This window comes from Sturnus vulgaris, chromosome 8 (genome assembly GCF_052056855.1).
Source record: "Sturnus vulgaris isolate bStuVul1 chromosome 8, bStuVul1.hap1, whole genome shotgun sequence".
Classification (NCBI taxonomy): domain Eukaryota; kingdom Metazoa; phylum Chordata; class Aves; order Passeriformes; family Sturnidae; genus Sturnus; species Sturnus vulgaris.
The window spans coordinates 35,451,355-35,739,712 of record NC_142250.1 but is presented as its reverse complement, the minus strand read 5'-3'; the positions used below and the strand labels follow the sequence as shown (position 1 = coordinate 35,739,712).

At 43.1% G+C, this 288,358-nt stretch overlaps 2 protein-coding genes across 2 annotated transcripts; both read left to right on the top strand.

The window, feature by feature from the left end:
- Window positions 1–17,632: 17,632 nt before the first annotated feature.
- On the top strand, window positions 17,633–77,342 carry C8H10orf90 (chromosome 8 C10orf90 homolog). Its single transcript, XM_014879600.2, has 9 exons — window positions 17,633–17,884; window positions 47,140–47,234; window positions 49,492–50,572; window positions 64,349–64,621; window positions 66,514–66,764; window positions 67,764–67,959; window positions 75,041–75,104; window positions 76,156–76,255; window positions 76,415–77,342. Exons 1-9 carry the CDS (start codon window positions 17,836–17,838, stop codon window positions 76,451–76,453), a joined length of 2,148 nt encoding a protein of 715 aa, XP_014735086.2. The 5' UTR covers window positions 17,633–17,835; the 3' UTR covers window positions 76,454–77,342.
- Window positions 77,343–90,816: 13,474 nt separating this feature from the next.
- ADAM12 (ADAM metallopeptidase domain 12) lies at window positions 90,817–264,904 on the top strand. Its single transcript, XM_088169446.1, has 23 exons — window positions 90,817–91,061; window positions 107,231–107,364; window positions 136,190–136,263; window positions 187,625–187,703; window positions 191,713–191,789; window positions 202,566–202,749; window positions 206,587–206,652; window positions 207,401–207,472; window positions 209,066–209,235; window positions 210,989–211,073; window positions 215,758–215,906; window positions 234,673–234,850; window positions 239,625–239,714; window positions 241,016–241,211; window positions 249,249–249,357; window positions 249,448–249,646; window positions 252,128–252,205; window positions 254,766–254,874; window positions 255,346–255,481; window positions 256,095–256,203; window positions 256,626–256,808; window positions 261,715–261,818; window positions 263,558–264,904. Exons 1-23 carry the CDS (start codon window positions 90,935–90,937, stop codon window positions 263,616–263,618), a joined length of 2,769 nt encoding a protein of 922 aa, XP_088025572.1. The 5' UTR covers window positions 90,817–90,934; the 3' UTR covers window positions 263,619–264,904.
- Window positions 264,905–288,358: the final 23,454 nt, after the last annotated feature.

Sequence of the window (288,358 nt, the reverse complement as noted above, 5' to 3'; positions counted from 1 at the left end):
TGGAACAGTGCCAGGGTGGCAACTGGGGTGAAGGTGGTGGGAGCAGGGCTTGAATCTTGGGGCTCCTGGGGGAGCTGAGCCCCCTGTGCCAAAATCAGGATCAGGACATGACCCCAAAGGCACAGAGGGCAGCCAGGCTGCTCCCAGCCACCTTTTAATTTCCTGACAAACCTACCAAGAAATACTCAAGTACTACCAGTGCACTCCTTACAGTGGCTTTAAAAATGATGTAAATTTACATGCAAATGAGGTGCAGCCCTCCAGCTCTTGGCAATTTGCCACGGCAGCCTTTGCTGTTGCCCCCAGTAGCTCGTGTTTTATGGGAAAGCCATCAGTCATCCCACAGCACCTCAAAGCAGCAGAATTTCCCTGCATGAGCTGCATAAAGAAGGCACTGCACACTGCTGCAAATCCCAAAGGGATTCTGCTCCCAGCATTTGGTTGGCTCGTTGGTTCCCTTTTCCAGCCCACTGAGCAACTGAAAAAAAAAAATGGATTTATAGGATTAAAACAACTGGGTGCTTTGGAACCGAGATTCGGCATTCTCATGTATGTGCAAGTGATAATCCTTGGATAAAAAAATCGAATTAAACTGTCCTGTGTACATTCCCTCTTTGCAAATATTGTATTTCTTCCCATTTCACTGGCTACTGGGTACATTTGCTACTCTGTAAAGAATATCACAGAGAAAAGTAATTCTTGGGGGCAAAATTCCACGCTTGGTCATCCCTTCAAAAATATTTGGGGGGAGAATAACTCTAGAAATTCCTCCTGTTTACAGCTTGATTGCTTCTTCTAGTGAAATGTTAATAATGCAGCAGTGGCCAGAGAGGGTCGATAATGAGGTAATGTGTATTTATGGGCTCTGTGTCCAAATGATCCTTAGTGCATGGTTATTTGAAAATAAATAGTGTATTGATTGAAACAGCTACGGGACAAAATGGGCTTTCAACACATGGGGAGAGCTGATAATTACTTGGAATATTTTTCCTTGTTGTTAATATATTAACGAGTCTGTTTTTAGCTCTTTTGTATAGAAAGGCAAATCCACTCAGAACAATATGAAAATTTTTATAGTTTTTTTTTTTTTTTTTAATGTTATCAGAGTTTTCTGCATCAGCTTGAAAATCCTGTGATGAAAATACAATATTCACACCTATTTCCCTTCACTGGGATGTTTCCATAGTCTCATTTCAACACAGTCAATACCACTTTGAAAGAGGTTTTAAATGGCATTTAATGTAGCCACACTACTAATATTCCATTAAAACCACATAACCTCCTGTCATGGGAAAAATCAACAGAATGAGCTGCAAGTAGTGGAATTTATAGAGTTCAATACCCAGCTCTTAAAACTCTCAGTTTTGGGGGGGGGGTGAAGTCTTCATGGAAATATTTTTGGGAAATAAATGAAAATTATGTGAAAGATGAAAAAAAAGGGATGAAAAACCCACGGAAAGAACAAAGCAGGGTTATCAGATGAAGAGATTCCCCTCGGTGATTTGATGGATCCTGACCTCATATTCAGCTTTCCTTGTATTCTAAAGCCAACAGATAAAATTCCTGCACAGAGAAAGAGCTGATGTAATTTATCGGGTAAATATCTGATTAAAAATTTAATTCAGTGCTGAAAGAAGATGAAATGGGTTGAAAATCTGGAGTTTCAAGCAGGAAGTATAGTGACAACTTGTTTGCTTGCTTTCATCCCAAAACTGCACATGAAAAATTAAAGGTTATTTTAAAAACATTTAATAACTCTATTCCAAGCTGCAGGCAGTAGAATCGGGCTTCCCCCGAATATCTGGGATGTTGAGATGTTTGAACCAAATATTTGGTATTGATATTTACCTATGAAATACTCATCCCAAATATTTGGTGTTGACTCTTGCAGAGGGATGTAAATATTGACCTGCAAAGCTGAGCTGGGGATGAGGAAGATACTTTGTCTGCTTTGTCTTACACTCAGCAAACACCACAATTGCCCACATCGTTGCCCAGTCCTTGGTTTTTTGAAATGGGAAAAATGCAGATGAAGGAGGTTTGAGGATGTGTTCGTTGTCCAAAGGGTGTCACACCCAAAATGTAACACATCCTCCTCTCCTTGCCTTTGCCCTTTTAGTCTTTAGATCCTTTTCAGCGAGGTCACAGCTAAGAAAACCACATTATTGTCTCCTCTAGGCACTTTTTTCAAGTGCCATTAAAATCTATACCTTTCTGTCCCTTTGCCTCTTCTATAATTCATAAGTATTTTGTAGTTGTGATCTTTTATATTAAGAACTTCCAAACCCCCCTAAACTATCAACTTCAATCCCACTTAATTGCCTGCCTGCAGCATCAGAAAGCAAAAGAGATGAATCATTTATTCATTTATAAACCTTCTCTCCACAGCACATCCAAGCTTTGTAGATTTAAGAACAACTTTCCTAAAACCCCTAAGTTTAAGACGAGAATGTTTATAACACAGAGCTCTAAGCACTTCCCAGGCAATTGAGGTATTTTTCCCTTTGATTGTGCCATTTTGGTAATTCAAAGGCCAGCTAATGGGGTTTTTTTTGGGTAGGAAGGATGGGGTTAGAGGGAATTTGTTGAGGTAGTTGTAAAGCCAACCCAGATTCTGTAATTGCCAGTGCAAGGCTGCCCGTGGTGCCTGCAGCACTGCAGCTCTGTTTTTATTGATCCCTGTGATTCAGTGTTTGTGCTCTTGGGCACAAGTCAGCACTTCCAGCACATCAGCACGGGGGGCTGCAGGATCAATGGCCCCTTCCCCCTCCTGATCCATTTTAATTGGGGTATCAAAGGTGCTGTAATCCTCTCTCAGGTCAGGGGATGTGTTTGAAGGCAGGACAAAGCCGTGCAATAAAAGCACAGAGATTTCCCTACGCAGATCTGAAGGAAAACCTCTCGTTCCAGGAGCTCAGCCCAAAGCAGCAGCCAGGCACGCTGAGCTCGCTTTAAATGGTTACAGCAAGCAACTCAATAAATAAAGTGCTTCACTTCCCTCACCTCTCCCTTGGCAGCAGTGCAGGACTGAAAGGCAAACTGCAGGACAATGGTGCTCCAGGGAAATTATTAAGCTCCGACTCAGAGTCTTTATTTTGACATTCAGGAACAAGCCAGAGTGCAGACATGTTACCAGGCATGTGAAGGCTGAGCTCAGGTGAACTTGAGCTGTGTCTTTTTCTCTTTTGGAAAAAAAAAAAATTCTCTTTCCTTCCCTCAGCGTGTTTAACCAATGAGAAATAATTCTGAAGGAAAAGAAAAAAAAAAGAGAAATAATTCTAAGGAAAAGAAAAAAACCGAGAAATAATTCTAGGGAAAAGAAAAAAAGATTAGAAATAATTCTAGGGAAAAGAAAAAAAAAATTAGAAGTAGTTCTAGGGAAAAGAAAAAAGGATTCCCAGAAGAGCTGCTGGCTGTTGCACTCAGTGGAGAGGTGTAATTAGAGAGTTGGGATAGCTGCTTGTCAAAACACAGCATTGCTCTGTGCTGGCACTGGGGGTTTTTCCACTTTGGTTTAGAGTTTTGTCACCTCTGCTTTTCGCCATGCAGGATATTAAGGCTCTCACATTCCCTGTGGGAGGTTGGTCTGTAGCTTCTTAGGATTTCCTGGCACATATCCCATGGAGAGAGCACACGTGGGAGTGGGGTGGAGGGAGAAAGGAGATTTCTCCAAGGCTGCTGCACTGGGGCACATCAAGAGAATGCACCTGAGAATGTTTAGAGTGGCTTCTCCCACTTAACTTGGGTTTTCTCCATCCTCTAAGAACTCTTCCAAGGAAGTTGAAATTGATAAATCCACATGCTCCAGACTTTCTTCCCTCTGAAGAAAACATCTTGCCCTGGGTCTAACTCTGCCCCTCAGACACAGCCTCCTTCCAGGACAACTCAGAAATGCCTCTGGAGAGCCAAGAGAGGACTTTGTCTGGGGGAGAGCCGAGAAAATGTTCGGCTGCCCAGCTGGCACTCAAGAAGTGGAAGTCAGAAGGAACCACAGCTGCTCTTGCTGCTGCTGGGTTGCAAGGAGAAGTGGGGAGAGCCGGGTGGATGCAGAGAGGAACTGCAGGAACACAAGAGCCACAATTCAGGGATTTCAGGGCACAGGGTTTGCCCGGGGTCGCAGCCGAGTGACCCTGCTGGCAGGAGGGGTGGCATCCATCCTGTCCCCGTGGGCAGAGAGTGGCTGCCACCCCAGGCACCTCTGCCCCGCTGCCAAAGGGAAGGTGAAGGGAGAGAGCTCCCTGCCCTCATTAATTTAGAGTGGCCTGCAGATAAATCAAGGCTGAAAATGCATCCCTTGGAGCTTGGAGTTTACATTCCAGGCACATTTTTATCCAGAGCCTCCAGACCTCCAGCAGTGCAGGCTCACAGCAAGGGCAGGTTCTCCTGGCTCCAGCTGAGCTTCCCGTGCCTGCCACAGGTGGAACACCTGGAAGCAGAGGGTTTGGGATCTGCTGAGAGCTTCATTCCCTGTTAATTCAGCAGGAAATCACTTCTCCAGGCTTCTACAGAAGGCTGCTGGTGAAGGGGGAGCCCAGGCAGCTGCTGCTCCTCTGGGCATCCCTGCATCCAGGGAAAATGCAGCTCCAGCTCCCACAGATTCTTGGATGGTTCCAGCTTTCCTTGGGCCATAAAGGATGTAGATGTGGAGCCACAATCTAGGAGGAGAGAGAAAGGTGGTTTTTTGTTTTTTTAATGTGCGTTTCACCACGTTTACTTTCTGTGGGAGTTGGGGATGATTTTGCATTTTGTCTGGTTCAGAACAGTTTCATGCTGTGCTGTGGGAGCAGAGAGACCTGAACCAGAAGCAAAACTGTGCTCAAAGGTGTCCAGTATCAGACCTGGAGACCCTCCCACAGCAAAGCATAAACACAGGAAATTCTGAATAATTTGATTCCTCAAATTTTCCTTCAAAACGGACAAATTGTCCTTTCATTTAATTTTGCATTTAATTGCAACTGCAGCACTGGACTCATGCTAGTGATCTTAGATTAAAAAGACTTCTGTCTACACAAATCGGGTAGCACATCCTGCCACTCTATTTACACCCAGAAACAGGCAAAGATTCCAGATCTTATTAAACACATTTGAAATGAAGTTTGAAGTGATGAATCCACGGCAGGGATTTGTGAAGATGGGAGCCCCGAGTGGAAAAGATATCTGGGTAAATGAAATAATTAGGGAAAAAGTGTCAGCACACGAAGCAGGGGAGGGACGGAATAAGAGAGGCAAAGCAAAATGCAGCTTGGCTGGGCTGGGAGCACACAGCAGGTGTTTGGACAGCAAACAGGCATTAGTGGATGATTTTATGGCAAGCCTACAGTGAAATGAGGGAACGCTGCAGATGGAGGTGAGCTGATGGACAGAGATAGGTGCCTTTAAAAATTAACACGCACAGGAAGAGGGGATTGGAGGCAGAGCTGCCATAAAGCTGCAGAGATGGATGCAGAGGCATCAGCAGAGGGGAGAGTGGCAGGAGAGAAAGGGGAAAAGTGGAGCACGGGCTCCCTGCGGAGACAGCGATTATCACTCTCAGATAACTCTAATAGTCCGAGTCCTTGAGATGCTCTTATCAGGAGAAGGAGCTTGAAATGCATTCCGAGATAAAGGGAAGGGGAGCTCTGACACGAGCGGTGCCAGCGCATCCTCCCCACCCCTGAAAGGCGATGCTGAGGAGGCTCCGGTTGGATCTGGCGGATTTTCTTTGTGTTCTCTGACTAAACTTGCTGGGTTGGCAGTTTTTCTCTGAAAAGCGGGATTTGAGCAGGTGGCCTGGAAGTGGGTAGAGGACAGAAATGTCCTGGGTTTGTTCTATGCTTCTTATTTTACCTGCTTGGGAATTAAAATCCAAACTCTTTGCAAAGGTCTCTCCAAGACTCTTATCCTTGCTTTGCATAGTTGATTTATGTATCTACACATTTATAGAGATTAGTTGACGTTTATAACGGAGATATAATTTTATAAATATAAATTATATAACTATAAACTGTACTCTGGAACCTCTGCCCTACCATTTAATCCTCTGATGGATTCATTGCCTGGGGTGCATGTATTGCTTATTTTCCCTTTCTTTTCTCATGGATATGATGACCCCAGCTATTTCCTCACCTGTTACAGCATTCATTTCTCCTCCCCGAGCTGATGCATCAGAAATCAAAAAGCGTGGTTGGGAAGCAATCAGAGGAAGAGCACGCTGTGAGCTGGAGGCACGGCTCTGCCTGATGAGTGTGTTCTCCTCCTGTTGCCCGTGTTTGGTGTCCTGCAGGCTGTTCCCATTAGGAGCAGACAGTGCTGATGGAGCTCTGTCACCCTCTGATGAGCCCCTGTTTGTTGCCAGGGAATGTTCCCACTCCCATTTCTCCGGCCAGAGCCGGGCTGGGGTTGTAGGAGCCACCCCCAGCTCAATGCTCAGTACCAGGAATGTTTTCTTCCCTTGATTTTTTCTGTGGCCCTGGGTGATGCCTCTGTGCTGCCTTTTCTTGCTCTTTCTCCCTTTTTGTCTTTCTTTCCCTCCCAAAAGAGGCCTCAGAGCTCTTTGCCCTGTGTGTGCAGGGAGGCTGCTGCTCATGGATTGCAGCTTCGTGTGTTACTTTTCTAGAAGAGAACGTGTTGGTTTTTTTTACTAACAACCAGAGTTCATCCAACTGACAGGAATAATCTCTCTGATTTGTTACCTGATCATTGCACCTCGTTACAGGTGAGCTCCTAATGAGAGCAGAAGGGTTTTAGTGCTTCTTTCTTGAATTTTTACAATCCCAGACTGGTTTGGGTTGGAAGAGACCTTCAGGCTCATCCAGTCCCACCCTTGCCATGGGCAGGGACACCTTCCACTCTCCCAGGTATTCAGCTGGAACAGCAGCTCTGTATCTCCCTTCTTCTCAGTTTCTGACTGAAATGGCTGGGTTATTTTGTATTTTTTCTGCTCTTTCTTTGTGTGAGAGTTTGACAGCTGTATTAAGGAAAAAACAACTCGAGGGTTTATGTGTTGCAGCCGGTTCTGAATGTGATGAAGTTGAGGATCAGATGATCCTCACCTGGCTGTGATGTGTGCCAGGCTCCTGCCATGGTTTCTGCTGGGAAAAAAAAATGAAAATAAAGAGGGGAAAATAATGAAAATAAATAGTTGGAAATAAGCAGCACTAAGCAGCTAGGAAGTTAAAATCATTATAAAGTCATTTTAAAGAGTAGCTCGTATTTATTGTATACCAAAGAGGAAGAACTCCTTTAATTAATATTAACAATTGAGAGCAGATTAGACCAAAAATACCCTATTACCACTTTCTCTAATCCACCTCTAATTGTCTACCAAGCTATCAAGGAGCACTTAAACCCCAAAAAGCCTCGGTAAGAAGCAGAAGGCAATTGTCTGCTTCAGCATCTCCCACAGTTGGCTGTGGAAGTCATCCAGCTCCAAATGTCTTTTATTTCATCCCTCCAGTGCTTTCACAGCCCTGCCACAGTTTGGGGAGTTCAATGGGGAGCAGCCAAACACCCAAAACGCAGGAGCTGCCCCTGAGGAGGAATTTTATTCCAGGGGGAGAGGACTGAGTGTGTCCTTCTCTGGATTCGGGCAGGAACAAAACATCTTCCAGCGTTATTCAAACACTTGGAGTGAAAAAATGCGGATCTGATTACTGCTCGTTTGCATTCCTTTTTCCTTAAGTTTGGAGAAGGCAAAGCTCTCCAGTGAATTAATTAATTTCACTCCATTTTGACAGAGTGCTTAAATCAGCTCAGAAGTGCCACAGCTGAGTAAACCCAGCCCTGATTGCTCCTTTTGGAAGGCCCTGCTCACCAGCAGCAGGAACAGAGCAGCCAGGAGCAGCACTTCATTAAAGAGCTGTGACAACACTGCTGCAGCCTGGGCTGCTCCTGCAAGGAACCGAGCCTTTAAAGAGGGACAAGGAATTTTTTTTACTTTGCATTTGTGCTTTCGTGATCCAATGGAAAGATCTGTATCCCAGATGTGATCCCTCTTTAGTTCCCCAGCCCCGTGTGCATCCACAGCAGGTTGGCATCCCACACACAGAAGTTTTGCAGCTGGCTTTTCCAAAGGCTGGAAGTTATTTTGTTGGTATGTAATTAAATTGGGATATTTAATTAATCTGAAATGTTCAGAAAGTGTATGACTGCGATCTCTCTCTCACACTTTGTATATTTATATAACTATATATTGTAATTATATATGTTAGAATTATATCTATCTTACACTTAGCCCTCCAAGGTGTATTTCCCTCTTGAAAAGTCCATCAGCCTTTCCTGTGACAACCTTTTCTTTTCCCAAAGAAAATGTACATTGAACACTTTCATTACAAATGTACATTTCTTTGAGATGACCTGACAGACTCCTAGAACAAAAGTGATTTCCCATATTGATCCAAATGGACACAATCTGTGGATCAGCTCCTGTAAAATACAGATTCCTTCCTTGCTTGCCATTTAATTTTATTTTTTTTAAGTGCAGCAAGATTTTAAGATGGAATCACAAATCGTTCTGCTTTAATTCCTGCACCAGGTATTTTCATGCTTCTTTTTGAGACAAAAATTCAAATGCAGTCACCTACAGCTTAGAGATGGAAATTGCATTTGTGTCATCCTTATCACTGCTGTGTTTTCCCAAATTCCAGCTCATAACCACAGTCATCAACCTCATCAACCTGCTTAAATATTGATCTTCTAGAGACCTGCCCTCACTGTGACCTCTTCAGCAACAACACCCTCCCTCTGCAGCCAGATAAACTTCTGTCCTCTCCCAGCTCCCTCTGCCCTCCTGAATTATTTACTGAGGTCATGAATTTCTTAGAAAATCAGGCAACAAGACACGCAGAAGTGAAGAGAGCCCTTTGTAGGTTTGTGTCTGGAAATTAATTTACTGCCTTGGACTGGGAAGTGGCCAAAGGGAAGATGTGAAACCCCCCACACAACACGATGAAATTGCTTCTTGTTGCTCCTTGTTTCAGGTCAGGCAGGTTATTGTGCCTGGAAATTTCTTTTGTACAAGATCCAGTTGCTGCAGAGGATGAAGTAATCAAAACCTTGGGAGCCTCAGCAATTTACATGGAAAAGCAGAGATGATCCAGGGTCAGTACCTCACATCTGCTCCACTCAGGCCAAGGGTGCACCCAGGATGGCTTGGAAGAGATTCTGTCTAAAACAGACCCAAGGAAAGAATTTAGCAGCAGGAAATTGTGATTAGAGGGGAGGGTGCAAGGTGCACTGCTGGGCTTGCTCTGAGGCTTCGTGGCAGCATCTGTGTTTTCATAATCTTATTTGGAAAAAAGAATAAGTCTGGTTTGAGTTGTAATGGGAGAACTGAGCAGCACAGGTAATTCTAAGGTTGTGATCCAATGCTATTCCAGTAGCCAGGCAATTCCAAAGTTCTAGTGGGCAAACAGCACATTTCAGCTCTTCTTTTTTTTTTCAAAAATCATATAGATTTGTGTTAGAGTTCAGTGCAGCCTCTCATGCTGTGAAACTGAGGATTTCTGAGCAAACCAGCTGGGTCTGTGGATTTGTCAGGATGGAGGGCAGAGGAGCTGTGGGATGAGCAGCCTGGGGGCGTTTGCCATCCCCATCCTTGGGATTTCAAGGCCTGCTGGGGAAAATCCTGAGCCAGGGTGTAGGGCTTGAATCTGAACCTTCTTGAGTCTCTTCCCACTGGGGCATCTTGGGATCCTGTGAACTTTTTTATAGATATTATAAAGGCTTGCTATTAATTCTTGTGTACCATTCATTCAACAATTCATGTTTGTTTGTTTGTTTTTTTCCTGACCTCTGTGAGCCCTGAATGAACCCTTGAAAACCTGAAAGGGAAAAACATCGAATTTCTCCTGTCTGAAATGATCGATTTCTTTTGCTGTGGCTGCCAAAGCGAGAGGCACAGTCCCATCTGTCCTGCAGCACTGGCCAGGCTCAGCTCATCGGGGCAGGCACTGCACAGAGGCTGCAGTGGAGCAGAGCCAGAGAATTCATGGCTGAAGAAAAAGCTGGGAAAACATGGGTGACTCTCCCAAAAGCTGAGGGAAGTGCAAGGTCACTGTGAGGATGACAGGAGCTGTCCCAGGACTGCAGCTCCTGCACCATTACTGAGGAGTTTTGGTGTTTTATTCTCTGCAGGAGTGGCAGCAGAGGTGACCTAAGAGTGAGGAAAATCAGGGCTCCTTTTAGACTCTGAGAGGAGAATTGTTTCAGTCCATGAAGCCTGGCATGGGATGCAATTCCAAACAGGGAGGGGTGAGCTGGCAGCAGCCAGGGCTGGGATCAGCCTCTCTGGGATGGTTTGTGTTGGGAGGAACTGGGAAGGGATTCTGCTGGAGCAATGAGCCAGAAAAATGATCTGTGAGGAAGGATGGCTGTCAGTGAGGAGGTTTGGGGTTTGTTTTCTAACAGCCCAAGACAGACATTAATCAAGATCAAGATGAACACTTTGCAATGTGCAGTGAAAAAGCAGAACTCGCCTAAGAAAGACTTTAGGAATGTGCAGGGAGAAGCAGAGAATTTGCTGTAAGTCCAGCAGAATTTACATCAAATAACATAAATTGTGGTAGGAGCTGTCTCTTCTTTGGGGCTTGGAATGTTTAAGGTCTCTTCCAACCCGAACCATTCTGTGATAAATCCAGATAACACAGGTTCTGGGAAGCAAAAACACTTTTAAATGGTTGCATCCATCTAAGAGATCATAACTTCATCTCCTCCTCTTTATTCCCATTAAAATGTTTGGAATAAACTGTTGGTGAGACAATACTGAGGATACAATTGCAGTACCCATCAGGACCCATGGACAGCACAGCCAGGCACAAAATCCATCTCTGTTTCACTCCTTGAGCCCAATTAATACCAAATGGCTTATTAGCAATTAAATAGCTGATATTTAAATATTAAAAATGTTTGGGAGATAAATATTTGAGGCAAACGAGGCCATTATGGGCACTTTCTCTTGGCACATCACTTTATTAATCTCTTTATTGGGAGAAACAAAAATGAGGGAGGAAAAAGCAAAAGATTTTTCTTGGTGCAAATTGGCCACAAAGTGAATCTTTAAGAGGTGGATGAACCTGAGACACAGAGGAGCCAATTGCTGCTGTCCAGGCTGGGCAATCCAGACAGATCTTCATAAAAATCCTTGCTGCAATAACAAAATCTCCAGTGAAGAATTCAGGAGTTGTAGCAGACATTTGGGAAAGAAACTCTTACCTGCAGTGAAATACTTCACCAAGGCTTAGAGTTTTAAAATTTGTGTGAAAAGTGTCTGAAGTGACCAATGGCTATTTATGTTCTAAAAATAATATTTTTTATTTATGCTCTTAAAACGATGGTTTTCACAGAACCATTTCACAGGACTTGTAAATGAAGTTTGGAGAAGCAGCTCGACAATGAGCAACGATGAGAAGAAACCATTGGGGGAAAAAGAATTGTAGAACAGTTCCTCTCACTGCTGTTGTGTGACTATTTATCAGGGAGGCATTCACCACCCACATTTCCTTGATGATTTTGCAAAAGATGTGGTGCCATTCCCTTCTTTTGCCAAAAATCCAATTTTTTCTTTGTTTATTGAGAAGTTAAAGAAATTTCAGCTCTGGTGAGAGGTGTCCCTGCCCATGGGCTTTCAGGTCATTTCCAACCCAAGCTATCCTGTGACTCTGTGGCTGCCAAAGGGTTTGGAATTTAGGATCCTCAGTTGGGTCCACTGGTGGGAATTCATCTCTAGAAAATCCCTGCTTGTGACAAAAGGAGATTTTGGGAGATTCAACGCTGGACTGCAGCCAAAAGGGCTCTGATATGTGTTAAAAACAATTCTGGGGTCTGCATTTCTCTCTGGTTTTGCTGTAGCTGAATGTGCTCAGTATTTTTAATGCTGTGTTCTGCTATGGGGGGGGAGAAATGTTAATTACACTCCATACAGATATTTAATTATTTTATGTGATGCATCTGAAGTCTGCTCCCTCAATCTATCAGAACTTTTCCCCTGACTTTCTAACTTCAGTTATTCCCTCCTCCTTGCACTGCTCTTCCTTGATGCATGGACTCTGTGATGGGACAGAAAAGAAGTTTTGGTTTAGTCGAGGGGAAAATCCCACAAGTGCTTTTATTGCAATGCTTTACAAGCAAAGCAACTTCCTTTCCAAAGTGTCTTCATACCCCCTCTCAACATAGAGGAATGCTACAAAAACAACGATATTTATTAACATAATATTTTCTTTTCCTGGATTCCGTGCTGATGCAAAAAAAAAAAAAACCCATTTGCTCTTAGGTTTAAATCATGCTTTAATTAGGTTGTTCTAAAACCACCCGTGACTTTATTAATCTTGCACAAATAATAGTTGCTTCCTGTACGTGGTGGCTGGAGAATAGTGGTTTATATTTGTTCTAAACTGCTTGTTTTGTTAAATGAAGTGCTTGAGCTAATTAAAGACGTTTTTGGGGATGTCTCAGCTTTAGCCTAATAAAGGAGAGGCACAAGAAGGTGCACACAGACACTTCTTATTGCCCATAAATCTGTTCTTATTGCAACTGTAAACTCTGGAATGGAGTTTTATGGCTCCCATTCCATCGAAAAGTGTAGAGGCTGTTACTGATGCTGGATATTCCAATAAAAGCAGTTTTGAATTTTGGGTTTGATTGCTTTTACTTGTGAATTATGCCTAAACTGCTGTAGTCATTATCTTAAAAACTATTTAATTAAATGTAAGTATCCAGCTGTGTGTATTTTCAAAGAGCCAAAGTGCTCTAAGATCTCCAGCAGAAGAGCAATATATATATTGATGTATCACAGGGTTTGCAAAGCCCTTCCCTCCTCGGTTTTCTTCGGATTTCCTTACCTTGGGATATTTCATTTGCAGCCTTAATGATTGGTTTAGTCTCTATTTCTCCTGTGCAATTTGAATTTTTTGAAATAATAAGCAGAAATGAAGGCCAGGGCTCAGCCAGCACGATCGATGTGCAGCAAGCCTTGGGCAGAGAGAGAGAGATGGGAGCTCCAATCCTGCTCTGCCTTCAAAGAGGAGAGACTCTAAAATTCCCTGGCTCCTCTGTCCACCAAACCTGAGCCTCTTTTCCTCTTGATTTTTCTTCTTCAGTGTCTCCCAGCCCTAATTGCATTTCTCCCTCTCTGAGCGATCTTTGTTCTCCTCTCCCTTTCACTGCAGTCCCAGCTTTGTGCCAGGTCCATCCCGGATCCCTGTCCAAGTCCCTCTGCTCTCACTCCCCGTTGTTTTTGCCTTTTTCACAATTATCCCCTATTTTTCCTGTTTAAGTGTCTGCCTTTCCCTGCCCACCTTTTAATCCATGTCTTGGCTCCCTCATTTGTCAGTGTCCTTAATCTTTTTCTTCTCTGGGATGAGCTTATCTCTTCTCTCACCTCCCTTCCTCCACCTAATTTTTCAGGAAATTTGTCTCTTGATTGCCCCTCTCTTTTTTTTTTCCCCATTCCAGTGGCATCCAGCCCCTCCCCTCAGCCAGTCCCAGCTCCCCTCCTGTATCCACACAGGAATTTGTGCTCCCTTGGATGTGCAAATCCTCAGCCTGTTCCAACCCCACCAGAGTTCAGCCCAGGCTGCTGCCCAGACTTCAGCCGTGCCTCCGAGTTAATGATGTGAATTAAGGAGTCAGCATTAACTTGGAATTTTCTGGCTTTTGACTTTTCTTCTCACAGCTTGACGTTTTTGTAATGCCCTGTTTTTCTGAGACTTCAAAAAAAAAAAAAAAAAAAAGAAGCAAGCCCCAGATGGGGAATAATGTGCCAGCAGAACGTGTTTTGGCAGCTCTGCCACAGCTCCCTGGGAGCCTTCCTGGGGCTGTCCTGGAGTTTCCTGGGGCTGTCCTGGAGTTTCCTGGGGCTGGCCTGGAGGTTCCTGGGGCTGTCCTGGAGGTTCCTGGGGCTGTCCTGGAGTTTTGCCCCTCTTGGTGCCACGTGCCAGAAGAGCCTCATTTGGTGCCTCAGAATCCCAGGATTATTTCAGGAGGAAAAGAGCTCCAGGATCATCCATTCCAAGCTGTGCCTGATCCCCACCTTGTCCCCAGCCCAGAGCTCCGAGTGCTGCATCCAGGACTTCCTTGGACACCTCCAGGGATGGGGATGCCACCACCTCCCTGGACAGCCTGTTCTGATGCTTCCAGTCCTTTCCATGAAGAAATTCCTGCTGCTGTCCACCCTGAGCCTCCCCTGGCCCAGCCTGAGGCCATTCCCTCTCCTCCTGTCCCTGTTCCCAGATCCCAAATCCCCCCGGCTGTCCCCTCCTGTCAGGGAGTTGTGCAGAGCCACAAGGGCCCCCCTGAGCCTCCTTTTCTCCAGGCTCAGCCCCTTCCCAGCTCCCTCAGGAATTCTCCAGCCCCTTCCCAGCTCCATTCCCTTCCCTGGACACCCTCCAGCCCCTCAATTTCCTTTCTTGAGTGAGGGACAGGATTCAAGGTGTTCCTCACCAGTGCTGAGTACAGAGAGGGAAAATGCTGAGAGTCCCATCCCAAAGTCAGGTGCCACCCAGGGGAGGTGGCAGCTCTAGACAGGTGTCCCAGCAGGGAACACATTCCCCCTGCCAGTGGTGCCAAGGAACAATGGGAAAAAAAAGGGAAATAAGTGAGGTGACAAGCTGGGAAACAGCCAGCAGGGAAGGGTGAGCCCCCAGGCAGAGCAGGGAATTGATTCACTCCCCTCCCAGATGCTTCTCAGTGATTTCCTGCAGCACCTTGACAGAAAGCAGATACTACAGTGATAGCTAATTTAAAGGTATCAATAGACAGTCACACTCCATCCCTTGAATCCCAAACCTTTCCTGTGCTCACACCATCACCGTGTCCCTCCCCAGCCACAGGATATGCTGAGACTGTGTGATATGACACAAATCTGCCCTGAGCTGTGACAGACTGGGGCCCTGCAAACCATTTCCGAGGTGTGGCACAGCTTTGTACATCCCAGGAATGATTCCAGGCACTCACACCCACGGATGCAGCTTTGCACAGTTGCATTTTCTCATGGGCAGTGGAGGTTCACACACTATATCCTGCAGGTCAGTGTAGCTGCCCTGTACCCACATCCCACCTCAGCTGCCCCGAGGAGACAAAGGGAATTAAAAATGTTTGATTTGAGCAGAATTCCATCACCTGGATTTTTCAAATGGAATGGAGTTTGCCCTTGGGATGTGTTTAGTGGTGCACATGGCAGTGCTGGGTTAATGGTTGGATTCTCTGGTTTTGGAATCTTTTCCAACATTGATGGTTCTGTGATCTCAGAAAATATATGATAATGTAATCAGGGGTTAAAGAGTTTTTGGATCCCCTTGAGATGCAGACAGAGAGATACAATTCCTGTTGTGACCAGCACACTTTTAATCTAAAACTGTTTCAGAAGTTCCTTTTGTATGGATTTTTGCTCTGATTTGCAGGGAAGCTCCAGCCAGGGTTAATAATACAGTGACAGCACTTCACAATGCTCTCCACCATCCAGAAGTAGCTATTAAACTGTCATCAGCACTAAAAGATGATATTTTGATGGCAATGGATAGGAACCCCATCTCCCTGCTCGTGCTACTCCACATTTCTGCAGCTTTCAAGCACAATTTGTCACTGACTTGCATATGTGACACTGTCTGAGCAGGGACTCTGAGCTACAACTCTGTCAATCAAGTTTTTTTTTCCAGGCAAAACTCACTCAGCACCAACAGACAGCAATTCCCTTCCCCTCGCCGTGCCCCTTGCTCTCTTTGCTGTTCCCCATCCCCCTGGAGGGGTGGCAGGACGTGCCAGCTCTGGGGCTGGAGCTGGAATGGAGCTGCAGAATTCCCTGCCCAGCTGCTGCCAGAGATATCATTTCATGCCCAGAGCGAGCAGAGGATTTGGGCTCGGTGCATCCTGCAGGGAAACGTTTCCAAGGGCTGACATGGCCAATATCTGCCTGGCTATCTTCTCCCCTGCAGCCTGACCTTTCCTTTCATGGACATTTCCAGCATTCAGTTCAGGTGAAAACACATTTTTTTTTGTCACAAGTCCACCATAGGAGGGGGTGACCCCAGCGGTGATCTCTGTAATCACCACCTCCAAAGTGCAAATGCAATCTGGAAGCAACAGCAGATCCTGCTTTGTGCCAAAATCCAGCAGATAATCACAAACCCTCCCGTCCCTGCTGCAGTTTTAAGCTGGTGATCAAAGTCTTGAAAGTCATTCAATCCCATCTACATCAAACACTGAATAAAGTTGTGTTTTTCTCAGTCTAAACCTGTCTAGAGCCAAAACATTAGAGGCAGAAATAAGCTTCATTTATAATTCTCAAGCAAAATCAAATTATTTCATGTCCTTGTGCCCCAAGTTGTTTTTCTTTCTTATCCTAACTGGAATAATGAGAAAAAGGTGGGAGGAAAAGTGCATCCACCTGGGCTGCTCTAGAAAGGCTCAGCAGCAAACATTTTTGAAGTCTGCTATGAAACATTCATCAGCCTCATTTGCATTACAATGTCATGGTTCTCTGGCTGAAATCCTGAAATCATTGCAAATTTTTTTTTTTTTTTTTTTTTTGGGATTTAAAGATTGCTAAAATCACCCCATGCAGCTGACAGGAAGGTACTGGAGATTCGATGAACAACAGGAGCACAAAGCAATTCTGAAAGGATTGAAAGGAATGTGCTCTTATGTCCTCTGCATTTTAAATTCTGTGAATTTTGTTGTTTATTTGTCAAAAGCATACTTTCTAGAAAGGTATCTAAGAAATGCAGAGGTCACTGGGCTACTCAGAACATTTTTCTAGTAGGTAATCACTGTCTCCAAAGAAATATCTACCTCAGAAGTACTTCGAGGTATTTTCTCCTTGAAAAACCCTTGGTGCACTGTAATCAAATTAACTCTCAGTATCCTTTTGGCCAGCAAACCAGGTTGAATCACATATTTGTAATTTCTTAGTGAGTTCAAATAATTTCTGAGCAGTGTTTTTCTACAGCTCTATTTAGAATATGGATGCCAAAATTAATGCAATATTCTGCATGCAATGCTGCTCTTAGCAGTATTGGAGAAAATTATGTCAATCTTTGTTTACCCCACTGAGGCATTACATAATTACACAGGTAAATGATTAAAAATCCTTCATTGTGTTCCACCATTAGTCTTGTGATCAATTATCAGAAGGATGATTATTAAATTGTTAATATATTCTATTATTAGTGATTTCTAGGTAGAAAACATCAAGGAGAAGAATGTTGCCACCACTGATTATTTCAAAGATTTGCAATGAAAATTAATTTTTCACCCCAGTGAAAAATATCACCTTTAAAACATAATTTCATAAATAACACTACAATGGATTTTTAAGTAAATTAGGAACTTGCTGCGGTTTTTTTTCCCCTCCCATGCTTAGAACAGGAACATTTCAGCAAACAGGTGTTGGCTATTTACAAGTCCGGGAGGTCATTACAGAAATATGTGCGAGCAGCATTATTTAAACATTTCCTCTTAACTTTGCTCAGAAGGAGGGAGAAAACTTCAACACTTAAGAAAACGAGCTCTTCATAAAACCGAACAACCACGGGTGAGGAGACACGCAAATTCTCCCCAAGCAGGTTTTCCCATGCGCGATTTTTTTTTTTTTTTTTTTTTTTTTTTTTTTAATCACTTTTCCCGGGACACAAAGCACGCAGTGAGCGTGGCTGCCGGAGCAGAGCAGCTGTGGGTGCTGGAGGGTGAATAATTGATGTGCTGGCAGCTCCTGGCTGTCCCTGTCACCAGCCGGGTGGCAGGAGCGGGGCTGGCCGGGCACAGCATCCCGGGGATGCTCCGGGTACCAACCGAGCACAGCCCGGTGTCACCCGCGTGTTCTGCACATCCCGGGGATGCTCCGGGTACCAACCGAGTGTCCCCCCCATGTTCTGCACCGGGAGCTGCCCTGCCTGGAGGCAAAGCGGGTTTTGGGGTGAGTTTGGGCAACTCTGGGGGGGTTTCTGAGCGTCCTGCCAGCTTTTTTTGTCTCTAGTGCCAGTCTTTCTAAATATAGGATGTGTTATTTTTGAGTTTGGAGTGACTTACTTCCTGCCTGTTGACGCTTTACTTTTCTTCTAAACTCTGGGAAATATGTAAACAGTGCCTGCAGAACTGGCACTCTAAGTCATAAAGTTGTGATCATCACAATTATAAAATTATGATCAAGCCATCTGAAATGATCTGGTGGTATTTAAGTTTTCAACCCTTCCCCCCCCACCCAAGTTTTTTTATGTTCCCTTTATGATTCTCCCAAACTGAGCTTAATGCAATTCGGTGTCAAAAGTGAGAAACTGAAAGGAGTTTTGTTTTCCATTTGAAAAAAAAGAAAAGTTAGCTGCCTGTTGGGAGTTTAACCTGTGGTGGTGGTTTTTTATTCAGTTAGATACATTTCTCATTAGGTTGAGAATGTGACTTGGGACCTGCATTTAGTTCTTAATTAATAAATCTGCTTTAAATGTTCTATTTTACCATAAAGTGGTGGAAAAGTAACTTAGTTTTCCCAAGGATAGGAAGGACATATATTTTATATGTAAAGCACATGGCTTTGACAAACTAAAGCAACTCTCACCCTTTCTTTATAAGGTGAAAAACATCCAAGTATTTTTTATTTATTAATCATTAACAGCAAGCCTACCTGTAATATTTGTTTCAACCCTCTGAGTGCTGTTATTTTCCAGCAGTGATCCTGCCTGGGAGCTCTCAGGTAACTCAGTCCTTGGCACAGTTAAAAAATTGATACAAAAACAATCAGCTGCAGAGAGCAGAGGCCATGGTAGGAGCAGGGATGGGAGATGAATCATGAATAAGCCTTGATTGTGGATAACAAGTTCCCTCTCTTTTTATTTGTTTTTAATTGCATAGTCCAGATTCTGCTGCTTTATTTCCTTTGTTTTGATCACAAAAGCATTTCTTATTTGGCATCCAAAACCCAGCCAAATTTTGAAGGGATAAAAGTCCAGCACAATGATATCTGGTGCTAACAGTAATTAAATGCCCAGTGTTTAAAAAAAAAAAAAAAAAAACAACAAAAAACCAAGAGGTGAAAACAGGGATATGAAAACAACAGGAGATATGCAAAGAATGGATGTAATTCTGCACTCCTTAATCATGGGAGTTATCTTTATTCAGGAAAATAATCCTGGTGCTTTCTCAACAGACATCAGTGAGTGCTGGAGCACCAGGCCCAGCTTTTCCAAGGAGATAACAATGTTTTACCTGTTGTTTTTTTCTTTTTCTTTTTTTTTTTTTTGCCAGTGCAATTTCAGCAATACAGCTCTTGGTGATGTGTTTGAATGCATTAGTGATAATATTAAATTAGGCTTTACCTGATGTCCATTTTGCCTCTGAAATTGTGAAAGAGAAAAATGGGATAATGGATGAGATGTAGCAGGGAGAAGTGTGTTTTATTGGCTCTCCCTGTTCCCTGTGTTTGCAAATCACTTTTTGCTCCACGGGATGTGTAAAATTTGGGGTTTTTTTTAGGATAGGATGCAACTTTAGCACCAAAAAACTCCTGATATCCCTTCAAGTATATTTGTGTCTACCTAAAAGTGATGTTGATAAATATGGTCCATCTGATTTAAATACAAGGGGATAGTGGTGATACCCTGGGAATATTTTTTATGGCTGTTATGTTCTGTGATCTTGCAGGAAGGACACATTTTTATATAAATGTGGTGGTTTTGTTGCCCTTTTCTCTGGCCCAGCTCAGCATTTCTGAGCTTTGCCCTCCCAGCCCTGTAATCCAGGATGGGGTTCAGGAGCACCTGCATGCCCTTCCCCAGGCATTGCATCTGTTAATGAGGAAAACTAATTACTTAAAAGCCTTCAGCAGGATGGGGTTGTGAAGTATAAATAGTCATGAACTGCTCCTGGTGCTCTGTGCTTGTGCTGCTGCCAGCAGGGCTGGGGTGGAGGGGAGCTGCCCTTTGCAGTCCCTGCTCTGCTGAGATGCTTCCTGTGGGGAAAAAATTCCCTCCTGAGCACCCAGAAAAGGGGGCAAAATAGAAAAATTTACAAGTAAAAATGATTCCAGATGGTGTTAAACACTTGCTCTTAAGTGAAGTTGGCATTAAGTCTCCACTGGCTTTTTGTTGTTGCATTGAGCTCTCAAGAACGAGCTGGTTTTCTTCCATCAGCTTTCTTACACGGTGGTTAATATTTAAAAATGAGGTTTAGTAGATTGTCAGCGTTTATTTGCTCCAGAAGCAGTTTAATGCTGAGGTTATGGGGCTCTCACAGGCAGCAGAGAGCTGGAAGCCATAAATGACCCCAGTGCCAAGGGCTGGAGGGACAGAGTGGCAGCTGGAGGAGGCTGCAGTGGCCCTGGGCAGCATTTCCCTCCTCTTACCCCATGCAGAGTCCCAGCAGGAGCATCACCTCTCTCCAGGGATGTCCCTTCTGTCCCTGAACCCTGCCCATGGAGAATTCCTAATCCCTGGAGAACCCCACAAGCACTGGTTGCACATTAATTTGAACTTTATACGTTTTGATGGCATATTTTTTGCATCTCTTCTTAATTGAATGATATCTATAAAAATCCAAACTACACTTGCAGCAATTTTAATTTGAGGCTCTCCCTCTGGCATTGGGTACAAGTCAGATACTAATTTCAGTTTTTATTACTTTTTGAGAATTTTAGAGGTGGCTGTTCAAGCAAATTTGTTGAAAAGATTTTCCAACTTGGCCAAAACGTGCTCTGGAACAGTTCAGCCTGTTTGGTATCAAAAACTGTGGGTGCAGTGATGTGGAACTCACATGTTCCATTTCATGGAAGTCGGGTTTGGGTTTTTTTTTTTTACAAATTGTTTATGGAAAAGGTGATTTCTGTGATTATTGATGTGTCATTCTCATGTCTCTCATTGCTGCGGTTGGTATTAGGTCAAAGGTTGGACTTGATCTTAGAGGTAATTTCCAACCTTAACGTTGCTGTGATCCTGTGACCTGGGGGTCCTTTCCAACCCAAATTATTCCAGGATCTTGTGATTTTTAAATGGAAAAGCTGAGCTGGTGTGAGCGTGCATGTTGTATTTAACATATGACAACAGACAGATAAAAGTGCAATGCATATTTATAAAATGAAGATTTTCCCTTGTCCTGCATGAATTTCTCTGCTGCAAATCCCAGCCTGGGAGCAGCCAGGCCTGGAGGAGCAGAGTTCCCAACAGTCCTGGCTCTGTTTGTGGTCCAGCCCAGCCCCAAAATCCCCTCGGGGCATTTTCCAGGGTGTTCTTCTCTCCTACAACTGCACTTGCTCCATGAGACATTTCTGCATCCCTGGGGACAGCCACACTCCCACCTCTGTGTGTGGTCCCAGCCCCAAACACTTCCCAGATTGCCATCAGGGCTTGAATTAATCACTGGGTTAATTGGGTGATGCTGTAACATGTCAGTCACACACCTGGCAATCGAGCCACTGGGACAAGCTGGGCAAACTCCTGTAGGGAATGTGCCCTGACTGTGTCTGTGCAAAGGAATTCTTGATTTTCCTCCTCCCTGCAATGTATAAACAGCTTCAAGTGTTGCATCCCCACTTGTTGATGTTATGTTGCCATTAATAATTATTAGGTTCCTGCATAGGCTTGTATCACAAACAACTAAAAATGTCTTTTCTGCCCATGGCAGGAGGTGGAATGAGATATAGAAACCTTTGCTGGTGGTAAAAGCTCATCAGTGCAGGATTTATGAGGGGCAGAAAACACACAATAACCAGTGACAAAATTAGCTGTTGACAATTGCTTTGGATGCCTTTTGGAAGAGGAAGAATGGAGTCAAGAGAATATGGATGCATTTCCCCTTGTGTCTGTAGGATAAATATATGGGAAAATAAAAAAAAAAAGAAGTGTTTTAGCAGCAGAAGGTAATTCTGGCCACAATCCCCATGGGTGCTCTGGGACACTTCTGGGATTGGATTTCAAATCTGTTTGGGTTAAAATGATTGCATTTAGTTTTCTGCTTCTATTGCTCTGGATTCCTGGTGCCACTTGGAGCTGCCAACGTGGAAAATGGATTTTTTGCTGAGCACAAACAGCCAGGCAGGCTGGGGAGATACCTGGCAGGGGCTTGGCTCAGCAATTCCCATGAGAAGCAGGGCAAGGCAGAGCCCAGGGCCACACATGGAGAGCTCCTGCCTCTTCTGAAACTTCTGAATGATTTCTAAATTCCCTTTCTTTCCCTTCCCTTTTAAATTCCCTGGGTAAAATCAAACTTTAACAGGCCAAGTTCCCCTACAAATTCTTACAGAATGAGAGAACGTGGTTTTTTTGGTGTAGTTTTGGTTAACAGGACACCTTTAAGAACAGATTATACTGAAAGCAAGTTTTAATCAATATTAAGTGGCTGGGCCTCACTTTGCTCAATTTTATGTGGCTGAGGGACTAAAGCCGAGCTGCCCATGAAATCCCTCACCTGCATGAATTGTGCAGCTCTGCAAAAGCAGAGGAGCAGCCTGCAGGGAGGGTCTGTGCCAGCCTGCACCAAATTCCTCTGTTTTTCAAACAGCAATTGAAGCAATGTGGTTTTATTGCTGTTTCCCATGCCTGGAGCTGGTTGTGGTTCCCAGGCACAGGGAGGGCACTGTGGGAGCATCTCCTGGACAGCCCTTTCCATGTACAATAAAATATTTGATCCGTGGAAAATGAAGGAGTTGGTGTCACCGTGCAGCCTTTGCCTGCCCAGCCACCCAAACTCTCCTTTCCCTGGTTTATCCTCTCCTTGTTGCCTTATCCTGAGCTTCTCAAGGCTGGATTTTCTTGCAGGCAAACTCTGCTTGCTTTGGGTTTTTTCCTTTCTTTCCTTGCCTGCACATTGCCTCGAACAACAGCTCCTGACCTACTTCTGTCTTTTAATTGCTGCTGCAATATGAATTTTAATTCCAGCCAGAGTCCAGATGTATTGAGGATGCACAGCACATGCCAGGGCCAGGCCATTTATCTCCCAGGCCAGTCTTCCCCAGCCCTTTGAATCCAGGGACCCCTTAACCTTTCTGAAAAAAATCTCTGACACCATCATCACGTATTTCACTGTTGTCTGCTGATGGGAAATGGAGATAATAACTGTTAATCTAAATGCTAATATGTATTTTCTCTGACAGCTTAGTTCGTTTTACTGTTCTTTAACCTTTGGCTGAAAATATTAATGGAGATGGATGTGAGCCTTGTGCTTCCATCCCCCAGTGCCCAAATGAACCTGGGCAGTGACAATTTATAGGAGTCCATTATTATCCTTTATGTTTTTATTATTATACTTAATGCCCCTTGCTTCTTTTCGTGGCTATTTTTGGGGAATTATGGACATTAGAGGATGAATGGGTCACTGAAAACTCAGTATTCAGCACCTGGGGGAGATCACAGCTTGCTGGACAAGAAATTAGGTTTAGCATTCTCCAAAAGGGTTCTGTGAATTTTGTCCCCCCCAAAAATATCCTTTTTTACTTCTCTGCACCTGAGAAGAAACACTGGCTACAGGTGCTGCATTTTGAGCATCTCAAGAATTTCCTCTCCCAGGGGAAATTGTTTTACCTAGCTAAGATCTCCCTCTTTTTATTCCACAGAAATGGCAAGTGAGATAAAGTTATCAATGTGTCTTTTACTCGATTAAATTAACTCTCACAGAATTAAAGCTGAACTCAAGAAAAGCTTTAATTTTAATCATTTTATGCTTGCAGCTTGTGAAGGACTCAGGAATCCTTTGGGAGAGGGAAAAAAAACATATTTAAAAACGTAAGCTCAGGTTTTTCTGGGATACACTAGATTTTAATTAAGCAGGAGTTAATTGTAATAATTAATAAGTAGAATACAGAAAAGGAGAGCTGCTCGTACTCTGGAGGGTCAGAAAAAGAGGAGAAAATTGGGGATACAGCCTCACACAAGCCCTGGGAATGTGGCTGGGGGGAGAAGTCCAGGGAAGGACAGCACACACAGGAGGATCCTTCCCTCACCATTCCAGTATCCTCTTTCCCATAAATATTTTCCAGAGTCTTTTGCTTGCTGGTCACTCTGCCAAGAGAGGATTTAACAGCACAGATGCATCAAATCATTATCCCAGTGATGTATTACAGGTACAATGTGTATTGCAACCTGTTCTCACAGCAGCCAGAACGTTAGTGCCTGATATTATTACTGATATTTGATGTACAATCCAACTCTATTTAATTAGTTCACTAAAATGCATTTTCTGCCAGAGATACGGTGAATAGGAAGGAAAATCACCTTCCTGGAGAAATGCCTCGTAGCAGGATGACTGGAAAAAGCAGACAGTGGAGTCTGAGAGGCAGAAACTGAGCACATCAGTCCTGCAGACCCCTCCAAAATCTCTGAAACCTCGTAGCTGAGATCTTGGAATACAAGCTGGCAATTCAGCTGTAAAATAAAACTCTTTAAAAAGAAACTCTCATGATATTACCTATAAACACTTCAGAACAGCAGATTAACCTGGAGTTTATGGGTAAGGTAGCAGAAAGATGCTGCTGTGCTCAAAGAAGTATTTTTATGTTTGGGTAAATGACCTGTTCCTCATCCAAGGAGCTGCAGCTTTGCCTTAAACACGAAATTCTGCTGTGGCCTGGGGAGTCATCCCCACCACAGCCACACTTCTGTCATCACCTTGGTACCCACACTGACAGTGGCACCAGGAGATCATTAAGAAATGTTTAATCTTCTTTTTGCATCCTCTGTGAAGAGGAGAGTGTGGTCACTGTGCTGCAAAGAGAGAGAAAGGACAGCAGCACACACGGAGCTCTTTGGGAAAAAAGGCCAATTTATTGTACAGCCAGCCCGAATTTAAAGTGTGTTAGTGCAGCCAGGACAGGACAGGAGCTCATGGGACAATTGGGAAAAACATCCTTGGGACAGCACCTCAGGATGTGTCCCACGGGAAAGACACCAGGGGTTAATGTTGGTGATGAATTCCACTCTGTTTGTCACCGTGTTCTCACCCTGGGAGACTCCTCCCTAACTGAAGCTGCAGTCAGCTTGTCAGCCTGGGAATGGAGCTGAGAGTCAGGAGAAATCCAGGCCTGGAGAGAATTCCCAAGCTGGAATTCCCCAGCTCTATAAATGTGTGTGTGCCCACAGAGAGCAGGGTTGGCCCGAGCTCTGCACCAGTCTCTGGGCTCCTCTGGTGGCTGCTGGCAATCTGTGCCCAGTGTGCTGCCCAAACCAAACCTGAGCAGCACCCAGCCCTTCCCCAGCAGCTGGGGCATCACAAACAGCGTCCTCCTGCTTCTGTCCTGGGGAAACCTGGCCTCACTCGGTGCTGTAGGTGGGAGGAGGATGCAGGAGCCAAAGCCCACTGCAGGTGGGAAGATAAAAGGGCTTGGGAATGATCTCTGAGCCTTTTTCCATGTGGCCAGGGGATCTTCTCCTGCTCTCCACTCGTGCTGCTGCTCTGCCCTGTGAGACTGGCACAGGGAGGAGGGGATGCAGCAGGGTGGGATCACAGCTCCTGGAACACTGGATTAGGGAAGGTGTCCCTGCCCTTGGCAGGAGGTGGAATCAGGTGGCCTTTAAGGTCCTTCCCAGCCCAAACCATTTGAGGAATCTGTGAATCCCACAGTGCCTGGTTGGGAATAGTCCCCCTCCTAAATTGTCATTCCCTACAAACCTCTCCATGCTCACGGGAGCCTCCAAGGGAGGAGGGCTGGGTGTGGGATTTGTGGCTTGTGCAGAGTGCAAGAGCTCTTTTGGTGGCTCCTTCCACCAGAGAGATTAGAGAGATCCAGAGGGGAGAAACCTGAACAGTGAGCTGTGAACAGGAAACCTCTGCTGCTGCTGCCTGTGTTTGCAAGAGGTGAATGGAGCCTTGCCCTGGCTCTGGCAGCTGAGGGAAGGAGGAGGAAGAGGAGTTTTCCCTTGTTGGATCCCAGAAATGTGGGAGTTTTGAGCTTTCTGTGCTGTCAGGCACTGCTTTTGACCTGAAGCCTTAGGGAGAGTTTCTAAATTTAAGTAATGAAGTTAAAATCATGGGTGTGTAGTGAAATAAAAGCGTGTGCTTTCACATGTTAAAGGGTTTTGAAGTTTTTATAGTGTAGTAATAAGTATGAGAATCTAGAATATAGAAAATTTTAAGTGTTGCCTCTTTCAGTGTACTTCCTCATGAGTTTCAAGTAGTAGTTTCTGGTTGGTCAGTCAATGTCACACTAAGGGTCATAAAAATTTCGTTATTAAGTTAAAAAGATAAATAATACAAGTGTTAAATCTCTTTTTAACTGTTTAGCTTTAAGAAACCTTGTAGCAGCCACACCTTCCTCCATTTTCCTTGCTTCTAGCAAGTAGCTAAAAGTACTATCAAATGCTCTGCACTTTTGGATAAAATTTAATAAACAACCAAGCCCACACACAAAAAAAACCCTGTTTCCATCATGTATTTGTTAATCCTAACTCTAAGTAAAGGCAAAAAAAACCAACCCTGAAACAAACCAGTAATGAAGTGGAGCAAAACTTCCACCCCTGCTCCATTCCCTCATCCCAGGGCTGCCTTTCCAGCCCTCCCAGCCTGGATGGGAATTCAGGACACCATGGAATGGTTGAGTCTGAATCACCTGTGCTCATTTCCTGGGTGGATCTGCAGCCAGCTGCTCTGCCACATCCAAATTCCACTTTATTGCTTCTCTTTCTCTTTCCCTTTGTGCTCCTCAGGTAGCAAATGCATTTTAGCTTGTTTTCAGGAACCAGCAGTCATATTTCCTGAGCCAAGTCTTTTCTTTAATTTGTTGTTGTTTTGGTGTCTGACACGTCCAGAGCTCTCCCTGGACTCCAGAGTCTCTGTGCAGTACAAGTGCCTTGAACAGAGTTTATTTTAATCAGGCCTCCCAGAATTCAGTAAACACTTCAGGCCAGTTCCTCCAGTAAATCTGAACACATTCAGCAGAAACACGTGCAGCCAGTGCTCAGACATAATTGTAACAATTTCACACCCACAGGATCCTTGCCTGCCTCTCACATTCCCAGAGCCCCATCTTCCCCATCGCTGCTTCGAGCAGGAATCTCCCAGTTGCTAAGGGGATGGATTTTTTTGATGCAGCTCTAAATGAAATATTTTCAGCACCAAGTGCAGAATTACCCGAGTCGTTTTCTGGTTAATGTTCTCTGTATCAGAGTGGAAGGACCGAGCTGCAGTGAGGAGCAGCTCTCCAGAGGTCTGGAGGCCAGGTTTGATCCAGGCACTATCCAGGCATTCAAAATATGAATTGAATCCGTGTCTGCTGCGTTTAACTGGAACTCTGACAATTACAGGCTGTCACAGGAGACTTCCACTCCTATTCCTGACTCAATTACCCAGCCTCATGCTTCTCCTAAGATTAGCATTGCTGTAAATAAAGTCAAGCTCCTTTCTCCTTTTTCTTTGTTATTCTAAGGAAAAGGGAGGGGATGATTTTACCACCCAGCACCCAAGCCTCAGGGGGAAGCTTTTGGTTGAATTTGAATTAAGTATTTCTCTTTTTTTGAGCCAAGTTGTGGTTATTGATGCTCTGAATTTTAAAAAACAAAAAAAACCCCACACTTCCCCTGTCTATTGCCCTTTCCCAATTCCTTGCTATAGGAGTATCTATCATAAAGTCTTATCATGAAGTCTTAAAATAACAAATATACCTAATCAACTTAGGTCCCCTTAAAATTTTACAGACACAAATCATTACTAGGCAAAATGCTGCAGCACATCAGTAAGTTCTGTTATTGCCACTGTGTTTTCCATAATGTATCCTGCTCTTTGTTTTCCTTATTCCCTGTTTTTTGTGCTGAAAAGTTTGCTTTAAGCTGTTTACACCTCCTGGTTTCTTTTTGTGAGTGATCTGTTGATTGCAGCTCAATAATGTTTGAGTAGATTGAATTATTTCTTGCATTTTGCAGTGATCTGAGTGTGCAATTCCTGAATTGTGTCCTGCTCTGGGGCTCATTAACTGCATAAATCAGGCAGGCTCCACTTCCCATGTAAGTGTTCCCCTTCTTTTCCCACTGGGATGGCACAGAAGGATCAGCACAGGATCATCCATGAGCTGTCCCACAGAAATGGAATTCCTCTAAAGCTGGGGAGTGCACACCCCAGTGCTGTGCAATCTTGGCTGGGCAGCTCCCAGATGTTGTGTGGAAGTGTTTGGCTGAGCTGCATGGGATAAATGCCTCAAAAAATCCCATATCTTGTAGAAATCCCTGCTGTGTTCCCATGGTTTGGGTTGGGAGGGATCTTAAATCCCACCCAGTGTCACCCCTGCCATGGCAGGGACACCTCCCACTGTCCCAGGTGCTCCAACCCCAATGTCCAACCTGGCCTTGGGCACTGCCAGGGATCCAGGGCAGCCAGAAATGACAAATTGTGCCATTTCTGATGCTCTGTGCTGGGAGGGCTCATTCACTCCCCAGAGCTGCTCCAGGAGATGAAAAGTCTCCTTTCCACAGTGCAGGAGTTTTAACTGTGCCCTGGCTAAAGATTACCTCAACCTGCTATAAATTGAGATGTTTCACTAATTGCTTTCTTGGTTCATTAGCCAAATTGTGAGTATGAGGGAAATGGAAAAGGCTCAGAATGAATTTCCCTTGCAACCCTTAATTTAAATGGTGAATAATAATTTAATGTTGAACAAAACATTTTGGGTGATTTGCTGTGCTGGAGCTCATTTTTTACCTTGGGATCATTTGCCACCTTTGAAGCTTTGTGGGAAAATGAAGCTCTGCTTCATTGTGATGTGACACCAGGCAGGAAGGAATAATCAGTATAGAATAATTGTAATCATCTCAAAATTTTTACAGAAACACTTTGTCATGGGAAGTCCCTCCTCAGATATTGTTTAAAGCAGTGAGATAAGAGAGATAAAAGGCAAAAATCCTTAAAAGTTTTGTTTCTATGGATGCTGTGGCTCTATTTCCATTTCAGCCATGAAGGTATCAAAACTACAACGTGTCCCTGGTTCACTCTTTCCAACACTCAGCTAAAAATCAAAGATTAACTCTGAGCAGCTGCAGGGAGCAAATTCTACTAATTCATCAAAGCCAACTCTGTAGAATTTAATCTGTTTTATGAAATTCCTCCCATGGATTGTTATGGCAGGGCTGTGGCACAGGAGGTCATTTGTGAGCTCTCAATTGCTGGTTGTGTGACAGTGAAAAAAGGAGGCCAAAAGAAAGGTTAAATTAAAGAAGCTGCTAGAAGCTATTTATGTGAGATGAATGTATATTATCTAAATTAATGACAGCAAACCTCCAATTAGCTGAATAGTGATGCAAAATTCGAGCTTTATAAGGTAAATACATGTTTTGTCCAGGCAAAGGGTTGGGTAAGGAAGGGTTTAAGTGGGATAGGGTTACAGGTAAATGAACATTTTCTCTTAATTGGGGCACAGTGGCCTCACTGCTGCTGCTGACAGATCTTTACAATAAATCTGTCATTGTTTCCCAACATCAATAAGGAGTGTGAAACCTGTGACCTTTCCCTCTGAAATATCCTCCTGCAACATGGGATGAGCAAAAACCTTGAATGAGCTGCTTTGTGTTTCAATAAACAACTTAATTTGTATTTTCGAGCAGAGATTTCCTCCTCAGACCAGTGCATGTTGGTTTGGCTTAAGTAAACTTGTTTCTGTTTTGTTAATTGAGAGAATTCCTCTGTTAAAAATACAACAAAGAGGGCTGCAGCTATGGACTCCTGCAGTGGGTTTTGCAGTTTATACATGTTAAAATAATGGTGTAACGGAGTGATTTGATCAATTTACTCTTTGGGAAGGGCAGGATTTTGTTGTAGATCATCAGTTACTTCATTATCCTGATTATGGTCATTGAGATTCGAGATTTAATTACACTTTGTGTAGAAAAACTCTATTTTCATGCACCCAGGAGGTTCACATCTCCTCATATCTCTTCCTATGCATCTTCTGAATTTTGTGATTTTAGTGTATCTCTACCCTATTGCTTCTTTTTTTTTTGACTTGCTGACGTCTCCCAACTTATTTAGTGTCAGTATTTTGCAGTAATGTTCCCCTTTCTGGGCCATTCTGGGAAAATATCAGTACCTAGAGCACTTCTGCTTGTTTAGGATGAGTTTAGGGAGATGCGAAAGCACTGCTCTATTTTATTTATTTATATTTTCTTTAATTTCTGGTTCTGCTCCTTTGTCAACCTGGTCTTTCAGTCTTGTCAAAGTAATTTACACTGGGTTTATTTTATTTTTTTTTCATATTATCCTTTGATGTATCTTAATCCCATCCTAATTTTGCGATTTCTGTGATATCAAGATCCTTTTTTGGAAATTAAGCAGCGCTCTGGGTTACTCAGCACTTCTGTGCTGTGTGCTTGTATTCAAACTCACACACTTTGTATTGCTTCAATTGCTATTTTTAAGCTCCAGGTACAAATGTAGCTTTCCTTGTCTTCACTGTTCTTTGCAATTTTTTTTTTTTTTACCTGAGATTTTCTCTGTTCATTCTGTCCAAAAATACAGAGGCTTTTATAACCAACTTTTCTTCAGCTTTTAGTTGAGGAGAAAAAAACCCCAAAAAACCCCAATTTTAAAAAAATCCATGAAAACTCTCTCAAGTTTAAAAGCATGAACTGCTGCTCTATTCTGGGGTGGATGGAGCCAGGCTTTCTTTGCAGCCTCCTCCTCAGTCCCCAGGGTTTTCCCAGGAAAATTCCCTATTTTCCTTCTCTCCAATGCCTTTTTCTGTGCCATTAGAGTGGGACTATTATTCGTGTGAGGGGTTTTTTTTGTTTCCTGTGTCCCCCTCGTGTTTCCCAGTTTGTCTGACTGGGGTTGCTCTCCTTCTGAAAGCTGTTGGACATTTCCAATACCCAGAATTGAAGACAAATAATGACATATGTGCTTGACCCAGGTCACCAGCTGGTCACCACCCACCTTTTCCTTTGGGTTTTTTTTTTTTTTTTTTTGCCTTACCTTTGATCCCCACTGCTGTTTATTCTACATTTCTAGCAGGAGACATTTATCAAAGGCTTTGGCTATAAGATGAATTCCCAAATCCATAGAGTTTCCTCATATTGTATTTTCAAACTGAAATCCTCTTGAAAGGTCACTTGAAGGTTTGAAATACCAGAGCACTTTGATTGCTGTTGATTTTTCTCATGGTGATTGAGGAGCCATCGAGCTCATCAAGCCTCTCTACTAAAAACACAGTCACTGGTTAAATTTTCTCTTCCTGTAAAGAAAGAGCTTTTCCACACAGCTGCTGCTGGAACTGTATTATTCTGGGATGGATATCCCCAGGAATGGCACCCAAATGGGGCAGAGGAGAAACCATGCCATGAACATGCTGGAATGAAAGGAGAGCATGAATCCATTTAGCCATGATTATGATGAGGGATTGATTTCCACAGCCCAGCAGTGTTTGGGACACTCAGTGCAGAGCCCAGAGCAGCTCTGGCTGCCCCTGCATCCCTGCAAGTGTCCAAGGCCAGGCTGGATGGGGATGGAGCAGCCTGGGACAGTGCAAGGTGCCCTTGGCAGGGGCTGGAACCCAAACTATTCCATGATCAACATCTCTGTATGATTAACTCAGAGCCACATCCCAGGGAGGTGACAGGGTGACCTCTTTGTTCTGGGGACTGGTTTCCAAGGGGTGATGTTTGTTGAGGGAATCATGTTTGGGATGATGCTAATAACATGCTTTCAGTCATCCCCTAGGCTGTAGGTGTGCTCTGTGAGACAATGTATTTATGGGTTTGTTCGTCATGTTTGGCTCAGATAAAATTACTGAGTGGCAGTCCAAACAATGGAGAATTTCAGTATAAATAGCAATGGATAATTTCAATATAATATCTGGATAATTTAAGCATAAATAGTCCTGAATTCATTCAGGAATGGCTGAAGATGGTTCTTTTGTAAAAGTAGTAACTATAGTCCTACCACCATCATAAATGCAAACATCAAATTGCTTCTAAGATTCTAGAAAAATAATACTGAAGATTTTTGGCTAAATGGTGATTTCTCTCAGCATTGACCTTCCCACCTGTGAGTTTGATGCTGTTTTAATTAATATTTTTTAAGCAGAATGATGAAGTGTCTAAACTTCCCTGTGTCATCCCAATGCTCTTTTCTCTTTGCCATCAGGATGTTTCTGTTGTCCCACTCTGAGTTCATGTCCTGAAAATACTTTTCCACTCATCTTCCAGGCTTGGAGGATCCAGCTCTGCACTAACAAAAGGCTGAGTTGTGCTAGAAAAAATATTAATATCATACAGTGAATGTTTTTTATCCTTGGGAAAAGACAGATGATAAAAATGAGGCAATCATTGCTGAGAACTTAAAATCTTTCCTTCCTCCAGTACAAAGTGCCAAGCCTTTTTAAGGAAAAGGAAGATGGGAAGTGCTGTGTGGAGCTCAGTAGCAGAAATATAATAGCTCTGTATACCCCTCTTTAGAAAGCTGCAAGTTGGTTTTTCCTAATGAGTGAAAAAGTAAATGGTATATTATTTTTTACTAGAAAATTAGCTTTTATTTATGTAAGGCAATCAGTGTTTATTATAAGCTCAACATTTGGAGAAACAGATTTTAAGAACTCCACATTCTCTCTTGGATTTACAATGAGGATTATGTGCTTGATTTTCACCCCAGCTGAATAAAACCTCATCCTTCCAAAAAACCTGTTAAATATTCTTCAATTCTTGCAAATATCCCTCAATTCTTATTAAATGTTCTTCAATTCTATATAATCCTGTATCATCTTCTCTTTGGCAGCCACACAGCAGCAGTTGGCTCGCTGTCCCTTGATTAATTCTCTCCCTGTTCCAGGGTGCAATACACCTAGTTTGTTTAGTGGAAGGGAATATGGCTCATATTTAAAAATCCCTTTTAATGCAGTTACAGCATCTTTGCAGATTTAATTAGGTCTCAGCCCCTTCCAAATCGCTGAAGTCAAAGGTCCCATCTTACTTGTCCCTGAGGCATCGTTACACAGAGTCCCCAGACAGCCCCGAGTTCCTAAGTGATGACTTTACCATATGGGGGCTAATTACTTCTAATCTTACACATTGATGAGGCTGGATTTTATGTCTCTGAGCCACTGGGACTGGAACTGCCAAATTATCCTCTCCAGGAGCACGGGGGGTGTTTCTCCATTAGAGGGACTGGCTCCACAGATGACAATCCACCAGGAGCTCGTGTTTGAAACCCTGATTATTGCTGGCACAGGCTGCACCCATGAGCTCCGGGTAATCCCTGTTAGGATCTCAGCTAAGCTGCTGGAGCCTGGCTCAGTTAAGCCAGGGAAGAGTGAGCAGAGCAGCAGAGAAAAGCTGGGAGCTGAGTCCCCAGGGGATGTGGAAGCTGCAGCCAGATCTGGAGCAGCAAACCTGAGCCCAGCCTGGGAGAGCATCCCCTGAGCCCAGCCTGGGATGGCATCCCCTGAGCCCAGCCTGGATGGCATCCCCTGAGCCCAGCCTGGGAGAGCATCCCTGAGCCCAGCCTGGGATGGCATCCCCTGAGCCCAGCCTGGGAGGGAATCCCTGAGCCCAGCCTGGGAGAGCATCCCCTGAGCCCAGCCTGGGAGGGAATCCCTGAGCCCAGCCTGGGATGGCATCCCATGAGCCCAGCCTGGGAGAGCATCCCCTGAGCCCAGCCTGGGAGAGCATCCCCTGAGCCCAGCCTGGGAGAGCATCCCCTGAGCCCAGCCTGGGATGGCATCCCCTGAGCCCAGCCTGGGAGAGCATCCCCTGAGCCCAGCCTGGGATGGCATCCCCTGAGCCCAGCCTGGGAGAGCATCCCTGAGCCCAGCCTGGGAGGGAATCCCCTGAGCCCAGCCTGTGATGGCATCCCCTGAGCCCAGCCTGGGAGGGCATCCCCTGAGCCCAGCCTGGGAGAGCATCCCCTGAGCCCAGCCTGGGATGGCATCCCCTGAGCCCAGCCTGGGATGGCATCCTCTGAGCCCAGCCTGGAGCAGCATCCCCTGAGCCCAGCCTGGGATGGCATCCCCTGAGCCCAGCCTGGGAGGGAATCCCCTGAGCCCAGCCTGGAGCAGCATCCCTGAGCCCAGCCTGGGATGGCATCCCCTGAGCCCAGCCTGGAGCAGCATCCCTGAGCCCAGCCTGGGATGGCATCCCCTGAGCCCAGCCTGGGAGAGCATCCCTGAGCCCAGCCTGGGAGGGAATCCCTGAGCCCAGCCTGGAGCAGCATCCCTGAGCCCAGCCTGGGATGGCATCCCCTGAGCCCAGCCTGGGATGGCATCCCCTGAGCCCAGCCTGGGATGGCATCCCCTGAGCCCAGCCTGGGAGGGAATCCCTGAGCCCAGCCTGGGAGAGCATCCCCTGAGCCCAGCCTGGGAGGGAATCCCTGAGCCCAGCCTGGGATGGCATCCCCTGAGCCCAGCCTGGGAGAGCATCCCCTGAGCCCAGCCTGGGATGGCATCCCCTGAGCCCAGCCTGGGATGGCATCCCCTGAGCCCAGCCTGGGAGAGCATCCCCTGAGCCCAGCCTGTGATGGCATCCCCTGAGCCCAGCCTGGGAGAGCATCCCCTGAGCCCAGCCTGGGATGGCATTCCCTGAGCCCAGCCTGGGAGCAGCATCCTCTGAGCCCAGCCTGGAGCAGCATCCCCTGAGCCCAGCCTGGGATGGCGTCCCCTGAGCCCAGCCTGGGAGGGAATCCCCTGAGCCCAGCCTGGAGCAGCATCCCTGAGCCCAGCCTGGGATGGCATCCCCTGAGCCCAGCCTGGAGCAGCATCCCTGAGCCCAGCCTGGGATGGCATCCCCTGAGCCCAGCCTGGGATGGCATCCCCTGAGCCCAGCCTGGGAGGGAATCCCTGAGCCCAGCCTGGGAGAGCATCCCTGAGCCCAGCCTGGGAGAGCATCCCTGAGCCCAGCCTGGGAGGGAATCCCTGAGCCCAGCCTCAAATACCAGCTCTTTCATTTAATGAGCAATAACTTCCACCAGGTCTTTAAAAGAAATGACTCAACACTTTCACCTTCTGAGAGAAGGGGAAAAAAATATCTTTGGAGTCTCTAATGCATGAAGGTGTTGGAAGCCTAATCTAGTACAAGCTGCCTTCAGCCAGGCCTTTTCAGCACCAGGGAAGAGGAGTGAATATCTAAAAAGCAGCAAATAACTGCAATTGCACTCTGATTTCATGGCTGTGTGTGCTGGAGGTCAGGAATATAAAGCTGTTTATTTCTCCCCACAAAGCAGAGGCTGTTATCATAACCTGCTGTAGGTGCAGGTATTGCAAACTCCTCCTTCAGGGAAATATTGGATTTTATTGCAGAATTATTTCACACCATATAAGCTCCTTTCCCTGCTTCCTTCTGTAGTGGTCTTGACCTAGCCTTGGAGTTGTGTCCCAAAAGGAGGAGTTTTTTTCCAGGAATCTTCATTATCCTGATTATGCTCATTGAGATTCAAGATTTAATTACACTTTATGCAGAAAGTGTAGTGAAAAGAGAAGAGTGAAATATAAAGAAGGAGAGTGAAGTTATAATGGGGCATTTACCAAATCTTAATGCAGCTCTGCCAAAGGATAACCATGACATGAAGCTTTGTCAGGAAAGGAGAGGGTTGGGAAGAATAAGGTTTGGAGCTGGTGCAGCTTTTAGTTTTCTATTTGCAAGGAAATCAACAGCACCTTGATTTAGCTACTGCTTTGTAAAATGCAACAGGGAACTAAGCTGGAACTGCTCTCTGGGGGAAGAAAACCCCAAAACACCAAAAACCCCAATAAAAACCCCACACTCTCAATCTTGGAAATCCTGGGAAAATCCTAATCTTATCACAATGCACAGCCAGAAACACCAATGTACACCCAAGGAACAGAAACATCTTGTGCTCATTTCAGCATTTTATTTAAATATAATAAGACCATTATAAATTAGAGAAATCCACCTAATTTTGAGTTAATAAACGTTCCTTAACTGTTGAATGAAGTATATAAATCTACATTTTTACATCTATCAGCATTAAATTTCTGGCCAAGGTGTTAATCCCCACATTCTTCTAACTAAGGCAGTGCTACATTTAGAGTAATAAAATGGTTTTAAATCAATATGACATAGACCAGACACATCCTTCAAAATCATGCTTTCAATTTAGGTTGTGAGAATAATTTTTGCCTTTTTATTTAAAATAAAGAGTGACTAGCTGGAATTTTTTGGATTTTTTTTTTTTTTTTTACATCATAGATGACCTTTATCCCACTAAGCACCAAAACGTGCACATACTTCTGAGTGTATTTTAAATATTTTTGCTCTTTAAAAGGGGAATAATTTTAAAAGCCTGGGTTTTAATCTGTTTGAAGAGGACAAAACTTTAACCCAATGCCCTTGCAGGTATCCCTGCAGTGTTTGTTTCTCCTGTTGGCTGCTGTTGGTTGGATTTAATTTACAGTAAATACTCCTGGTGTAAATATTGGCCTTTTTGTCCCAACTCCCTTGAATTCTCTCTAGATTCAGCCCTGTGTGTCCACATCTGTTTAGCATTGCCACTGTCCAGATTGTATGGATGTGTTTGGGGAGAGAAAATTCAGGATCACTGAGCTCCATGGTGCAGGGTTTGAAATAAAACTGGTCTGTTTTTTTCCTCAGGGTGGGACAGCTGCTGGAGTGCTCCCAGCACACATTTATACCTGTCCTAGCAAAGCCCAGGCTTTTCTCCATTTTCCCTTTGGATATAAGAACCACCAAGGTACCTTTTTGGAGTGGATGTAAAAAAAGGTCCATTACAAACCAAAAAAACAAAAGGAAACAAAACAGAAAAAACCACATCTCATGCTTAAAAAATAAAACAACCTAAAAACACACAAGCGAAAAACCCATCAAACTAAAATTGCAAATTAACCAAAGTAAGTGGAACTAATCTAATAGAGATATCTACCTGAGCCTATTGGTCCAAGAAAATGGGGATAAAAGGAAGATTTGGGTGCAGAGAGGAGGAGGAGGAAGGGGGCACTCAGGCCATGTGGATTGGCTGTACAGTTTTACATCCACAGTTCCAGCTGCAGCTTTCCCAAAAGAACTGAACGTTCCCCCCGAGCTTTGCTGCCCTTGGCTTTGGGCAGAACCTGACCTGGCCACGTCCCACCTGAGCCTTGGTGTCACCAGCACGGGGTTGGGAGCTCAGAGTGCTCCTTGCTGAGCCTGGAAAGGCTCAGCCACGTCCTGCAGGTCATTCCCAGGGTCTGAGGGAAGCTGATGGAATAGGGAATATCAGTAGTGACCAAAGAGGTTTCTGGAAGCACACTCAGCAAAGCCTGTGTCCTGCAACTGGTGACATTTGGGATCAATTCCCAGCCCAAAGTGGAAGGGCTGGATGTGGAAGGGCCAGGATTTGGCTGGGGGAAGAGTGCAGCTGAGTTATTGAATGGTTTGTGCTTTGGCTCTGGATCAGAGATTGTCGTGGAAAGGAACAAGTGCAGGACAAACAAAGTGCTGCTGGTGGCAGCCGTCCCCAGCCACCTCATTTGCCTCGGTGAGAGAATTGTTTCAGCCTTTGGTTGCTCTGAGCTGCTCAGCTATCACTTCACAGGGCATCATTCCAAGCATTCTCTGCCCTGAAATCTGGGAATCTGCTGCTGGGGCTGTCACATTTAGGAGGGTGACTGCTCCAGCTGTGCTTTGCTCTGTGACTTCAAACAGGGCAGATGTTGCACATGGTTATGTCTAAGGTACCCCACTGCCAGGGTCAAGCAGCTGTGGCATCATTAGATTTTCTCTGAGCCCCTCAATTTCCATAATCTTACCATGAGATTCCCATATTTTTTAAGAGACTGGAAACAAGAATGTGAAATGGAAAATCCAGGCTGACAAGAGGCCATTCCATGAGCCCAGACCCAAATATTGTTCCTCACTCCTGCCCGTGTCTCCCCTCTTCCATCTGCCCCCTGTGCCTCCTCCCTGCTCCAGGACAAGGGAAAAGTGTCCATGGATCAAACAGGGATGACCTGGTGAACTTCTGCCTGTGGCAGCCTCTCATTCCCACAAATCCCTTGATTTTTGTGGTCAGCTTGTTGGGAGGTCAGCTATCGACACTTCTGTCAAGTTGCTTGAAAGGGGCCAAAACCTCAAAAGGACCAGGTTGGGCATAAAGAAGGATAAATCAAATTCCTTTTGGAAATCAGGCTAAGAATGTGATCCAAGTAGAGGGCATGCTGCAAAAGGGTTGTTGGGTTTTTTGTTGTTGGGGTTTTTTTATGGTTTTCCTTACTTGTTTGACATGGAGTAAATAATACTTAGGAAAAAAAAAAGGGACAACTTTTTTTGAAGGGAAATTTGTGTCATGCCCAAGGGAACGTGGCCCCTTAAGTTTGTTCCTATATCACTCCTAGTGACATCATCATTAAAATGTAAAGGTATATGAATAACTTTATTTATGGAAGTAGCTCTTAAAGGACAAATATTATGAACAACACCTATTCACATATTGAAATATTTTGCTGAATGGTCTGGCATTGAATTTATTGAGGGGGGTGTGTGTGTATTTTACAAACACAACCTTGGAGAACGAGGAATTGAAGGGAAATTCTCTTTCTTACCCATCTGTTGCAGCTCTGATGTTGAATGCAATTATTGTTGAATGCCATAATTTGGGATCTGAGCTTAGTTTTGCTCAAGAACTGGAATACACAAACAGGCACAGGTTTGGGTGGTTGCTAAGCAGCAGCTGATTTCTTCTTGGAAAAGCAGCCAGGGCTGCCTGGGCTGGGTGCTGACAGCCCCAGCCCTGCTCCTTCCCATCCAGGTGACATCCACAGCCAAAAGAAAGCTGGAGAGAGCTCCACATCTCATCCCAAAAAAGCTGCCAGGAGTTATGGCTTTGAGAGCTTTCACATTTAATCATCGATCCCAGACTTTTCTGCACCATTTCAGAGCTGAAATCCCGAGTGATTAAAAAAGGAAAAACAGGCAGTGGCCAATTGTCTTCTGCTGAATCTGGTGATAAAACCAACAGCCCCCTTGCCCTGTTTTATGGTCATATGACAACATTTTATTTTAATCCCTGTTATTCAATCTCTATCTGTGTTTCTCCACCTGTTGCAGTGGAATCCAAGAAGGATGATTTCAAGATTAAACAAAGCACGGGTGTGCAGTAAAAGCACGTTATAAATAGAGATTTGGTTTTCTGCTTTCCCTTCCAAAGGCAAATTCAGGTAATAATTCACCAACTGAAAAGTTTTATGTGGTGAAATAACTGCAAAGATCAGCTCAGCTGTTAGATTTAGAATAGGGGCAAGTCCCTGGCAACTGAAATAAGTTAGAGGGAGCTACAAAATATTCTTAAATTATGCAAAACAAAACTATTAGTGATCACACCAGCAACTTAGAAACTGAACTTTTGAGGCCTCATAGTTCTGTAAATCCTGGCTATTGTGGTTTTATCCTGTGAAAACTGTTTTTGTTTTTTAATCTTGGTTTTAGCCCCCTGCATCCTCTATTATCAAGCAGTTTGTGAGGGCTGTAATCACAGCAGTTAATGTGAAATACTTCCCAGAAAGAGAGAATAATCCCAAGTATTACACAAAAAAATGAATGCTTCTATTGTACAAAAGTAACATGAAAAGTCTGTATTCAGTCTGGCATGGCTGAAGCTCCAGCAAGTTTTGTTTTGTTGTACAAATCATTCAGTGTCAAATTTAGTTCCTGAACATCCCATTTCTTTGTTTTGCAAACAAAATGGGAGTGATAGAGATGTGGGCTGGGATCACTCCTTTGATACCTCCACAAAAACATCTGTACCCACGGCACACATCATTTTCTGGAGTCATCGCTGTATTAAGAGGATTAAAAAGGAAAAAAAAAAAAAATCAATAAATACCATTGTTAAACCAAAGCATCTCAAAAAAATCCCTGCAGCAGGACATATATTGAGTCATGAAATGCATAACAGGCAGTGCACTTGTCCTCGCTGAGTTTCTCTTTCAAAAGCAGGTAAATATAAGAAATATTGAATTGGGAGGCCACACAAAAACCTCCAGTTCTTATTATGCACAAGCAGCTCTGAGCAAATGTGTACATTTTGTAATTGCTACCAGTGCTGAGCAGCACGGGCTGAATTTTTATTTACAGAATCCATTTGTGCCATCAAATTCTATGTGTGTTATGACCTTTACATAAATACTCATAATAACACTAAAATCACTCTTCATAAATATAATTTTTTGGCTGAGGAACTGCTTTGCCTTTGTTTGCTTATGCATTGTATTTGTCATGTTTACAGTCACTTAAGAATTTTCTGGCTGTCTCAAGCATTCCTGGACTTCCAGAAATGGATGTGGTCTCTAAAATGGTTTTTTTTAATGCCAGGCTGGGAAGGGGACTCTGAGAGGGGTGAAGGAAACCTTCCATCAGCTCTTTATGGAATGTTTCTGTTAATTACATCTTTATTTTCAGTGCTCAGCAGTCAATAAACCAAATATTTGACAGTAGGTACTAATGAATCTCAGTGCAAGGCTCTGAACCAGGAACTGTCTTCAGAATTCCCTAAAATTAGAAAAATTTAGGTGCTGCTGTTGTCTGGACTCGCCTCCTTTCTTTGTCTCTGTCTCCTGGTTATTTTCTGTACAAACTTCTGGCACATCCAATGTTCAGATTGAAATATTGAATATATTTATTCAGGTTGGTGTAACCCAGAAGTCAGTGCTACAAATTTCTTACATAAAACAGCCTCCAATGAGTGCCTTGCTTTTGGTTTTTCCCCTCTCTTTTGCTTCCCATGCCAGGCCAGTGACATTTCCAGAGCCTCTCAGCCTCTCATCTGCAGCTGATTCCCACTGATGTTCCCGTTCCCACATTGTGCCAAACCTCACCTCCAGGGCAAAACCCCTCCCTGGGATCCCTGAGCCCACTGAAGGGTTTGGTTAAAGAAATAGCAAAGTTTCCCAAAAGAATTAAATGGTCACCAAGCAAGAACTTTGGCAAGAAACCAAAGGTGTCACCTCCCTTGGTGTGAGCACTTCACACAAGAATCAGAATTTCCTAAAGAGGATTCCTTTTCTCAGAGGAGAATTTGGTTGTTGTTTTTTTTTTTGTTTTGTTTTGTTTTGTTTTTTTTTGTGGTTTTTTTGGTTTTTTTTGTTGTTTTTGTTTTTTGTTTTTTGTTGTTGTTGTTGTTGTTGTTGTTGATGCACAATCTCTCACTGCTTTGCCAAATCCTCTTAGAAAAACGTGTCCAAATTATAGAAATGTATCAATGTCCCAGAATCATGGATAATATTGGATTGCCCAACAGCACATCATGGAAAATGTTTAAAAAGTAGAAGGAAAAAAAGAAAGAAAACTTGGAGGAGAATGGGAAAAGGGAGAAAGTGAAGAATTTTCTTAATTTTGTCCGTGTGATGGATGTGCTGGGGGTGATCCCTCTTTCTATATTACTAATTGGAGATAAAGAATAACAGCAATGCATAATGAAAACACCCTTTTTTTTTCACTTATGCATGGGTTTGAAGATCTAATTCCTCTTTCTAGCCCCCTGATGAGCACCTTGCTTCTAATGGCACGGATAATGAGACATTTATGACTTGTGGCTTTTTGATAGCAGACCAGAACTCATTTTTCCCTTCCATGGTGGATCCTGTAATCATCTCTGCAGGCAGCCAGCACAGCTCCAAGGTGTGCAAGCAGGGAGAGATAATTCACTTATCAAATCTTGCTTGTAACAGAAGAAAATCCACCCTGACATCTTCTATTTTGTTTACACAATGAATCCTGTTCAGGCTGCAATGATTTCAGGCTGTTAGGCTTTGCTCTGATTTGAAAGCCTTCCCCACAAAGCTGCCTTAAAACACCATCATTTTGTGCCACTGTGTTCAAGTGCTTTCTTTTGTGGCAAAGTGCTTGTTTGTGTTGGTTTGGCTTTTTTTTTTCATGACAAGAAAGGTTTCAAGGAAAGAGCTGGAGCTGCTTTCCCCTGCTTTGAGCCCACGTTGCTGTTTGACCCCTGTTGTGCAGGTGACTTTTAGAAGTTCAGCGGAGATGCTCTAAGAGGACTGAGGGGCTGTCCCTCTGTCATCCTCTCTTGATGAGCACATCTCAAGTGGTTTTTTAGGTGTGTTTGAGCTCTCAGGATGGTGCCCTGCTCTCCTTAAGCATCCTGGTGAAAATTCCTGCCCGGCCTTACTCCAAGGTGGCTGAATGTCAGATCCTGCAGAGATTATCAGTGTAACCCCTCCCCTCTTCCTTGAATTTAACATCAATTCTAGAGGGAGAGGAGAGGAGAGGAGAGGAGAGGAGAGGAGAGGAGAGGAGAGGAGAGGAGAGGAGAGGAGAGGAGAGGAGAGGAGAGGAGAGAGAAGAGAAGAGAAGAGAAGAGAAGAGAAGAGAAGAGAAGAGAAGAGAAGAGAAGAGAAGAGAAGAGAAGAGAAGAGAAGAGAAGAGAAGAGAAGAGAAGAGAAGAGAAGAGAAGAGAAGAGAAGAGGAGAGAAGAGAAGCTGTGGCTGCTCCTGGATCCCTGGAAGTGCCCAAGGCCAGGTTGGACAGGGCTTGGAGCACCCTGGGACAGTAGAAAGTGTCCCTGCCCATGATTTTAAGGTCCCTTCTAACCCAAACCGTGCCATGTGTCTGTGCCAAGGCTTTTTGGAGATACAGCACTCTCTCCACTAGCAACTAAACACAACATTTTTTGGTAAATTCCCTATAAATCAATTTGACATCAGCAAGCACTCTGATAAAAGGTGGAATTTTCAGCATTCGTGTCTCTACTTTTCATAGCAGCAATGTGAACTTTAGCTTTGCTGCTCAGTTTTATTTGAGGTTGACACCAGGCTCTGCAGGTTTTTGAAATCCTTTCTTTCTGACACATGAAGAAGAGCAGAACACATGGGTTTGGTTCCGGTGCTCGTTCCAGCTTGGCTTTCATCTCCCATGTATCCACAATGTCCCGATGGTTTTTTTTTTTGGTTTTTTTTTTTTTTTTTTTTTGATGACTCACCTCAGATCTGAGGGAGCAAACCATGATCTGTCCCAGCCCTCACTGAGCAGGGAGCGTGATGAATCTTTAACGATGACACTTCTTTTTTTCTCCAGGCTTCTGCAGGTATTTGAATTAAAAAAAAAAAAAAAGCCACGAGGAAATTTAAACAGCTCTAATGTTTTAAACGGAGTTGAGTGTAAATTACTTCCTCCAGTAAGGATAATACACAGAAGGAAGAAAAGGCTTAAAAAACAATGTTGGAGACACTGTGTTAGCAGAGTGATTGCTCTGATACCCAACCCTGCAGCTAAGCCATCCCTGTCCTTTAATTCCCAGGTGCTAAGTGGGGAAATTGAGGAAATTTTGGGGAATTTTTGAGTGCTGTAGGGATCCTGCTGCCATGGACATGGGTGGGAGCCCAGCTCCCCACACCAGTCTCATGGATGTTGAGCTAAGATCACAAAAAAAGTAATTTTTTTGCAAAGTGAAGTTTTCCTCTTTTCATAGCAGTGTGTGTGCTCTGCAGTGCTGTTTGATGTTTCCAGGGAAGCATTGGAGGTTCCTGGAGGCTCCAGAGGAGTCCAGTGTGATGCTGGTGGCTCACAGGGGACAGGGGACATGGTCAGTGCAGAGCAAGCAGGGCTTGGAGCAGAACGAGGAAAACCAGAAGTGCTGACACATATTTGACATTTGTCAGCATGTGACTCAAATATGCAACTTTTCTGACAAAAACTGGGGATGAGGCCAGGGCCAGTGGTCTAAAGTCATCCCAGCTCTGCCTGGTGTCACTCTGGGTGTCAATCACAGAATGCTTGAAGTTGGAAAAGCTCTCTAAGATCATCGAGTCCAACCATTCCTCCTGCACTGCCAGGGCCACCCCTAACCCATGTCCCCAAGTGTCACATCCACACGATTTCTGAGCACTTCCAGGGGGCTGACACTGCCACTTCCCCACGCAGCCTGTTCCAATTCTTGAAAACCCTTTCCATGGAGGAATTTTCCCAAATACCCACCCTGAGCTCCCCTGGCCCATCCTGAGGCCGTTCCCTCTCCTCCTGTCCCTGTTCCCAGATCCCAAATCCCCCCGGCTGTCCCCTCCTGTCAGGGAGTTGTGCAGAGCCACAAGGGCCCCCCTGAGCCTCCTTTTCTCCAGGCTCAGCCCCTTCCCAGCTCCCTCGGGAATTCTCCAGCCCCTTCCCAGTTCCATTCCCTTCCCTGGATATCCTCCAGCCCCTCAATGTCCTCACAGCTGGTTTGTCACCAGTGTCCCCCAGCCTGGCAAAGACCTGAACCACTGTTTCCACGTTTTTTACATGAATCCCAAATTTTGCACAAAACCTGAGCTGGCTCAGTGTGAGGCTGTCCTGGACCTGCCAAACACCCTCACCTTTGCCATGGATCTGGGCTTCAGCAGCTGATTTCCAAGTCCCATCTTTTCTGAACCCTTATCTGAGGCAGCTGCCAGCTGGCCCCAGGCAGGATGCAGGCACTGGAGACCTGGGGAATGAGTTCCAGCTGCACTCCAGGATTAGGAAAACCCTGGGCTGCAGCTGGATGTCCACATGCCTTGCCAAGGAGAGCAGCATTTGGTTCAACAAGCAGGATTTGTGAGGGGACAGAATGAAAAAGTGAAGATGTCAAAGGACAGAGGTCGTGTGCCAGCAGTTGCTCCTCCATCCCTTGTGGCATCTCCTGTTTTTAAGCTGGAGAGGTGGATTGTGGTGGGAAGGGAAGGTCTGGGGAGGTTAAACCAACCCCTGGGATTTCAGCTAAGTTTCTCTTGCTCCCCACAGAGACAGAAAGTACTTGAAATGCCATTTCTTTCATGCTTTCACACCATGGAAAAGGAGAATTTTGCATTTTGTTGTATAACAAGGGTTCCAGGGCTGTGTTTTGTCAGCAGTGAGAATTTGAACACTCAGTGTGTGACACATCTCAGCTACAGCCTTGTGCTCCCTGTAGTGCCTTCATTGCAAGCACAGATTCGAGCTCATTCTAAAGGTTTAGGGGTTTTATTGTTTGGTTTGGGGTTTTTTTTTAATTTATTTTTTTGCTTGTTCTCTTAACATGAATTAACAAACGTGTAACTTCCAACAATAGATTTAATAATACCATGATAAATGCCAGTGCTTTTGCCACCAATGCCATTTAATCTGTCTCAGCAAATACTTGCCAAAAGTTTGAGAGTTTTCCAGCTGTAAGATTCCTATAGAAATATGAGAATGTCCTTGCACAGGATGGGGTAAAAAAGGCAATGCAAAACTCCACTGTGGATAATTTAGCAAAGAAAATAAAGATTTCCTCTTCTTCTTCTTCTTCTCACCTCAATTCTTCCTGCCTCTCCTGCTCCAGAAACAGTTACTTTTCAAAGTTAGACAGGCAAGAATTTACCAATCTATTCCAAGGGATCTGTGGGATACTGGAAGATTCTACTCACAGATTATTGCAAATCATGGGAGCTTACTTGGATAAGAATAATTTACCTGTTATGTGCAATCTGCAGTGTGGACTTTGACAACTTGTTCTTCTTTGACCTTGTAGTCCTCAGTCTGTATCTGGTGCTGGAAATGCATTTGAATGAAATTCATGGAAGAATGAGCCTGTTGGATCTGGTTTATCCCTGGCCTGCCTCTGGATTTCCTTGTGCACCACTTGACATTCAGAAGTTTGATGATCTCCTGTTGTAATTTCCTCCTTGATCTCACACGACTGTGGGGTTCTTACTGCAAAGCATTTCAGGAAAATATTGGTAACTTAGTGGATGTTGTTGCTTTAAATACATAGGGGTTTTTTATCAAATTTCTATTAATGTCTTACTCAATCCAAGAATTTCTTCTTTACCCCCTGTCTGCAGGTTATTCCTTATTTAGTTGTTGTAAAAAATAAAGAAGAGCACAAGTGGCTGCCCTTCACCATGCAGGTGCCCACGTGTAATTCACCACAGCACAGATACACCACGTGTCATTTCACTGATGGACTGAAAACAACTTTTCCACGAGGCTTCCCCAGCAGCAGAGGAGGGTTTTGTCCTTTGATGCTGTCCTCACACCACAGGCTGAGGAGCTGGCTCCAAGGGCACCTTGCCCGTGTTTGGTGCCAGCAGTTTCCAGTGCCAGACCAGGTTCCCTGCCTTTACACTGACTGCAGCCCAGCATTATTTATTCCTTTGCCAAAAACCACGGAGTGGGCCTCTGCTCTGGCTGGTTTCTGGATTCTGGTTTTTCCCACACTGTGGCTCTGGACTCTGTTACTCAATGACAAAAACAAATCTTTTCCTTCATGCCAGCTATGGATGTACATGGTGGCATTGGCATCTTGGAGTTATGGTAGGGAAGTGTTAAAATATATTTTAGTGTACCTTATTAAAACAAAAAGCTCATCAAACACCAACCAAATGTTGTGGTGGGACTAAAGATTTCTTGAGGGACAGATCTGATATCTTCCTCCTCTTCCCCTTCTCCCAAGGAGATGAATTCTGTTGTGGTGGGCATGGTTTAATAAACAATTCCTAAAGTGGAGCTGATTTATATTCCTTTGTTAATATAATGTAACACATAAACTGACATTCTGCTTAGCAAAAAAATTTTCTCTTGTGGCAGCCTGCCTGGGTGGAAGAAAAATAATACAAAAGGTCTTAGCAGTGGTGTGACATGTTGCTGTAAAACAACAGCCAGGAACGTCAAGAGATTTCAGTCCAAATGGAGAATTTCTGAAAATTAATTTTGGATGCTTAATACAAACTAGAAAGTAACGTAATTCCTGGCAAAGCAGTTGACAGCAGACGTAATGCATCAGTGCAATAGCCCAGAGTGTGTTAAATGGAAATTAGCTGCGTGTAAAGAGCTGCAGGGAGAGAATTGTGCTCGCAGAAAACAACCTGTGACAACAGCAGAGGTTGAGGTGCTGGTGGAGCACTTCTCACTGAACTGGGAGTGCTGTGAGGTGACAGAATTTGTGGATGTGGTCTGGAATCAGTGCAGCTCTCTCAGTGTGCAGGTGACCCGGTGCCAGGGAAGCCCAGCTCGTTGTGGGTTCTGTGCTCCCCGTTCTGCAGTTGCTGAAATCCACATGTCCTGCCTGCCCCAGCCCCTCCACAGTCCTGCCTGAAGCCATGGAAATCAAAAGCAGAGGTTGTGAAGCTTTGGACCAGCCCTGGACACAGCGTGGGACTGTCCAAATCCTTGCAAAAGGATCCCAGGGGTATTTCAAGAGCCTCTTCCATGGAGAGGGACAAACAGATCCCAGGGCAGTCACATCATGTCCAGGACTCTTTCCCTCCTGCTGCTCCATTTAAAAACACATCTCCTCACTCATCTCCTCCAGAGCACTGACAGTAATGTTCCTTTCTCTGTTTTTCCCCAGGGGTGACACAAAAATGCTGGGGCCCTGATGGTCAGAGGACATGCACAGGTCTTCAGCAGGAGAGTGGTGTGCAGGGAAAATCGAGCCCTACCAAGGTAAAATAAATAAATTCCGTCTGGGGAGCAGTCAGCAGAACGCAGGAGGGTTTAGAAAACAATCACTGATTGCTGAGCAGTATGTTTGGACTTGTTTTTGTTTAGCTAAGCTTAGCTTAGGCAGCAGAAAAACCAAATAAAATGATGGTTAAGTGTTGTGATTCTGCGTGCTCTTGGTGAGGGGGGTGGAAATTGCATGTTTTGTTGGGGAAAATAAGTTGTAAAAAAAACCCCACGAGACTAAATCAAGCAATATCCCAAATATCAGTGCCCTCTCCCTGATATGTCCTCGGGATAAAGCCTGAGGTTTTCAGCTCACCACAGTTACTTTGTGTGTGGATTTTTTTTTTTTCAGAAGGTGCAGTGAAGCTTGAAAGCTCCCAAGGAGCACAGGATCAGCTGGACAAACTTTAAAGATCCATTTCTTTGCTAAAGATTGGAAGGAGGAAATAATACATATTTTCAGCAGGAAAAAAGAGGAAAAGTAAATTATTTAAAATATTGGTGCATGAGTTTGTAGCTAATCAGGAGCATTTCTGACATGCCTTTGGACTCTTGCAGGATGTCTCCATCTGTGCAGCTCTCAACAAAAGAAATAAATGTCAAATTAACTACTGGAGCATGAGAGATGCATCCAAAATAAAGTCTCTCAAGGAACATTCTTCTTTGGTGCCCTGTAGAAATCTGGGGGAAGTTGAGACTTTTGGAAGGCATGCAAAGGTCTTAAACCTGTAGGTAGAAGTAAATGAAGTGAAGAAAATATGAGGCAAATGTTGTTACAAACCATGAAAGAAACAGAGGAGGAAGAAAACGCTTCCCCTGAGGCTGTGAAATTATTGAATTGTCCAAACCACAGGCAGCTGGTTTAAAGAGTTGATAAAATTTATCTGGCATTTCACCTCGTTAATAAACTCTTGATCTACCTCTGCCCATTTGGGTTCCCAAGAGATACAGAGGAGCTCTTTCTGCTGATGCTTTCCTGCATGGAGGAGCAGCACAGGGATGGTTTGATGGGAGCTCAGGATGGTTCCAGCTGGAAGGGTCCTCAAAGATCATCTCCCCACGGGCTTTGGTGCAGTGTCACCAGGGACATGGCACCAGGGAGGCCACAGCTCTGTCACCCTCACAGTCCTCCTGCAGGAAGGACAATGCTGTGTTTTGTGAAGCCCTGGTTGGGTCCTGCCGTTGATGATCCATTGACAGAGACACTCAGCTGGCACTGGGGTGGATTCCCAGCAAGCAGGAGTGGATGGCACTGAACACATTGCCATCTTCTCCTTTCTTTAGGAGCTGATCCTCAGGTTTTGAATGCCAATTCAGCGTTGTGTTTGGGGTTTTTTGGGGTTTTTTGGTTTTTTTTCCTATTAGGATCAAGAGATCTGGGAGCACAGGGCAGGAGCAATCTAATCAGCCAATTTACAGCAGCAATGAGATTAGGCCAGGTGCTTTATTTCATGGGATTTCCATGCCCAGCAGGGTAGATAACAATAGCAGGAGGCTTTAAACTCAGGTTTACTCTTTGTCAGAGGGGCTGGAACATAAAAGCATCTCCTTTGTCACCACAAAGGAAATGAGATGCTGTCTGTCAAGATGGATATTCCCTGTCATGGATGGAAAAATTAATCTGGGCCACTGTCAATCAGTCTTGTACAATGTGTTTGTACATCATTGACAGGTGTCACCAAGGAATCACAACAAAGAGGGAACTAATTAATTAAAATAGTACCAGAACCCTTGTGAGCAACTGTATCACTTTTTTGGGAGTTTTTCATGCCTATAACTGGGGAGGTTGTAAAGCTGTCATGCCCCTGGTGCTCACATGTCCTCTGCAGCATGTGATGTCACAGGCCAGTCATCCATAATGTACTTAAATGCATTTTAAATTCCAGCAGATCATCATGAAAGAGGAGTTTATAATCTGAAACTGGCAACTGTCTTTGCCATGTCCGTTTTTAAACACCCACCAATCCCATCCATGGTGATGAGTTAAATACTCCAAATAATACTATGGAATACAGGTTTTAAATTTTAATATTTTTTCCTTCACCAGAGTGATAAAATTTTCATTGAAGCCTCCCAGACAATTCAGAATTGATTTCAAGAGTGTGGATTTTTAAATTACAAAAAAAGTTATTATGAATAGAAAATGAAGAAGAGATTTTGAACAAAACTGCCTGCTGTGGTAGATGGTGAATGAGAAGCAGTTGCACACAGGATAATGGAGAATGGTGATAACAGGGAATCTTTTCATTTGCAGGAACCTCTGCCTTCCCAAACCACAGCATTGATTTCACCAGTAATCAGTGCAGAGATTGATGAGGATAAATCCAGGGCAAGCCAGTCCTCTCTGCCTATGCAGGCTCTGATCCCCCAGCCCACAGCTTGTCCCACGAAGCCATCCTTGCCTAACCACGGCCCAGCCATCGTTTGCAGAACATTTTTGGTGTTTCCCAGCCGATTGGAAATTCAGGCATCCTCAGAGGACACCATGTCACCATCGGACTCTCCCAGTGCAAACCAGTGTCCAGGCCAGCAGAGAGGCTTTGCCTCCATCACTGTCACAGCCAGGCGTGTTGCTGTGGGCTCTGCAGACGTGGCTAGTGGCCCTGGGGCTGGCCAGGAGCCCAGCACCGTGTCCCCCATGCCCAGCAAGGTCCCTGCTGTCCTCGAGTGCTGGCCTCCCTCAGCCCACGCTAACCAAACTCCTTCAAAGGTTTCCAAGTCTTGCTCAAAATTGCTCAAAATTTTGGGTGAGGAACCCCCAAAGCAGCTTTTGGACCCTGGAATCCAGAAGGATGGCGTGGGTCTTCAAAGCAGTGATGGGAGGGAGAAAATTCCCCCTTCATTCGTCTCCAGTGTCCAGCTCCAGGTGTCCCAGCCGTGCCCAAACACCATCTATTATTTAGACAAGTCGCTCCACGTGTGCATTGACCAAGCTCGAGTTAAATGCCAAAAAATGTATAGATCCACGTTGTCCTTGAGGCTGAAGTGCAGTTTGTCCGGATTAACAGCAGATGGAGTAGATGGCATAGCTAATGGAGAGCCCATGGAGGAGAGAGCTCCAAGGAAGCTCCCAGGAGCAAAAGGGGCTCCACTCAGATCACACCTGAGCACTGCCTTCACGGGAAATAAGGTAATTGAGAAAGGGGAAATAAAAGAAGGACATTTGGGTAGTAAATACCCTTTGCGAAGTGTCTGTGCCTCGGGACTTCCAGCATTTGTGGATTTTCCCAGAGGACCTCACAAGGCAGCAGCAGCAGCAAAGGAAGAGGATGAGCAGCCTGGCAGCCACCACGCTGTGTTTTCCCTCCAAATTCCCAATTCAAGCAGTGAGGCAGGTAAGTCATTTCCATAAACCTCGGGCTGGTGGAGCAGAGGTTCCAGGCTGGAGCAGCCCTACCACAGTGATTGTGTGAGAGCAGAAAACAGCAATCCTTGCTTCTGCACAGGCTCAGGGAGTTCAAGCACAACCCAGAGGTTTCCAGCTCCAGCACTGCCATGAATATTTGCCATGCCAGTGATGCGTGCTGCTCATCAGCTGAGAGAGAAAAATCCCCCTGTGTTCTCTGCATTAAACCTCTTTTCTTAACCATTTATAACAGTATTTTATTATTATTCTCCCAGCAACCTGCAAGTGCTTATCCCCTGAAAATAATTAGGTTTATCTTTAAATAAGGGCTGAATTTCAAGGTGTGAAATTAAGGAGATGACCGCACTGAGCTTGGTTTTGTGCTCCTTGCAATTAAAAATGATCTTGTTTTCAGCTTTTATTTAGAAAGCTGCAGTAATAAGCCCAGGCTTTCTTACCTAATGGAACCAGGTAAAAGGTTTGCAAATCTTGAACACATTTGTTTCCAACCTTTCCAAGCATTTTACAAACATAAAATGTTCTTTGCAGCGTTGCTCCTGGGGGAGGGAGAGGGGCCCTGGGGATCGAATCCTGCCCACAGTGGGGCAGCTCCTGCTGCACTGGGATTTCCCAGCACACTTGGATAACCACAGCTGAGTTTATTGCCTTTCCAGGAAGGGAAGGTGGATGGGCAGATTGTCAATGAGTGGAGTCTGTTTTTTACCAAAAGCACAAAGATTAAACTCACCCCCTGTGTATCCTGCAGCCTTGGGCTACATTTAATTGCAATTACCCAGTTCTTGCACGGCCTTTTTGATCTAAGGGTCAGTGCATGAACATGAGCCACTTCCTAATGTTCCTTTGTACCTTCATCCTCCCAGGGTGCAAGTGGAAGGAAACAGAAAGATGAGAAGGCTCAGACTGCCTCGAGGGCTGGGCAAGGTGCAAACTCCCTGCAGGCTCTGCTGCTCTCCCTTTGAGATAAAATTCCTCTCTTTTCCTAAGCATAATCCAGGCTGTGAGGTGTTGGAGGGGAGAAGGCACAGTGGGGAGCAGGAGAGGGAAGATGCCAACCAGTGCTAAGGGGTTTGGGATAGAAATATATAGAGATGGCACCAGCAAATGAAACATTTCATTGCATCCATCCTAATTTTAAATATCAGGGAATGTCACTCCATGGGGAGTGTTATGTATTCAAGGCTTTGTTTAACACCATCTAAGGTTTCTCCGTGATAAACCAGACTTAAAACCGAGCCTTCCCTGAGCTTAGTGACGCCATGGTGGCATGGAAGAACCACTTTTACTAGAAATAATTGGAAAGTGAATTGGGAGGTTGCTCATGGCTCCATAGTTTTACTGAAAGGAGGAAATTGGTGAAGTAAGGAGCTGAGAAATACTGGTTTGTGATAAAGGACTTCCACCATTTGTGTACAAAAGACTATAGGTGTAAATAAACATGGGAAGTGTTACCTTTTTAACTGCTTCCACCTTTTGTGTGGGCCATAATGTAGAATGTAAAGATACACATTTCTCTTGCTGAGACCCTTTGTAATATGTAAGGAGGTGTTTATCAGCTTACTACAACTTTCCTGTGTGAAATTTGTATAAACAACCAGAGTAATGCTCCAAAACAACAGCCTTTGTCAGCAGGGTCCAAGTAATGAGCAGCCATCAACTATTAAATCAAGAGAAACCTGGTAAAATGCATGGGATATCCACACTGGTCCTTCAAATGAGAGGGAATGGTGTGATTTTTAATCTGGGAAAAATGAAAAACTGAGCCCTTTTTACTTCTGGAATGGGTGAAGAGAGGAGGAGAAGTGTTGGTATGAGATTATCAATCATGAGTTATTTATGTTTGAAAAGACCTTTAAGATCATCCAGTCAAGCCAGCCCCCAGCACTGCCAAGGCCACCACTGACCCGTGTCCCCAAGTGCCACATCCAAAGGGTTTTTAAATCTTTCTAGGATTGGACAACCCTTTTGGAGAAGAACTTTCATCCCATTCTAGATTCCCAGTTATTTTGGATACCTTTTCCTCTGCTGTTTACTGATTCAAACCCGTTCCCGTTGAGCTTTGCTCTGCTCCATGTTTATGCAATGAAATGTTTGTGAAATGAAGTGTTTTAAAAAGAAGGGAGAAGCAGCAAAGAAGGGACAGTGAACAAGTTTTGTCACAGTGTTCGTGCTTTAACACAGTTATCTTACAGATGAGGTAACTGCAGAAAAGCACTTTGTCCATTACATTTCTGATGACCCAGAAAGTTGGAGTTTATATTGGTTTGCAGCTGTAGGCAAGAGCTTCCTGCCAGCAGAAATACAAGTGGTAATAACATCACTATGCTGAAAAAAAAAAAAAAAAGAAAAATTACTTTCAAAGCTACACTTCTCTGTATGAGATCTGTAAATGCAGTTTCCAGGATGTATAGGTTGCTTTATTAGGATCTGAGTTGGAATGAGCACCCAAATTCTTCTCTGCTTTACAGATGCTGGGGCTGGGTTTGCTGTTTCCTATAGGCCCAGTTGAGTCATGGCCTCTTTGGAGTGTCTTTTTCCTAATCTTTTGTGTGACTTCACTGCAGCAATGATGACTCCACTTACTGTATTACTCATTATTTCATGTCCAAATCCAACTGCTCAAGACTTGGCTTTACATGGACCTGGATAACTCCATCTAAGGCCCTTCTTTCAGCAGGAGGCTGGGCCAGGTAATCTCCAGAGTTATATATTTCCACCATGTGCCACATATGAAAAGGATGCTTTAGGATTATTAATGACATGTAAATCTTGGGCTCTGCTCGTGGCTGGGAATTACACTTGGAAATCCAAATCTCTGAGACTCAGAGTTCAAAGCCATGGTTCATGCTAGAGCATCCCAAGGATGCAATATGATATTTCCCCACTGTGGACTGCATCTTCTATTGGCTCCACTGCTTTGGGCCTTTACTTCCCTTATCTGGCAAGAAATGGGATTGTAAGTGCTGGAAAATCCATGTTGTGCATGAAGTCAGACTTGAGCCGTGGGAGGACAGAGCCGTAGGACAGAATTGTGTTTATTTTTAGTGAGTGGCCAACATTTCCATCCCCTGGGCAGCTGCAGGAACGTGTGAAGGGTCCCACTGAGGGCCACATGAGCCACCCACCTCAGAGATGTGGCCAAGGGCCAGCCCAGGGCAAGCTCCACGAGGTCCCTGTCAGGGGTGATGGATGTGCATCACCCTGCCTTTGGTCATGGCTTTTAACAAGCTGTCAGAACTTGCTAACACTGCTTTTCAGGCAATGCTGCAATTTCCTTTCCTGTCTGCAGCTGATGTCTCATAAATACAAGGTAAGTTAGAAATGAAAAGATTAGTCTTGTTTCTGCTGAAGACAGGAACATTTTTAATATTCATTTCTCACCTACCTTTCATGAGGGATATATTCCCCATGAATATCTAGTTCTTCATCCATCTTTCACTATCTATTACCTACCGGGCTCTAGGCTGAATTATTAAAAAGGAGAAAAAGAAGAAAATGAGACAATTTTAAGTTCTTTTTGACCTCTTGATTAAACAATATCATCACTTTTCTAGGGAAGATTATAAATGCCAACATCTAAATTTATCCATTTGAGCTTAGATAACAGAGAACTTCTTCACGCCTGAGCACCTTCACACATCTCAGCTGTTTTCTAAACCAAAATATTTCCTGCTCACCTCTACACTTCTGTTTGTGTTTTGTTGTCACACCCAAAACTGATGTGCAGAGATATTAAGGGATAATAACTGAGGGTGAATCCAGTCTGGGTGGTGGGTGCTGTGCTGGGTCCCACTGCCCTGAGCTGAGGGACAGATGTGTGAGGAGGGTGGGGGGAGATGACAAAAGGGAAAATCATGAATTACATTCCCATGTAAGCCACCCAAAATTAGGGACATCAGGGTTATAAGATGATCATCAGCAATGTGGCCATAGGACCAGGGCAGAGACCATCCCTGTGCTGGGAAATGCTCAGGGACCTCAGATCATGGGGTCAGTCTTGGACAAGAGGGACATTGAGGGGCTGGAGGGTGTCCAGGGAAGGGAATGGAGCTGGGAAGGGTCTGGAGAATTCCTGAGGGAGCTGGGAAGGGGCTCAGCCTGGAGAAAAGGAAGCTCAGGGGGGCCCTTGTGGCTCTGCACAACTCCCTGACAGGAGGGGACAACACCTGACAGAATGAGGGGACAGAGTCTCCAGCTGTGCCAAGGGAAATACAGGCTGGATGTTATTGGATAAGTTTTTTACAGGAAAGAGTGACCAAGTACTGGAATTGTCTGCCCAGGGTGGAGTCACCATCCCTGGGTGTGTTTATAAAAATCTGGATGTGGCACTCAGTGCCATGGCTTAGTTGAGCTCTTAGGGCTGGGTTGGACTCCATGGTCTTGAAGGTCTCTTCCAACCCCAAATTCTGTGAATTCTGTGAGGGGCCAGGCTCTGCTCCAGGGAACAGGGACAGGAGGAGAGGGAATGGCCTCAGGCTGGGCCAGGGGAGGTTTATGTTGGTTATTGGGGAAAATTCCCAATAGGAAAGGGCTGCCCAGGGCAGTGCTGGAGTCCCCAACCCTGGGGGGATTCAAAAGCCACGTGTGTGACACTTGGGGACACGGGGCAGTGGTGGCCTTGGCAGTGCTGGGGGAATGGCTGGAGCCAAGGAACACAAAGGATTCCACGTTCCATTGTGCTGGAGCCGGCAGCAGGAGGGGATGACACACAATGGGTGGCTGTGATGAAGGTGCCCAGCAGTGCCTGAGCCCCTGGCACTGTCCTGGCCAGGGGTGCCCAGGGGAGCACTCCCAACACTCCCTTTGCAGAATTCAGGGGGGAAATGCCTGGGAGGGGAAGGACACAGGCACAGCAGTGAACAGGTCACATCAGAGACTCGGGGTGTACCTGCTGATTCCCGTTCCCAAAGGGTGTGGCAGGTGACTTGAAAACGTAATTTGCTTAATTAAAACAACCCAAGGCAGCACGTGGGGAAAACTGAGATGGGATCTGGGCTTTGGGTGTGTTGAATGGCCCCAGATGATTACAGACTTCTGTTTGCTTCTTGAACTTATTTTTTAACAAGTGCTGAAGTCAGCAGTGTGTTTTTAAGGGATAAATAACTAGAATTTAATTTGTTTCAAGATCTATTTTAATTTTTTGATGCATGTATGTATGTTCCTACTCATACTAGAGTAAAATCAGAACACCTAGTGCTGTGGGAATTTGATAAGCAAAAATAACCTGAAAAGCAAAAATATATTTTTGTTTCAAATACATGTTGAAGAGCTCTAGGTATTAGAGACATTTATGTATCAAGAAAATCTTGTGTGTCACCTATAAACTAATATATCTGCCTGGTAATCAGAATGAGCTAATTAGGAAATCTGAAGGCTATAAGTACAATTTACTTTCATTAATTAAATAGTATTTGAAATGCTATAATGAAGGAATGTGGCCTATCTGGTGTTCTCACCTCATCTTTTTATGGGAAAGCCACCATAATAATGCAATAAGCCAGAGGACAAGATTTGTATGTGTGTAAATATAAATATATATATATATATATCTACATGAACAAGATATAATTAGAGGAAAGCAGTTCCTGACAATATGGAATTTATTGTATAGAAACTTGAGCAGCTCCAGCTGATGCTAATTAACTCCCCACCCTGCAAATGTGTGCAGCAGAAGTGGTGGTGAAGACAGGACAAAGATGAAATATGGCACAGGAGATTTGACTTTAGCTTGCACCTGCTAAGCACAAGGAGCCAAATCTTCAGCTGATGTCAACCAACTGCAATCTGTGCCTGCAGAGGAGTGACACTGATTTACACCAGCCAGGAATCTGGCTGGGGACATTACTGACTTGGCATTATGGACACAGCAGCTGGTGCTGACTTGTTAAGAACAAAGGACCACATGCCAAAAAGCCCATTAAAAGGAGCTCCTTTGATGTTTCACTTCATCTGGGATAAATTTAAAATGGAGGAGGCTGTCAATTTTCCTTAGTCTAGACATTCTGTGTCACTGTTACTCTGAGGTGTGACCTTCATGTGCTGCATCCCCAGAAAATGAGGATTCAATCATTTCAGGTGCTGAAAACTCAAGTGAGGAGCTGGCAATGCTGTTCCAGGTGTCTCTGGAAGATGCTGCCAGCCTTTGAGGCAGACCCCAACCTCTGTGATGGGCCAGAGCAGTTGCCTCTCTTTATCTTGGAGCTTTTAAATTCATTTGCAGAAGGAAGGGGATGCCTCCTCTTGCATTTTTTGGAGTACCAGCTCTCCAGCTTTGCTTTGTGTCTCAAAGGCCTGCTTCCCTCCCCTTCATGTGGTGGGACAGGGGGTGGAGGAGAAGGAAGGGATCAGCAGGAGGGCTATTCTTTGATATTCCACTCCTTTAAACCATTTATTTATTACATCAGAAGATGTGGTGACCTTGTGTCCTGCCATGTGGAGGCAAGGCTGCCCCTGGAGATTGTGGGCAGTGATGTGAGCAAGGGAGAAGGGTGATGATGCTCAGGGCTGGCTCTCAGTGACAATGCTGGGATGTCACAGTGACCTGGCTGAGATCATTTTCCTGTGGAACCAATTGCTCTTTATCAGTTTCTCTGTGGTTTAAGGTAACGAGCAGACAGAGATGGCTGGGTTTTCTCGGGCTTTGTTTGTTTCTTTGGGGTTTTCTTGTGCATGTTTTTGTTTGGTTTTGTGTGTTTAAGGGCACGATCATAAAATAATTTGACTGGAGCTGAAGTTTCCTTCAGGAAATGCCTTTTGAGGATTAGAGGCTCAATTTTCTGTTATGGGACATAGCAATGAAGGTGTTGGGTAGAAAGGCCATTGTTTCTCTGGGGGACAGAAGGATGTCTGCCCTGTTAATGATGATACAGAACACATTTTTATGAGTGAAACTTATAAATTAGATTTTCCCAAAGATGTTCGTGTTGTCTGAAGATCCAAGTTAAAGTTCAGCATATGAAAACTGAGGGTTTGATTCCTCCACTCTTTTCCATTTTGGATTCTATGATTTAAAGGTCTTTTCCAACTAGGATTCTGTGATTCTGTGACATTTCTATCTTGAGCTGCCAGAGCTGGTAAGAATGTGACACAATTTGAAGTGAAAGGCTGGAGTCACTCGTTAGCACCCTGGGCAAGCAGCAGGGCCGGAGCACCAGAATCATTAAAATAATGATTAAAAGAGATGGGCTCTGTGGATTCAGTGACTGCATTATGCCAGTGGAGTAAAGGGCCTCATTTTCCCCTAATTCACACTTGGTTTAAAGTAGGAACAACTCTTGTGCAGTCTGTGAAATGAAAACTTGGCTCAGCCAGGCTGTGGTAAATTGTCAGAAAGAGCTGAACTAGGTGCCTCGGACATGATGAGAATTCCAAGTGGTCCATACCTTCCTTGCCCTGCAAATCACCATTTAAATGTTCTGAATCATCCTGAACTTTTTTTTTTTTTTTTTTTTTCAAGTCACACTGCATCAGATTACTCCTTGAGTCACTACAATAGCGTCTGATAGCTTCTAGCATGACATCCTGGAAATGCAAACATGGATTTCTAACTCGGAGGTTTGGGGTCTGTGGTTGTTACAGGGAATGTCTCGAAAATACAGCAGTAAATATTCTCTCCTTTCATCCTCTCCCAGCTCATAGGAGGGAAAAGGGAAAAATGTCAGTAAAATAGACAAGCACTGTAGTGGAGCAGCTGGATACTGGGAGCTTATTGGTGTGAGCAGTCACCTCAAATCCTGTGGGTGGGGTATCAGCTGCCCACTAAAATATTCTGCTGTAGCTATACCCTCTCATCACCCTGAGGGTAAGGTGATGTCCTGCAAGAGCATTTCCTTCTCACAGAATCACAGGATCAATAAGGTTGGAAAAAATCCACCAAGTCAACTAAACCCTACCACCAAGTGCCACATCTCTTATTTTTTGGAGCCCCTCAGCAGGTGCAGGGATGCTGGCTCCACCTGGGAAACCTGTTTCTGGGGTTAACCACTCTCTCAGCAATTTGTCATTCATTTTTCCTGCTACCCAACCTCAACCTGCCCTGGTGTAACTGGAGGCTGTTAAATTGCAGGATTTTGCTGGTGCAGCCACTTCAAACTCTTCTTCCACCAAAACTCTCCGTGGCAGCCAGAATGGGTGCAGCACACATTGGTCCCCATTCTCCCCCTGGGATAAGTGGTGTTCCCTTGTTTAATACCAAGGGAGAAGGTCAATTAACTATTTGCAGAGTGCTTTGAGAAAAATAAATTGGCCTTCAGCACAGAGAGGCTGATTGTTAGGGGCTGGTGATTAGCTGGGTTTGGGATTGTTTGCTCTAAAGCCACTATAGTAATTTTGCCCAAAGCCTTCAGTAAACAAGCTGTTTCTTGACATTAAGAAGCTTTTCCTACTTAGAACTGATTATAGGTTTGAAGCCTAACAGCTCTTAGGTACACTTTCTGTTTTAAATGATTACAACTTTCTACAGTCAAATATTAGCTTTTGCCAAAAGAAAGCCTCTTCCTTCTGAGAAATGTGGCCACAGCTGTCAACATGGTTTAAAAAAAAGAAAAACAAAGCCAAAAGAGGTAGCTAGGAAAAAGAGAAGCTTTTTTTTGTTAGAGATAATTTTTTAATCTAGACTCTTAGCTTGAGGTGTTACTGATATAGCTGAGATAATTAAGCTTTATCCCCACCAGGCAGGGCTGTTTGCAGAAGCATTAATACAGGTGCAATGACACATTCACTGGGAGGAATGGGCTGGCTGAGCCTCTCTCTTCAAGCCAGCAAAGTTCTCTTGACTTTGGATCTTGGCAATTCTGGGAATGGAGCTGAGGACAGGGTCCAGCCCCAGGCTTTTATTGAAAGGTGAATCAAGACCTTGGTAAACATCACATTTTGAACAGGGAGCGTGGGCAGAGCTGCATTACCAGGAACTCAGGTAGTTTCCATGGATGTTACTGCTGAGCAGCAGCTGATGCTGCCTCTTGCAAATGCATCGTTTGAGAAGCATCACAAGGCAGCTTGGGACAAAAGTCTTGTTTCTGGTCAGCAGGGATTTTAGTCAAAAGGTGAATTTTGTGGCCCCCCTGGCCAAGTGCAGCTCGTTGACTGATTACAAGCGATGCCTTTTCCTCGGCAGCGATCTGAAAAACAAATCCTCACTCCTATCTTGCATCCCTTGACAAACCCTGGCACAACTAATAACGCTGTCATGGCTCTCAATGCTTCCATTTCTCTGGGTTACCAGGCTGTTGAGATGATGTGCTCTGTTTGCTCACATCTGAGATTACGTGGCTTAGCTGTGCCAGCCCTTGATTCAGGATAAGGGCTGAGCCATCAGTCTCTGTCACACAGGGGCTGGAGTTTTGCTCGGGATTATGGATGGCTGCTTGAGGCACGTGTGGGTCTCTACAACTGGGCCTAAACCTTGAAGGAGGCAGAAGTTTCTTGTATTTAAGGAATGTTAATTCCTGCTCCTCTCTGCTTGGGGTATTGGCAGCATCAGCTCCCAGCACGGAGGTCTGGGAGAGCTCAGCAGCTCAGGATGGGGGGCTTTTATTAAATTAAAACAAAGCCCCCAGCAGGTGGTCTGTGATGTAAAGCTCCCTCCAGAGCTGGTGTCTGCTCTCATTGGGGACACGCAGGGAATCGACCCCGAGTGTCCCCTGCCCAGCCACCTCTCTGACTTGGTGGCCAGGGAGGATTTGCAGCCCCGCCTCTGCTAAAGTGACCTTTGGCCACTTTCAAAGAAGCACTTTGTCACAAATCATCAAAAATCCGCACTGGAACACCGGGAAGGGTGTTATATGCAAGGATGAAAAGCTGAATTATCCTGCAGTACAGTGAAATGGGGAAAAAAAGAGCAGTAACAATGGAGCAGGGGATGTTTGCCTGGATTGTGTGTGTCTCAAGGAAAGGCAAGTTTAACCTGCTGTAATGCAGGGTCACTTCCCGTTAGCAAAACCCCCTGAAGGGAGAGAGGGGGAAACGTAAAAAGATACTTTACAGTAAAACAATATACTTATTTTACTCCAAGATCAAGGATTCTTCTTCTTCTTCTTTTTTTTTTTTTTGAAGAAGCTTTTGAAAACCTACCCTTGGTTTTACAGAATATTTTTAACTCCTCCAATATCATATGGTTTTCACTAAGTCATTATTTAAAAATCGAGCACAGGGCAAAAATTACTCTTCTCCAGGTGTAATTATGACTTTGTTCCTTAAATTTGCTTCTATGAGCAGCTGAACTTTTACAACTACAATCCATACTGGCTGAATTTTATTAATGGAGTCATTCTGCTTTCTGTTTCTTTGAGTTTTGCTCTCCCATATCTCCCAAAGCATTACACTTGCATGTCTTTGTTCATTAGTTTTAAAGCCTTTCCTCAGCTGGGATAATAGAAAAAACATCTATTTCTGGTCATCCAGTTGCAATTCTGGCTATTCTCAGTGGGGCATATATATTTCAAGTTGGGTTGGTGGAGGGATTTAGATATACAATTCCAGATAGTCTTAATGAGAGTAACAGTCCTAATTCCCCACACAGAATATTAAAAACGGGTCCAGGGTGTACAGAGTGAAATGCTGTGATCTTACCTTTAAGTACCTTTGCCTTATTCTATTTTTTTTTTTAAATTCCTAAATATCATTTGCATCTGTGTTCGTTAAAGTAACTCAGAGCTGCTTTGAGGATGAGGGAGTTGATTTTTTGGAGCCCCTGTCTGGTTTGCTTTGCTCTGTTTTCCCAGGGATTGGCTGCACCTGGGTGCACCTTTGGAAGGGAAAGGTTAATTCAAGAGGGAGCTGGAAGAAAGAATTTAGCAAATTGACCCTGTTATTATTCTGATTGCCTTCAGTGTTAGACAAGAACAAGATGCACCTTTCTTATTGCCTTAATTAACTACCACCAAAAAAAAATCCCCACCATACTGTGAATCTAATAAGGATTAAAATTTAGTTAGAATATTAGAACCAGATCCACAAGGAAGACACTTTTCATGCCAGGAAGGACGTGTTGATTTTATTCCTGAATTTCCTCAGGAATCGTGGGGGGGGTTTTAATTCTTTCTCAAGGCATTTCTTTCATCATAAAAATCCTAAGAAGCATCCATCCCCTTTTTCTAATTTTAGGCCTCATTCTTAGTTCTGGTCATGCATTTCTTTTCCTTCTCTCCTAATCCACATCTTCATGGGGATCCCCCAGGCCCTGCTGGGAGGATGCCACAGGTGGCATTTCCCTGAGCAGGGAGGGGGTGCAGAGAGAAGGGAAGCTTTTCTCCATTTGCACAAGGTGTAAGAAATTTCCTGGAGCTTAATTGTCCATTCTTGAAGGTTGCTGTACTTACACTTGGAAGCCAACATCCATGGAGAGCTAGTCTGGTAGTTAGGAGTAAATGGAGTGTGAATACTCCAGGCAGCTCCTCTGTCTTGTGTTCAGATCAATATTCCGAGCTGGAGATGGGGCTTGGAGCCTTCTCCTCCCCTCACTCTGGTCTCCACTGTTTCACTCTTCTCCCTTACAGCCCATTTGACCCCCCTGATGATTCCTGCTGATTTTGGGGAGCCCAGCAGCAGCAAATGGACCCTCCTGGGGACACAGCATTGGCTTGAGCCAATGAGTCTGACAGTGAAGCTGTTTGGCTTCACAACACACATTTGCTGCACAGACCATTTCTTGATATGAAGGCAAATTATCTCCCACTGTGATGCTGCCATGGATGAGCAGAAACTCTTTCCTCCTTTCCTCTTTCTTCTCTTCTCTGTTTACTGCTGGCCACTAAACTATTTTAATTTAAAAGGTGATTTAATGAGATAATCTGTTTTCCATTCAGGTTCTTCCTGTGGTTTAGCTCCCCTCCTTTTTTCCCCCCTTCTATCCATTTGATTTCTTGGCTGCCTGAGTGAAAGGACTTCCTCCCCTGCTGCTCTGCAGTTACTCACTGCTACCTGCTGCTTTCTTCATCTTCTCCTACCCCACTGCTTGTTCCTGCCTCCTCCCACAGCCACCCTTTGAGCCCATGACCCCATTAATCTGTCCTGGTGTTTCTCCCCCTCTCTGTGCCATAAGACATTTTTGTCTGACTTCAGGAATGGGATTGGCCAGGGAATGAAGGAACAGGTCCCTGGATAGGCATGAGCTCTGAGGGCACACACAGAATTCAGTCTGTCCAGTTTCTTGAGAGCATTTGCATCAAAACTATTTCCAGCTGAGAAAAGAGCTCGGTAGTGACAAAAGATAAGGGATATGTTTGCAATGTATGAAAAGCACAGAGAAAAATAAGTTCTGTCAGAGAGCAGGAGGGCTTAAATGCTACCCCAGAGTTTGGGAGCTCTGTGTGCACCTCCTTGCTTTGACCAGATTTTCTGTAAGGCTGTGAAACTGCTTTGGGTGGGGTTCATCTCAGCGAATTTAATTAAAAACCAGGTTTGTTTTTTTTCTGTTTGTGCTGATCTTCAGGGATCCCTCACGAGAGGATCCCCTGAGGAGCTGACTCCTTCTCACTGTATGGGCAGTTACAGAAAGGAGCTCGAGATGTTTTGGTTGGAGTCAACGATCTCACAGGGCTTTGCCAACCTAAACAATTCTGTGATTCTGTGCTCCAAGCTCTGATCTGCAGGGAAAGGGAAAAACAGTAAGTGTTGTATCTTAATGCCTCGGATTTCCTCAGAAATACTGGATGGTCAAAAAGAGACATGAGCTGGCCAGGTCACTAAAATGCATAGGAGATCATAATTTTGTGGAAAAGAATATTTCTTATCTACTATGAGTAGATTAAGGATTGGAAAAGTGAACTGAAAACTTCCCACATGGCAGGATCTGATTTTAGTGAGTGACTTTGAGGTAAGGAAGTGTCAAGCACAGAAACACAGGATCATTTAGGTTGGAAAAACCCTTCACAATCTTTGAGTCCAACCATCAGCCCAGCACTGCCAAGCCCATCACTAACCCACGTCCCCAGGTGCCACATGCACAAATTCTTTAAATCCCTGCAGTGCCATCTCAGCCTTTGTCAGGAATTGGCTCGAAGGAGAAAAACACTTCTAATCTTCCTCAACCAAGGCATGGGAAAGAGTCAGCAGAGAAAGAATTGTGTTAAATCTGATTTTAGAAAGAAAGATGAAGGAATCTTTACAAAGGCCTGGAGTGGCAGGACACAGGGAATGGCTTCCCAGTGCCAGAGAGCAGGGCTGGATGGGATTTTGGGCAGGAATTGTTCCCTGTGAGGGTGGGCAGGGCTGGCACAGGATGCCCAGAGCAGCTGTGGCTGCCCCTGGATCCCTGGCAGTGCCCAAGGCCAGGCTGGACATTGGGGCTGGGAGCCCCTGGGACAGTGGGAGGTGTCCCTGCCCCTGACAGGAGGTGGGAAGGGATAATCTTTAAGATACATTTCAATTGGAAGTGTTCCAGGATTCTAGGATTTCAAATTGTTTAAACCTCATCAGAATCATTGTTATGGATTCAGTGGTGGCTGTGATGAAAACCAAGTTTTGGGATCGGGGTTTTAACCCCTCTCCAGTGGAGTGGTTGCCTCAGAAGCATCTCCCATCCCCAGCTTTTCCTGTGCCCCTTCTGGCTCTGTGCAGTCACAGCAGGAACCAGCCCCCAAAACTTGTGCACCACTTTGCCATGCAAGTTTGTGATGAGAAGGGCATTGCTCAGCCCCTACAACTTCAGGATCCTGCCATACCAATAAAAATTAAATGGATTAGAAGGCTGATGAAAAAAAAAATTCCCATGTTATAGGATCTGGGATTGTTTTTCTGTTTTCCACAGGAACACCAATGGTGTTGGGAAGCAGGAAGAGGAGCAGCACAACAGCCCCTGGCTCCCCTCCAGATTCAGCCTCCAGAGAAACCATTGCTGCAGCTACTGATGGCTCATCCAACAGGGCAGAGCCCTCCAAAGACACCTCCAAATCCAAAGAGATCCAAGCACAGGCTGTCCTGAAACCAAAAATGTCTGTCTCCAACAGTGTGTGCAACATAAAGGCGTCATCGAGAATCCTCCGGGAAGAAAATGTTCACGGGCAAGAGCAGCTCCTAAAAAGTAAGGTACAAATCCTACTGTGGTTGTCAGGAATATGGTTTCAATAAGAAGATGAGATCAGTCTCAAAGAAAGAAAAAAAAAAAAAAAGTGAAATAATGGAAAGTCAGGCCATTTTTGTCCAGCTTTAAGTGCTGAGCGTGAGTCATCTGGTGAGAGATCAATCAGCTGATCTGACTGTATACATTGCTATGGTTAATAGAAAATAAGATTAAAATGACCAAGATAGGCTTAGATTCCCAGGAAAATCTTGAAAAAGCATTAAAATTGCAAAGTCAAGCAGCCCCAGCCTAACCAAATAATACCAGTAGTGAGGTTATTTTTACAACCTTGCTCTGATACCTTTCTTTCACTCCTTCAATCTTTTTTTTTTTTAACACAACAACCTGAACCGTGATTATTAACAAGATTTCAGTGGGTAAAACATGATTTCTTTGGGTTCAGCAGTGTCTGGGATGTCTTACTTCCAGCATTTACTCTCACAGCTAAAATGCAGGTGACACCAGCAGCTGTATTCCTGCACCAGGTATTTTTGCAGAAGACAACTGAGATTAATTTGGGTTTAGTATCAATATGTTTGTGAGAAACTCATTCCTTAAAAATGTTGTAATGGTCATGGAACTTTTTCTTCTTACAGCTGTTGTTTCTGAAGAGAATTTTTTGTAAGCAGGTAGGCAAAATTTGTCATCATTGAGCATAAAGCTCCTGAATGTCACACATTTAGAAGCCTCAATGCTGTTTTCAGTGCCTGAAGTTCAATCATGGCATTCCCCTAACTGGAAGCGACTTTGTTTTACAAAAGTTGAAGCATCCACTGAGATCTGGCAAAGCCCAACTTAATCCACACCTCTGTAAACCTGGCTTAGGGAGGAATTTAATTTCATGTTCACAGGTTTCAAGGTTTATTCCAAAATGTTGGTGAGAACAGTGTTAGGGAGGAAATACAGTTCAGGCTTTTATAAGGCAAATGTACCCAACACAGATCTTTTTAATATGTTTTTTAAGTACAATATAATATGTACAATATGTCATAAAGAGGAAAATATTTTAAGTTTATTGTAACCAAAAATTGAAATAAAACAGTAACGGGCTTTATTCCCAGATATTTAGTTCTAGAAATCAAATTATTTGGCAAGGAAGGAGCACTCCAGTGTGACTTTTCAAATAGTTCATATGGAGCCTTTCCGAAGTTCCTTTGTTATTTTGGATTTGTTCTGTCCTCTGAATGAGAATCTGATTTTTGTGCACACAGCCTCTTTTGGTCCTAATTTGTGCAGGAGTATCAGTCAGTGAGCATTAAAACTTCACTAGAAGTGTAGAAAATAATCTCTTTTTCTCAATGTGAATTGGTAATTTTCATCATAACACCCTATAATGCACAATAACCTTTTGTTGATTATTTTTTTAAAGGAGTCTTTCCACTGGCTAATGGATCTGTAGGAATGACAGAAAGCAAACTGCATTAAAAACAAAGGAAAAAAAAACCAACAGTGGTGCTGATGAAAGACTCAGTGTGGTGAAAAGGAAACGATTTGTGGTTAAAGCCCATAACAATCTGGTATTTTCTGCAATAAATTGGAATGAACTCCAGGTCACAGCAAGATACCCCTGGCTTTCCATGGCACCAATTTTGGGAGGCACCAGCAAAGAGATCTGAGTGTTGGGAGAGTTTTAATTGAGATTTCCTTCCAGTGAGGTGTGGGTGATGTGAGGGACACTCTGGGTGTCACAGAGGAGCAGCCACCACCAGATCTGATCTCTCCTGCCTAATGAGCCCTATTAATAACAGCCTGGCTTTCTTATTTCAGGAACTGCCCTCTCCCTGTCTAATGAGGTGGAGAACCCAATAAAAAATTAGCCATGCACTCCTAATGAACTTTTAAATCTCTCCAAGGCAATTGTGAATTCCCTGGTTCGAGGGACAGAACAAAGGAGCTGGAGGCACAGGACGAGAGGGAGCGAGGCAGGAGGGTGACACTGTCCAGGGTGACACTGTCCAGAGTGTCACAGCCCAGGGTGACACTGCCCAGGGTGTCACTGCCCAGGGCCTGCTCTCCAGGTGTGACCTGGGAGAAAAACCTGCTCACCTGGCCACAGTCCAGCTCCCAGCTGGGGAAAACTCCAGCAGCCCCATGGACACTGCGGGTAAAACATTTTTTTTTTTCCTTGCTTATTTTTCTTTTTTTTCCCCCCTTTTCTCCTCTTCTCCCCCATGGATGGTGTTTGCTTCCTGGGAACTTGTTAAGGGTAGAAGTTCACATTCCTTGACTGTTCCCTTTCCAGTGAAGTTTTGGCAGTTTGTATCCACTTGGTTGTCTGGTTCTCCAGGCTCTCCGTTTTGAGCCTCAGCTGCTGTTCCTGTGGGGGAACTTGTTAAGAGTTTGGGAATTTACAAATCCCCAGTTCCCAAGTGCCTGGCACTTCCAGCACCAGCTGGAGGTGTGGACACAGCCCAGGTTGGTACCAGGCTCCAGCAGCAGATGGACTTTCCTGCTTTTTCCTCCAGCACATGTTGCAGACCCATCTCTGCTCCTTTCCTCTGTCCTAAGACATTCCTAAATGTTGAAGCAGCCTTTGACTGGGAAGTGTTTTCTTTCTGGATCAGCCATGGAGAGATCTGACAATCTAAATAAACAGGAAAGCTTGTGAACTGTCAGTGACGAGTTGCTTCAGTGATGGGGTGAGAAAAGGAAACAGGCAAAACATCAAGAACTCGAATTTGGATGTAAAAATATGTAATTGGAAACATAGACATGTATAAGCTCGACAGGACAAAGGGGGATGGATTCCCATTGCCAGAGAGCAGGGTAAATGGGATATTGGGAAGGAATTCCTCCCTGGGAGGGTGGGGAGGGTCTGGGATGGAATTCCCAGATTTGCTGTGGCTGCCCCTGGATCCCTGGCAGTGCCCAAGGCCAGGCTGGACATTGGGGATGGAGCTCCTGGAACAGTGGGAGGTGTCCCTGCCATGGCAGGGGTGGAATGGGATGAGCTTTAGAGCCCTTTCCAACCCAAACCCAAACTGATTTCCATCACTTTAATAACCTCTTATTTCATCACCTTATTAATCCCTTACCGAATTCAGCCCCACACCTTGTTCCTTCCTTTGAATTCTGTGAGAATTCAGCCTCTGTGTTTCCTTAGGAAGCCCTGGAGAAGCACAACCCCCAGTTCATCTGCCGTTCCCAGAAGAGGCAGAGGAGGCTGGAGCTGATGGTGCAGCTGAGGAGGGCTCAGCACAGGGAGGCTCCTCCGGGCACCCCCCGAGCGCTGCCCCGCAAGCTCTCCACGTCCACCGCCGGCAGAAAGAAACAATTCACCATCCCTGACCCTCTCAGTGGTGAGTTGTGACCAGCAGCAAGCCTTTGAAACCCCAGTTTCCGTCTGAAATTTGGGGAGAAACATGAGAGCTGCTGTTCCTGGTTCGCTCTCCGGCATCTGTGCAGGTGCTCGTGGCAGAAATTGCCAGGATTCGGGGATGGGTTAGTGGGGATGAGGAGTTCCTGTGCTCTGTGCAGCTGCGAGAGAGCTCCTTGGGGACGTTTTGTCACTGTCACATGCAGTTGTGCTGCTGGTTGTGGGGGTGATGGCAATAAATGACATTTCATCTCCTCCCAGCTCACAGATTGATCAGTTTGGGGACACAGGTGACAGCGGGGTGGCAGGTAGGATTTGGGATAGGAGCCCCCACTTTTGTCAGAAATCCCAGAGCTGGGAAAGGGCTCTGCCCTGCCCAGCCCTGCTAAATCAAGGCATGCAGACTCTGTGATTTCCTGATTGAAGCTGGTTAGGTTGTGGCAAACAAAAAAAAAAAACCTCAAACTCCAGTGAGGGAAACCCTTCCCTCCCTCACTGCCTGTACTGCACCTCTGTAAATGTTATCTAAGCTCAAGATGTTAAACAAATTGCTTTTCTTTAACTTTTTTCTTTTTTTTTTTTTTCAATTGCCATCTGGATGTTAATTAATTCAGTTGACTAAAGAACAAAGATTTATTTGATTGATTGGCGTTCCTCTTTACATCTTGGTTTTAAATCTGTGGCTGCTTGAAGATACATGATTCTACTGAAGAGTAAATTAATTGAAAAGATTAAACAAACTAACAAAGATACCTGGAGGATGCAGGAAAGGGAATATTTGATGTCCTCAACCCTGGGAAACACAAACAGGTTTTTGTCTCCCTGGGGAATGAGGGTGGGTGCAGGAGAGGTGGGTGCAGCTCCATTTCAGGGCTCTTGGAGATTCCTGGAGAATTTCAGCTTCCAGTGGTCTGTCCTACATCAGAGACCTACTGGGATTTTATAGTGAGAGCTAAATAAACATAAGGAAACAGAGCACAAAGCATTAATTCTGTCTTAAAGACTCGATAGAATTAATTCACCATTTCCATTATCCAAGTTAATTTACCTGGAATCAGATCTCTCAGGGCTGTGCAGTGTGAGGACTCCAAGCTCTGCCAGCAGCAGGCAAGGAGTTTGTCATTTATCTTAGAGGAAGTGACAAAAATCTCCCACTTCTGTCTGATCATCTTTGAAAATCCCCCAAACCACTCTGCAAATAATTTATGAAACAAAATATGAGAGGCTAAACCTATTTCTCCTTAAATTATAATAAAACTTTAATCTTTATGCTTGTTTAATGAGTAATAAAATCATAATATTGAAATATGCTCATTAATTATTGAAGTTAATGACTATTTCCATCTTTTTAGTGGTTGGTCATTAAAGGTAAATTTGTCTAGAGAGAATCTTTGGTTTCTGTAACTCATCTGCCTTTGTGTAGCCATGTGTGGTTTTCTGTTTGTGAGATCTCAATATTTTTATAATGGCAGAAGTGTCACATGTCTGTCATTGAAGCAGAGCTGGAGTTCAATGCTGGAAATCCAAGATCCCTGGAAAAGCACAGCCCTGCAGTGCAGAGGGCTCTGTTACATTGCTCTGAGTCCTGGCAATCAATATTTTGGGATTTGTCTTGGTGGGTGCTGCTGTGCAGCAGGATTGGTGTGAGACCCACAGTGGGGAAATTCTTTTTCCTAGAAGGGCTCATGGATGTCCCTGTGCTTCTGATGCCTCTGCTGATGCCAGATCCATTGCTGATGGATCCATTTAGAGCAAATCTCTAAGAGGAGAAAGAGTCCTGCACCCCCAGGAAGCTCTGGCCCAGGCAAAGTCTTCATGGAATGGTTTGGGTGGGAAATGACCTTAAAAATAATTTCATTGCACCCCCTGCCAAGGGCAGGGACACCTCCCACTGTCCCAGGTGCTCCAACCCCAATGTCCAACCTGGCCTTGGGCACTGCCAGGGATCCAGGGGCAGCCACAGCTGCTCTGGTCTCTTCAGAAATCTCTGCCAAATGCAGAGATTCCCTCCCAGAGCTTTCCTGGTTTGGGGAATCAGGCAACACCCCCTGGACAAACACTGGGAATTGGAGGGTGAAAGGATGACCTGGAAATGTGCTTAAGCACTCAGGCTTGTATTGATGGCACCTCTGGGCTCCAGGCTGTGATCCTGTGGTTGTTTCTTGATAATTTCCTTCCTTTCTTTTTTTTTCCTTTCTCTCTTTCCTGATGTCTTACAATTTGTGGAGGTGAAGATCTTTTTGGCTCCGAGGTTCCCAGGGCTCATTGCCAGCACACCCTCACACGTTTTCCAGAGCTCTTTTTCCCAAGGGCAGCCTGGCTGATGGGTTTAATTTCCACTGACCCTGCCAGAGTGACCCCAAGGATGGACTGTAACCCAGCAGGATCAGGTCACACTGCACACTCAGCTCAGGCACTGGCTGTGACAGCAATTATCCAACTCCTTTTCCACCTCAAGGGGACATTCCCTGCCCAATTCCCCGTGTGCCCACACAGGAGGGTGGCCCAGGATGGGGACAGGTGGGTGCCTGCTTTGATCCAGGTGGAAATGGGGCAGCCCAAGGTGTTTTGAGGAATTTGCTGCACTTATCTCTCTCTGAAATAAGTTTGGTCCATGTGCTTCTCTCTGGCCTTGCAACTTTTATTCCAGTAAAATAATTTACACCCAGAGCAAAGACCTGCAGAGGTTTTTCTCTCCCCCAGAGAGATTATTCTATCAGCCTAAAACATCTTTATTGATAACATGAAATCATTGACTAGTGGAGTTTCCCCGTGTTTTGACAGTGTTGTTGCAACTCTCATTTCTTGTAAGAGAAAGAAATAATTGGCATTCAACATCATTTCCATATAAATACCAGCATCTGTGCAGCTCCCATTTACCTTCCCATCCTCAAAACCTTGAGTTGTTTACCACTTTTTAATTGTCCTTCACGAGCGGGGTTTTACGAAACGCTGAAAGTAATCTCAGGAAAATGAAAATGTTTATCCTGCACGAGGTTTTATCATCACCAGAGCTCTTTGAAGGCACAGAACCTGCAACTCTCAGGCAGCCTTTGTGCTGGGAAATGGGTACTGCTAAATTTTGAGAGTGCTAATTAGTCCAAGATAGACAACTCTGCTGTTGACTGTGTCGAACAAATTAGAGATCCCACTGTGACGAGCTGAATAGAAACAATGTTCAAATAACTGCATTTAAATCTCCAAAACCGTAATGTAATTACTGCAGTGACAGGACTACCAGCTGTTTATGGGCCTTTAAATCTGCATAATGAACAGCCCTGTGATCTTGGTGTGCACAGGCACTTTGGGAGGTTTAACACAATTTCTCAGGCACGTTTGGGGTTTTTTTCTCCCTTCCCTTTTCCTGTCCTTTCAGGGGGTGGCTGTTCTATGGAATTGGCCATACAAGTTGAAGGTTACTCATCAACTCCACAGTGGAGCCTGCTGAGTTCCTCTGGATTTCCATCCAAACCCTCAATTTTTTGTAATATCTTGGAAATAATTTATATCCCCTCACTCAGGCTCCTAAACTTTCCCTAAAATTTCTTTGCAGCTGCAGGACCCGGGGGGTGAGGATTGCAGTTTATTTGGGTTTTCCAGGGGTAGCTTTCTCCAGCAGCCCTGTTGGGCTTTTTAATAAATTCCAATAAAGTTTTTTATTTGGACTGAGGAAGGAGAAGGTGGCAATCAGAGAATTGGCAATAATCCTGCAGCCACTCGGGTGTATTCTTGTGGTCATTTGGGGCATTTCCCAGCTCCTTTTTCCCCATTAAAACTTTTAATAGTGCCACCCATTCTTTTTTGGCTGGCAGCTCTGAATCAAGTTGAAGCTGCAGTCAGGTAATGGAATCAGAAAGAGGAATGACCTGTTTGGAAGATATTATTAAATTGATATTAACTCTGCCACACCTTCTTCAAAAGCTGGTACTTTTTGGGGGGAAATGCTTTTTAGGATTATATGCTCTAATGATATTAGGAAGGCTAGGCAAGATGCTATTTTTTTTGTTTTCTGGATAAAATCCGTGAATATTTAAGCATCATTTGGATAGAGAGGACTGAAATCTCCAGCAACATCCCCAAAATTATTCTAATATGAAAACGTTTTCATGAACCTCTCAATTTTAGAGCTTTTTAGAGATATTAGAAATGTTTTCCATAAAGAGTGAAATATTGAGGAGGGTCAGAAGTCTCAGCAGTAGTAGCAGAGACCTGAACATCACCTCCACATCTATTTTAGATTCAAGGCTTTTATTTTTATTTATTTCATTTATTTTTTTAGGGGATTGTTGATTTTAAAAATCCAAGTGTTTGCAAAAGTGTTCTGTATCCTGGGCTGTCTCTGGGCAGATGGGTTTTTGGTGAATTATTTTTTCAGTTCAGTAAAAGAGCAGTGAAATTAGAGATCCACCAGCAGCAGTGCTTTGCTTTTCACACATCCCCAAAGGCACATTTTAGCTCCTACCAAATTTCAAGAATTCACATTCGCGTTAGAAGAAAATTTATCTATATTATGTATATTTTGATACATTTTGCCACTGTTTTTCTCTTTTAAGTGCTCCAGTGATTTAGTGCTAAATAGGAAGTCAGGGGCTGGTTCCAACACAATCATTTTATCTGTTCTCTGTCTAAATATTTACTGACTTCCCAAGCAGGAGAGTTACTCATCCTCTTGGAGGTGCAGTTTAGCATTAATTAAAATATATTACAAGGACGACCCATTTACATTCATTTACAGCTTGTTTTAGTGGAGATGTGAGACCACTTGTAAATGCCAGGAACTCGGGAGTTTCACAAGGTGTGAATAAAACACCAACGAGGTGATTCAGTCCTCTCTGTCTAAAGCTTTATTTAACTGAAATGGTGCATCCCTGGTGATGCTGAAGGTCTGCTCTGAAATCCTTTCTTTTCCCTCATTCACATTTGTCTCCAAAAATCATCCAAGGCTATGGAATCTGATAAGGAGTTTTGATAAGGAACAGTGATAAAAATGGTGATAATTTTTTAAAGTTGTGATAATTGTGATAAAACACAATTTAGAAGTCTCTCAGCTTGGAGAATTGTTTACCTCATGGCCCATGTGATCCTTGCTTGATAAGAAGGAGCTTTAATTCAGGTCTCCAGATGAGCTGGGCCGGTTATTTCAGCTGCTCTTCCCCTTTGAAATCCACTTTCTTCTCAGTGTCGAGGATTAACAACCATTTAAATGCACACACCACTTTTATTTTCTCATTTCTACCAATTTTTAAATTTATTTCTCGCTTAACTTTTGAATCCTAATCCTACAATCCATCAAGGATTAGCCTTGATGTTTACATGTGATTTTTTTTTCCCCCCCTTGTAAATAGCAAGCTGGGAGATGCTGCAGGAATATTTGGCCATGAGAATTAACCTGGTGGCTCCACGCTGCTTCACAAAGGGCATTTTTATAATCGAGCTGGATTTATTATTTTCTTGGAGGATTTTTCCCCAGGGTCTCTTTTGAATCCATCCCTTTCCAGAGCAGTGATGGGTGTGATGCCAGCAGGAGAGGATCCTTCTGGAGGAACAGATCCCAGCCTCTGTGGTGCTTCCCAGAAATTGAAAACAGAGGCCACCCTGTCCTAGGGACTGGTAGGAAAATTACAGATGAGTTTATCTTGCTGTACAGGGAATTAGAAGCGAGTCTGGAAATCCCTGGATGGGTTTTTCCTGTTCTGGTGACTGACACACAAAGGTCTGGATTGTTATTGTGTCATCATGCCCCATCCCTGGAGGAGTTCAAAGCCAGGTTGGACAGGGCTTGGAGCAACCTGGGATAGTGGAAGGTGTCCCTGGGTCACAGACAATCTGCTCCCTGCACTTTCAGAGGTATTTGGGCAGCAGTAGCATCCAAGTGTTTATTCCTTTTAAGTGAATCAACATGCAAACGAGCGTGAGAACGCTAATAAATAAAAGACAAATGATGTTTTCCTAGCAAATCGAGCATGGGGCTTGTGTGTACTGAAGATTTAACAAGGATGATTAAGTGTAGACAACTGCTGAGGTGGGGGAAAGTCACTCCTGAGGCAGAGGAGGCTTCAGAGCCTCTCTCCTTTCCCAGTCTGAGCTTTGGAAACTGCACCAGGTCAGAACTGGAACTGCTGCAGAGCTGCCCCTGAGTTTTGATGGGAAGGGTGGAACATCTGTGCAATGAGGAATGGCTGAGAGAGCTGGGATTGTTCAGCCTGGAAAAGGATCCAGAGAGAGCTCAGAGCCCCTGGCAGAGCCTAAAGGGGCTCCAGGAGAGCTGGAGAGGGACTGGGGACAAGGCATGGAGGGACAGGACACAGGGAATGGCTCCCACTGCCAGAGGGCAGGGATGGATGGGATATTGGGCAGGAATTGTTCTCTGGGAGGGTGGGAATGGGCTGGGATGGAATTCCCAGATTTGCTGTGGCTGCCCCTGGATCCCTGGCAGTGCCCAAGGCCAGGCTGGACACTGGGGTTGGAGCACCTGGGACAGTGGGAGGTCCAGGAAGGAATGGGATGAGCTTTGTGGTCCCTTCCAACCCAAACCATTCTGTGATTCCATGGATTTTACACAGAGATACAACAGTAATCTCATTTATGTCCTGACTTCCCACCTTGTACAAATATCCTCCCTTCCCATTCAGGACCATTTTTGCAAGGAAGGTGTTAAAATCACCTATTCCTGAGAACCACTAACTGCTCAGATCAGAAATTACTTTCCTACATCCAGGGAAATGCTGATTGGAATTATCACAGATCTCTTCATACTTGATCAGGAAGGAGCAATATGATTTTCCTCCTTCTAAAGCTCACATAATTATCCCCAGCCCTGCAAAAGAAGTGCAAATTGAATCAGAAATGACTGTACCAGGGCAGACACACCGAGGAGGCAGCCAGGGTGCAACTGCCTACAGGAACCTGTGAGGAAAGTTTGGAGAGATTTGGGGATTTGGATCTGGTTTTAAACTTTCAAAACTTTAACCAGAAATGGCAAATTGTGGCTCCGTGGAATATGGCATGTGAGATTTCAGTAAAAACAGATCCCTCCAGCACTAACTTTATTTTCTCTCTGCCAGATAACCTCTTCAAACCAAAGGAAAGAGTCATTCCCGAGAAGGAGATGCACATGAGATCTAAAAGGTACAAATTCCACTGGTTTAGACTTTGTCCATGGATTTTTTTTTTTTCTGCTGTGTCAGCTTAGATTTGGGCAGCCCTGCCCTTTGAACCCTCCTTTTCCATCAGGTTCAGACAACATGGGGCACCCGTGGCATGAAAACCAAATAAATCCTCAGCAGGTCCCTCATGTTCAACACCCAAAAATGAAAGCAGTGAGGTCACTTTGGATTTTTTCCCTCCTGATCATGGCACAGAGGGTGGGAATGACAGCAAATTCTGAGGATTTTGGTGTCTGATCTTTAACTTTGCACTTCATGCAAGGGAAGCTGCAAAATTCCATGAGGAATTCATCCCTGTTTTCAGATGTGTCCCATTCCTCTTCTCCAAAATACAATCCCCAGCCAAAACAGGCTGCTTCAAGAGCCTGGAATTGCAAAATATCACGAGGAAAACCCAGAAGTAAACAGGCTTTGTGCTCATGAAAAAACAGGACTTGGACTTTCTCTTCCAAATCCTGGGAATTTTATCACGGATTTTAATGGGAAAAGATCAGAAATCACCTTTTTAATGGCAATTCCTGTTGTTATTAGAATGGAAAGATTGTGTTGTCCTTGGTTAAAAGTGTTCCTAACGAGAATGAAAAAATGTAAACGGTTTGCAGACTTATAATGATGGTTTTCTTATATTTTAGAAAACTACTTGAAAATAATTGCTTGATGTTAATTGTGTGGCATAAAAAAAAAAAAAAAAAAGTGTACAGCCCAGATTCTAGTTTGAATTTTGTTGCTGGAAATTGAAACCAACTTCACTGAGCTCGTTAGAAGCTACTGCATTGAAATCACCTGATCCCATCTCCTTCTTTAATTTTTTATTCCAAAATCAGAATTTTCAACAAGATTTGAAACCAGGCAGATCTTGTATCAAACCACGACTGTTAGTAATTTATCATTCCTGTGCCATAAATCAAATTCAAGTACTTAGAGATGCCCATTACAAACATTCCCTAGAAGAAAAGATAATTATTTGTGAGCCCCAGGGATGACATGAAGATCACTTTGTGAATTCCTGGCAGGATTTATGACAATTTACCTGAGGTGAAAAAGAAACAAGAAGAGAAACAGAAGCGAATTATCCTGCAGAGTAACAGGCTGCGTGTGGAGATGTTTAAAAAGGTGAGGATTTCCTCTTATTTCTGCAGCAAATGGAGGCAGTAAATTTGAAGTCTGGGATGCCAACTCCACCTCACCTCCTGTTATCTCTAAAGATTTCTGTCACCTCATGGATTTTAGCAGTATTTTAAAGCACTTGTACATTTTTTTTTTTTTTCCTAGCAATTACTGGACCAGCTCCTTCACAGAAACACGGAGTGACAAAGGAGCCTCTTGCCCATCATCCTAATTGGATCTTGAATGCCTTTGACTGCTAGATAAGCCATAAAATTAACTCTTATCTCAATTACCTGGAGGTATTTTTCTTATCTTTGGCTCTTTGTATAAAGAAAGATCATTTATGTTTCAATCGAAATTTTAAGGCAACTTTCAAGTAATCAAAAACAGCCTAAAAGGGAGCACAGCTGTTCCAGAGCATCACCTTTTGGTCATTTTACCCAGAGGAAATAATTTTAAGAATTTTTAATGCAAATACTGAATTACAGGGGTATTATTTATCTTAATCTTTTTTTTTTTTTTTTTTTTTTTAAAGCACACTTCTCTCTAGCAATAGCCCAGTGTTTATAAGATGTGGGAAACTTATTTCTCTGAAGTATTTTATTAATTGATTTCCTGTGAGTTAAATCCTTGAAGAAAATTGTTATTTGTTATGTTTAGGAACCAGTTGAAATAGCATTACCACATCATCAGAGCAACAGCAGTTTCACATTAATGCTTAACATTCCAAAAGGGACCAATGTTTCAGCTTTCTGAAGAACTCCATTCCTGTTCATAGAGTGAAAATACCTAGCAAGCTCTCCCATTAAAAAAACAATATTTAAGTATTTGTTTATAACAATTTTTTTTCACGTTTTTCATTGTAACATGAGTTCTACTCCACTTGTGTGAGCACAAAGTATTTCTAGAAATGGCAGATGAAGGAGTGGTGCCAAGAAGGATGTTTGCATCAAAACTTGCAGAACTCAAACCAGCTGTCATGTTTCCTCCAAAAAAATATTTAAATCTTTATTTGTACATGTTGGAAGTAAAAACAAGCAGCTCACAAAGCGATGGAGTTTATTTATGGAATAAAGTATGAGGATAATATTGATCCAAGAGCTGTGTTTTTATTTGGTGCTGTTAAATATAAAACAATTATTGAAACGGGCTGAGAAGTTGTGCCTTTGTACCCACAAATCCCAAAGGGGGAAAAAAAAAAATACTGCCCCTAAAAATCCCTGCAAGTGTTAAATTTTGCTGCAAAAAGTTTTTGAGTAGGGGTTTGTATGAGGCTGGAATTTGGCCTTTGATAGTTCTGCTTTGTTTTCCTAATCCAGCCTGAGATGGAAGGTCAGGATTTTTTGGAAGAGGGATGTTTGTGAGCCACTGGGATAACCTCCAGCTGGGTGACCTGTGCTGGACACAGGGACCTGGGGATATTCTGTGCTCTGTTTCTGTTGGATTCTTTTGCCTTTTTGTGTTGCAGCTTCCCAGTTAACGTAGGGATAATGATGTTAATTTTTGCTTGCAAAGAAGACAGAGATCTGTTGAACAAATATATTGCATTTCACATAGATTTCCCCAAGAACTCATCAATAGTTCAGCCCGTTGGGAGAGGATGTGGAAGGTAGGGCAGTGAGGAAGGACCTGCCAGTGTTTTTTCCTGAAAAATATCTTTTTAACCAAGGAAAACCTTCTGGAAACCAAAGCCAAGGCTGGACCACGGATGACTCCAAGTAAAACTCAGAAAAGGGACACCAAGAAGGATTCTCTTTCAAGCTTTCACCCAGTTCTAGGTCACTATGACCAGAGACATTTCCTATAGAATCAAATTCCCAAAATCTTTTTTATTTCAGTAGAAACTGAGCATTTCTCTCCCTTGAGCCCTCACTCTCTGATTTTTTGGCTTCAGGAAAATGCAGCTTTTTTTGCATCAAGTCTGTACCTTCAGGTGCATTATTTCCTGCACATCTGTGAAATAGAGGAAAATTATTTACATTTCAACCTGCTCTAGTGTGTACCCTTAGGCCTGCCTGGAGTCTCACCCTAAAGCCACAGCAAAATATTTTGGCATGGAGAGAAAACATTTGGAGTTTGGTATCCATGGAGGACACAGCAAAATAATAATTTCCCAGGTCAGGGGTGTCCCCTGGGCTGGGTCTCACACCAGAAGGGAGCCCCAAAGCTTTTCCCACTTTTTCTCTGGCAGAGAGGAAGAGACAAGATCTTCCTCATTGGGAATGAGAGTGTTTTCCATGGAAATCAGGCATTTCTCCTGCAGGATACCCAGGAATTCAAGAGAGGTGGTTTCACCTACCAGCCATGGCGTGTCCCTATTCCCACATGTAAATTTATGCAAATAAATATGTTTATTGGACAAGCTTCCCACTCTCTGGCTGGGAATATCAAGCAGAGGAGCTGATCCTCCTTGGAAATCACAGCACCCAGGTGATCCTGGTGAGGAAATGAATGATGTGAGCATTTCCTGGGGAGAACAGCACAGGCTTCAGGTGGGATTTTTTCCCCCTTGGCATCATCATGGATGCCCTGATCAGGGAATGGCACCTCCACTGGCCTGGTTTCCTCTCCCTCCTTGAGGACAGGGTACAGCATTCACCTGCTGGTCCTCACCTGTGCTGGCTCAGGAGCAGCTCCTCTGGCTCACAGCATGGAGCCAGGTGCATCAAACAACACCAAAAAATCCTCTGGGTTTGTAAAAGGGTTGTTTCCAAATGTTTCTATTTTCTCTAAACGTGATTTTTAAAACCTTCAGGATAAATCTGTGGCAGTCTGAGGAGGAATTTATTTTGTACAAATAAGCTAGTGAGGAAAATGCATGATGCAAATGGCTGTCTGGAAATGTTTTAAATGGTACAAAACCTGTGCTTGAGAAAACCAAAAATTATCTCTGTTGCAAACCTAATTTCTCTTTCTGGGCTTGAGAAAAGAAGTTATCTGGTAATGTATCCAGCAAACAATTCTGACATTCATTTCAGCTCTACAATCCAATCATTGTGATAGCAAATGGGCTGTGCAGGAAAATGTCACTTCAGGAAAACAGGAGCCTTCCAGGAATAGCCTGGACAAGCAGGCATCAGCTGAAGGGAGTTCAGAGTTAGGGAAAAAGTGGTGGGATCTCCCTTTGGACTTGCAGGCTCTTCAAAGAGCCCATTTACCAGCAGACAACAGGAAAATTGGAGGTCACCCCCCCCCCTTGTCAAGCTGCAATTTTCCTTCCTGTGGGAGAAATTTGCAGATCGAGTTCAAGTCCTCTGGTTGTTGGTGCTGTGCCTCTGGGAGGGACACATCAGGATTTATAACAATGCTGGTTTGGGGGAGATTTGGGATGGTTTGGGGGCATTCAGACACAGAGCCTCTGTGGGCTAGTCAGCACATTGCCTTGGCATTGTCCTTCCCAAACACAAAAGCTCCCCACAGGGCTGGAATTCTGCATGAATGGAAATGGAGCCCACATGGGGAGCACAGGGTGCTGGAGGTGTGCAAGACCTGGTGTTTGTTTGTTTGTTTGTTTGTGGTGTGTGCTTGTTTGCTTGCTGACATCACCAATCTCATCCCACAGAAAAACCTCCTTAAGGGTTGGAAGTCATTGTAACTTAAAGGACTGAGGGTTCCAGTTAAACCCAAATATTTTCCAGTGTGTGTGTGTATGCAAGCCATTAGTTACATGTTGGAGTTTACTCAGCTGCTCACATAGATGAGGAGAATGTCTGGGTAGGACTTTTGAGGCGTTTTATTGTTGAATATCTGGGACTGGTCACGTTGGTGTAATGTTTTCTGGGAGAGAGCTGATTTACAAGGAAAACAGCACACAAAAGCAGGGATAAAGTTCCTGGCAGCCCTCTCCAGAGGAAACCATTCCCTGATAGAGCCCTTGCAGTGGGAGCCCCATGGCTGCAAATACAGCTTGTGTCATCTGCAGGGGTGTTTGCCCCTCTGACCGCAGGGACAGAAGAGCTTTGAGGGCTGGGTGATGATCTCCCCAGGAGCACTCAGTGGCCACTTGTCCCTGCTGGAGCCCACCAGGATGCAGGGGTGTCCCACAGGGTCACATTTCTCCAGGCACTGTGACTCCAGCCTGTGTAGTTGGTGTCTGGTTTGGGATGTGGCCGGATCCTGTGGGATCCCCCTGTCCTGGCCACGGGTCAGCGCCAGGAAATGGGGGCTGGAGAAATCCCAGCCCCAGCTGGGACCATTCCCCATCTGCAGCCCCTTGAATAAAAGGGCATTCATCTCAACTGAAATGCAAAAAAAACAGATCAGAATGAAAGAAGCTACAGAAAATCCATCAAATTCACTCTTGGTAGAGGAGCTCAGTGCATGGATGGAAACAGTCACTAAGATTTGGTTTAAATATTTATCTATTTATACCAAAATCACAAAAATCCTTGCCCAAAATCCTTATCAGAGAGAGGAGCCTGTGCTGCCACTCTGCCCGTGGAGAATGAGGTGCCAGTGTTGGGGTCTGGAAGGGGAATTTGTCTCCCAGCTGGAGATATTTTGGGAATTTATGGTTTTATCTCTTGCAGTTTCAGTTTAGCTGGGACAGAACTGTTGGAACAAGCTTGTCATGTATATTAGGGAAGAATTCTGCCCTGGGAGGGTGGTGAGAGCCCAGGAAGCTGTGACTGCCCCTGGATCCCTGGCAGTGCCCAGGGACAGGCTGGGACAGTGGAAGGTGTCCCTGCTCATGGCATGGACAGGATTTAAGGTCCTTTCCAATCCAAACCATCCCATGGTTCTGTATGAAACCTGATTTTTATGTTGAGAATATAAAGCCTCCTCTCTTTTTTTTTTTTTTTTTTAGGTCAGGAATTTTACTTTTCTGAGCTCTCCTTGGCTCCATACCAAAGCTGTGGGAGGTAGAATGGCTTCATACTCATTTTAGGTGATGCACAGAATAAGATAATGAGGTGTATCATCTCCCTACCAGCTGCAGAGTGATTAAAAAGTAAAAAAAAAAAAAAAGAAGAAACTGCACCAATTTTCTCATGGTACACACACTTATATAAAATGATTTAAAATAGGAGAAGTACAATGAACTGCTTGGGGATGGTGTTGCATAGATAGGAATATGTAAAAGAGCTCTTAATTGCAGAAATTTGGTGAATATTAAAGAAAAAAAAAGTCACTGGATGTATTTTTAGAACTTCATGTTTAAAATATGTTATTTTCTGCAGTATCTTATCTTACCATGACTAGACTTTATTTAATATATAATTATAGGCTACAAGCACCTATCACAGAGAGGCTGCTCCATGGCTCTGGAGTTATTTCAAGTCTGCAACTGCCTTGAGAAATTGATATAAAATAGCAAAAAACTTTTTGGAAACCACTTTTTCTTCAACTTTTTGCTTGGGCCATCTGCTATTTCACCATCTAATGGGGTCTTGCAACTGTGCTTGAATGGGGAGACATCCATTTCTATTTCATGTTCCTGCGGTTTTCCAGAACTTTTTGTGCCCTGAAGTGAGCAATTTGTATCCATGATGTGGGGAAAATTCATAAAAATCCCGACCAAAGGGTGGTCAGGGGAATAGTGTCCAGTCTGAATGTGGGCTAATTTTCTGATTGCCTGATAATGGTGTCTGGAAGGAAGGTCCCTCAGCAGTCATTTAATTTATTGTGATGTATAACTGTGGCCAGGGAGTCAAACAAAAACCATATTGAGGACAGAAGTCTGGTTTTGTAACTGGGCTGTCCTCTGAAATTGTGTCACTGCAGAAGGAGGCAGGGAAATGTGCTGGAGATGGATTTTGCCATGATTTGGGGAAGAAATGATGAGAAAAGAGCAATGTTCAGGTTAAATTCCAGGCTGGCTGCACATGCAGCTGGCTTTGAACAATCCCAGAGTCACCCAGGAGTGGGGTGGGGTGGAAGGGACCTGAAACTCATCCAGTGCCACCCCTGCCATGGCAGGGACACCTCCCACTGTCCCAGGTGCTCCAACCCCAATGTCCAACCTGGCCTTGGGCACTGCCAGGGATCCAGGGGCATCCACAGCAAATCTGGGAATTCCATCCCAGCCCCTCCCCACCCTCCCAGGGAGGAATTCCTGCCCAATATCCCATTTACCCTGTCCTCTGGCAGTAGGAGCCATTCCCTGTGTCCTGTCCCTCCATGCCTTGTCCCCAGTCCCTCTCCAGCTCTCCTGGAGCCCCTTTTAGCCCCAAAAAGGTTTAAAGTTCTCCCTGGATCCTCCTCTTCTCCAGGTGAACACCCCCAGGTGTCCCAGCCAGAGCAGAGGGGCTCCAACCCCTGCTCCTGGAATTATTTGGGTTGGAAAAGCCCTGTGAGCCCAGCAGTGCCAAGTGCCCCACTGAACCACGTCCCCAAGTGCCACCTGTGTCCCCAGGACAGCCCCATCCTGCCCAGCCCTGCCCCGGTGCCAGGGGCAGGTTGTGCTGCAGATTTCCCATTTTTGGGGAATAAGCCAGAGCTGGGGTGTGACCTCCCCAGGAGCTCTCTGTGGGTGATGTTGTTGCAGTGCAGAGCAGAGGAATCAGTCACCAATCCCCACCCACAGGTGCCAAATCCACCCTGAACTCGTGGCACTGCTGGGAGCACGTCCCCAATTTTGGTGTTTGTCATTAGGTGAAAATACAGCTTTGAGGGCTCATGGGCCTAAATGGAATTATGTAATGACCCAAGTTAAACTGTGTGAAAGATGATAATTATGGGCTGCCTGCTCTATCTAACACCATTAGCTGCTGTTACAAAACCAACATTTGACTCCTATTTGTTTTACTTTTGAGAGGTTTTGCTGTGTTTGGGGCTCAAAGTTGTGCAACAGAACCGAACAAAAAATGCCTGTAATAAAGAAGCTCTGTTTCATTCTTCCCTTCATAAATAACAGGAGATTAAGACCTAATTGATTTCATTCTCCTGTGATGGATACCACAGTAATTTTTAATGATTTCTCTCAAGTTTCCCATTAGGAATATTTATTTTTCTTTAAAAAATGCCCCCAAATATGCTGTCTTCCTAATTTACTGCCCCAGCTTTTATGATGATGGATGTTGCATTGTTCTGTGGTTTGCAGAGGGCTAGACAGGAATATTAAAAATATACGACTTCATAATTTTTAGTCTGAGTTGAATGCTGTCCTCTTGTGAGACATGTAAAAATTTGTGGCTTTTTGTCTTTCTTTTGTTTTCAGAGAGACAGTGAAATTTGAGGCAGCACATCAAAGCACTTATTCTCAAAGTCTAGTCTGGAGTAAAAAAAAAACCAACCCTCCCCACACATTTAATGGGTTATATGTTGGATTTAAAGGGATTTTAGCCTATGACACCTTCCTGACATATTGTCAGGAATGTCCTGTTTGATATAAGGATCTTGCTGGAAAATCTTCACTTCTCAGTCCTGAAATTTGTGGAAAGCCTAAAATGATGTTTCTTCCCCCATGGAGGTTTAGGGCTGTGCAGACATCTCAAAAATTGTTAATTTCTTTGGGTTTTATGAAGGTATTTGCTCATGTGGTACTAAAACAGAAGAATGTTCAGCTCGTGGGGCTTTTTCCTCTTCCTGGAGGAAGGCTGGAGGAGGAAAATGTTGATGGGTAATTTCCTGTGGGGTAAAGCTGGGAACCAGGGGATTGAAGAAATTCCAAACTGGAAGGGACTCACAGGGATCACTGAGTCCAACCCCTGTCCCTGCACAGACCCCAACAATCCCACCCTGGGCATCCCTGGGAGCTTTGTCCAAACTCCTGGAGCTCTGGGGCTGTGCCCATTCCCTGGGGAGCCTGGGCAGTGCCAGCACCCTCTGGGGAAGAACCTTTCCCTAAAATCCAACCTAAACCTTCCCTGACCCAGCTCCAGCCATTCCCTGGCTCCTGTCCCTGTCCCAGATTGGAGCTGCAGACCCCGTGAGTTCTCCCCTCAGTCTCCTCCAGCTGAGCAAACCCAGTGAGCTCAGATGTTCCTCCTTTGGCCCCTCCAAACCCTTCCCCACATTCACAACTCTCCTTTGGGCACTCTGATGGATTTACCCCCTGAGCCCTGCATTCCTGGGATGTTGGGGCTGTAGGGTTTGGGGGTACAGGGGTATAGATATGGTTGGGGCTTTTGGGGGTTTGGGGGTGCAGGGGTATATCCTTGTGTTCCTGGGATGCTGGGGTTGTAGAATTTGGGGATTTGGGGGTGCCCCAAGGTGGGGAGGGTGCTGGTGGTGTCCGTGCTCATGGAGAGCTCAGTGTTTGCCTGACCGAGGTTTTGTGCTGCAGGCAAAGAACGTGTGAGCTCTGGGGCTTTGTGTTTTAACTGCTGAAGAATTTCAGGGTTGCTGTTGTTGCTGTTAAGGTCCTGGATCCTTGCAGGGGTGGATTTCTTTGTTTGCTCTTCCCTGAGCTCCTCTTGGCTTTTTCACCCCTGGCCCTGTGACAGCCGCCTGCTACGGGCTCTGTGCAGCTTCCCCATAAAGAACTCCATGCAGCTTAATCAGCATTAAAGCAGAGCTCACTCCCCTGCCTTGCTAGAGAAAAGGAGCTGCTTTCCAAAATTATATTGCCCATGGAGCAGCAGGACAAACTGGGCAGGGAAAACAGGAGAAGAGGAATGTGATGAGCCCGTGGCACTCAGCACCAGCCCTGCTGTCCTTCTTCCAGGTACAAACGATGCTGGCAGGGAATGCTCTCCAAACCCAGCTGAATGGAAGGGGTTTGCTCTCTCTGGTTGTGTTTTATCCCTGAGACAGACTGAAAATCCTGCATCTCATTTATTAAGTCCATAAAGAAATTCAGGGTGGCTTTGTCAGTTTTGTTTACGCTTGAACTTAATGTTACAGTGCTTTATCACTCAGACGAGGTAGGAGTTGGTTTCGGTTTTTTCTTTATTTAGAAAAAAATTCAATTTCAGTGATTAATTCCATGTTATATCTTGTTGATTTGCCATAGCAGTTCAAGGCTCTCTACAAAGGACCATGTTACTCCAAATATCTCCACAAAATCCCAACTTCCTTAGTGTGTCCTTTTTCTTTGTGCAGCGAGGGAGAAACTTGAGTAAATCCTTGGTTCTCAAAGTCAGAAAATCCCAGAATGGTTTGGGCTGGAAGGGACCTTGAACATCATCCAGTGCAACCCCTGCCATGGGCAGGGACACCTTCCACTGTCCCAGGGTGCTCCAAGCCCTGTCCAACCTGGCCTTGGACACTTCCAGCCACAGGAGAAGCCTGTCCCTGTCCCTGAGTTCTGTTGGATCCCAACACTGGGCACTGGGAGCTCTTTATTTTGGATGTACAGCTGCACCATGGCCAGTGCAGGAACTGGAGCCAGGCTCTCTGCTCTGCCCCCTCTTGCTGTTCCCAGCTGCACTGGCCAACTCACAGCTTGGGGACAGAAATTCCAGATTAATCCAATATCATGGGACCTTTAGGACAGGAAGGGAAAATCACAGCCAAAGGAGAGGAAGGCAGGGGTGAATTTATGAGTAACAGAGCAGAGATTGCTGATCTTGCATTGCATTTCCTGGGTGTCACAGCGTGGTGCAGACACACTGTGCTGCTCAGGGCAGCTCAGCAGCTCCTCAAGGCATGCACAGAGGGTGGAAACCTGCCCTTGGAGACTGGGAAATCCACAGAATCCATCTCTCAAGTATGTGCAGCAAACAGGATTTACAGCCAGGGTTTGATTTCAGAGCTCAGCCCTGGTGGATGCTGTTCCATGTCTGAAGGCTGGGACAGAGGTCTGCAGAGCAGAGCAGAGCTCTGTGGCTAAAGGTCAGGCTGAATTATGCTCTATCTATGCCTGTTAATTATAGAGGACTGTAATCTGCCACTGCAGTCACAATTCAGCAGGATCTTGATTGTGCAGAGAGTTAATGAAGTGAGGGAGGACTGGAGACACAAAGTCTCAGCAGCTGGCCTGGGGACACACAGATTTCAAAGGGAAAAGCTTTTTTGTTTTGTTTTGTTTACTCTGAGAAGGAAAAACTTTAGCCTGGAGGCCCCAAAACTGTAGATCCCTGTAGCTAAGCCCAGACAAGTCCTCATGCATTTTGGCACATAGGGGAATAAAAAAAAAAAATCTGGATAATACTCAGTGCTGTGATTACAGTGAGGTTTCCTGGATATCCAAGAGGGGATCACAGCTGATCTGGGAGGATGTGAGAGCAGTGTTACAGAGGTGCTTTCTGCCCAGCAGAACCTCTTATCTTGAAATTGTTCATCTCCCTTAAGTGGCTTAACCTCTCTTCATAACACAAGGGATGCAAATCCTGCTCTGCCAGAGAAGGGCAGCAGACAGCTTTCCTTTTCCACCTTTTTTTCCCTTTTCCACCTTTTTTTCCCTTTTCCACCTTTTTTCCCCTTTTCCTCCTTTTCCTTTCCTTTTTCCCATACTCCACACCCCACAGCATACCATGACCCATCTGACAATTAATATTAATTAACGTACATTGCCTTGGAGCTAATGTTACCAAAGCATCCCAGTATCATAGTCTGAAGGATTTATTTACATCGTCTATCGTTTCTCCACTCCTTATTTTTTTTCCCCTGCTGTCTCCATCACTCATTAATTCCTTCTCAAAGCTCCTTTAAGCAAGGGGGAACTAATGGAAATCCATGTTTCCCTCTTTGCTGGTGTGTGTGTGTGTGTTAAGCTTGTTCCAGGTAAGTTATTCCACACTGCTCCCTTCCTGATTGTCTCCTCCGGACTGACCTTTCCAGTGCCATGTGAGCTAAAGCTGCTCATGAATCGGTAATTTGATAAGCAGAGACCCAGCCAGCTGCCTGTGTTGTCACACGGTCAAATATTCATCGTTTCAAACCGCGAGTGCCCTTTACATCAAATTATTTCCACACCTAAATGCGAACTGAGAGTTGAGCTACCTCGCTGCGACCTGCGACAGTGACACGGTGACAAGTCAGGGGCAGGGGGAGGGAGGAGGGAATGACAACAGGTAGCGATTAATGCAGGGCACATCCCTGCGAGCATCTCCAATTCTCACATTCTCCGGCTAAAAAATGCCTGTGAAGTGTTTCCAAACCACTCCCGGGGGAAGTGGGGGCCACGCAGTTCAGAGGCGCCCCTGATAAGATCTGGGAGATCCTTGTCACTTCATTCCTGGGATATTGTCCCGGCCGCAGGTGACCCCGAGCCCCCAGGGTGAGCTATTCCTGCACACACCTCCAGGCACAGAGGTGCTCCAGCTGCAGGATTTGTTCTCCCCGGCTTTTGGGTAATGCCTGGCTCGCTTTTCAAAGCAAACCAAGCACCCAGCATGTGCCAGCCTCGGTAGGAACAGAGAAAAAAGGGGACTGTGTTAGGTTCCCCTTGCCCAAGGAGGTAAAAATCAGGAGTAAAAAGAGGATTTAGCTGTTCTTATGCTGTTGCTACTGTAGGAGAGCCCTGAACCAGCACACAGTGGAGTGAATGCTTTGGAAGGAAAAGCTCCTTGGAGTTGAAGAAAAGCAAAATATATACAGAAAGCAAGGTAAGGAGGATAAAAATGAAGGAAGCAAAAGACAAAAAGGTAAAAACAACCCCCAAAGCAGTGAGACACCTCCAGACCCCCCTCCCTCAATTCCTGTTCCCCTGAGAGTGCTGAAGAACAAAGCTTGGATGGATGGTGGATGGATGATGGATGATGGATGGATGGATGATGGATGGATGGATGATGGATGATGGATGGATGGATGGATGATGGATGATGGATGATGGATGGATGATGGATGGATGGATGGATGATGGATGATGGATGATGGATGGATGATGGATGGATGATGGATGATGGATGATGGATGGATGATGGATGGATGATGGATGGATGATGGATGATGGATGGATGGATGATGGATGATGGATGATGGATGGATGGATGATGGATGGATGATGGATGGATGGATGATGGATGGATGGATGATGGATGGATGATGGATGGATGATGGATGATGGATGGATGGATGATGGATGGATGGATGATGGATGGATGATGGATGGATGATGGATGATGGATGGATGATGGATGGATGATGGATGATGGATGATGGATGGATGATGGATGGATGATGGATGGATGATGGATGGATGATGGATGGATGGATGGATGGATGGATGATGGATGGATGATGGATGATGGATGATGGATGGATGGATGGATGATGGATGATGGATGATGGATGATGGATGGATGATGGATGGATGGATGGATGATGGATGGATGATGGATGGATGATGGATGGATGATGGATGATGGATGGATGGATGGATGGATGGATGGATGATGGATGGATGATGGATGGATGATGGATGGATGGATGGATGATGGATGGATGATGGATGGATGATGGATGATGGATGATGGATGGATGATGGATGATGGATGGATGGATGATGGATGATGGATGGATGATGGATGGATGATGGATGATGGATGGATGGATTTAGAGCCATGGCCCATGGGAATATCCTGGACAATCAGAGCTGTGATTCCCTTTGAAGCAGCCACACAACCTGAATTTTTCATTTCCTACAGGGAAACTCAGCCCTGTTCTTCTGAAGTGGATAAACCAGGCCTTGTAAAACTGATAGTGGGAGGTGCTTGGACATGAGGAATTAAAAGGCCAGGCCTGGCCTCTCTCTGCACATCCCAATTAAGCAGGGGCACTTCCCATAACCTGCCCTGTGCCTGGAGGATCTTTTTTTTTTCCAAGAGAACTTTGAAACTGAGGTGAAATTGTGCTGTTGTTCTCCAGTAGTAGCTGTAATTCAATAACATTCCTACATGGATGTAATTAATAAAATATTTGGGGCTCTTTTGTGATAAATTATTGCTTTATTAACTTGAAGCCCATAAAATTAGAATGCAACAATTCCTTTTGGGGGGAGGAGGAGAAACTCTGATAATATCTACTTCATTCATGCTAATGAATGACCAAGATATAATTGGCTCCACATTCTCTGTTAGCAAATATTGTTACTCAGATAAAAGTACTACCATTGTAAAGAAAAGCCTTGTGGGATTACCAAAACCCTATTTAGAAGACTTTAGTTCCTTTTAACTGATTTTTTTTTTCATTTTAATGGGAAAAATACCTTCAAAGACTAAAGATGTCTACATGGCTTTTATGGTGGCCTTCCACAAAGGAGTCTTCCATTTAAATTTTAATGTTTTTAACCAATGTTCTGTGTGGAGCACATATGTCCTTAATGAGAGAGTTGATGCAGTTCATTAGTTTATATTTAAGGGATGAAACATTACTGAGTGTAACTGTTAAATTGTAATTGATAATGGCTGAGTAGGGAAAATTTAACATTGGGTATTTAAAGTTACACAGAAGCTAATCCCTAACTGCTCCCAAGGAGAGGGAATACACACAGTGAGGAAAATGGGAGGCTTGAGGTGTAAGTGTAGGCAAAATTCAAATTTCAGAGCAACTGGAGGTGAGGCCGTGGGTCTGGTTTGGGCAGGGGGGTAAGAGGTGAAAGGAGCTTTTAAAGTGTGAAACACAGCAATTGTTGAGAGCCCTTCCTGCACATTCTCCATGATCCCAGCCCTTCTGCAGGTTTATTTGTGCTGGGGTGACCTGGCATTACACAGTTAGCCCTGGATGCCTCAGTGATGCTGCCATCAGGCTCCAGTTTGGGAACCACAGAGGTTGTACCCCTGCAATTTCTGGCTCATTTATCCCCAGAGTTGGATCACTGGGAATAATCAGCATCCTCTGCTCCAGAACAGCCCCAAATCTGTGATTCCAAACACAATTTTTCAGTGGGATTGCATGGCTCTTATGCCTGCTGGCCTACAGACACATCTCAGAACATTTCTGCCAACTCTTTCATGCACAAGGAACACGGAGCCAAGCTGCACAATTCAGTGACAACATCCAAATCGTGAGATTTGGGAAGAATCTTAGGAAATTAAAGCAAAAAAACTGCACAATAAAAGTCTGTGAGGATCTTCAGGATTAGATTTTTTTTTTTTTTTCTGCTGCTCCACAGCAACATGTGGGCATTACATGTGTTTTGGTGGTACATTAAGGAGTAGATAATCTGTATTTGGTTATTCTCCCAGACAGTCAGTAATAATAATTTGAATGAGGGAGATTTTAAAAAATGCATCTGGCAACTCTGTGGGTGTGTTTTGTTGTTTGTTTTCTTTTTTTTTTTTCCCCTTCTTTTAAAACCCCCACAATATAAAATAAGAAACAACACCAGAAACAACTCTGAAATAATTATGAAACCAATAAATAACCCCTGAGCTCTAACGTACACAGATGTCTTTCCAGAGGCGGCAGGCAGGCTTGTGTGTGGAGTAAAAAAAAATAAAAAAATAAAAAAATGGGAAAACTCCGGGAGCAGGGACGGGAGGGGGGACTCGGGAGCCCCCCGGGGCTGGGACCCTGCGGAGGGGCTCAGATGTTCCAGGGGTGAAGGATTAGGTTTGGTCCTTGCCAAAACAACAACAAAAGAATACGAAATAGCCGACACAAACCTATTTAAATAAAGGGGAAAAAAAAAAGGAAAGAAAAAAAAAAACAAGTCGTCTTTTTTTATTTTTTTTCCCTAAGCAGCCGAGCCCAGCTCATCAGCAGCTGAGGCAGGAGCAGGAGGGGTTTTGGAGTTAACTGCATGCAGGAAATCTCTCACATCCTGAGTCCCAGCTCGCTCCTCTCGGTAACTGTATATTATGGGGCTGCTCTCCAGCCCCAGCTGATGAAAGTTTGTCTCCCTCAGTCCGGGCTGCGATGTCAAAGCGCCTCCAGGCAGCGCAGCCGCGCTCCCCCCGTGCGCTGCCCCCGGCCCGGCTCCCCGCGCTGCTGCTGCTGCTGCTGCTGCTCGGCCCGGGCTGGCTGCTCTCGGCATCGCCCCTCGGTAAGTCACACACAGCCCCCCGGGGCTTTCCCCAAAAGCATCGCCAGCCCCGAGCTCCGTTTCAGCCGGGCCAGGAGCGGGGAGAGGGATTGGGATTGGGATGGAGCGGGAGGTCCCGGCCGGGCACACGCGGAGCTCCGGCTGCTCTGCGGGGATTGCCCGGGATAACTGCGCTGTGCAACCCCAAAACGCGCCGGGTCCCATCCCCCGGCACCCCAAAACCCGAAGAATCCTATCTCCTGGCACCCCAAAACCCACCGGGTCCTATCCTCTGGCACCCCAAAACCCGCCGGGTCCCATCTCCTGGTACCCCAAAATCCGCCAGGTCCCATCTCCTGGCACCCCAAAACCCGAAGAATCCTATCCCCTGGTACCCCAAAACCCGCCGGGTCCCATCTCCTGGCACCCCAAAACCCGAAGAATCCTATCCCCCGGCACCCCAAAACGCGCCGGATCCTATCCCCTGGTACCCCAAAACTCGCCAGGTCTCATCCCCCGGCACCCCAAAACCCTCCGGGTCCCATCCCCTGGTACCCCCAAACCTGCCGGTCCCTTTTCTGCACCCCCAAACCTGCCGGTCCCTTCTCTGCACCCCCAAACCTGCTGGTCCCTTCTCTGCACCCCCAAACCTGCTGGTCCTTTCTCTGCACCCCCATCCCCGCCGGTCCCATCCCCCGGGACCGGAGCTGATCCCGGGACTCCCCTGTTGTGCATATTCGGGAGTTCTCTCCAGTGGAGAGGGGGAAGTTGGAAATTCTCCTCTCACGCATCCCCTCCAAACAGCCCCCGGGGCTGAATTCAAGGGTCTGGGAGTCTTGTCAGACTTTGGGCTCTGTTTCCAGCTGGGAAAAATTGCGCGGAAAAGCCAAATAGTGATGGTAAAAGCGTCCTGGCTGGGTAAAAGTTTTCTCGCCGCCGCTGTGCTCATTCAAAGTGAGCTCCAGGCGGGGAACTGTGCTATCCATGTTATGGATGGGGAACAGCCTAGGAAGGGATTGTCTGTTCCTACAGCAAGTTTGGGGTTTATTCTGGAGTCCTCAGAGCGCCCGGGTCTTCTCCCCTTCGTTTAGAGCAGCTGACAGTGCAGATTTTATGTGAGAGAGGAAGAGATTCTCCTCTGTGAATACATTTAACAGCACCGAGGGGTGTCTGTGTCCCTGTGTGTTAATACAAACTCGTGTGTTTGGTCTTTTTTTTTTCTTTTTTTTTTCCCCATTGTAACTTGAAGCTTTGTAAATATTTGCTTATCTCCAAATTTATTGACAGCGACTTTCACTGGGACTTTGGCTCAGAACTTGCTAAGAGAAAAGATGGGGAGATATTTTAGCACATGAAAATCCCAGAGAGGGAAAGGACAAGGTGTTGCCTTTGATCAAGCACCTGGAGTTTATCTTAATGGATTAACAGGAGTTGCAGCTTTGCCTTTGGGAGGGGTCTTGATTTCTCTTTGCCAACACTTGTATTTGCACCAAATCTGTGGGTTTGGGGGAAAGGCTGCAGAAATTCCCTGGCAGATGAAGGGAAATAGGTGCCCTGTGGTGGGGTTTGGGTGTGAGGATGGGTCCCTGCTCTGAGTGTGGGAGCCACTGTGGCTGGCCAGCCCCTCTATGGTTGGGAAGTTCACCTGGAGTTGGGAAAATTGGAGGTAAAATGCTTCAAAATGTTTGTCCCTACAACGCTAAGAGGGCAAACTGTGGGTGACTTGGCTCAGGCACACAAATGAGTGAGCAGAATGGGAAGAGGGGGTGGAAATCCGGTTTCTTGTGGCTCAGAATTCCCTCAGAGCTGAGCTGAAGCTCTAGGGTTACACTCACACTGGTGATTGAAGCTCTGTGTAAAGTTTTTGTCAGCTGCTCATCTCTGTGGGGCTTTGGGTGTTTACATTTGGGCAACTGTGGTGGCTTGGATTTGCCTTCCTGTATCTTCCTGCTCCTCTTCTTTCCATACCATGCCTGTAATTTGCTCTTTTCCATCCACAATATTCAGCGAGCATCCTCTACCTTCATTCCATATTTTCCTGTGGAAGCAGAGCTCAGCTTTAGCCCTGCCACAGCTTGTGCTGCTTTCTTGGTCACGGAGGTGCTGAAAGTTCCAGCCGTGAATTTCCACTCTCCCAGTGACAACAAATGCTCTTGGCTGGGCTGCCACGGGTCTCACTGGGCGTTCTGGAGCCCTGCAGGACATCCTGATTTGTACATCAACTCGTGCTTAGTGGTTAAGACAAGTTGGAGTTGTGATATGCCTCAAGAACCGGGTTTGAAACGTGGCAATAACGTGTGGCTGCCTGAGTGACAGGTCTGTCATTAAACAGAAATTATCAGGTTGTGGGCTAGGCAACTTCAAAGTAGCCTTGTTGCTTGCTTTTTGTATGTTTTCTTTCCATTTTTTTGTGGTTCTACAATTGCCCTTTTAGTTTTCAGTCTTGTGCTGGGTTTCTGCTTAAAGGACCTCATGGACAAAAAGGAAAACTCAAAGCAGGCCAAATTAACTTTGTTGTGCTTGTGGAGTGGGATCTAAAGTAGGATAAGATCTGATCTTACAGTTTTGGTCAAATACCTTAAAATCTTCACCTGACAAGGTTTTTGTGGACAAAGCTGTCCTGCACCCCTGCCTGCAGGGCAGACAAAGTGATGCTGTGGATAGGTAAAGTCCAAATTAGAGTGTGTGTATGTGCAAAAACTTTTAAATTTCTTTTAAATATTATGTGTTAGCTGTGAAAAGAGCAGAGAAAAATGACTCTTAGAATGGTTTGGGTTGGCAGGGACCTTAAAAAATATCTTGTCCAACCCCCTGCCATGGGGAGGGAAATCTTCCACTGTCCCAGGTTGCCCCAAGCCCCAATGTCCAACCTGGCCTTGGGCACTGCCAGGGATAGAAGAGTCACAGCTTCTCTGGGCATGAAAAATGCAAATCCTAAAACTGCAATCCAAACTGTTATACCTTCAGTTAAAATCACTTTTGTCTAGTTTTTAATTTGCTACTGATTGCAGCTTCCTTGGGTCTAATGGAAATAAATTGCAGGAGAAGAAATCTTCCCTTGTCTTGTGCTCTGAACCTGATTTCTCCATCACCCTCTGTGTTTTAGAGCTCATTTATAAATCCTGTCTTCTCTCAAACTGCTCCAGCATTTGTGGCAGATATTTCTGCTGTGTGTATAATCACCTCCTTGTCTGATGATTGTCCCCTGCAGACAGCCTGGCATGAGCTGTCACTGTCCCTGGGGCTCCAGAGATCCCTGCCAAAATCCCCCAGCTGAGGAATTTTATTCCCACTCTCCAGCTGTGTTTGCATCCTTAACCTGCAGCTCTCTGGGGAGCTGACAGGTTCTTTACTGGTGTTTCCTTGGGTGTCTCATCTCTTGCTCTGCTTGGGATTTTTGGAAAGGTCCTGATCCAGATCCAAAGAGCATCCTTGAACTCATGATTGTCAGGCTGTGTTTTGGGTGGTTTTGCATCCTGCTGGGAGCCCCAGTGGGATTTCTCTGATGGCACGTGGGTGCCTGCAGCACACCAGGGCTGTGTTTATCTGTTTATCCCGCTGAAGATTTCTATTTATTTGTTATTCCCACCAAGGCCTTCATTCACCTCCCATGATCATGAAATTCTGTTCTAAAAGGGCTCAACTCATACAAAGGTTTATTTGGCCTCCATAACCCTCCCCAGAGCTCCCATATGCTCCTCCTGACAGATTTATCCCTGCTGTTTCCAACAGATCTGACACTGCCAGGGCAAACTGGGCCAGGAGTGCAGCTGGGCTCTGCTGTCCTTGTGTTCCTGAGCTCCTTTGGGGCTGTGGCAGAGAGAAGGGTGAGCCCTGAGCTGCCTGGTCAGAGGGACTGGGCTCTTGGGGTTGGTTTCTCCTCACTTTGGCTGTGAGAGCTGCTATAATCCAGGAATTGACGTTTTTAGGGTGTTTGGAAATGGGTCTGGAATACTGTCAGGTTGAACAGCAGGCTCTCCCCAGCTCTGTCTCACACCATCCCATCCTGCTTAGGATGCCAGGCTGTTCATATTGCAGGGATTTTTATTTTTTTATTTTTTTTTTAATTTAATCCCCTTTTCTGGTGACTTTCCTTCCTCTCCAACCTCCCATGTTTTACTGCACGTCATCCTGGATCTCTCTCTCCCCATTGCCTGCACTTTGTACTTCGATTTCCAGCAGCTCCTCAAATTTCTCCCTGGACAAAAGCACATCATGTGCAGAGCTCTGGAGTGCTGCAGGCCTGACTCACACCTGCAGAGGCTTCTCTTAGGTCCTGCTGAGTCTCCAGGGCAGATCCATGACCAAGTAAATTAAAACCCCACAGTTTGAAGGTTGCAGTTGACTCTTCACAGGACAATCCAAGAGCTCGATCCCTTTTGGTTTTGGTTAAACAGAGCAAAGTGCTTCAAATCTATTAAATTTTTATCTTTTTTGCCACCCACTAACTAAGAGGAGGGATTGTTTCTTAGTACAGCCCTGCTCCAGCATGCTGACCCTTCTCTTTTTAGGGCTCATGCAGGATTTTGAGACTAGGTTGTTATCAAGTGACTTGAACTGCATCATCTAATAAGAAATTAATCTGTTTAATCCCTTCAGGTCGTTCCACTAATTTTTTTACATCCCATACAAACGAATTTGCTGCTTTTTATGACCTGGAGCAAGGATAAGAAAGAGTTTGGAGGCAGGAAATTGTCCTTTCACAAGGTCAGCTTGCTAAAAGCAGTGATTAAAAGAACAAATTCTTTCTTGTCCCAGATCTATGATGTAATAAGGCAAGAAGTGAAATGTGTCATGGCCTGTTAGCCATGCTGGATAATGCACATCAAGGCAGAAAAAGCTGGATGCAGAATTTGGCACAAAAGTATCTTTAACTCATTTATTTTGGAGTATTTTTAAGAGGAACTGTGTCAGGCCCTGGAAATTTAGTTTAATATCATATGCATTAAGTGAAAAACCTTCTTCTGACTGGTGAAAGTTTGCTGTTTTCTTGCTTCTTTTAAATGTGTTCTAATCCTGAAAGCAGCCTTCATTTGTGACTGCTTACCTCTGAAAAAATATATTAAGATATAAACTTCAACAAATTCAAGTATTTATGGGATTTTTTTGTATAGTTATGCAAAAAAAAATTAAAAATACAAAATCTGGACTTTATAATTTAATGAGAGGATCATATGGGCCTGCTCAGGCATGGGGCTGAGCATGGCCAGTGTTTTACCCAGCAGCACTGCCTGAATGCAGTGATGGTCTGTGCTGAGATCCTCTGGTACTTCAACAACTAGAAGATGTGAGGAGGATAATTCAGGTCATATTTAGTTTCTATTCCATTCCTTTTCTGCCACTGAGAGCACTGTGATGATGGAGAGAGTTGGGAATGAATTCACTGCATCCCTGTGGAGCACACAGGGATGGACACAGCTCCTCATCCGTGTTCCTTTTTGAACTGGAGATCATGAAAGGCTCTCCAGGTTCAAACCTGCTCTTGCATTTGGATGTGTGTTTTGAAGCACGAGGTGAGCACCCCAAAAGAATGAGGATTTATTTCTTCATCTCTTGCTTCCTGAGTAAGGCACAGCACACTTTGGGTAACCACCAAGGTGAAAATTTGGGATTGTTGCAGGAGAAATTTCAGAATCCCAGAATGGTTTGGGTTGGAAGGGGCCTTAAATCCCATCCAGTGCCACCCCTGCCATGGCAGGGACCCCTCCCACTGTCCCAGCTGCTCCAACCCCAATGTCCAACCCGGCCTTGGGCACTGCCAGGGATCCAGGGGCAGCCACAGCAAATCTGGGAATTCCAGTCCAGCCCCTCTCCACCCTCCCAGAGAGGAATTTCTTCCTGAAATCCAATCTAAATCCTCTTTTAGTTTAAATCGTCACACTTTAGAAAGGAGGAGCTATTTATTCTGTGTGCTGTTCTTCCCTTGTTGCTATGTCTGACCCTCTCTTGGCATAAATTCCCTCCCCTCCATGGACCTGAGTCCTTTGCACAGCCTGGTGCTGGCATTTAGGATCCTTTCTGCAGCACCAGAGGATGTGTAGGGCAGATGAGCAGAGCTGTGGCAGCGACCTGGGGAGACACCCTGCCCTGAAGAAACTGTAAAAATAAATGTTCTTTGCTCCTGGAGCTCATCTGGAGGAATGTGTGGAAGTCAGGTGTTATGGAGGGACCCAGAGCTTATGGTGACACTTTCTGTGAGGTCACACTGGTAAACCTGAGCAGGAGAGGTGGCTTCAAGAACATTAAGTAACTCCAAGGTGTCTTTTCATTCATGTTTTAAAAACCAGAAGAGATTCAGTGACAGCTTGTGCTGGAGCAGGTGCAGTTCATTTTCCTCTGCTGCTGTTGTGTGATGTGAGGATCAGGTATTCCCCACACAAACAGAAACTCCTGATGGATATCAACTCCTCCAGCCCAGCAGCTCCTTTTTTAGGCTTGGGGAAGAGCTACAAATCACATGCCATGCCTGCTCACCTGAATGAATTCTGCAATTCCCCTCAGCTGTGTTTCCCAGAGAGCTCTGAAGGGATGATTGGTGCTCCTGTGACCAGCACAGCTCCCACTCCCACTCTTTGGGGCTTTTCTCTGCTGCTTGTACACAGGCAGGAACATCCCTCAGCTCAGCTGTGCTCGGGGGTTCCTTGTGCTCACCGAGGCAGGTTAGTAAATCGTTACACTGTACCTTCTGAAAGACCAAGAGGAAATTGTATTTTGGAGAGTAATTTGAACTTCACTCAGTGAAAGTCGCCTTTCATGAGGTTTTGGAGGGGAGGAGTTGGAGAGGAGCACTGGACCTGGATTTTCACATAATTATGTGGACTCATTGCTGGAAAGTGAAGATATATTTAGTACCTTTTTCTCTGCCCTTGGAGCTGTGTGGATTCCTTGTGCTTGTAAAGCACAGGTTATTATTCCTCTGCCTCACTAAGTGTTTTTGGTAGGTGCAAGGCTGAGTTCATCATCAAAAACAAGGATATGAGGGACTCTTTGGGGAAGAAGCAGCAATTTAGGAACAAGCAGATGTGTGCCAGTAGCACCTATGCTGAGCTGAGATGGGACATCCTTCACTCTGGCATCCTGGAAATAGCTGTGGGAAAAGCACTGTGCAGCCCTTGAGGATTTTCATCCATTATTAACCCTGTCCTGCCTGTTTTCACCAGAGGGAATGGCTGGGCCAGTTGATATGGTGTGGATCAGGGCTTGGAAAAGAAGCAGCTGAAAACAGGATTTGCAGCAGGAGGACACATGTTCTCCTAAGATGTTGTGTCATGGATTTTCCAAAGCTCCTTTGGGTTGGAATCTTGCATTTCTGACTTGCCCTCTTCTGTGACCTGCAAGCCCTGAGCTCTTCCATGGGGGAACCTCTCAATCCACCCCCATGAGCCACTGTGCTGAAATGACCTTTCCTTCAGAGCTTCACTGCTTTATTTCTCCATATTTTGAAATGTTCTCTTCTAGGAAAAAAAAAAAAAAAGACAACTCTGTCTTTGGACTGGTCCTGAATAGTAATTCCCCAGTCAAACATAAGAGCATCCCAAATGAGGCTGGACAGCTGTTTCCCAAATATATCCCTGTATGTATTCCATACACATCATAAAGCTGGGTTTGGGCTATTTGAAACGTTCTGCAGGCTCCCTGCCCCCTCCTGCAGTCAATGGCAAATGTTGTTCTCCCAACTCCACTTGTCACATTTTGTTCTGGAGAACAGGGAGGATATTGAGATACACTGGCTTCTATCCTTGACTGCATTTCAATATGTATTTTGTATAATGAGGGCCCGAATCCTTCTGCCATTACTTGTGCTTTAATCACACTGTGCTCTGCCCAGATTGCTTTAATCTCATTTGCATCAGCAGGAGTTGCTCTGTGATGAGCAATATTTCATCTGCAAACAGAGGACACATCTCAGGCACTCGAGGAGGAAGGAGCTGCCTGGCCTGGGTTTGTTGCAGCACAGCTCTCCAGTGAGGGATGGTGCAGCATCCTCACTGGAGAAATAGATTTTCAGGAATTAGAAGGAACAAAGTTATTTTTACAGGTTTTGTGGTTGGTTTGCCTTTTTTTTTATTTTTTCCCCCAAGTGTGATAGCTCCCTTTTAATTTTCTAGTAAATGGCTTTTTGGCATGTGTTATCTGCTGAGAAATGCCTGGTGCAGAGACATCATTTTGTACTTCAGCCATGACATTACTCTAGATGAGAACTGAAAAGTTATATAGATATTACACCAATATATAAACCATGTGTGTTAGGAAGACAAGTTCAGTTTTGAAATATTTGCCTTAGCTATGCTTTTCACTTTCAATCTGTGCCAAACATGTGCTTGAATGACTGATGGAGTCATATGGTTCCCTGAATAAAGCACTTTATTGTGCTCAGACTTGGAGCCTTCCAACAGTTGTATTACAGAAGCTTGAAGATTAAGATGATCCAACTGCTTAGGGGGTATGTCCCACAAGGAACATTTTTAGTTTTGCTTTCCTTGTCCCCCCCCGCTCCTTTTCTATTTTTTGCCTTTCTCTGTGTCATCAGTTTGTTCAGCTGGTGGGGCAGTGACATTGGCCACGTTGGTGGAGGAGAGCACCAAGTCACCTCCAAATTTGAGCTTTCCCTGCCGTGTCCACATTGAGATGTTGAACACATGACATATTCCAGGCAGTTTATGGGATTTCATGGGGGAGGGGTGGGAGGGCTGTTCCCTGTCGCTGATTATTTCATCAGCAGGATCAGATTTAGGAAAGGAGTAACTGTGCACCAGCAAGTGATGACAGGAGGTGGATCTGAGAGTTATAAACCCCAAATATTGAAAGCCATGTTTTTGATGCTGTTCAGTTAATGGGGATCAGGGAATCTCAACCTTCCATTTCTCATCCTGGAGCTGCCTGGTGTGGGTCACTGGTGATGCTGCAGATCTTCATCTTTACACACCCACCAAGCTGGATACAGGATCTTTTTTTCTATTAGAAGCCAAAAGAATAAAAAATTAAATTCAGAAATGCATGCAGTCATCTTGCTGCTGCCTCCCCTCAGGCTCATCAAAGACCTCTGCTGACTTCTCATGTTTGAAGAATTTTTTTACACAAGTAGTAATTTTGCACTGTGAAAAAAAAAAAAAGCCAAAATTCCATCTCAAGAAGACCCATGGAATTCGTTGCTTTCCAAGGGTTGCTTGTGTTTAAATGCCTGAGGTCTTGGGTTTGGGAATTTGGGAGAAGGGAGAAAACAAGTAAAACTTTGTGTTTAGTTTTTCCTTTTTTTTTTTTTATTTAATGACTTATTTTCCAAGCAGGCCATGAAAGGACTAATTTTCCTGGGTTTTATAGAAAGAATCAATGGACTGCTTAGAGGAGCAAAGGTTAGCTGGGAAAATAATTCATGATTTTGAGTTAATAAAAACTTTACTGCAAGAGATAAGAGTTTTACTTATGCACAGTCAAATCTTGCCCAGGCTTTTGTGCTTAGAAATAAAGGAGGGCAGAGTCTGGTGCTTTTTATGAAGCTGTGGAAGTGCTGGAAGTGGGATAATGGGAAGCACCTTATCAATGTGGTGATTTTTTTTGAGAGGGTGTCTGTGTTCTCAGCTGCTGGTTGATGTAAAATTTAAGCTGTTGCTTCTTTGACCTCATGAAAGTCACAGGGCTGGCTTTGTTTAACCATTATGCACTGAAAATGTGGTACTAGCATTTTCACATTTATTATTAGATATAATTGTATATAGATATATTTTTTTTTTTAATATTAGTGCCCAGGGAGGTTGTGGACTCCCATCCCTGGCAGTGTCCAAGGATGGGTTGGAGCAGCCTGGGGCAGTGGAAGGTTCCCTGTCCATGGCAGGGATGGAATGGGATGAGCTTTATGGTCCCTTCCAGCCCAAACCATTCTGTGATTTTATTAAGTACCAATTTGTTTTTCCTGTCTCAGGCAGAACAGGCACCATTTTAGAAGGTGGTTTCAGCAAGGCCTGTGCCTGGATAATGTTTAACTTGGGGAATGTTTTGGCTTTTGCTGAAAGATGGAGTGAAATAGAGGGCTGCAATCACACAGCCCCAGACTTTGGCCACTTAGTTGGATAATTGACACTTTTTTTTTTTTTTTCCATGATATAATCTGACCCATAATGTTGACAATTTCCATTTAAAGCAAGTTGGTTTTTCTTTTCTTTTTGTTTTTCTTGATGGACGAGAGCTGGATGTGATCCTCTGTGCAGTTCTATATTGGAATCCTATCTCACTTTATGTATAGGCACTTTATGCTCCTGCCACCTATAAATATATCAGTACTGGCAAGACAAATACCAAAAGGCACAGAAAAGCTAAGGGACAATCTTGGGTCCTGTCACCTTTGGTTTTCTAGATTATGTAAAATAATTCTTTTAGTTCCCTTCTTGTAATTCAGCCTTTCCACTTCCCTGCTCTCCCTGGCAGCCTTTCCAAGCCACCAGCTCCAGGCTCAATTCATCTTTTGTGAATGCAGGTGAGGACAAATGCCCCCAGCATTCCAGACGTGCTTCCCTCAGCAGCTCTGAGGATTAACCTGGATCTCTGGTCTTGCCTGGAAACGCCTCTTTTGATGCAGCATTCTCAGTGTCATCCCCAGTCCCACGTGTGGGTCATTCTGGTGTCACCTGCTTTGGAGAGCAATGGTTAGAGCAGAAATCTTAATGATCCCTAAAGGGTACAACCCTCCTGGCCTTCAACCCCGTGCTCCAGCCTGCAAGTTATTGGGTTTTGTAATATTTGTAATATTCCTGTCCCCTGTGCAGTCATGTCCCACCTCTGAGCATTGGATTTCACGAGAACACTTGAGTTAAGGCTGCTGATAAAAATATAGACTGATCCAAATCTATTTTCTTACTGAACTGTGATAAAACCCTTCCCTTGCCTGCTTGTAGGTGCTGTGTTTGTGGGCAGCTTCCATTTCTTACCCTTTTCACCCCTCCCTAAAACTCCTATGTTCACTTCCACCTTGAAGGACAAACTTGGTCTTCCCCTCTCAGTGTGTAAACTTGGGAATTTTAGTGTTAAAAAATCTGGTTTGATTTTGGAAGTGACAGAAGAATCATCCCAAAAGAGAGAAAAGCCTCTGATGGGGAGGATGAAGCTCTTTCCCATCTGATGGATCCCCAGGCTCCAGGATACCTCAGGAACACAAACCCAGTGCCAATGGCTGAGCCAGTGCTGGATGCAGCCAGGTGCAAATCCCTTCCTCCACAGCCAGGAATGACCCATCTGGGTCATGGATCCCACAAAGTGAGAATTAAACTGAGGAAGCTGGAAAAAAAAAAAAAAAAAAGAGGAGGGAAATGGATAAAGGATGTCCTTCCTGACTTCCAGGGCATTGCCTGTCCTTAGCTGATTTCAGTTTGCAGAAAGATTACTCTGTTCCATTATTCTTTTAAATCCAAAGATTATTCCAGTGCTTTGAGTGTTTTGTTGCAGAGAAAAACGAGGACAGGCTGTGACTTACTTACAATTTTGAGCTGGTTTGTAGTAGGAAAGGTAACACGAGGATAATTTAATTAAATCTTTTTTATTCCCTCACTTCTGTAATTTTCATAAGTGCAGGGGGAGACATGAGGGGTGTCTGGGGACAGGGTGAGGAGACAGAGCTCCAGTCTGGGATGGAAATGGACATCCCACAGCATCACTGGGACCTTGGCTGGGCTGGGCTTTGGTGAGGCTCCGTGTAAGTCCTTGAGTTCCTGGTGACTGATGGAATGCTGGAGTCTCTCCTGTGAGGACAGGCTGGGAGAGCTGGGGCTGCTCAGGCTGGAAAAGGCTCTGGGGAGAGCTCAGAGCCCCTGGCAGAGCCTAAAGGGGCTCCAGGAGAGCTGGAGAGGGACTGGGGACAAGGCATGGAGGGACAGGACACAGGGAATGGCTTTAAGCTGGAAGTGGGTGGATTTGGGATACTGGGAAGGAATTCCTAGCTGTGAGGTTGCTGAAGCTCTAGGACAGACATTGCCCAGAGCAGCTGTGGCTGCCCCTGGATCCCTGGCAGTGCCCAAGGCCAGGTTGGACATTGGGGCTGGAGCACCTGGGACAGTGGGAGGTGTCCCTGCCATGGCAGGGGTGGGATGGGGTGATTTGACAGTCCCTTCCCACCCAAACCATTGTGGGATTCTCTGAACCATTATCCTGTCTTTGTGTGGGATAAGAAGGGGCCCATCCACAGCGGGAAGGAAGCTCAGCATCACAGTTGGCTTTTCTGTAAATCTGTGTGTAAGAGATGGATGTTGTTTATGAACCAGCCCAGGTCTGACTCCTGTCCTGCTCTGGGGGCACAAGCAGCACTGGCAGGAGGGCTGGGATGTGCATTTAGTGGGGCATATTTTATTTTCCTTGCACTTAATCCCATTTTATCCAGAGCTACTCAGCATTGGGTGCATTCACCTCTTTGTTTGTCACGAGGACAAATAAATGGCCCTGCCTCACTAAAAGCTTATTAATTTTAAGTAAATGCAAATCTGGAGAGTGTCTGGGTTTTTTCAGGAGGCAGTGGCTGCTGAGCAAAGATGTCACATCACATGCTCAGAGTTTATTTTGCACAGAGCTTGGAGGAACTGAAATAAAAAGCAAAAAGATGAAAACCATTCTTAACTTCTTTGCCAACAAGCCCTTGTACGATATTGTGCAAAGCAGAAAAGTTGTAGAAGTACATGGCAGATGAAAAATATTTAAGCCACACAAAAGTCACTGACAGGTAACATCTACTCATCTCACTATTTGTACAAAGTAGCTTTTATATTACTGGGGGGAAAAAAAAAAAGAATAAAGGGCACTGCATCAGCTTGTGGGCTGCTTGTGGATCAAAAGCATTACCTTCAGTGCAGGCTGAAAATAGAAAATAGAAAACAGACACAACTGTGAAGTTTTTCATGTGAAAAAGTGGGAGACGAGCTTGCATCAGGAAGAGCTGGACAGAATTTCACTGAAATGGAAAATAAGTAGGTGAGTAAGTAGGTGCATGTGACACAAAAGATAGGAAACCTGGGTCTAATATAACTTTCTGGTACTGCAGATGGCCTGATTTTCTTCTCCTCTCATGACACATTACCGAAATTTCAATTCTCTGATTTCAATTATTGCACTATTTATTCTGCTCTAGTACCAAGGGTCCCTGTAGAGAAGAGGCCTCATTATTAATGGAACACAAACAACTCTAATGGTTCAGCTTCAAAGAAATCCTCCTGCAAATGGGGAAGGGAGGTGCAGAGTGGCAGAGAGGAAATAGCAGCACGTCTGTGCATGAGGAACTGCAGCTCTGGGAGCCTGGGGATGTGTTTGGGGTGATGGAAACCCTTCCCCAGTACACATGGCCCAGGGCTCCTCTCCTGGTGTTTTTTGGGGATGTTTTTTTGGGAGGGCTGTGTTTGTGATTGGAGATGGTTCTCCAGGAGCAGCAGAAGAAAGCTGGGAATGTGTTTTGTTCAGATGCTGTGAAAGGGGCTGGGGGAAGCATCCCTGACTGGGATAAATTCCTTGGTGACTCCAGCTCAGGTGAGGGTCCAAGGCTTTCCAAGGTTCCCAGGAACTCACTTTTGTACCCACCTGGTTTTATCCCATTTTTCCCAAGTTTCTTGCACTATTTCTGCTTTATTTTTTTGGCCTGACTCTCTCCTTATTTTTTTTTTTTGTGTTTTTTTTCCTCCTGATTTAGAATATTCCTCTCCCCATGTCTGTGTCCCATTGCCCAGTGGCTTTTCAGATCTCTCCTGCTCAGGATAAGTGTGGATTGCTCTTCTCTGCTATGATCCCTTATTTTCTACCCCATGTTCTTGAAGCTTTGCAATCAGGCTACAGAAACCTATTTAAAGGATTTACCTTGTTATCTTCCCATACTTAAAAAAAAAAAAATTAATTTAAAGAATTTAAAGGATTTACCTTGTTATCTTCCCATACTTAAAAAAAAAAAAAATTAATTTAAAGAATTTAAAGGATTTACCTTGTTATCTTCCCATACTTTTTAAAAAAAATCATTTAATTTAAAGACTGGGTTAGAGTTTATTTATCAGCTATACATGTTTATTTATTTTTTCAGTCTTTCAGAAATATACCCAGTCCATAAATATAATGAAATTTCATGAGAAAAACATTATTTGATATAGAAAAGACACCGTGCTGTGCTTATATCACACTGAGGGCAGCTGGGAGTTAAGCAAGTGCACAATGTCTGTGCCCAAAAATTCTCTCCAGAATGAGGCCCAAAATTGGGCTGCAGTTCTTCCTCTGCCTTCTGCAGGAAGCTGTGATTTTTATCACACCCAATAATTTAAATAAAAACATTCAGATAAGCAGCCAAGTATCTGGCTCAGGGAAAGCAACTAGACAGAAAGTGATCTCGTGTTTTATAAATGCTGAGCCTTCAGAAGAGTTTGCAAACCCTGAAGCTCGTCTGCTTTGTTTCCCCCCAAATAAATTATCTTTTCCAATAAAGATATAACTGCTGCCTATAAACCTGTCGTGATGTCTGTCTCCAGACTATCAACACTTCTGCACAATGAGCATTTTCAGCAGCTAAATAAGCACGTGTGGAAGATCAAATTTGCTCATTGTAACCTTGCTTTGTTATGCACCACGAGCGTCACTTCCTTGGGATGGAAGAGGAGTAGGAGTGGCAAATTTGAACCACGCTTTGTGTGGATTTTCCTCCCTTTTCCCATTGTGTTTTTATGGCTGCTGCACCTCCAGACCAGGCTGTCTTTTTAGGGAATAACACATCTGGGCACAAATGCTGATCCCCTTCTTTTTTTATTTTTTTTTTTCTGCTGTTTTGGGTAATGCTGTGAAGTTCATGCTTTGCAGAATGATCAGGAAAGGCACAGGGAGGAGGATCAGAGAGACTTTGATGTTTCCTGACATCACCCTGGCAGCTCCGTGGTGTCAGACCAGGTGGAAGCCGTGCAGACAATGCATCCATGGGGGGACAAGGATCCCCCAAGGGGTTCTGAAAACTTAGATCTCATGACACTTTCAGAATGCAAACCCTACAAAACAACAGAAGGGCCCGAGTGGTTTAATTTTTGTGGCTGAGATTGCTCTAGTGGGCCAAGGAGGAAGGAGAGCAGGGCTGGAGCCAAACTCTTCTCATTTTGCTGAGACCTGCTTCATAAATTCCTGCCTGATAATGAGAATAAAGGGTTGCAGGCTCTGTCTAGACCCTCCCAGGCTGATGAGATTGTGTCTCATGTGCCCCCCCAGGCCAGGGGAGAGCCAAATCTTGGGCCAGGTTTGGATCATCTCATCTAAGGACTGACTCTGTGTCCTCCCAGCCCTGTGTCACTTGGGCTGCATTAAAGGGGTGTAAGACCTCTGTGTATCAACCAACGTCCCTCTCTCCAATATATTTTATCTTTTTTTCTTGTGAAGAGGTTTTTCTTGGTGGTGTTTCTTTATTTTTTTTGTGTGTGTGTTTTAGGTAAAGTGTTGTATTTTTAAAAGCATGTTGAAAAATACCAGACTTGATTTCTGCTCACATTGGCTTAGCCATAATGACAGCACAGATGTTTTAAAGCTGGTTCATAACAGTGACTAAATGGGGGTAATTCTGCTCAGAATATGACTCTTCATCCTCTGAGAGCATTAGGTGAGCACAGAGAGTGGCAAACCCCACCAGAGTTTTGACCATCCTGTGGCACCTGGAAGCCATCCTTGTCTTCTCTTGGATTTATTCTCAGTTATTTTTCCAGCTCTTGTCCTGTGATATTGGTTTTAGGGCTCTGCCTTGACAGGCACAATGCCATTAATATATTTAGGAAGAGGAAAAACACTTGATAAATGCTGTTTGCAAACAGCTTTTTGACCTGGTGGTTTGAATTGAAGTCATCTGCCTGTGTAGGAGTAGAGTGTTATTTCAATGAGTTTATGTTCTCTTTCTCTTCCAGACTTTTTTTTTTTCCCTATTAATGAGACTGTGCATTCTCCATGATGATATCCTTGCATCCTGATATCTCCACTCTTCATGTGCTGCCCCCATCTAATCCCCCTCCAGCTCTTCCCCCTGAGCCCCTCTGATTTCACAGCTTCTCTCTGGAATTTGTGTAGGTTTTGACACTGCCATTACGAGTTTAATGTTTAATCCTTTTCCTGAATTATTTCCTTTTTTGAATATGCTGCCAAGTCCCTTCAATAACGAGGTTCACCTTGTCAGGTGCTCTTCCCAGCTAACCCAAAGTGCTTCTCCCTGTCCTTAGGTGAGAATGTGGACAGCAAAGTGGAGTCCTGGAGGCTGCAGATACCAAAGGACCAGTCCAAAGATTATGAGATAACAATTCCCTTCCTTTTGAATGGAGAACAGTGGAGACCAGGGAATGGCATTTATTCAAAGGTTAGTCTTCATTTTGCCTATTTGTTTATTCTGAGGTGTGTAACAATTTAAAGGCTGTAGGAAGAATTCAATGCACTTCCATGCTGTGGGTTATAAAAGTGTTTTTACATTGTTGTTGCCACATATGACTGTTGCTTATTTAATTTAATAAATGGGTAAGGGTTTGGGTTGAAATGAATACCCTTTTCCTGCAGAGATGAAAGTTTAAAGTGAAATAATCATAATTTCATTGCTTGAGATTCTATCATGCAACAGCAAAACCAAAACTGAGGGAGGGGCAAGCACAGCAAACAGGTTTGTTTGAGTAAATACAGTCTGGCAGCAAGAGATTTAGGGACCAGTGTCAATAATGTTGCTGTGCTGGCTGCAGCCTGAGGCGTTTTCTGGACTTTATTCCATGGGAGACCCCAAAATTCCATGCCCTGTGCAGTGTTGGGAGTGAGGGGTGACTCTGCCTTCACACTCTGCTTTCCCCTTGCCCACCAAGGGAAGGAGCTGCCCCTGGCTCTGAGATTGTTTCCCTCCCTTGACAGATCCTGATAAGCTTTCCTCCTTTTTTCCCCTCAGACATTTGTGAACAATATAGGAAACAGCTTTTAAGAAAAAAAAAAAAAAAAAAAAAAAGGCTGGGTTTTATCTCCTTCCTGAAGTATGAAGACAGTTTGGTGTTTATTATCACCAAACATACCATGGGAATCTCTTACCCAATCTTTTCACTCGGGTCCAGTTTGATTCCAGCTCACTTTTTTATGTTGTTCCTTTACTTTTGCCCCTCCTCATTCAGATAATTAAAGTTTTTAAATAGTTTAAAAAAAAAAGAGGGAAAAAACCTAAGCAAAACCTACAAAAACAATGCAAAAAAAACCAACCAGAGAGCCAATTAGAAACAGCTTTCCTTGCTGGATTGGCAAAGTGTTCCATGGAGAAATCCTGCTTGACTACTGCCACTGATGCAGGACATGGCTCTGGATCACGTTGCTGATTGACACGAGTAGGTGTGAAAAGATATTTCCCAACAAGGGCTCTGACTTTCAAACAAAAAAAAAAAAAAAAAAAAGCTTATCTGGATTAAAATTTTTCCTTCTTTTCCTCTGTCCCTTCCTAAATAGGAAAGAAGGGCCAGGCCCAGTTGTGAATGTGTGCAGTGATGAAAGGATATCAGAGTGGGTGTAGAATGGCTTATCTTGGAGAGATAACACAGATGGCTTGGTCCTAGATGTATGTGCAACTCTATTTTTAGATCATTTAATTAGAAACAGGCATTCCCCATGTAGAGAGAGGCCTTTTAGCTACTCACTGGAGCTCTCTGAGAGTTACAACCGAGTATCTTTCTGTGAGTAATGATAATGTGATTTATATCGTTAATTTGTTTCCCAGAATTACTTTCAGTTTAAGATGAACACTAGGAAAGATTTGTGGCTTGGTAGAAAGATCCATGTGCTGTATCAGCACTTTTTTTTTTTTTTTTTCTCTTTTGAATACTTCTTTTCCATGGAAACTTATAAATTAAATACACAAAAGTGCACATCAGGCTGTGGGAAGAACAACAGCTTCAGTGGTAGAGAAGAAGAGTAATGAATAGCTTGTCACATAAATATTGATCAAAAGCACAAAAGTTAAATACTGCTGTATTTGATGGCTAAATGGGATCTATTGTTCTTCAACTCGTTTCAAAGTGTTCCTCTCTTTTATTTTAATCGTACATGAAGTCAAAAAAAGCATGTACTTGTAAGAGGGGAATGGTATTGCAATAGGATATATGGTAAAATAAATAACGGAGGGGCTATAAAAATGCCAAGGGATTAAAGTTATTTGTGTACAGATAATTGCCTGGCAATGATGGCCCCATTCCCCAATCCTTTAACTGTAAATACTCCTGCTTAACAATTAGTCCCTGGGAAAGCACACTCATCATTTAGTGCAGCCTTCGCTCCCATCTCGGAGATAAAACTGTCCTTTTATTTACCCCGGGAGTCGCTGCAGTATCTGTTGGAATCTCTCACTTGGAATCTGTCAGGAATGATTATTAAGCTAATGACTTTCTCGGTGAGGGCCGACTACACTGTGCAAAAAATGTGAGATAATTCACACTGTCTAATGGCACAAACACACAGAACTGCTCAGCAGCAGTGAGAAAACTCCATTTACTGAGGAAAAAAAAATTGCTTACCTCTAACCAGATTTTACTATAATACACTTGGGATGTGTTTCTTCAAGGACATCTCATGATTTAGGTTCTTCCTATGAAGGCTTACATCAGTGAGAGGCAAATCCCAGTTTTAAATTCAGACGTGTCATTAAATTATATTTAAAGAATTTGGGGTTTCCTAAGTGTAGATTAAATGTTTTGTATCTGGAGGGAACTGATCATTTACTGGGCAGATCAATTCTTCTCTTCACCTTCCCCAGCTCAAGTCAAAGCTCTATGAAACCAAGGCCAGGATTTCATGCTGGCATCATTTCAGAAATGTTGTTGCTTTTTCCTGTTTAAAAAGTGCCCGTGCTGATGCCAACACTTTTTGTAAAATCATGGAATTCTTTAGGCTGGAAAACACCCCCAAGGTCATGAAATCCAACCTTTGGGCACCACCTTATCAATGAAACCACCACTGAGTGCCACATCCAGTCATTCCTGTGAGACTTCCAGGGATGGAGACTCCAACCCTGCCCTGGGGAAGCCTCATCCAATTCTTATCCGTTCTCTCAGTGAAAAAATGTTTTCCCAATATCCAACCTGAGCACAGCTTGGGGCCTTTTCCCTTTGTCCTATCAGCATCCTGGATAGGGAAGAACATTTTAAAAATAAAATAAAGATACTTAGGAGAAGATACTATGGAAGTACCTCAATGTTTTTACAACAGTGATGCTGTTTGTTTAGTCAGGGTTGATAACATTTCTCCTGGCATATTTATTTTTAATTTTTTCAATTCAGAAAATACATCATTTTCAGTGGGAATATTTTACTACAGTAAAATACCGAGTTAAATTCTTTTATTAACCAGATATAATATTCAGTTGCCAATGCTGAGCAGGCTGATGAAATTAGTGGCTGCTATTTTGAGTGTCCGGTTGCTGCTGCTGAGGAGAAAATGCTGCATTTGTGGCCGTGTGGCAGCGGGATCGAGCCCCTGAAGGGATGTGCAACATCACCCTGTGCTTCAAACAACACTGCCCATATTCCCTGCAGATGTGATTTCCTCCTTGCCTGAAACTGTGTGTGCATTACAGCATGTGTTGATAGGTCATTATGCATTAGAGCTCCAGTTGTCCTTCCACTTCTCTTTTTTCATTTGCTCAGCACTTTGTGCTCTGCGTTGATTGCCACCCCCCACCTCAGCGCTTGCTTTAAACACACCAGGCTTGGGTTCTATTTTTCTTAAATATTTCTAAGGTTTGAACGAAATAGCTTCATTTGATATTATTTCGGTGCAGCAAAAAGCCTCCTTTCCCCCCTCCCCACATATTTCCAGCTGAATATTTTTCATCCAAACTTGGCTCGCGATTCACAAATCAAGCCAAGTTTGATGAGAGTTTGGGTAAGTGATGTTTTAGTACACAGAACACTTTAGGGAAGATTTCTCCAGGACCATCTGTTTGGCTTCAGCTTTTATCCTCACACCCTGTTAGGGACACAGAGGGCTTGGTGTGTGCCAGATCCCTGCAGCACAGGAGCTCTGGGTCAGGTAATATCAGTGATGCTGTTCCCGAGCCTGCAGCACATCCCTGCTCTTGGGGACACAACAGCCAGCCAGCAAATGTTTCACGTGGGCATTAAGGGGTTTTTTGCTCCATTTCTGTGCTTTAAAGGGCAGCACAGTGGGGAAATGCTGCCTGGCATGGAAAAGCTGGAGTGCTGGGGGGATCCCAGTGTGGCATTGCCCTGGGCTGATGCAGATTAGTGGGGCTGCCTTTGGACCCAGGGTTTGGTCCAGATTGTAAAATGCATGTACTTCTTGAGAAATGGAATGTGTTTTGTGAGGGTTTGATGTGATCAGCTGTGCAGGTAAACACAGAGAGCTCAGGTGTGGCACCAGTCACTCAGGTGTGGGGTTTGCTCTGCTCCTGTCTGTGTAGGACCTGTAATGTCACTGCTGGCACCTGCAAGGACTCAAAGAGAGTCAGGACCAAGTGCTTGGAAAGATTTAATCCTCTCAGCTTTCTAAGAGCACGTGGGCAAGTTAGGTGCAGCTTTCCTTACTGGGGGATATTTTGCACATTTTGATACTTGTGGATCTTCTTTTGTAATCTCTGTACCTGTCCAAGTGCAATATTAACCTGTGGGTGCTCCAGTCAGGATACAGCTGCCATTCATAAAAATAAATGGGAATGCAGCTGAACCTGGGCAGGTATTTGAGGACCTGCAGCCTGGAGCTGAGTGTGGTTCCTAAAAAAACCATATGAGAGGCTGGAAAGCCTTGAGATGCTTGGACTTGATTTGAGTTTGCAAGTTGCCAGGCCAGGTTACTTTCAAAGGATGGAATTTCTAACAGGGAATTTGATTTTTGATGTTAAATTTGGGGGTTGTGTAAATCAATGGGAAAATTTTGTTCTGTGACTTCTTTAAAATAATTAACTGTGGGAAAGTAGCTGCACACAATCTACCTGACACTGGGTTAGATCCTTAATCCACCTGGATCACTGTGAGCCTCATGGGACTCTTCTAAAATACTGTCACTGACCTCAATATATAAAAATAGATAGAAAACCCACTTGTTCCCCACCTTGCAGAGAATGACACCTCTTGTTCTGTGGCTTCCCACACCCCAAGAGATTGGGGTTGTGTTGGAGTTAGGGACAAGCAGAGGAAAAGAAAGGTGCCCATGGTGGGCAGAGAGGATGGCAAGACCTGCAGGACATTTCCAGCTCTCACTGCAACACCAGTGACTTCTAAATCCAAATAAATCAGAAATTCTTCTCCTCTATGGGGAGGGGGCAGTGGATGGAGGGAACAGTAACACTGCTTTGCCAAGCTGAAGTTTTCAAGGCCAGATTCTGAGCTTGTGTGAATCTCTTTCCTTCCTTTGCCAGGGCTGGAATAAATCAGGGCTGCAAATTGAAATCTTAAAGAAAGGTTTTTAAAAAAAGGAAGAAAGAAAGATGAGAAGGCAGAGTTCCTTTTCTTGTAACAACACTTTTTTTCTTTCTTGGTGTTATGTTATGCTTTGAATATAAACTCTAGCAATGAAATGCGAAGATAAAGATGAAAGCCAGCTATAAAATATATATTTAGACCATATTTCTTCTGGTTTTTAAGTGTACACTTGTCACAGCTCTAAGATTGTGCATGTGAAGTGGCAGAGGATTACCATTTCCTGCTGCTTAGCATGCATTGCATCTCCCTTTGCTCCTGCAGAAGCAGCTTTTGCATCCCTGCCTGCCCCATTCCTAAATATTGTGCCGTGGATTGTGTTCAGGAGCAAACATCAGAATGTCGATTATTTGTGTGGAATTCTGGGCACTGATTATGTGAATCTCTGCTATCCCTAAAAGTATCATCAGCTCTGACAGTTGTTGGTTATCTTTATGATTCTCCAGATTTATCACACCTATTGGGTCTTACTCTGATGCTTTTCACCTTTTTGCATTTTTTATGCCTTCACTCTAAGGCCCTAGTTCAACATCTACTAACACAGAATTTTTTTTTCCATTGAGACAAAAAAACATTGGCTGGAAGAGGAAATAACTTTAAATTTGTTTAAAAAGCCACTGTAATAATTCTGGAGATTCAAGAAAACGTTGGGAGCTGCAAACTGGCAGAAGGGGCAAAGACAGTCATAGCCAGGATCTTATTCAGAATTTTGGTCTCCATACCAGTTCCAGTTTTATTAGGAGCTTGGGGCATCAGCAGAAATCACAGACTCACAGAATCCTGGAATGGTTTGGATGGGAAGAGACCCTAAAGTTTGTCTTGTTCCTCCCCCTGCCATGGCAGGGACACCTCCCACTGTCCCAGCTGCTCCAACCCCAATGTCCAGCCTGGCCTTGGGCACTGCCAGGGATCCAGGGGCAGCCACAGCTGCTCTGGGCACCCTGTGCCAGGTCTGCCCACCCTGCCAGGACAGGTCTCTGTGCTGGTTCCCATTTCCCCTCTTGGCTGCACCTCCAGCCTGACTCTCACAGGGTTTGATTCGCAGCTGAGGGGCTCACTCTGTCAGATAATTAATCTAGAGCTCAGTGTTTTCAAGAGCAAACCCATTCAAGTTTATTTCATAACTGGCATAGCCTTCGTGCAAGTGATAATTGTTTATATTCCCTTCAACTGAGCCTCCTGCTGTTCCTTTTCATTCGAAATAATTACCAAAGTTTAGACTTCCAGACAATTGTATTAAGGGGAATCATACAGTGCTGCTTAAACAAGGCTTTGAAGGCTGAGGACAGCTTTCATAGCTCTTTTACATGCTTGTTTTACATATCTTGAGAGAGAGAGGCATAACCAGAATTTATAGTGCTCTCTCCATATTTTTTATGACTCATGAGCATCGACTATAAGAGGCAGAGCTGTGCTCTGTGCACAAGCTGTGTCATCAGCTGGGAATGCAGCTTGGCACAGGCAGAGGAACAGCACTAATCCTCCACAACCTTCCCTGGGAGATCCTCTCCTTGAGCCTTTAATTAATAACCTGGAAGTCATTAATTTAATAGCCTGGTAAACAATCTGATATTTCTTTTGCTTTTCCTTATACCCATACTCCTGCCTTGTAGGGCTGCTCTGAGGAGTAATTAGTGCAACTATGCTCTATTAGTTAATAACTCTTCTGTGTTTGTTGAATTTGGAAGCAGCGTAAGTTTTGCATGGACACAATCAGGGAAGGGAGCGTGGCACCTCCTCTGGCAGCCAGGGAATTTCTGTGTCCCCGTGAGCCAAAGCAGCTCAAAGCCACCCCTCTCCCCTCGTCCAAGAGGAGGAAAACATGTTCCCTTCCTCCCATCCAACCTCCTTTAACCAACTCATCCATCTGATAATTTAATTCACGACATTTTTTTTAGAAATGTTGGTAGGTGTGTCCTGGTTCCAGGGACTTTGCTGGAGCTCACACAGCAGCTCCAGGGCTGAGAAATTCCTGGAGCTGGGACCACCAATAAAAACGTGGTGTTGGTGATTGAGTGAGGAAAATTCTTTTCTCTGTCTGCACTGAATCAGTGCCCTGGTTCCAGCTAGATACACGAGGATTCATTTCCTGCCTGAGTCGCTTGGGCATACTGGGAAGTGTTAAACAACTGGGATTCATCCCAGAAAAGTGTCCGTTGCATTTTTTAGCTGAAGTGATGCAGCGTGCTAAGTTTGCAAAGCTTTGTGTGAGGCTTTTATGCTCAGGTATTATCGCAAGTGCTGGGTGTTTTAACGAACAGAAAATGGGGAGCTTTGTATGAACAATCCACAATCCACCGTGGGGCTTTGCAGCCTTCCATAGGGTGAAATTCCTGCTCGTGGGTTTGTATCACGCTGAGCTGCTGGAGGAATTCTGTCATACTTGGCCAGGGGAGATCACCAGTGATATCATGGTGGGGAGCTCTGCCTCCCAGTACCAGCCCTCGTGGCCAGGGGCTCTGCAGAGGGTTTGCTTGGGACCCACCAGCTATGAGGTAGTGTCTCACATCCGAGCTCCAGCAATCCTTCAAAAGCTGATGGGGCTGAAGCAATCCACTTTAACGTGAGTTTTCAAGGCTGGCACTTCAGAAAGAGAAACCAAAAAAACCAACCCCACAAACAAAAAAAAAAAAAAAACAACCCAGATTGTGCTTTCTGCAATAAAATGGGGGGAAAAATATTTTGATTTTAATGACGCAGTTCATATTAGCGACCCTTTAATGTGGGATTAAAAGCTAAACCTAAGTTCCTGCCTTGTGCTGGGTTTGTAAAGTGCTTGTACTGAGGCATTTTCATATTGAATTAATTTAGCTTATACTTGGCTATTTCACGTCTCTTGCAGCAGATCTTGTGAGTGTAAGGTATGAATTTCAGTGTTGGATTTAAAGAATGCTTTGCTTTCCAGCTCTGAGCATGTGATCATCTTTTTTTTTACAGGCAGGAGGAGAATCTCCCTTGTTCTTAATTCCTATTGTGAGTGCCTTGGGTCAGACTGAGCCCTAGACTAGAGCAGGCTCCCTCCCACCAAATGCCCCTGGTTCCTGGAATGTGCAGAGTCCTTTGTGGACTTGTAACAGCAGCAAAACTTGGGGCTTTTCTGAGGACTGAAATCCTCTGAGCGGGGGAAACCATGAGCTGCTGACATATTTTGTGATGAAGACCTTTATTTCAGAAAGCCACAGTAAATTGAGTTGTTCTCAGTATGTATTTTAGGGGTGAAACAGTAAATTGAGCTGGTCAATCCACTGAGTCCTACAGCTAACAAGCCCAGTGCCTTTGTTGTTGAATTATAATTCTATTTCAGTATGATTTACTCAAGCCCCAGTCGATTTGCCTCTTCTATAGGAATATTTCTCATTTTTCACAATTGTAATGAGGAGTCATAGAGGTTATATGCAGTTTAAAGCCCGATAAAATAATAATTAGGATTGATAATAAAGCTTTTTAAAATGCAGCAGGAATATCTTGACAATAAAAAGCTTTCAAGGTGTTGCTGTTTGTCTAGAAATAAAATGACTGCCAAAAAACCTCTGCCAGCTGCTTTCAAAAAGCTTGTGTAGATGAGGTAAAAATTATCTGTATCATTTTGATATTGCAGCAGAAAGTTTGTGTTCAATTTTCATCTCGTGGAAATTGCGTGTCCCACTTGTGTGGTGTCTTTCTTCAAGGACACAGTTCTAAAGAAAATGGAGCTTTTGGAGCTGAATATTGCAATTTCCAGCCTGGCAGGGATGGTGGGGTGATGGAGCTTGGAGGAGCTGGGGGTGAAATCCTTGTGAGATGAATTTCCCCTGAATATTGTGTGTGTGTGTGGTGGGGCTGCTGCCAGAGCCTGCAGGGCTTTCCTGGGCTTGATCAAGGATGTGCTGTCCCTGCCCAGTGTCCCCAGAGCCCTTCAGGTGACAATGGTGTGGGGCTGTCCCTGCCCAGTGTCCCCAGAGCCCTTCAGGTGACAATGGTGTGGGGCTGTCCCTGCCCAGTGTCCCCAGAGCTCTGCAGGTGTCACTGGTGTGGGGCTGTCCCTGCCCAGTGTCCCCAGAGCTCTGCAGGTGTCACTGGTGTGGGGCTGTCCCTGCCCAGTGTCCCCAGAGCTCTGCAGGTGACACTGGTGTGGGGCTGTCCCTGCCCAGTGTCCCCAGAGCTCTGCAGGTGACACTGGTGTGGGGCTGTCCCTGCCCAGTGTCCCCAGGGCTCTGCAGGTGACACTGGTGTGGGGCTGTCCCTGCCCAGTGTCCCCAGAGCTCTGCAGGTGTCACTGGTGTGGGGCTGTCCCTGCCCAGTGTCCCCAGAGCTCTGCAGGTGACAATGGTGTGGGGCTGTCCCTGCCCAGTGTCCCCAGGGCTCTGCAGGTGTCACTGCCTGTCCTGAGGTGTGTTTGCTCTCACTGTCACTGTAGTTAACCACGCTCCTGGTGGCTCTGTCCCTCCCTTGCACACCAGGATGTGTCAAGCCCCTTGAGATCCGTCCCTGCCCTTTGATGCTGTGCCCAGGTTCCAAGATGTGGATTTTTTTGTTTCCTCCGAGGCTGCAGTCACGCTCAGGAAATGAGGAGCTCCTCGGTCCTGCCCTCATTCCTCTGCCCTTGCCGTGTCTCCTGCCTTAGGATCAGCTTTATTTGGCTTCTGCTCCGTGGCTTTGTTCCCCCTTCCTCTTCTGGCCCTCTCCTCCACCAGGGTGGATCCTTGGCAGGGCTCATCTCCTTGTTTGTTCCTTCTCTCTCCACTGACCACATCCTTTGAGGAGCGTTCCCTGCATTTAAATGGTCTTTTTTGGGGTGAACCTGCCAAGCCCTTCCCATTGTCTGCAGTGATTCCTGGAATCACAGAATGCTTTGGGTTGGAAGGGATCTTAAAGCTCATCCCATTCCACCCCCTGCTGTGCTCAGGGACATCTTCCACTATCCCAGGTTGCTCCAACCTGGCCTTGAACTCCTCTAGGAATGGGGCAGCCACAGCTCTGCCTCCTTCTCAGCTGGCAGCATTTTGCATTCTGCATTGAAATGAAACCTATAAATAATTTTAACATCTAAAAGAATTTTGTTACCTGAGACCACCTCAGTGAGCACAGGAGTAAAGATTTTTTAGCCAAAGCTGCTGCCTGGGGATGGGAGGATCAAATCTTCTGTGAGATGCCCAATTTTTGTTGATTTTTTTTGGGTGGATGTTATTTTCTGGCACGAGTGCTGGGCATGGCAGGGTATGGATGCAATCCCACTTCCATTCTTTACTTGAGCTTCACCCACTCCCTCTGTGCCTCGAAGTTTCCCTGTGAGGAACAGCCTGTCCCGGGACAGAAATGCTGCTGGCGAGGGGCAGGGAGACAAAAGCTCTGGGATGTGAGAATTGGGACAGCCAAGAGCCTCCCTGCCCCAAAAAAGGGCCCTTGCCCTGGCAGGGGCTGAACCTGCCTTGTTCTGGACATGGATCTGCTGCAGGAAAAGTCAACAAGAGGAATTTAACTCCAAGCCTGTTCCCGGGTTAGCATTGCCCACTCCCTCCAGGAGAAAGAGTGGGATCCCTAAATTCAGTGTATCCAGCAGAAACTGCCTCTCTCTTGGTTTCAACAGACAGAAACGTTGTTGAAACCAGACTTTTTTTGGCATTTACTGGCATTACTAAGAAAGAGTTGGCCAGGAAAGCTGGCAGAAGGAGATGAGTTGGAGAAGCTTTAAAGATTTTTTTTTTTTCCTATAAAATGAATATCCAGAAGCTGTGTAAATGTAATTTTTTCAGTTTGAAAAGTATATAGAAAGACAACATATACACATTTCTGACTGAAATACCATCTAAGCCGGCTGTGCCTTCCAAATTCTTTTCCTTCAATTAAAAAAGATGGGAAAAAATAATAAGAAATGACAAAACAAAACAACACCTCAGGAAATCCCTAGAATGTTTATTCAGGAACAGAGCAGCCTGTTACAATCATTAGCTTGCAAAGGTATTTCTGTTATAGTCAGAGGGCAAAGTGAATTTTAACCTTTTATTGCCAAGAGATGTCATGTTTTTCGTGGAGGAGCTACTGAGGTGTGGAAATCTCTGTGAATGAGTGAGTGGCATCTGTAAAAACCCCAACCAAAGCCCCAAAGCACACCCTGCAGAGAGAAACTAAAATCAATTTCAATGCCCACAGTTGAACATAAAGTACTACATTTCATGCTTTATTGAGTTTCTATTTATTACTTAATTTCTGCTTGTAAAAGGCTTCAATTGAAACAAAAAAGATATTTCAAAAATATTTGACTCCCTTTTTCCTTACGAGCTCAGTGTGGAATTGCCAGCTGCTATGGGGTTTTGATTATAAAGGGGAAAAAAAAAAAAAAGGCTGGATTGGTTTAAAATGTGATCTGTGGGAGTCCTCCAGAGCAGGATCTTTCCCAGGAACCCCAGAGGAGGGAGAAAAGAAAGGAAAACGCTGCTCCAGGGAGAGCCAGGAGCCTGGGAACAGTGCTTGTCACAGGGGCAGCTTTGGGAGATGGATGGAAACTGCTGGGATTTTTAAGATGGAAACCTGAATTATTTGCTTTGTGCCGTCAAACATCTCCCCTTTTATTGCCCTGTCTCTTCCCATCTATAAAATAGAAATAAAGTTTAACCCAGGCAATGGGGCATCGATTGGATTTTTGTGATGACCTTTTGGGACTAAAAGTTTTATTTGTGCTCGTGCTCTGGCTGTGTAACCTTTAGGAGGCAGGAATTTGCTGTTGTGGGGGAAAAGAGGGATGTCTTGCATGTGTGGAAAATCCCCATATGTGCTGTTTGAGCAAGGGAAAAGATATTTTCAAGATTTTAGGTCCCAAGGAATGAAAGAGGAGGAGTGGTTGCAATGCTGAGCATGAGGATTGTCCCTGTTGCAAACTTGGAGGCAATTTGAAAACATCTTGTAAATATTGTGAGGAACATGAATTGAGATTTTTATAGGGTATGATGAGCCTATAATTCAGTCCAAGTTTAGACAATCACCTTTCTTTAATGGAGATCAACAGGGACATGAAAACACTTGAATTTAAAAATATTTTGATTATTAATATTTTAGTCTATGATGTACCTCTCTTTTATATGTACATTTTTATTTCTTTCAACTATGCAATTTAACCACCAAGCACCAATTTCTTTTTAAAATTTCATTTATCAATATTATCCCACTTCCATACATCTTATTAACTAATTTAAAAAGAAATCTCAACGTGTAGAATCAAAATCAGCTCTAATTTCAGAGCCTTCACAGAATTAGCATTTAGCAGTTTCCTTCAATCTGTGTGAGATGGAGACAACAACAGCTGGATTTGAGTCATTTCTTTTGTAGGAAGAACCACACTGCTGAATTTTCCTGTATTTGTATCAATGTAGTGGATATATCTATATATATAAATATATGCCCATACATATATAATATATATAATATATATATGTGTGTATATAATATATATATTATATATATATATGCACTACTGAATTTTCTTGTATTTGTATCAATGTAGTGGGTATATCTATATATATATATAAATATATGCCCATACATATATATATGTGTATAAAATATATATAAACTACTGAATTTTCTTGTATTTGTATCAATGTAGTGGATATATCTATATATATATATAAATATATGCCCATACATATATATATGTGTATAAAATATATATAAACTACTGAATTTTCTTGTATTTGTATCAATGTAGTGGATATATCTATATATATATATATAAATATATGCCCATACATATATATATATAGACTGATAAATTTTCCTGCATTTGTATCAATGTAGTGTGTATATCTATATATCTCAATATATGGGTATGTATATCTATATATATTGAGATCTCTATCTATACCTCTACAGCTGCTCTGTTCCCGACCTTATCTCAGGATTCAGCTCTCAAACCATGTTTTGAATTTTGTTTTTTTTTTTTTTGCAAAATTCTGTGAGGAAAAAGCAGCTGAATAAGGCTACAGCAAGATCTGGCATTGAAATCAAATCATAAAATCAAGAGTGGAAAGGGAGGATGCACAGCATGGAGTGAAGCTCTTATCAGTGCCTGCTTTTCTAGGACAGGTTATTAGGGAGGAATTTCATTTAGGAGCAGAGGGTTTATCAGTGTGTCCTTGAGATGGACTCACCAATGCCATAAACTTCATATATGGAAATACATGGAGTGCTTCTAATTTTAGGATATAAGGCATTGGGGGGTGGGGGAAAGCATAATGTAAAAGAAATAAAGGCTATTCCAAGTGTGGATATCATCTGTGCCATCACTGCACAGCTTCAAATTGCAGGAGGATCAGCTGCTGCAGATATTTTGGCTGATGTGGATGAAATCAGTGTCTTGTGGAGCTCCCCATTATTGTGTACAATATTTCCTATAATGCAATTACTTTGAGGCAGGTAAAAAAGGGAGACTTTGATATTTCTGTTAAAGAAAAAAAGCATTTGAAAATTCTTCACAGCCTTATTTACCAAACAATTTAGACAAAGAGTCCAGCCTCTGTTTGAAGGCTTCAAAGGCAATGTTGGCTTGTTTTTCCAGCAAAATCTTTATCTTAGTGAAAGAAAAATCAATACAACCCTGGTAACACAAAGCTGTGTCTTACCAAGGTATATTCCTTGAGCTCACTTTGAATTCTGACATTGGCCATCACACTCAAGCCAAAATATTTGGTAATACCAAGATGTGCTTGGTTTTTTTTCAGCAGCCATCGTGTCATTTTTATGGTTTTACATTCTATATTTTTATATGATATGCAGATGTTTCCTTGTCAGAGCAATGAGAGTTTCAAAAGTTCCTCGTGAACCACAGAATTGTTGTTTTCGTGCTCTGTCCTTTTGGTGTGCTGGCTGGCACCTGAGCGAAGTGAGAAATTTATTCAGCATAAAATAAAGTCGTAGCAATTTATTGCTGTCTTTGCCTATCCCACAAAACCGTTCCTCTGCATCCCTTGGAATGCACAAATTTGCTCCTTCAATTTTAGGGAGCCCGTTTCTTGATGCAATGTCACCGTCACAGCCTTGCTGCAGGGAGAGGAAATAACTTGCATTTATAGCCTCGGGGAAAGTTTGTGTGTTCAAGGTGTTCTTATCTGTGAATTTTGATTTGCAAACTTCAGTTTGATGGAGTTGTTTGGGGGGGGGGGGGTTGTGCAGCTGCTATGACTCCTTTATCAAACGCATCATGAAATTTAGGTTTATTTTAAAATATCCTCGATGTAAAAACAAGTGTTTGTTGTGTGAGGGGAATAACGCAGCATCTCTCAGCTCAGGAATCCCCAGGGATGAGTGCACACAGGGCATCTCTGCTCCTCCTAATGCTTTCCCTAAGTGTAACCAATTTATTCAATCCTCAGATTGTTATTTGCTCGTGCCCCTTGAGGAGTTGTCCTCTCTGAAATTCTTCACTCTTCTGGTGATCAAGGCTCCTCATTTAGGCTGGGATATGGCCCTAAAAACGCTCCTTCCCTCATCCCCTCAGGAAATCCACAGATGGGGGAACCCCTGCAGAGCCCTGCTCTATTTATATGTTGATGAGCCTGCAGGAAGATTTCCAGAAATGCTGGATATACTTTTAGACCTTCCAGAAGGTTCTGCCTGGCTCCTGTGCCTCAAAGCCCTGCTCTGAGCACACCGTGCTCGCTGGCATTTTGGGGTACAACAATGGCACCCCTACCTGGGAACCACTCCCTGCTTATGGGGACACTCCTGAACCTTTCCAGCAGCCTTTCTCTTTTTATTCTGCTAAAATATATGTATTGGCAGTATCAAAACCACCAGTCTGGTGCAATATGTCAACAACAATGTTGTTTATAACAGCAAAGTTTTATATACTCGTGTAGTGGAATGCTATTTAAATATGTAAGAAGTGCAGCATTAAGGCTTTTTTTTTTTTTTTTTTTTTTTTTTTTTTTTTTTTTTTTTTGTAAAGGGTGGTAATTCAGTAGTTTGGGTGCATATCTCAGTGAAAAGTTGGACTTCTTGCTGTCTGGAAAAACAAAAAGCAGTGTTAAACGGCTCAGGAGCAGCAGTGGGGTACAACTTGTTCATTCCTTGGGAAGTGGTGCAGTCCATCCCAGGAGGGATTAAAAAACTGTTTGGATGTGGCACTTGGGGACATGGGTCAGTGGTGGCCTTGGAGGTGCTGGATTAGGGGCTGGACTCCATGATCTGAGAAATCTTTTCCACCCTAAAGGATTCCATGATCCCAAGGGTCTTTTCCAACCTAAACCATGGCAAGGTTCAGTGATGAATAACACCGGGGGCTGGAGGATCAGACAGGAATCTCCCAGGAGACTCAGGGACTGCAGATATCTCATAATAGCTCCTCCTTGAATAATTACTGGGAAGGAAAACAGTGAATAAAATAAATGAGAGAGAGAGAGAGCAGTGACACAGGGAGGAGAGCCAGGAATGGCCGTGGTGAGGAGCAAGGACCTGGGACTGTCAGTGGGGAGAGGAGGAGGCTGAGCAGAGCCCAGATGGATCCTGCAGGGTGGAAATGGCCGCAGGATGAGAAATAAAATGAAATAAGAGGCACTAATTAGTCTGTGTGTCACTGTTAGATGTGCTCCTGTCCAGCAGGGACAAGAAGAATGGCCTTACAAGGCAGCGAGGATGAGCTCAGTAATAAAGATAATGAGAAAAGGATGTATTTACATGCATGGCGTGAGGAAAGGAGGCTTAAAGGTCTCTGAGTGCGCTGGAGTTTCAGAAAAGCCAGAGAAGGAGCTGCTAATGAGAGTGGTGTAGTTGATCCTGACACGGGGCAGGAACCTCTGAGGTCCCATAAGTCACATTTTCTATGATTGGATGCAAAGTGGAGACTGTTCCTTCTGCTCCGTGAAAACCTCCTTTGTGAACTTTGCCATCTCTGCATTACAAGGGATAAGATTTGGAGTTTTCTTGATTTTTTTAAATGCCTGAAACTTCATAGGGAACACTTTTCTGCTGAGGGTGAAAAATGGGTGCCCCACAGCTTTTCTTTCTCTTGTAATTATTGGCTTTGTACAACTTGGAACCAGGCTAAACAGTGCCTAGGCAACTAAAACATTAACTCTTTTCTCAGGTGGGTGAAGAAAAAGAGAATTCTTTAGCAGAAGTTCAGCCTTTTGTTCTATTAAATTTTGGTTTTATTTCAAAGATAGACACTGAAATTGCAGAGGATCAGGATGCCATGGAGGTTGGGATATTTAATGCTTGAAGAGGTTTGGTTTAGGGTGGAAGCTGTGGCTCTGGAAGGTCATGTGAAATTTTGTGTTGTGCTGCAGTTCTCTCCTACCCATGCCAAGTTTTGGTTCTGGTTTTGGGGATGGATGCAAAAAGTAGAGTAGGATTTTACAAATAATGGGATGGAAAGAGGGGAAACTCTGTAAATACAGGACTGAAGGGTGTGTTGGCAACTGAGAGCTGCCCAGGAGGGTGGGTAAAGAATCCTCTCTCAGGATGGGATGCTCTGGCAGCCCAGGTTTTGCACAGAAGGATCTTGGGAGGAGATGGGATTCCAAAAAAGATCTTGGGAGGAGATCTGATTCCATAAAGAACAACGGAAATAAAGCTTTTATCTTTTAACTGTCCTTGCTCATCTCAGCTGCAGGGCCACTGCTGTTTTCTCCCATTATCCCTGACCAGTCCATTTTCCCTCTGTCCTATGGACTCAGCATCTGCTGAGCTGCAAAGTTCTGCTCCCGCTCCTTCTTTTTGTTTCTTTCTTTTTCTCTCTGCTCCATGGGGCTGAGGGTGGGAAATGGAGATGTTTCCTGAGCCTTCTGCAGGATTTTTGCCTCTTTCCCACCCCTGTGCAGTCAGTTCAGAGCAGACTCAGGAATATTCCTGTTCATTTGCACTCTGAAGGTGAGAGCAGACTTTGCTTTATGCTTTTATCACATGTTGCAAATGCCTTTGAGATGTTTCTTTCTTTGTTATCTCAAAATTCTGTGCTCTATTGATTTTTGGGTTTTCTCTAAGGGGGCTGAAAATTTCAGCAGTAACCCTGAAACCAACTGAAATAATTGATTATCTGTTTTTACCTCCTCTTCAGTTATTTACCTCGTGCCCTTCGATGGAGAAAGTCTGTCCTATTTCTCGATGATTTACTGTAAAGCAGACATTTGCTGAGCTTTAATATCAATTTATATAACCTTGATCCAGGGGTTATTTTTTGAGAGCCACAGGTTTCTCTAATATGTCATGGAAGAAGTTGTTCTAGAAATATTTTTTTAATAGCTTACTCTTATTGAACAGATGAGTAATGTGAAAAGAAACATATTTTCTATAGGCTCAGATTGCAATTGAAAATACTTAAATTATCTCCAAGAGTAATTAGATGCCTAATGGACTCTATAACCAATTTAGATATCTTAAAATGCATTTTATCACTAATAGATATTTTTGTATACTTTTTTTTTTCTTGTGTGGATATTAATGCTAACAGCATTTTTATCTGTGTTTTGTCTTTGCCTTTGTGGCAAGAAATATCCTGACCATTAATATTTTAAACCTGGGGGTACCAGTCAGAACACCACACGTGTTTTTGTTCTAGGATGAGCTTTCTGAGATAAATTTCCTGTGCTTTCCACACTCCTTTGTGCCATTTGTTTTCTCCAAGAATGTCACTGTTTAGGTGGGGTATCTCTGGGCAAAGTCTCTTTCTAATTAAGCAGAAAAATGTGAGATGTTGCCCCCAGGTTTCAGGATAATTTACTTTACTAGGAAATCTTTGGATCCTTCTTTCTCTTAAGGCACATTCCAGGATATAAAACTGATTTATGTGGTTTGGAAGTACAGCTTTGGGAAGTTTGTCAAGTTATCTTGAGTAGCCCAAGAGTGGGGTGAAATCGCCCTTCCCATTAGTTTTAAAAATATTAATATTTTATCTGCCCTTGTCTAAATCATTCATCATCTTCAAAAGATCACCAGAGACAAATTGTGGTTTGAAAGAGTGGAGATCAGACCCTGATTCCCCAGTCCTGCTCTGCATTCCAGTGTTGGGGATGCAGGAGGGAACAGGAATCCAGAAGCAAATCGGCGACTGCAATAACAAATTAGCGCAGGAGATTTAATCAGAGCTACATAATAGGGAAAGATGTTCAGGGAGAAGGAAGCCTGAGCTCAGAGATCTTGGCACAGGCCTGGTGCAGTGGAACTGTGTGATAGGGAGGGAGAGGGAGGCTCTGAAAGTGAAGAACAGCATATAAATTAAGCCAAATAAATTAAGTGATTCAAGCATTAATCTAGCCAACCCTCCGAGTTCATTCAGAGAGGCAAAACATCTATCATTGCTTCTCTGGAGATTGTAGCATTGTTGAGAATTTAGTTTAGCCAGGACATGTAGACCAACCCTTGCATTAAAAAAAAAAAAAAAAAAAAAAAAAAAAATCTTAATTTTCTCATTGTCTGAAACTGATTGTATCTTTTTGCCTTTCAGTAAGTTTCACTTAGTTGCAATTACTTTGGCTTCAAAATCTTGAAATCGAATGAATTAATGAAAATGGAAAATCAGAACTCTTTCCTAATTAAGAACTGAGCTTTTCAAGGAAAATGAAAGGATTTAATTTAGAGGGAGATGTTTGGAGAGCATGAAATGTGGCTTGAAGGAGATACATGTGCATTCAATAGAACTCACTGAGCCCAGCCAGATTCGTATTGACGGGAAACAAAAAGCATCTGAAATCCTCTCCCAGTGATAGAATAATTTATGGGCTTTCTTGAAGTGCTCTGAGTTGGCTTTCAGTTCAGGGAAATGGGTGGCCACCTCTGTTCGTGTCTCAGTGGACACAATTCCTACTGAATTCCTTGTTTTTCTCGTTATTTCTCTCTGTGGCAGTTTGCTGAACCCTGGAATGGGATTTTGGGTTTGATTTTCCATGGCTTTGTAACCCTTCCACAAGGATGGGGGGAAACTTCTGTCCTGGCACTGCTGCAGGTGACACTGAAGGGTGTAAGGAGTGGCTCAGATAATGACTGTGACAGTTCAGAATGGATTTTATTTTACATAATCCCTGAAATCTGTTCTGTGTCACAATCCCTGTGTGACACCTGGGGCTCATCTGCTTGTGCCTTCCCCAGGCAGCTCCCAATGAGAGGAACATGAGCAGATAAGACCTGGAGGGACAGGACATTTCTTATCCTTGGGAATTTAGTAGTAATTATCATCATAATTCTCCTCCCCCACAGTGCACAGCACATCCTGGGCTCCCCACAAGCGATGGCTGCAATAATTCCAAGTTTGGAAGGGGAGATGTTTCCAAGGAGGGTCAGGTTGGCTGCTCAGCTCCAGCTCTGTTATAAAACTGTGGATGTGTGGGTGGGAAAATGCAAAGCTATTAGCTGGGAATACCCTCAGGAAGCATGGTGGGACAAAGGGAGTAAGGTGCAGAAAATATAATTACACTGGGTAATGAGCTGATGAAGCCTTGGACATGGTCCATGCTTAACCTTGGCTTTTGGAGCACACGGGGAGATTGTGATGTTTTAATCAAACTTCTGGGAAAAGGAGATCACAGCCCCCAGTGTCCTGACAAAGAGGAGGAATTTTACTTTTTATCAGAGGAACTGATGCCTGGAAAGGCTGACCTGGAACAGGGACTAGACAGAGCAAAAGGGATAAAATAGGGATTTATTGAAAGGATCCACCTTGGGCAGTGCAAGATCAAATCAAATCCAAGATGGATCCAGTCATGAGTTTTACACTTTTATAAGTTTTGGTTCATCCACACATTGGGGTCAATTATCCAAGCACAGCCCCAGGCTATGAAGTCTCAGCCCCCTGGCTTCCCCCTTCCCTTTGCCATTGTTTCTGCTTTTTTGGGTACCAGCTGTCCTTGATTCTCTAGCTGTGAAGGGATTGTTTTGTCACTACCCTGTGAGGAGAACTCACTGACACCTGATATGAAGTTTCAGAGTTACACACTAAGCAGCAGAAATTCTGAAGAATATAAAAGCTAAAACCCAAGGCATCAGAACAACCCAAACGGGATCCAATAAATTTGCACTGCACAGTCCTCAAAGAAGCCCACGTACATTTCAAATTGGCAAATATCAACAGCTGCTCAGTCCCATTGTAATTACCCAAATTGCAAAGGACTGTCTGCAGCGAGCTCTGTTCCATAACTAAGGCAACCCAGCCCCAGTGCAATTGCTTCCTGCCTGCCAGAACTATTAAGTTGTGTTTTGTGACAATTTTCTCCAGCCCAGGCATGTTTGTTTTCTTTGCACAGCCTTGCACCAAGCATTGTTTAAGCAGCACATAATGGATTCCAACCAAGAGGTGCTTTCTGCTCCCATCTGTTTGATAGCACAGCGAGCAGTTGTGATTCATACATGCACTGTAAATACTGGGTAATGACTGTGGCTTTACTTAGAGCCAATTCCAGGTTGTTTCATTCCTGGGCCAGCTTCTGGGCTGGTTTTGAGGCAGGGGAAAAAAAATGTCTGAACCCAGGCTTGAAATTTTCAGCTGTTAAATATGTCTCTAATAAAGTGACCCATCTTGGTGCAGAGGTGACAGTAAAAGCTGCCACGAGCAGGAGCTGCCATGAGCTTCTCAAATCTCTGCAGCTGTGTGGTGTCCAGTTGGGCTTTTTGAATATCAGGCCACCCAGACACTCCCCCAGTAACTTACAGGGTATTTCCACTTCAAGCTTTTGGGGCAACATCCCTGGAAGTGCCCAAGGCCAGGCTAGACAGGGCTTGGAGCAACCTGGGACAGTGGGAGGTGTCCTTGCCCATGGCAAGGGGTGGCACTGGATGAGCTTTAAGGTCCTTTTCCATCCAAGCTGTGATTCTGTGAATACAATAAGGAAAAGAAATATAGGGGAGGATTCACTTTTTAGCCCGTTTTTTAACCAGACTCTTCAAAAGTTTTTTGTTTTGTTTTGTTTTTTTCCCTGCTATTATAAAGATTTTTATATTTCCAGATCTTTCAAAGACTCTAATCTGTATTGATGCAATCAATCAACCTCCTGGCCACCCCCTCAGGATGTCAGAGGACAGGCAGGGTCCAGCCTTTCTGGCCAGTTTAGGGAATGGGATGGGATAGCAAACACACCCTTCCATCAGGCTGGGATTCAACAGCTCTGCTGCTCTTGAGCTGCTTCCAGGCTGAGATCCTGCTGCTGGGCTGGATGGGAAGTCCTGCACTCCACAGAGTCACATCAGTACCTGGATGAGCAAATCTGGGGGTCCTGGACAGATTTGTGGAAGCAGCCCTCGACAGAGATGTTGTGTTTGGGAGACACTCATATGCAAATGAGGGCTGGCTAAAAGCACACACATTTTATTGTTATTTTATTGCTTGTTCTTACTACAAAATCGAGTTCACACTTCGGTGCACTCATTTCCATTCAGTCAAAACCACATGCTGGTGCATTTTCCTTTCTTCCCTTTTTTTGTGGCCTGTGGATCCAAGGAATCCCCTGTCCCAGATGCAGAGCAGGCTCCTCACAGGTCACCAGGCACTCAGGGAAGGGCAATAAATGCACACCCGAGGCTGCTTTGGGCTGCAAAGACTCAGGAAAGGCTCCCATGGCTCCCCTGGCTGCTTTGTGTTCCAGCTCTCATCCCTGTCCCAACCCACATCCTGAGCTGGAGGATCCCAGAGCTCTCTCCCCATCAAAGTGTTGGCAGCACCAGCTCCCCTTTTTCATAATTCCCCCATGTTTGTTCTCTCAGAGCTTCTTGTTGAAAATCTTTCAAAGATTTTTTGTTGTTGTTGTTGTTGCAAGGTTTGTCCTGAAAAGGGAATATTGATTTTTGACCTGTTTTTAACTGATACAGTTCAGAGGATAATTGGAGAGCTGCTGTAGAAACCAAGGCTGCCCTATTTGCACTGCTTAGATTCAATTAAAAAGAATTTACTTTACTTTGTTTTTTAAAGTATAAAGCTGCAAATTTTCTGCTAATCCCTTTTTAGCTGGTTAAAGGCACCTAAATATATCAGTGTAACCTCAGTGCTTAAAAATGAAAATATGGTGTAAAGGTTGAATTCAGGTTTCAGGCCTGACTTTTTATTGATACTGAATAAATTCACAACATAACTCAGCCTGACAAGGTGCAGATTTCTTTCAAACATCAAACCAGTTATTTTGGATCTGCTCCTGAAGTATTTGCTGCTCACTGTTGTGACAGTTTGAACATGTTTTAGCCTGGTTATCCTTTGATTTTTAAAGAAAATGTAAATCAGGAATAGCTCACAGAAAGGATGTAGCTAAGTTGTAAGCATGTTTTCCCTTTGCAGGAGCAGTCATTAGCTTTGTATTCCTGCATGGAAAGCAGGAAATGGGGAGCTGGAGCTGTGTAATTTTATTGATTTTGGTCTGGCACAATGAACTTCTTGGTTTCCTCTTTCGTGAGCGTTGTTTGCTTGGATTTTTAACTCTGGGTAGGGATCCTGGACACCAGTAGTGAGCAAGGAGCTGGGAATTTAAACAGAGATACAGAAATTCCCAGGACCTTCAGCACATGCTGCCAAAAACCTGATGGGCAGAGGCTGGCACTGCTGTAGAGGCAGCACACAGAAATATTGAGATTTTTCATTTTAATTGAAAGTATTTCTAGCTTGTGAAGAGAAGTTTCCCAAACTAGGGTCGTTCCCAAGTGCTCCTATTTTATCTGCATCCCATGAGCTCCGTGGTGGGGTTTTCTGTCAGCTGGTGGAAAGTTTTCCTGCTCATTGCCAGGATGATCTTGAAAGGTTCCTTCCAACTGAAACCATTCCATGATTCCTGCAAGGAAGCCAGGGAAGGAGCAGAAACATTGCTTTAGGACCTCATCTGCCATGGGGTCTGCCACATTGTGTGGGGCAGAAGGTTTTAAAAAGATATAAATTATATCTATACAAATCTTCCATACATTTATAATATGGCAGTGTGGGGTGCAGAAAAAGGAAAGGGTGGAAAAGCCTGACTATCTCCAAGCAGCTGTTGCAATTTGCTATAGGAGTTAAGAAAAAGAGGACAAAAATTTTTAAAAAATAAACCAAATTTAGCTGTTGTGTCTTCCAGATAGAGCAATCTTGCATCTCTCTGTGCAGTCAGTAAGAAAGCAAAAATCTGATCATTGTGCTTTCAAATAATCACTTTTAAATAAACTTAGGGACAAACTTGGGAGTTCTTTCGTTTCCTACGTTATTGGACTGGCTCAGCCAATTTGTTAAGGGCTTGGGAGACTTTGCTAAGCCATTAAAGAGAAAAAAAAAAAAAACACAATTGCAAAAGGCCCTGTTCTCTTAGTTGGTGCTCATTATATGCAGCCACGGGGATGCATCCTTCTCATCTGAGAGCAGGCAAAGCACAGCTCAATTTGCTGCCCCCAGGAACCTGCAAAACCATAAGAATTAAATGTTTATGCTTTTCATGTCCTGCACATGAAATATCACTTGATCTTGGAGATGTTTGCAGAAAACATTGCACTTTGTGTTCACTTCTAAACTGAAGCCAAAAGGAAAACCAGGAAATATTTATAGATTTAAAAGCATTGCATACAATGTGCAGCATTCATTGGAGGTTGAAATTATCTTAAATGTATATATTTTGTAGACAGTTTGCATTTGTTGGATTGAGTTCCAGTTTCCATGGTAAGATTCTCTGAGTGACTTTATTTCTTTTAGATTCCCAGCTTCTCCCTTTTTGTGTTTTATAGATAGTAGAGGAATAAGATCTGATACTGTAAATACACCTTTTAGTACTAATGCAGAATGTCAGTGTGTGATAAATGAGGGAAATAAAAGGTATTTTCATATTGATAGCAAAAAATGGCATGGAATTTTCCCCTGCTGGAAATAATGGATGTTTCCCCCAGTTATGCAGTTTCTAATTCCTGGTGTTAACTCTTCTGATCCAAGAAAAAACAAATGCATGTGTGTCTGGAATGTGACTACCTGATAAATCTCAAAGGTCCTTAATTTCCAGAGCTGTGCTTGGGAGATAAGGAACTCACAACCCTTATTTTCTGTGCTGGAACTGCTGGTTTTGAGAGCACAGAGGAGAAAGTGAATAGAATCATGGAATCAGAGGAAGGCTTGGGTTGGAAGGGACCTTAAAGGTCGTAGAGGAACTTTAAAAGTCATCCAGTCCAACCCCCCTGCCATGGCAGGGACACCTCCCCCTGTCCCAGGAGCTCCAACCCCAATGTCCAACCTGGCCTTGGGCACTGCCAGGGATCCACAGCAAATCTGGGAATTCCATCCCCACCCTGCCAGGGAACAATTCCTGCCCAAAATCCCATCTAAATTTACCCATTGTCAGGTTGAAGCCATTCCCTGTGTGCTGTCCCTCCATGCCTTGTCCCCAGTCCCTCTCCAGCTCTCCTGGAGCCCCTTTAGGCTCTGAGCTCTCCCTGGAGCCTTCTCCTCTCCAGGTGAGCATCCCCAGGTGTCCCAGCCTGTCCCAGGGCAGAGCAGCTCCATCTCCCCATCACCTTTGTGCCTCCTCAGGACTTTTTCCAACATCTCCACGTCCATATCCTGCCCCAGAGCTGCTCCAGGCTTTACTCTGACAGCAAACATCATTGTTCTTAGCACAGTTTAAAACCGTGGATGAAAAAATGCTCCCAAACGACCCCTTGGCAGAATCCTTTGTCTATCAAATCGTTGAATCTTGATGTCATTTCTCTGTCTTCAAACTGAAGCCCAGGCAGCTAATTATGAAATGTGACACTCTGTCTATTTTATTTAGCTCCCTGTGGAATGTCAGGAGCCGTGTTGCATACAACTAATTACAAGCCATAATTCTGCTCGTAATTATTAATTTCTTTTCCTTTCTATCTTACCAGTTTTTCCCCTTTTTCACCTTGGCCACGGGCAGGGCTGGCTTTAGCAAAGTTAATACCAGTTCTGGAGGGCCTGGAAACCACTTTGCTGGATTAAACAAACCTGACTATTTCAGTCTGGCCCTGTCAGGATATAATTTAAAACTTTGAAACCAGAGAAGCGAAATGACCCCTTTTGGTTCCATTTCTTGTGCTGATCTCTATCCTTAAACAGTGAATTTAGACACTGGATACAGCTGAAAATGCATTTGTATTTCCAAGCAAATTACTGCTGCTGGTTTGAGTCCATTTTCACTCTTTTCCTCAACTATAGATATTTCCCTTTATTTCTGTGATGAAATTGCTAGAATTTCTTTAAAGTTGTGTGTGCTGATCTAACTCACGTGTCTCAATCCAATCAAATCCTTTATAGAGAGGGAGCTGCAATGACACATATTTTAGGACTCTCCATTCCATCAGTTTTCTGCTCTTCAAATGTAATAAGGAATTTCTTGGAGTCTCCTCTCCCAATCCCAGTAGGAAAAGCTCATAGCTCACAGCCCAAAGGAAAGGAGGATCCAACAATAATTAAGATTTTGCTCAGTGACAGCTCCTTTGCATTCAAATTTCAAAATGGGCATACCACTAAGGTGAAGAAATCTCTAAATGTATCTTCTCCACAAGAATTTCAGATATAAAAATCGGTTATTTTGAGGCTAGAGATCATTATTCTTAGACAGTATTCCCAACACAATCCCTGTGTTCCTCTTCTCTTCCTTTTCTCTTTCTCAATGAATATCAATGTGATTTTAAAAGGAAAAATCAAAGTAGTACCTAAAGAACATGCACTAGTTAAAGCAGTTTTACTGCAGGACTTTTCTGACTCAGAAATAGGCTGCTCTCCCTTCATCTTCTAGTTAATCAAGTACTGATTTATTAATTTTTTTAATCTGCTTTATCAGTGATAATTCTTGCTTGACTTTGACTTAATGTTTCACTAATTTCCTTCAGAATATTGAGTTTTACTAACATCAATTCAAACCAAAACCCCTCATCTCCAAGCAAGAAAAAAGCAAATTAAGGAGGGGAAATGCTTTTCCTGGTTTTTTTGCTACCATTTGATGCAGATTTTAGATGTAAATCCTCCAAATAAGAGGAGAAAGTTATGAAGATTCCTACTTCAATCATGCTGAAGTTTGACCTCTTGTGTGCACTGATGAAATCTTCTTATGCCACCAAAAAAAAAAAAAAAAAAATTCCCAGAAAGGAAAACAGCAAAGTGCAGTTTGAGGAGAGAAGTAGAAAACATGAGTCTGTGGAGAAAAGAAAGTAGAACCATAAAACCATAAAAAAATTCTTCATTATGGTTTAAATAATGCCATTCTCATCAGGTCCACTTTGTTTCCACAGTCAATGGTTTTAAAGGGATCAATGTGGGAATAAGTTGTGGCACCAGCATAGAAATTATTTTCGTGGTTCTTTCTCAAACGTTCTAGCAGGAGGCTCTGAACCCCCACAAGGTGCTTTTTTGATTATTCTCAGAGGAAAATATAAAGCAGTGCTCTAATATCTATATTTGTAGTCATTCCCATTTCACCCTGTGACTCAGTCTTGAAAATATTGATTGTAAGAGGAGAGTATCACAGTGTTTCACGAGATTTTAAATGACCTTTTAAGGATTTGTGGCAGAAATGTGCAAAAACTTTAGGGAAGACTCCACAGCCACTGCAAGAAAAACAACAAAAAAAAGCCCTAACCAAAAAAAAAAAAAAAAAAAAAAAAAAAAAAAAAAAAAAAAAAAAAAAAAAAAAAAATCTGAATTAAATTCACAGGAGTATGGATTAAAAAAAGAGGAGGAAAAACCAAAACACAAACCTCAAATGCCTTTTCTGGAAGACTAATTTTTCTTTACCATTAGAAATTGATAATTTCAAGTGTTTCTGTTTGTAGTCACCCTAACACCTGTGCAGTGGGTAATTTTTGCTGTATTTGTGCTTATGAGTCCCAGTCAGAGTAAGAACTATAATCTCATCTCCTCACAGATGGAAAAGAAGGAAAGGAGACATTTGTTTGAAAGAAAAATCGATGGTGAAGCAATATCCTGATCTTTGCTCTTGTGCAAAGCAATGCAGCATCCATAACTGGGGCCATTCCTGTGCTCCATGAGAAGTTGTTCCAGCTTTAGGAATTCTCTGAGAGATGATTTGGTCTTGTAACAGCCTGCTCTATTCTGCAGCTGCTTTTTTAACTTTGCAACTTTACCAACATCCATTGACTGTCAAATAAGAGCCACTGTGAACTCATGAATAAACATCGTTGTCATTTCCATATTAAGAGGGCCTTCAGCTCAAAAGAATCCATTTGTGCCACTGCAATATCTTAATTATTTACTGTGTTATATTGTAATTAATTGTGGTTCTCTCTCTCAAAACTCCATATTCTGTAGATCTCACGGGTTTTGGAAGCAATGCACTAATATTAAAGTCATAATCAACACTGCTTCTAAATATTCATGCCAATAAATGACTCCCATGTGTTTGCTGAGTGCCAAGGATAGTCTGAAGCATTTATTTAGCATTCTAGTGGGATCTGGTTTCTGCAGAGTTCACAGAGATGCAGAATTTCAATGCCGTTGCTGAGAAAGCACGTTTGGATTCTCACGAGCAGGACGCTCTGGATACAGCAATGGTTCTCACTCCCAGCCTGGGCTCAAGGAAGCCTTGAGAGCACTGGGGAGTTCTCAGCTCTTTTTCATTTGAACAGTTTTGTTTAGTCTATGACAGCTTCCCAATAATTTCACTTTTTTAATAAACATCTTTAATTTTTCAAACAATTTGAAAATCGCCGCATTCCAAGGGCGGGGACGCTCTGTCTGTCACAGAGGCTCCACTGGGGCTCTGCCGTAGCAATCACAAATTCAGACACATTTCTCAATAAATCAATTAGACACTAGAACCCTACAATGATTCTTGCTGCGATTGGCTGACACAAATCTCCAGAAAAGCCTCTTGGGTGCGTGGGGGAACAGCTGATTTATGGAGCTACCGTTGGAATTTCAAACAAGGAAATGCTGTCACGCAGTCCAGTGAGTTTGTTTAATGGGATGTAAGTTAAATGTAAACAGTTTTAAAATATATCTGAGCTGAGTCTTTTGGATCCAGAGCAGCCAGCACATTACAAACTGTGCTTTCTCCTTGGAAGTGCAGTTTCCAGAGCCTGTGTAGGTGCACTGCCCGTTCCTGCAAGCTTTTAGGTCTCCTCTGCTCCAGATCCTCTCTCACAGTTCGCCCAAAAATTATTGGGTTTACCTTTGGATGCTTGAGATGAACAAGAACTTGGTTTTCATAATCAGGGGAAAGGCAGTATGAAGATTGCACACAGTCATGATGGTGCTTGAAAATGCAATCCAGATGTGCTGATCCATGCTGGAGTGCAACTGGGATTTCTGTGGGCTCTGTGGTGAATGTCCTGTTTAGAAAGCTCTCTTAAATACTTGTATGTGCATAAATACTTTGTCTATTGTTGTCACAGAGATACTTGATAACATTGACCATGTTTTTATTGATATTTCACATTTTTTGCACTTAACAATCCTTTTGCATCCCTTTCAGCTCAGGATATTCTATGACCTTAATTGCTGCAACACTACTTCTTTTTCTTTTAAGATGAAACTTAATTATGCTTTATGAAAAGCTCAAAATACATCTTAAAAATTTGAAATGCATCTTGGGTATTGGGAAGGGATTGTTCCCTGTGAGGGTGGGCAGAGCAGCTGTGGCTGCCCCTGGATCCCTGGCAGTGCCCAAGGCCAGGTTGGACAGGGCTGGGAACAGCCTGGGACAGTGGGAGGTGTCCCTGCCCATGGGAACTAAATGGTTCCTAAGATCCCTTCCAAGCCAAACCTTCCTTTGATTCCATGGTGTGTCCATTTCCCTGGCAGAGCCGGGTGCAGGATGATGGGATCTGGGTTTGGACTCAACCAACTCTGTTTTCCTTTTTCAGAACCACCCAGCAGTGCTGCAGTTTGTAATTCAAGCTGAAAATAAACATCTGGTCATCGATCTGGAGAGGAATGAGTGAGTACCCTGCTGCATGGTCACTTTGTACTCTTGGAGGAGAGTTATAATTTTAAAATTGATGGTTTAAAATTAACCTGGGGCCAGCTTTGCTACTGGTCCCCTATGAAGTGTCCCCTAACAAGAGAGTTTTGTTCCAGTTTGGATTATGGGTCTTTGTCCATTGCTGATAGAGCAAGAATTGCTATGGTTGTGTGCATTTAAGTGGGGCTGAAAATGGACATGTTGCCTCTCAGGGTTTTCCTGTGTATTTCTTTTGGATTTGTCCTCCTTTCCTGTGGTGAGGCCTTTTATTTATAGTAATCTGGAATACCCTACAGTCTCTGGAATTTTTGGGGGAGGACTCATCCCTCCTAATGCTGTCTGCACCCACGATTTGCTCCATGCAGTGTCCATCAGGGGTGATGAGTCAAAAATTGGGGATTAACCCCTGCAGGAACGTGAAATGGAGCTCTCAGGGTTTGCTGGCAAGGGGCTGATGATGGGATGGTTGTGCTGTTCATGCAGCCCAGGATCATGAACACTGCTGGGCTCGAGCCTGTGCTCGTGTGCAACTTTCCCCACGTGCTCTTGGCAAATCCTGCTCGTGTCCTTGAGATTTCAGAGAGGGATCAGAGACTGCTGTGGTCCCATGGGCAGAGTTGTTAAAGGGATACAGAACCATTCAGGAATGAAATCACTGCTCTGGAAGTCCATGACAAATGGAAAAAGTCATCAAAGTCTTTGTCTACCCTGCAAGTTTCCGTTGTCCTCCAAGAGAATCTCAAGGATGTATGGTGGGAATCCAGATCAGGACAACTGCATGCTGTTTGTCAAAGGCAAAACAAAGATCACTCTCAACCTAGGGAAAACTTTTTATAGCAGTTCCCAGGGATCTGTGAGCTCTCTGGGTTCCCCTACTGGGGAATCAAAGCCACAGAGGTATTTTTTTCAGTTGAGTAGAGAGAGCGTGGACGTGAGCAATGCAGTTTGATGTGTAAGGAGGAGGGATTGTGCCTGTGAAATCAAATGTCCAGGGGAGGCTGGGGACATCCTGCCTCGGGCTGGGGATGGACAACATCAATGGAAAACCATGGGACACCTCTTTAGTCCTCTGGGGTAAAACAACACAGGATGCTTTTTATTCCCAGTCATTTGGATGAACCCTAACTTTACCCAGCTGTGAAGAATTCCAGTTCACTTTATTATTCAACACTGAGCCCAAATATTGAGCTTCCTTTGTATTATTTTTAATGCCCCTTAGCTGTTGAAAACCTGCCTTTGAAGGGTGTGTAGATCCCCCATGAACAGGTTGCTGTGTTCCAGTAACTAGAGGAGAATTTAATTCCTTTAGTAAACAGGGATTTCACTTTATATTCTCTTAATCTTTGTCGAAGGGTGTGCCTTCCTGCAGGAATGGGAAGTATGCAGCAATTGAGGAAACTATTTACATTCCATGTCAGCGATTAAAAGAACATAAAAACATAAAAAACCATAAAAACTGCTAATACAGGCTTTGCTGAACATACCAAACTCTCTTGTACCTGTAATAAAGTCAGATTTAGAAGATTTTAAGATCCAATCTGCACCTCTTTTAGAAGCAGGGCAGGAAAGTGCAATAAATTACCTCTATGGGTGTCTGTCTGTCTGGATGGATTTGGAGATGTTGAGATCTGCTCTTTAAGAAATACATTTATCAATGATTATTTTTCAGCTAGGGATTATTTTTTTAGTTTGGTGGGGTGTCCATCTGAAGATGAGCATTCTGGAAGAGCTGTGTGTGGTGTTGACAACACGAGGTTCCTCATCCCAGCAGGAGTTTCAGGGCAGTGCTGTGGAATGGGACATCAGCCCTGCCTGGGTTTGGCACTTGCAGCACACGAGGCAGTTCACAGATCCCAAACCACAGGGAAGAAATGGTCATGGTTTTGCAAAATCATTTTGCTCTTTTCTCCAGGATTTCTGACTTTGACTTTCCTAAGAGATTACAGTCTGGGTGTTGCAAGTCCATGCAGAAGTTTTCTCAGCGTGTGCATGTGTGGGTCAGTTTTTGTTTCTGCAAATCACACCAGGCACTGGTCTGCAGGACTGGGCTGTGCTTCCCAGGGAAAACAATCCTGAGCTCCATGTGCTTGTCTGTGGAAGTTGTGGTTGTGTTTCTTCTGCCTGCAGTGCTGGTGTTTGGTTTATTGTCACTGGAACAGGAGGTGAGGGAGCACGAGCATCCTGCTGCTTCCAGGGGCTCTGCAGGGACATGGAGTGGGAAATGATTCCCAAGAGAGAAATGAGAGCCTGCATTTCTGCAGAGCAAGCATCTGATGGCAGCAGCCCAGGCTGGACCCGTGGGTTCTGGACTCCAGAGGTGGGAAAAGCTCATCAAAAACCTTCCCATCCCTGCTTCCTGGGAATCTCCAAGGATGCACATGAGCCCCTGCTCCCTCTTTCTGATGTTGGTGTGGAACATGGGGCTCAAATGCCTGGCAAGCATTGAGCCATTACTCACCTGCTGCAGGTAGGAGTGGAGAGAGAAACACAATCTCCTTGTCTGGAGTAAAAAGTGGCAGCACACGAAACTCTGAGACGTGTGCTGTTATCTTTCTGTGGTTTCATGTAAAACATTGGTGGGGATGGTGATGCCTGGGACCCCCAAATTACATAATTTCTGCATTGGGTCATGCAAAAAAACCTGGATGTGATTTCCCATGGTTAGGAGGAACAGCTGCTTCGAGTAGTCTTGACATTAAACTCCATTTATTGAAAACCTTAGAGATTTTCCAAACCTCGAGTTATATTTCAAAACATGATTCAGATGCATTAGACAACCCCAAGTGGGGAGCAACGTGTGAAGCCATCTGTTATCTGTGGAAATATTGAATGTCAGTTTGGTGTTTTCTGATATTTAGACTCATCAAAATGTGTTCATATGTGCTGGGCAAGATGTTCTGAGTGACTTCTGGAAGAGTTACTGGTACCTGACTTGGCAGCCTAGGGTTTGAAATCTCGATGGCTTGCAGCTGTTGAGATTACTTCTGTGGCTATTCATTAAATACTTTGGTGATTAATTTCCAGGCCCTGCCCATTTGTAATTGCAACCCCAAAATTATTTCTGGTGGATTCAATTTGTCACAGGCAGAAAACCTGCGAGCGAGCTCACGTTGCAAGTACATTCCTTACCATGATTTAACTGCAAAAGATGATTGCACTCTTGAGAACCTTCAGCTCTGTAGTACCTTAAATGTTTTAGAAACACTTGTCATATGGAGAGATTTCCAGAATCAGCAAAGCATCCATCAGCTGCAAAATAAAGCACTTTTTGGAGCAGCTGACTGGGCTGGGGTGCATTACATCAGTAATACTGATGCTCTGCTGGTGAGCAAGGGACAGTAATGTATGCACTCAGAAATCCCTTGGAAGTTGATTGCAGTGTGTGGGTCTTAGAGGGAGGCAGTTCAGTGAAACAGAGCCCCTGTAAGATGAAATCTGAGCTGGAGAGTGGAACAGTCTGTGGCTACTGGCTGTTTGGCTGTGACTGGAAAGGGTTTGCACTCTGGACACAGCAAAGCTCCTCAATGCTCTTCTAACTTTCACCATGTGAGTGATCCAGGTGAAGTCAGTGGAATTACCGATTTTCAAAATTAATTTCATGCTTACACGATCTGCTGACAAAGGTCATAATTCTGAAAGTCAGAGAAATGTAACTCTGAACAGATGCTGGGGAACTTCCCCAGCTCTGGCTGCTGAGTGTACCTGAGGCTGGGGATATCACAGAAGGATAAAAACCTGAGATAAGTTGAGGGGGTATGAGGATGAGCATGGAGGGGGAATGGCTTTGCCCTTAGGACATCAGGAACATGCCAGGTGTGTCCTGGACATTTTCCTTCTGCCAGGATTTCATTGTCCAGCTTTGCAGAGGGAGCAGTGATGGTGACATCAGTGTGGTTGTGGCTGGTGGGCCACTGGCAGTCTCCATTGGAATGTGGAAATGGAAAGAAAAAGCTGGAATATTTTAGAGGAGCTGAGTTCACTCTTCATTTCCCCATCATTTTATGCTCCTTTTTGTCAGGTTTATAGCCCAGCCTTAACAAAGCAATATAAAAAGGCAATATATGAGGTTACATTGCTGCCTTTTATTCCCTCTGTAAAAATTCTTCAATTTTATCAGGAGACAAAGTCCACCTCAGGCCATGGTATAAGCCTCCATTTTATCCTATAAATCCCTTAGGATCCCAGAGATCTCCAGAGGTTTAGGTCATCTCTGATTGCCCCCCTGGCACATTTTCCACTTCTTCATGGAGACACAGTACCCAGGATGGGTTGGGATGTAATGGCCCAGGGTTGGAGGTCACTCTGAGAGCTTTTCCCCAGGATTGAGGAGGCTCCAGCAGAATTCCCTAGGCTGGAAATGAGGCAGTAGCCACGTTCATGCACAGTGCTGGTGTGACCAGTTCCAGTGAGGCCTCAGAGTTCAGCAATATTTTGTTTTCTCTTTTGATTAGAAGAAAAGAAGTTGTTCTCTCCACTTTTCTGCCTGACCTCCCTGAATGGGAACACTGATTGGTGTGCAAGGGACATTGGAGCTGGATTAATTTATCAGGGAAACAACCCATTCCCAGCGCCAAAGAAAATAGCTGACAGGATTTGTTAATGAACTGACAAGCTTCTATAGAATCAATGGCTTGAAATACAGAGAGAGAAACAAATCTAAACAAACAAACCCCAAACACAGAGCTGGGACCTGTCAGAATATACTTGCTATTATAATTCTGTGCTGTGTCTTAGCCAAAAAACTGTGACCTCAGCCTGGTTTATCTGCAAGTGCTGGGGCTGGCAGCTGTCCTGCAGCATTGCAGCCTGAGCTGACAGTTGGGGTTTCACTATAATTGAAGTAAAAAGTTTCACTTCACTGGGAGGAACAGTTTTTCCCCTTCTGCAATGGCACCAGTCAGATGGTCTAAACCACGCTGAAATATGGCGATTCAGCTACCAGAGCAACAGTAAAAAACAGTAAAACAGAGGAAAAAAAATGGCATCAGTCTGTGGCTCTAGGGGTACAGGGATTTCCCACAGGTTTGTGGTATAAAAATGAGATATTTAGCAGGGACATTGAGAAACAAAGGTTTGTTCTATGATTTTTTAGCAATGGTAGTCGAGGTTGTGTGGTCAGGATCTGGCTGGGTCCTTTTGGAGTGAAAGGGTTCAGCCCCATCAGGAGAGAAAGTGCTGCTTTCTTGGTCTGTTTTTTATCTTCTTAGAATCACAGAATCACAGAAAGTCTTGGGTTGAAAGGGACCTTAAAGATCCCTTAGCTCCAATTTCCACAAACATGAGGAGTTCCCCATAAGGAACTCCTTGCATGAATACCCCAAAAGAAAGGAACAGTGAAAGAAGATATTTATATGCTGATACAACATGCTGGAAGGGGAAACTCAGAAATACAAATTCAGGGACATTTTTGTGGCTGTAATAATGTCTATCAAGGTCGATTTTCTCTTCCCATGCCCACAAAACAGCAGGATAACGGGGCTGTGCCAAATTCCCTGGAGAGAAGAGAGGGCTGTGTGCTACTCACATCCCAAATCCTGGGTTTGGGGGCACATTTGGGGTCAGTGCTGCTCCTGGGGTCAGTCCCTGCAGCCTGGGCACGAGGGAAGGACTGAGGGACCAAACCCTTTTCTCTGGGAAAACTGAGATGTGGGAAGTTTGACACTTGTGTGTGTGTTCTGCAGAACTGCAGACCTTGTTCACACAGCAAACAAAATCAGTTTGATGCCTGGGACAGGTGCTGGTTTCTCTGAACAAGTGTTTTTCCTGACTTTCCAGAGTGTCATCAGCTGGCAGCTTTGAGCCAAGTGAACCCAAAGTTTTTATTTTTTCACTCTGTCAGAGCAATCCTGAGCTGTTCCTTCTAATTAAAGATATAACAATAATAGGCAGATGTTAATAAAATTAATATAGGATTAGCCTGCTTTAGGTTCCACTCTCTGAATACATTGCAGCAGTAGGCTCCAATATTTCTGAGCTGTGTTTTAAGCTCCCTTTGCAGAGCAGAATGTGAGGTTTCCAGCACTTCCCTTCTCCGTGGCTCAGCAGAGAGCTGGGGAGGAGATGTGGCTGTGGGGAAAGCAGAGAGCAGGAATGTTCCTCCCTCCCTCCCTCCCTCTGCAGCAGCTGAGCTCAGCCCCAGCGCCGTGACAGCGAGCACACGGCATCGTGCAGTCCTCCAGGAGAGAAAATTCATATTCCTGGGGGGGGAGACAGGAGATAAAAACCTTCTGGAAAGCTCGTAATCTGCTGCTGATAGCGCAGCCCACGTGGCGAGCAGCGCTGCGTGTCCCAGGTCGCTGTGCAGGTTGGCAGCAAAAGGATGGGAGAGTCCAGCTGGAGCCAGGCTTGGCTTCACAATCCTCCCGAGGGCTCCTCACGTGGTTTTTCTATCTGCTCCTTGGGCAGGTTTCAGAATCCTTGTCCTTGTTGGGTTTTTTTTTTTTTTTTTGTTTTTTTTTTTTTGTTTTTTTTTGTTTTTTTTTTTTTTTTTTTTTTTTTTTTTGTTTTGTTTTGTTTTGTTTTGTTTTTTTTTTAATTTGGAATTTGTTCCTGACAAGCGTCTCAGAGCAGCGAGGGGGGAAATGCTGAGCTCTGCTCTGCAGCCTCAGTGCCCCAGGGTGTCTGAGCTCCTCCTCACAACACCTGCAAAGAGACCAGGCCAGACCCAAGGGCAGTCTCCTGGTTTTCAGGAACACTCGTGGGTATTGTTTTCTGGCTTCAGAAAGACAGGGAGGGCTTCAATAAGTTTTCAAGTCACAGTTGAGGGTGGGCAGGACTGGCACAGGTTGCCCAGAGCAGCTGTGGCTGCCCCTGGATCCCTGGCAGTGCCCAAGGCCAGGCTGGACAGGGCTGGGAACAGCCTGGGACAGTGGGAGGTGTCCCTGCCCATGGGAACTAAATGGTTCCTAAGATCCCTTCCAAGCCAAACCTTCTTTGATTCCATGGTGTGTCCATTTCCCTGGCAGAGCTGGGTGCAGGGTGATGGGATCTGGGTTTGGACTCAACCAAATCTGTTTTCCTTTTTCACAATGAGGTGATCTTTAAGATCCCTTCCAGCCCAAACCACTGCATGATTTTATGATCCATGGAATCATCCCTTCCCTGAGTTTTCCCCCTGGGAGTTTAGCTGGAGGTTGGATGTAGCAGAAGGGAGATAATAGGAGCAGGAGGAGGAAGATCTGGCAATGTGTGTCCATGTCAGAACAAACTGGGAAAAGATATCACAACAGAAAGAAATGTCAAAAAGTAAGATTTAAGATTCTTTTTATCCCATCTTTCATTCTAATACTTGAGATTCATGTCCTCAAGTTTTTTCTGCTTTGTCATAAGTTTTTTTAAAAAAACAATAAACCAACCCAAAGCCAACTCCTGATAATATTGTCACAGTCATGCTTAAATCCTAAGGTTTGGCAGCTTTGCCATACTGTGGTCATGGAGTTTAGATAAAATCTTCCCCTCACATCTGTCCCACATGATTTGTGTTTTGAGGTCCTGGGATGTGGTTCTTCTAAGGCTACATCTCTGCAGCGTTAGAAGAACTAGTTTATATCACAAACTGAGTGTAGGGATTTTTCAAGGGGCTAAGGAGACACTGGTCATGCTGTTCTCATGAGGAGTTCACACTTCTGCTTCCTTTAAAGATCTCAGTCAGGAACTGAGTGCAAGAACTTCCACATAAGCGTTCACCTAACCTGTCTCTCTTTTTCTTTCTTTTTTCTTCTTTATTTTCCCCTTTCCCCTCTTTTCCAAGCTCCCTTGTGAGGGATTTCCAGGTGTGTATGAATTTCCATGGGCAGAGCAGGGCAGCCTCCAGCATTTCAAGCATTTCTTTCCTGCCAGAGCTGCTGGGAAGGGGCCAATGTGCACAGACCCCTCTCTAAAAACCTTGGTGTCCTCCTCTGCCACAAAATCCATGGAAAGAGGAGGGAAAGCAGGGGAAGGGAGTGAATGTGTGTGCACAGCAGAGTGTGATTCCTGGATGTTTCTCTGGGCAGGATCTGATTCAACATCCCTGATGTAAGCTCCTTTTCCATGCGTGACTCAGGCTGCAGGCATGTCTGCAGAGCTGCTGCTGCAGAGCTGCACCTACTCAGGGGAGGCTTGCCTCTTCAAAAAATAATTAAAAAAAAAAGGGTAAGGAAAAGATAGAATAAGAATAGTTAAAAAAAAATTGGGGAAAAAAAGGAGAGAAAAAAGTGAAAAGTGTTTGAGGACAGGATTATTCTGTGTTTGGGGCTGAATTCAGAGGAGCAGACGCTTTGCTGGACGCTGAATTTGAGACTCTTTCCAGAAAATGTCAGTTCCTTTCCAAGTGACAGAGCAGTTTGTCGGGGCTCCGAGGATGGCAGAAAATGCTGCAGGAGGGATCCAAGCCCCTGCCTGCAGAGCAGGGGGGTCCGGGAGCTGCTCCTGTCCCAGCCAGCCCATCTCCCACCACCCCAAAGGGAAGGAGGGATCCCTGCGTTTATTTATCTCATTTCCTCCCAGCAGAGCCTCGGGGATGGATTTGTTCACATTTTTTGAGAGCCTCGAGGATGAATTTGTTCACATTTTGAAGATGAAAAGCAGCAAAGTGTTGCGATATCAGCCAAGAGGGCTGATGCAAAAAGCAGAGTCTATATGAAGAGTAGGGAGGAAATACATATATGGAAACATAAGCTTGGCAAGAGGGTGCTATTTTCCCCCTTTCTTTGATGTCTGGCCTCAGTAATCCAGACAGATTCCTTCAAGAAATGGGTCCAATTTATTCCTGTGCTTTTATCTTGCTACCTGCTCCTCATTCATTTGAAGTAGCTGTGAAAAGCCTGGCTGTGTGTGGAAGTGTGCCTTTTGTAGGAATGAGGGAATTTGAGAGCACTGCAGTGATCCCCTAGAATGGGACTGTTCCTGGCAATTTGTGCTTCTCAGTCCTCCCTGGAGGGGAGCAGAGCTTGCCTGTGCCTTCATCTGCCCCACAGATCTGAATTTCTCCGTGTTGCTTGGTCCAGGAAAATCACAGTGTCCTCTTCCTATCTGCTGCTCTGCCTTTCCCTAAGGGAAACAAGAGTTATGTTCCATTACAGCCCCAGTTAGGGTTCAGTTTCGATGCAGTCTTTCTCATGTTACATATTTTATCTGCCCAGCATATTCTGTTACAGATTATGTATTAAAAGGTCATGTTTTATTACAGCTTTTTCCTGCAGAAAGAAAGAAAAAGATGTATCTCCTGTGCTCAGATAAAAAAAAAACCACGTAAACTTTTGGCTTCAGGAAAGCTGCATATGACATTTAGGAATAAAAAAGCAAGCTCCATCACCAAATTAATCAGGAATTCTTACATACAGCCCACTCTGACTTCAGGGGAATGGCTTCCCATTCACATCAGAAACGAATTTGATACATTTGAATGTTAGTTTTACTCTGGATATTAGATAAAGAAAAAAAAATACACAACTGGATGGGAATTAGGAAATGGAAGCAGAAATATTTTTACAACTTAGCCTGAAAACCATGGAGATGACAGTTTTCTTTACATTACACACAGCCCCTCAAATGCAGAATGTGTCAGCTGTGCCTGGTGCTGACGTGGTTTGCAGACAGCTTCTGCCTTTTCTCCTCAGCACTGGGCCTTGAGGTGCCCCCCATCCCTCCACATTCCCCCAGAATAAACCCCCAACCCATTTCTTCCCTGCTCCAATTGAACACCGAGGCAGTAAATGCCTTATCAGTTGTGAGACAGCGGGCTGGATAATTCCAAGCAGATGTGTCCCTCTCCTCAATCACAGCATCAGTCGTGTCTTGGTCAGTCTTGATTAGCTGATTCTTACATAATGAGGAGCTGCAGTTAATGGGCACCTCTCCGTGGGCTGAACATGCTGGAAAGAGCAGCTCTGCCCCTGGAGAACAAGAGGCTGATGAGGCAGTGAAATCAAGCTCAATGGAATGAGGCTGCATTATGAGTCATTAGGAGGGACGAGGCTCTGCTAACAGATGAAATATCTCTGATGGAGACCAGTTGTAAAAGCACAACTCGGTGTTTAATAAATGTGTTGGGGTGACTCAGAAATCCAGCGGGCACATTTGTCTCTCTGCAGTGTTTCCTGTGCTGGATGGCTCTGGGCTTTGAAAGGGACACCCTTAACACTCACTGCATGAAAGATGGCTCGACCATAAATATGGAAATAAGAGTGATCAGACCCCTTGAATTTGGCTGAAAAATGGGCAAATCTCCCAAAAAGTGCCTGCTAGGTGTAGTATAATTTGACTATATTTAAAACTCATCTAGTTCAAGACTGGATTGCTGAAAGCTACAACAGTTTAACAAGTTTCACAGACCCCTGGAATAGCTTTTGGTTGGACAAATAAATATCTAACCTAGGAAAAAGCAAGGATTCTTGCTACACAAGGAATGAAAATTTGAATTTGTCTCTTACCCCTACATCAGCAGCAAAAACCACTCCAAATACAAATAAATAATATCACATTATTAGCTGGGTGATATTGTTGACGTAGCATAAAACCCAGCAGTGATTGCAACAGAAACGCTTCTAAAACAAAAATATTTGGAGAGAAAAGGAGAGGATGTACAAGGAAGATTTAATTGTTTTATTAGAGAAATGGGTCGTTATTAGTGTCTTCTGAAAACAAAGCAGTCAGGAGCAAGTAGCTGCTGTTTCCATTTGCTTTTGGACTAATACAATTTTTGTTCATAGAGGAGCTGCAGCATCATTAAAATCTTCCTCACTTTGTTTTGTGGATGCAAATTGTGGCAAATTAATGACTTTCCAAAGGCTTCTGTGGATAATGTTGAAGCAGGGCAGGCATTTGACCTCCTTTGAGCTCAGAGGCCTGGTGATCTGATAGAACAACCTTTTTAAAAGGAAAACAAAGCCAGTTCTTGTTAAGATGATTTTACTTGGTTGCACCTGTTTGACCTTATTAAATAATAAGTGCTGTTATTTTCCAAGGAAGAATATGGATTTTTTTTAATACTAATTTAGAGGAGTATCTATCAACTGTACTAGGTCCTTGGGTAGAGTTGTGGGTACCTCAGTGTAAAGATGGGTTTATAATGATGAAGTTTGCCCAAACTCTCCTGCAAGAAACCAGCATTTTCCCTGACTTTAGCAATTCCTGGAAAGAAAAATACTCAGCATTGTCTGGGCAGCATCAGAGGAACTGCTTTATTTTGGGTTTTCCAGGGGAGTGAATTCATCTATTTCATTCCCACACTTCCTAATAATTTAATTCGGATCAATGGTGCAGTCTGTCCTTGCTGCAGCACAGCTGGCATTGTTATGCACCAAAACCTCTGAGAGTGGGCACTTGCACTTTCTTTTTCCTTCCAGTGCCCCAGGGGCAGCATCAGTGTCCCCCCAGAGAGCCCCAAGGTGTTGGGGGCCAACACTGAGTCACCAGCAGCAAAAAAGAGCCAGCAGCAAATATATATATATATTTTTTATAAGTAATGAATTCACTTAGAAGGAAAGGGCAGGGTAGAGAATGAATTGTTTAACAGATTAATGTGAGTGTCTTTTATATTTTATAAACCTCTTAATTCTCTTGTGTGCTGAGCCAGGTTTTGTTTATGTACATGGAAACACGAAATCTTTTCCAGTCCCTGTGCAAATAACACAGAATTGGACTTCATTACGTTGGCTAATTTAACAAGACCTGGGAGGTTTTTTTGTTCCTGGGGAATCGAGGAGGAGCCACGAGCCCAGAAGTGCTGCAGCAGCACAATCTCCTGCAGTGAAATCATCTTTGCTTCTGCCTGTGAGCTCAAAGATTTGGGGCAAAACCTCAACTTTCCTCTGGGCTACCTGGGAGCCTTTGGTGGCAATCTCCAGCCCAGCTCCTGCTGCAGCACACACTGATATTGGTTCCTCGACAAAAAGTTGAAGCATCTAGTTTTAGTGAGGCTCTGAGCTTTAATGAAGGATTTGGAGATCTTTGTAATGAGAAGCATTAAAATTCTAAGACTGGGAATTTATTTCTCTCTCCTAACTAGAGGATAATCATGGTGCTGAGAAGCAGGGCATTTAAAACTGCTGATATTATTGCTGCTGTGCCAGTTAAACAGAACTAATGCAAGCACTGCATAAATATTTTAATGGCTTTTTACTGTATTTCTTTAGAAAATGTTTAAAGAGCCACCTAATGTCAGACAGAGATACTTCCTGAGTAAACCCTTGTTAATTCTCTTTTAATGGCTTTATTAACATTGTGTAATTGAATATTGATACATTTAGCAGCCCTTTAAGCATTCTGTTTTATTGAGGGGTTGCACTCACATATTGATAAGTAGCACAATGTTAGAGCACTGATTAATTGCATCTTTGCTTAGTTCTCCTTGAACTGGTTCAACATGAAAGATGAAATATAGGTACAGGAGAGCTGTCATTTTTATCAACTTGATGTATTTTATATGCATAGTTTGTACCACTTAATTGAGCTTCATTTTGATTCCCAGTCTGCCCAGTTAGTACGAGTATGATCACACTGCCAGAGATAGGGGAGTCTAAATATTTTACTCTGTGAAATGTTCTGTCTTTTATCTCTTCTCTTATGAATAATTTACTTGTTGGTACAGCTTCAGAAGTGAATCCTGTTCTGCAAAAACATTTATATCTTACTGGGAAAAGCAAGGATTACAGTGATATTAACTTTCTCCTTGGAAACTCTCCTCACAATATCAGAAATCTGCAGAGGAGGATGCCTTGTCTTGTGTTCCTGCTCTTAATTGCAGTGGTTTTTCTGCTTTCCTTCCATCAGAAGCTCTGGCATTACCATTCATATTTAATCATAGCATGGCTGCTTTTCTGGTCTCCAGTGTTCCCCTTTTCTTCTTTATGAATATTTTTTATACAGTTCAAGCAGGGTGAAAATTTATCCAGGAGCAGAGGGAGCATGGAAGATCATGTAGTGTCTGCAAACCACATCTCCAGGGCTTTTGCCAGTGCTGGAATTTGCATACGAGCTGAGGTGAATTTTCTAGGTCTTCCTATGTTTATTCTCAACTTGTTGTTAAGACAGTTAGAAAGGAGAAAAAAATCCTTCTTTTGTTGGCTTCCAGAGAATCCTCTTATCAGAGGGTGTAGCATGGTGTGGTCAGGCTCTGCTCTCAGGGAATGAGGGGCAGGATGAGAGGAAATGGCCAGAGGAGGATCAGGTTGGACATCAGAAGGGATTTCTTCCTGGAAAGGGTGATGTGACATTGGAAGGGGCTGCCCAGAGAGGATGTGATGGCAGAGAAAAGAGGCTGAGATAAGAAACACACACACATTGGAATCTTCTATGGAAACCCTTCCTTGCCCAGCTCCACACGGGAGCTGCAGCAAATGAAAACAGAGAGTGATTGTGGTGAGCCCTGTAAGTCAGGACATCACACATGCACCCAGCTGGATGCTGAAACCTGCTCTGGTTTTCACTCCTGGAGAGATTCTGAGATCACAATTTATCAGGGAGGGATTATTGGAATCCAGAGATAAAGAAAAATTAAGATCATATCTCAGTCTGAGCAAAAGCTGAATGTCAGGATGTGATTGACAGTATTGATAGGGCTAAAGCAGCATTCCTTTAACCCTGGAAGCTGCACACCAGGTGTGTTGAATGCCCAGCTGGGATTAGAAGAGAAGCTTGGGAAACTATCTTTCCCTTCAGGAAATTAAGTCAGGAAAGAAGCATAAGGAAACTGATATGATATGATCATTCCTGACTAAAAATTGTACAGGAAGCATGGGTTGGATCATGGGGATACATTGCTCGTTTAAGGTCATCTTAATTTGCAAAGCTGTGTTAATGTCAGTGATGAGCAATTGCTGTGGCTTCTCCACATCAAGATTTTTTCTGTTCCCTAAATAAAAAGATGTTTTGGAAGAAGAAAAAGCAGGGAGGAACACAACAGGTGGAAATGGGAGAGACCAAATTGGAGAGATCCTTTGCTTACAAAACTTGTGGTAAAGGGAAAACTGCTGGGAAATCATCATGAAAGAGAAGTAAAACAAAACAAATTCCTGACAGAATTTCCTAAAGGAAAAGACACTTCCAAGGATGGGGCAGCCACAGCTTCTCTGGGAAACCTGTGACAGATTCCCCACCCTCACTGGGAGGAATTTATTTCTCATCTCTCATTTAAATCTACCTTCTTTCAGTGGCAAATGGACAAAGACTGGGCAATGGTGTTGGGTTGAAATTTGGTCAGGGAAAAATGAGGAAACTGGAGTCTTAGAAAGAGGTTTAGGATGTGATTTAAGTTTAAAATTAGCCCACTTTGGAGCTTGGATACCTTTGTGCTTTTTATCATCCATGTGTGTTTGGTCCAGAGGAGAATGGGAACTGCACCCAGACATGCTTAGGGAAGAACTAATCTTCTACATTCAGATATTTTAGCAAAAGTCAATTCTCATTTTATTTCCATGTATTACTCATGTCACTGCATGAATCATTGCAAAAGATATGGAGAGGAGAATACAAAAAAAAAGGTTAAATTGGGAAGGCCTAGTATTCTTCATACATTGCCAGTTATGACATTTAATCTTAATTGTGTCTGAATTTGACTGATTTTCCAATTGCCTGAGTTTAGCAAGAGTTATGTTGTTGCTAGGACACAGAGGCTTCATGTGATACAACTGTCATCAACCTTAAAGAATGATTTTAAAGACTGAATTTTAGATTTACACTCAAAAGTACATTTTGAGCAGTGATATCCTAATGCAGAAGGACCACAACATCCCTATTCTCAAAGAAACTCATCAAGCAGTGGTTAAGAAATGTCTCATTTTTAATCTCTCTGTGGATAAAGTGGAAAGAGGAGCGTGTCCACCCCTGTGGTCATTTCCTGTGGCTCCTTAGTCATGGTTTGTTTGGCCTTCTCATGTTCTCAGTGGTGAATTTGGTCTGTTTTGGTTTTATTCTGCTCCATGAGGTGTCCCAGCCCTGTCCATTTCTGCCACGGGTTTCCTTCCTCCTTGTGAAAATGAGAAATTTATTTTTGGGCACAGTCCCAGCTCCTGGGCTCTGCATCCCCTCCAAGGCCACCCCTTGTTGTCATGGCTTTGGGGACTTCAGTGCTTGTGTTCATGTGGGCTTTGAACCATCCATGAAGCAATTCCCACTCCTCATTCCACAGTGCTGACTGCCCAGAGAAACCTCTGGGAGGTTTTTATGCAAAGATTTGAAGCTGTGGCTTTTATGAATCAGCTGAGGTCCTCCAGCAGCAGCAGCTCCTTCATTTCTGACCCTCTCAGCCCTAAAAGTCCACAGCAGAATTCCTGTCATGGTGCAGAATGAGAGCTGTGAGGTCCTTGCCAGGTGTGATTCATGTCCCTAAAGCCATCAAAGCTCTGCAGGTGGCTCAGATGGAGAATTGCTTCCCCTAAATGCAGTAATGAACTTTCCAGTGCTAATTGGGTTGAGCTATTTATAACTGTGAGGCAGCTCTTAGAGCAGGTCACAGCTCTGGGTGTACTGAAAGACTCAAAACGTTGTCCTGGGTGACCTCAAAGGTCCTTTTTTAATCCTGAGACATAATTAGCATGGAAGTGGACTCATTAAGACTCAGCTGTTAGTTGGGAATCTTCCAAATGATGGCCAAGTTTGGGTCCCAGTGAGTTCACACACATTTATTGTCACTACATGGGCAGGAAATCTGGAGGATGGCAGGAGTGGAGCTGGGAAATCCTTTGGTTTCTCACTCTTCTGTTCTGAAGACAGACATTTCTGGATAAAATCACTAGAATATTTTATTTTTTTTTTCTTCTGAGAAAATACTTTGCAGGAAAACATTGTAATTTTTTTTTTTTTTTTTTTTGAAGGATTGTAGAAACTGTCATAACAAAAATGAGATTGCTGGACAAAATCCTCAAGCTAACAACTTATTTGAAGTGCAGGGTATGGGGCTCCAAAATAATCATCAATTTGAACTGAGTATGGAATTATTAAAGTTGGAATGTCCTCCAAGATCAACAAGTCCAACCATTAAGGCCACCACTAACCCATGTCCCCAAGCACACAAATAAGAGATCCATTTAGACCACACTAAAACATTTAATTTTGCTGAATATCAACTTTTTTTTTTTTTTTTTTTTTTTTTTTGTTAGAACTTAATATTTCAGCATAGGAATGTGGTGCAAGGCCAAGGCCACTGCAGAGTGTGATGGGCACAGTTGGAATGTGATTCATCTCCTGAGCTCATGATAAACTGAAAGAAGTTTGAAATTTATGAGAGCAAAAGACAATGAGTATTTTATTAGGGCCATTTAGGACTGTCGTTTGCATGAAATTAAAGATGGTCTCTTATAAATTTATGTATGAATTTCTGACAATCCACATCATTTTGGAGACAGAGATTTAGAGGGTGATACTGAAATAACGTTTGGTAGATATATTGCTAGATCAAAGTCTGCTGATATTAATATGAAATTTCAGTTTTCTTTATCTTTTACAAGGAACTTTTTTTTTTTTTTTTTTGCCCTGAAGGAGTCTCCAGTAATCATTGGTTTAGCAGGATTTTAACAGGGGGTAGAACTCTCTTTTCACACACTTTGCTGCTGGATATCTTGAATTATTTTCTCCAAAAGGGCACTTCTGAGGTGAGAATTCAGTACAGGCAATAAAAAACTCTTTTATCCTAAGTGAAAGCTCAGTGTGGCCAAAACCTGACATTTCATGGTGTCCAGAGAAGCTCTTGTGCTTTGAGGGTGGAGTGGGATGTAGGACAGACACAAATCCAGATGCCATGGGAGAATGTAAGCAGGAATGTTGTAGGCCAGAAAAACAGGAATGGATGATGTTCTGCTAAAGAAATATGCTCATGTTATCACCCTTGGCTGACAATACTGACTTAGCTTCAGGTTTGGATTAATTGCTACAAATTGTGGGGCTTTGTGCTCACCAGCTTTATTATTACAAATACAGCTGACATCATGCAGCTGCCAGCACCTTTTTTTTTAAAAAAAATAAATTCCATCCTCTTAGCTCTTATGTGTTTTATTGTATGCATCAGCTTGCCAGGATATCAGATTTTTTTCTCCAAATCTCTGTGGCCACTGATCTGGTCATATCTGAAGATTTTGCATCCTGACCTGGTCAGTAAAATGTGTTGCAGACCTCCAGTTTCACTCCCTATCTTTATAGTTACAGAATTTGTTTCTTATGAATCATTTCCAGAACATCTGGATGGCTGTGGATAATGATATCCAACTGGAATTTATCTGGTGCTAAATTGATGATTAATATTTTATCTGTATGCTCAAGCTCATCTCATCCCACCCCTCTGCCAAGCAGCCACACCACACCAGGCTGCTCAGGTGTTTCAATGTTGTTTCAATGAAATCCTTTTTATTTACAAAATACCTCTTCCTCCTGATAGAAACAGAGGATTTTCTCTGTAGAACAGAGCTGGGTGAGTGAGTGAGGGCAAATTTCTCTGGATAATTTGGCCATCCAGGTGTTCCCAGCTGTGAAATCTGCTGCTGGTGGAGGGTTCTGAGACATTGGCAGAACTTTTCATCTCTCCTGCTTGTTCTGCTGTGGCCCAGCAGAGTTTTGTGGCTTCCAGGCTTGCACTCTGAATGTTTTGGGATTATTAGGAGGTTCTGGGAATTTCATAACCTCAGATGGACAGAGGAGTGAACATTTACTACCAGGTGATTCCTTCTACTCCCACATTATTGTGATTCCTTTGCAAGCTATTTATGTCAGGAAATTTTATCAAGCAACACCATAATTTGGTCATTTGAGGATGGAAATACAAAGATCAGGGACCTGGAATATTGGGTGAGCTTTTGTGACCTAAATGATGTCTAAGCAGAAAAAGATTAAACTCCATTAAAACAAAGTTACAATCCATTTTTAATACATAATAAGGGTCCTCCTACCTGCTGGATAGAAAATATTCCCTTGTCAGGTGCAAATTATCTGTAGATGGTGCTTTAAAATACTTTCAGTATTAACATTTTGGGTTTTTAACTTGGCTTGAAATTAACTTTTCAGATTATCTTTTAAAACCTAATGTATTATGAGCAAACACGTATATGAGACCTGATTGACATTCCAGTGTGGTTTAGTTAATGATGTTAACACAGGAAGATAAAACAGAATAAACATTAATTTATTTTTATGTCCATGCAAGCCCTGTGTAGTCAGTGACTGATTTCTTCAGGGAAAAAATATCTTTGACCATAGTGTTGGACCAGGTCCCTGCAATCTGTCCAAGTCAAGCTTTCAATATAATTTTCAAGCATGTTTCTTTGAAGAAAGTATTTGACCTAGTAAACCATCATATTTCACTGTCACAATTATGATTCCCTTGGGAATTAGCCATGTTTATCCAATTTCACATGTTCTGTTGTGCTATTCCTCACTGTTGGGAAGCTGATGCTTTGGAAATGCAGTTCTGGAAGGGAATTATGTGACCTTGAAGGACAGATCTGCAGTTTATATCTATTTGTTCTTTTTCAGTTTATATCTACCTGTTTCTTTCTCCAGTTTATATTTACCTGCTTTTCCCCCACTTTATATCTACTTGCTCTTTTTCCAGTTTATATTTGCCTGCTCTTCCTCCAGTTTATATTTACCTGCTTTTCCAGTTTATATTTACCAATTTCTCCAGTTGGTATCTACCTTCTTTCCCCAGTTTATATTTACCTGTTCTTTCTCCAGTTTATATTTACTTGTTCTTTCTCCAGTTTATATTTACCAGTTTCTTTCTCTAGTTTATATCTATCAGTATTTTCCCCAGTTTATATTTATCAGTTCTTTTCCCAGTGTATATTTGCCTGTTCTTTCTCCAGTTTATCAATTCTTTCCCCAGTGTATATTTGCCTGTTCTTTCTCCACTTTATATCTATCAGTTCTTTCCCTAGTTTATATTTACCTGGTCTTTCTCCAGGTTATATTTACCTGCTTTTCCCCCAATTTCTCTCTCCCTGCTCTTCCTCCAGAGCCTCTCCCAGGGCTGGTGGATTGCCCTTAGTGCAGAACAATTCCTGGGGACAGAGTGGGGGACACAAGCCATGGACAGATGTGGTGCAGTAAATCAGAGCCTTGCAGGGAGAGCTGCTCCTTCTTTATGGGGGAATCTGATGGGATCAGGGGTTGAAGGGATATCAGAGCCAGAAGGAAGAATTTCTATGAAGGTTTTGGAAACAGGGGCCTGATGTCAGTGACAGTTTTGTTATGGCTTAGGGAGATCCAGCAGTTTTAGGAGGTTGCCAGTCTGAAATGGTTTGGATTCAGTGTTTGAATTTGCTCCCGTGGCCCAGCAGTTTGTGTGACATCCCTGGGCTCCCAGGCATGGGGAAAGGAAAGGAAAGGAAGCTTGGAAGGAAAACCCAGCTAGGGTACAACCAGCCTGAATCACCAGCTGTGAGTGCCCTCGTTTGCCTGCAGAGGAAATGATGGGAGATGAATTAATGGAGTCTTCAGGGGCTGGGCTGGGAGGCTGTGGGATCCAGTACCACGTTCTAAAAGACAAGCAAAGACAAACTCTGTCTGCAAATGGAGCTGAGAAAACTCCAAGTCTGAGCAGGACAGGCTGTGTCAGAAATGATTTGAGCAGGGAATTAAGAGCTGATCCTTTTAGGGACAGACAGAGAGCTCCTGACACTTGTGTGTCCTCTTACATCTGTGTGTGACTTGTTTCACTGACTCTGAGATATCTGAATCTAAACTCTATCAACACTGGGCTCTTTTGGGTTTGGTTTTTTAAATGAAAATTGTTTCAGTGAGCTGGTCTGAAATACTGGGAAAACAACAAAGTATTTGCCATTTATTAGCAAATGTCACAGCTGAGCTTTATGCTGTAAAGGGCTTTTCTACAGAAGGAGCAAAACCCCAGCCTGGGCAGCAAAACTTCCCTGCTCTGCTCGTGGAGATTCTGAATTATTCCTCCTTCTCTGGGGATCACAAGGAATCAGTGACAGAATATAAAGGCTGTGCATGAGATTTTCCAGTACTGACCTACTTCTTCTCTCATTAAAATCACTGTGAGTTTTACCATTGACTTTTCAGGCAGAGTCAGGCCAATATTGTATGCTAATGAAATTGCTTTCCAAAAAGCTTCTCCAGTAGTTGTGTCCAACTGTTCCAAGCCATGGGTCACAATAGGATTTCAAAAGCACTGAGGAGACCATCAGCATTGTGAAACGTATTTCCTGGCCCTGGGTGGCTCAAATTTGCATCTCACAGGCTGTGGCAGGAAGGAGAAACCACACAGAGGGCTCTTTCTGGAAGAATCTGTTTGTGCATTTGCCTTGGTGGTCTCCTCCTTCAGGTCTCCCCCATCTTGTGGAGGAACCTGGCAGGAACACAGAGGCTGAATTACCCAAATATGCAGCACAGGGAGTGCATAAGACAGGTAGTGACAGGGATTTCACTGCTTTATTATTTCTATCCTGCGAGCTTTTAACATTAAGGAATATTTTCCCCTTTTAATTCTTTTGTAATTTGCTCCATAGTTCAGTGTTTCACACTATTTGGACACTCAAGAGCCCAGAGATCTCTGCCAGAGGAGCCCAGACAGAATGGAAAAGGATTTCCTTTGGGTTCAAAGCATACCCATGAGAAGCAGCTTTACCTGGGTCAGGTTTTTCCTCAAGTATCTGCAGGAAATGCTGAATAAGCATAACAGCCTAAATGGATGAAAGCCTGAATTTTCCTCATATTAACAGTAGGGTCAGAGCCAGGGATTTGGTCTGGGGCTAAAGGAACTGCAGGATGTAAAGCCGAGACCAAAAGAAAAACAGGATTTTAAACTGTGTGCTTTAAAGTTAATGAATACTTACACTGTCTGGAACACCATGCAGGAAAGAAAAACTCTGGGCTTTTTTCAACTCGTTATTTTGGGGGATTTTCCTTCTTTTTTCCTTGCACAATTTAGCAGTCAGACATCTACAAAAGGAAGACCGGAGCGTTCAGATAATTTTAGGGGATCAAATTTTTTTTTTTCCAAAGGAAAAAAAATGTTATCTCTCCAAAAATCGTTGGGCTGAGGCTGTGCAAGGCTGCTACAGCAGCAGCATTGTGCCCTCCAGTGACAGGAGCTGCTACAGCAGCACGAGTGACATTCCTGCAAGCTCCCCGGGGACTCCTCCACACGGGGATGCTCGGAAAGTTCATATGAATTAATCAAAAAATGAAGTTAATCCAGACTAAGTGAAAATCTCTACATTCCACTCTCACCACTTTCCCTTCAGCAGATGCCTGCCTGCTTAATTTGCTCTTAATTTGCTCTAATCTCCCTACCCCTGGACATTCACAGAATTGTTTTTGGCTTTTAGACTAAAACACACCAGAAAAGAATGCAGTCTCCACATCTGTAAGGAGCTGCCAGTTGTAATAATTTTCTGCTCTTTGATGGGCAGTCTTGCAGGAACAAGGAGCTTTGTGGTGCACTAGACCTCGGTTTTGCAAAGGGGTTCCAGAAGGAAAGCCACCCACAGGTTTGGGGCAGGGATTGGGATGAGGCTGCTCAGCATCCTGCCCTTCCCTGAGCTGGGATCACTCCAAGGGCTGGTCCCTGCAAGGAAATGGGCTGAGCTGGGAGACAGGAGAGAGAACCTGGCAGTGCCCAAAGCCAGGCTGGACAGGGCTTGGAGCAGCCTGGGACAGTGGGAGGTGTCCCTGCCATGGCAGGGAGTGGGACTGGATGAGCATTAAAGGTCCCTTTCAACCCAAACAATTCTATGTTTCTATTCTCTAATTGTACCGTCGTTCAGTTTTGCAGCACTCGTGTGCCCTAAGGGCATCCCTGAAATGTGGGCAATCCAAAGTGTATTTCTGTACAAATGTAATGATTGAAAACTGAGCCCTGTTCTTCTGCATGGAGAGGATAAAACCCCTGAGGTGACAGGTCAGAGATGAACTCTTTTATTGTTTGAAGTGTGAGATTGATGCAAGGCTCCCCTACTCTCCTTTTCTTGTGAACAATGAGCTGCATGCAGAGAGAAAAAGAGGAATCAATCCCCTGTGCCAGGCAGGGTCAGCTCGGACATCAGGAGGAATTTCTCCATGGAAAGGGTGATCTGACATTGGCAGGGATGCCCAGGGAGGTTTGGAGTCCCCACCCCTGGAGGTGCACAAGGAATTCCTGGACGTGGCACTGGGCTGGGGACAAGGTGAGGATTGGGGCACAGGTTGAACTTGACCATCTTGGAGGTCTTCTCCCCCTCCAACGATTCTGTGATCCTAAAACAAGCAGGAAACCAGGCAAGGAGAATGAAACCAGAGAACAGGACAGGAGGCAGCGTGGTGGAAGAGCTGTGCTTTGCTGCTCAGGGGGATGTGAGCAGGATTTTGGGGATGTGAGCAGGGGTTTGGGGGGATGATGAGCAGGGCTTGCTCTGTCTGATGTCTGGCACTGCTGAGCACCAGCTCTGCTGGGACGTGGGCACAGGGAAATCCTCCCTCTGCAGTGCAGTGATCATATGGAGAACAGCTGTAATTGAATTAGAGGCTGATTTAATGAAATGCTATTACAAGTGACACCGCCTCGCACTGTCGTGGCAGCCCTTTGGAGCAGCACTCAAAGCAGCTGCCAGGTGGGAATCACCAGCTTTTAAACTCTCATTTCCTGCCTTTTTTCCCCTCGCTTCTTTTTCTGAAGGGGAAGAGTACAAAGAGACCTCGGCTTACGGAGACGTGAGCAAGTTGTGCTTTGCACAAAAAGGAGATAGTTTGATAAAATAGGTGGGTTTTTTTGGTCAGATCACTGTAATACATCAACTTTCTGAGAAATATTTTCAGTTTGCACCTTTTTTTTCGGTACCCTCGTGGAGTTTTGAAGGGAAAAAGTTGGTTTGCAGAGTAGGAGGAATCGTTGGTTTGCAATAATTGTGTCATCGAAAAGAAGGTGCAGGTTCACAAAACCACCTCGTGTTCCCTGGGTGTTTTCCATGGTGGGGATAATAGAATTCATAACTTCATAAAGAATTAAATAATTTGGTTTTTAAAGTGTGTTAGTTCTCTTTGCAGTCGTAATTGGTCTCGTTTTTAATGGGAGTCTTCTACAATAAATGAATAAATCTCAGAGATATTGGCTGAAAGCTCCTTAGGATTCTTTGGTTTAGTTTGTTTAGCACTGAAAATGATTTTAAATCTATCCCATATTCTTGGACTTTTATCTTCAAAGTAATAATTAGTAATAATAGATTAACACAATCAAATTTCTGCAGAGCAGGAAAAAATCAGTATTTTCTTTCTTTCTTTCTTTCTGTCCCCAGTACAAACTTTCTTGGCAGTGGTGAACATGTGATAAGGACAAGGAATTCCATTGCAATGGCAGCTCAAAAGCAAACGTATTCATTTCTATATTTGCTTTAAATTGAGCCACAGTACAGTTTTCTTGATTTAATCCAAAAAATAAGCAATTCTGTTTAAATGGATGCTGAAAGAAAAACAGAAAGCTATGAATAAAGAATGTCCCAGACATGATAGGGCTGGTAATTCCTGATTAGAAATCACTGCTGTGGTTGTTAGTGCTGGAGATTGAATTTACAGCTGTCTGGAGGTGCTACATTTAGAATAGTCTCGTTTGTAAATCATTATCAAACTTTGAATATACTTTAGGGGCTTTGTTTTTGTTTTTTTTTTTTAATATTTTTTTAACCTTATTTACAGCCAGCTTGTTGAAACAGTTCCTATTTCTGCTCTTCGTGTTTCCTTCTTGTTTAGTTATTAGGGCAGCAGACTTTAAAAGGCAAATTTATTCATTACAGAGGAGGACCATGCATAATATAGAATTCATGCCATTTATCAAAGCCTGAAAAAATAATTATGGAATTTGTGCATGAAGGAATAGAATTTACACGTGTTAGTGGGATGATATTGTTGTTTATCCACCAGAAAAAATTTGTCTGCCTGAGGCCAAGAAGGTGTAGCATTTCACAGGACTCACTTATCAGAAGCCTCCTGACTTTAGAGGAATTATTACATGGATTTGATTGCCAGCCATCCTCTTGCCTGAAATAAAACAAAATGAAAGTAAAATAGGAACCTTCAGCCATTTTTTTATCAGTGGTTTTGAGGTATTTGGCCTCGTTCTGACCTTTCTGATCTGTTCAATTTACCTTGTCCTAGGGAAGGTGCAGTTCAGGCAGTCTGGGGCTGGGCTGAGCAGTTTTTTGGGGGCTGATGTCTGTCCTGAAGAGAAATTACTCAGTTTTGGATCCATGAAAAATTTAAATGCATATTAGACTTGACTTAGTTTTCTGTAGAGGTTTCTGTTATGAAGGTTTAACTGCAGCTTTAATTTTATTGTCTCCATGAATCTGCCTACTGAAATTTGTCCTTTGAAGCCAAGTCATTTTTACTCAGTTGTTTTATTTATATTTGTAAATATTTCAGAAACCAAGGGTATTTCTAATTGCTTAAATCACAAATTATACAGCAGAAGGCTTTAGACTGAATGCTCATCTCCCTCCAAAAAATAAAATAACTATACAAAACAGTAGAGACAACAAATAATAAAGACAACAGCAGAGCCCATGGTCAGCCTTAACTGCATGTTGTAGACGTTGTTTTTTCTTTGTAAATCAGAATTTCTGTGGTGTTTATTCAACAGGAAAAGTAGAGACAAGAGACTCACATATCTGAAGCTCCTTCCCATGCAAAACCCCACCTGGAGAATTTCAGTGTGAATTCAATCTCTGGAGGCTTTGGTCAGGATAGACACCATCCCAAATATATCCCTAAAAACATCAAAAGAAACCATCAAAACCTCTCCCTTCAAATATTGTCACCAGCAAGGGACCTCCAAACTTCAAGCCAAATGTTTGCATTTCTTTGAGACAAAAAGAACATAGCCAACCTTTTAATTGCACCACAGCTAAATTAAAATGAATGCTGAATGCTGTTTTAGGACTTATAGAACCTCCTGCAGTTTCACAGAAAAAAAAAAAATAGATGAAAAATATGTGCTATTTTATGCAACAGCAATTTGGACTGCTACAAAAATAATTACTTTTAAAATCCACGCTGCACATATGCAGATGGTTAACAAACTCTGGCTCAGCCACCAGATGAAAATGATATGGGGAAAATCCACGCTGCAGAGATAGTGCCATTCCATTAGAAATGTGCAAAGTATGCAGAAACATTACAGCCAGATTGTTTTCCACAACGGCCTGGATCTCAGTGCCAGATGTTTTATTCTTTGCACATCTCCTTGTAACTTCACAATTGCTGCTCTCTGGGTTTGTCCAGCCTAGGAGAGGAAATGGGAATTTTAGATGTGCTGTCCAGGGGCAGACAGGAGGATCCAGGCTGTTCATGTTTCTCCCAGCTCCCTCCTGGTTATCCCTGTTCCCTAAATCACACAGGGCTCCTTTGGGTTGAGCTAGTTTGGTTTTTAACCCAGGTTTGACCCATGGCAATGGTCAAATGAAAAATGCAAAATGGCCACTGCAAAAGCAGAGCTCTTGTGCCAGGCAGGACATCAGAGGCCGCTGGAATAAACGGGATTTTGGGGCATGGAATGGCAGGAAAGGGATGGGCGAGCCCTGCTCTGCCCTCACTGGCCACACTCCCAAAATCTCCCTGCCTTGGTCTCAATGAAAGTTTGTTTGTGATAGGGAAAACCTGCCTCTGAAAATGTCCATTATTTTATAGATCCAAGCCTAGATTTTGCTGAACTGAGATTTATAAGATTTTAAATCAGGTGTTTTGTTGCATCTTTAGAGAATGTTGGGATTTATGTGTTCCAAAACCTTCATGGCTTCCAGAGAACCTTCCCTCCACACAGGGTCACTGCCAAGGGCAGCAGGACCTGTGAGTACTATCAGCATCTTACAGGTATCCAAAACCCACACTTTTTGGTAAAAGCCATTTGTCCACTTAAAACTGGCTGATAAACAGTAAATTTTCCCCTTTCCCCCCCCCCCTTTTCCAGAACGGTGTTTTTCCCAAAATTTCTAAAACAAGAGTGTATTCTGTAGTATACAGAGGGATTTTTATCCTGAATTAAATCAATTTCAGCTGTCATCCTTTATCCTTACTACTGAGTTACTTAATTAGTAATTTCTGAGAGCAGCCATAACTGTCACAGGTACTGTGGGAGAGTCATCAACACTCTGCATATTGATATAATTGCAGGGTTCTGTTATTTTTCCAAGTGTTCTTGTTAAGCACCAAATGCCATTGCCAGTGTTTTGCCCACAGTGTTCCATGTTGGAAGGAAATCCTCCTTTAAATCAGTGTGGACTGCAGTTGTAGGAGCCTCCAAAACTGCAATCCAAGTTCTGCAGGAGCATGTGTCAGGAAAAGAATCTAAAACACGGTTTAACAAGCATGTGACAATAAATTAAGGAAATGCATTTGGATCTGTGAGGAAGAAATGGTTTCCACAAAAATACTCATCTCCTCCCAGTCACAGCTGTGACTTTTGAATATGTATTAAGCTCTGCAAGGAGAGCTAAGCTCGGAATTTGGCAGTAATAGTCTATTCATAAATATACATGAAACGTGAAAAAAGAGTTTACGGAATTGGAAGTGAGCACTGGCCAGGGTAAGCACACATACCTTGAGATAAAAATTGCAATTCCTTGTCAGCACATGAGGCCTCTGATTTCAGCTGATGAATGTAACAGTGTCATTAGATTTTCTCATCTATTCTGCTTTACTTATAATTGAATAGTGTATTAACAAGTGAATGGTTGTTTAAGGGGAGAGAAGGAACCTTCTACCCAGGCACTTTAAGGTTTAATATCTTCTCTCCCACAGAAACAACTCTTTTAACATTCAAAGAGAGATTTTGGCTTTTTCTCCCCACTCATTCTACCTCCTCAAAGCAGATGGCAAATGTCTCACTGAAAGAGCCAGTGCAAATCAGAGCCTGCACCTGCCCATCCTCCTGTTGGCCCTGCCAGCAAAGGGGAAACAATATTAAATTTAGGGTCTTGTATCAAACACTTGCAGCTACATTTCCAGTTTTTCCCATTTTGCATTCTCACACGTCGTTGAGCCAAGCTACTGACAGCTTTTACTTATTTTGATGTATAGCAGGGAATGAAATGTATTTATTGACATCATATTTCACGTGGGCATCTCCCAACAATGAGCAAGTGTGCCTTTGACTGGTATTTAATATTTTCCTCTGACTAGTATTTGATAGTTTTTCACTTCTATGTGCACAGAGATCTGCTCATTTCCAAGGTAATTGTCTGTGATTTGAAAGCAGGATTATCATGTAAATAGGTATTTATATTTATATATATACATCTCCAGAATCCTTGGTGGTGAAGGGGAATTTTAGAAAGGCAGGATATTGGAACAGCAAGGGTAACACACCAAGAAAGTAAATTAAATATTGGCTTGGATTGTGTTTAGTAAGAGCTGGTGGTTGCACCTCACTTATTTTGTATTGAACAAATTCTAGTTTGATTTACCAATTCTACAACATTTAAACTTTCACATTTAGGGTAGCCAGCAAACAAATGAGGTGAGTTCTCACCACTGAGAACTTTCCAGAAGAGCATCACACATTGCCTTCAGATTTTTGGGATTTTCTTGTGCCCTGTCAGCCAGTGAGAGTGAAGACACAGGAAGAATGGAGCATATGGAAAATGTTCCCATATTTCTCCCCCGTGAAAATCTATTTGGCATTAATGTTATCACATTGAGACTTTGATTCCTGGCTGGTGAGAGGAAAAGCAAGGTAATAAATGAAGATTGCAATGAGTTCATGTGGGAAGAGTAGGTGTGCTTTAAAGGATGCCTTAAATTGTGACAAAACTCACAATAGTGCAAGAGTTCCTGGTCCAGGTTGGTGGTCAAGAGGAGTTTTTTAGAAAGGAATGATATTGGAAGAGGAGAGAAAGCAAATTAAACATTGTGTTTAGCAAGGAGCAGTGGTTGCACCTCAATATGTATTGCATATAAAGATATTTTCTTTAACTCTTTTTCATTTAACTTCCTCCTTGGTAAATATTGCAGTGGAGAGGTCTTTAGTGCAACATGGCTTTAACATGGGCTTAAAATACTTCAAAAAGCAGATCAAAAGTGTATTGTTAAAATAGGCACATTTGAAAATGACAACTGAGCAGTGGCAGAACTTCCCTGGACCTTTTTCTGAAGGCACCATTACTATTTTCACTCAAAGGTAAGAGGAGGGAAATCAGATGTTTTAGATTACACTCGAGATAGAAAATAGATGTGATCAGTTCAAAGAACCAGGGGAGATTTTGTTTGCATAAATTGTAGCTGCTCTACATAGTTAACCTTAAAAGCCTTCTGTCAAAGAAATGCTGTTTTGTTAAAGTAGTACCAAGTCTCCTGCTCTGTGATATCTCATTATACAGGAATACTTTGCATTCCCAGGCACTCTAAACATTATTATCTGCTACTTGTCCATTTGAAAAGCAATGTCCAATTTGCTTATGCAAAGGAAATAATGGTGTTTGTGGAGAATTCACATTAATTCTAAAAGTCCTCACTGGAAGTTAATACAGGGACTGAGTGGCTCATGGTGTTTTCACAACAGTGTAATTTAAAGAAATACAGATGTATTTTTTTTTTTTAAATCAGCTTTTCCTGATGAGTTTTTAAACTTGCACCACAATAACCTGATGGATGTGTAGTAATTACAGGCGACATGTACAGCAGTGCTTGAGGAGGATTTCATTAAACCCAAAGAGGCAGGAGGACTCTGAGTAGGAGCAACCCCCAGATTTATTGCCAGCAGTGCTCCTCAGCTCTGTATTCTCTGCAGAAGAAGTGTGGAACTTTCAGAGGGGCCGGGAGGACTCAGGAGTCGAGATCTCACTATGAAAAGCTTTATTTTAAAATAATGTTGGTGTTTAGCAGCATCATAATGACCTTGGTGATCTCCAGACCACTGAAATCCTGCTACAAAACAGGCAGAGCATCCCACAGCCATAATTCCCAATCCAAAAAAGCCCTCAGAGCTGCTGAGCCCCTCTGTGTCTCTCTTCTTTGCTGCATTCTTACCCAAACCCACCTCTGATCTGCTGGTTTTCCTTGGAAAGCCCCATCCCTGTGGGATGGTTCCACAAGTGGCCCAATTAACAGCAAAGTCTTTTCTCCCTCATCACATGAAATCCCTTCCAGGTTCAAGTAAGGTGCAGATTATTTGTTTGCTTCAATAACATGCAGAATGCAGAATAACACAGCACCTGCCAAAAAAAACCCCAGTGGGATCCCACCAGGAGCTGAATAAGAGCATTCCTTGTTGATACACATTTTTTGAATTTTCCTGCCTCACTAATCCCTGTTTCATTTAGGATCCCCTGCCCATGGATCTCTGCTCAGTACAATACTGGGTCAAATGCCTTACAACAGTTCGAGCCATGTAATCATCTTTATAAAAGCAAACATGAAATCATATCAAGGATTGAAATCAGGTTTGCTTGGCATGACCTATTTTCCTCCAGCAATGCTGACAAAGATTAGGTTCCAAAACTTCCTTTGGCTTATAATTGTTTTATAGGCCTCAGCCTATTTAAATTGCAAGTTTAGGAGTTTTGTCCTGAATCCAGGTTTTAAGTTCTTACATTCCTGATAGGGAGAGCAGCTCACAGTGAAAATCCTGTAGGACAAATATTGCTCCATAAAGTGGGGTGGGTGAGTTCTTAAAGAGGGTGACTCTTGGTTCAGTGTCCTCTGCAGCTATCTGATCATGGGGGAAGGGAAAAAGGGGGATTAGAGATATAAAATGTGGCCTGATATGAAAATAAAGTACATGGAAGCCTTTGTGATGCTGCTTTAACAAATATTCTTCTATCAGTGAAGTCTGGGATCTTAAACACCCTGGATTTAGTAAAACCCCATCTCAGTTTCTCTTGCTTTTTGGATTAGACTCATTAACACGATTTTTTGGTTTTGATTTGAAATACAATTGTATTATTATCATTCTGATTTCTCTGTAACTTCTAGCCTGCTGGACAGTGCCTCACCAGCTCAGTTGTACCAGCAGCTGCTCAAACCCTGAGCCTTTGGGTATCAGTGACAGAACTCCCATCACTTATTCCCTTTTAAAAATCTCAGTTTCCTAATAGGTGAAGCAAATGGCTGCCATTCAGGCATAAAAATGAATATGTGAGTGACAGAAAGGCTGGAATACAGCAAAATGCTGAATTTGGAGGCAGAGAGCACAATGGGCAGCTGAGGAGATTCCCCTCAGTGAAATGCAGCCAGGATCAGATCAGAGCTGGGAAGTGCAGGGACAGGCAAAGCCACTTTCTGTAAAATCATGGCAGAATTCAGAGCTGGGGAAATAGCCATTAATGATGTCAGGATCCAGGTCTGGCTGCTTTGTGTTGCCTTTGTGCTGCTCATGTCTGCACCTTACAAACCCCTTGAAAGCCTCATCCTCCTGAAGAATGGGGGATGATTTTAAACGTGCATTGAAAGTGCACAGGATAGCAAATGTGACTTCTATTTTTCATGTATTTTAGCTGGTAATACTGAATTCCTCTCTAGGTTCTCCTTCAGACAACTAACTGATATTAAAACCAGCAGTCTGGGGACTATTTTGTTGAAAAATAAGTGACTTTGCAATTATTTTTAAGTATGTTGAGTAAGAATAGTTTTTACACTTGAAAGTAGTCACAATTGTATTTATCCATAGCTCAGCATGTGACTCTGAGCTTTGCCTTCTAATGAAATGGAACAAATGTAAAAATGACCTTTTTAGTTGAGGGCTTGGAATCTTATTGTGGCTGAGAACAAACCAGTGGCCATTTGCTGCCAGCTCTTCATCAGTGCTTACACTGCTCTTCATTTGCTATTTCTGGCTAAATAACTTTTTCAAAGGTAATTTATACCATTTCAATAGAATATCATAGCTGTTGAAAATAGTCTAAAACTGCTAAAACATGAACACCTGGCAGCAAAACACAATATAAGTTTCAGACACAACTTACATGTCTAACAGGATTACATGGGAGTTTTATTGCAAAGGTAAAAATAGAGGCATTGATTCAATTTTAGGATTAATTGACAATGGAATGTTGTGTATTTTTATACAGAGAGCAGAAAATATGCTTAGTTCATGACTTAAATAATTTGTAATTCATTAAGATGGATTATGATTGTTATTTAGGAGTAGTTTTTGTTGTCCCATTTCCCCTCTTCTGGATCTGCTCTCTCACCTGATTATACAATTTTGTCCTCTTTCTGAATTCTTAAGAGCAGAACACGTAATAGTCCTGCAGTTTTTCTCTGCTGGTGATGTGGTAATGTATTTTATGTTGCTAATTAATTGTAATCAGGCTAGAATTTCCACCATGAGAATATGATGGGGTCTTCTGTGGTCAGCTCTCATTTGCCTATGGATGTAGCCACAATCCCTCTCTCAAAGTTGTGTCTGAATTATGTTTCAGTTTTAATTAAGAGCTGGATTTACCTTTAAGACCTTGCATTAGAAGCCTGATGAAACCAGATGTGAGACATTTCCCATTGTGAATTCCTGGAGCTGTGTCTGTCCTCCTGCACAGCTTAGGTGGGATAAATAGAGCAGATCTCCAGGTCCCACTGCCTCCTCTGCAGTGCTGGGGGTGAGACCATGACTGCATTTCACACATGAGGAAAGGAAGGAGTTGGACACATGAAGAGAATTCCAGAAGCTGCTTCACTATAGGAGAGTCAGAAGCACACCCAAGGGGTGCTTGCTGCTTATTTTTCTCTTTTGTCTCCCTTATTGCTGCTACTCTCAAGTATTATTTCAGATGTTTCTCTTTCAGCTGACATTTAAGTGTCAGACTTTCTTTCTCCTCTTCTTCCTCACCTTAAGGGAGCTCCAGGGCAGTTTTAGGGGTGCTGGATCCTTATCCTTGTATGGGTTAAGTCTGTCCTAGTTCTCCCCAGCCTCAGCAAGCCTGATATTAATGCCAGAAGACAAACCCTTCAATTCCCTCAGCAATCTTCCCCTAACCCAGCAGAACTCGTTCACCTTCACACCGTGAGCTCTGTGCAGTTATAAATGTGAGCCTGCAGTGCCTCTCGATCCTGATTTCCCTTTGCACCTTTTGATCAATCCCTTCACAGAGCCTGACCCATCTCACACTAATGGCCTTTTGGGCCACTTCCCATTTCTTCTCTCCTGTTTGCACTGAGCATCCCATTCTGCCACCAGCTGATGTTTTCAGTCCGTTTTAAAGAGCAGTGACTCAGCTCTTCACCAACCCCTCCTGTGGGCCCAGCATCCCTGGGATACCCAGGACAGGAGAGGGTGAACTCCTTCATCCTCTGTGTTTAACTCATAATGCTTGGCTGGAAGTGGATATGAACATTTGGGAAAACACATGGAAAAGATGCTTTTACCCTGGAAATTGTGTAACCACTGACACCTCAGAGGACAATTTGGAGCACTTTTGTAGGATAATGATCCTCCCTTGTACTGTAGCACAATTTCTATTGCTTTTCTGCACTGCTTGGCTCGGGATGCTGGAGAGCCTGAACATTTTGGGGATCTCTTGCTGGGATAGAAGCACCTGGTGCTGGCCTGGAGGACACAGACCAGTGAGGAGCTGTAGAAAACTCCACCAGTTTCCTGCTGCAACCTCCAGATTTTAAATTCCTGTAACTAAATTGAGAAGATTAAGTTGTGATTTATGTCTAAAGCTTCTGCAATCCTCTGATACTGCAGAGCCATAACCTTTGCCTCTTCCAGTTTCTCTCCATATATGAAAATTTCCCCAATTAATTTTATTATGTTTCATTCTGCTTACAGTGCAGAAGTTGCTGATATTGGAACTGTAAATAATATGAGGGCTGCAAAGGGACTCTTTCCTGTAGTTACCCCTCCTTTTATTTTAATGAAGATTTTTGTAACCTTTTCCAAACTCTTATGGGAGTTAATCAGATGTGAGGCAGAAAAATGTTGATAGTTATGGATGATCAGGAATGCCTGAGGGAAGCAGGAGCTGGCCCTGCTTGTGAGATCCTTTCTTTAATGATTTTTTTTAATGAAAGCACTTTTTTTCTTGCCCATTACCTGCTGAATGATTCTGCTCAGTCCTCTGTCTTCGTGATAGCATAGAATGGCACTTGCCCCACTCTCTTCTCTTGGTGTTTGATTTGTCTTCTTGCCCAGAGGAGACAGGATTTTCCTCTCTGTTCCTGGATATCAGAGCAACTGCAGTCCAAGTTGCACATTTATGGGCACAGTGATGCTCTGTTGTTGGTTTTCGTGTCTTACAGCTGATTTATTTCTTTGTTAAACGGGCCACAGTGAAGAGTCACTCTCTGGGTGTTCTCAGCAATTCCTGTGCACAAAGGAGATGAAGGACAATTCCTTTTTTTTTCTTCCTGTTTGCTGCCTTTTGGCTTTCAAGATATAGAAACACCTTGGCAGAAAGTGCCCTGAGCAAAGCTGGGCTTAGAGAATTCACAAGCCCCAGCTCAGACCTGCACACTTGAGAGCTGCTTCTCTCTTGAAGCACTTGTTTACCCAACACTTACTTTTATCAAATAATTTTAAAAGAAAAACCACACAGCAGAACACTTAAGAAGCTTCAGCTGTGTGCTTAAAGATTTTTCTGAGGAGAGCTGGAACCGAGCACGTGGTTTTACTTAAATGGGTGCTGAAATCTCAGCTGGATGCTTGCCATGATCCTGCAGTTTCTATTCAGGCTCGATAGGCTTTGCCCATTGGGAAGAGGAGGAGATGTTTGGCTAAACAGGAAAATGAAATTTTGCCCCCCACAAGCCATTGGCAGGCAAATAGAGGGAAGAGAGACAACTTGAAAATAGTTTTCATTACAATTTCAATTGACTGGACTTCATTTCCTTGTCTGCAGTTCACTGTTGGGGTATTTGATGCATGTCCACCTCTGGACAGACCCAATTTAGCTCTCCTGTGTATTATCTGTCCCTGTCTTAGATTGAGTCCTGCCTGCTGGATTGCTCCTCTCTTCTCCTACCTGCAGATAAACCATATTTGCTGTGATGATGTGAGTGAAATACTGGCTCTGATGAAGACAGCTCAGGGTTTGACTGCAGCAGAGAGGTTTTTATCTTGCGTGGCAGAAAATGACTGTGTGACCTGTAGCATCATCTGCACCAGCCAAGTGTGAAATCAGCTGTGCCAGGCAGCTCACACGCTCTAATGAGGGAATAATTCCTCTGTGGAAATAAAAATATTCATGCTGTGGCACACCTGCTCTTGGAACATAGAGACATCCAGAGGGAAAGGGGATTTGTCAGCCTTTCTCCTTCACTGCTACTCACAGCTGACACTTTACAATAAACCCACAGGAGGTTCAAGGCTCTGCTGCAGAGAGAGCTGTGTCTCCAGGAAAGGGCAGGATTTCAGAATACAGATGTTTGCAGGGGGATAAAAGCTCTGAGCAGCTCTCTGAGTGCTGACCTGTCATGTCTTTGCTACCTGTGGCAGCTCTTCCAGAGAATCACACCATGGTTTGGGTTGGAAGGGGCTTTAAAAATCATCTATTTACAACCCTCTGTCGTGGGCAGGGACACCTTCCACTAGATCAGCTTTTTTCTTAATTTTTAACCCCTGGGATGCCATTTTCCCTTTCTCCCCATCTTGGTTGTTTTTTGTTTTAATAGCCATGTTTATATCTATGCCACTGTAAAGTTGTTGTTTTATTGAGGATTCCTGTTATGTTCTTCCCATCTGCAATCCCAGGAGCAGATAATTATTAGGAAGTGGCAAAACTTAAAAAGAGCAGTGCATGTTCACATCTCCCTGGTGGCTGAAAGAACTTGAATTTCCATGGCATTGATGCCACGAGCAGGAGGCTTTCTCCCTTCAGCTGGGAAGTTTTCCACTGCAGCTCAGCACATAAGTGCTGTGATTTAACAATTTTACATGAATTTGCCTTTTGGATTAATCTTTGACATCTGGAATTTGGTGTTTTAGGGAAAAGATGCGCTGCTGGGGAGTGAATTAGTTCTACTGTTGCAGTTGAGAAAATAGGCTCATGCCTTTGAGAGGCCAGGAGAGGAATATTCTGGGAAGCAATTTTGAGCTGATATTGTTGGGAGGGTAATATTGCCTGACAGATCTGCTGTGACAGCTGAAGATGTGCCGGAGCACAAAATAGAAAAGGAAAAGATTGTTGTTAGGGCAGCTCCAAGATGAAACCCTACCACTTGTGACAGCTGTTGGCAGCACGAAATCATTGTCCTCAAGCTTTGCACAGATCTGCAGCATTAGAAACTTCAAGATCGTGTTGGTTGTGTGTTTCTGGAGATCTTGTTAGGGGTAATGCTCCCTGACAGCAGCCAATTGTAATTGGCAATGGGGATCCTTCAGATGAAGACACAGAAAAAAAACCAAAAAACCTCAGCGTTTTTGTGCTGATCCTCTCCCAGGGTCACTGATCACTGCTTTCCTACTGCAGCCATCTGCAGCTCAAAACGTTATGAGATTTCTTGTTTCTAGAGCACCAAAGGGAAAAAAAAATGAAATGGGAAGATGTATGGGCAAAATTAAGCTCAGTGAGATGCAGAGGGAATTTTGGGAAGCAGGGGCAGATTTGGCTTCTCTTTGTTGAGGTGTAGAGTCACAAGCCCAGGTTGTAGAAACTTTTAACATCTTTCAAAATCTGTAGATCTCAGCAAACTTTCATTGAGGGAAATCTCACTGAGAACTGATGTCCCTGTGCCCTCCCCTCTCCAGACACACTCCTGGCTGCTTTCTTCCCACCCTGGCTTTCCAGGTATTTTTTTCTGAGGTTCTGCCACCTTTCCAACTTTTAACCATCAGGAAGCTGAGACAAGCCAAGAGTCTCTGCTTGGGTCTTGCTGAAGTCTAAAATGCCTTTTTGGCAGAGCTCTCTGTGTCTTGGCAGACTGGGGGCTCTGGAGCTGCAGTTACTCTCCTGTTTCAGTGACACTGTACTTTGAGCCTCTCATCCATCAGAAAGGCCAAGAAGTGTTTCCTCTTAGGAGAGGAGATTTCTGGAATTCCAGTGCTATAATGGGTTTTTTCTTTCCTCACCAGCTACAATTACTGTCTTGCACCGAGTTAAAAGCTCAGCTTCATTTGTTTGCTGCCTGATGTTAATTCAAAGAGTCTCTTTTGCATTCTAGTTTTTTATTGTTGTATCTCTTTCAGCTGATATGTATCACCATAGCTCAGCAGGAAATGATGAGATTCTGCTGATCTGCCCTAATATGTATGAAATATTTCTTCCTGTACATTATCTAATTGTGTCCAAAATATCCCCATGAAACACAATATGGGCATTCAGTTGAACTCCTTAAGAGTGAAGTTTTTATCAGATCAAGGTAAAGAAATTAACAGCTGAACTGATGATCATAATCCAAAGAAAACCTCCCCATAGCTCTTGTTGGTGAAAAAACCCCAATATTTTGAGCTGCATAGCAAAGCTCTTCTCTTTTGGTGTGCTATGATAAGGAGAACATGTCTCAGGAGGTCACAAAAATTGCATAACATTGCACATGCCAAAGTGCAGCTGGAATATTCATCCTGTCTGGAGTGGGACAAATTGGAGCAGACCAAGGGAAATCCAGGACCAAGCAGGTCCAAGGACAGAATCCAGAGATATTTCATTAATGGCATCTAAAACCAAGGCTGTGACAAAGATTATCAGAAAAGCTTCAGCCTTCCTGAAGAGCCATGGCAGGGGACATTTGGTTTATTGGCAAAATGAAACTCCCACTTGGAGCTCAAACTGTGAGTCCAATGAATATATTTTAAGGAAACAACAACATCCCAGAGAAAACTGGTCAGGCATTGAAGAAAAGCATTGTCCTGGTTTTGCCTGGGATGGAATTAATTTTGTGTCAGTATTCAGAGCACTCAAAGCAGTGGAAGGTAGCTCTGAAGCATTGCTGACACCAGAAAATCCCTACAAATATTAACAGAAAAAACAGTCTGCCTGTTTCTCTGGTGATTTTTGCTTTGATTTCCTTTATTTCTCTTCTCCTTTTGTGCCTTTTATTATTTAGCTGGCTGAGTTGCTGGGCTGCCATCCCTGGGATTGATGAGCTTTGCATGCAGGAGGTGTTTTACTGCACCTCTTTGTACTCTGCCCACTCCATGCAGCTCAGCCGTGCTCTGCCTCCTCATAACGAGGGAATATTGGGAATTTCTGAGCATCTCCCTCCTGCTCAGCCTGATAACAGAACAGACAGTTGGCAGAACTGAGGGGGAAAGGGGAATGTGGCTGGACTGGGTCGATTGCACGATGATATCACTGTCTAATCTCAGAGCAGCTCATTTTTTGCAATCTACACATCAGCCATCAGTTAAAACAAAAACAAAACAAAACAAAAATAAACCCCCAAAACCCTTTCCATTATTTTGGACAATGATCTAATTAAAACCAGAAGTCTGGAGGGGAAGAGCTCAGGATCCTGTTACACATCTCCCAAATTGTTGGATTCCCTGCTCTTTTGTTGGTGGCTCTGGTTGTGTCGTCTGTCCCCTCACCTGATGGAACTTTTTTGTTCAATATTATCGAGCTCTCCCTGGTAACCTGGCACTTGTCGTGTCCTGTAACCTTTGTGGACCAGGCAGTGGGAGCTGACAGAGTGGTGAAAACCCTTGTGGTGCCCCTCAATATGTGCTGCCCTGGCTGAGCAGCCAGCCCAGCTCTGATCAAATGTGATCTCCTGCTTCTGTGCCATGGAAAAGTTGTAGGGGAACATCTCTCACCAAGTCAAACAGCCTCATTTCCCCAGGATGATTGACCTGGCTGGAGTGAAAAAAAAACCCAACACCCTTTTTGTTTTATATATGACACATTTTATGTCTCTTTTTGGACATTTAAAGAGTAAAAATTCAGCAGCGTTCAAGGAAGCAAAGAGAATTTTTTTGTGCTTGTCGTGCACTGGATAATTATATGTTGATTACCTTGAGCCTAAGGCAAGGAGAAATGGTTTTAAAGCCAAAGAGAAAAGATTTAGATGAGATATTGGGAAGGAAATTGTTCCCTGGGAGGGTGGGCAGGGCTGGCACAGGGTGCCCAGAGCAGCTGTGGATCCCCTGGATCCCTGGCAGTGCCCAAGGCCAGGTTGGACATTGGGGTTGGAGCAGCCTGGGACAGTGGGAGGTGTCCCTGCCATGGCAGGGGTGGCACTGGGTGAGATTTAAGGTCCCTTCCAAACCATTCTGTGATTCTCTCGTGGTGTCTCAAAGTTTTCCTTTGGAGAACTCCTTTGGAGGGATTTACTGCAGGGCTTTTGTCTCTTGTTAAAAGCAATCTCTGACCTCACCTGATGCTGCCCAGCCCCAAAACATGGATGAACATGTCCTGGCCTGGGTGCATCTCAAATGAAAGAAAGATGATTCTGAGAGGTTTGGTAATGACCAGGAGATAAAGCCAGAAACTCTGACCCTGCCATGTAATTAACCTTTCTTTTGAGATCCCACTTGTAACTGTTGGCAATTTTTTTCTCTTGGCTATTATGGCATTCCCATATGTGCCCGGGTTCTCTGGCTTTGGGTTTCTGCAGTTTGCAATGTGCTGTTCTGGGAACAGCCTGGGCCAAGGCTCTGCCTTCTCCTCCTGTCATCAGCAGGAGACAAATTTAAGGGATAGGATCACACAGCTTCATCTTTTCCATGCTGCAGTCTAGTCTTAAGGCTGTTGGCAAAACTTTTACCCTGCTGAATTCCTTGGTGATGAGTGTTATTTCTTTGACTGATGTGTGCAGGCAGGGGAACATTTCTACATCACTGCCCAAACTTCCTAAAACATACTTAAATAATTTACATAAAATCCAAATCTGCGTGTGAAATATCCTCATGAGTCGAGGGTTGATTCACTGTGAATCCATTCCGTGAGTGGGAGGAAACCTAAAGTGTCTTGTATAAAATGGCCTTTATAAAATATAGATCAATTTCCTAATATTTATGTCAGATGCTTCTCATTATGGTTTTTTTTTTTTTCCTTCTTTCTTATTTCAGTCTGAAGCTGCCTTAGCAACCCCTTGCTAGCACTGCTTCACGTGGATGCTAACACTAAATCAGGAGAATTTCTTCTGTGTCTGTCTCATTAAATATTATCTCTCTGATTTGCCAGTGTGGATGATAATAGGGACATTAAAAAGGCATGTATCTGTAATTGCTTTTTAATGCCACTGCTATTTATAGGTGATCTGAGTTTCAAAGTAACATGGAAAGTCATGTAAAAACATAAAGCTCTTGGTGATAAGGGAGTGCCAAGGAAAATTGATCATACATGAGGTTAATTAATTCAAATAGTGTTAAGGATCCTGAAATGAAGCAGATTTCTGTGTGCAGTGTGCTGTGGCTGTGCCAGTCAAACTCAGGGTTGTACTAAATACTGCAACCTCACAGGCAGTAAAAACCCATAAATCTTCTAGTTTTGCATGAGCATTATTAACAAGAGTCATAGCAGTTCCAGGCATGACAGACATAGCCTGATCCATGAATAAGACCAAAAAAAAAAAAAAGTGAATTCACTTCTGTGTGGAAATACAACCCTACATTTATCCTGGTTCTCACTGTGCATGACACAGTTCCCACTGCAGAGCAAGCCCAGCTCAGCTAGCTCAGAAATCTCCTGAAGGGTTTTACATCACTGAAAACTTTCAATACATCATTTAAACCTTAGCTGGGACAGAAGGGCTCTCAGGAATCCTGTTGAACAGTTTCCCAAAAGATTTGTTTCTTCACACAGTTACACAAAATAAAGCACAGGCTGCCAGGATTTCTCAGGTCAGCAGTAGTAACATAAACTTGCTTCGTTTAAGTGTGAATAAATCTGTGTGATGTAAGAGGATGGGGCACCCGGTGCATATATTTCATATTGAAACAGATAAATATAAGTATAAAATAAAATTCTGAAGGGATTTTGTGTGTCCAACTTGCCCAAGTGCTTTAGAGAAGACTGATTTTCAGGGAGTGGTTACCCAAGAGTCTGTAGCTGTCTCTGAATTATCAATTAATTTTTAGGACTGTTTAATGTATGTGAAAATGCATATAGTAGTCCAAAGTCTATATATGAATATATTTGTGTGTGTGCACATATGATTTCTGCACGTTTGACTCACATTGGATATATGAATAGTTTGCCTATAATCCTGTGGAAGTTCATTTTCTGGCAGATGAATCTATATTAATTCCTAAAACCCTGAGCAACAACGGAATTAGTTTGCAGTGTTAGGGGGGAAAACATTACAATAAAAATGAAGCATACTTTTAATTATCTGTAGTCATTTGGATGAAATCTATAATGAGCTTGATAAATGCTGATGCTCTAGGCATCAATTTTTCAAATGACAGTAGAACCAAAAATATCTGGGAAGGCATTGTTAGCTCAGACTGCACAATATTTTTGAGGTCTTGGTTAGTAGGAATAATTAAAATGACTTATGTAAGATAAGTGTCATATCTCTGTCAGCAACTAAATGTTAAATGTTATTATAAACTAATTACTTCCTGGAATTGAAAAGAAAATTATAATTTTGTGTCTTAACCACTAAAAGATGGTGTCTGATCCTTCTCTCACTAAAGCAGCATGTCTGCAGTGACTTCACAGCAGCCTCAGAGTGGGTGAGGAGAGAGAGTTGGGACCAAAAACTGCAGAGAGGAGTCACAATCTGCTGCTGACGTTCACCAGCTCCTAAATGAGTAAAAGAAGAGGGAGCTGGTGCTGGGGGGTTTCTCTCTGTGTTTGTGAGTGCAGGGAGGAGGAGGAGGAGGAGGAGGAGGAGGGATGCTGATGGCTCAGCCCTCTGCTGTCCTTCCTTCCCACGTCCATCTGCTGCACAGTGGTGGCTCACCTCTCCAAAGCCACAGGCATTGCTCTGATGCTCCCCTGCAGTCGTTTGCTGGTGGATTGATGGGTTTAATTTGCTCATGAAGGGGTCTGACACATGGCAGAGTCATGGAATTAGATTCAGGGGAAGTGCAGAGCAGTGAGAGAGGTGAAAAAGCAAAGAAAATTGTTAAAAACTAATTTGCCCTTACTGATTTCACTGGTTTTTCTTCCTCTGCTGCCTGAAAAACATGAGCATGGAGCCTGACCTGGTAGCAGGGGGGATGAGCAGTGCTACCTTCATTAAAGGTCCCACTGATGCCACATCTTGTGGAGTTGGGCACTGACAGGTGCCAGCCTCACACCCTGTTGTGGCACCCACAGCTTTCAGGCTCGTGGAAGAAAAGCACCAGTGTGGTCGTGTTGCTTTTTTGTGTTTTTATGTACCAAGGAAAATGTTTTTCCTGTTGAACAATAAACCTCAGCATGCAAGAGGTGATGAAAGAAGAGCTGGGGGGAAATAATGCAGGGGAAAGGAGAGGCAGTGGAGAGATGATGAAGAAAGGTTAAGGCAAAATGCAGGGAATGTAGGAACGTAATTAATGGGTAAGAAACAGAAAGGAAGGAGGAATATTTCAACCCCCATCCTTTCAGCTGCCTGCACCCTATAAACTCACTCATTGCTTGGTAGCTCAGGCCCATGGTTTTGTTTTGAATCACCTCATCCTAATTTTAAGTCATATCTTGAATGTGTTGGGAATTAGTTGGACATGAGCCATGATCTCCTGAGAGTACAGCCTGGTGTCATTGGAAATATCCCTCCAGGCTTTCCCAGGACACCAAAGTTCCATATTCCAGCAGCTGACCAGAGTTTGGGATGGGTTCCCCTGTCCAGGGGCTGAGGGTGGGTGGGAGCATCCCTTGTCTTTCAGGATGTGCTTGTTGAAGAAGTGGCTCAGGCCCCATGCAGTGACACCTCTGTACACCTCTGAAATGGTGCTGCTGGTAAAGCCAGGGAGCAGCTGTGGGGGTTTTTTTTGGGGTAGGAATGGTGCTAACAGGAGCTGACAGGGGTCCCACACAGCTCTGCCTGCTCAGGTAAGAACAACCCTCACACCCTAAAAAACCACATGAGCATTCCCAGGCAGCCTCCAAGCAAAACCACGCGGGTTCCTGACACAGTGGGAACGTTCCTGGCTGGTTTTCTGTCCCACTGAACTTGTGCTGGGCACTGAAATCAAAGCCTTTTCCATGAGAGCAGCTCCAGAGCACAGCAGGCTGTGATTGTGCCCTGAGCTGCAGCCTGGTTGTGATACCAAATTAATTGATCTTCATGGAATCAAAATCAATTAATTGGGAAGGAAGAGTGGCAGGAGACACTGAGAACACCCTTGCGAGCTTGTGTTTAATCTCAGTTCCCACCCTGCATTGATCCCTGGCTCATAAAGGATTCAGAGGCAGAGCAGGAGCAGCATTTGGGGGGGATGTAGAATGTTTCTCCTCTTCATGAGTTATACCCTTACTGTTGGCCACTGGTGGAGACAGAATGTAGGACATAGGTGGACCTTTGGTCTGACAACCTGCAGCTTATTTTAGGGCTTTTGCACCTACTGAGTTTTAAAGCAGATTTATAGGCTTGGGATTTAAACTCAGATTTAAACACAAAGATCTCTTTACAATCTCTGCCCTCTACACCCAGTATTTTAAAATACTGAGTGGGACAATTACTGAGAGAGACAGTGAGGCACAGGGCAAAATGAAGATGTATCTCTAAAAGTCCATGATTCTGCAAGTGAAATATGAGCACAGCCTGCTTAAAGCAAATGTTTCATGCTGGTGGCAAGGAGGAAATTGTGGGTTTAGTTAAAAACAAAAATGCCATTTCATGTTTCAACAAATTGGCAGAAATGGCAATAAAACTTCTTTAAAATTAAAAATGCAAATGCAAGCCTACAGGCACACACTCCAAAGCAAGAATAAGGTTCAGAGAGGATGTAATTGTTGGTTGGAGTCTAAGGATAAACTTAGGCTCTGTGACTTTTCATTACTGTAGGAGCTTGGCTTCCTAAAAGTGTTGCAGATGCTTGCAGTAACATTTTGTAATCCCACAGCACTATTTGCATTTTGTTAGTTCTATTTTAATAAGTTCTGATTTTTCATTTGAGTTACTTGAATTTCTATGTTTATAAATTTTCCGTGTTAAGAGCAGTTTTCTTGGATCTTATAACCAGAATTCCGTAGCAGTCTGAAAATGTTCACATGCAAGTACAGTCAGACAACTTGCCCAGTGACATCTGTTCAGCAGCATAATTTTACTCAGCTACGAGTGACATATTTAATTAACTGAGACATTTCAAATAGAATTTGACAGCTTTCCAGCCCAGTATCTCCAAACTTACTACTGACTGAAAATATGCCATCCTAGGAGCATTGCAGGGCTAGGAAGTATTAGTTTTATGAAAGGCAATGCTGGGAAATGTTGGAAAATAATGCATCAAAAAGATCATGTCTGCCACTTGTGATATATGAGCTTCTGAAACATCTCCATGATTCTGGGGAGTCTTTTGAGCCTTGGATTTGTTTAGGATTTCCTGCATCTGCAGCTCCAATTCTGTACTGGGCAGGCAAGATCAGAATGTCATAAAAAGCTCTTCGATTGCCTTGTACAAGTTTCAGTGGATGCTCAGTGCTGGGAAGTGTGCTTTTCATCAGCACAGCCATGTGAGGAGCAGATCCTGGAAGGACAGCCAGCAGCTCCAGAGCCCTGCCAGTCTTTAGTCCAGCCTAAACCAATGCAGAATTCTCATTTGCACAGATGGGTCTGGGCTCAGCCTGCAGGGCAGCAGAGCCCATTCCTCCTGATCCCTGCCACAGACACTGCAGAGGTGCAGGAGTTCAGTGGTTATTTCCAGCAGAATGCTTTCACTTTGGGCATGTTGCTTCAGGGTTTCACTGAAGCCACTTCCATTACCCGAAGCTGAAAGCACTTAATGCAGCTCGAGCAGTAAAGTCTCCCTAAAGCAGGCAGCCTACAGGCTTTTCCTAAATGTACAGAATTGTGTTTTCCCATCAAAAATCCATTAGCCAATGAGCACCACCAGCACCTCTCTGATGCTGACAGCAATTTGTGGCCTGTGTTATTCTGGAGCTTTTCCTGAAATGTTTGTTTTTTGTGGCACCCAGCCCAGCTGAACCAGTGACAGGATTTCTGTTAGCCCAGCACACAGGGAAGCTCAGGGAGCTGATATGAAACATTCCTCACCAGAACAACTCCACGAGAGGTGCTGTAAGCTCTGGTAGATCAGAACTGGACAGTGAAAAGCAGTCAGAAAGTCTTTGAGGTTAACATGGGAATGCTGGGAATCCAGTTGTGAGTTTGGCTTTTGGGATGAGTGAGATTGATCAGCTCCAGCCAAAGTCCATGGAAGTGCTGCCATTCCCTCTCCTGCTGGAGAAGTTTTGCTGTGTCTGAGCTCTCTTGTGGAGACAGAGTGAACCTTTCTATTCTTCCTTTGATTCTCCCACATGTGCCCTGTGTGTTGTTTCTTCCCTCAACCCCCATCTGAGGTGCAGGGTCACCTAAACCCATCCCATTGGAGCACCCTGGACATCTTGACCAAGTTTAAGCCATTTTAAGGAAATAACTTCTTTGTACCCAATCTACTTTGTTGGAAAACGTGTTATTTATCTTCTTTATGCTTTCCCCACCACGCTGGTTAGCAGTAGTCTCTTCATTAACTCATTTAGAATTAGAGTGGTAAATAAATGCTGCAGTTTTGGCAAGTAAATGGTGACATAAATGTGACAGTGAGTGATGGAAGGGGGAAGTGCATTGAGGGCTCAGAACAGCATAGGAGGCCACCAACGTGCTGGATTTAATTTCAATCTTTGCCCATTGAATTTTGAGGAACAGGTATTTGCCCAGCAGTCAGGAAAGAAGAAATCTCTCAGTCTCTGGGTGATTGCCAGCCAGGGAGCTGCATTTCTGCCTCAGCTCTTCAGATTTGTTGGCTTGGACTGTTTGGTGTTCTGTACCTGCCACCTCTGTAGTGCTGAGTTATGGACACAGGGCGCTTGGAGGCTTTGAAAGGTGGATTTGTCCCTCTTTGGATTTGTCCCTCTTTGGATTTGTCCCTCTTCTCCCCCTGTTCCCAGCAGCCCAGAGAGCAGCTGAGGGTGGGAGTGCCTGTTCCCACACACTGCCCAGGGATCACTCAGAGCATGTGTTTGTCAGAATTGGTTCTCAGTGTGCCAGGCACTATTCCACTCATTCCACGGATATTCCACTCGTTCCAGGGGATTTGTTTTAACATGGACACCAGTAGGCACAGGATTATATGAATTTCTGCATCAAAAGGACTGGGTGCAAGCACAAAGACATATTTTCCAAATCTAGTATATGATCTACTCAAATTCTCCATCTCCAGACCATGTGAAATAGGCTTCAGGCTACTACCATAGAGTTACTATTGAAACCTGGGATGCTTGGTTGATTTCTCAGCTATTATAGTTTTATTTTACTCCCCTCTTTTCCTCTGAATTGTTGTGCTAATTAAGCTCACGAATTTCAGTCTCTCAGGCTCTTCAATTATGACATTGCAGCCCCTCTGTGGCAGCACACTGGAGTGTGGCAGATAGGATATTATGAAGTGGAGACATTCAATGGGAAAATGTCCAAAAGCAGTTCAAATCACTTCAGATAATTAAACAAGGGAAAAGAATGTGGCGTGTTTAAAGAATATGAGATGGTTTTGTGAATAGAATGGTGTTAGGTACCTGTACATGGGAAACTCATTACCCATGCTGAACTCACTTTTTACATTGTAATGAGAAAGAAGAATTGAAAAACACCTCTGTGAACATCACCTTTGTGAGTGCTTGCACTGAGACCTCCACAGCAGGGGCAGCAGGTTTAAAAGACTTGTTTATTGCTCTGGATGTACCTGGGAAAAAAATGCAGCAATTGAAGAAATAACAACTAATTCCAGTGTAAAGGTCAAAATGACCTGAATTGAGATGTTTAAGAATTAATGGAGTAGGCTGGTGTCAGCAGGCAGAATAGATGACATTTTTTATAACTGCCTGTTCACCATCCTGTTTCAGTCTCTTCACCTCCCCCAGATGTAGGAAAGGTTTCAAATGCATCACCAGAGGGGTTTTAAGCAGAGTTTGTGTAACAGAGTGAGGCAGTGCTTGAATGGGGGAGAAAACAGGCACTTGGTCATGGGGAAGGAGAAAAAAGAGTAAAAAGTCAAAGTAAAAGTCAGGGGTGTGTGTGAGCAGCACTCGGAGGGGAAGGGAGGAGCAGCCACACCTGAGCCAGCCCTGCCCCACCTGTGCCTCGCACTGTCCCACAGGGCAGCACAGCAGCTCACTGCCATCCTCTACAAAGTCACAAAAATATTTCCTGTTCTTCCCGGAACAGCAGTTCCTAAAGTAGAGATTCACACAGAGCTGTGAATCAAAGCCAAGGGGAAGCAGAAAATCAGCCTTCAGAGCACAGGGAGTGTTGTGCTCCTCTCCAGAGCCCAACAGGGCACAGCACCTTCTCTCCAGCACTGAAAACCAGGTAACCAAAGAGGGGCATCCCTGTGATGTTGAACCCCAGGGTCTGCTCCGGCTGAGATGATGCTGAGATTTTTCCTGAGTGCACTGTTCCTAGTGCAATGACATGAAAAGTGCACGGTTCTTGTCCTTTTTTTACAGCCTGATATTCTGTGCTTGGTGCCAGGATGGCTGAAGGACAATTTGATAACAATCTGCACCTATGTAAATGACAGATGTAGCAAGAAGGAAAGCAATTGTCTCAGCTGGTGAAAGAAGTGGGCTAGGAAAAACTAGAAAAGGCTGGATTTTGGGAAATGCATCATGACACTAACATCTGTTGGAATGCAAAGTAATCTCCTCTGGAAATTGGTGGGATGAGCATTGCTCCTGACATCAGCAGCTCGATGAGGCAGAACCTGGTTTGATCTATGGCACACTTGGCTTCCAGGAGGCTCTCTGTATGATCCACTAGATTTTTTCCATCTCTGACTCCTGTGACTGTCTGTCTGACTCTCCCTGGGTGATGAAATATCATTATAACCTTTTGAAATAATATATCGGCGCCTGGAGAGCAGAGACTGATTTTCTCATTTGCAAGTGAGAGGCAGTGTGTTAAATTACCACTCCTGTCATTAAATGGATTGAGGAAAAAAATCTGCTGTGCTTGAACCCGGACACTTTTCCCCTCCCCAAACAAACCACCTCAGATTTCACCTTGTGGGGGGCCAGGAAGGTGAGGATTAGAAGTTTAAATAACATTCATCATATTCTCTGAGGCTTAGGTTACTTGCTTGACACCTGAATATGCTTCAGCAAGTCTGACATGGAAGCTTTCTGCTGACTTACAGAGGATGAGGGAGCCTGTGCTGTGTCTGTCAGAGATCAGAAGGCATAAAATTTATCTTTCTGGTCCATGGAAGCTTCTACTTGTTCATTTGGCTCTGAGAAATTTGATCCTGAGCAACCTGTTCTAGTGGAAGGTGTCTGTGCCCATGGCAGGGGGTGGAACTGGATGTGCTTTACAGTCTCTTCCTTCCCAAACCATCCTGTGATCCTGTGAAATGTGAAAAAATCACTGTGCTGATAAACACAGTGACTAAGTTTCTAAGTCATTGTGCTCAAGAATTTCACTTCTGCAGCTTTGGAGCATCAGTGAGAAAGCTGTAGTGTTGTTTCAGCTGATTTTTTAAAATCACATCAAGCAGCTGATGCAGTTCTTCATAGCATTTGTTTCTGTCTCTTCATGCAGGGCAAAGTATTGATAATCATCTGGTACTGCTGAACATTGTAGCTGGCAATATTTGAGGTTCCAGTCATGGTGATGAATTGCTCTATGATACATTAATGTTATTTTGATCCCTGCTCTTTCAGAATTACATCGATCCAATTAGGTTAAGTAGCTTGCCATCTAAATTAATTTACTTTCCTCTATTAGTCTCCTTTACTCTGGGTCAAAACCAGAAATGTAAATCAATCCATTATATTGTATATTTTTTTGGGGGGGAGGGGGGGGAAGGTAATTGAATTACCTAATAGATACATATGCTGGATTGATTGTTTGGTATGTTGAACATTATTGCCATAATTGGAAAGTGAAGTGGTGCACACTCTGTGGTGGAATTTGAGTGCTTGTTACACTTAATTTTCATAACCTGTCAAGAAATGTCTTGCTGTCCCTGGGTACCAACCCTACATACCCAGCTACACAGCTTTTAGGATATTGGACATTTTGCAAGTGGGGATAAGAGCTCCTTCCTCTGCCAGGACTCCCTGGCAGTGTCTCAGAGGTCCTCACCCTCTGCAGAGTGCAGAAAACCTTTCCCTGCCTCATTGTCAGGCTGGCAGCAGCACAGATGTGGCAGCAGAGCAGATGTCTCAGCACGGATGTCTGAGTTACCAAGCTGAAGGAGGGTTGGTGCACACTCCTGAAAAGCTGTTTTCTTTGCCCAGTGGCACCTGAAATTTCTGGGGTTTGAGATCATGGAATCACAGAATGGTTTGGGTTGGGAGCGACCTTAAATCCCATCCCATTCCACCCCCTGCCATGGGCAGGGACACCTTCCACTGTCCCAGGCTGCTCCAAGCCCTGTCCAGCCTGGCTTTGGATGCTTCCAGGGATCCAGGGGCAGCCACAGCTCTGTGTTCCACATTGGGGAATTATTTTACTTTCCTTAAGTTTGTCCAACAGTGAGATTCCATCATCTCGGTGCTCTTACCAGTCTTTGACAGCTCACACTGGGAATTCTTACTTTCAGCCAGTGTTTTCAGGATCTATATCAAACTTTCATCCTGACAGGGACATTGCTGACCAGGAATTTGTTTACCTGCTACATTTCCTCACTTTAGTGGGAAGAACTTTCCATGGAAGACTCAAACAAAAATAAACCTCTGATGTGATGGAATGAGATCCAATCCAGTGGCTGGAAACTGAATGTTAGCACAGTTAATACAAAGTGCAGTGGCTTTAGGTTGGGCTTAGTTAAAATCCTGCCAGGTTTGTGATAGCTCCATGTTCATGGGAGATCCAGGCAAGGGCTCTTTACAGTAGGAAAATGGATTTGGTTCCTTCCCTGTCATTGTAGCAGAAGATGAATTCGAGTCAGATGACCCCTGTTCTGGAGGGGGGAGGCTGGTGATCACAAATCCCTTCTGGTATTCAAACCTACGGATCTGTGAAGTATTTTCTAAATCTGTGCCTTAGAGCACAATGAACAACAGCAGAAAGGTCACCTTTATCATCATTGCTGTCAAACACCTCGGAAAGAGCAGAGCACAAAGCAAGTGTGTTGCTCAATCACTTTGCCCTTCTGCTACATTTGTTACCTTTACCTGCACTTTGTCCCATTAAATGAAATTCACTCCCCTGTCCTGGATGAAATCCCATTTCCAAAAACTGCACAGCAAAACTCTGTTGGTTTCAGCGATGAGATCTTGCCTTTACAAAGGCAATTAATGCCTGCTAAGTGCAGAACTTAGCAGTGTTAGGTAAATAATGATAATTATGAAAGCAGCTGCTCTTTGTGATAAGGAGACAGTAGGGAATGGACTTTTTGCAAGAGTGTGTAGTGACAGGACAAGGGGAGCGGCTCCAAACTGACCCTGGGTGGGTTTAGAAGGGATTTTGGGCAGGAATTGTTCCCTGGCAGGGTGGGCAGGGCTGGCACAGGGTGCCCAGAGCAGCTGTGGCTGCCCCTGGATCCCTGGCAGTGCCCAGGGGATGTTGGATGGAGCTCTGAGCAGCCTGGCACGGGGGAAGGTGTCCCTGCCTGGGACAGGGGGTGGCACTGGACGATCTCAAAGGTCTCTTCCAAGCCATTCCATGATTGTTGGACACAGCCCACTTTGTTCCTGGCAGGGTTTGGGGGGCACAAGAGGTGAGATCACCACTGCAGCCGAGTCCTCTGAGGCACCACCGTGTCCCTGTGGAGCTGGCTGGTGTCATTTTGATTGTTTATCTAAATCAACACAAAATGTGTGGGTGGGCACCCAAATCCTGCTGTGGGTGATCCAGTTGCTACAACCCCACCAAATGCTGCAGTGCTTTAACATTCCATATCTATTAATATGCTAATATTTCCCACAAGCTGAAAAATTTAAAAGTTAAATATGAGAATCTCTGCTTGAATGCTCACTATAATGTGCTGGGGCTTCATTTTTTGCCTTGCCACTTCCTTATTTTCTTTTTTTATTTTCTTTTTTGTTTTTGGTCTTTTTTGTTGTTGTTTCATTATTTTATTTTTTTTCTCTACCTCAAGACAGAGGATTTTGAAGCTGGGTTTTCTCCCTAATAAGTGTTTGTAGAGTTCTTAGCACAACCAGATCCTGATGGAGCCACTGGATATTAATGTGATGCAAATTAATCAGTAATGAAAATTAAATGTGTGTTTATGCTCTAGTTATAATGTTTATACAAATACAAGAAATGTGTACCACGACTATGTAATGGTTCCCACCACAATATTTTCAAGGGTGCAGCATTAACCAGCTTTAAATAAAAGAAAGGATCTGGTTTGTTCAATCAAACAACCCAAGGGAGAAAAACCTCTTTGCAATGGAACAGAATGAACATTGTGAAATGCAGAGCCAGGGATTTTCAATATTCTACACTCCCCAGTTTTCTGAAGGTGATGGTGCCACATTTATCTCTTAGCTCCTTCTGTATTGTGCTTTTGCAGTTCACCAGAAATTTTGTCAAAACTCAAGGATGTTTGTGATGGGGAGCACAACTCAAGACCTGTGTTAGGAGTAAATATGAATGAGTGTTCCTCCTTCTGGCTTTGTTAGAAATGCTCTTTAGATAAGGATTTGAAAACAGATCAATAGCAAGACTTCTTCTTTTATAAAAAGACAAGCAGATGCAGTTTTCTCTCTTCCAGGAGTTCCCCACAGAAAGAGAAGTTTTCATGGCTCTCACGCACATGCCCCTCCCTGGGGATTCCTGGAAAATGACAATTGCAAGTCCAAATTTTTTTATCTCATTGCCAAAGGCAGGAGGGGAAGCGTGGAGAGAATGGGAACAAAGTGCCTCATCCCAGACATGATCTTGCATAGTCTCCTGTGTAATCCTTACATTTCCATTCGTGAATATCCTTTCAGATGATCAGGATAAATCCAGTGCTGTAAATTCTGTGATGTTCGTGCAGTGTTTTCCCTGGAGTGTCAATAGGAGGGGTTTGTTTCACTCACCAAGTGCTAAATTAGTCTTTGGGTGGCCACTTGCTGATGAATACAACAGATTAGATGGGAAAATAAGGAACACAGGGAAAACATTTTCCTTTTCAACAAACCACCATTACTTAACAATACTCTAAACCCCAGATTTCCCATTTAACCTAAAATGTGTTGAAAATTACATGGAAGATTCAACACTGAAATGTGCTGGCACGGAGCCCTCATTTGGAAGAGAAATCAGTCTGGAAACTTGTAGTCTATTCACAGTTACCACAGGAAGTGTTCTTGTCCTGCAGCTTCAATATTTGGAGTTCTATTTTCCCTTATTCCCCGTAGTCATTGAATCCTTAATGCCTGGCTTTGATCCTTATCTCAAACAGAACAGCTAAAGGAGAAATTCAAGGTGAGGTGGCCTCAATATTCCCTGTGCTCTGTTGTTTTTGTTTTTTTTTTTTTTTTTCCAGGGGCCTGCTGGCCAGAGGCTTCACAGAGACCCATTATTTGCAGGATGGCACTGACGTGGTTCTCACACGCAATCACACGGTAAGGCTGGGCTGTTGTGGGTACAGATGATGCTTCATCCTTAAAAATCCTTAAAATAAAATGAAATAAAAGTGTTCTCTGCCAGGATCTGAGCCCTGGGATGAAACAGCTCAATGTGTGATCTTTTTTTGCTGTTGCCTCCAGTGTCTTTGTGACTGCTCTGATCCTACACGTGAACTTTTAGAGGCAGACTTTAAAGGCTTGAACCAGGTGACTTTTAAAATTTGTGACATTTTTATTCAGCTTCTTGGAAATAGACCCATTAAAATTTGATAATTATGGCAGTCGTGGCTGATCAGTGTTGGAGAAAAGCCCTGGTACTGTTTGAGGAAAAAAAAAAAAAACCTTAATATCTGATTTCCAGAGTGCAAAAGTTCATATCAGAGGTTGGAAGGCTTGGATGTCTTTCCTCACTGGGGAATTCATGGGTGGGGTTTGGGAGAGGGTGTTGGTTGGGTTTATATTTAAATCCAGGCCATAATTGTGTTGTGGAAGTACTTTATACTTGTATTTGTGTGTGTGTGTGTTTTTATGTACATTTATAAATATGGATATATACAAAAAATGGCTTGTTAAAATAAGCACTTAAAACCTGCTTTTTACAAATATAAACCCCTTAAGGCAGGAATGGTTTTTGTCCTCTGACAGCAGGAATGCCTTAACTAGAAATAATGCAGCAAGCCATTTTAATTACAAAGCTTATCTTTTATCTGCCTAAGTCCCATGAAGTATTTGTTGTGTTATGGTATTTACTTACTGACACTGTCAGCAGAGACACCATACTTTGTGTTCCCATCCATAATGGGCTTTGCTGGGATCAGGGCAAGGAATTATTTCTCTGCATAACATCTTATTTCTGAAAAAGCATCTTCATTATAGCTCCAGACACCCCAAGTAAAGCAATCATTTCGAAAGCTTTCTGTGCTTTCATTTTCCTGGGTGCTCATATCTCCTTCAAAATCAGCTCAGGAGAAAATAGTCATTTGTTTTAGGAGCAGGAAGGCTGCAGAGACTCCTGAAGGAAGTAAAAAGAAATAAATGAAGCACATGAGTCTTTTGGAGATTTACCTGAGTTAACAGGAGTATGTGTACAGCAAATGACAGGTTTTCCTTGCTAAAATACAATATCTGTTTGCATAATGGCAAAGTAAGTCATGATTAATAATGGCAGTGCATTTTGCTGCCTGAGAAAGAGAGAGATCAGTGAATTCATTTTTCATTAAATGCTGCAATACGGCTGAGAAAAGATAAGTCTCTGGTTTTATTTTTATATCTCTTCTTCACTGAGGACATCAATACAGTCTGGAGTTGCAACCTAATCCGATTTTCCATTGAAAAGTTGCTTAGTCAAATTCTGCTTGGAGGTCAAAGCAAGGCAGGTTTGTGGAGCTGTCACTTGGGCAGTTCTCTAGCACACAAGTCAGTGTCTGGGTTATTTTTCGATCTATAGCACCTGGAAAATCGTCAAAAACTGCTATTTATTAAAATACCTCAAGGAAGGCTAGAGTACTGTTTTAAGTATGATGGATCAGTCTTGGTAATTATTTGTTTTTAAGGGGTCACCCATTTTATATACGAGTTTGCAGGAATAAAAAGATCTGATAGCAGAAAAAAAATCCTGCAATTCAGTGGAGTTACTGAGCTAGAAATCAATTTTCTCCCAGTCCTGTTGCAAGCCATGCTCTGATAAGTTTACATTTTCGATATTGAACTTTGGCATCACATAGCTGGATCTCAGAGACATTGTGAAATGGGCCACAACCAAGAGCTCAGAGTTAATAAAATGACAAGTTGTATGTGGAGAGGGAAAGAAATCAGGCCCTTTGCCATAATTCACTCTTAGATAAGGACAGCTGGACCACAGCAGCACAATGTGAGCTGAGATATTGGCTCCCCTCCCCATTTCACTGGGCCTGGGCTGGCCTCTGCTGATGCTCAAACCCAAACTTTTCTTTCTCAGGAGTTTCACCTCTGCCTCGTGCTTGCTTTAAGCAATGTGTATAAACCTATTTTATTTTTGGCTTGAGCATATTAGTATTTATTTAGCATATTAGCATAGACTCATTGCTTGAGTGGGGGGAAGGTGTTGATTTTCCTTCTATTGACTGGATGCCTGGAACTGGTAACACTGAAATAAAGTGAAATAGTGCACCCACACTGAAAGCTTTGGCATCCATAGCAGTTGTGACTGAAGTGATCACCCCCCCCAAAAAAATTCAGTTTTTTACTTCCTCCCTTCTATTGTGGCTTTAACTTTGCCAATGTGTTACTGACTCTTTATGAGGATTGATGATAAAAATACCCAAGAGTAAAACACTCTCACCCTCTTTCTGTCATTTCTGCCACTGAGATTTGTATTGAGAAAGTCAGAGCTGGCTGTTCTGTGTTCACTTGCTCGTGCTGGAAATCAAACAAACATTTTTCCTGGCTTTAAACTTACTTGCAGAAAATTCCTGTCTGAATTGTTTCATCTTGCCCAGGCTGTTACTTTCTTCACCAAAATCCTGGTGGTCATTAGAAATCTGCTGTGAGTGAAAACCACGCCCCAGCCTGGAAAGGTTAATTAATGCAATAATGAACCAAGCCATAGAAAGGCACAGGGAGATGAGTGTCAGGATGCAGCACTGATCACTTCCCTTGCACTAATCAGGAACCTTTTACAGCAGAATTTTCAGTTTCCAGGTGGCATTCAAAGGACCACGAGAAAAGAAATGCTGGACATGACACAATCCTTGCTTTCCAGCCAGTCACATAATTGGGAATGCAATATAACCTTTAGTCAACAATAAAATTAGCCTTGATTCCAGACAGATATGTGGATGTGCTTAGAAACCTTCTGTGTGTGTTTTGCAAGCAGTGGATTATTAAAGAAATATAATAACCTAGGCACAAAATGAAATTGGACTGTTGTCTCTCAAAATAGAAGACCCCTTTTATTCTTGGTTGTTTTTAATAACCTGCAGCTACTTGGTTGGGTATTTCAATATAAAATTTCCTTTCCAACCTGTCTCACTTCCTTCTCATTTGCTTTGTGATTTTTTTTTTAAGTTATCGGGTTGGGATTGGCTTTGTTATACTTCTTTACACATATCTACCTTCTATAGGGATACACAGATTTAAATGCCCTTAAATAAAAATAGGGGTCTCTATAGAAAGCAGTAAAATGCAGCAGCTGATTTGTTCATCTGATTAATTTCATAAAATATTTGATATTGTAGCTTTGAATAAATAACACAGAAAAAGGGGGTCAGTCATACAAATTTAACATTATTGATCTTTTAAGAAATAAGAACACAAAACCAACCAAACAAAAAAAACCTCCTATAACCTTTTGGGGTTTAGGAAGCCCCCAAGGTTTCCCTTTAGGAGCTGTTTGGCCTGTTGAGCACAGAGAATATTTGGTGGGACAGGAAAGGTGCTGTCAGTGAAATTCTGAATGCTGTGGCCTGAAACTGATAATCACCTTTGTCAGGAAAATTAAGCCACAAACACCAGAGGTTTATGTCCAAAAAGGAGACAGAGGAGTCCTTTTACTTTATTAAATAAAGGCAGAAGACATGGGCCGTTCCCCTGGGGTCTTTTTGGAGGACTCCCCTCCCTTTTTATCCCAATTTCCCTCTCTTTCCCCATGGGGTGAGGTACATGAGAGGCACAGGCTTCCCAAACACCTGATACCTGAGATTCCCCTCTGTGTATAACCCTCCCTTTTAATTTTTAATTCCTGTGGAATTCATGTTTTTTCCTATTATTTCTTTCATTTTCAATACCCAGTTTCATTTATCAGCAAACCTGCAGTTTGTTTGTAAATATCTTTTTTTCCATTCATCAATCAGTGGAATCCTTCCCATTGTTCCTTTTATCTCTCAGTGCTGGTTTGATCTACCAGCAGACCCACAGCTCGTTTGTAAAGACAAATCCGTGATGCTTCTCACCTTGAAATAAAAGGGCTGGAAGCCCAGGAGCAAAGAGCATTTTGTGAGCACTGAAATGTTTTCTCTTCCTGCCACAGGGTCACTGCTATTACCATGGCCAGGTCCAGGGGTACCCCGAGTCCTCCGTGAGCCTCAGCACCTGCTCAGGACTCAGGTGAGCCAAGATTTCAGCAACGTTTGAGCTCCTGAGTGCTTGGTTTGATTTTAATGAATTAATCAACACTGGGGGAAAGGTCTGGAGCCCCAGGAGGGGCTGAGGGAGCTGGGAAGGGGCTGGAGAATTCCTGAGGGAGCTGGGAAGGGGCTCAGCCTGGAGAAAAGGAGGCTCAGGGGGGCCCTTGTGGCTCTGCACAACTCCCTGACAGGAGGGGACAGCCGGGGGGATTTGGGATCTGGGACGGGAGGAGAGGGAACGGCCTCAGGGTGGATTTTTGGAAAATTCCTTCATGGAAAGGTTTGTCCAGCCCTGGCACAGCTGCCCAGGGAAGTTTGGAGTCCCCATCCCTGGAGGGATTTAAAATCCCTGTGGATGTGGCACTTGGGGACATGGGGCAGTGCTGGGAATGGTTGGGCTCAGTCATCCTAGAGGGCTTCTCCAACAGAAATTATTCCATGATTCAGTCTTTTTCAAATGTTGGATGAATCCCTACAAATCATTTTCTCTTTATGTGAGGAGAAAAAACAAAGAATAGATAACATAATTTGGGGGGTTTTCCAAAAGCCACCCCTTCTCTCCTGCTGCCCACCCCTCTCTGTGCCCATTTCCTGGCACATTTTCATACTGGCAGTGTCCCATGGCTTTCCAGGCCTCTTTGTCCTCAAAATTGTTTCACCAGTGCTGGCAGCACTGCTTTGCCAGCTGTGAAATCCCTCATTGTCCAGCAGCCTCATCATTAGCAGAGGTGGCTTTAGAAATCAGAGCATCAAAGATGCGATGGTACAGAGAATATGTATGGCTGTGGAGCTCAGTAATTGGGTTTTTTGCAATGATGCAGAGAACATGGATGGTTGTGGAGCTCAATAATTGGTTTTTTGCAATGATGCAGAGAACATGGATGGCTGTGGAGCTCAATAATTGGTTTTTTTTGCAATGATACAGGGAACATGCATGGCTGTGGAGCTCAGTAATTGGGGTTTTTTGCAATGATACAGAGAACATGCATGGCTGTGGAGCTCAGTAGTTGTGTTTGTGGCAGGTAAGATGCTCAGCGTTTGGATTTTAGCTGCCTGCTAACAGCAGAGCAGCAGATTCCTATCACTGAAAACCAAACCTCTTCCCAGTGTGACAAAGGAATGGGCTGACAACCTTTCCAGTACACAATGGACACAGTTCAGGAAACAATTATCTTTCTTACTTGGAAAATGAGAGACTGGTATTTACTCACAGAGCTGTTCCAAATCACAGTAATTAACTGTAAATTGGCTCTAGAGTTCTCCCTGGAAAACCCAGTTTTCCTGTCAGATTTCCAGCTGTCTCAGCCTTTTCTGGGTTTAATTTATCTACAACCAGCGGGAGTAGCTGGAATCTTTTCCCCTTGATTTTGCATTTTGTGCAATAGTGGCATTGTCAAGGCTTTTGGAAGGGACAGACAGCAGCAGAGGGAGCAGAGTTTGATCCCAGACCCTTCTCCCTCTGGGAATGACCCGTTTGTAGTGGATGGGATTCCTTTGGCTCATTCCCACACAGAGAGGGCCTTTATGGGTGCTTCACTATGGATCCAGCATCTTCCAAAACTTTAATAAACCCCTTGCATGAACAGTCAGCATTTATCTGTCATTCTCACTGCAAAATAGATCCAGAATTTGAAAACTATCTGTAAAAATCTAGTGCAGAGCTCTCAGTATTTTAGTTAAAGGTTGCAAGCTCCACAGGGAAAATTTGTACCTCGTGGGACAGGGTCTGCATTGATGTCCTTGTTCCAGAGCTACCTGGAAATGAATCAATCTCAAGAGAAAATACCCTTCTCCACATTAGAAATCTTTTCTTTCTTCTCCAAAGTGTTCTCTGTACAATTGTGGAGCTCCCAGAGTTGTTTCCCAGTTTTGGGTGGTTCAGATCAGACAGGAGATGCTGGCAGGGACATTTTCCTGACACTGCAGACAAATCCCCAAAGTGCCAGGTGACAGGATTAGGCTCCTTCTCTGCAGGGCTGCACCTTTTTCAGTACAAAATTTCAGGAATTTCCTTTGCAGTGCATGTTTCGTTCTAGGGGAGATCAGATGAGGATAAATCTCAGTTTCTGTGCCCGTTTCACTGCTGAGGTTGGTACCCAGAGTGCCCATGGGTGAGAACAGTTTGTGATAAGAGTTCTGTGCCTCTTCATTCACTCCACCAAACCTGTTCCACAGCCCAACAACAATAACTCCCTGATAACTGCCTGTGCTTGATCATAGAAACACAGAATGGCTTGGCTTGGAAGGGACCTCAAAGTTCATCCAGTTCTACCCCTGCCATGGCCTCCCACTAGACCAGGCTGCTGCAAAAAAATGGACAGTCCAAAAGAAATTCATGGCTTACTTTGCTGGCAGCTTTGCTAGCTTGAAAGAATAGATATGGATAGGATATAGGATATAGGATATAGGATATAGGATATAGGATATAGGATATAGGATAGGATAGGATAGGATAGGATAGGATAGGATAGGATAGGATAGGATAATGTACTTGCCACCAACTTGCTGGAGCAGGGACTCTTGTTTTTCCACAGCATGATAAAGATTCCAAGCTGCAGGAGCAGACACATCAGGCAGTGTGTGGCCATGGAGCCCCAGGTGGGGACAGTCCCTGGAGCAGCCCTTTCACTTGTAGCAGCTGTTGGAAGGGAGGCCAGGTCTCCTTTTCAGGGTCTGTTCCTGGCTTTGTGACAATTTCTAAGTGAATCAGACAAATCTCTCTGTCTCAGTTTCTCCATCTGTGAAATCCATTTAATGATTCTTACCTACCTCACACAGCTGCTGCCTGGAGCTGGGGTTCAAGTGCCTGAAAAACATCTAATGAAAGGAAGTGCACGCTGTCAGCCCTCTGAAATCCTGGAGAACCAATATCCTCCCCCTCCCAGCACACAGGCACCTTGGGCATTGTTCCAGGTGTGCATAGGTAGGGGCTGTGCATTTTCCCCCAGATCAGCAGAGTTCATTAAGAGACGTGAAACTATTCATAAAGAATAGGTTCCACATTTCAGTGTGCTCTGAAGCCTGAGTGCTCAGCAGCAGTCAAAGAAGCAGAAGGGATCATAGGAATTACTGAGACAGAAATAGAGGATAAAACAAGAACCCTCATTACCACTTTATAAATCCACAGAGCACTCATATCTTGAGTTCTGCATGCAGTTCTTGTTTTCCCCTCCCCTGCTCCATCTCAGAAGAGGGAGAAGCAATATATCCAGAAAAGGTACAGAGAAGGGTAAAAATTGTGATCAAAGGTACTGAGCAGCTTTTATCCAAGGAGAGAAAATAGACCAGGATTTGTCACTTTTGAAAGGAGATGACGGAGAAAAGGAGAATGATGAAACAAGGTTGAATGTCACACAGGGGAGGGGACAATTCCTGAGCATTCTTCATAACCACAAAATTAGGAGACATCAGCTGAAACTTTAGAGCAAAGGAAATACTTTTTTTTATTCATGTAACGAAGTGCTGGAGCTGTCACAGGTGGGTGTCAGTGTAAGAAGTATCAATGGATTCCAAAAATATGGGACAATTTGGGAAGGGGAGCTCGGGGAGCCTGTGCAGGGCTGTCAGACCCTGGGATGTCCCTGGCACTGCTGGGACACCAGAGCTGGGGCTGCTTGTGCTGCTCTTACCTCTCACCCTGAGCTCCTGCTCTTGGCCAAAGCCAAAGGAGGTGCTGAGCTGGAGGATTCTTGCTCTGAGCTCCCCCAGCCATCAAGGTCTCCTCTCCACGTGGCTGAGTTTTTATCTCCTGAACATGATTGTTCTGTGATGGGGAAAAATGGTGTGAAATCTGAAAATTAAGGTTTGTCTGGTTTATCAGGCAGATAGAGGGATGGAGAGGAGGAGGCTCAGCTCTCTCAAACTCACATTTTTTATCTTTGTAACATCCTCACACACTTAACATCCGAGCTCCTCACCTCACATAGGAGCACAATGGCAGAAAGAGTGGGATTGACACTGAGAGCTGCCTAAAATGCAGGTTAGAGGAGAACATAATCATGCCTTAATCTGTATCCTGCTGGCTCCTCTGAGAAGGAGGAGCTGAATGGCAGAGAGGGAAATGCTGAGTGCACGAAAAGGGAACAATGGCTAATCAGGATTTCTGTGTGTCCATCTGCATCAGAAAGCCAATTACACTGTCAGAGCTTGTGGGAAGGTGAAGTTACAACAGAGTTGAGCCATTTCCTTCCTGTCCTCAGGAAATGCCCTTCTGTTTATCCAGCTTGCAAGTTTTTAGCAAATAATTTTGGCCTGTGGCCACCGCTCACATCTTCTGTGATAAATTCGTTTAGACCTGAATGTTTTTTTCCCTGATTGTTTCCCTGTGAGTGCTGAATACACCCAGAACTGCAGCCTGGAGAAGGACACAACCCTCCCTGGTCCAGGGGCTGGCATGGGAATGTGCAGCTCCAAAAGCATCTGCAGTGACCTCTTAGATGGGGGGAGCTTGAGAGGTGCTCCCAAAAATTTTTTAGGAGCCTGAGGATAGAAATCTCCCAGAAGCCTTTTCCTTCTGAAACACCAAAATGCTCTTGAATATCCTCAGATATTTTACCCAATTAACCCAGTCACACGTACAGAAAGAGGTCAGTCATTGTCCAGCCTCATCAGCACTGAAAGATGCAGTGCCCACAGTGACAGGGATGGGGAGAAGGCCCCAGAATGCAATAGATGTTCATTTTTACTGGGATTACAGAGTTATGGTGCCCAAGGCTGCCAATACCATTTTTCAAATGGTCTGGGCTGAACTCCCTGCAGCCCAGACACAGTCAGCTGAAGAGGAGATTTAAATGTGACACTCCAGACATCAACTATAAAAAATAGATTGAAAGTAGGAAACCAGTGAGAAAAAGAAATGTAAATTCCTCACGACTCCTTAAGCATCATTTCCTCACAGAAGAAGAGATTTCATCCAAAAGTTAAGTTAGGAGAAAATCCCTGTTGAGAAAAGCACTGGTTTGGATGTGAGTTTTCCCTCCATACTTTCTGAAGAGCTTTTAGTTCACATAAACATCCTGCATGGTTTGTAATTTATCTGACCGGGAAACTCCTGGAGGATTTTGAGCTCAACATTAAAAACCATTCACTTTCTGGGGTTTCACAGCTTCTGTGGGCTGCCTGTTCCAGGAGAGCAGCTGCTGGCCCAGGGTCACCTCTGTGATCTGATGAACATGGTGTGCAGCCTTTGGCCACGGTGTGCATGGCATCCCCAGGTGCACAGGGACCACTGCCAGGACAAGGATGAGGGATGATCCCTAGCCAGCTGCTTGAGCCTGTCCTTCTCCATCCACTCTGCTGCTGCCATTTAGTGGGATGTGCAAGTTTGAGTCTTCTTTTTCTGTCTTTCTGTTTGCTGCAGGGTGCTATAAAATGTGCCCACTAAATTGGTACCCAACAGTCCTTTCCTTTCCTTTCCTTTCCTTTCCTTTCCTTTCCTTTCCTTTCCTTTCCTTTCCTTTCCTTTCCTTTCCTTTCCTTTCCTTTCCTTTCCTTTCCTTTCCTTTCCTTTCCTTTCCTTTCCTTTCCTTTCCTTTCCTTTCCTTTCCTTTCCTTTCCTTTCCTTTCCTTTCCTTTCCTTTCCTTTCCTTTCCTTTCCTTTCCTTTCCTTTCCTTTCCTTTCCTTTCCTTTCCTTTCCTTTCCTTTCCTTTCCTTTCCCCATATGTGACACTTTCTCTGACAACCCAATTACTGTTCCTTGCAGCCCAAATGCTGGACATGAAATTGCATTTTCTCTCCCTATTCAAGTAACTCCTTGCTGGAATTCCAGGAATCCAAGTTGCAGCTCGATCTGCATCCAGTCTGGACAGATCTGTCCTGCACTGAGGAAGGATGAAGTGTGTGCTGCAGCAGTCTCTCTCTGGCCATAATTCCATTTCAGAGAATATATTTTCAGGTTTGTGAAAGGCACTGGCTGGAATAGAAGCTCTGTGAGTGATGATGTGTCTGGGTGAGGACACCTCCACCACTCCTGCAAGATGTGCTACTGCTTCCACTGCCCTTTGAGATGCTGCCCTTGGTTGATTTGGGTCAGATTTGTTATTTTAATAGAATCCTGCTGTGCAGTGTAGTAGGATAATGGGATAGTTTGGCTCTCCTATTGTGCTCTTCATCAATAGATAATTATTTTTTCTGTAGATACTAAATTTCCTCCACATTAGAGGGGTTGTTGCAGAAAGAGGTGACCAGGGGCAGTGGTGGAGACAGGAGCACATCTGCCTCCAGACTCTCATTCTCTGGATTTCTCAGTCCTTTAAAGTTAAAGAATGACCAAACCATTTGAAAAATATCTAAATATCAGCTCTATTAGAAAAACAGTCAATAGATCATCCTGCTCATTTATCCCCATAGTATCCATCTGCAACTTATTAAAACAGCCTAAAAGTGAAGTCCTCATTCACCACTTCATTTTTCTTCCTCTTTTGTTTGTTTGCCTGCTTACTTGCTTGGGAATTTCTCATACAGAGCCCTGGGAATGTAGAATGTATGATAAAAATAAATAAAAATGCCCTCTCAGTTCTCAGATCACCCCCTGGGATGGTGCCTTTTGAGCAGCCCTGCACTCCAGGGTCACAAGTTCCCAATTCTGGTGCCTTTCCACCTAAAACTCCTTGAAATCCATGGAAGAGCTGTGGGCTCAGCCCCTGTCCCTCTGAAGCTGTAACATGAATCGTGAAATGAAGGACCTGGAGGTTTTCAGGAGGAGGCAGGACAGACTTTAAGTGAATATTTAATGTGTGAGCATGATTGCCCTCTAATTAATTTCTCACCAGCTCAGGACATCTACATTCCTCTGCCAGTGGTAATAGAGCTTTTTATTGTTATTGTCTAGAAAATGAGTATAACTTTGAGCTTCATTAAAACCAAATGTTTAATTGCACTCACGGATCTCAGGTTTATCAATTTACTTAATTTCCCCTGTATAGTGCAGCAGAATAATATATAATAGTTTCATATAGTGCTGTCCTAGCCAAGTTTTGCTTCAGCATCACAATTTCTCAGACAAGTATGTGTTGATGGTTTATGTTGGCAGGACCTTTGCTTCTGCTGACAAGTTGGAAAAGAAAAATCCCATTTATATTTTGAGATTTCCTAAAGCCTGTTGATTTATGAAATACGACTGGCCTCGCTTTAGGTTTTGTTTTGGTTTTCCTTTTTAAGAGGGGGAAAAAAAAATTATATTTGATTTTATCGACAGTTTAAAAAGTGGAATTATTCCATTAAATTGCCTTTCCCTGATTGAGAGATTCCTGGCAATGTGAAATCATGTGAGTTATGTTTTAATTTCTGTTTGAGATGGGGAGAGCTGTCCCATCTCATACAGAAATTCCCCAGGTGGCTCAGAAGGGAGCACAGGAGGCAAAACCCACTGAGTTTTCCACATCCAGGGGGATCAGCAGGGATGTGGATGTTCTTGGTTTGGGGCTGACCCCCAGACATGATCAGGGACCAAACCCTGAGCAGAGCTGGAGTCAAATTTAAGCCAGGCTCAGGACCACACTGGAGCTGCTTCCAGTTGGCCTGGAGCCTGGCAGTTGATGTCTGGACGTGCTCTTGGGATGGATATTTCCCCTCCCTCCCTGCTACCAGTGATGGAGAAGACAGAGGGATCATTTCAGGTAGGATTGGGGTTGTCTCCTGGCTTTCCTGCCTGCAAATCTTTCTGACTTCCCAGCATCTGTAGGTTTGGGACCGAAGAAAACACAGAATCAGACACCTGACACTAAAATTTGAATACTTCATATTGCTTTTTCCCCCCCCTCAAACATTTATAATCCTGGGAATTCTGGTAGTCTTTTGTCTGATAGAAATCCCACTGATTGGTTTTAAGGACTTGCTGAAATCTCTTTGGGGTTCTTTGTATAATTTTTGACTGGGGATCTGTAGTTTAATACACCATTTGCCACATTAATATATTATTTGCCACACTGGAAAACACTACATTGTTTAACATTAATGGCTCCTGAAAAACAGAAAATTTCTGGGGGCATGGGCTGACTCAGGAGTGTGGGAGAACCCTGTTAAAGAGGAAGATACAGAAATAGTGGAGGAGTAACAGAGGCTTCTTGGAAACACCTGAGGAGAGTGGAAGGAACCAGTAGCTATGGATTTATTTTATTTGCCTCAAATTCCCAGTCCTGTATGACTGGTGGGTATTGTTCACACCAAAAAAAAAGAGCCATAACTCTTGACTCGTTACATTTTTAAGGTGCTGTGTTTGGCACTGCACAGTGGGGGAAAAAATGCAATTGTAGGAAAAGAAAATTAGTCAAAAACAGAGAGCTGGCCAAGAAAATTCATATTTGATATTCATTATCTTATTACAGATGGTCACAAGCCAAGTGCTGATATCCTGTAGGCAGCACTCACAGGATAAGTGTGCTTTAAATGAAAAGTCTGTTTTTCTTTATGCCGAATCTGCAGATTTTCCTTATCCCGGGATTGCTCCATAGGAAAAGTGAAACTGTCCTGAAAGGCCCACGCTGTCCCTTGGGATGGGAATCAGACTGGAATGCTCAGGAAAAACCCAGATTAATCATTCTGGGTTCTGATCATTTGTCCATACCCTCAGCAGCTAAAGGAAATGAGGGGTAAAGAAATTGTTATTTAGCTCTTTTTAAAGAAGTGGTTTTTTAGTTCTTTTAGACAGAGGTTGGGTACATGAGGGATACATTGGAAACGTGGCACTGATGTTGCACATTTTGGATATGAACTCCTAAAAACAAGATGCTCACTTTAAAATATTTTTTTAAAAATTAAAATTGAGAGAACTCAGGGTACAACTAAGTGTCTCCCTTTCCTAGTGTAAATAATTAAAGAATATTGTTCAAGCTTCTGATTTGGAAAGTGAATGGTCTAAGAAGAGCAAATTTAGCATTAAAAATAAACCTCTTCATGCTTTTCTGTTGTTTCTGAGTTGTCACACAGGGAGCTGCTCAGGCTGGCCCGTTTCAAACACTGACTAATGGGCTCCTGCCTCCAAAATTAAATGATTAATTGCACAAAGGCAAAGACAACAATCCTTATTTGATTTGTGCTGATTACAGGGCTGCTGGATTTTAGAGTAAAGGGAATATATTGCCCTAATTTCCTCAATCCTCCGGGGATTAAGGCAGCTCTGACAATAATTTAGAGCTGTGGGGTGTGAGGTTACTCAAGTCAGGGGTGTCCCATGTGTCAGGGGGATTGTTGGGATCCTGCAGGGCTGCTGGGATAAATCAGCCCAGCTTTTCCAGCCGTGATCCATCACTCCCAGCCCGCTGGGTGATGGGTGAGTGTGTCTTACCTGCTCTGCCAGGGGGACTGAGGGAGCTGCAGATGAATTATCAGACCCTGAGCCTTGGTTCAGGCTCCTGGAACGGCTGTTGGACAGGTTTTGATATCATGGCTTTCCAGGCTGCTTTTTTCTCTTGGAATTTTAGCTGTTCCAGTCACCAGTAAAATGTCTGTTGGCTTGGCTGAACTGGTGTTGATGGTGCTCTGAACCAAAATTGTGCAGCCAGCTTGGAATTAACACTTCAGGTAATTTGTAGCAGACCAAAGACTGAGTTTCTTCATCATATCTTCCTAATAACAGGATAAATAAGGTGGTGTTTTCCCTAATAATTGGAATTTTATTTTTATATCAGTCTTCATTGTACTATTAAACTTTTTCTCCTATTTTATCCTTTTTTGTAACTTTCTGAGAACTTGTACAGCGACACTGGTCTCACAGTGGTTGTTGTATCTAACCTTTGTCACAGCACAGACAGAAATAAAAAGGGCAGACACTTCTAAAACACTAGAAAGACACACTAAGAAAATCAAATCTCCCCATCCGTTGTCCCAAGTCCCTCTCCTGGAACCCCTTTAGGCACTGGAAGGGCTCTGAGATCCCTCTGGATCTTTCTCTTCTCCATGCTGGACACCCCCAGCTCTGTCAGCCTGTCACATATTCAACCTTTTGTCATCTTTGTTTTGCTGTGACATCTCAGGACACTTGGGCAGGACCCAGCACAAGGACCCTCTTTCTTTCCTCTTACAGGCTGTATCTTAAAGAATTCAGCAAGAGAGCTTTCACTTCAAAATCTGTGAGTTCCTTGGGGAGCAGGTGGCATTCCTGTCAAAATTATTATTTTGGGCAGTAAAATGAGTGAAAGAGGAACCAACCCTTCCTGTGTCTGAGCTTCCCTCTGCTGCCCCACCGAGAAATATTTAATAATCCATGATCTGGCAGGGCCAAGGTTCATGTCAGGGTTTGGTTTAACAGCTGTAATGCAACTGCAGATCAATGGATGTTTCCACTGCACCAGGGTTTGGTTTAACAGCTGTAATGCAACTGCAGATCAATGGATGTTTCCACTGCACCAGGGTTTGGTTTAATATCTGTAATGCAACTGCAGATCAATGGATGTTCCCCACTGCACCTTCTCTTCCCAAAGCTCCTCCAGGCTTCTGTTCGCTCCCGTTCGCCGCAGCTCCGTCGGCGTTGGCAATGCATCACTGGGAGAATGGAAAACAAATAAAGCACAAATATCATTTTGCTCTGCAGTGCAGCACTTCAGAAGAGACAAATTTCTGTGAGCCATTGGTTCTTTTAAAGTATAGTGTGTGTTGCAATGACAAATGTAGGGCTTTGAAGTTTCCTGCTCCGCTCGCCCGTGACATTGTAAATCAGTGTTTTGCTTTCTCTTACTCCATCATTATTAAACTTGGTGTAACTCTGGTGTAGACAAGCTCCTGAAAACCACGTGTCTCACTCTGCTCTCTGTGTTCCAGGGGAATTATTGTGTTTGAGAACAACAGCTACATTCTGGAGCCACTGGAAGGTGCTACAAGCGAACACAAGATCTACCGAGCGGAGAATCTGAAAACAGCCCCAGGATCCTGTGGCCACCAGCTGGACATCCTTGCCACGGGGACTGCTGCCACTGCCACTTCACAGCATCCTCCAGCTGCCAGGGTAGGTGGCTGATGTCATTTTATGTGTCTGCCTGGCAGCATTTCCACATTACTGCCCACCACAAGAGTCTCTACTGAGAAAAACCTTAACCCACATCATTGGCTTCCCTTGGTGCCATCTGCTGAAGTGCAGCCTTGAAATTATTTGTTAAATCTTTAGTACTTTTCCTGGACTCTCCATGTATAACTTGCTTTTCGCTTCCTTTTCAACACAGAAAAGTTTATGGGTTCATATTATGGTCGTATATTTTGGTGCTTGTATAGTTATAACCAGAATTTAAGGCTCCCTAAGAATACTGAGTGATGTCTGGAAAAGTTCTTGCCCTCCCAAGATGAAAGAGAACATGATAGCTGGGGAACTTTGCTAATGTCAGGTTTGGAAACTTTATATTTTAGTAGCAAAGTCTCTTATGCAGACAAAACAAATTCTCAGCATATTATTTTACAGATATATTATTGGAATTGCTGTGATGTTGGCAGAAATGTACTCCATGTGAGATGCATCTAGCTAATGGAAATTAGAAAATTAAATGAGCTAAAAACCAGGAAGAGGAAATGCTGTAACAAATTCATTTGCATATTGGATGAAGATTGTAGAAATGCTGGGTTAGGTGTTCAGGAATTATATAAAGATATAAATCTGCCATCAGCATTTATTGAATATGGGGATTTGTACTTGTATGTACGACTCAGGGTTGTATCAGGTTCTTTGTTAAGGAAACCCAAGTGACATCTCTTGATAAAATTATGCAATGGAATTAATTTATTTTACTTTATTAGGAATATTACATCTAGAGCATTAGCCTTTGCATGTAACATTATAAGAATTATGTGTATTTCTAAAAGTACGTGTGGGTGGAAAACATTGCAAATACAAGTTTATTAAGATTTCCCCAAATTATTTGTGACTGACTGAATTCCACTGAAATAGTCGATGCAATGAAGAAATAAAATGTGTGCATGTAACAAACTGGCACAATCAAAGCCATTTTATTTTACCCTTTTGGTTCTTCCATTTTGCTGGTGCCTTCAACTGCATCTCAAATTTCACTTTAAATATCTGAAAAAATATTTTTGCTGTGGTTCAGTGGACATAATTATAAAACCTGTCAACAGTCACATCATATGGATAGGTACAATATATTTAATGAGTAAGTTGGTTAAGCTTCTAATGCAGGAATTCTGAAAGCTGTCAGATGTAATGTGTGGAGTGAGTTTTCATATTTCAGTGTTGTCACTAAGCAGTCTGTCAGTGGGCACGTTGAATAAAGATGACCTGCAAGGTGGGGAGACATAAAGCTGCTCCAAATCATACTGGGTGACAGAATTAAGCAGAAATCTGGTCTAAGGTTCAGGGCATGATGAAAATATTTGGCTTCTTGACAGGTCCGGGGGAAGATTTTTGTTTGGTTTTATCCCCTGACTCTTCACTCAACCACCTACATGAAATTCTTGTTTAGCAGAGCTGAAACGTGAAATCAATAAATCACCAAGAGCCTTTGGGTTAGGTGCAAGCAGAGATGAGGGATGGGACAAGCAGCAGACTCAGCTTCCCAGATGCAAAGAGGAGCTTCAGTGGAGCAGGGCAGGAGGTGCAGAGGGTGCTGCAGATGGGCTGTGTCCCTCTGCAGTGGGGTCTCTGGCAGTGCTGGCTCATTCCATCACTCCCTGGACCCTCAGATTGCACCAAGGAGCATTTCCCAGCTGAGCTCCATTGAGACAGGACCCTGCAGAACATCTGGTGTGCAGGACAGACCCTGCAGTGGGGAATTTTCTCTGTAGCCACAAAGGGAAAAAAAGGCATTTTGGTGGTGCTGGTGACCATGGCCAGAGGATTTTTTAGAGCTTGAACAAAGAGAGGCTGCACCACTGCAGTGTCCATGCAAGCCATGCCAATTCCCAGGCAGGGAAGGCTGAGGAAGGGGTACAGCTGCTGGGACAGCAGGTTTGGGACAGGATTAGGTGGGGAAGAAGCAGAGGAGAGAGACAATGGTCAGTGGAACAAAGCCCATTTTTTTGTCCCTCAGTTCTCATGGCTGTGTCATTGACTCTTCATTTCCATTCTGAAGGATTGACTCAGCAAAGGGGTTGTGCATTGATGCAGCTGGCTGCAGAAAGCAAGCTGAAAGAAGCCATAATTAGGTATATTTCAAAAATAAATATTGTATCCTAGGAATTCACATAGCCTTTGGGCAAATCTCAGGAACAGATTTGTTATGCAAGTCAGTCACCAGAGGCTTATGTGATTTTTCTACCTGCTAGCCAATTTCTCTCCAGCTCACTCCAAGTCCAAACAGCTTTACTCTTGGTAAGAGGGAAATGTTTTAAACTGACTGATGTAACAGAGCTCTCCTTGTACCTTTGAACTCAGATTTTCCTGTCTCATCTTTTCTTCTTCACTTGGAGGAGGATGAGATGCACCTCTCTAGGACCTCATAATAAATTTATTTATTTTATGGGAGAGTTTTAGTATCTGAGAGATCAATTCCATCACAAACCACAGCCACATGGCCACTTGCCTTTTGTGGCACCTCACTCATGTTTGAGTGACATCACACCCTAGTGCAGAAGTTCTAAAAAAATCTACCTCAGCTCATTTGCCAGAGCCCCTAATTAGAGTAATCCTGTCAAATGTTTGCATCCTTGATATTTAGTTCATTAACAGCAGCTTTTACTCCTCTCTCCATCCATAAATATTGTCCAAATGAAACTTTTTGCAACACTATTAAATATTAGTTTGAAAGTCAGATACTAAAGATTGCACCGTTCACTTTTCTCTAGCTCTTGCGAAACATCAAAATCATTAATCTGCAGATAATGAAGAGGAGCAGTTTGATAATGTGAAGAAAACTTTGTGAAATTTGGCTGGAAGGAGATGTCCAGCACTGGCTGTGCTTAGGGGATCTCTGAGTTTGCCTTGGAGCAGTTTTCCTTGGAAAGCTTTAGTCATGTTTTAGGTTAAAGAGCTTTGCTGCAGCTCAGGACACCGTGGTCAGCTGTAGGTCAGACATCTGTTTAAACCCTCTAAATTCTGGCAGGAAAATCAGATATTCTGCTGAGACCTCTTTTCCCTAAATGTCCTAGTCCAGGCATAAGGAAGGAATGATAGGATAGATGCTGATGCTGTAAATCACAGAACTTTTACAGGCACCAATAGGTCACTTAAATTTAGGGTAGCAAAGGAGCCGTGACATGTTTTGTACCCTTAAAAATCATTTCACTTTCTTCAGTGATTTTGTTTTTGCAGTTAAGAGTTGTGATTCTTTCAGACCTGCACGTTATATGAATATGAAGATACAAAATTAAATGTGTGCATTCCATTTTTCAAGTATTAATTGCCTTCTCCAGACACTGACAGTTGGTTCTGGTTTTTTTTTCACTTTTGGGCTTTTCTTTCTACATAATATATCAGTTGACTGCTTGACCTGTTCTCTGCTTCACTCAATATCCCTTTATCTCTCATTTTTCTTAGTAACTGGTTTGTCTATTGTGTGAAATGTTTGTTAGAAGTTACCTCATCCCTCCTTTAAACGTGCCTTGGAAATAGCAAAGGTCTTTTTGCTGGAGGGGATATTCTCCTGTGAGGAAAGATAACTCAAACGTTTCAACTGCAGAAAGCTGAAAGGTCGAGAGAGACTTTTCACTGCTCTCCTGCTTTCTGTGATCAAATCCTGAGGGGTTTTGTCAAGAAAACTTCCACGAGGAGGAGGAATGCACTACAAATTTGTATGTAGTAAAATCTTAGTAGGAAACCTGAGACAATGTGTGTTTCCTCCTGCAAGCACTTCTGTTGTATCAAGGCTGGAAACAAAATAAGACTTTCATGGTTTTTTGACAGTACAAGAGGGAGACTCTGAAGACAACGAAGTACGTGGAGCTTGTTATTGTTGCAGATAATCGTGAGGTAAGGAACTGCAAAATAAAAATTTATGTGAGCAGGAAAGGGGCAGCTCAGTTCAGTTACCATGGTGCTGCAAATAAAGGGCTTCAGTCAATAATATGATGGTTTCCTGAGGAAAATCATCCTCCATAATTAGGGCTGAGCAAGGGAAGGAATTATTAAGACAGGACAATAGTGATGCTCAGCTGCAAAATTTCTTGCAATACTTCAGAAGGAGTTTGAAATAAGTGTCAGTATGGAAGAAGAGGCAGATATTCATTCCTTCAGCAAGTGAAGTCCTCACTGTGTCCCCAGTGGGGCTGTCAGTGCTGCCTCCCTGATGGGTTGCAAAGGGATCCTCAAAGTACCCAGCACTGGCTGGAAAAATGTTCCAGTGAGCTGAATGGCAAACATTGGAACCTTGGCTTGAGTTGCTGCCTTTTTTTTTTTTTTGGTCTCATTAAACACTGCTACTTAGAGAATTGTAATCACTCTTTGCAAGGCCTGCTAAGAGAAGGATTTTTTCCCAAAACATCAGTCCTGAGAAGACCCCTGTGGAACACTTGGAGATCCTAAAATCTTTTCCTGGGGACCAAAATCCTGTCCCACAATCTGTGTTTCTTTTGGGGCAGACTGTGATGCTGTGAATCCAGCAGGAGTCTGCTGGTGGATTTTGGCTGCACCCCAATTCCCAAACATCCCTGATGTGCTGGCTCTTGGGGGGAAACTGTGACATTTGTGCTGCTGGTACATTGATCCTTTACTTTCCAAGTTTCAGAGACAAGGCAAAGATGTGGAAAAAATTAAGCAGAGGCTGATAGAAATTGCAAACTACGTTGATAAGGTAAGAACATGGGGATTTTTTCCCTTTTCCCAACCTTACCACACTTTCTAAAGGATGCTGAAGGAGCTAACCCTGCAGCTTTCCTGGTACTCCAATATTTCAGAGCAAAGCTCCTCTCCAACCAGGAAAAGCAAATTTAAACCTTTCATTTGCTTTTTGATACATGAAGCCATGAGCTCTGCTCTGCTGTGTATGGGATGTAAAGATTTATTCCTGGGAAAAAGCCCAATTTAGCCCTAGGATTTTATTCACCAGGGAAGAGGGTGGGGTTAATCACCTACAGAACAGCCTATAGAAAAAAGGAGGATTATTTCTAAAAAAAATTTGGAGAACAAAGTCATTTGCAGCAACGAGGGAAGAAGGCTCAGTTGTAAGGCCAACAAAGGCCTGTGAAAACACAGTTAATAAGATGTGTAATCCAAGGAAGATGGCAGAATTAAAAATAAGGAAGCAGAATTCATGGCTGAGTGAGAGCAATAAGAGGGAGACATAGGCTGGATTTCTTTGGTCTTGAAATAATTCCTTGACAGTAAACAATAAAGGCTAAGTGTCCTCTAGAGTGGTTTTTGAACAAATTAGAGATTCTTTTTGTTGGCCTGTATGGCCAGGAAATATTAGTGAAATATTCTAGTAGTTAAATTATAACTGAGAGAGTCTTAATTTATCTGAGAACTTATCAAGTGATACTTCAAGGGCAGTAGCTCAAGGAGAAGCATTCCTGATTAAAAACAAGCTACTGAAGACACCTCTACCTCATCCATAATTGTCTTGCTGACTTATTGCCAGAGGACAGGTGTTTATATGTTACCTGCTCAAAATTAATTTTGCATATTGTAATATATTTTTTTATTTCATGCTTAATTTATGCTCAGCAAATGCTGGTGTTATGCAAACGACTGGAATGCACAGAAACAAGACAAAGATCTACTGGGTGTTTTCCTCAGCCAGTCAGGCAAAGCTGGACTTGATCAATCCTTGACTCCTTCCTCACATTACTCTCACATTGGAATTGTTGTCGTGGCTCTGCTGATGTTGCTCTGGATCCTCTCTGGCACCAGAATGGCATTTGCTGGTGGGGGAATAGATAAAATCACTTGGTTTTATCTGCTCTGTGCAAGACTTGATGACCCTGGCTCATTTTCAGCTATTATTGTGAACCACAACCAGAGCACAGCAGAGCTCCTGTCCCTCTGGAATTGGATCTGTGCAATCCAGGGTGGGGCAGCCCTGGGAGAGTCACTGCCATGGCCAGGAGTTCCTTCAGAACTGAAGGACACGGACAGGGAGAAAAATAAAATCCTGCATCTCTTTGAATGCCTTATGGGTATTGAGTTGGGTCAGAACTGGTTTTGGGGAATATTTTGTCTGAGTCCTGTCAGGTGTTTTGCCCTGAAGAAGAAATTGTTTTAACCTCTGGCAAGAAGGCTTTCAAAAATTATTTGAAACCTTTCTTTCTGTTTGAAACCTTTCTTTCTATTTGAAACCTTTCTTTCTGAAATATCATCTCTTTCAAAAATTTATTGAAAAACTCTAATCCGGCATGGTTTGAAATGTTTTTTAGACTCTTATTTCCTACTTTTCTCTTCTCTTTAGTTCTACAGGCCACTAAATATCCGAGTGGCCCTGGTGGGAGTGGAAGTGTGGAATGACATGGATAAGTGCTCCATCTCCCAAGACCCTTTCACCAGCCTGCATGAGTTTCTGGACTGGAGAAAGCTCAAGCTCCTGCCTCGGAAAGCTCATGACAATGCACAGCTCATCAGGTGGGCTTGACTGGATTTGATACCCACCAGGATTTGGGGGATTTGAGGGATTTTGGGGATTTTAGGCTAGCTGTACTGAGTCCTTCCCCAGCTGCTAAGCTGTTGGAAGGAACATCTGTGTTCCTGAGGGTTTGCCTTTCCCCCCTGCAAACATCAAACCCAAAACCACTCTGCAGGGCCCTGCAGCAGATGCTCCAGGTGAGTTTCCTTTCCCAGCCCTGGTATTTGAAGCCTGTCCTGAGTACAGCTCATGTTCTACTCAGGTTTTAGGTTGTAAGCAGCTGCTGCACACTCAGATTATGAATTTACAACCAGTTCAAACTGGCCTCAGTCTAAATTATGACTGGAAAAGACAGTCCTGCTCTGACCCTAATATGAAGCCTATTTCTTAATGAAAAGACCTTTTACTGCTTTAAAATGCTGTCTAATAGACAATTCATTTGAAATTGTGATTTAAACATTCAACCATAAATATATTTTACCCTGCTGCTTTTTCTTGGAATAAAGTAATTGAGTAAAGATCCCTGCCAGCCCCAACTAGTCTATGGTTCTGTGCAAGTAAAAGCACTCTTAAAAAAAGGCAAGAGAAACACCTCTTTCTTGAATAGGTATTATTTTGATCAACTGACTATTCTTTATACTGAGCAGATAAACACACCTGATGTCTCAGTAATTAAAAGGAGTTATTTACTTCTTACATTACCTGAATAAGGATAAATTGAGCCCTTCCAAACTGTCCCTCCCGAGATATTTGATGGCTCTATATGTATAATAACACTTTGGTTGAAATTATTGCATTCAAAGCTGTGCATCATCAGAAGTAGCACATAAACTTCCCCCTGCATTACAATAACCCTTCTTTGAGTTAGAGACATCATTTTTATGCTTGTACTTCTGTTCCCAACTTCAGTCAGCAGAAACAAAGAAAGGGAAAAGAAGGGTCCTGTTGTAGCTGTAAAAACAGGGGAGGGTGATCCAGTGGGGGGATCCAGTGGGGATGATCCAATGGGGATGATCCAGTGGGGATGATCCAGTGGGGGTGATCCAATGGGGGTGATCCAGTGGGGATGATCCAGTGGGGATGATCCAATGGGGATGATCCAGTGGGGATGATCCAATGGGGATGATCCAGTGGGGGGATCCAATGGGGGTGATCCAATGGGGGTGATCCAGTGGGGATGATCCAATGGGGATGATCCAGTGGGGGGATCCAATGGGGGTGATCCAGTGGGGATGATCCAGTGGGGATGATCCAGTGGGGATGATCCAATGGGGATGATCCAGTGGGGATGATCCAGTGGGGATGATCCAGTGGGGATGATCCAATGGGGATGATCAGGTGGGGATGATCCAGTGGGGATGATCCAGTGGGGATGATCCAGTGGGGGGATCCAGTGGGGATGATCCAGTGGGGATGATCCAGTGGGGATGATCCAATGGGGGTGATCCAGTGGGGATGATCCAGTGGGGGGATCCAGTGGGGATGATCCAATGGGGGTGATCCAGTGGGGTTGATCCAATGGGGGTGATCCAGTGGGGATGATCCAATGGATATTCCAAGAGCTGGGACACTGTGGTTCAGTTCAGCTGAGTCAGCACAGCCCATCTGGGCTTTCCATTGCTTTAGACCTGCCAATGTGAGGAGCAGAAACAGGGTCTTTGTTTGGGATTGGCAGAAATACAGAACTGGGAAGAGCAGGGAGGTATCCTGGCACTGACTGGTGACTCTGTGTCTCCTCTCCCCCTCCTGCAGCGGGGTGTACTTCCAGGGAACAACCATTGGCATGGCTCCCATCATGAGCATGTGCACAGCAGAGCAGTCTGGAGGGGTTGTCATGGTAAGTGGGGCAAACCCAGCACCCAAAGTGTCCCAGCTGGGGTGACACCATATCAGGTTCTGCACTCCTGGGTCCTGAAACACAACATCAGCCCCAATTGTCCCGTTTTCCATCTCTCTGTTGTTTATATCCCTGTTCAGATTGCTTGTAAATGATAGTTTCCATAGTGAAAAAACCCCCAAAATATTGCATTAAAATATAGCAGGGCCTCTTTGCAAGGAGTTTATGCCTCTAATTGTTATGGAACCAGGTGCTGAGGTGCTGTGAAGGAAGAGAACCAGAAGATGTATTTGTTACACACTTGGGTATACTTGTGTAACAGGCAGCAGCAGTCTATCCTGAATCTTTTATTATATTGATTTTATTCTGTATTTATAGAGTTTCCTGTGTTAGGCCTTATTTTCCATCTTTGCAGCAGTGTTTTTATTGCATGGCCAGACAGCAAGAACAAACAATGGCAACATTTATTCCACCTGAGTCTCTCCCAGGGTATTGCTGTTGTCAGATGCAAGACATGGTGAACACACAAGCAAACATCTTGTCCAATTTCTGGAAGGACTTCTGATGTATTTTCTTTCTGCTTTTTTTTTTTTTTTTTTTAATTTCAGTTTTACAGTGTTTTGCGCTAAGACAGAGGGAAGAAGCTTTAAAACAGAATGATCAAATCACATAAGTTGGGAAAAGTTGTGTCAAAGTTGTAGAAAACACAAAGGTTTCAGGCTCTTGGTAGCTTGAGAAGCTGAGTCTGTAACTGCTGTCTGTAACAATTATTCACTGGGTGCCTGGGGGAGAGGTACAAAAGGAAAAGGAGGAAAAAAAGGAAGAAAGAGCTGTAGGAGTGTCCCAGTGCAGCCCCAAATCTTGGTAAAGGCACAGATGAGGCAGGCAGCCCCATTTTAGCCATTTGACTCTCAGCCCTGCAGTCACTTTGGCTTTATCAGAGATGCCCTTAACGATGACTTTTTTGTCCTTTTAATCTTTAGCATAAGATTTAAAACACTCCACAGTGTAATTTACTGCCAAGTCAGTTCTCTTCACTCTGGAAACTGTCATTTTAAAGAGAAATAATTACAAATAGTTCATTCCAGTAACAAGAATACAAGAATCAGCATTTCTTTAGAATGTTGTCATAGAGATGGGACTGATTTATATGTCCAGGAGAAATCCAGGGTCTGTGGATGAACCCTGGGCCAGACTGAAGCTTCTGTCATGAAGGGGAGCACAATGTTACCCAGAAACTTGGTGAATTTAAGCTTCTGAGGTGCAAATTAACTTGAAACTCACCCCCAAACCCCTAAGTACAGCTGCCCAACCACCCCCTGAGTTAGCAGAGGTTGATTCAGGCATAGACAAAACACATTTTTATATTTTTGGTACCTGTACCCTGGCACAGCTGCCCAGGGCAGTGGTGGAGTCCCCATGCCTGGAGGGATTCAAAATCCACGTGGATGTGGCACTTGGGGACACAGGGCAGTGATGGCCTTGGCAGTGCTGGGAATGGTTGGACTCAGTGATCTTAGAGGTCCTTCTGACCCAAAAGATTCTGTGATTCTGTGGAAGAATGAGTCATCCTTAGCCTGGGAAGGTGAGGGGCTCAGGTGTCCCAACACTGCACAAATGAACATTTGGCCAGCCTCATAATTCAGACAATTTCTTACCCATCCCACCCCCAGCACTCAACACCAAAAGCTCCCACATGCTAAAACCTGTTCTGGAAGAAAACACAGTGAGAGACTGCGTAAGGAATGACATTTGAATACAAAATCTGGAGTGACTCTTGTCTGATGTGATTTTCCTGGTTCTTTTTGCAGTTAGTCAGCTCTGCTTTATGATCTAAATTCCTCTGTCATGCCTCCCTGGGAACCTGCCTGTCTCTTTTCTATAGGGCTGAGTTCTCTCAGTGGGTGACACCCTGTCTCCCATTAATTTTCAGAGGAACTCAAAGCAGGGAGAGCAGCCATGTGAGTGTGAGAAGCTTTAACAAGACCTTTATCATTTTATTTTCCTGTGAAGTTTCTCTTGTGTCATAGAAAAACCAAAGAGAAGTTGACATTAAAGCAAGTCTTTGACGTGATTCAGTCTTCATTCTTCTGTCTGCAAAGGTTGCCCGCTGAATTCGTGGATTTAAAAGTAAAATATTTCTGAGAGAAGAGAAAAGTGACTTTTTATCTGATAGTGATAGGGCAAGGGAGAATGGTTTTAAACTTACAGAGGAGAGATTTAGATTAGATATTAGGAGGAAATTGTTCCCTGTGAAGGTGCTGAGACCCTGGCACAGATTGTCCAGAGAAGCTGTGGATCCCTGGATCCCTGGAAGTGTCCAAGGCCAGGTTGGATACGGGGGCTTGGAGCCACCTGGGGCAGTGGAAGGTGGGGTGGGACTGGGTGATTTTTGAGGTCCTTTCCAATTCAAACCATTCTGTGACTCCATGAACCGAGTGGGCAAGCACTGGAAGTACCAGGAGCAGGGCATTTGCCTGTTGGGGCTGTAGGTGACAGTGTTTAATTATTAGGATTTTATCTAAATCCCAGTGGAATGAAGCAGAATTCAGCTGAAAGCAGCTGCATGTTTTGTGCAACAGCTTATAATGTCTTAACAGTAGATGGTTGCTTATTCAGTGGTTGTGAAATGTGTTTGGTAATGACTTTTACTGCTCAAGTTAACTTTGAAAGACCCTGGTGGAATAAATCAAAGTCACATTGCTATTCATTTCTTTAGTCCTTGTGATACTTAAACAGTCTCAGTATCAAATGGAACATGTCACTGTTTGTTTTGATAATCTTCATTTATGCTGTCTTCAAATAACCTCTTTTGCTGAGGCATCACATTCCTCCTTTGAAAAACCCTCTCTAGAAGCTGATAAAATTGCATTCCAAGTGGGTCTGAGCAAGTAATAAGAACCGCATGGGCTGGAATAATTGTTTGCCTATTCAAGTCCCAAATTACATTTCACATCATTTATTGCTCTACTTCTGGAGTGGACTGTGTGAATCCTTGTTTTTACTTTTAGTTGACAGCTTCAGAGTATTCAGAGAAATATAATCACTGCTCTGTAAGTGGAGGAGATACTGGAAAAATAAAGTCTGAGCTCAATTTTCTGTGTGTAGCTCAGTGAGGAGTTTCTGTCTTGACCAGATAGCCTTGAATTTCAAGGCATCATCCAATGAGTCAGTGGTAAATTATATGGAATTATTTAGCTGTTTTCTTAATCTTCAACCCTGCATTTTTTTTCCATTTGACTGAGAGGTTGTGCTCTTTTTATGACATGAGGTTCAATTACACTGAATTCTCTAACTATTCCATCAATTACTGTGTGCACAAAGATAAATCTGTCTGTATCAGACCAGTATCTAGATAAGATATCTCATTATGTGGGTGTTGTGCAGGACAAACTGCACACAAACTGGCTGTCACAAGATTTTTATATAAAGATTTTAAAATTCAGGAAATTTTTTTTTTAAAAAGAGATATTTTGTGAAAAGATAGAAATCCTTTTGAGTTGATTCCAATTGCAGAAGGAGCAGTTTGGTGTGTTCAGAATGACTGTATTCTCTTTTTGATTTAGTTTGCTGGTTGAGAAATTATTTACTAAAAATAATAGCCCAGACAGATGAAAGAAGAAACTCTTATATTTACCCCAAGTCATGTATTAAGGCCTCCATTAGTACATAGATAATGTTTTAGACAGTTTTACCTTTCACTTCCTTTTAATCTGGAGTTTGGCTTAGATGATGCTGAAAGAGTTATTTAAAGTGAATATATTCATGCAAGCTCTGGAGCAGGCAACTGTACACGGTAATTCCATTTACTGACTGATAAATAGTGGATCCTGCATTTATATTACATGTTTATGCCTTCAGGGAAAGCTTTCTTACAAGTGTAGTGGATTTTTTTTTTTTCCTCAAGGAAAATGATCAGTGTGGAAAGGTCTCTTGTGGTTAAGCCAAAACATCTTTCTGATCAGCAGCCTGTAATCAAATCATGCAGTGAATTTCTCAGGAGTGATTGTCCCAAAAATCAACATTTAAACGTGGATTAATGGTAAAGTTTCAAACTGACACTTTCAACATTTAGACTGTTCATAGGTTAATAAGAGGCTGTGGAAGATTTTGGCTTGCTTTGGCCTGTCATTTTCCAAAGGAGATTTTTAAAGGTTCTTGTTTTTTCTTACAAGGTTTGTGAAATCTTGGACATGCTGATATTAAAGAAACAGTCTGAAGCAAATTAAATAGACTGAGTGAAATCTCTTGCTGCATTTTTCATTTTCCTCCTGACATGAAGGATCTTCTCACTTCTCCCTCACCACACTCATCCTCACCCATAAATCATTGCCCTTTCCAACACTCCATGTCTGGTGACCTCTCTCTGCCACTGCTGGGACTTGGGAGTTTGGGGAATTTCTTGAACTGCAGAACTTTAAGCCCCAAGAAAGAGATGTTCAATGGTTTCAAATGTCTAATGGGGAAACTGGGTGGCCAGAAAGGCTGTCCTGAAATTCCCACTCTGCCCTATACGTGGATGAATTTAATATTGAGTTGATTTAACAACAGAGTAACTTCAGCTGCTAAACTTAGAAATAATTTCAAAGGACAGGCAACAGCACCTTAGAGGGGGATTGTGTGCCTTGACTTGGGTTTGTATGCTGAATTAACTGGTTCTCTTGTGGATTTTTTTTTTTTGAAGGATCACTCAGAAAACCCTCTGGGTGCAGCAGTGACGCTGGCTCATGAGCTGGGGCACAATTTTGGGATGAATCATGACACACTGGAGAGGGGCTGCAACTGCAAAGCATCCACGGATAAAGGGGGCTGCATCATGAACCCCTCCACTGGGTAAGTGCCAGGCTGAGACTGGCAGGCTGCACAAGCTACAGCTACCATGGGACATCTGTGGTTTCATTTTGTGCCTCAGGAACATTGAAAGGTTAAAAAAAAAAACAAAAAAAAAGAAAATATTTTTCCAGCACTTGTCAAATCTTCTTGTAGTTATCCTCCTCAAGCTGAAAAAGTTAAATGTTACCAGAGCACAACGTGTACTATTGCACCTTTTTATTCCCAGGTTAACAATGTGAAAGACAAAAATGCTGTAAGCATTTTTGTAAGCATAAACTGGTAATTTTATGTAAGCATAAACTGGTTAATTTAAAAAAAAACATCCACAACCAAACAAACTGTGTTGCAAGTGTTAAATCAGAATTTTACCTTCCCTCATCTTGCCAGCTGAGCATCAGTCATAATAGGAAATGATCCAAGACTGAGATGAGTGGGTAGGAAATTCAGTAATGCAGGAAATGCAGTTTTAGACTCTCTGCAAACTCTTTGTCTAATGCAGAGCAGGTTTTTAGTTTTGCACAAACTTTTGTTGTAAGTGTGGAGCACTTTTAGCGTGTGAGGAAAATTAAATCTGCAAGGTCAGTGGGATTAAGGCTGTTCTGTGTGCAGAGGGAGACCTTCCAAGAAAAGAGATTGGAAATGTGGGAAATAAAAACCAATGAAGCTGTGGTCACTTGTGTGTGTGCAGGGCCAGGAGCTGGACTCGATGATCCTGGTGGGTCCCTCCCAGCTCAGGATATTCCCTGATTCCCTGTCAGTCCTGCAGGGTGGCTCTGCTGATGGCAAAGGCACTGTGCCAAGGGACAAGAGTGTTTTGCAGACACTGAAATTTCAGGCGCTCTGGGCAGAGTGAGCTGTCAGTGCTTGCAGGGATGTGTTTTAAATTCCTGTTGAAACTGAAGGATATGAGGAATGAGTTCTCCATGTTCAGACCAGGACTGAAAGGATTAAACTGAAGTAAGAGTTGCCAAAGCTCTCTGATGGTAAGACTGGGCCAGATGCAGGAATTAGACTGCCTGTGACTGGAATCCAGTGAGAACCAGTGAGGCAAATACCTGCCAGCAGTGTAGGTACAGCTGGATGTCCTTAGGACAAGAGCTTGGTCTGGATGTTCTCTGTGTCCCTTCCAGCTCCAGAGTTCACTCTGTGTGCTTAAAGTTCATCTGTTGCTTAAAAACCTCTTCTGGGAATTGTGATCAGCTCTCCCTCTGCCTTTTCCAAGACTGCAAGTTTCTGGGAAAGAAGGGGAGCAGTCTGGGAGAGGCCAGGGAGTGTTGGGCAGGGTTGTTCCCTGCTGGTCATCCCAACAGCAGCCTTGGAATTCCTTCAAAGGCAAAGCTGTCACTCTCCATCAGGGCAGAAATCAGGATTGTGGCCAGAGGCCAAGCACAGCAAGCTGAGAGACAAACAAAAGAGAATTGTGAGAGTGGAGGAGAATGAGAGGCATTCCTACATTCTGCAAAAGAAAAATAACTCAGCTCTTTTGAGACAATAGGTGGTGATTATCCCCATGGAATTGCATCCTGCACAGCTCAGGGCTCTGGGCACTCTGTAGGGACAGAGGGAAGTGGCAGAGGGCTCTGAGCTGAGCTGTGGTGAGCAGTGGGCAGGCAGGGCTGGGCTCTGAGCTCCTGAAGGAACAATTCCAGCTTCTGTCAGCTCAGCTGAGTTACTGGTTCTGCATCCAGCTGCTCCACTTTGGAATAGACACAGGGATGCTCTCAGGACAGGAATTTCTGGACACTTTCTGAACTCATGTGATGAGAGGGACATTAAATAGCTCCTTCCTCATTCTTCCTTCATGCTGGAGTCCTTTGGGTGTATCTGATCCTGTCCTGGGTGCTGGATGTGCCAGTCCACACATTGGGCTTGGGATGGCTCAGGGCAAGGTCAGAGCCAGGCTGTGCCCACCCAGTGTTCCCCAGGATATGAAGAATTGGATATTCCATTCCCCAGTTCATGAGGAATTGGAAATCCCATTCCTCATCCCTTGGGGACAGCTCCCAGCAGCTCAGCTCTCCCTTTGGGATTTCTGTAGGTGGAAGGCTCTGCCCACCCCCAGCACCCCAAAGGTTTGGGCAGGGGGAATCCAGCTCCACCTTGCAATGCCCTCTTTGGATTTTCACCAAACTCTGCATTCAGCTCGTGCCTGAGGAAGAGCTGTGGCCTTCAGAGCCCTGGGCAGGCTGGTGGTTTGCACTGATTATTGATTTGGAAATGGAAGCTTTAACTTTGGGTTTATAGCCTCAGGCTTTATCTTGACACTGTGCTGTCAATCTGTGATAAATATTCCTGGAGAACAATTCATGCCTTGAGCCAAGCTGCATCTCACCAATTTCAAATTAACACCTTGAATATTTAATTAGCCAGTGTGTCTCACCAATAGCAATATCCCCTCGAGCACCATTATTGAAGGAACACTGAAAAGTTTTCCTCTCTGGAAGTGTTTGTCTGTTAAAGGAAGGCCAAATGAATGTTCCTTATCTCAACTGAACTCTGGAAATAGCCAAAAAATCAAAACTAAGAGCATCCCACGTCCATTTAGAGAGACAGCCTGTTCTCAGTGTACTCACTGCACTGACTCTGTGCTTTTCTAATTGGCTTGAGGTAGATTTAATGAGTGGAATAAAAAAAAAATCTAGCTGAAGTTAGTGTAAAAAGCATGGAGAAGTCTTTATCTGATGTCTACAAAAAACTGGAAATATCTAAGTTATACCAGAAAGGCCCCTGTGATTTCAACTTTGGAGTCATTGGTGTGGTCGTGCACAAAAGGGAATGTTTTAAGGTTGTTGACTTAAAAGGGATTTCAATCAATTATTGTAATTTCTTTCAGTTCTTCTGTTTCAGTCTTTGAAGAGGTTAGAAATTATGTCTTGGTGAAAAAAAACAAACCTCCAGGGATCAGAGTGGAATTTAAACTCTGTTGGATCTATCCTTTAATCAGCTTCCTATAGTTATTATTCTTAAAAGATACCAGCAAGATGAGCAGTAGTTGTGTGTGAGCTACAAATGTCTAAAGACCTACTACTTTAGCAAAATGTATTTTTAATAACATGAAATGAATCACAAAACTCCACGAATTTGTGTCAATACAGGACTTTTAGAGATTGAAATATCTGCTATGAAAATCACAGAAATCCTTCTGTAGAAACGGGGGTACTTCCTATAAAAATGCAATCAGTAAGGAATATTTAGTACTAAAATTAGTACTTAGTGCTATGGAATATTAATACTTAAATATATATTTAATATAGATACTAATCATATCAGTAAGGGATATTTAATAGACATTGTCATGTTTTTTATTCATCTGTTGTAATGATATTCCTCTCGTTTTTTGCATTGTCTTGTACATGGACTATTCCAAGTGAAAAAGAAGAAATATTAGAAAGATTTGTGATACTTTTTACTGAGATCTCATTATATAGAAACTAAGGGACTGGGCTGAGCCAGTGAGGCCATTTCAGTATTCCACTTGTTTTCCAAATATCTCCCTGAAGTGTCCCCTCTTAGGAGTGAAAATATTCCTCCTGCCAGGTAGATAAATACCAAAGAGTTCTGGTGCAGCCCAAGGCATTGGGCTGGATTTATACCCTTGCAAATGTGAGCAGAATTTAGCCCTGCAGATCAAACCACTGCCAATTAGCAGCACTTGTTTAATTTAATTTGGAAATGTACATTTTTACATGTCCTTCTTCATCAAAATTGAGCACAGGGGCCTCCATGGGGTTTGAAGCCAGGTGAGCTCCCACTAAGAAGTTGAAATATTGAGTTCAGATATGTTTGAGATTTTTTTGCCAGCCTTAAGGGTAGCAAAATTTTGATATTTAGTGTTCTCCCTTCCTTTAAACTCAAGGGTTGAACTTTGCCTCACCCATTTTCCTGTGTCCTGAGTGCTGTGCTCTTTTAGCTTCCATGCAGGTGATGCACACAGGGAACTTTGCCTGCAGGGAAGTGAACAGGCTGGAAATTTGTTCTTCCTTCCCTCTCACAGGAGAGTGCTCCTTGAAGCTTTTCCATTTCCTAGGTGAGGTTAATGGATCCCATTACGTGCTGATCCTACAGGTGTTTTTTCCCTTTGGCATACCCATACCTGCAGTAACAAAATCCTCTTTCACTGGCCCCTGGTGGAAGTGTTTTCTCTGCCCAGGTTCATTTCTTGTTGCTGGATCATCCCAGCCAGGGCTAATGGAAATGGCTCCATTTGTTCCATCTCTCTTTGTCTTCCACAAGCTGGTGGAAAATGGGGAAAGGGTTGCTTTGTTCCCCTCCAATCCCCTTTGCACCTGGATATGGGAATGGTGGAGATTTTTTTCAGATCTGTCCTACTGCCCTCTACCCCATTGCTTCCTCTATACATTCATGATGAGATGGAACACCTCACATTGATCTGGAAGGTTCTCCTCAAAGCCCATCATGGAGAAAAGATGAAATAAATGCAAAATAATTTCAAATACTCAGGAAAATATAAATGCTGTATGGGCTATTGTTTCAGGACATGTAAGGAGAGATAGATACTCAAGAAGTGGAAATTCTGAAGTGAGAGAGCATGGCTATTGATATTTGCTTAACAAACTTCTGCATGATAGAACATCTCTTGGGAAACTTTGTTTTAATCTGGGCCCTTACTAGACCTGGCTTTCCTCTTTTCCACGAGTTCCAAGGCATATTCTGATTTAAATCCCTTGCTGACACACAGCAAGGAGGAAGCAGATTCTTTAGGATACCTCCCCACACAACAGCTCCCCTTTGTCCTGCTCCTTTTGAAAAGTCAAGAACGAATTGAACCCCTCTGCCTGCCTTTCCCCCACCCTGTTCTTATCTTGGATCTTGTGTTGCCATTTCCAATTTTCACAGCTGGAATTTAGAATCACTCTGTGTTTCTGTCTCGCTCAGATTTTAAATTGAATTTACTCAGATAAATAGGTCTGCAAGTGTTACAGGGAAGTGGAGCTTGGGCTGTGACACTGCTGGTGGAAATTCCTGTTTTGTGTAGTGATGAACATGAATGAAAAGAAAGGAGAAATGAGATCAATTTAACCTCTCAGCTATAGATCATTATTTTAGAGGATTTTTATGGAACGATGCCTCACAGGAAAAAAAAGAACAGCTAATTTTGAGTAATTGCCTTTCAGTACACAATTTCACTTTAATTATTGAGTTTTTTGGAGGCAAGGTCTGGGGGAGGAGACCAATTAGAAACATAGAGCACAGAGTAGAAATCATACATAGAAAAATACGGGTTCATTTATGGTTGTAATTTGGAGAAGACATTTTTCTAACCAGTCCCAAAAAATCCCTGCTGTTATCAGTAAATTTTAAAGTAAAATTAAAACCTTTATGTTAGAATTAAAGCAGGGAGGCAATGGGAAGTTGCCTATTTGTGAATGAGAGTGAGAACAAAGGTGATCTGTTAAGACTCAGCGAAGTGACAGTCCCAAATTAAACTAATGACTGGAAATAAGCACTGCTGAGGAGAAATGGGGGAAAATTATCCATGGGAAGGACCATCAGGTGGGCTTCTTCCAGGTACTACTGAAAAAGAGCCTCAGTACTTACTGGGTTTTAATTCCCTCCAGGAGCAATTAGATATTCTGCACTGAACATTGAGTACATCAGTAGTAATTAAGGTGAGATAAAATATTTAAGTGGAAACAGAGTGGTTTTTTTTCCTGAGCAATAGCACCAGATGTCTGTGAGGAGCTCAAAGTGACACCAGGAGATGCAGCAAATGTGAACATTCCTGTTTGCCTCCCTGGGGATGAGCTGCTCCATGGACCTGTTGTAGGAGTGGTCCAGGCATCCCTGGGTGAGCTTAGGAAATATTTGCTATTGAGAGGCCAATTCCTGTGCTGTGGGATCTGGGAGAAGTTATCCTAGCTCTGCTGCAAGTGAGGAAGAGTTTATTTGATGTTTTGCTTTCATGTGTTAGATCCAGTGGCCAAGGAGGGGTGCATCACACTTTATTTTGTGCTGTTTTAGAAATAAACACCCATTTCTGCTGCCAAGGAAAAGCTGGTTTTATTGGCTCCCCTCTATTGACAGCCTCTCTGGTAGCAAATATATTATCAGAGATATCTAAAACAGCTATTTATTTATTTTCTCTTCCTGTCCTCATTCCCATTTCAAGCTTGTTCCATACTCTGGAAGCTCTTGCTGATTTTCCTGGTCTGATTCAATCTCTGCAGTGCTCAGATTTTGAAGATTTCTCTGGAGTTTGTGCTCAGTGCAAGGGCAGGGTTGGCAGAAGCTTTGGCATTCACGTGCAGCTGTTATTGCAGGAGTCCAGCATCAGAACACTCCCTCTTCCCCAAATTTCTGGGGTCCAAGGATGCATCTGGAATGCCACAATCTGGATTAGTGAATTAATTGTTAGGTATTAATTAATTGTATCTGTGTACAGGGTCTCTGTTCAAACCAGCTGATATTTCTGGTGGAAATATGGGTTTAGGAAGAGAAATTGGCCCATGCACCCAAACCCCAACCTGCTTTGCTCCTGTGCTGCAGTTTTGCTTCCACCTCTGGTGAACTGGAGCAGCATTTTTGGGAGCTTTGTGAAAATCCAGGTGATGGTGATGCCTTAAGTTTTAGCTTTTATATTTGCCAGACTCTGTCCTGCACTGTGTGTGACTCTGAACTCCACACAAAGTGTTCCAAGTTCTCCTCCCAGCTCAGGCACACCAAACAATCCTTTGCCAGCCCCACAACCAAGGACATTGCTGCAGGTTCAGGCAAAAAAAAAAGCAAATTGAGGAGAGCAAACTGTGAGGATGGGACTGCAGAACCTGGAGCTGGGATTGGACAATGAACCCCAATATGGGAATGGACCAAAATTTATAAAAGTGAAAACTCATGATCCATTGTCCATCCTGGGTGTAGCCATGGCCAGGCTCTTACACTGCCCAAGGTGAATCCTTGGAAGGTTTTTAATAAATCCCTGCTTTATTCCTTTAACTCTGCCCAGCCTGTGTTCCAGGCAGCCTCTTTGGGCATCACTGGGAGGCACCCAAATGAAAAGCAAGGTTTGTGGATGTGCATGGGTGAGGATTCCTCAGGGATCCCTCTGGCTGTCCAGGGCTGCAGTTCCCTGATGGAATTGGGGTGGATGAGCAGGACTGGGTCAGGCTGATAGGATTCAGCAGCTCCTTCATTCGTTCCCCTGGTGCACCCCATAATTAAAGTGTTCCACAGCTGCTGCCCTTTGATGGTGCTGAAGGTCTGTGCTTCCCTGTGGATCCCTCATTACCATTAATGAGGTTTTGGGCTGCACATCAAAAGCAGGCCAGTGGCAGCAAGGCTGATTTTACACTGCACAAGTGAATATTTGCATCTTAGAGGGTGTCTGAGAGCTGCTGGGCTCAGTGGGTTTGGGTCTTAAAGGGTTTTCTGAGGAGCCTTCTTATGTTGTCATCTGCTTTTGTTTGATTTTTGAGCTGTCACAGAAAAAATATTTATTTAACTACTTTATAAACATGTAGTTAAGTAAATAAAACAGTGAAAATCTCTTAAAGACATGTTGGGAAAGTACTAATCACTTGTGCCATTTGCTGCCTTAAGTATTTGTTTCAATCACTTTTCTCCTTTTTGAAAAATGATCTCAAGGAAGCAGAACATAAGGTCACCCTCATTTTGATCATTCAAAGGCTGAACTGGAGTCTCCACATGTGAAAATAAACACCCTCCAGAGGTTTCTACACACTGCTCCAGAACACAGCCAGGTATGCCATGCAAACAGCATCCATTGAAGGGAAAAACACTTTTTCCAGCACCTCTCCAGATTTAAAAAAAAAAAAAAAAAATTAAAAAAAAAAAAAGATTAAAAAAAGACAAAAGGTCGGGATGAAATGGGAAAGAAATCAGAAATAGAGTGTGGGAAAGGACACTTTAGTTAACTGAGTTCTCTTTTTTTTCTTGTAGACGTCTTGCAGCATCTTGTAGCTGCAGAGTTGTTCAGTGTTAGATAATCAAACCATCAGTAGTTAGCACAGAATCTCCTGACCCCTCTCAGTCGCTTTTCAGCTGTTCAGACCTCACTTTGCATTTCTCAGACCGGCAGCTTAGAGCCATTAAACTCCGGAGTCAGCAGAACGATCTGGAATTACCTCTGTTACAATTTGAGGAAAATGAAATTATCTTTCAGATGTAAACAGTTTCTAATTAAACTCTGAAGCTGTTTATGTTTCTGAACCAGTCTGAGCTGAGCTCGGCACAAAGACAGACTTCCTTGTTGTCTTTTTCTTTTTTTAATAAAGTTGATATACTGATGTCATAAATTACTTGTGACAGAGCTAGGTCTGTTGTGCCAGCAGTGCAACTGCTTTTTTTTTTTTTAACCAAAAAAAACCCAAAAAAAACCTTAAGCAACATATCCCTCTGCCCCAGTAATTTAGCACATTGCATTCTGGTCCTTCCTTTAGTAGGAAACAGCCACGAGATTACAGAATAGATTTATGTCAGTCTTTCCCTTCCCTCCAAGTAGCCCCACGTCTGAAGTGCATTTGGCCTTCTTTTTTTTTTTTTTTTTTTGTTAATAATTTCCATGCCTGGCAGATATTTTTAATTTTTGTGATAAATAAGATCTGCGTTGAAGAATTAGTAGCATTGCTTGAAATCCATTTAATTTTTCCCAGTCCTTTGCAGGAATGGGTCACTGTTAACAATTAGCACACAGAACTATGGGGTAAAGAAAAAAAGAAAATTGCTTTTTATTTAGTTTAGTCTTTCCTATTTCAGTAGATGTGCTGTTAGAAGGGAAAATATTTGGCTTTGCTGGTGTATTCTCAAGGAGAACTGGCACAGATTGACAGCTTGACTTTGCTGTAAGTGAAGCTGACAAGGAGAGAGGTGACTTCTCAAATGAAAACACATTTTACTCCTGGTGTGATTATTTATAGCAGATACTTAAGGACAAGCAGGGGTTTCTGCCATGAGATGTATCCACTTTTCCTGGCCTGGATGCTGGGATGAGAGAGCTCAGCTGCCTTTTGTCTTGTTGCTGTAATATCCATAGGAAATATAGCTGTGAGAGGGACATTTTTCTCCTGCAGTGCTGCTATTGCCATGACCCATGGGAACAAATCATATGAGGACATTTCCCTTTATCTTGGCTTTCTGTTTCATCAAAAAAAAAAAAAAAAGAAAAAAAGAAAACAAACCCCGAACTTTCCAACCTGCAGGGATAAATCTTCAGCACAGTGCATGGAGAATTAAGCACCCAGTGTCCAGTTTTAATTGGTGTTAATGAATTCCAAATTCCTGGCTTAAAAATGGAAACATACCTTAAAGGGCAAATCCTTAAGGTCACATGAAAGCTCCTTTTTGAACATTTGTGCCCAGGAGCACTTGAAGGAATTGATGTGGACTTGCAAGGCTGAATCCCTGCAATTAACTGGAGCCCACACTGCATTTGCCATGGGAATCACAGAGCCCTTTGTGCCTGGCACAGATGTGCAAAATGTTGAAAATTTTACCCTGGCAATTCCATCCTGCAATTCCTTCTTGGTCTTCTCTAATGTCAAAGCCTGTCCCAAAGTGCTGGGCACGTTTTACTGGGGGGTTCTGGTGGCAGCAGTGCAAGGAGGCCCCACTTGAGCCTTTGCAAATGAATGATGCAGCCCCAGTGATGGATTTAGATAAGAAACCACCAGTTTTAGAGTAAAGGCACTAAAAATGAAGAGTTAAAATAAATTTGGTGTCCTGGAGAGCCTTTCTGTCTGCATCTTATAGCATGGAAATTGTGTTCATCTCCACCCCTGACACTCTCCTGACAGCCAGCCACCACCAGGTGAGAAATCCAGAGTTAGGAAGAAAACTCCCATGGATTTCAATAAAGCCAGGATTTCATCAGGATCCATATGGGTGGTTTTTTAGATTTGTTAAAAGCCTTTCATTCCTGTGAGTGAAAGTTTTAATTTGCTCATTAAGGATCTCTAATGGATTCATCTTGTCCTCATGGCTTGAAATAATGAAATAAATACAATGTGGCTGCTAATTTTATTTTCCTCCAGCTCTGTGAAAAAGAAAGGGGAAGGTAGAAAAAGTGATTCCTTGTTATATTTGGGATTTTTAAAAGAATTTCATTTCCACTCATCTGAGGTGGTTTAGGTGACATGGGATAAAGAGATTTTATCTCATAATAGAAGAATGGAAAGTGGGAATGCTGGGGAAATTCAGACTGACTTCTGGCACTGTTTCTCCTCACTTATCTTTCCTTTGGATCTTCCCAAAGAACAAAAAAATCGAGCCGTGCTGCTTGCAAGCCAGATCCTCCTGTCTTGGAGTCCTGATTCATTAAGAGCCCAGGTAGAACAGATGTTAAGTGAAATCAATACGAGCCTGCCCCCCAGGTATTTATGATTCCCAGCTTTTTGCAGGGCTCAGATTCTTTTCTCCAGCAGCCACATCTCACCAAGTGACGTCTCCATGCACTCCATTCTCTGCTCCTGCTCTTCCCAGTGGAGCAGCTTCTCCCCGTGCTCCATCCACACCCTTGGGGTTTGTCTGGGCCACGAGCTGGACTCGAGGATTCTTGTGGGTCCCTTTTAATTCGGGATTTTCTATGAAATCCCTTCTCCCTAGCCTGGCTTTCTCCTGGTTGGGTTTAGCTCTCTTTGGTGTCCACTTCCCTTAACGTGGTGTCATTTGATCTGTTCTGTCCAGGCTCATCCTCACCCAAATCCATCTCCTGAGCCTAAGTGTCCTTTTTATGACAGGCCTTTCAGTGAATCTGATTCCCAAAGTCAGATTTTATTCTTTTTTAAATCCTTGTCTGCTCCTGGCCCATTTAAAAAAATCAATTCCAAGGTTTTTTCAAGGGAGATAATTAGAATGTAACTGCCTGGAACAAAAGCAGATTGTAAAATCATGTTGGGATCTAACCAAAGCACCTTTTCCCTAATCAGAAATCAGCAGGGAGCTGATCTTCAGCTATGGTTTGGACCATTTGTCTTTATTTGCTCGTCACATGCTGAGAATGTTGTGTTTTGTGTGACAAATTTGAACTCAGGGCACTCTGGTTGTGCTCCTTATCCAGATTTTCCTTCACTGCTGGGAGCTGCTGGCAGGCACATCCCTCTTTTCCTTAGCCTGGGACCAGACCTGACCCAGCCTTTTCATCCCTCCCTCTGCTCTGTCTTTGCTTTTTGACTTTTCCTGTAGTCAGCATTGGATTAGCATCAAATTCTAAGCAGTAGATTGTGAAACCTGAACTCTCAGCAATCCAGCAAATTTTTATTAATGAGGTAGTGGTCTAAAAGGAAACAGAGCAAAAGATGAGCCAGAGGCAAATTCAAACTGATTATAACTCCTTTCCTTGGCTGTCTGGTTTCCAGCAGGAAGAACAGTTGTCTGAGTTCAATTCCCATGGAGCTTTTGCAATGCAGATAACTCCAGCACAGAGTCAGGATCCTGTCAGGGGTGATAAATTGGTTTAGTATTGCTTCACCCCCAGAACACAAAGGGAAGTCACAACAGGCCTCTCCTCCAAGAAGAAACTTCTCTGACCATCTATTTGTCAAAGGGAAAGTAACTGCTAATAATGTTTTATTTGGCAGTTTTGTGACTGCCACAACAGTCTATGCTGTATAAAGCCATTAAGTGTTGTTCCCTTGCAGAATGGATTCTTGGGAACCATCCAGGCATTTGGAACCATCCAGGCATTTGTTCTGTCACTGCTTTGTGCCCTGAAGTCCCACATCCAGCCTTATAAATCTGCCTTTTTGAATATTCCAGGTAGTTACAATTTCACCTTCTGTGTAATGGGAGAGGTCAAGCCTCAGCTGGGGCCCTGTCAATCCAATCCAGGCACCTGGGGGAGATTGCTGGAATTCATTCTGGGAATCTGCACTATCCCCAGGGAAAAATTAAAACAAACTTTAAGGCATTTGTGTGCAAAGCTTAAACATTGACTTGGAAAGGCTTTCCTTCCAATAAGCCTGGAAATTCCACTGTAGCACAACAAGCCATCCAAGCAGACATCAATTAAATTAACCACCAGTGTGATATATTCCCAGTTATTTATTGGAAGAGTTAGAAGCCACCATGGAGTGTGTGTGACAAAAGCTGTAGGAGAAATCTGGGCTTGTTTTGAAGTCACTGACCATGAGCTCAGACAGGAGAGCTTTGATGTCATCTCTAACTACATGGCCCAATTCTGTGCTCTACTTTATTAATGATCTGGGGATTAAAACTCCAAAAGAGGAACAAGGGAGTGAAAAATAGGCTAGAAAAATAAGTATGGGTTGTCAGACATCCTCTGCCTTTTGAAGCAAACTTCCCATTTAAATATTTCATCTGTAGGTAAAACCACTCCACATTTTTAGCTAAATCCTTCCAAACCACCTGAAAAAGATTTGCCCCATCAGCTCTGGGACTGATAATTTGGGCAAAGCTCTGTCAGGTTCTGCTTCCAAGACCCCAAAGGCTCCTCCAGCTTCTCCCCTCCTCCTAATTTTCCAAATTTGCTGTTTGCAAAAGCTTTAGGTGTAAAACAGTCTGCAGGTACCTTTAAGCTCCTCCTTTATTGTGCTGGTGACGTCAAAAAACTGCATTTGTGCCTTTTTCCCTCAAAAGTACTTAGAAATTAAGACATTGTTTAAATAATGGATTAAAAAGTCCTCTCGTATTATGGCACTTGTCTAATTAATAGATTAAAAAGTCCTTCCACTTTATGGCACTTGTCTAATTTTAAACAATTGCTACTAAAATGTGAGGTGTAGGAAATAACGTGTAGTGACAGAACTTGATACATGAAGGGATCTGTAGTATTTGAGCACCTATTTCAATATCAAAGAAAACTGGATTTTATCTCCTGCTTGACACCTAATTCTGTGAAGTTCTTTATGCTTACTAATTCATTAACATACTTGCTGTACAGAAGAGCTGGAAGTGTCAAAAAATGTCATCTCATAGCAAATTCACTTTTATTCTGGTAGGCTCATCTCTCTTAGGAGCCCATGAAAAGTTGTTTTCAAAAGCTGGAGAGCAGTAATAATGTCGAGAAGGTTAAAACCAAGGGAGATGCTTTTGAGTGCAAAAGAATTACGTCAATTAGATCAGGAGTTAGAGGAGGATGGAAAATTGTCACAGTTCCTTGAAATCAACACCTCCCTGGGTTTAGAAATATCCATGCTGCTTGAGTTTCTGCCTTCTAGAGGTTTATTCTTGGGTTGCTCCCTCCAGTGCTGTCATTTTTTCCATGGAAAAATTATTTACACCTGTATTAACAAAAACAACCCTATCCCTGTTCTTTAATTTAATCTCCCCCCCCCCCCCCTCATTTTTATGTTTTTGTGTGAAACTGGGATATGCAACAGAAAACTCAGATTTCTGTGTCAGGCATTCTGTAGAGTCTGAACAAGGGGGAGGCTCCAACTCACATCTCCATATTCCAATAAAAGGGCCTGCATTGCTCATCCCCCCCAGCTGAGAGCCAAAAATTAGGAATTTTGGAGATTAAGGAGAGTAAATATTCATATTTTTGAATCTCAAAGGGTCCTTGGGTCGAGACAGACACAAGGTCACCGTGGTGGTCAGTTCAGACAAGGTGTTCTCATGGAAAGTGTTGGAAATTCAGGTGTTGGAGTAGAGAAACTTCTGACTCAGCACCCCTCTTGTCTTTGAGCACCTTCATGCTCCTAAAAAGCACAGCTGGTGCCAGAGATTTTTCCAGATATGGCCCCTCAGGTTTGGGTTTTCAGGAATTCTGGGCAAAGTTCAGTCCAAGTTTTCTGCACCTTTGGAAATTAGCTAGCCAGCAGTTGTTTCCCTAAGCATGCTCAAAGAAAAAAAAAAATCTCTTTTAAAATTAATATAATCTCCAATTATCATATTACCTCAGGGAGGGAGGTCTGGTGGTACTAAACTGAGCTCTTTGGGGCTCTCGTGCATTTTAATTGAGTGAATAATTGTAAAACACTTCAGGGTCTTTTGGTAAAAAGCTCTGTATAAACATTGCCATAATGCTGAATAATCAGGTTGTGATGTGAACTGGAAGAAATGAACCCTATAAATGGATGTGTATATGCATATTGTGTGTGTGTGTGTACACCAATATTTGGGACAGAACAATGCAGTTCCTTTAGAAAAATCCTGCAGCTCTTGAATAAGAAGTGAGATTGGATAGTGATAATCATAATAATCAAAATGTTTTGAAGGTATGGTGAGCCTGTAGTTTATCCTCCTGTGCAATGGATGGAGAACTCCCAGAATTGCTGTGTTAGCCCTTCAGCTTGTTGGGACACAGACAAACCTGTGGCGTTTCATGGTGGAGGAGCCCAGGGGAGGTGGAGCTGAGTTCTGAGATGTGGACAGACAGGAATTGGAGGACCCAGAGGAGTTCCACCTTTCCTGAGGAGGTGCTGCAAAGCTGCTGGGGGGATTTGGCTCTCCTGCAGTGCCTCTCCAGGTGTATTCCAGATGGAGCAGTGGGGAGGACAGCAATGGGAACATCCCAGTAGGCTGAGCAGTGGCACCAGAGCTGGGTGTGCAGCTGCTCTGCTGTGACCCTGCACAGCCCCTCGTCTCTGCTCACTGCTCTGGCTCTCTCATCTCCTCTGCCTGTCATTTTCTGGGGCACTGGCTCAGTTCCTGTGCTTGAACTCTCCTGTCATCCAGCCCCTGAGGAAGGGGAATTCCTCTGAAATGGAGATGACAGAGATGAGCTTCTATATTTCATTAAAAAAAAAAAAAAAAAAAAAGAAAGAAAGAAAAGAAAAGAAGCCTGTGCTGGGCAGCGAGGTGCTGGTACAAAGAATCCTCTCTTGTTAAATGGGACTTGACAGAGTGCTGATGCCACTTCACTTAGTTAATGGAAGGAGCCATCTAATACAGGCTAAATGCAGAACTGCCTAAAGGAACCTGGCATTTGGAAGGCTGGAGTGCTTGAAAAATAAATGAATGGGACAAGCCCAGGCTCTGTTTCCCAAGGAATCGATTACCAGGGATCCTCTGACTACTGTGAAGGTCTTATTTGCAGGAGCAGGCAAAGCTATTTTTGTTGGAAACTGGGATATTTGTTGCTGGGGATTAAACACATCTTTTAAGCACCAAGGAGACACCAAGGAATGCTGTGGATTCAGGAGGGGCAGAAAGGCTGAAATATTTTTCCTTGCTGTAAAGCCTGAGGAGACTGATGGCAGTGCTGGGAACAATTTGAGTTCTGTAGAGTTGTACTCACAGCCAGAGCAGTTTGACAAAATGATCCATTGTGTATTAAATCTACAGATTCAGACAGTGTAAAAAATGTATGGGACACAGCGTTTTAGAATAAGAGTTAGGCTGGACTAAAGTTTCCTTTCTCTTTCCAACTGTAAAAAAAAAAAAAAAGGATCTGTAACAGAAAATGTCTGGAGTGAAGATGAATGGAGTTTAAAGACTGCTGATGGATCTTTTACCTCTGGAATGTTCTCTCATGGCATTTATGAGCTGGTTTTCCAACAGAATAAGTGTCTGAGCTACCACAGGAAGCACAAACATCCCTGTTTAGATATCACTGAAATCTTGGAGACAGGTCAAGGACTGACTTTACTGTGGACACCCCATTCCCTTCTCCCACCCTGAGGCAGCTCCTTCCAGGTGAGATCAGAAGCCTCTTTACAGGGTAGTGGGAGGAAGCTCCTGCATTTGTTCAGAGGATGAATTCCTTTCACATCACCATTCCTTTGCCATTTTTCACGAGCTCCAGATCCACTCAAACATTGGTTTGAGCACCCCTGACATCTGATATCTGTGACTTCCCATCTGCCAGTGATTTCACCCTTCTGATGAAACAGCTTTAAAATTGCAAAGACAGACAAAATACAGCCTGAAATCACAACAATCAAGTGCTGTGGCTGTTACTGGAACTTTATTGGTCAAAAAAATGAAGACTGGTTTTGTATCAGAATATCACATTAAAGATCAATGAAGATTTCAATGAAATACCAATTGGCACCAATTGATGTAGGATCTTCTCTTGCCTGGTGTGGTTACCCTGAAGTTTCTCTGTTTCCACCAGCTGGATTTATCTCTGGGTTTTTATTGCTTTATTTGGGGATTACTTGGTAAAGAAGAAGCATTTCAGGAAATGTCATCATGTGCCATGTGCTGTACTGATGTCAGCTGAGGAAATCAGCATCAGGAGCAGGAAAAGCCAGAAGATGAATGGATCTCTGAGTTCAAAATAGGAAACAGCTTGAAGTTCCTTTTTTGGGGGGGGAAACATAAAGCTCATTCATCAGCAGTGACACGATTTCACCTCTGGCACAGAGAGAGGACTCTGCCCTGCTGCTGATGGACAGACACACCTCACATCCATGCTGATGGCCCTGGGAATCCAGGGATGCCAAGGAACAGCCCTAAAACATTGACAGCTTTGACTGGTGAGCTGCTCTCGTGATCTGTGTGTGGCTGAGACTGTCACATGGAAATCTGCATTAATTGTGCTCCAGAATGAATTTCATTCCCTGTGAGTTGTGTGTCTCATGTCTCACCCCAGTGGATATCAAAGTAAACCTGTTCCTGAATGGATTTCATTCCCTGTGAGTTGTGTGTCTCATGTCTCACCCCAGTGGATATCAAAGTAAATCTGTGCCACTGAAGAGCAGGATCTTGCCTGGATGGTGCACTATTCATTTATTCACACTTTGATATGAGGGCTGTGTCTGATCAAGCCCTCATCAGGATTTATCAGTCAGATGTATCTGGGTTTTTTTGTTTTTTCCTGCTGTTTGGCAGGAATGTGCACCCATCTACTTGTTCACAGTCACGTACACAGAATTTTGTGATGTTTCTTCCCAGTGGCACTGAGGGTAGGACAGAAGTTTGTGGTGTCCTGTTAAGAACATCTCCAATTGCTCAATATTAAATGGTCAGTAGTTTTCCAAAAGCCTTTATTTTCTGTTCCATTACTCTGAGTACCTTCCCTGTCCTCCCTTGGGGCCCAGCTAACAGCCTGGCTCCTACCTCCTGCTATTCTGAAATTTCTTTATTTATCTTAGACTCTGTCATTTTGCTGAAACATTGATATTTTCCAGCAATCTGCTTATTACATGGAGATGCCTATTAGCTTTCTGAAGTCATATGTCAGTGAAACTCAAAACTGTTTACTTTAACTTGACAAGCCCTATAGTGATATTGGAAAATTATTTTCTTCTTCAGACTCATGTTTATGTTCTTTTCCAATGAGCTGGCTGTTTTATTGCAAAAGAAACTGTAAAAGAGGTAATTTTAACTAGGCACAAAATATATTCTGTTCTGTAATGTATCCATAACCTTCAAGAAGATCCTAATTAACTTCCTTATGTCAGCATAGGAAGCTCTATTGCATTTGTAGTTGCCAAACATTTCTTTCTTTTTAATAGAAATTATCCTTTCTAAGACCTACGGGCATCATCATTCCCAAAACAAGCTTTTCATTTGAGGATATCAGAAACACCAGGAGATTAATGGAAGTCTGAAGTTCAGCAGTGCAGAATTTCTATCTGTTATCTTGCTTGTCTGCAAGGATAACAATCCTAATAACACGTGGGTGACACAAAGCACTCAGTGAGTAAAGTGAAATTGCCAGGCTGGCTCCTGAGCTGCTGAAATGTTGAGTTACTGCTGGACCAGGCAGTGACAAAGGTACAGAGCCAGGGGAGAAGCTGCTCTACGATGTGTTTGTGGCACAGGTTCAATGTAATTCAACGTGGACGTTGAGATATTTGGGAAAATTGTTCCCTGTGAAGGTGGAGAGAGCCTGGCACAGCCACAGGAAGGGTCCATGGCCAGGCTGACAGGGCTTGGGGCACCCTGGGATAGTGGGAGGTGCCCCTGGAGCTGGGATGAAATGCTCTCCAAGTCCTTTTCCAACCCAAACCATTCCATGGCTCTGGTTCAGGACATCTCAGCACAGAGCAGCCCGTGGGACACAGAGCTGTGCTCCCCTGTGTCACTTGGTGTCACTTGGTGTCACTTGGTGTCTCCTCTGCCAGGCACACTGCAGGCATTCATCAGCAGAAACTGAATTAAGTTCTGCCAGAGAAAAACACCAATTATCTGCTGATATTTGTACTGCACAGGATGGATTTGTTTGCACTGTCTGGGTGTTTTGCAAAAGCAGTGGGAGCTGTTATGTGTCTGCACAGCAGGGCCCAATCCTGCAGTCTGCAGTGGGAATTCCAAACAGGAATATTTCCAGCACAGTGCCCTTACAGTCCTGCTGGTTTAAAATAAGAATTGTCTTTGCTTTAATCATGCAGTTCCCAAGCTCAGCTTTGATGAATTGCAGAAGCAGGCTCTTATCAAGTAACAGTGGTTCTTTTTCTTTTATTCTTTTTTTTTTTCCTGAAAGGAGCAGAGAGTTTGCCATTCTGCAGAGCAAGATAAATGATTTTGCCATTTGAGGCTAAATTTTCCAAGAAGGATTAGGATCTTTTGCAGACCTGCAAATGCAGGACACTACTTGCAAACCCAGCATTTCTTTAGGCTCACAATCATAATTTGCATTATAACTCCATGTGCAAAAGAGGGAGAAGGAATTTCAAATGTGAACACTTCCAATCCCTAACAGCAGCCATAAAACGAAGAGAAAAAGTGAAAATTCCCTTACTCATAGTCAGAAATTATTGTTAATGTATTGGTCTCGATTTCACAGTGAATTGCTGTATCTCAATTCTGTGTGATAAAAACTGAACACAATCTTCTTGTTAAGGCACAGATGTGCTAAAATGTCACCAGTGTGCCAGGAGAGAGAGGTTTTCATCTCATATAACAACCCTCCTTTTGTCTCCATGTGTTCTTTCTCCAGTTATCCATTCCCCATGGTCTTCAGTAGCTGCAGTAGAAAGGACCTGGAAAACAGCCTGGAGAAAGGAGTGGGAATGTGTCTCTTTAATCTGCCTGAAGTCAAGGAGTCCTTTGGTGGCCAGAAGTGTGGCAATGGCTATGTGGAAGATGGAGAGGAGTGTGACTGTGGGGAGCCTGAGGTAAGACACCACCTGGGACTTCCTGCCTGCAGGTTTTGGACAGTGGAGGGTTGGTTTGGTGTGTTTGGTGTAAAACAGAATTATCCCTTCTCTGCTTCCATCCCATCAGCTGAAACCTCAGGAGTGCAGGGAGTCTCGAGTGTATTCGAGTTGCTGGAGTTCAGGCAGGGCTTGGATTAAGAATGTGCTCAGTTCATCCTTAGAGAGCAAAGCCTGGCTTGTCCAGCAGACTGGCCATGACCTCGTGTTCCCACAAGTCCCTTTCAGCCTTAGCTAAGCAGCTAAACTCCAGAGAAGTTTGAGAACTTGGCTCGAATTTCTCCAGAAAACGTGTGTTAGTTGAAGGTTTGTTTCCATCAATGAGAAGCCACTCATATATTTATATTTATATTTATGTCAGTATAACCATAGAAACTGGGCAATCATTGAATGGTTTGAGTTGGAGGGGACCATAAAGATCATCTCATTCCCCCCTGCCATGGGCAGGGACACCTTTCACTATCCCAGGGTGCTCCAAGCCCTGTCCAGCCTTTGGACACTGCCAGGGATGGAGCATCCATAGCTTCTTTGGGCATCCTGTGCCAGGGCCTCACTATCCATATATATATATCACTATAGAAATAGAAATATTAATATTGGCCGGGTATTTTTCATTGCAGCTTCAGTTTTTAGGTACAAGACCTTTCCCTCCTTCACTGTAGGATTTTTCTTTCTCTCCAGCCAATTACCTCCCAACAGAAAGAGCCTTCACTGCCTCCCAAACAGATTGCTGCTGCTTCAAAGATTGTTCCATTCAGTTTAGTGAATGTGTCACAGGACTCCTCAGATCAGCAGGAGATAGGCAAAACCTGGGGGTCAGATAATATCCAAGCTGGCATCCTTATCCCTTGAACATCCTGTCCTCATTGGCTTTATTGAACTTCTCTCTGATTATCTGAATTAAAGGCAGCAGCAGATGAAGGATTTGTTTCCTGTGATAAATAGGGACCTACAGACAAAAGAGATGGGGGCAGTTAAAACAGCAAGATACTGCAGCCTGCTGCCTATGGAGTGCACTGGATTTGTCCAAGCCGTGAGGATTTCCTGACAGTTCACTCCCTCCCGAGGGTAGCAGGGTTGGAGGAAGCAGCCTTATCTCCTTGTTTAAAGTCAATAGAGTGCAAGCAGCTTGCAAATGTCTTTCTAACCCAGTTATCTTTCTTGTTTTAATTTCTGAAAGCTAGTGATACCTTTTCAAGTCAAAGCCACTTAGTGTCAGCAAGCAGTGGCTTGATTTGCCTCTTCTTTCTGTCTTTTTGCCTTTTTAGTTATAGTGGAAAAACTGCAGCTTGGGTGCAATTAAATTTATTTGGGATTTACTGCTCTAATCTGAGTGGTTCCAGAAAACCTGTGTGATTAGTTACTAATTCACTTCCCAATCATTTATACCAGCTGAGTTCTGTCCATAGTGTTGCAGTATCCCCAGAATGAGTGATATTAGGGTTAAATTCTTCTGTGAGGGTGGGCAGGGCTGGCACAGGGTGCCCAGATTTGCTGTGGCTGCCCCTGGATCCCTGGCAGTGCCCAAGGCCAGGTTGGACATTGGGGTTGGAGCAGCCTGGGACAGTGGGAGGTGTCCCTGCCATGGCTGGGGTGGCACTCGATGATTTTTGGTCTCTTCAAACCCAAGCCATTCTATGATTTTATGATTCTAACACTTTTAGATTATATGGCCAAAAATGCCTGATGTGATGCAGGGTCTGTGGAAGGAGGGTTAATGTGGATTATAGATGGAAAAATAAAAGAATTAAGGGAAATAAAAACTCTTAGTCTTTGAAAAATGAAAATGTGTCTTTTATAACCAACTGCAAGGGGGGAACAGAAAACTACAAATTGCTAACTCAGAAGTCAGACAAATTACTTCCAAATGTAATTAGGAGCAAGTGCCCAAAGAGCTGTGACATGCCAGGGACGAGTCAACACGGCTTTTGTGCCAGGAACTCTTGTCTTACAAAATCTTGTCTTACAAAATCTTGTCTTAGAAATCCATCCCAGTGCTCTGAAGGGTTTAACAAGTGGAAGGAAAGGGACAGGGCTGTCACTGCAGCCTATGAGGAGTTCAGAGAGGCTTTGGACCAAACCTTTCACCAAAGCTTCTCTGGGAGATTGAGCAGCTGTAAAGGAGAGAAAACTGTTTGGGTTACAGGATTAGAAATACAACCAGGTGTAAATCATCCATTTGGTGCAGTGGAAGGAGATCTGCTGTGCTGAATCCACGAGATATGTCCTGGGGACTACAGCACTCAGCATTTTCATAAAGAGCCTGGGAAGAGGAATAGTCTTTAATTTGCTGATGATATTAGTTAGGCTGCTGGAGATGAAAGCTGGCTGTGAAGGACTGCAGAGAAACCTTCTGAGGCTGCTGGAACAGGCATTAAGATGAGAAATGGGACTCACTGAGGAGTGATACACATTCCAAAAACACAAAGAAGATGATGGACTCTGAGCTGACTCTGACCATGGAGGAACAAGACTTCATATTGCAATAAATAGTCTCATGAAAATGTCAGCCCAGTGCTCAGGAGTGGTCTAAAAGGTAAATAGGCTGTTAGAAAGTACTAGGGGAGAAATAGGGAAACAAAACAAAGCACCAGCAGACCTCTATAAATCTGCTGCGCCTGAAACTGCTTGTGCAGGTTTTCCCTACCCCTCCCTGATCCCAGGGAGGATAAAGCAGAGTGAAAAAAGATTGAGAGAAAAGCAATAAGGTGGTTCAAAGTTTCAAAAGGGCGCTGGCTGAAAAGAAGAAAATGAAGGAAAATGCAACATAAGCTGATAAAATCGTGAGGGGAATGGAAAGGGTGAGTGAGGAGAAATTGTTCCCCATGAGAAATGAGCAGATGAAGTTAGAAAATGGCAAGTTTCAGACAAGCAGAAGGAGCTGCTCCCCTGACTGTGTTGGTCACCTGTGAGTTCCTTTACTCTGACTCTTACAGGTGCTAAAAATGTCCCTGGAGCCGAGGGAAGGCAGGAGACTGGGAAGGTGTTATTGTCCCTAAACATCTTCTGCTGGCTGCTCTCAGGGGGACACAGGGACAGAGGAGTTATGGGCTGACCCAGGGGGGTGTGTCTTGTGTTCTTAAAAAAGAGAGGGTGAAAAGCAGGTGTCCTGTCCACAGGACAGGGCCTGACATCACGTAGGGAGTGCTGGAATTGTTCTGGGGTTGGGCTGCTCTGGTTCCTCTAAAGAGCCAGGAGAGCCATGGTGAGAAACTTCCTCCTATCATTGCTGTTGTTATCAATAATAACTAATAATAATAATCATCATCATAATAATAATCTCCAGTACAGGAGTAATTTCAGGTGGCAGCCTCCATCCTCCAAAAGCCTGGTGACCCTTTCTTGGTTTTTTTTTTTTTTGCTTGTTTATGTTAAAATCATTCCTGACAATTTGATAGCCCAGGCACAAAAACTATTTACCAAGCTCATTCCCTGCAATGAGCAATAAGTGAGATAGCAATTGGAAATTTCAGAGGAGAAGAGCTGTGTGTTTATCCCAGTCTGCCTGTGGAATGCTGAATGCTGCTGTGGAGCCAGAGGATGGGGGTATTGCAGCTGCCTGTTCAGAAGGACCTTAATGGGACTGACACTCTGCTCTGCTTATCTCCGATTGTTTTTCAGGTGAATTTATAAAACGTGCTTCTGTGCAGAGGAATGTTACTCCTGACATGCAGCAGCTGCACAGGAATATTTCTGTAGCCTGCTGCCTTCCAGTGATCAGAAATAGGAGCAGGAAGTTGTTCCTCTGCTTCAGAGCACAGTTGGCTTTGTACATCCAGGAAGATATTAATAAAACACAGTGAAATGCTGAGAATCCTGGTTTTTGCTGGTCAGTCAGTCCCTCCCTTCCAGCTGGGAAGCTTTGAGAAGCCAGTGAAATAACAAGAGGCTGTGAACATCTCTCCAACCCACTCGTTCCCCCTGTGCTCCCTGTATGGTTCGCCATCCCTTGCTAAGTCAAACAGACTTAACACAGCTGAAGAGCAATTTTATCTGCTGCTATTTTCTGCGAGAGAGATGAGATTCCAGCTCAGCTGGTGTAACTTGCAGCTTGTGGGCATTATCTTGGAAAAACAAATCCATTCTTTTCTGAGGCTCCTTACAAGCTCGTTGTACTGACAATAAAGTTTGCAGGAGCCCACACACGGCACCATCTAATCCACAAGTGTGAAATTGGGCTGTATCAGTGAGTGAGGCTGCAATTCATGTTCATTCCGTATCTCAGAGCTCTATTACTGCTGTACTCTGATAAGGGATTACATGGAATCCTGTCCTTGTCTTCCTCTGTGGCAGCCCCAGCCTCCATCCAAACAGGAGCCTGGCCAGCAGCTATCACAAAATAGAGCTGTAGTCGTGATGCTCTGCAACTGCAGAGCAGCTCCTGGATCTCTCTGGAGGCAGTGGAATCATTCCACTGATTCCTGTGGAAATAAAACACCCCTGGGCTCCATCAGGATCGGTGTCAGCACGCTTGGGTTGTTTGTGATATTTGGGATTAGATCCATAGCTGGAATAAACCAGCCCTCCTCAGCAGCTTCTCTGGATTTACTACACTTACTGGGCTTGTTGAATCTGAGGGCAGACAAGGCTGTTTGGATCAGGTTGTCGAATTTCATGCATAATTCATGATTTCATGCCCAGCTTTTCTTGGCAGAGCTATAGGCAGCCTCTTGATTTACGGCTCATTGTGACTGAACGTTGTCTGCTCTGAATTTACCCTCCCAAATTTATGCAGGAATGTACAAACCGGTGCTGTAATGCAACCACCTGTGCCTTGAACCCGGGAGCAGTGTGTGCACATGGGCTCTGCTGCGAGGACTGCCAGGTGAGCCACGGGAAATGGCTCTTTTCAGGTGGGGAGGGCACAATTCTGCATTTTCCCCCGCTTCAGTGCAGTAAGTAAGGATGGAGGACAAGTAAATTGGTATTGATAAGCATTAAGTCACTTGCATGTCATGTAAGCAGTTGAAAAATTCCCAAAATATAAATTACTGAAGGAGCAGATCAACAGATTTTTTAAATTCTCTCTGTGCTGTTTGTGGCCCCTTCAGTTGCTCATGCAAAACTTATTTTTCATGAACTTTTGTGTGCTTTAATTTTTCTCCTTCTTACATGGCAAGCAGTCATTAAATGCTGAACCCTCTTTTTGGGGGGAAGGTTCTTAAATTATTAATTCTATCAACAGCATTGTATTTTTAATAGCAGATCATCAGCTGTTGTGGTCTCCTAATACTCTATAAAAGCCAACCTGCCACAGGCATTTACCTGCTTGAATTCTCAGACCCTCCCTTGCCCATGGGCTAATAAAGCATCCAGCAAGTTGCCATCGTGTCTGTGGCAACCCACGAGCTTGGAGCAGCAAGGGATCCCCACAGCCAGGAATTGCTTTTTAGCAAAATCAATCTTCATGTCCTTTGCTTTTTACCAAAGGCAATGTGATTAAAATTCAGGGCTGCTCCCAGAGCACACCCAACTTTTGTGGCTGCTGTTGAGAGTGAATGTTCAGATGGGCACATTCCAACATCTGTTCCTAAAAAATATAATTTTCCATGGAAATCAGTACGGGATAGAAACAGTTACACGGACTAGTCTTGTAATTAAGTTTGAGAGATCTTGATGCCCATCACAACAACATTTCCATGTAGGAAATGTAACTCCATAGATTCATTAAGGTTTCAAGATCTATTCAGTCTATCCAAGGTCATTGAATTGAACCTTCCAGCCTGGGAATTGTTGGGCATCTGAATCCACAACCAAGTGAGCTGGTGGCTTCCTGAGCCCTGACACAGCCCAGTGTTCTGTGATCAGCTGCCCTGGGTGGAAAGGTCTCTGGTCTGACTTTTGCCAGTGCTCCAGATCCTCTTTTCCAGAGTTTTTGTGATCAGACACGATGGAGGAGCCACCTGCAAACACCTGTGGTTGCTTTTTTTCCTGAGCCATGTGAGCCATGTGTGCAGCTTCATCTGCCCCTGGTTCCTGCCAAATCCTCCCAGCTTGGCTCAGAGCAGAGCATTCAGAGCTGTGCAATCCCTGCCCTCTGCAGCCAGCTGAGTGGAGAAACCAGATCCTGCCCTGCATGGCTGACCCAGCCACAGCACAGCCCTTGAAGTTGTGTTTGTTTTACAGCTCAAACCAGCGGGGATTTCCTGCCGAGAGTCGAGCAATTCCTGTGACCTGCCCGAGTTCTGCACGGGGGCCAGCCCGCAGTGCCCGGCCAATGTTTACCTGCACGACGGGCACGCGTGCCACGGCGTGGATGGCTACTGCTACAACGGCATCTGCCAGACCCACGAGCAGCAGTGCATCACCCTCTGGGGCCCAGGTGAGTGAGTGCCAGCCTCTGATAGAGGATTGGGCGGGGTGTCCTGGTTTGAAAGACAAGTGTCTGCTAAGAAAGGCGGGAGCCTCTCTTTGAAATGGAGAATGTAAACCCTCTCCCTCCAAATGATGATAGTTTTGAAATTAAGGGGCTCTCAGGCAAAGATATGGGAATAGGAATAACTGTTCTTTACTAGGAAAATTAAAATAGAAATACAGTATTACAGAGAACAAACCCCAAACCCTGACAGAGTGAGAATCCAAGCTGCCCCCGTCAGTCAGTCAGGGTTGGTGCAGTCCCATTCCATGGTGGCTGCATCCTCCTGCAGTGACAGATGTGGTTCTGCTGGAGCAGGGCTCCTGCACAAGGTGCAGTTTTCCTCCAAAGCTGCAGGGATGATGTGCAAGGCTCTGGTTTTCCTCTGGGATCCAGTGGGAAAAGGCTGCTCTGCTGTTCCAAATCTCCCCTTTGATCTGGGTAGGAAATGCTCGGCTCCTGCCCTGGCTGGAGCATCTCCCAATGGGATGATGGAATTTGATCAGCCCTGCCCTGGGACTGCATGGCCATGAACAGGAGAGATCTCCTGGAGGGAGGATGGGCTGTGGGGAAGATAAAGAACATTGCCCCAGCTGCTTTTATCAGATGGCCAATAGTAGAGAATATCTCCCACAGAGATCAGGATCACTGCCCCACCTGGTTTAACAGATGGTGATAGAATACACACCCCTGGTCACATTCTGTATTGCAACCTAAGACAGAGGGGAATAAACATCTGAAGGATGCAGCACCAATCTGTAGCTGTTTGAATTTCTGGGTGATTCATTCCAGCCTTGATTTGCTGTCCTGTTGGTTTCTCGTGTGACGAGGCTCGTGCTGCAACACACTGCAAATGGATAGGGCTTAGACAAATCATTTCCTCCTGACTTTGATATGGCCTGATGTCACCCCACAAAGTGCTGAATGCTCCTGGCAGGTTGAAATCACAGCTTCCTCCTGTGCTCAAAACAGCTCATCTGCAAAACAGATGTGTCTGCTCCATCCCAGCCAGGGCTCAGCTTCTGACACTAACATGAGACTCCTGGATCATTGTGTGTGTTTTATTAGCTGGTGTCACCTGGAAACTGCCTCCTGACAGTGCTTTTAGCAGGGTGTGCACTGAAGCAGAAAGGGATTTTATTCTCCCGTGGGAATTTGCTCCCTTTTTGCAGAAATCTGGTAACATGAGTTCTTGAGTTGTTCTCAGCATCTATCCCAGGAAAGGGATAAAGCTTTCTATAAAGCCCCGTGACCCTTCCACTGCAGTGCAAGTATTAACTCAGCATTTTGCTCTGAATCCAAATCATGTCTCCTTCAGCATCTCTGACCTTCTATCTCAAATTTTAAAAACATTTACCTCTCCTAAGGAGAAGCAGTATTTAGAGATAGGTGTAATTATTTCTTTTAAACTCACTTTTCCCTTTCAATTCAGTATCTCCAACTCTGCTCCAAATCTTCTGTATCAATATAATGGCACACAGATGTTTCCCTTGGTCAAAACCCTCCTCAGAACTCCACTAAAGAATTTATCTGTTTCCTTCCCAGAGAACATGGACTTTTTACAATCTCACTTTAAAAGAGCATTAAAGCATCTCAAGAACCAGCCCCAGTGGTACAGGCAGCAGGTCAGCTTGGCCACGTGGGTGGAAGAACACGTTCAGGAGTTCCAGTTCAAAATGAAACTCCTCACGTGGAACAAACCCCTGCTGTGCTCCCCCAAATCCCACGCGTGTCATGGAGTTGATATGAGCTCACAGAGCCGTGGACAATTATAGCCTCCAGGCTTAGTCAGACTGGGACTTCTAATCCCTGGACACAGACACATTTTCTCTTGTAGAAAGCAAAAAATCTCCTCCTGAACCAGTTTCCCATGCTGTGGAAAGTTACTCGGTCAGGCTGTTCATGGTTTCAGTGGCTGAGAAAAATTCCAATAAAGGTCAGGGAGCTGAATTGTGCAGCTCTTTGCCAGGTCTGCTTCCTAACACAGCAACTCCACCAAAGCCCTGGGCTCCCCTAATTCTGTCCTGTCTTCTTTCTTGGGTCTGTTCAATATGGGCACTGCTGTGCTGGAGGCTCCAGGGTCCAGGCTGTGGGAGTCTGTTTATGAGCAAGATGTTTTGTTGAGAACAGAATCCAAACAGACTTTGACTGGAATACCCTTTGGTTTTGTCTTGGGAAGGCCCAGGGATAAAAATTTTAAATAGGGCAAATGGGACATGACCAAACCTGAACTGAAAATCTTAATTCTTGCCACGTTTTTGAAAGTATAAATTAAAAATAAACACAGAATCCCAGAATGGTTTGGGCTGGAAGGGACATTAGAGATCATCACCGTGCACTAGACCAGGTTTCTTCAAGCCCTGTCCAGCTGGCCTTGGACACTTCAAATAATTCCTATATTCCGGATTTAAAGAGTAGGGATGTGAATATCCACTGCTCTATCACACCTCTGGCTGAAGTAGGAGCTGGCAGATGTGGGGTGGAATAGGAAGAGAAGCTGGGTGGCTCAAGCAGTTAGAAAAATACCATGGTACAGATTAAAAAAACTGCACATCTTTCCAACCTTGCTTGCAGCACAAAGAGAGATTTGACATTCTAAGATGTTGTCTCTGGACTTTGTATCAAAAATATACATTGGAACCTTTTACCAGGTTGTTGTGTCTGATTAGAACTGTTTTTAACAACTGCCTGCCTGTGTTGGAGTGAAGTAGTTTTGTGGTTTAAAAAAAAATTCTCCCCTCTAAAGAAAAAAACATATTACAATTCATTTTCATTCTCTCCTTATTTTCTTCTTCCCAGCAGGAGAAATCCATGCAGAACAAAATACAATAACTTTTCCTAAAATAATATTCGGTATAGATTGAATTCCTTATTAATGTCTTCCCTTGTACATCTTTCTTGATTCATCAGGTTACAGATGTCCAGAAGCCCAATGATAAATGTCAATCTTCATGTTTTTAGATCTATTTAAAGGAAAATGATGAATACTGTCAGATCTTGTTTACATTAGGCTGAGCAGTAGGAACCTGTTTCCAGAAAAGCACTTGCATTTCCTTGAGGTTGTTTTTGTTACTCTCAACACAGTGATTCTGATAAAATAGAGGAAAATTTTTTTTTACTCTTTCTTATCTGCATGGAAAGCAGTGGGAAGGAGAAGGGAGGAGTTCCTAGAGACAATCTCTGAAAATAGCCATGAATTCCTCTCAGAGCTCAGGTTGATTCCAGTCTGCTCCCAGAACACCCAGAGCTCTCCATTCTCTCTCCCTCCATAATTCATGTCATTTTTATCCTTGGGGAGCAGGAACTGCTGGTGACCTTTTTTGGTGCATATTCAAAAATATCAAATTGCACTGATGTGACCTATTGATAGCAGTGACTGAGGAATGCATCAGTGGTGATGCTTTGTGTGGTGTCTGTGACTCCTCTGGCATTTTCCAGGAGAAGCAGATACACAGATGGAGCTGCTTAAGACACAGAAATCATTGATCACCAAGCAACACAAGATTCTCAACCTTAAACTCATGGCTTTTTCTACATTGACAAGGAAATCATTCTTTAGGGAAGTTTGTCAGTTTGTTTTCCTCTATTTCCCCAAGTGGGAAAAAACCCAATGATTTTGGGGAGCCAATGGCAGGCATTGATTTAATAATTAGAACACATTTAAATGTGTTGAATGGACATGGCCATTTGTTTAGGCAGGAACATTCTTAATTTAGATGTCAATATTTGTTACCATGTGAGAACTGTGCAGGTTTTGCCAGGTAGAGCCTTACAGACACAAAACAAATGAGCTGCCCATCTCAGATATCTGACCAAACCATTGCTTTTGAAAAAAAGCTAATTGTCCAAGCACTGCAATTTTCTGAATTCCGTGAAACCAAACTATTTTGATCATCACAGATTTATGGCCAGGCCCTTTTCTTCAGGAGATGGGAAAGATTAAATAATATTCTCAGGGGTGGTGACATCATCCTCCTTAAAAGCAAAAAAAAAAAAAAATAAAAAAAAAGCTCAACCCCATCTTGCTCTTGCCCAGACAGAACAGGGATCACCAGGATGGGGAGAGAAGCTACAAGCAGCTTGTGGAACCTTTGCTTTGCAGCAAAAACAAATTTAATGAGCTGAAACCCAGATCACACGACAGAGAACTGTGCTTTTTTGTGCTTATATTTATTTGCACAGTTATTTGTGGTGCTGCCTGGCACAGCCTGAGCCACAGAGCTCCAGCCTGTTACTCAGAGGTTGTTTTTTCCCCTCTCCCCACCCACAGACAGCTGGGAACTGAACTGAAATATCTTCCTTTTCTGCTGTCAGCCTGATAGAGGCTGTTTCTCGTGTTCATGGAATCAGCACCATGGTCAGAAATTTCCCTCATTCCTCACAAGAGGCCGTTGGTGTTTTCCTATGGCAGCAGGTCTGAAATGACACAGCATTTCTGTGCCCTGCAACTTCTCTTTTTAATTTTTTTTTTTTTTTTTTTTTTTGTGAATGCATAGAGAAAAAAGTGGGCTCATCAATATACATATTTGGAGCAAAAACCCAATAATCTCCAGGCTGCCAGCTACAGTGGTGAGCTTTGACCTTCTGCAGCTTCCAAGGGCTGATTTAATCCCTTGAATGAGGCTTGGTGTGGAAGGGCTGACAGGACCTTAATTACAGGGTCATGATACTATAATTACCAATAGCAAAGTGAAATAAACTCTGCTCATCCAGCTCAAACCACTTAATAACCACCAGAAATCCTTCACAAATCATTTTGCCTCTGCCTGCAGAGGTAGAAAATAGAGGAAGACAGGACTTTCTGCTTCAGTCTATGTGGTGCAGTCGTGATAAACGGGTTTCCTCCAGAAACACAACATTACAATTCTCTTCTTTAAGCACCTTCTGAAAACCTCCTTTTAACTTGGTAGCTCCATCTGTTCAGCATCTCACACTCTGCTATGTTTTCATCCATAAAAAAAGTGCAAATATTGTGAGAAGCCAGTGGGGAGAGGGAGCAGCCATCTGAATCCCAAATCTTGGTTGGATACCAAAGGCAGAAATTGGAGCTGGATTTTGGTTTCCAGGCTGCAGATGATCTTTGGGTACCAGGTGTTTTCACACACAGACTGCTCCAAGCCTGGCAGGGGAGAGTTCCTTTGTGCTCCATGAGATCCTTTTTCTTGTCGAGTGTTGTTAGCTGGAGTTAAAGCTCAGGGTGTGAGCCCTGCAAGGACTCTGCAGATGTGTTTCCCTTCCTGTGGGCTGCCTGCCATCATCTCTGCCATGCTTGGCTTCTGAATTCAGGAGAAAAAAAATCAACCACACAGAAACCTTCCAGCAGGTGAAAGAGGAAGAGAAACACCTTAAACTCCCTTGGTGTTCAGTGAGTGCATTCCCTTTTTTAAAACCATTTTTAGAAGAAGCTTTTGTGACAGAGCACAGGACATGAGCATTCATTTGGCTTTTGGCAGCTTTGGGAGGGGACAGCACTGAGGGGACAGCGTGTCTGGGATGCTGCTGCCACATCTCCAAGGGAGCATCCAGCCACTGCAATTCCATGGCATCAGCTGGGCTGGGGCTCAGGCTCCTGCCCAAAAACAAGACCAAAAACACGACCAAAAACAAGAGCAGTTGCACACAGCCAGGGCTGCATAAGCTGGTCCTTGCACACGTGGGAGAAAAAGCAGTTTTAGGAAAAGCAGTTGTAGAGAACACTATTTTAGAAAAAGCAGTTTTGGAAAAATCAGTTTTAGAAAAAGTAGTGTTAGAAAAAGCAGTTTTAGAAAATGCTGTTTTAGAAAAAGCAGCTTTCCTTTGTCTCTTGCTGCCAGAGTGTTTGTTCCCTCCCCAGCCCTTCCAAAGCTGCCATGGAATATGCACATGGTAATGCTTGTCTCAAGCTGAACAGTGAGTGTGCTCACCCTGGAAAGATGAGGAGGCATCCACATGCTGAAAATGGAAATTTCACTTTTGCTTTTTCTGCACAGCACCTTGTCTGGATGTTTTTGTTGATTTTTTTGTTTTGTTTTGTTTTGATTTTGGGGTTTTTTGGGGTTTTTTGGGGGGTAGTATTTTTTGCTATTGCTTGAACTTTAATGAAAAAGAATTGAAAGAATCCTGTGTGAGTCCCTTTTAATAGTTCCAGATTTGAAAAAAAAAAATATTCTGAACTCAGCAAGCTTGATCATAATCTTCCAAAGCATTTCAAGCTCTTGTCCTTCTCTCCAGGGAACCAACAGCTCATATTCTGCTCCTTCTGTGCCTTTCTTTCTGAATTTTCCAGTTTCAGCATGTAAAAATGTTAGAAGGAAAAGAGGGTGCCATCTTAATCCTCTCCAAGTTTTAATATTTTTTCCTTAATAGCATTAGTTTGCTGTTCAGCAGTATATAGTATTAGTCAAGCTTCTGACTATGAAATGCAGATAATTAATTGAAGTTTTAATCTCTGAGTTTTTAGTGAAAAGATCCACACTGGCTGGAAGTTTTACAATCATATTTGTATTTTTTTCGCCAGCAATCTGACCCCTTTTTTTGAAGAAAAAAAAAGAATATTTTCATCTTTGAAGGCTTTCAAATTAAATCTTTAGGCTGGCTTAAATAAATGCTATGTTTTACCCACAGTTAGGGGCATACACACTTGGAAGTGGCTCAAAACATTTGAAAAAATGTAGCATTAGTTGAAATGTTCTGTCTCTGCTAAAGATCAGGAGCACTGTAGAAATGGGATATTCTCAGCCTTTGGGCTATCACATCACTTGCTGCCAAGTTCTTTTTGCTTTAGTTTGGCTGATCTGTCAAAAGCACAGAAAGAAATGCAGCTAGCAGGTCTCTGATCAGAGTTTTAGCCAGAGTTTCTCCTCAGTTCTTTTTCTGCTCAAACCCAGTCTCCCTGTTGGAGCAGTTGAAATGGTGATGGTGACTTGATGATATTGTTAATTATTTTCATGAAAAGAAAACACAGAGTAGTAAAGAGCCCTAACAAAGGGCCTCTTAATCTTGCAAGAAGCAGCAATTATTGGCTGGAAATGAAAGCCACACTTCACTGTAGAACAAAGGGATTAATTTCCAATACACAGACTAATGAATTGTTGCAGCAGTCAAACCAGGGAAGCAGATCTTTCACCTCTTCAACATTCCAGATGAACGGATGCATCTTCCCCTAGAAGATACTCTATAATTGGTGATAATCTGGAGGGAAATGAGCAGAAGATTGTGTGTATAAAGCATTAGAAGAGATGCTCGAATAGTACCCTTGAACTTGTGAAGTGCAGGGATGAATAATCTGTCTGCACAAGCTTTTCCAGCCCTACTCCCACCAGGGAAGTTCCTTTGCCATTAGGCAATGTCTCTATCAGAGAAGACCACAATAAATAAGAACCAGATGCTGCCTGAACTCCCAAATTCCCAATTCTATCACCAGGGCAGAAATGCCCCTTCTTCCATGTCAATCTTTCCTCTCAGGAGTGGATGTCCTGAGGGTTAAGGTGGGATGGGTTCCTTTGCTCTCCCCAGTACTTCAGCCTGAGTTAATAGCAGCACATTTCCCTTTGCCATGTCAGGTCCTCATATCTTTACACCCAGTTTACAACAGGATTTTTTCTGTTGTCTTGTTCTCAAGTGCAGTCAAACAGGCCTTTCTTTGAAAGAATTTTCTTTGGGTCTCACTAGAGCATGCAGAAGAAGGGAGTTAACCGTGCAGCTGGCCTTTGTCTGTCTGGTATTTGCTAGAGGCTTTTGTGTCCTAGGAGGATTAGCAAGAGGGCTATCACTTGGAGAAATCCTGGAAGAGAAGGAGTTCTGCATTGTCTGATGCTCAGCACTGCCAGGGGAGACAAACAACCCTGGCAATCCCACACATCCAAACCCTTCCATTAGCATGCACATCCAGCACCGCTCTTTTGTTGGGCCTCATCAACATGCAGCTCACATCCCCTCTTTTCCCCTAAAGCACTAGCAGAGCTCAAAGGAAATTATTAAAAACACCTTGTATGAGATGAAAGTTCTGATTAGGTTTTGTTTCAGGTGCAAAACCCGCTCCTGGGATCTGCTTTGAGAGAGTCAACTCTGCCGGAGACCCTTACGGCAACTGCGGGAAAGACTCCAAGAGCTCCTTTGCCAAATGTGAACCCAGGTAGGGCCCCCCTGCAAACAGCAGCTGGGAGAGGGAACACTGGAAATGTGTTTACTTCACCTGTCCTTTGGTTGTGTTTGTTTCCATCAGGGATGCAAAGTGTGGAAAAATCCAGTGCCAAGGAGGAGCGAACCGACCCGTGATTGGTACCAATGCTGTTTCCATAGAAACCAACATCCCACTCCAGGAGGGGGGCAAGATCCTGTGCCGTGGCACCCACGTCTATCTGGGGGATGATATGCCTGACCCTGGGCTGGTGCTGGCAGGAACCAAGTGTGAAGATGGAAAAGTAAGATTCTGGAATACTGCCAGAAAAGGAGAGCATCACTGGCATCATTCTGCCAAGTGTTTTGTAGATTTTTCTTTGGGTTGTTTTTTTTTTTCCCCCATAAAATAATTGCTTCTCTTGCTCAGACTGAGATAGATTTTACTCCCTTCTGGCCACTGTTCTGGATTACAGATTTTCAGATGCAAATCTGAGCAACCTGATCTGGTGGAAGGTGTCCCTGGCCATGGCAGAGGGTTGGAAATAGAGGAGCTTTAAAGTCCCTTCCAACCCAAACCTGGGATCCTGTGCAATGCAAGTTGCTTAAGTCTATGACTGATTTTTTGAAGACAGTCTCAAGTATCTGCCCATGGAGGCTTGAGGTATTCTGCAAAATAAGTCCAGCAAAATTAATGAATTAATGAATTCCTGAGTTCAATGTATTCCCTTTCCCAGCATCTCTGACATTGCAAAATTGTCATTAATTTCACTTTGGGTTCAAAATGTATTTTATCTTCTAGTTATGGCTCCCCACTTCTTTTTTTTTCATGCAGGAAAACCTATCTCTGTATGCAGTCTTTGAAAACTATAAACCCATTGATGCTCAGCAACCAAAACCGATTTTTGCAATTGTGTTTTGCAAACTTTGTGAATTATCCACTGTGAATGCAGCCCAGATTTCACATGGCTGTCTCATTCTAAGCTTTTCTTTTGTGAGGAAAGCAAGTGAGAAAGATGGGAGGCAGCCATGAGTTTTCAGGGGAAGGAGGAATGGAAGTCCAGGAGCTTTTGAAATCAAGGAGGTTTCCATACCCTCAGTGGGTTGCTTGCAAAAAGGAGGGGAAACAAATGTTTTGATAATTTGTGGTAAATTCAACTAAGCTTCTAAATTTCTGAATGCTTTTGAATTACGTTGCATTATCTCACTGTGCTGGGAACAGGTTTGAAATCCATCCCCAGAGAAACCACAGCTCTGTTAGAGGAAAACAACCCCTACAACATTTCTAAGTCAATCTGTTATAAAAAGTCTTTTCAAAGCGCTGAGAAAGCACCCCATTATGTTTTACTAATGAGTATTTAATCTTTCTAATCTATCTAATCATACACATCCACACTATAGAATACACAGGCTAATACTTCTGAAATTGTATGTTTTACTTTGAGGACATTAGTGCATTTGTATTATGGATTAAGAATATGAATTTAAATATTCTTGGGTTTTCTCAACTGGAGATGCACAATTTGAAACGCAGCCATTTTAATGTGATGAGAATTCTGGGAGCTGCTGCACTGTGAATATTTGAATTGTGAATAGTGCTGTAATCAGACCATATTCTCTCCATGCTTGCATGTTGATGCCAATTCACTCTAATTTCCTTTCCATTTTTCCTTCCCCCCAGGGGATAAGTGCCCTGATTAAGCATCCCTGTCGCCTCCTTCAACACTATTCCCAGCTTAATGCTAATTATTGTGACTGACTTTTAGTACTACTGAACTGCACTGCAGTTAAACATGAGCAAAAATGTGCAGTGTGGGGTTTTTTGACCTTTTTCGTTGTCAACATAGTATAGGAACAGTTATTCCAGTCCTAATTTCGTCTTTTTTCAGTTTGGAATAGGGTAACTTCTCATTACTGACGTGCTCATCAGTTGTGTGGTTGGTTGATGTTATTATTATTCAGCACAAATTTTGCTTAACCTCAATTTTCAGCTCCGTTGGCAGAGTAAAGTTTATCTGCAATGATTGGAAAACAAAAAAAAAATTTGAATTTTATTCCTGTGCATATGGTATTTGTTTACTTCCGTTTCCTATAAATATCAAATGTGAAAAAGGGCTGGTTTATATTTGACACCCCAAAAAATTATTTAACTTGGAAAAACTTAGAAAGACCTTGGTTTTCTTGGAAAACAATGATGAGCCCATGAAAATCAATGACCACACTTAAACATTCACCTGCCCCTGGGTCCAGGTTCTGTTAGTGGAATGAAAAATATTTCATCATTGATATAAACAAAACTCTGATCATTTACACCACCAGGATCCAAAGCTTTGCTCGAGGAATCATCTGCTGCAGTGAAGACACGAAGGCAGAGCAGGAACCTGAAGGAATCCTGCTCAGTGCACTCCTAGTCCTGAAAAAAAAATGCAAATTACTGATTTTTAAATTGGTTTAAAAACCTCCCAAACCCCAGGGTCTCCCCACTGGTTGCACTTGAGTGGAACTGTGAGGGTTTGCTTGCACAAACTCAACATTTCAACACTACAAAGTGTGGGTGAAACCAGGGCTGGCCAGGAGAGCAGAATTCAACTTGCTCAGATTTGGATTTCAAAGACTTTGAAAGGAAAATAAGAAGAAGGCACCCAATCCTGGTGTCCTTTGTGTCCATATAATTATATATATTTGCATGTTGAGAAATATTTTACTGCTGAAAGAAGGGATACGATGCCCTGGGGGCACCAGCAGCTCTGTATTTGTTAAATATATTGCTTTTTTTTATTTTGCAGATTTGCCTGAACCGCAGGTGCCAGAACACCAGTGTTTTTGGGGTCCATAAATGTGCCACCAAGTGCCATGGACGTGGGGTAAGCATCCTAAGAAAAAATTCTTTTACAATCCCTCAATAACCACTGGACAAGAAATCACTTTCTGTAATGGCTTTAGGATCTATAATTGCCTGCAATAGATCAGTCAGAGTCACTGTAATACATTTTTATTACATATTTCCATTTTCACTGTTCCTTATACGAAATTGTTTTTATTTGACAAAGAAATATTTATCAGGCAGTAATTATCTTGTTCTTAATTGACAGCCTGTGATACAAAGGAATCTTGTAATCCTCAAAGCAATTTGAAGTCTAACCCTCCATCATGAAGAATTCCCATTAAAAATCAAAAAATGAAGTTTCTCCATAGATAAAAAGAAATTCAAATTTTTGAATTGAGCATTGGAAGCATTTGGATTGAGAAGCAAATGAAACAGCATTTCCAAAAACATTAAAATAAAGTAAAACCATATTGATGAGTTTTGTGGCATGAAAGTGGCCCGGAATGAAAAATGTGATGATATCATTTAATAATAGCAGTGGTTTGAAACCCAGTTTATATTATGATAATGTTAATTATGTCAAGCTTTGCCTTATTAACCTTGATGTGCAGATGAGCTGTTTGTTTCTCTGAAAAGCTGTGGCAGCCACATTGGAAGACCCATAGAAATTCACTGTCCTCTCTGAGGAAGGATTTTCATTTGCTTTCACTTATTTTATCACCCTGAATTTGCAAAACTGAGCACTGTTGATGGTGCTTCCTCTTCTCATTGAGCTGGAATGAGCAGAGGCTTGGACTGGCATTTTTTATGTCTGTACAAAGCAGGAACCTCTGGTGACTCCTCAGTGGCAAAACTGACCTCATGGAATTGGAGATGAGAATTCCTGCAGCGCTTTAATTTAAAAAAATAATGCTTAACAAAGTATATGGTTAATTATCTTGCTGACTTTGAAAAGTAAATCTTTTTTTTTTTTTTTTTTAATTTTACATGACCACAGCCAGTCTGAGCTCTCTGAATATTTTAGTGTTCTGCAGACACAAGCAGCACAGTGTTTCTGTTTCTGCCAAGCTGACCTGGCCAGAATATTGCATACTCAGAATAACCCAAACTCCTGTGAGCTGTGTCTTACTGAAAACTCATTTATTAATCTGTGCTGTGGGTTCTCTATGGTGATGGCTGGGGTTAGCACAGAATTAGGAACTTTATTGGCAACAAGCTCTAAGCCCAAAATCTTTATTTACAAATTGATTTGAGCCCCTTAATGTGACTTCAAATCCTGGGGTCAGTTTGGGGTCTCTCAGGACAAGAACTGGAGGGGCTGGAGGGTGTCCAGGGAAGGGAGCAGAGCTGGGAAGGGGCTGGAGAATTCCTGAGGGAGCTGGGAAGGGGCTGAGCTTGGAGAAAAGGAGGCTCAGGGGGGCCCTTGTGGCTCTGCACAACTCCCTGACAGGAGGGGACAGCCGGGGGGATTTGGGATCTGGGAACAGGGACAGGAGGAGAGGGAACGGCCTCAGGCTGGGCCAGGGGAGCTCAGGGTGGATATTAGCAAAAATCTCTTCATGGAGAAGTTTTTCCAGCCCTGGCACAGCTGCCCAGCTGTGCAGTCCCCATCCCTGGAGGGATTTAAAATCCATGTGGATGTGGCACTTGGGGACATGGGTGGCCTCGTCAGTTCTGGGGAATGGTTGAAGATCTTAGAGAAATTCTCCAAGCTGACCAATTCTGTGACTCCATGGTTCTGTCAGCCCTGAATTCACCACAAAGCAGCTGCTTGAGGAGTAGCAAAAGGAAATAAAGAGAGTTTGGATTGTGGGACCTCCTGGGGGAAAAGCCCTGGATCTCCTGGGGGAAAGCCCTGGATGTCCTGGGGGAAAAGCCCTGGATCTCCTGGGGGAAAGCCCTGGATCTCCTGGGGGAAAGCCCTGGATGTCCTGGGGGAAAGCCCTGGATGTCCTGGCTCCCTCCCCTCTGTGGGATCAGGCTGTGTGAGTGATGAGCTCTGGATGGATCAGACCCCACAAGCTGCTCCCTCACTCAGGTTAAAACCCCCCCAACACGGAGCACGGTGTCCCTGCAGACAGTGCAGGCGTGATAGCAAAGCTCCTCGAGGGTTTCCTCAGCCCTGATCCCAGTTCCACAGCTTTCTCCAGCAACTGGTTCATCTCAGAGCCAAAAATAATTCCTTCCAGGGCTCAGTGCAAGCCCCTGATGAGAGGAGTTAACAAAGCTCTACAGCTCCTGTGCAGGCAGGAGGAGCAGAATTTAGCAGGCAGATAATGCTGCTGCTGCTGCTGCTGCTGGAAGCAAAGAGACAACAAGACTTAAGAGATGTCTGATTATCCTCATATTATTGATGTTGTCAGCTGGGGTAACTCCAACGATTACCTGCCAAAGAAATAATGGTTTTTAGGATCCCTCTCACTCCGTGGCGAGTTGCTCTTTGCCACCTCGGTGTGCAATAGGCAGCTATCAGCACATCTCCTTTCTTCTCTGAGTTTTATTCCTCTCTGATGTGTCACTGGCTGATTAGAGGCCCTTATCAGCCAGGGCTGCTCTCGGATGTGTTTTATGTTTAAGCCATTTGTCTTGTTTTGCAGGTCTGCAACAACAAAAAGAACTGTCACTGTGAGGCTGAGTGGGCTCCCCCCTTCTGTGACAAGCCAGGCTTTGGGGGCAGCGTGGACAGTGGCCCCATCAGGCAGGCAGGTCGGTGGGAATTCAGGCTCCACCTGGTTTTTTTCCAGGATAAAGAGTGGAAATTGGTCGACCTCAGAAAGAATTATTTCTGCTCTTCGTTGATTTTACAGGATTTGATTATTCCGTGCCAGTTTTTCCCCAGAGTGTTGGCACATTGGTGGCCTCAAAGAGAGGTTTGTGCTTTATGTCTGAGGACATGACAGTCTCCTCACAAGTACACGTGTGAACTCAATCTGGATGGGAAATAATGTCTGTTTTCATATGAACAATGCTGTTCTAAACCAAAATGGATTCTCTTCTCTGCACCCTGCAGTAGTGGCAAAACTGAATTCATGACATCATGGTAATTTCCATGACAAAGCTTCCCATCAGGGTTTCACTACTGAAAGATCTTTGTTTTTTGAAGATAGCAAAGAAACCCTGGTCAGGCACTGAGCAGGCCCTTGGAAGTTAACTCCTTGTGATTTTTTTTTTTTGCAGACAATAAGAGTTTGACCATAGGAGTGCTGATAACCATCCTGTGCCTTATCTTTGCTGGATCAATCATGTACCTCAAAAGGAAGAATTTCATGAGGTGGTTGTTTACAAGCAAGAAGACAACAATAGAGAAATTAAGGTATGCCCATTTTCCCTAATTATATTCCAATAGATATTAAGGAAAGGAAGCAGTAAACACAGCAATTCTCATCACTGTGAATGTGTTAGAAAGAACCAGCCTTGACAAAGAATATTCACCAATAACAGCAGTGTTTTCCCTGGGTTGGTTTAATTTCATTGATAGGCAGTAAATAATGCAGATATTGGTTTGAATATATTCCTCTTTCCTTTTGGGATGAAAAATTAAGCACCGATGGAAGTATTGCCTTTATTTTCATTTGCCTGAAACAGTTTCATTACACTGCGTGGCCTTTTATCTAAACTCAGCTGAGTGAGCTGAAACTTTCCTATTTGAGGTCATTACTGTTTAAATGTTAGATTCATTAGAATACTCTCCTGGGTGTTACAAAGCTGCATTTCCACAGATTGCAGAAGCTAATTTAACAGACTACTGGTTTCTAAAAAATCAATATTTATTTTTATTCTTGCAAGAGTGCTAGACAATTTTTACTTTTCCTGTTTACTATAACCAGGCAGAAAGCCCTTGCAAAATCCCATTCTGAAAAGAGGCTCCTGTTTAAGAAAATGTTACAAAGCACCTTGTGTTCAACAATTAAATGTTTTTATTGCAGGTCTGTGAGTCCAGCAAGACCTTCCAGTTCATCTGAGCCAAATCATGTTCATCCCACATGTGTTAGTAAAAACCTCATCAGGAAGCCACAAAATACAACCATACAAAAAGTGAGTCCCTAAGCAATTGTTTTAAGAAGTGGGGGAAAACCAAAAAAAGGTCTAACGTATTTTGGATCTCAGTTAAGTGATTTATTATAATACAATAATTAAATGAATTTAATATAATGTAGGACCAACATTAAGTAAATGGGAGTGGATGTAAGCTTCAAAATTCATTTATGGCTTTCACCTTGAAGACAGGTGGAGATGCCCAGTGCAGAAAAGAAATAGTTTTGCCTCTAGAAGAGAAAAGCAAGGGAATAAGATGGATTTTAAAGTAACAATAGGCCAGGTTTGATGGGGCTTGGAGCAACCTGGTGGGAGGTGTCCCTACCCATGGCAGGGGGCTGGAATAAGGTGGATCCCTTCAAACCAAACCGTTCTGTGCCAGCTGTTGAGATTTCTGACTTTGCTGGGATGGTTTTTCCCAGAGAGAGAGCCCGAGGCGGCCGCTGCCGTACCAGATCATCGACATCAGCACCCCTGTGAATTCACACCAGGTGCCACCCCTGAAAACACCCCAGAGAGTCCTGCCACCCCTGCCCCAGCTGCCAGGCCACCAAGCTGGGCCTGAGAGACCCCTGCCAGCTCATCCTTCGCTGAGGTTCTCCCAGGTAACCGCTGATTCTCCTCTGTTTAATTCTATTTAATATTTACTCTGTGAGCGTTTGGAGAAATGAAGCGTTTTCTCATTTTTCCCCCGCAGTGTTTCCTTTATACTTTGTGTGAGTTTAGAACTGCGCTGTAGAAAAATTGCTTTGTGGCAAATGGGGGGCTGTGATCCTAAAATTTAGGACCCTGAACTCTGCCTTCACCTCTCAAAAGACAACAGAGCAGGCACAGGCTCATCTCTCCAGCTGCCCAACAGAGGGGAACTCCAGGGTTTGTTGGTGAGGTGCCAAACACAGAGACAGAGTTAGGGGGTCACGTTGCAGATGTGATGTGCAAGAGCAAAAGGTGCCTTGGCTTGATGTGCTTGTGCCCTGCCATGAACCACAGTCTGTTTCTCCAGGGCACAGACCTGAAAATCACTATTTCCTGCAGACACTCCTTTCATTGCAATGTTTAAGTAGAGATGGTAAATATTTTATATTTTAATGGTTTTTTTTTATTTTTGAATAAGATGCATCTCATGGCTATAAGCTAGATGAAGTTTTCTGTGCAGCTGTCTGTATTAAATGGTGCCTTTTCTTGTCACTGGCTGCTCCCTTTTGGTGGCACTTGTGGAGTGACTGTTTCTAAGCTATTCCTGTTCTGCAGCTGTGGTGCTGTTCTGGGTGTGGGACGAGGTTAAAATGAAGTGAATGTTGTTAACACCAGGCTCTCACCTGCAGGAGCCCTGAGAGCTGCTCCAAAACCTTTTCCTGGTGATGGGCAGGAGGAGACAGCTCTGAGACAGTGCTGGAGTGCAGGGCTTTGAAAAGGGATTGGAAAAATGTCAGAAACAAGCAGGGATGAGGGAGGCTGCCCAGAGAAGTTGTCAGGGTGCCCAGAGAAGCTGTGGCTGGATCCCTGGAAGCCTGGAAATGTCCAAGGCCAGGCTGGACAGAGCTTGGAGCAGCCTGAGATAGTGGAAGGTGTCTCTGCTCATTGTGGCAGCAAAAAGTGTACCTAGACTGAATTTTTTCAAAGTCTGAACATTATATCACTCAGCTTAGACCAACTTTTACAAGTGCAGCCAGTGTTTTATTTGCTTTTTTGTCTTCCCTTTTCCATATTTCCAATCATTTTACTTTCCAGGGGAATAAGAAAAGCTGACTCTTTCTAAAATAAATTTTGTAGGGAATTGGAAGCAGTATTGATTCCTGTTGCTTGTCTTTAGCTACCGTGGTTTCATTGTTCATTTTCTTGTGTTCTCTAACATTCTGCACGATTCACAGTGGTCAAAGGGGAAGATTTTAAGTGCAATTCTTAAGCAGAATATGGATGGAGAAAAGGCTTTCCAAGGAAAAGGAAAATTTCTCATTCTGATGCTGCACCTGCCCCAGCCTCAGGGCACATCACAGCAGCCCAGTGCTCCCCTGCAACTCGGGCTCCTAAATCCTTGTGCTCCACATCCCAGCCAAAGTGCCAGGTGGAATAGCAGACCTGCAGTACTAGCATTAGCAAAGACTGACAGATCTGAAACTGCCAAAAAGCTTATCAGCTTGGCAGCTCAAATTAATTGTGACAGTTCCTTCATCAAGCAAAATATCACCATTTTCAGTCTCTGCACAGAACACAAGTAGGACAAACAGGGGATCAGCTCAAGGCAGCCTAAAGAATGAGGAAGGGTTCTTTCAAAATTATATAATAACCTCAATATTGTCAGAAACAGCTACTTTTTATATCAGAGGGACCCAAAAAACCACTGTGTGGGGAGAAAATCTTTCATTCTTAAGTTAATTTTTTCCCTCAAAGCTTGGATGTAGTAAATTAGCTTAAGAAATTTGGGATAATAAATATAGATACTAGTTCATGTGTTGCTTCAGCTCTCTCTTGGAAGCACATCCAGAAGGTCAGCAAGAGGAAGGACTTTTAAAAATCATTGCTACATTCAGGATGTCACCCAGATGCTCAGTGCTGCAGGATAGTGATGTAAATTATATCAAATTTCCCTTCAGTTGTAAGTAAAATAGTTAAAAAACAAAAAGACAACACAAAAGAAACCCAACCAATCAACCAAACAGAAAATCCTCAGCGAATTAGCTCTTGCCAAGTTTAATATTTAATTATCTTTTGACTGAAAAACAGTTTTTCCTTCTTTCAGATGCTCTTGCAAGACAAACATCTTTATTTATGGGCCAGATTCACAGTCAGTATAAATCAGCAGAGCCCAGGTGAATTAAGGGAACAGTGCAGGTTTATCCTAACCATGAATTCAATCCATGGATTTGGTCTCTTCCCCTCAACTTTGTTACTTTTAGCATTCAGTCACTGCCTCTGACACTCTCATCCTCTTATTACCAAAATATATCTCGTATTTTACAGAGCATCCTAATGCCAGGAAATAGAATGTTGTGGTTTTACTTTGTCCTCAGTAAAACTGAGCTCAGCTCAGCTCCTGCTCCTTCTGCCACAGTTATCCTGGGAATATCCCTCCTGTGACACCTCGGTCTGGCTGCAGACACAGAGGGATTTCAGTTGCTTCTTTAGAAATCAGTGGGAAAAAAATTGGAATTTCTTGCAGCTGAAGTCTTTGGAGCTGCTCAATATGAGAATTGTGGTTTTCGTTCCACTATTTAAAACAACACTTCCACAAGCAGAGCCTGAATGCATTAAATGCCAGGTTGTGGATAGAAAATAGACAAACCCATCCATGAACTCTTTGTGATGTAGGGCTGAAGCTTTGTAGGGGAAGAGCTGGAGAAGGGAGCATGAGGAATGAGGGAAGCAGAGCTGTGCTGCAGATTCCCAACACATCAAAGGCTCTGCAAGGCCCCACACAAATTAACACACAAAGTTTGGATTCTCCTGTGGCACAGAAAGAATAGACAAGACCCTCTTGTAATCATTCTGGGGGATGGGATTTATTTCTTCACAGAGTTTTTCCTCTGTTCCTAAGGTTGTGTGAACCTAGTGGCATCTCCTTTCTATCAAGTGCTGCTCCATCTCAGCCACCATTTATTCTTCATCTCCATTTTTATCACAATTCCCTCCCTTTTTCATTTTTTTCTTTCATTTACCTTTCCTACCAGCTTGCCACATTACACTTTCTGTCAGAACGCTTGTCTGCTTCCTCCTTAAGGATATTTGAACTTGAGGACATTTTGAGTGGGAAATGAATGGATAAATAAATCAGGCATTGGGCCTGTGTACTCATCAATACTAGTACTCGTTATGCAGATAATTAAACAGGGTGGACATTATATGCAACTTTAAAATGTAGTTTGTGGCAAATTTGAACTTATTATATGTGAGATTTTCTTAAGCTCATCTATTTTCTTCCTTATCAAAATGCCCTGGATAATCAATCTGCATTTCCTTCTTAAAAGAGCAAATATTTGCCATGGAAAGTAAAAAAACAAAGGGATGCTCAAAACAAATAATGAAAAGTTGGACTTTATTCAGGAGCAATTCATGCTCTGATTGCTTGTTTGGATCACATCTTTCAAGGGATCTTTAATCAGATTATGCTTGTAAGCCTTTCCTGTTTCCTTTAACTTTACAAATGATACTCGTGGCAAACTAACAATAAGGAATAAAACTCCTTGGGAAAAGCTTTGCAGCTCCAGTAGTAGAAAAATCTGAAGTGAGTTTGGGGATGAACTGGAGAGTTTTTGTGTGCCCTGAGCAAGGCACTTAATGTGTCCCAGCTCCCAGTGAGGAGCACAAAGAGCCAAATTTCCCAGTTTGCAGGGACCACCCAGGGCAGCCACTGGCTCAGCCTGACAGCAGCTGACTTCTGTTCTTTATTAATGGAGCCTTTAATTCCACAGAATGAAAGCACAGCAGCAGCTCTGAAAAAAGAGTCACACAGATGCTCCCAATCCAAACCAGAATGGGCCAGTTTGGTTTTGTGGTCGTCTGAATTTCCATTTTAAAGTAATGTTGAGCATTCCCACCTTTCTATAGAACTGCTCCTACAAAGTTATGTATTGAATCTTTGCTGTTTTTATTTACCACCAATTAAGTTTTGAGTCCAGTAGAGATGAACCCTGCACTTCTAGAGTAAAGAATCAAAAGAAATAAAATCATGAAAATATAGTATTAAATCTTTGGTTTAAAATATAAGTGCCAGCTTATTAAAAATAAGTTACTTTTTGCTCATTTAAACTTATCTGGTCATAACCAGTTAAAAAATATCTTCAGTTTGGGTTTAGAGTAGGTGTTGGGAAGAAATTGTGAAGAAGTTGTGAGGAGGGGTGAGGTCTCAGTTTTGCCCAGAGTTGTGGCTGCCTCCTGGACGTGTCCAAGGCCAGGCTGGACAGGGCTTGGAGCACCCTGGTGATGCCTTAAGTTTTAGATTTTGTATTTTCCAGATTCTGTACTGCATTAGTGTGTAACTCTGAACTTCATACAAAGTGTCAGCAAGTTCTCCTCCCAGCTCAGTCACACAAAACAATCCTTTTCCAGCCCCACAACAGAGGACATTGCTACAGGTTCAGGCCCAAAAAAAGCAAATTGAGGAGAGCAATCTGTGAGGATGGGACTGCAGAACCTGGAGCTGGAATTGGACAATGAACCCCAATATGGGAATGGACCAAAATTTATAAAAGTGTGAGAACTTGTGACTCTGGGTCCATCCTGGGTGTAGCCATGGCCAGGCTCTTACACTGCCCAAGGTGAATCCTTGGAAGGTTTTTAATAAATCCATGCTTTATTCCTTTATCACTGCCCAGCCTCTGTTGCAGGGATCCTCTCCAGGCATCACTGGGACAGTGAAGGTGTCCCTGCCATGGCAGGGGTGACACTGCCCGGGCTCTGAGGTCCCTCCCAACCCAGCCCAGCCTGTAACCCCACGGTGCCACGAAAATCTCTCACCTGTGGCTGGGTGGAAGGTGCACTCTGAGCACTGACAGCAGCTCGTGTTTCCTGCAGGAGCCCCCCAAGCCCAGCCCCCCTCGGAAGCCTCTCCCTGCTGACCCCCAGGGCCGGGCACGCCAGGGACTCTCCAGGGCTCTGCCCCACGGCACCCCTGCCAGGTGAGTCTGCTCCTCATCCTCATCCTCATCCTCGCCTTCTGCACGCTGTTGTCACACATGGCACTGTGCTGTTGGTCACCTGCTTGTCACCCTGCAGCTCTCCAGGGCTCAGCTCCAAGCTCCATATGCACTGTGAGCTCCTGCTTTCCCGTTCGGGTCCCACACAATTCCCCTCCAGCCTGGGAATCGAGGGCACCCCACTGTCCCAGGCCTTGAGAAATGGAAACAAAAATTGGGGTAAATGACGTCATTGCCTGAATCTGTAATTGGAAGATTAACTCCCAATATGCAAATGAACCAAACTTATAAAAATATGAAAACTCATGACCTGTCATCCATTTTTGGGTGTAGCACCTGGGGGGGGCTTCATCTGCCCTAAATGTACCTGAATATATATTAAAAAATGCATGTATATAGGTACCTGAATATATATATATATATATATAAAAAATATGCATGTGTATGTGTACCTGAATATATATATATATAAAAATGCATGTGTATGGGTACCTGAATATATATATATATTTAAAAATGCATATATATATGTACCTGAATATATATATAAATATGCATGTATATGTGTATCTGAATATACATATATAAAAAATGCATGTATATGTGTATCTGAATATATATGTATACATATAGATATATAAATGCATGTATATAGGTATCTGAATATATATATGTAAATGCATATGTATAGGTACCTGAATATACATATATATATATATATATATATATATGTAAATGCATGTATATGTGTACCTGAATATATATCTCTCTCTAAAGGTACCTCCAATGTATATATACCTGCTTTTTATTCCCTTAATTTTGTCTGGCCTCTGTTTTCAGACAGTCCCAAAAGGGTATCAATCCTAACACCTGGATTTTAGCACTTCAGCAGCAACATGGCTACAGTGGCTCAAGGAACTGCTGCAGCAACCACTTCCAATTTCCATCTCTAATTTTATTTATCACACTGCCTCTCACTGGGAGTGCACCAGCACAGTTGCTCTGACTCCCACACAATATGAGGATTTAGAATACCTGTGAAGGTTTAATTCTAAACACCTGGCTGCATGTTTACAAAAACTAACCAATAAATAATAAATTTTTTCTTCAGTTCCCCCATCTGAATTAGGCTAAGAACTGAATGCTGTTAAAATCAGCCACCAATAAAAGTGATTTCCTGATCACCCATTTCCCAAGGAAACATCAATTGATATAATTTGAAAATAATATCCAAAATATTCAAAAAGCATAAAAATTGTACACTTCAAAAATATAAAGTACATTTGAAAAAAATAATCAGGACGTGGAATAACTACACCCAATGTCAGTGGATTTAATCAATGCTGTTTTCTTTCCCAATATTCCTCAGTTTCCTGTGAATAAAGTGAGCTCCAAGGAAGATAAAAGTGGTGGTTTATGCTGCAATAATTCTACCAGTAAAGCACTTAAAGCTCAGAAACATTACAAATAGAATCAACATAGTCTCCTAATATTTTAGCAAAAATACTGCAAAAAGAAACTTTGATTACACTCCTGGCTGTCCATTCTAGTCACATATTCTGAAAGCCACAACATTTCAAGCTGGCTCCTACCATTTTTTTTTGGAGACCACCTGGAATTCTGCAACATTATTGACAATTTTGATCAGGTACAAAAGTGATGAGCAGCCAAAGAAATTGAGAGATTAAATAACAATTTACTGTTTTCTTTCTTTCCAACAGACCTGCTCCCAAACATCCACCACAGGTATCCAGGTGCAGCAACACCACGGATGTGAAATGAGTAGAAAAACCTGACACCTTTATTTTAAAAAGTGAAGACAGAAGTTTGCACTATCTTTCAACTCCAGCTGGAGTTCATTTCTATGACAATACTTAGAATTTTTAATGTTTAAAACAGCATTATTTTTAAGAATTCTGAGCTACTGCCTTTGGTGCTGTGCTGTGCTATGGTGCTCTGTATACTTGCTCAGGTACTTGTAAATTATTAATTTATGTTGAATATTTATTACAGTGCAGTGCACTGTAGTAGATATTTTTACCACAGCTGAGTTTTCCTAAAAAGGAAACCTTTTTTTTTTTTTTTTTTTGTAATATTTCACTGAACTTGAATAATTCTGCTCTGTTGGTCCTATGTAGATTTCTTAGTTTTGATCTATTCTTTAAGAAGTGCTGATACAGATCAATGAAATGTGTAAACAGCTCCATCTCAGTGGTTCCTAACCAACTTCTGACTAAATATGGCAGGGTAAAAAGACAAAATCTCTGGTGGAACTCGGTGAAATGCCTGATACCTGCACACAAGGTGTAACCTGTCCTTAACCAAGGGCTCACTCTGTGTTTGCAGCTGTACTGTAATCTCAATTTTCATGTTACTGTTTGAGATCTTCCAGACATCTCTGTGCTCAGAGAGGATGTATCCAGCTGGGAGAAGTCCTCTCACTGGAGAAGTACTGTATATCACAAAACTGTGTTGGTTTTGACCTCATTTTCCTCAAACACGCCCTGGTTAGTACATATTAATGCAGATATCAGGCCTCCCTGTGCCATCTCCTTTTTGATGCTTTGCTAATTAAATTCAACCATCTCATTGTTGTCCTGATTAGACTGGCAGTGCATTACACCCAGGGCTGGGGGAAAGCCAAGAATTGCAAAGAATTACATTTTAAGACTCAACTTTTATATTATTTCTTTTTGCCTCACCGCTCTGCTTATCACCTGTATTTTGCATATTTACTACTGTCTTGTATTTAACTTCTACAACGTTGCTCCTGGTTTCTTAATTCCCAAATCAAAATGTGTATTTTAATACATAGACTTGGATTATCCAAAAAAAAAAAAAAAAAAAGAAAAGTTCATCTCTGCTCTGTGATTACACACCTGATCTCTTCTGTGCCTTCTCAGTAGCACTGCTGAATACAGTTTCACTTGTAAAAACAAGAATTTCCAAATATCAGTTGAAGCAGAGGGAGAAGGGACTATCACCTTTAATAGGCTGGTTTCCTCATTGCTTGTGGTTTTTGTTTCCTTAAGCAAAAATAAAAGCATTGATAGAAACTTGCATCTGGCTTCAGGAAGTGTAATTGTATTTCATTTGCCCAGTTATCCCCTCTCGTAGCAACACAACCTTCATGCTTATTGATAAAAAAAACAAAATCAGCCCCAGCTTAGCTTGGTGCTGAAGAGCAAAGGAAAAGTTTCACAAATGTATTTCAGTTCTTAAAACACCTCCAAGAGCAGCAACAGGGCTTTATGTGTGGAGAATGACAACAGAAGGATGCAAACATGCCAGGCTCAGCAATGTGGGGGAACCAAAATGATGCTTTTTATGTATTTACATATTTCTGCATTTAAAACACTCATTTTTTTGTATCTGCAGTGGGGGGTTCCTCCATTTGAAGCAGCCACAAGAGCTGGGTTTGCTTGTTTTGAATGCTCCCATTTTATCAGAATTCTTCTGCAAACTGCTGAAAACCATAAGATGAAACTGTGAGTAGTGAAAGGTGACATGAAATGACTAAAAAGTGGCTGTAATCAGCACCAGGAGTTCTGAATTTAACAGGAGCAGCTTGGGTAAGGCTTTGCACGTGTATAAACTTAAACTTGACCGACCTAGGCAGGCTTAAAAGTATAGAAAATAGAAATATCCATACAGGGCACCCACACCACGTGTCAAATTCCTCAACTATTCCCACTAAAACAAGCACAGGTATCCAGTGACACGGAATTTAGTCCAACAGGTAAGAAGAACATATTATTTACCAGACTTACCATCTAAAACATGGCTAAACTTTGAGATTTCTAGAGTCTGGGGAAAAAAAAAAAATCCCAATTCTCTATCTGAAACAAAGGCAACAAAACCCTAAGATGCTGTAAAAATTAATGCCATTACTTGACACCAAAAAAAAGTTCTTAGTGAATAGGACAGGCTGTTTTTTTTTCATAGCAAAATGTGGGTGCAATGGAGGTAACAGCCATAAAATGTAGAATCCTTGCAGTCAGCAATTTGGAAATTTTATATTTATACTTGCAAAATTCTACAGGCAGAAAAGGACCCGTACCTTGGTGGTGGGATGGGACAACAAACAACACACGACAACAGGAGATGACACCAAATGATCCACCAAATCCTTCTCTTTTTTGGAGGGGAGTTTTCTCAGCTGTAGCTGGTTTGAGGTGTTTTCACACCTAATTAGTGCCTTCATGATTACAAATGCAGATGGCATGGAAAATTCCACTTGGAAAGCAGGTGAATGGTTTTACACCTGTAAGGGCAGTGTAGGCAAATAAATTCCTGGGGGATCCACCAGGTGTGAAATCCAAGGTGTGCTCCTTGCACAGGCACAAGTCCTGTCATAATAAATTCAATTCTGTCATTATAAACTCAGTCCTGTCATTATAAATTCCTCCACCTCCCTGCTCAGCAATCTTTGACTTCTAAATCACCTTGAATAATCAAGGTAACACCAATCTTTAAATCCTCAGTATTTTATGGTTCTCAATTTATCTTTGTGGGAGATTTTTTTATGCTGATTCTTCCTTTCTGTCTTCCCCCACACCCATATTCCAGCCTCCCACCTCTGGAATGCTTTCCAGAGGGGAGGCAGGAGCAGAGTGAGCTCTCCCTAAAGCAATGCTGCCTTTATGCTAATCAATAGAACAGAAAGTACAAAACACCAAAGAAAATGAATAAATAGGCAGTAAACAAAAGGAAAATTGCATATTTACCATCTTTCTCTCCCATCAAGTCCCTTGGGTTTAGTTTTCCTACATTGTTTGTAAAAGCTAGCAATTATCAGGGTAGCAAGATTTATCTTCTTTTAATTTCATGGAATATTTTAAAAGCCTTTTCAGAAGCTCAGAGAAGAAAGAGATGCAGAGCTTTTTCCTTTGTTTCAATTCTGGTTTCTTCTGATCATTTGAGTATGCAATATTCTATTTTATTAACTTCCAATCAAACAACAGCAGTTTCCAATTTAACTATAAATTACCATGTAACAGTAAACAAATTCATTCTTTATCTCACTCTGCAAAACATCATTTTCTAAACTCAGTAAGGCTGAAACTCGTTCTGCACAGAGCCCATCCTTCCACACAACGAGACCACACATAAATATACCCCATCAATTACAGGCAGCTGCCCTTTTCACACAGCACTTCTAACAGAAATTAAAAACCTAGAGCAGATTGAACCTTTGGAACTCTTGGAATTCAGTTCATTCAGGAATTTAATATCCAACATCATCATCATCATCATGACAAAAGATACTTTTCTTTTCCATGACCCTCTCTTATTTTTTTAAGCAATGTGCAAAACCACGTGTATCTGTAGAGGTGAGCAATACATTTTCCTGCTTTACTAAACGTCTTAATTCTTACCTATTTAAATTTATTGCTTTTAATGTACTTAGGAATAATTGGGGAAGGGTCTGGAGCAGCTGAGGGAGCTGGGAAGGGGCTCAGGCTGGAGAAAAGGAGGCTCAGGGGGGACCTTGTGGCTCTGCACAACTCCCTGACAGGAGGGGACAAGGTACAAGGGACAGGATGAGAGGAAATGACCTCAAGTTGCAGCAGAGGATGTTTAAATTGGATATTGGGAAAAAAAAATTTCCCTTGAAGAGGATTTTTCTGCCTGTATGTTCTCACTGCTCCAAGAACACAGACCAAAAATTAAAAGTTCAATCCAACAGATTGCCTTTTGTATGTGCCATGGATTAGATTATGCTGGATTTGCAGGAAAAGACTGAATTTTTTCTAATTTTTTTTTAAAGCAACTTGAATTTTGCATTTCTCAGTGCTTTACTTTGCAATCTTGAGGTTACTTGATATAAAGACCTCTAAAACTACTTTTTAAACCTCCAAACCATCACTCTCAGGAACAGGTCTGAAAAGACCTCATTTAAAAAAGATTTAAAAGATAAAGATTATTTATATATTTATCATATATCATTTGCTTTTATTTAGTAAATATACCAGATTATTCTACCTTTTAAACTGGAAATTGCTACTTGAGTCCAAAAATCAAAAGCAAAAATATATCAATATATATTTTTCACGGAGATTCATTAATTTAGCCTAATTTTCTGTAAGAATTTTAGATGCCTTAACAATCTGAACATATTTTTCACTTCTAGAGCTGAAGCTAAATTTGTTCCACAAGCAGCTCATGATTTGAAATAAAGAAGCATCTCCTTGGAAAATTTAAAGATGACTATTAACAAGGTTAGGTAAGAAATGCTAATTTTTTGTTTACTAAAGGGACAGTCATGAAAGCAAAAGAGGTCTTGAAGAAGAAAATGAAGCAGTAGAGAAGAAAAAAAAAAAATCAGCATTTAGTTTCCAGAAGCTTTGTAATATCCTCAGGGGAATGCCAAAAAGTATTTTTGTTTATTTGAATTTCTTGTTATACATCCAGCCCTGTGTACAAGAGAGTTCTGTAAGGATTTGGAATCTCTAAATCCCAGGGATGCACTTAAATACAGGAGGAGCTGCTGAAGAGGAGGCTGAGCTCCAAAATTTAGAGTGCCAAGGACTCAGAAATCTGAATAATAGATGTGAAACAGGCAAGTCACAGCATTTTGGGCCAAATATTAATCTTTTCACTTTCTTGACAGGAAAAATTAAAGTTATCTGAGGCATCATCTCCAAACTGAGAAACAGAAGTTTTCCTCTTAGTTTTTCCTTCTTGACTTGTAGCAAATCAAATTATTTTACAAATAAGTAAAAATCATAACAAATGAACTCAGAAGCAGAAAACCTCTATTTAGAGATTATTTAAACCTAGCTGTGAAAACTTCTGGTTTTTTTTATAATACTGAAAGGCAAAGAGGAAAGAATCTCCCTTTTCACAAGAAATAAAACAAAACCTGAACCCAGCAAAGTCTCCCACTGGTTGTTACAGCTGCAGGTCTGGGTTCCCCCTTCCTGCAGCCCCAGGAGCACAGAGTGGAAAAATCACCCTAAATCCTGTTTGAAAGGTGGAATCTCCATCCCACCCCCATCTAATCCAGGGTGCTGCTGCCTGGAATTAAATTATCAAATCAGGTTTTAACAAAGCATCGAGTGCCAAAGTTCTTTAATGGCCCTGCTGCTCCTCCCAGCCCACACAAAGGATGCAAAGCAGAGGCATCTCACTGGTACAGAAACCATTAATTTGATTTTAGCACCAAGTAAAGCAGGAAGTAAAGCCCAGTCACTTGGAAACTGCAACAAGTAGATGGTTTGGGAGAATTTTTAGGCAGTCTGCACGAGGCATACATATTTATATTAAATATAGGTCAGGGACAGCTGAGAAAATTAATCAAACTCCTTGTTTATCAGGGGTATAATCTTGGAGTGCATTAGTATTGTATGAAAAATATATTAATTCAATGAATACATTCATTTTGTAGAACTTTTTTTCCCTAAAAATGTGGTTTGGGCACATTTTGGACTATCCCTTCCTCTCCAGTTACCTTCAAGCTATTGCCTGTAATTATTAACCAAAATTAAACCAAAATAACAGCTCTGAAGACAGAAAATGGTGTGGATTTAAGGCAGCAGGGAGATTTTACAGAATTCCAGCATTCTGTAAGGATTCTGTAAGGTGCAGCAAACTACAGGGTAATCACTTTAATGTTATTTTTATGTTTGAAACTTTCTGGAATTTCCAGTGTCAAGCAGGGCTGTCCTTGTCCACAGCCAGAGGGGAAAGTGGCTGGGATTGAGGGTCTCTGTTTTAGCACTCCCTCCAAAGCACTGTCAGCCCCTAAAAAAAGCACATTTCCTGTTCAGTTCCCTCCAACCTTGGCCCTTCCACATCCAGCAAACTCTCTCTTCACATATTTTGATTTGATCACTTTGGGGTTGTTTTCCTTCCTTGCCATTCCTTCCTTCATTTTGTTGTATCCACTTTGTGCTCTTGTGTCTTCGTGGCTCCCCCAGACAGTTTTATCTAATCCCAAGCCTAAAGGTGTTTATAGAGGAAGATTTTATAAAAAACCTCTCCAGGGAATCTCTTTTTTTCTTTTTTTTTCTTTATTTTCTCCCCCTCTTTTGTGTCTGGTTTCTGTGATGAAGCTTTGCAATCTCAGACAAACACTATAAATCTCCAGGAGCTCCACCATAAATAACAGCAAAGACAGTGAAATGGATTGATTGGGATGGATGAATTACACTGTCAGGATGTTCCCAGTTTGGGTTTCATTTCTCCTGCAGCTTTGACTTTTCTCCACTATTGAAATAAGAAGATTTCTCCATTCTGTGAGGTGGCCCCTGAGCACAACCTCAGCATTGTCTGTTTACATCCTCCCCACTACTGAAGTTTCTCAGGGCTGTAACAAAACCTGGTTTTTCCAACAGGAGGTCTGGTTACTGCTGCAATTTTAACCTTTTTCACTTCTCATTTCACCACTTCAGCCAATGATGACAATTCCCCAAAAAACTACAATTGCAAAGCCAGTACTTCTCCCAGCAGCAAATTCTAATCACAGATTATTTAAATTATTTTGTGTGGGGGCTCCATTAGTGTGAGGCTCATCCAAGTCAGCATTTTCACCACCTGACTCCAGTAGAATGGGTGCAGCTACAAACACTTCACACCAAAAAATAGGGCCAAACTTTTATAGAAAAGTCCATGACACAACACAACAGAGTGGAAATCAAAGTCATAATAATTTCTGAGAGAGAATATAGCCACTAGAGTGCCAGAATGCTTTAAATACAGATATGAAATCAATTTGGCAATTTGGTTCTTGGTGAACAAAGCTCAACTCATCAGATACCAAAGAACTTGGTTGCCTTTCTTACAGAATGTGCTGTAGACATAAAACCAATAAAAACCTCGTGGTAGAAAGAATGTGTTGAGGTGGCCAAGAGGGCCCTCGCAGGAATTGGTTAGAAAGGAACCTCAGGGATATAAAAAATATGAAATAAGAGATGAAGGAAAGGTAAAGGCACAAGCAAAGATTCTGGCACAGTTTTTACAACCTGTGATGGGAAAAAGTGCAGGGAACCCCAAAGGGAAGGGGACAGCCACCAGGACAGTGACTGGGAAGGAATGAATCTGCCATTTGTTAAAAAGAACTTTACAAAAGGATTGTTGAGGGTGACAGGATCTCCTATTCCTGAACCAAGAGTGTTTCCTGTTAGACATGGGAACTTCTCTTCATGATTGGAATTTTAGGCCAAACGGGGAACAATTGTTCAAATGTTCTAAGTGGGAAAGATGAGCAGGTGGATTTGATACAACCACTCTTGGTAAATGTGTGTGTGTGGATGGGAATTACCCCTGTGTGTGTGTGTGTGGATGGGAATTACCCCTGTGTGTGTGTGAATTACCCCTGTGTGTGTGTGTGGATGGGAATTATCCCTGTGTGTGTGTGTGTGTGGATGGGAATTACCCCTCTGTGTGTTTCCTTCACAGCTGCCTCTGCCCCTTCCCTTCAAACGTTGCCCAGGGCTGGGAGAGGCCAGGAAGAGTGAGACATGAGCATTCAGCTGCCTTGTGGCCACTGAGTTGTTTTACACCTTTTCTCTGTGTAGGAAAATTCATCATTTTTGGGTTTTTTAACCCAGTTGGAGACTCTGCACTGACTGTGTGCAGCAAAACTGAAAGGCTTCCCTGAGCCAGGTGAGTTCTCTGGCTTGCTCAGATCCTGCTGGATGGATGAACTGAGAAGAGGAACATCTACCACACAAAGAGTCACTGCAGCTCTGGTCTCTCGTGGACAGACCTCTGGACTGTACAGGAATGATAATATGACTGATCCTCTTGAAGGGACCTTGGGAACATATTCACAGGAGGAGAGCAGCGTGTGCCATGGCCAGGAACAGGGGCCATGGTGGAGGAAAGGGACAATCATGTGTGGATCCCATAGCCTGGCACCTCTGACCCACAGAGATATTACAGCTTTAGGGGACACCAGTGCTCAAGGCACCCCAATGCCATCAAGGTGTGTGGGAGCAGAATCCATTTCTATTCCTGGCAGTGTGACTGGCCCAGAGACCCCTGCATCCTCAGCACTGAGTATCTCAGAAATGGGAACTCCAGAGACCCCAAAGGACACCATGGGGCTGTCAGGATTGCTGCTGTAGAGACAGAAGCCATCAGAATGCCCTGCCTGCTCTCTCAGCCAGCTTTTCTCCTGTGGGACTGCTGAGAGCTGAACAACAGCAGCTACCAACCACCACAGCAGCACTGCTCCATCACCAACTCTGCATCATTACAGAAATTTGCTGCAGAACATCTCAACAAGGGCAATGTGCTAAACCCCTCCTTTAATTAAGACAAAATAAAAGCCTTAATAAGACTTGTCTCAGCTCGTCTCTGTGCTTCCCAGCCCTGAGATGATTTGGGAACTGGAGAGCCAAGGGGTTCTCAGCAAGGCTGGTTCACCCTTTAACAGCCCTGGAGGGCCAGTGCAGAATGGAGCCTGACCTTGGATTCCTGGGGCCCCAGTGAGGTCAGGCCACCACTGAGAGCTGCTGTGCCAGATATTTTGGATCATTTTCAAACTGGTACCAGTGACTTGAGGTCATTTAGGTCCCTGTGAGGGGTTATTTGAGGCCATTTGGGGTTATTTAAAGTCATTTGAGGCCCTGATCAGGGTTACTTGAGGTCATGGGGGTCATTTGAGGTCACAGGGGTTACTTGAGGTCATTTCAGCATCTTTTTATCTTCCAGGGGTTACTTTAGGTCATTTGAGAGCCTGTTTGGGGTCACTTGAGGTCATTTGAGGCCCTGATGGGGGTTACTTGAGGTCATAGGGGTCATTTGAGGTCATTTGAGGCCCTGATAGGGGTTATTTGAGGTCATAGGGGTTATTTGAGGTCACAGGGGTTACTTGAGGTCATTTTAGCATTTTTTAATTTTCCAGGGGTTACTTTAGGTCATTTGAGAGCCTGTTTGGGGTCACTTGAGGTCATTTCAGGCCCTGATCGGGGTTACTTGAGGTCATAGGGGTTATTTGAGGTCACAGGGGTTACTTGAGGTCATTTTAGCATTTTTTAATTTTCCAGGGGTTACTTTAGGTCATTTGAGAGCCTGTTTGGGGTCACTTGAGGTCATTTCAGGCCCTGATCGGGGTTACTTGAGTTCATAGGGGTCATTTGAGGTCATTGGAGAGCCTGATTGGGGTTATTTGAGGTCACAGGGGTTACTTGAGGTCATTTTAGCATTTTTTAATTTTCCAGAGGTTACTTTAGGTCATTTGAGAGCCTGTTTGGGGTCACTTGAGGTCATTCGAGGCCCTGATCGGGGTTACTTGAGTTCATAGGGGTTATTTGAGGTCATTTGAGAGCCTGTTTGAGGTCACTTGAGGTCATTGGAGTAATTTTTAATTGATCCAGGGGTTACTTTAGGTCATTTGGCATTACTTGAACAGGAAGTTCCAGTGATGAATGGGTTAAAATGTCATTGTCTGCTTTATTCTCTGGATTTTTCTGCCCTGTCTGATGCAGGGACCAGACTTGGGAAAGTCAGGGGGCTGTGTTTCAAATGTTCCAGGTTGTTCAAAAGGGTTTAGTTAATAATAACTAGGGTTTGTAAAAACAAATGGAGAAATAAGAAGAGGAGACCTTGATTTCATTTCTCTCCCTTTATTCAAATCAAGTTGCAGGAGTCCTCTGTCTCCTTCTGGAATTTGTGGATTTTCCTGACACACTCTGGAGGAGCAGGAATAAAGTCAAGAGAAAAGGCTCTCAGCAGTGACTGCTGAACAGGAATTTTTCCAAATTTCACCTCTCAGGACGTTTCCCTCCAGCAGCCTCCCAGAGAGCTGCAGGTCCCAGTAAATAACTTTTCTGGTTTTTCTCCTCTAAAGGCATCACTCCATAAGCATGGACAGCAGGCTGTACTGTACAGCAAAGCACAGGCATTAAATAATAAAAATTATATCATTTCAAACACTTCAATTCCTGGATTAACAAATAGAATTGATTTATTAAGGCAGAAACTCTGGAAGCTCCTGCTGGCTGGGACAGCAATTCCCAGTAAATGAGAAGAATTATTGTGCTCCATCCTGCTCCCCAGAGCTGAATCTTCACTCCCAAACCTCCATTCCATGATTTCCATCCTCCTTCCCTCTTCCAGAGCTGCATTTGTCCCTCACCTCAGGGAGCTGCCACAACCAGCTCACCACCAGCTCAGGTTGATGTTGGGAGTTCAGGGACAGAATTCCATCACTACTCACAATTCCCAAACAAGGCAGCACTGGGAACAGGCGAGCTGTGAGGGGAGAGAAAAAAAACATTTTCAGTTCCATAAAATTAGTGCAAAACCAAATTTTATCCCACAGCTTTTAAGTGATACTTCAAGTTTTAAGTTCCATACTATAATTGCACATTATCCTGGACACCTTTAAGAAAAACATTAGAAAAGCTTCAGCTTATCCAACACATGCCCAACCCTCCCTGGACCCTTGCACTCCTGCAGGAGCCTCCATCAAGCTGATTTATTTTTATTTTAATCTCAGCTTGTTTTACAGGTCATCAATTTCATTTCTCAGTGCTTTGGGTGCTCCCCTCTTCTCAATTAGGATAACATTACATCCATCAATTCTTATCTCTGAATCTTCAGCTTCTCATTCAGCCACCCAGCAGTCGAGATCAGAGCTTGCCAGCACCTTATCAGCTGCAGCCCTGTTGATTTAATTATACCATCCATTTGTTAATATTTACTCAGCCATTACTAAACATATCCAATTTTGTTTGCTAACACACATCCGTGCCTGGTGTGAAACCAAATCCAGGCAATCATGCCTATCTCCTGTTTCATGGTAATCTGCAAATAAAACTAAATGTTGTAGCTTGATTTAAAATGTGGATTATAAGCAAGGAAGGCTCCCTATTTTATCCTGTATCGACTCCTAATTTTCTGACACCCTGCTCCCAGTGAAGGAAAGGTAACGAGAGGAGGTCTAATTACAAAACCACTACCATGGAAGCTTCAGTGCCCTGAACACTTAGAGGTTATTCCAGTTATTGCTATGATATCAGCAGGGCTTTATCCACTGCTCTGTTTTTCAGTCACAATTACACAATTCTCCACTTTTCTGAGCCCATGCCATTGCCATCATTCTTTTGGGCAAATGAGTTTCCATTTAGCAGCAGCTCTCCTTTGCCCAAAGGACTCAGGAATGTATCAGGGCAGGATTAACATGAGGATAAAAATTAATCTGCTCACTTTATATTTTCCATTCCAGCACCATCAATCAATGGCAGGACCTTGTCCTCCACCTGCAGCCCTGAACAGTTGTGTGACCTCCCAGATTTTTACCATCCCAAGAAGCACTTGGTGAGCTCAGGTACTTAACCATATCCAAGTGACCAGCAAAAGTAGCTAAGATCATCATTAAAAGTATAGAAGAAAAAGGAAATTAACCTGCTGCAAAATCAGGACATCATTATCACTATTAAAAAAAAATCAATTAAATTAGTTCAATGCCACATCAAATTCTAAGCAAGAACCTGCCAATGGTAACCCAGCTCTAACATGGGGGAGATCTGAAAATATTTGACCTCTTGGAGACAGGGAATAACACCATAAATATATTTTAAACCCTTGATGTACTCCTAAGGGCTTTCTGAAACCTCTGTCTCATGTCAGTGGAGGGTAAGAGGCAGACAGGCACAGAAACAACCACTGAGAAATCCAAATTCCAATTCCTCTACTGCCTTCACTATCCATCAGTCCACATTACACCCATCTTTTACACCAAATGTTCTTCTTCTTCCTGCTGAATTCCCAATTCTGGCACAAGGGTGTGACCTTTATATGTCCAGACATCAGCTGGAAATTATGAAAATCTAAAGGCCCTGGGCTTACATCCCAGTTCCAAAACAGACAACGTGTGGCTCTGAAAATAAGTTTCTTTCCCCTTGGGTAAAGCCTTAAAACACCGGTTTTTTTCTTAAATCCAAAGCTATTTAAGAGGATTTTATTTTTGTCACCTGTTGCTGAAGGCCAGTGTCTTCCTGGGAGTTTTAACACTGTGGAGTTGTTCCCTGGAAGAGCTTCCAGCAGCTTTTAATGCCTCTAATTACCCATTACCTCCAGCACAAATGGGGAGTTCTTCCCTCTGCACCTTTCTTAGGTGAATGTCTGCACCTGCCCCCATCACAGCATCACAAAAGCAGCAGGGAGCTCGGGAGGGCTCCAGTCCCAGCAGGAGCTCAGGGATTTCTCCAGTGCAGGGTGGGCACAGGCAGGGATGGAGGATGGGACATTCTCCCTGCTCTGCACACAGCCCTGGGATTGTCCCAACACCTAGAAACTTCTCCTGCTTGAGCTCGTGTCTGCTCTCAGCTTCTCAGGGGACTTCCAGCATCTGTAGGACCGGACTGAGTCAAGTTTAAAACTTCAATAAATGTGTGTTTTGCATTCTCATCCTTCCTCCCTTTTTATTGAAGGCTGTGCCTCACATGCTCCATGCACACCAGTGGTTCTTGGCTGATCCACTTCCTCATTTAGTTTCAAATCCCTCTGGTTCTCCAAACTTTAATCAGAAATGGGAAATAAAAATGGATACAAGGTAACAAATAAATAAATTAAAAAAAAAAATACTGGGAAAGAACCCTATAATATTTTAGCCCGCCACCTAAAGAAATAGTTCATCAGGATAATTCTTTTACTTTTTTCTTAAATGATTAAAAGATCATCCCACTGTGCTGATTTTCAGCTGACATCCTCTGTCAGTATGATTGTCCTGGCCCTCAGGATGGTACCACAGCATCTGTCACGTCATATGGCATTTTACATATTCTATATATAGTTCTATACATCACAAAATCCCAGAATGGTTTGGGTTTGAAGGGATATTCAAGATCACCTGCTTCCAATCCTCTGCCATAGCCAGGGACACCTTCCACCAGTATCTTAAAATTTATAAATGCAAGACTTTAAAAGTCTTCCCGATTATCAAGTCCAGCCTCCTGCTGTTACAACCAACCACATTCTTTTATGCCTTTCAAAAATTTAGCACAGAGAGTTCTCAGTGTAATGAGAATTTTGCCCCTGCTAACTGGATGGCTACTCTAAAAATCTCCCCGTGCTGTGTAGAAAACCTATTTGTACTGAGGCAATTCTCTTTTTCTGGTTCTTTGCATTACAGTCAGACCCAAATCTGAGAGGTGATTAATTATCTGTATTTATCTCTCAGAGGTTACAAGTAACAAAAGTGTAGGAGTATCTCAATTAGTGAGTCTTCAATGCCATGCTTGGCCAAATAACATTCAATCACATCAAAACCAAGTCCCAGCTATGTTTGTTTTTTCACTTCTTAATGAGAAATCATTTATGTTTATCACAGTGCTTTTCCAAATCCTGGGATGTATTTGATCCCACCAGCAAACAGAACAACCCCCCTGGAAATGTGTCAGTGACACTGGTTAAACTCACATTAAAACCTTGCTGTCTTGGAAATAGCAAAGTATCATGTAATTCCAAACACAACATTTTACTGCCTTACCCAGTCACTGAGATAATAATTCAATACCATATCAGTACATTTACTAAATGTGTAGTAAAAAATGTAAATGGAGCAAATTCAGCTTAAAGCAGCGTTTCAAACCCTGGCTCCTTGGTTGCAAATATCTGCATTGACAAAGATGAAAACACAACAATACAAAATTTGGTTTTTTTCAAGCCAAGACAGACAATCCTAACATCCACTTCTACAAGAAATTCAGAATAAATCTTACAAATTTTGAGACAATAAAGACATAAGAAAACGTTCACCAGTGACCCCAGCAGTTCTTGGAATACATTCAGCAGTCCAAGAATGATGGACGGGTCATGAAAGAAACCAGGACACACCATTCCCTCCTGCACCCTTCACCGAATTTCCAGGCAGGACAGCACAGCTGCATGTGGGGCTTCAAACTGCTCAGTAAAACCAGCACTGGTCACCAAAATAAATACTGGGGAAAATCAGCAGAAGGCATTTGATGAACACGTGGATGCTCCAAGGAGCAGAACTACTGAAATTCTGTGGCTGTCCCAGCAAACAGGACAAAATTCCAACACCGAAATTCCAAGAGAGAAAGGAGAAATAACTTCTGAGGATGACCAGAACTCGAGGAAGAACAAGCCAAGAGAGTTAAGGAGAGTCTTTCAGTGGGAATTCAGGTGTTCAGCAGGGCCTGCTGGAGCCCAACACCAATTTTATCAATCTCCTCTCCATCCTGAGCTCGGTGATTGCCAACCCCGGGGTGGATGGGGTCAAACAATGCAGCAATCAGCACACGGGGATTTTTATGGATTTACAGCACAGCTGCTGAATCCCAAAAGAAACCTCTGTGCTGAGGGTCTGTGATTCCTGGGCTGAGCCCTTTTAGCCCCCAGGATGGGGGTTTGGTGACAGCCTAGAAATTAAACACTTAATTACCCACTAGAGAACCCTGGGACTAAAGTGGCATTATTTTGGATGGTCTGTAGAAAATTCCTGAAATTCTGTAAAGGAAAAGCAGTGCCTAGTGCAGATTGATTTAATTCAGAGCCACTTTTCCTTCAGCATTCTGCTTTTAACCAGAGCTGCTGCACACTGAACTCACCTGCCAGAGCTACTTCACTGCAGCTCTTTAATCCTTCAGGAAAACGACTTAAAACCTGACCTCCAACAAACAGAGGCTGGCATTTGACTACAGTTTGGATTTTCAGTGAGAATGGCTCAATTCCAGCTCCAAGGGGAGATAATCAGTAGGATGCAGAGCAGAGTGTACAGTGAGGTACAGTGAATCTTTGCTTTTGAATACAGAGAAATAGGTTTTCTTCACAGAATTCACATGAAGGGGAGAGGTCTGGCAAGGGGAAGGTGCCTGCTGATTGCCTGGCAGTTAAGGGGAAGTCAGAAAGAGCTTAGCTCGGGACAGAGGGGTTTAAATAAAGATAATAATTCTGTTTGATTTCATTCTTTGCAAATCTAAGAGTACATACATGGATTAGTGAAGGGAAAAAAAATTATTATTGGTTAGAGCCAAGTCCCTACAGACCTTCAGAAGGACATAAAGAAGACCCAAAGCAGAAAGCTCCTCTCTTTAGCTAAGTTTCTATGGCTTTTCTATATCATATACAAAATCAATTCTCAGTATACCTGGTTTTTCCACTTCCTTTATTTTCTCCCTTTTAGCTCTCTATGGATGCCTGCAGAGTGAGTTTTATCTAAAATTTGCAAACACAACAGCTAAGCCTGATATAAAAGAAGATACACTGATAATTGAATTTTGGAAGCACAATAGCATCTCATTGATGGTATTTTAACATTGTAATAGCAATTATAATGTAAATGAAATTTACAGAACATTGTGTAACACCGTTATTAAAACATTTAAACAACATAATAAAGCTATTTAGCACTTCTAAATCTGTTCATTCAGACCAGAACATTTTCTTACCCTCCTTGAATTATTAAAAAAAAAAAAAAGCCTCTGCATTGTTAGAGCCAATGGAATTGTTCTCCATTCATTGCTTCTCCTATGGAAAGCAAAGCACAAAACATTTTTTTCCAAAAAACAGTTGGAACACTGATTTTAGTTACACAGCATTAAGCCACTGCTGTAGAAGACTAATCTTCAAGTTTAATAACACAATGTTCTGATATTTAGTTTAACCTTTATTACTTCAACAACAGAACCCCAATTCTCAGTTTGCTGTTTCCTGTGACAGATTATTCAAAGTTCTAGAAGACCTGATATCATTATTACAATCAAATATTTCAGATATGGCCTTCTTCAGAAACTTAGAATGGCTGCAGAGCCATTTCATAAAAACACCTTTTAAAGGAAACAGAACAGGATCAAATTGTTTGTATCCTTTGAGTTGTCAATAATTTTAACTCCTTTTTGCTAAAAAAAAAAAAAAAAAATTAAAAAGAGCTGGACCTGTTTTTTAGATTTTGCATTTTGCAAATGTAAAATGTTTAGATTTTACAAATGTAAAATGTTTAGATTTTACGTTTTTATGGTTCTGTTTATCAGCCAGATAAAGGAAATATTAACCCAATATCAGCTCAAAGGAAATATTCTTCAGGTAAATCCCCAACACTGGAACAGTCCCAGGATCATGTGGAGAAGCCCCAAACAGCCACATGGATGGAGAGGGGAAACAAGGACAGGGAAGGCTGAAAAAAAAAAATGCAAAATCAAAATATGAAGAACAAACCTAGAGGCAAGGGCAAAACAAAAGATAAGAACAGAACAACTGAGCACAGCTGCTGCAAAAATTACTTGCAAGGAGGATGAAAAGGGGATACAGGAGGGAACAAGACTGGAGAGAAAAGGAAGGAAAGGAGAATAAATCACATCAACTTTTGTCAAGTTGAGCTTTTGTATTTCACTCCACTATTTCCCTGGAAAAGTTTGCAGCTCCACTGCAAATGATCAGTCAGAAAGAGGGAGTAGGGCAAAATCCCAACCCGAAAGTGCAGCTAAAAAGGAAAGAAACAGAGAGGTTGTAGAAAAGAAACAGAAATAATGAAGAGTTCTGGAGGAGAGGAAGGGAAGATGAAGGAGAAACTCTTCCCCCAGGTGCTCAGTGGAAGGACAGATGGAAATCACCCTGGATAGTGGGAAATTCTGACTTGATGCAAGAAAAGAAATTTGTTTTACCATGAAGGGAAATAACCTGGAATTGGAATGCAGAGAAGCTTCCAAACTCAACTGAGTTGATCCAGCCTGGACCCAGATTTGTGGTTCTACCCCAGAACCCTCTGTCAGAGTGGGAAAACCTCCAGAGTTTGGTACCATTTCTAACAAGAAATGAATCTTTCAGCTAGAGGGATTAAATTTGGTTTTCCCTTGGTTTCACACAAGGGATCTGACCTTTCACAGGAAATGTGATTATTAGATGAAAACAATGAAGCTGGGAGGGTGAAGGTCACATCTTTGTCTCTGGAAATGAATTCTTCATGTACAGTCTGAGCTGCTCAGTCAGAAATGTGCAGGCAGTCCTTCTGCAGGGCGCTAACACCTTTATTTTCAGCACTGAAGGCAGTGAATAAATGATGAGTCCATTGGTGGAGACATTCACCAATTAACCAGCAGCAGCTGTTTGTCTTCTTTTCTTAGGGTACAATTGATTAAAATTGCATGGTTCATTGAAACAGAATTCTCTTCTACTTCACCAAAGGGGGAGAGCAAACTTCTCTTCTGATTTATAGAACATTTTTCCAGCTGAATACAAATTAGAAACCTATTCTGCTTTGTTGTTTATAATGTGCAGACATGATTTGAAAAACCAGAGGTAAAATATTTTGAGTGTTAATCAGACATAAATTGTAACAAAGCCCAGTTGGTGCAAGAAGTTATTTCAGGCTTCAACCATCCTTCTTCTCCTACTTATTCCATGTGTGGATTTACAGGGATCCACACACCACACCTATGGGATATAGGGATATATGAGATACCTGCAGCCAAACTATTAAAGGCATTTTTGATTTGTGCTGGTGTGAGATACAAAAGCTCAAATGCAGTTAAAAAGTGTCCAAAGAGGGGGCAAAAACTGGTGCTGACACCTCAGCCCTTCAATTTAAAGCAAAGGCAGAGATGCATTGACTGAGGGCTGAAATAATGCAACCCAGCAGAAACGAGGTGTACCTTTGGAACAGGGGTGATTAATCTCGGCAATAATTTATTTACCTTCTACTGCAGTGGGTTCTCCACTGTTGTTCCACTTCAGTCACGAGCAAGAATTTGTAAAGAAAATCCTATTTTAGGTCCTAGCAGAGATGAGATGCTGCCTGGCATAGTTTGAGCAACCTGTCCAATACTTCTCAACGAAAAAAATAATTTTAACCGAGCTCTCATCACTTGGGAAGCTGAAGGTTTGTCATAAATGCATGAAGAAATAAATCTCAGTTTTGCAAGTTCTTCTCCAAAACAAATGAATCAACTTAAGCTTGCTTTATTGCATCTAAGTCTCAATTATTCCATACAACACTATCAGTTTAAAGCATCTGTATAAACAGATATTCACATTTTAGGAGAACTCTCCTTCACTGTGGGGAAAAACTAGAATTCCAACTTGGAGATTAAATGAAGAAGGCTCCTGGTAAAAACCTAATTCCTGAAGTCATTGCAGGTGTTACCTAAAAATGTGCAAAACTCCTGAAAAACTTGAGAATGGGTTGGCTGCTTTAGAGCAGTTGTTATTCAAGCTTAAAAATATATTTTTTGGGGAAAAAAAAGGCATTTATAATTTTCATTGTTGATGATATTCATATTCTTCTGGTTGCTGAACATCCCCCACTGCCAGAAGTTACTCTGGGTTCTAAACTCTTCCTATAACTGATCTCATCCCACTGGGCACCTGCAGCACCAAAATTCTTCAAAACAATTTCAAGGCAAAATATTCACTGACCCATTGACACCTGCAAAGAAATGCAAATATAATCTCACTAAAAAATTCTAACGTGCATGTCTAGACCTCCACTGATAGAAATCTGGGATCATAACCATGTTCTTCCTCAAACCAGGCCTGACATAATCCACATAAAAGTCCACAGATGCTTCTCCATCTGCTTACCTTGGTTATCCAGTAGTTGGCTGAGGAAAAATTATTTTAGAAATCATTAAAAACAAAAAAAAAGGGAACTCAAGTAAGATTTCATTCATTTTATTCATTATTTTTAGAATTATGTCAGGGAGCTCCCTAAAGAATTTCATAAATATAATTTAATCTACAGAATAACTTTAGTCCATATTAATTAACCTGAGTATTAAGGCAAAATTACATTATTTCCCTCATTCCTGCTCAGAAAACACATTTCTTAAGCTTTCTTAAAAATTTATTTAAACCTATATAAGGATGCCTTGAATTAGTAATTTCATTATAATTTAAAATCTGGGCTATTTTCTGGTAGGGAACACAGGGCTACCTGGATTATAGTGAGAGATCCTTTATGTGACCTTTAATCCATGTCTGTGGGACATCCCTGAAAATGAAATTTAAATTGTTCCCTCAAACATGCCAGAGATTTCAGCACATAGCAAGAGATCAGAGAGGTCCCTCCAATATTTCCCAAATATTTGTTTTATCCATCAGAACAAAATCTCCTCGGGTTCTGCACGGCTGCTCCATCTGTCAAACCTGGGCACCAAAATATTCCAGCTTCCATTGGAACTCCAGCATTGTTTTCAACGGAATAAATGGAGAGCAGAATGCAAATGCCAATTACAGCGAATTTTTTCCAGTTTTTCCCATGTCCCCAGCCAGAGAGATTTCAAATTGGCCCACACAGGAAAAATCTAATTTGTAACATCTTTAACTGGGGCTGGGGATTGGGGCTTCTCAAAGGAAAAATACATTTAAAGCCAAAAAAAGCCATTTTCACAATAAATACCTCATCTGTACAGGTGGGTAAGGAAGTATCTGAATATTAGACAGCTTTGGAAAACCAATCTATTTTTATTTACAGATCATTACAAATTTGAGTTGTAAAATACTTCTAATACTCAATCAAAAATGAGCAGGTTTTATCTCAAAGGGAATATTAATGAAATATTTCAATGATTCTGGAGTCCAGCATGGTATACCTGCTATTAACAAAAAAATACCTCATTAAAAAGCGTCGCATTTATTAGAATTTATTGTAACACTTTTGAATGGTGGGTATAACGCAAGGGGTATTTAGGGAATAGAAAGAAAGGATAAATGCTCAGGAATGCTGGCACTAATACAGTCTGATCCTGCCACCTAGTGACAAACTCGCCTGGGCAAAGCACTCCAGTTCCCCAGAAAATGCGTTTTTCTGCAAGGAAACAATCAAAGTGTGCAGCCTTTATAACCAAACTCTGAATTTTACCCCCACTTTGTGTTTAATTCAAAGGAAAGGGAAATAGACTCAGGAATTATTTGGGACAGTAGCTAAAACTTGAATTATTTAAGCACATAGAAAATACTGCTTTGGCACAAAAGTTGGAGTTGTCAAGAGCTTATTGTGAGAAAAACTTTATTTCATTTTACTTCTGAAATAAACATTTACAGCAAATACTCAGCATTTCAATCCCTCCCAGCTTTAAAGTTCTTTACAAATCTGAAGGGAGTTCCACATTAACTTTGCACTTCCATGATAATTTAATTCCATTAGGATGCAGCATTGGACCTCCCTCCTGGAATATCACAATTATTGTCCTTATCAGCCTCTTTGGAGCCCAAAGCAGCCGAATTTGGGGGTGTAAAATTCCTGTAACTCCAGGATGTGGTTTGTTGATGGGTCTTTTTCCTAAAATTTAATAACTTTTAAAGATTAATTTTATTATATATTTTAAATAAATAGTTTCATGAACGGTGAAGAGAAGATGGATTTTGGACGTTCAATAATTTATGTTATTGTTTGATGTAGCACTTGGAGAACAAACGACACAGAAATACACATAGAAATTATTTTGCATTTATATCTAAGTAACACAATCAACTTTGCAATTCACTATTTTGTGGAGGAATTATGTCTAAATTTATTTTATTGAAGGGCTTTATGGTTTCCATACTGAGCAGTCAGCTTTAGTGCAGCCTCTGTTTTTCACTGTAAATCTTTCTGTGCACAGTATAAAAAGATTTATAGGGAAAAGAAATTCAGTAAACTCTGAAGTTTCTTTTCATCAAATTTTAGATGCTACAGGCAGGCTTTGGGCTGCTGTATAAATATAAATAAAATATAAATATAAATAATATAAATACAGCTCGAGTCACAAAGCAGGCAAATCTAGGAAACAACAAAAAAACAACAACAACAAGGAAAAAGAATACAAAAAAATTTTAATAACACTTCAGAAGCTCCCTTCTATTCTTCTATTTTCTTTAAAATTACATTTATCTATAAAATAAATATAATAAATAAATTTAAAATCTGGACAAAATAAACACATTTGGATTAGATTATATATCCTTAATTGATGCTGAATTAACCGATAACTTCTCAGCCTTAAATACTGAATTTCCAGCCTGTACAAAATGAAAATTCCTATAATAGATAAAATATAACTCACGACTTTACAAACAAACAACAAAAGTGAGGACTGCAAAAATCCATATGGAGGCATTTAATTAGTGAGATATATTCAGTAAAGTGATTTTAGAACCCAAGCAGGAATTTTGTTTCTTGTTAATTTACTTCCAATAAATCCGGATATAAGAAAGATATAAAAAGATTCTGAAAACAAAATGTGACTCTTGATAAGCATTAATGTAATGAGAAAAATACATAAGAGAGGAAAAACATCAGTGTGAAATGTGAAAAGAGACAAAATTTGGCTTTGGAGATCTTCAGGGAAAAAATATTTTATAAAACTGAGAGAAGAGTGGAAGATGCAATTCCAATGATAAGATGAGGAAAAGCATTGATTTTTTACATTTTTAGGATGCCCAAGGATACCAACACCTGACTCTTTAAAATGTCATTTTGACATCAATTTCCTTTCACAAAGAATCAAAAAAACCCAAACTCTACAGGTGTCAGTATCACAGATATTACCTGAATGCCATTAAAATATTTCTAGGTTTCCTTATGAAGTTTCTATTTACAAATGCTGTGAATAGAGAAACCATAAAAGAAATGAAATTATTCTTCACTTATGTTTTAAAACATTTCAAGATGCACTTACTTTGATACCACTGTAAGAAATCCAGGAGTGTTTGCTGTGAGCTGAACTGCACTGAACCAAAACAGAGCTACCCCGATTTTTTTTTTTTAAATCCAGTGAGCAACAAAAATTCTCTTGCATCCCACAAAACCCACTCATCATTTACTCTCCCTGACTTACTCTATTCTGCTTTCATTCCCTTTATGTTAAAAGGTAACTCAGCCACTTCTCTCGTGACAAAAATACCTCTCAAAGATATTCTTCATGTGTTTTTAGTTAATTCTAACCCTCGGCTGCAGAACTTCCATCCCTTGTGCACACGGTGACAGCCAAAGGTGGAGGGGTCACAGGGGACTAATGAGGCTCAGCAGCAGCACCCAGAGAGAATTAATTAACCAATTTCATGTTCTCTACCCAGGTGGTACCAGCACTTCCAGCAGGTTTTACATCCCCTCTGTGTAAAACGTTCCCTTTTCAGGGCACATTTGAGAGAACAGTTTTGTTTCCCTGGTGAAAAATCTCATTGCAAAGCCATGAAGGAGAGTTTAGAGCATGGAAAGTTTGGGGTGGGAAGGGTCTTAAAGCTCATCTTATTCCACCCAGACATTTCCATCACTGCCAACCCCTCTGGGCAAGCCCCAGATCCTACCTAAAGACACTGAAAGATTCAAACATTTCCTGAAGGATTTTCAAACCCGTATTTGTATGATATAATCTGGGTTCTCCATCCAAAAAAGCAAATCTTTGGAATCTGTGATTTTATTGCTTTAACTATTATTTCTTAAAAGCTTTTCCCCATCACCCCTTGACTTGCATCATTTGTCTCCTTTCAATGGTGTTTCATCAAACATTGTTGCTCTTCATTAAGCAGAAAAGCAGAGCACAGTGCTTATTAATTGATATATTTTCCCTATAGAGGAAGAAACAAACAAAACCCCCTCCTTTATAACTTCCTAGAACCCAACTGTGATTTATGGTCCCACTTGTGCAAGATTGTTCTTAATGATTTATTCAATAAAGGCCATGGCTGGAAGTAACTGAAAATAAAAGTGAGTAGGTGAATTTGAATATTCCACACCTCATCCAAAGCTCATGAAAACCCGTGTAGTCCTTAAAAATAAACAATATCATTTATCCCATCCAATTATAATCTGAAATGTAAAACAAAATGCAGCTAGAGGAGGTAAAGGTATTATCTTCCTTCCACCCCCCATTTCAGTGGCTCTAAAATATTTTAAATCACTGTATTTATAATGAAAAGGTTTCAGATTTCATTCATAACCAGGTTTTGTTCCCATGACCATAAAGCCCTTCCTAACACATTACAAAAGGTTCTAGTGCTGCAGTTTGCTTTAGCACTCAAAAAGCAAAATCAAAGTTATCTTTCAGGAGACTTTCAAAGTGAAAGTGAGAAAAAAGGTGAGGTCTCAGAAGAAACAACAGTTACTGAGAATGAGGAAAAAAATAATAAAGCAGTAATTTTTCTTAATCAACATATAAAATTCTTTTTGTTTTCTTTTAGAGGTGAACAGAAATTTAAGGTCAGGAGATGACTTATTATCTAACATCTACTTTTTTGCTTGCAGCTGAAAACTCTAACAAAGTTTGACCCTACATTAAGGGTTTCTCTACCTCGATAAAATAAGCTGCACTTCCATAATCCTTTTAACCACACACGTCACAGATGTATTAACAACATTTTCCAAAAGAAAATCTGCCTTGATTTCTATCAACACAAAAATTCTTGTTAAAGTTTTTCAAAAATTAAAATTAGAACTAATTAAAAATTAGTTCTGCATCCCTATTGGAGCAGACATTCATTCTAAAAATTATCTGTACATACCCCAACAGGGAGGGCTGGAACTGGCACAGCACAGCCCTGCCAGCTCACCTTGGCTCCCCTGATTTTCTGGCTTGAATGGTGACTGGAGGGTAAAAGCCAAAAAATGGAGACTGACTTCACCTCTGTCTGCAACAAAACTCCCACTGACCTGGCCAGGGTTGGGATATTGTAATAATAATAAAAAAAAAAGAGGTTCAAAGGCTCAGAGTGGGATTTTCTGGGTGTTGAGTTGGTGGTGACATTGTGACAACAGGTCAGTGGTGAAACCCAGCAGTGACAGTGCCCAAATGCACAGAGGGACAGTGAGCCAGGGCAGTGTCACATGGAACCCTCTCCAATGGCCAAAAAACCCAAAATGTTATTTCAGAGCACGCTGAGCTGAGCCAGCTCCCTGTGACAGAGGAGAACAGCCCTGGCTGCAGCAGCTCAGTTCAAATAGAAAAGGCAAAAAAATGTTCAACCCCAGCAGGAAATTCTCATCCTTCCTAAAGGCAAAATTCTTATCCTTCCTAAAGGCAAAATTTTTATCCTTCCTAAAGGCAAAGTTCTCATCCTTCCTAAAGGCAAAATTTTTATCCTTCCTAAAGGCAAAGTTCTCATCCTTTCCCCCCTGTTTTTATTTGCTGCACTGCGTTGTGCAGGATATGTTTATCAGAAACATCTGTAATGTGCAACATTTTCACATCTCATGCTCCATTAAATAAGTTATTAAGATACAAGTTCCTTAAAAGTTAGCATGGATAAAAAACTACTGCTCAGTGAACCTCGTGGGTCCCTTCCAGCTCAGCATATTTTGTGATTCTGTAAGAAATAAAAATCTTTCGAACGTGAGAGGAATCAATAGAATTTGTACTTACAATAAAGTAGCCGCAAAATTCTTTCTTTATATAATGATAAATAAAATAAATTACCTTGATGTATGCGTTTTCCATTCTGCAGGATCTAAAGCATCAGGAATCCATACCCACAGAGAAAGGAATAAACCTCAGTGCAGAGAAAGGCAGACACCTGTGCCATAAAAACACTGGGGGGGGTGTGTGTAATATATTTTATTGGGCAAATATAAAAAGCAGTCACATCAATCAAACCCTAAAGAGGCATTTGGAAGACCTTAGAATACAGAAAAT

Bases quoted from the DNA above. Each gene is read 5' to 3' on its own strand.
- C8H10orf90 (XM_014879600.2), top strand. From the start codon at position 17,836: ATGTTCTGCACCGGGAGCTGCCCTGCCTGGAGGCAAAGCGGGTTTTGG. The intron at 64,622-66,513 runs GTAAGGTACAAA...AATCTCTCCAAG, and splicing joins GCAAGAGCAGCTCCTAAAAA to GCAATTGTGAATTCCCTGGT. The intron at 76,256-76,414 runs GTGAGGATTTCC...TTTTTTTCCTAG, and splicing joins GTGTGGAGATGTTTAAAAAG to CAATTACTGGACCAGCTCCT.
- ADAM12 (XM_088169446.1), top strand. From the start codon at position 90,935: ATGTCAAAGCGCCTCCAGGCAGCGCAGCCGCGCTCCCCCCGTGCGCTG. The intron at 187,704-191,712 runs GTAAGGCTGGGC...TTCCTGCCACAG, and splicing joins TTCTCACACGCAATCACACG to GGTCACTGCTATTACCATGG. The intron at 252,206-254,765 runs GTAAGCATCCTA...CTTGTTTTGCAG, and splicing joins CCAAGTGCCATGGACGTGGG to GTCTGCAACAACAAAAAGAA.